The following is a 288358-nucleotide window of genomic DNA, read 5'->3' as shown; positions in this document are numbered from 1 at the left end:
TGCCATAGTGTCATGTCCATGGTCCTCAGTTTCGCCCTCTCATGCGCATATTAGGCAATATGCTGAGGTCGTTGCATGTTCTTCGCGAATGTATCCACCGTATCCATGGCACATGGCTTGTTTTTTTATATCTGGGTGCACACAGTTGGCACCTCTTTCTTTTGACTCCGTGGATGTTGATGATGTTGATGTTGATTTCTGCACCAGAAAGCATTTCCTGCCTCTGCGTTAGTCAGTCAGTGTTGTCACAGCCTCACTTTGCAGGAAGTGTGCATCTGCAGCTTGTTTGCAGATGAGCAGATAGCGTTATACCAATTAAAGGATGAGTCACTGGCAGCAGACACGAGAAAGTCATGGTGGAAAAATGTTAAAATGCACTTTATCACACAATGCTCTTCATTCTACAAACTCCAACTCTACAACTCCAGACAACTGACAGAAACTTTCAATTTGTCCAAGACAGTCCACTGTTGATTAGGTGAAGGTGTCTGGATAGACCATGTAACATACAGCACAGGCCAAAAGTTTGGGCATTCATTTGAATGAGAAGGTGTGTCCAAACCTTTGGCCTGTACTGTACAGGCAAACAAACGCACTTCACTGATTATAAAACATGTATTACACTTGCAGTTATTTATTGTAACCACTGGGTGGAAGCAGTCTATCACAGAACACTTAATCAGTGTAGTTTTGTGCTTTAGAGTACAACATGTGGGGGAAATGTATTAGTATTGGTATTAGTATTAGTACAAGCATTTGTATTGATGTGAAATAAATGGTTTGATTCAAAAGCGTGTTTTTTTCCTATTATTACTTTTGGAGACTGACAGCCACCCGGGTGCTCAACACAGGCAAGGACATGCTGCCTAGAAAAGACAAAATGTCCCTGTGTGCCCGCAATACATTCCACACACAACAGCTTTTTCCCTTCAGAGTCTCATCCAAAAGGCCCTGGACAAATATTTCTCCCTGGGAGCTGCAGGTGGCTGCATTTCAAGAGGGTTTTTTTTTTTTTTTTTTCCCCAAGAGGCTCAACATGAAGCGAAGAGCAGGAATTTCCACGCTGTCTGAGAATAAACCCATATGCGGCACAGACCAGTTTGGTTTAGTAATATCTTTCAGAATCATTCTTATACATAGGAATTAATCTAATTGTCTGTTTTGGTCTGTGGTGTTTTCGTTCCCAACAGCACAATCCAATATGTTTGCACAGCAAAACCAAAGGGCGTTTAACCAGAGATGTTCTCTGGGTTTATTGCTTTTTTTTTTTTTTTTTGGGGTCTAGGACTGCTTCTATTTATGTACCTGGTTTAATGGATCTGACTCACACATCTTTATCCCAGGGTTGAGATCCTCAAAAACAATCTACAAGCACGATGTTATCCAATCATATTTACAAATGTTAGTATACACTTCAGATATAAGTGAAGGAGCTCATTCTTAGTTGCTGTATAGCACCACCTGCTGTTGGAGCATAGCTGTGAAGCGACTGGAGCCAGAAGCTCTGAGAGAGGCTGCTCCATCTGCTTCCCAAATTTTCAGCTAAGTAAAACTAAACAACTACAAAGAGATGCCACACGACTTTAAGCCATTCACAACTGGTAAGACATGCAAGCCAGTTACAAAGAGACACAAAGTTACCCCAAAGTCACACAAAAGATACATGAAAAGAGGTAAAAACAAGCAAAATAAGATTGAATCCAACCACGAAAACATGCAAAATGATTTAAAAGAGACAGAAAACAACTACTAAGTGACGCAAAAGTGCTACAAAGAAACAAAAAACGACCACAAAGACATACATTAAAAAAAACACACACAAGAGGTGCAAAACAGACATCTTGCACTAATAAGCAGGGGTGGTGTAACAATAACATTAATAATTAAAAATCTAATACGCTATATGGATCAAACTTCAAGAAGAGTGAATATGACATTACCCATGATGCAACATGACAGAGCCTTCAGTTTGTCTGTGACTGCATCATCACTGTTTGAGTTACGCCCACATATCAAACCTGATCTCATAGATGAGGTTATTCTCTTTGACATTAGAAAGTTCTGCACACTGCGTGGTACTCCTTGTGATGACGAAACCAAACCTTAGGTGTAAAATCAGTTACACATTGCCTTTCAAGTCTGTATGGTGACTTTGTTAAAATCCTGATGATAGCAATGCAATTGTAAAGTGTTGTTTAAAAAAACAAACAAAAAAAAAACACTCCTTCCAAGAGGCAGCCGAAAAGTTTCTCTTTAGACACTGTTATATTTTACTGTAAGCTGTTTTAGATAAATATATTGTAGCTGTATCTAAACATCTTGACCAGCACAAACAGTATTCCTCTGCAGGGAGGTCCCCACATCAACATGTGAACAGACTGCGATTGTCTCCTCTTACGTTCCGAGAAAATGAAGTCATCATCTCAGCTCAAACTGCCATCAATTCCTGCACATGTTCAACACAGCCAAAAACTTTGTTAAAAGACACAGCCCTCCTTAATGGTTTTAATGAACAGTCAGGTCTGGACACGTGCCTGCAAGAACAGGGGAACGCTTATCCTGGTGCACACACTTCCTTCTTCCACAGAAGAAATTTTAGTGCCCAACTTCCACTGATATAAACTGGGGAATAACTAATTATGAAACAACAGGAAATGTGTGTGGAAATTATTTTCTGGAATTACGTAATCTTCTTTGAGCGCTCAACAAATCAAAGCACATTGTCTCCTATTGTGTCATTCCATGTGTGGAGCATCTCAGGCACCACATCCAGTCGTTTCATGTTCTTACTGTGGATTATATGGTTACAGACTAAAAACACTTATGGCTGCACATTAGCATTATGTTATACTCTGTGTATGAAGGATACTCACCCACTAAAACAGCCGGGCTGTTCTGTGGGAAGGCAATTCATCCTAACTGGTCAGGCAGAGAGGAGTCATCCTGGAGGAGGGTTCAGGAAACACAAAGGCATCCTAGAGCAGAAGCTTTTTGTCTGACTGACACACAGCTCCTTGAAAAAACTACAGTGAAAGCAGGCAAAACCAAAAAGGCAAACCAAAGGACCCAGTACCCTCTATTTTATTTCCCATTGTGGTGGAAGCAATTCCTGAGTGCAAATAACAGTTATATGTGCTAATACAATGAGGATTAGAAAGGTTGGTATACACAGGCATGTAATCAAGAAATTGGTTGCCAATGATTTTATTAACCACTGCGCTGGAGACAAATTTTCCTGCATTTTCAAACAAAACAGCAAAACTTCACATGATCAATAATCAATTGATTTGGAAAATCACTGTTAATTACTGTTTTGTTTTTTGTTTTTTTCATTAAAGTAAATCAAACTTATTTATATAGCGCCAAGTCAAAACAAAGTTACATCAAGGCACTTTACACATAGAGCAGGTCCAGACCAAACTCTTTACGGAGCTGCTAAAGATATTCGACACATCCCTCCAGGAGCCAGCACTTGGTGACAGTAGCAAGGAAAAACTTCCTTTAAGAAGCAGAGTCCTCAGGCTCGACTGGTTAGGTTGAAAGATGGAGAGGCGGGAGGGCAGAGAGAGAAGCAAAGTGAGCGGTGAGCGTGAGTGTGAAGGAGAGGAAGGAGGGGCTCTGTGGAGGGATGGAGAGAGAACAGGAGAAGAGAAGACACCGTGGAAAATAGAAACAAAACGTACAGTGACTGATGCAACCTGGTAGTTCTACAGTTGCACTAGTACCTTGCAGCAGCAGGTACTGAGTAGGAACATGGAGAAGAGATGATTGACCACCTGGAGGACGGGGACAGGAAGGCAAAACAGAGACTACAGAGACAAGGCTAGAGACATATAATGTTGCAATGTACATGCAGGAGAGAGAGAGAGAGAGAGCGAGAGAGAGAAAACCACAGAGAAACAGAGAAGTAGGGAGAGAGGGAGAGAGAGTGAGGTGGTAAGCGTAACCGCAAAGCGGTGTAGGCCTATAGCAGCAAAACTAAAAGAAAAAGAATAATTAAAATTTATATTTTCAACTAAAGATTTTGTCATCGAGGAAGATTTGAAGCCTCATCTTGAAAGTTATGACAACCCTAACCCTAACCCTCTAAGGTGTTTAGGGCCAAATACAATTACTTCATCTGAGTTCAGAAGGTTGGGGTTAGGGTTGCAGGTCACCCAGGTCTTAATGTCTGTAAGACATGCCCGAAGTCTGATCGGCTGATTAGTTTCAGTCAGCTTCACTGACAGGTATAACTGAGTATCATCTGCATAACAGTGAAAATTGATGCTGTGTCTCCGGATAATATTGCCTAGTGGAAGCCTCAGGAAGTGAAGCTTGACTCTGCCTTTATGTGTAATTACTAAATGTGTGGTACACACTAAGAAATGAAAATGTTATGTTTACATTACATTTGCTTCATGTTAAAATATACAGACGTTATAAAGAAAACCTTATTCCAGCAACCACTGAGACCGAGATATGAGGCCGACAGTAATGTGCTAAAAACTAAAGGTCCTCTAAAGACCACTTGAGTCAGTCCCCACCAACTCCAATGCAGTAGAATCAAACTTTTTGTGTGGTTCCACAGTTCTGGTCTCTGAGGGCAATTTCATTCTTCCTGAAAACTGTCAGTGGGTTGAATTATTATCCAACTCATCTGTTTAAATGTTATTTAGTTGCACATCTGGAATTTTTCCAGTAGGTGTGTGGGATCAAGCACGGACAAGAATGCAACAGTGGAGTAGGCCCATGGAGGATGCTGCAAAGGCTGCAGATATCTCTGTCTATACAGTGTATAATGTAGCTCCTTCTTCTCAGAGACTCCAGTAGCAACCAATAGAATGCAGCTGTACTTAGAGGCTGTTGCGTATAATCAAAATGTGCTTTTCAGTGAACAGAAAAAACGAAAGAAAATTACAACAACTGCCCTCCTAACAAATACAAACGAGGGCAATGTGATTAAACGAAAATGGCAGTCCACCTCCGCAAACTCTCACTGGTGGAAAGAAATGAGCAACCCTCCAAAGAAGGGCTGATGATGTAGTCTACCAATCACTTCCTGACACACACATGCATATAATGCTGCCCTCAAGACCGGAGGAATGAAAAGCCAGACAACAGGAAAAACAATATTACCACAGTCATAACCACATTTTATGACAAAACATGCACTCATAAGACAGGTTTGTAACAGACTGTCATTTTAAATATTTTAAAAACTGATTCCATAAACATGCCTTTCACGCACATGCTGTACTGGGCATATGTGTATGGGACAACGTGCCGGGGTAACAAAAGTTCACCGACAGTTATGAGTCTTGCCAGCCTTCATTTACTGTTGATTTGAGCGCTGTCGAACAGATTTTTTCATATCTCCAGTTCTCTTTTCCAGCAACAGAAACACATTTTGCTGTTTTCTAACTTTTCTATTTGAATGGAAAAAAAGTCCTGCTTCTCTTTTGGCAGAAGCAGCCATTGGAAACTTTTCGGTCTTCCAGATCATTTCCAGTCATTACCAAGATTTTAAAAATCAAGGGGAGCTTTCTCATCATGTATTTATACAGATGAAAACAACACCTTTTATCTCCATTACCTCTGTATTCCCATGTCCACCTAGTGACGCAGATAGAAAATCCAGCAACCACAAAATTTCAACCATGTGAATTCAACTAAGTCACAAGTCATTTTTTAAAAGATATATTAAAAGAGATTTAAAATGACATAGTAACAATGAGCATATAGGACATCATTTGTGTTGCTGCTGGAATGTTACCACGTCACCACATGTCACCGCATGTCACCGCATGTCACCACATGTCAAATTGTACGTGTATAGTTAAATTTCTTAGTAAAACACTGAACCATTGATTCCTTTGTTGGTTTGTTCAGGAAGCAGATAATTTAGTCAGTATACATTGTCTTTCATTTAAACTGATTTGATACAGTATCTGATGCTAAATAAGTGATTTAAAGTCATTTTCTGGTATCTTTACAGAAAACACACGGCAGTTGTTTTTTTTTTTGTTTGTTTGTTTGTTTTTTTTATTGTGTTCTGTTTCGTTTGTGGTTTTTTTCCCCCCTTGACGTCTACATTTACCGCAATGTTTCATCCAGAAGTTGAGATGTGTTAGTGCGCTAGAGACATAAATCAAGTCCAACTGCAAACAGTCCAAGCCATGAGTCTTTGTTCATCACAGTTCACCGATTGTTTCCACAAATCATTTAGAAATAGAGAGAAAGATGAAAATGGATCTGCCAGCACACACACAGAGGAGGTTCCCAGCTTTAACAGTCCATGTACCTCTCTCTGGCTCCATCAGCAGTCAAATCATTCACTGAGGACAGCGCTGGAAAACATTCAGAAGACTTAATGCTAAAAGCTTGCCAATATAAGCAGAAACGTGTAATGCTTTAGGGTTCATGGCTAAGGGTGCAGATCCTACAGCTATTGTTTTACCAAAGAATGCAATATAACTTTTGTATGCCACATTCAGAGCTACTCTTAATACCTCTGTTAACAATAGGTCAATAGAAATAACGCCGGATTATGCAGGCTTCCTGAGATTCAGAGAGGGATTTTGTGTCTTTAAGTCAATTGTTTTCACTCTTGGTTGGTTTCACCAGTTCTTCACAGATGAAGCAAGCATCTGTTTTCACCAAAAAGGCCCTTTGAACCAAACGTTTTCTCACTGACAGACTAGCAGCAGCGTGTAGCACTTAGCATCTAAAACCCAAGAACTCCACTCCAAATGAAGGCACATGTTCTGCTTAATGTGTAAATAACTGGTGAGATAAAGGGCCAATATGTATAGACTATTTCCCCAGAGTTTTATTTAAAGTGAAGACAAATTATTCAAGAATACATATTCAGGCTTTATAGAGTGCAAAAAAACATCCCTTCTCTCAGGCTTCTTTCTGGAGCTCGAGCAATAACAGGTCAGTCAGCCAGTAGAGGCTCTATTGTTCTTTTCTGATTGGCTGATTGTTTTCCAGGAGAGTCAATAAAATATAGCAGATTAGCAGTAAACACTCAGAGAAATCAAATCTTACAAAGTTGGATGATTGCTCCAGGGGGGTGGGGCGTTGGGTTAAGCGAAGTGACCGGTTAATTGTGACATCACAAAGTTGCAGTATGACTGAGGCTCAGTTTCCAGTTTTTGAGCATTTCTCTGTGGACTGAAAACTAGACCTGATTTATAATCAAGACAGACATGGAACTCAGAATTTTTATCAGACCATTTATTTAATCCATTCATATAGACCTTTAATATAATCATGTATAAATGGGCAAAAGACAGAATTAATGCTCATAGGAAGCATCAAAACCCACATTTCTCAAACTACTTATTCAGCAAAAGAAGTTATATTTATGTTGTTAATTTTTTCAGTCAAAATAATGAATAAAGAGTGATTGTTTCACCAGAATATACTTTTTTTTTTTTTTTTTAAATATCACCGTCTTGTGGAGTATCAGTTTGAAAATTTACAGACCACATGTTTGAGATATTTGTAGTTGGTGTAACTGGTTGGTAAACAGTTGCAGCTGATGGTTTAGATGATCTGTTGTAAGTGGATACTGAATGAAAAACTTGGTTTAGAGTCAGCTGCATGGACACATCAAATCACCAGGGGAACAAAAGTTACCAAGAGTATTTGTGCAACAAGCTTTTTGGACCAATTCCACAAGTTGAAACAGCCCTCCCCGATGATCACTTTTTTACTTCCATGTGTTTTTTTTTTTACAGCACACTGCAGTGACCTGATCAAAGATATTTTTTAACTCTACTAGTCATTGTTGTTCTATGTGTTTGACAGTGTTTCGGTGTAGAGAAAACTATTTGTGGGAATTTGCACAAAACCCAAAACACAAATGTAAAAACCATATTCACACTCCTTAAACATCTGACCTTGACCTCCGTTATGTCTTTCATACATTTTCACTCAGTAGGAGGTTTTTCTTCTGAGCAGGAAATTATCAGTCATAAATTATTACTGTCGTTTAATATTTTGAGTATGTAAGACCTCATTTAATTCCTCTGAGCTATGGATTGAAGGGCTCAGAGTCAGCCTCTGCTGCTTTGAGAAAGAAAAATAATAATAATTCTGAAGCCCATGAAAGAGCAACATGAAATCATTCAAGTATGCACAAAAACTAAAACATAACTCCAAAGAAAACTACAAAAACTGTTTAGTAAATCAGTAACATTTAATGCTGTGAGAGTGACAGAGAGTAGCACAGAGGGCCAAGCAGTGAGTCTTTGAGCCAGTTGTGCTGTTTGCTACAGTCATGACATGGAGATGTTGAGAAGTAATTGAAAGCAGATGGGAGCATGCAAGTCATGCGAGAGGGCCCTGGACCGACACCTCTGCTCGTGGTCTGTGCCAGGAAATGAAAGAATGTGTGTGTATATTTGGTGTTTTCCTGATTGTGTGTGTGTGTGTGTGTGTGTGTGTGGGAGGGGTGTGTCCTGCAGGGATCGGCAGAGGCGGCAGTGGTTATGTTGGTGTTGTGTTAAGAAGGGAACTAACCCTGGAAGACAGAATTGTAATTTGAAAATAAATTAATTCTTAAATTAAATAAGCTAATTCTGTCAGCACTGACATTTATTCATTTTATTTCTTTAATATTTTTCCATCCGTGCATGAAAAGATGTTTCTATGATGTTTTTGGTTAACTTCCACATAAAGGACCTCACACATCCACTCTCTCGAGATCATTCTGATCCCACACTGACTTACTCTGAAGCCAAACTTTTGTAGATTTAGGGTCATATCCAAGCACACACTTTCAAAACAACTGTTCATTTAGCCTGAACATTTCGAAACATGCTGCCAAGAATAAGCTGATGATTGCTAATTCTGTGCAGGGGGGGATCATCTTAGGAGGCAACCATATGCCTTTTTCTCAAATATCACATATTTCATTTTAATCCCGCCTCCAAATTCCTCTGTGTTTGGCTAACCATGACTTAACTTTAAGTCTGCATGACATAACTGCATACAGGTACAGCTGTAATAAGGCTTCACAGAGTGTTGTTTTGGAGAAGCAAAGACAAACAAAGCACATGTGTCTGGTCTCTGTAAATCCCAACAACTGCTGGACATTCAAAATTTACAGTTGCATATTTAAAGCATAACGTAACTCTGGACTTTTCTGCTGCTAAATAAATATGTTCATCTAACATTAAATACCCCCCAAAAATCATTTATTCATGGATTTATACAACACAATTATGCTGAATTTAGTTTATCACAATTATACAGTGGACCTACCTATCCACCTTCCTTTTAATACATTTTAAGGGGTTTCTTAACCCTTTAATTGATTATCTTTTGAATACAAATAAATTAAATCATTATTTCTCTCTTTGCCTACTTGTATTAGGTTTTCTTCAATACAAATTCATATTTGTGGGATTCATGACATTTCCTATTAACGTTCAAAGTTAGGTCTATCCATGCGTTTATCCGTTTATGCCTCTATTCTGTAAAACACTTTCATACCTAGATTCAATCAATATTATTTGAGAAAAGTAAAATCTTACGAAGAAACAGTATTCTGATGACTCTTTGTCTTGAAACACTAAAGATTAATAGAAAAATATAACTATATATATATATGTTCAGTTTTTTTGTATTTATAAATATATATACAGCACAAGCCAAAAGTTTGGGCACACCTTTTCATTCAAATGATTAGAAAAGTGTGTCCAAGCTTTTGGCCTGTACTGTATATCTGCCACTTTTACCACATATGCCCACAATTTAAAGGGTAACAGGCAAGTTGGTTCATTAGTTTTTCAATTCCCTTGCCGTCAAGAAAATAGCAAAAAGGTAAAAAATCCCTGTATCAGTTTCCATTTCAGCAAATGCCCCATTAGTTCAGCCATGTTGTCTAATAAGGTTCCCTCAGTATCTGAATCCAAAGGTAATTAGTGTTGTTTGATCAGGAGTGTTTTGATCTAGATGGTGGTTACTAGGCTGTAAAAAACATGTTCATCACAGACTGTAACATTCAACTATTACAAGGGCAGGAATCCCATCCAAAACATACGAACAGGGTGACTCTCTCTTTCCGTGAGAGCGAGATGTGATCACATTGAGTCTAACAGACATTCAGACAAACTAATGGTCAGAACTTAACAAAAACAGGCATGCTCTGGATCCACCCTGCCAATTAGGCTTAACAAAGTTAATCATGCTTCCAAAAACAGCCCTGAGAGGAGCTCAGTCACTTCTCTGTTGGCATCTTGTAAATTTTGTGCAACAAAGTGTGTGTAAATAAAGAAGCTGGGGGATTTTTTTTTCCATGACACAACACACACTAACTTATATTCACTGGCTCAAGGATGACCAGGACCAAAGCACTACATCTGGTTTCAGGCCTTTTTGCATCAACCCGGAATCGAGGTATAAGTGACAGCTGTGAAACAAAGAGATGCTGTGCTGTAGCCCAGAGCATGAGTCATGGAAGGGAGGAATATTTGTAAAGTAATGGAGCAGGATTGATGGAGGTAATGGGATAATGAGAAAGTCTGAGTAATGAACAATTCCAGTTTATTACAAGAATAATAAACTTTTGACCCCCATTGTCATCACTCATGCCGTTTACCAGGTTATATTGGAATCTGGGATTAGAAAGCAGTCCGGTGATGCAGCAGGTTCTAAATAAAGTCTGGCTGATTTGTAATGAAAGATAAAACATCGGTTGTAAATGTTCAGCAGACTTTACGGCCAGGCTTCTTTTGGCCATGACTGACGTTGAGACATTTTGGGCATTTTCACGTTGCCTCAGCCGGTTTACTATCACTCATTATTTCACTTTCATTTGAAACTACTTGGGTACGAACATATTCCGATTAGAAGATTTTTGCTTTCCTTCCCCCTTTTGGAGACTGCAAGTCTCCACATATTGTGAATCAGAAAAACTCAGCAAATTCTATAAGCCACACAAAAGACTCTGTTCTCTTTAAAGTGGATGGAAGAAAGTGGAAGAAAACAGCAAACAAACAAAAACAAATGAAAAAAACAACAGTTCTAGATGAATAGAAATTTCAAAACAAAGTTATACACATGGGGGCAGCAAGGGGTTAGGGCTGTCGCCCCACAATAAGAAGCTTGTGGGTTCGGTTCCCGGCTTGGGTCCTTTCTGTGCGGAGTTTGTGTGTTCTCCCCGTGTCTGCGTGGGTTTCCTCCCACCGTCCAAAGACATGCATGTATAGGTTAACTGGGGATGTTAAATTGAGTGTGCCAGATGTGAGTGTGAGTGGTTGTTTGTCTCTGTTTGTCCTTGTGTGTTGGCCCTGCGCTGGACTGGCGACCTGTTGTTCTGCCACTACAATAAACTCAAACCAGCTTCTCCTCACTCTGAGATCAGAAAAGTACACAAGCAGCTGAAAGCTAAACCTCCGAACGAGACAATGATTGGCTGTGACATCACGCTGGAGTGTGACTTCACATGACTTAAGACATCACTAGCAGAGAGGGGGGATGAGAATCGACACATAAACACACAGAAGTAAAGCAGCCAGGCTCCTTCAAAAGGTCAGCGTGGTTCTAATCTCAACTTCATTCAGGAGTTTATAGACAGAAGTAAGTGTCACGTGATAAATCAGGAGTCGTTAGAAAGAGCTGATTCTCCAGTTGAAAGAGAAATGGGCTCAAACCACTAACACTCTAAAGATTATGTTACATTTGGAAGCATATATGCGTCTGTGGCTTCATTAAATCTGCGACTAGCTCCACTGTTGACTTTCCAATGGGAAAGTGGTGTTAATCCACGTGTACACAAAATTGAATAATTGTATTTATATCTTCAACAGATGTCCCACTAGAAAACAAAAATCATCAAAACGTCATAAATCAGTTTTCACCCAAAGTGTGGAACAAGACCAACCCCCCCCCCCACATTCAAACCTCTGTTACCTTCACTTCTGTAGTCGGGATAAATCTTTATTTGGTGTTCGGTGTGAATGAATTTGAGAATGTAATCAAGGCACAAAGTATTTCCCTAGATGGCAGTAACACTGTCAGCGTGTGTGCACACAACACAGAAGTTCAACAAACTGACAAGTCTTCTTAATAAACACATCCAGTTGGTTCCAGTTTAAATAAACAGGTGGAAAGTGGACAATGGACAGTGGCAAATAACTCCCTCCTTGGAACACTTGTCGTCCATCATTTGTTATTCAAAGGTTTTTACGGGTATTTTATTGGTATTAAATATTTGCTGGGATCACAAAGGCAATACAAATAAATACCTTTTAAGGGTAACATTCAAGTGAGCCTCAATGCATATCTGTGGAGCTTTGTTTGTAGTAGATAAAATGGCATGTTTTTTTTTTTGTTTTTTTTGCATTTTTTAGAAAAGTAACAAGAGCTTGATGACTGTATAAGGGATCAGGAAAGGCACTGAGCTGGACAGCAGTCAGGTCAGGAGCTTCAGAAAAGACAAATGAGCTATTTTAGGTTCCACTTCCTGTCGAGGCAAGGACAGAGGGCTGACCCTGCACTAGACACAGCGTCACCGAAACTGGACAATTGAACACTGGGCCAACAGAGCCGGGTCTGACGAACCTGGATTTCTTCGGAGGCAAAAAATAGTCCAAGCTTTTAAATCTATAGACCCAACATGGCTTGCGTCAATAGGCCAGCCTGGTGGTGTAATTCTGTGGCGCAATAGCAATAGCAATAGCACTTTTTGAAAAGTACAGTCTATCTGAGCGTAGTTCCTGAGAATGTTTAACTCTTTATGGTCACTATTTATCTTCCAGTGGATAATTCCAGCAGGATAATGCTCAATGTCAGTGAGCTAAAGTCATCTCAAACTGTTTTCATGACTCCAGTACAGTGAGCATCCCCAGTCATACATCCAAATAGTGTCACCTGGTCATGTCAAGCACGTCAACATGCTTCCATTATCTGGAAGAATCCATGCCACAAAACAACTGAGGCTACATTTACTTTAGGCGAATTTAAAGAGCTTAACTTTGTCACATTCTTGTTCATGTGCTACGCCATGACTGTGTGTAAAGAGGGAGGAGGGACATGAGAGTGAAGCTAGAACATCCTGTTTGTCTCCCGGTAGCTGGCAGGAGTACAGGTCACCCCCCCCGTTAGTGGAAACCATCTGTTCATAGAAGGGGACATAGACTCTGGGTTTTAGAAGTGGTGCTGATGTTGAAAAGCCTCAAAACGTCATCCTATTTAATGACCATCAGGGGGCAGCTCCTCTGTTTGTTAAACAAAGTCAGGTTGTAAGTCTTTTAGGGGGGTACACCCTGGACAGGTGATCAGTCCATCACAGGGCCAACACACAAAGACAGACAGAGACCAACAACCACTCACACTCACACTCAGACCAATTTAGAGTCACCAGTTAACATGATATCTTTGGACGGTGGGAGGAAACCAGAGTACCTGAAGGAAATCCACACAGGCACCGGGAGAACATGCTCCACACAGAAAGGATCCAGGCCGGGAACTAAACTCACAACCTTCTTGCTGCGAAGCAACAGTGCTAACCAATCTGCAGCTGTGCTGCTTATATTTACACATGTAAATAAATTTATAATATATTTATAATTCAAATATTAAATATTTATATACATGTATATATTTATTCCCTGCTCATATATATATATATAACTGCTCAAGCAAAGTTCGGTTGTGTGCTACAATGACAATAAAGATCTATCTATCGATCTGTGTAACCAGGAGTTCATAATACTTACATTTCTACAGTACAGTTTTTGCATCTTACTGCATATGCATGAAAATTGAGATAACTCAGCATCTACAGACAGTGACTGGGAAGCACATCCCATCTCATAGCTGCAAAAAAGAATATAAGGCACTTCGTTGTAGCTCTTCTTGTGAAACAGAGAGGCTGCCCAGCATTACAAGGATCCCTGCCATCTGAGGCTCCAGGCGAGCTCCTGAAATCCTTTCTGGTCATGCATGCAGAGCCAAAACGAAGGAATGCTTACAGTGATTATGGGCTTTGGTTGGGGATTAATTATCACTCCATGAATAATTTTGGTGAATTATACGAAAGCGGGCCAGGGACTGAGACTGGTGGTTCTGGACATTAGACATAATCTTTTTAATTACATTTAGTTTCCACTGCTGTCCAACTGAATTACAGACATTTTAAAAAATGGATTTCACATAAAATGTACACTAAGATGGTCATTTTGTATCATGTTTCACTGCAGCGTGAAAGATCTTCAGCACATTCTCAGCCTCTTCCTGAACTCTGGGGCTGGATTTCGAAGTATGCGTGCTCTCTGTCAGCAGTTTCGAGGCCAAGGATCAGCAATGTAAATGATGTGATGTTATTTTACAAAGCTGGGTTTAACATGGGCTCTTGACATGACTATGGCAATTTGAAAATTTTCTCTTTGAATGGAGTCATACTCTGCCTGTTGCATAACAAGGCACCGGGCCATTGGCACATTTACAATACAGTGTCTGTTGTTATGCTGTTGCTGAAGAGCCTGCTATCCTGGTTTATTTCCACTGGTCAGGCCCGACACAGCCGACCTACACCCTTCAAAACGATACTGGCATGGCTCCTCACATGTTTCAAATTTGATGCAGTTACTTAGTGAGTAATGATGAATCACAAAGATCCTTAATTTCTCTATGACTTAATTTCTTTTGTTTTTTCACGCTTGTGGTGACGTTGTCCCGGGAAACAACGAACAACACATGCTGTTGAAAAATGAAAAATTGGAGGCAAGTGAGGAAGACTGGGAGATTACAGCAGCAAGATGTGGCACTCTTGCTTTTCCTTTTCATTCTCGCTCTCCCTGTGCCGCAGACATCATGTCAGAGCAAAAGTGCAGCTGCTTCCAATATCACACTAGAACTGAATGTTCTGAGCTTAGAAGTCCAATTAATCATTACAAATAAACTTGGGGAGAGCACAACAGCAGGGGAAAAAAATACAATTTCAGTGGAAAGTCATATTATGGTATTTTAAAGCCACATGACTGTCAAATGTGGGGGTGAGGACTGAGGCAGGAGATCCAGAACAAGGGTTTTGGTGAAAAAAATAATATAGTTTAAATGTAAAAAACAGGAACTGTGAACATGGATCAAGGGTAAAAAGCCAAAGACAACCACGTCGAGTATCCAGCAAGGAGTAGACTGAAAACAAGACTTAATTACGCAGTGACTAAACAAGGCACAGGTGAACAACATTAGGGCAGGGAAGGCAATCAACGTGAGGGAAACTGAACAAGAACAAGACTTTCAAAATAAAACAGGACGTGATCAACACAAGCATAGAAAACTCAATCCCTGACAACGGCCATCATCATTCTCACATGCGTGCAGCTGCTGACCACACTCCAGTCCAGGTGCGAACTGGGTTATGTTGTTTACAGGAGCCTTCGACTTCATGCACTTGCCCATTAAACAGCTAGACAATGTTCCTGCCATCCATCACATTTCTGTCATCAGTTTAGCTTGTGTCCAAGAACTCCTCATTCTACGTACAAATTTAACTTCTGTTATGTCAGTGACGAAGAGACATTTTATGAACGAGTCTTCATAAACACTGCAACACTAGAGCAGCCATTTTACACAGAAAGGCAAGTAGGTTTCACGTGTGTAACACATTATCATGCACAGAGGTCATTCAATGTTTTTAACATTGCAATGAAAATGCATAAAAGAAGAAACAATAATTGGCTAATATCTAAATAGGAGGAAGCTTTAAGGAAGCAGGAGTTTCTGCATTCTTTGTAAAGCCAGTTGCAGTTTGGGCAGATTTAATACGCACTGACAGCTGGTTCCAGTAGCAGGCAGCATAAAGCAGGCATACACAGCTTTGTTTTTCCTTTCGGCTCGCTTTTCTCAACATCTCTTTCATATATCGGCTCCTAAGTTACATATCAGACTTTTCACAGGCCAATGCTCCTCTGTGCTCTCCATCTATAGTCTGGCTGCCATTAGGTGCTGCACAGGTAAGCGTGAAGTGAGCTCATCAGAGATTGTTTCCTACAAACAAAATTGATGGGAACAATGCTGACAGGAGCAGCGAGAGTGGAACAAAATACTCAAGCCGCAGGCCATAAAACCAAGACAATGGGCTGTAAAAATGCTGGATTGTCACATAGACCTAAAGGAAACAGTGTATCCGGGTAATAATTCTTGGTGTGCTCGTAGCTATGGTTTAACCCTTCCATGTTACATACAGTACAGGCCAAAATTTTGGACACACCTTTTCATCCAAATGAATAGGAAAGTGTGTCCAACTTTTGGCCTGTACTGTACACAAAGTCATTTAATCTACTGCATTGCCTTTTGGCAATGTGAAGGAAATCTCTTCCGCAACATCATCTCAAAGCTAATTACAACATGTGTCATATCAAAACAAGCACACAGCTTCAGGCAAATAAGGTTAGGGAGCTAATGTGGGGGTGTTTTTTAACAAAGCCTCCCCTCTGCTGCCAGGAGGTGGTGATATGAATTCAAACAACAGTCAGTTAAAACCATTTGAATAAGATGTCATTAAACTTAAACAAATTTCATTTATTTACTTATTGGAAGGAATTTGTAAAATGCGCTAGCTTTTTCTTAAAATTTCAGTATAAGTTTAAATATGAGGCAACCAATCAAATGGTTTTATTTAGGTCCAAGGTAGAGGTGAAGGTGCTTTTTACCTTTAAATTAACACTGACTTAGCACTGACTTATTATTAAAATTGTCCTCTGACTGGGCTCTTTGTTTGTGAATTCTGGGAATCATGTCCAAACCTTAACTTTGCGCCGGTCCAGAGACCAACCAGAGCCCTCTCCAAATCTGCGGTGTTCCAGAAAGTTTTACAAGACTCCCAGTGCCAATTCACCAAACCCTGTTCTATGAAAGTTTATTTATTTATAATTTTTTTTTTTTTTTGTACTTTTGATTATTCCACTGAGCAGTTCCAGTATGAGACTTCCTTTTCTTGGCAATAATGACCCATTTTGCAGTTTGCCTTGTTGTTGATGCATTATGCAGAGCTTGTGGGATCCAAGATAAAACCTGTTTTTAAAAAAAAAAGTATAAAAAAGAAAGGCTGACGTCTGAGAGGTTTCAGCAACAATGGCCTTTGGCTGTAAAAAGGCACGTTGCACAGGGGGACATCCAATAGTGGCGCTGCAGCAAGCTACTGTTGCACTGGATTTATGATTTGGTGCGTTAGAGATGTATTTTGACATAATGAATAATATAATTGCAATTACACGACCTCCACGGTGACACAAACAGCATTGTTGCCAAAGGGGATGTGTGGACAAAGGCACATTTTCCTCTCCAATCATCAGTTAATAAAGCACTGTTTGTTAGCAACACTGTGAGAATCCGGCATCTCGCCTGTGATGGGACTGGTTTCCCTGGCCTTGAGTATGCTGACTAACAAGCAATGAAAAATTATTGTCACTTTTTGTTTAACAAGAGCTGGCACCCATATTTGGATAGCAGTTCAAGGCTGTTTGAAAGCCAGAGGCCCACAGGGTGCGACATGACCAGCTATAAATACCCAACAGGTCACACGTGTAATGTTTCTATGGTTTTCTTCACATGGCAAAGAAATACAAGAAGTACTGAGAGCGATGACATATTTGTAACGGCAAGAGATTTAGACTGTGACTCATGGAAATAAACGGTATGCTGTAATTAACAGGGGATGGTGATTGTTTTAGGGCAGCTAAGGATTACAATGCAGGACACTGTTTGTGGGGTTTAGTTTTCTTTAATTAATTATTTGTAAGTGGCTGGAATGTCATCACTGCTTATCTATCAATCTAGCCAGGTGAATACCCTCAGCCAGCGTTTACGAGACAAAATCTTTTCATGATTTTCCAAGAAGTCAACTGTTAAGATTCCTTTGGTGGCACTTGAAAAAGGAGACATTAACACGACAATCAAAAATAAAATGGAGTCAGAGTATGTGCAACACAAAGAAAACTGTTTATTAAACAACAACAATAAAAAGAAAACTATTAACAAAGGATCACACTTGTGGAGGAGGGTGGGACAAGGTGGTTGCACCGAATAAAATTAGATAAACACAATAAAACTAGGCCTAACTGTCTCAACCAAAAATAAATACAGAAGCAGCACCAACCCTAAAACCTAGTGTGTCTCACAAATGAAAAATGTACAGGGGATCCCATCTTACCTATGTCCACAAAACTTTTTTAAGTAACTGAGGTAACTCAAACTGCATTTAACACCATGTGCAGCAGCTCTAGCAGGCAGAGAGGAGAAAACCTGCACAACCTCTGCAGTTATGGTCCCTTTATGGGAGAGCCCTGGATTTTACAGGTGCAGGCCAATCAGCTTGATGGCACCTGGAGCGCAGACGGAGGGGAGAGAGAGAAAACCAGAAGGAAGAACCCCCCCACATACAGTACAGGCCAAAAGTTTGGACACACTTTCCTATTCATTTGAATGAGAAGGTGTGTCCAAACTTTTGGCCTGTACTGTACAAACACACTTGCACTATGCCCCTGCCTGGCATGTAACACAACCTAGAAAACACGAAACCGAAGCAGGACAGCTCAAGTTTAAGGTGTCAGCAACTCCGTCCAATGCCAAGGCTCCACCTTCGAACCTCAAAATTCATGAAAGAAAAGCTGTGGCGTCTCTGAACAAGGACAAGAACATCACCACCCTTCCAGCTAACAAAGCGAGATGCACAGTGATCCTAAACACCAGTGACTACCACTCCAAGGTCTCCGCTCTACTGAACGACACAAATACCTATGAAATACTGAAACAGGTTACAAAAAGAAGGTCACTGAATGCCTCCCAAAACTACAACAAGATGGAGTCCTTGACCGGCCGCAGTATCTCCGTCTCTATCGCCATGACACCATCCCATGCCTATATGGACTCCCCAAGATCCACAAAGAAGGGGTACCACTCAGACCCATTGTAAGTAGCATAACTTACAATATCGCAACATCTTAGCCCCGCTGGTTGGGAACACACCACATCACATCCAAAACTTGCTGGACTTGGTGAACAAAATCAAAGGCTTAACAATAGAACAAGATGAAACCATGGTGTCATACAATGTGACCTCCTTATTCACCTGCATCCCTACCGTGGAGGCAGTGGAAACTGTGAAGCAGCGCTTAGAACAGGATAACACTCTACAAAACAGAACCAATCTCAAACCAGACCAGATCTGTCAGTTATTAGAGCTATGCCTCAACACCACTAATTTCCAGATTAACAGCAGATTCTACAGACAAAAGCACGGCTGTGCTATGGGCTCAGCGGTGTCCCCCATTGTCGCCAATTTACACATGGAAATGGTCAAGCACAAGGCCCTAAACTCATATAAAAGAACACCTCAAAGTCATTGGTTTAGGTATGTGGATGACACCTGAGTGAAGATCAAAATCCAAGATCTACAACCCTTTACTGAACAAGTCAACTCAGTGGACAAAAACATCAAGTTCACCAGAGAAGATGTCAAAGACAACTACTTACCGTTTTTGGACTGTGATGTTCACTTTGATGAGGAGTCTCCACATTGGGGTATACAGGAAAGCCACACACACAACACCAACACCTCCTTTTTGACTCACACCATCCACTGGAGCACAAACTGGGAGTTTTCAGAACCTTGCAACACAGGGTGGATAATGTACCAACCTCCACTTGGGCCCAAGCAGAGGAACATAAACATCTGAAGGGAGCCCTGAAAACTTGTTGCTATCCAAGTTGGAGATTTGGAAAGACAGCTGCACGCTCCAGAAAGAATACCAACATGGATGCTGCTGAGAAAACCGAAGACAAACGCAAGAACATTGTCATGCCATACGTGTCTGGCGTCTCAGACAAACTCAGGAGGATTTTGAACAAACATCAAATCCCTGTAAGTTTCAAACCCAGTAACATTCTCAGGCAAAAACTGGTACATCCCAAGGACAAGATACCACACAACCAAAAAAGCAAGCTGGTATATGCTGTCCAATGCAGTGAAGAATGAAAGGACTTATATACTGGGGAGACTCCTCGGGTCCAGTCTCAGCTGTCTATTCCCACCTAAAGGAAAAGGCACACTCCTTTGAAGACAGCAATGTCAAGATCTTGGACAGAGAGGACAGATGGTTTGAAAGAGGAGTAAAAGGAGCCATCTATGTCAAAGTGGAAAAACCATTCCTTAACATTGGAGGGGGATCTGCGACACCACCGATCTCCCATTTACAATGTCGCCCTTTCATCTGTACCCAGGAGAATTAACAACTTAACCTCAGACGACTCTCACCAGACACCTGACCCATCGACTGTCGTTCACATGTGACCACAATAATGGCCAATAGAAACCAACACTGTCACAGCTACTTTTTGGTGAGCACACCCACAGAGGCTAAATATCTGGGTCCTTCTCCACTGCCTTGGTCAGACTAGTGCGGCTAGTAGACCAAACAAAATGAACTGATGAAGCCCCTTGGATAAGAGGTGAAACGTCTTCAACGTCTTCTTAGACAAATACAAGTGAATTTTGACACAGAGAACCTAGATACAATAATCAATTCAAAAGCCTGCTGGTTGACGTGGAAACCCAGAGGAGTGGGGATAACACTGCCTGTGTCCACTCCCTGTGTCTTATATCTTTGATTGGATATCTGTGATATCTCCATTTTAAAATAAAACTGGGGATGAGGCCATTTTCAACCATTATGCAGCTACTGTAGACTGTGGAGCTACGGGAAAGACAAACCCAATGGACATTTTAAACAACAGCAGGCTCTCTTTTTTGAAAGAGCCAACTTCCTGACCTTAGAAAAGAAAAGAAATGAGAAAGAAATGATTGCTTGGTGAGCAGGCATTTTCTCTCTACACTGGAAAGTAAACAGAACTGTGCGATTAACCATAACAGCGCTGACAAATGGCTACTTTAGAAGTGAAGATTACATTAGGTTTTTGATTTTTAATGATGCTCCCTGAAAATCTTATCATTGTTATTACGAGCCCATTCTTCAGTAGTTTAGTTGTTTTTCTTTTGCAGGCAGCTGTTCATTAATTTTCACTAAAGGAGTGAGTTTGCATCATCATTATTTGAGAAGACAGCTGTTCTGTGGAAATTTGAGCAACCAGATGTGGAGAGCTCATTTCCTTTTGCACACCTCTTATGTCAACTTAAAAACCAAGCTTCTTGTTTATATGAGTGCTGTGTATATGAGTAAGAAGACATGTTGACACCACATACTAAGTTAGTTGGTGAAATCTAGAGGGTTAGATGCGTCATTACTGTAAGTGCAATAAGCAAGAAACACAGTGTTCACGCAGTTTTGGGTTCTATTTAAACAGTTCAAGGCATATTTGTGAAAAACTTCTTGTTAAATGGATGGCGAAGTGTTCTTCTATGTAGTCTTTCCGAGTAAATGGAGAGTTTTAGAAATAATGTAGAGTAAACTGAGTGCTTTACACAGAACTAGTTCCTATTCCTGGTGAGCTGATCACATATTGTGACTGACCAGTGAGCCCAGTCCTGACACACACAGTGGCTCTGCTTTCATTGACGAAGGGGGAAGGGTGGACTGAATCGTAAGCACAGATCCATGGAGCACAAGCAACTTGAAACACAGCAGTGGATGCAAGATACTGACATAAATTCATCTTTGGTTCATTTTATGTGTGCGGAACCTGAGCTGCCTGAATATATATATATATATATATTGTCAGCACATTCTGAATGTGTCTAACAGGGGAAAAAAAAAGTACACAGATCAGGCATAACATTATGACCACCTTCGCTGCCAAATCAGCCCTGACCTGTTGAGGCCTGGACTGCACTAAAGCCTGAAGCTGTGCTGTGGTATCTGGTACCAAGATGTTAGCAGCAGATCCTTGAAATCATAAGGTGGGACCTCCATGGATCTAACTTGTTTGTCCAGCACATCCCACAGATGCTTGATTGAACTGAGATCTGGGGAATTCCGAGGCTAAGTCAACATCTCAGTCTCATTGTTGTGCCCCTCAAACCATTCACAAACGGCACGGCTACTTATCCTGCCAAAAGAGGCCACAGCCATCAAGGAATAGCTTACCGTTGCCATGAAAGGATCTGCAAAAATACTAGGTAGGGTAAAGGTAGGATCTGGATGGCAGGACCAAAATTTCTCTGCAGAACACTGCCCAAAATAACTCTGCCAGCTTGCCAGTGTATCCTGGTGCCATATGTTCCCCAGATAAGAGACACACATGCACCCAGCATTTCACATGATATAAAAGAAAACGTGATTTATCAGCCCAGGCTACCTTTTTACATTGGTAAGGCGTTTGTTATCCCCACCATCCACAGACAGCAGGTTTAGGTTAGCATGTGACATTAAATTATCCGTAGGTCTGAGTTTGAGTGTGAGTGGTTGTTTGTCTCTGTCCGTCTCTGTGTGTTGGCCCATCGATGGGCTGGGTATACCCCGCCCTCACTCGGAACATTGGCCAGGATTGTCTCCAGCATTCCGACAACCCGGAAACAGATTGGCAGCAGAAAGTGAGTGTGTGTTAATGCAGTTCACATTTGTACATTGTGGTCTTTTCAAATTTGTTCATATGATCTCTTTCATTGCCCTGTGTATCCTCAGCTGCTGTGTTCTGTGGTCGACTCAAGCTTTTCCAAATTTTCAATGTTCTCTTTTTCTGTTTCTTGTTTTTATCAAATTCTACATGGGACTACAGATGTTATCGCAAACTTGAACTGACTTGGTGACACTAAACTGAACTGTCTCATGCTCACTTACTGCTATTCCCACAAGTTCTTCCCAAAAGGAAGATGCCTCACAAATGATATTTTATGCTGACTTGAGTCTGACCTGAGTCTGAGGTCAAGAGAATCCCTTGAGGAGAAATGTGCTTTGTGTCTTCATTATATCTGGAGTGGAATATTAATCATCAATAGTTTATAAATGTCATTTTTTTTCTCCAGACAATACATTGTGAATGTCTCTTCCGTGATCATTTCCATTTCCATGACGTCAAATTTTCTGGATGAAAAAATTAGAAATACAAATACATTTTTTGTAATCCATCAAACACTTAAAAAGAACTGCCCATTCCCTCTCACACCCTGTCTACTCAAGATTGCGCAAGTATTCATTGATACATAGTGAGTAGTGATCCTGGCCAGACAGAAGGAGCACGTCACGGTTGACACCAAAAGCCTGCCAGTAATGTTTTCACACAGCACATCTGTCCTTTATGCAGAATGCTTTCCACTGATTTTTTTTTTTTTCCCACTGCTATCATAAAACTCAAATGCGATTCAGTGTCCTGGAGCTTACAGGACACAATGCACATGGAAATGCTTATGCTTCTCAAGGGAAAACTTCAAGTTGGCGATACTGACCGCAAATCATAATTGCGTTAACTCCTGGTCTGACTTTCCAAAGAAAATATTGTGTTCGGCTTCGAGACATATCTCAACAACAGCCATTGACTATGTAACATTTTATAAGCATGTCAAGTAGGAGAGAGTGAGGGACGTCATACTGCAGATCCTGTTCGGTTTATTAGACTTTAGCCAACACTGAGGTAGATTCCACAGTGATGAAAAGTGTTTCCATAAATAACGAATGAATGACCCTTGGACCATGACGTTAATACACATGAAACACAAAAAGTCATGAAAACCACAAATGTCTCCACAAAGCAAAATATTGACTTCTTTGGTCTCGCAACATCAGGACGCTGGAGTCACCAAGTACAGCAAGGAAGTATCAATTCCTTTTTGTTTAAGCTTTGAAAAAAAAAAAAAAAGTTCTCTGTTTTAAAGTTTCCATCACCACGGGGCAAATGGACTGCACTTAGATAAAACCTTTCTACTCTTACTGACCACTCAAATTGCTTCACATTGAAAGCCACACTCATTCATACAGCTATCAGTTTGATTCATTGATATTTCTCCGTACATGCAATGGGACACTGCATACAGGAATTGTTAATAGTGAATTAAGTTATGTTTATTTTGCTAAATGTTGAAAAAAATTAAATAGCAGTCCATCAGTCCTACACACCGCATCCATGGTAACATAACAGTTCCTGTTTCTTTCAAGAATTTCGCTTATCTCTTGAGTGGGCATTGGACAAGAGTTGTGGCAAGTCACCAGCTTTTCACAGGATTGTTTGAACTGTTTATTTACTACGTACAATTTTCAATTCCAATTTCAATCCAAAGCTTTTGAATGACTGTCTGGACTTCTCTGCTTTATTGCTGACTCGTTTTTGTGCTTTCTCATTTCCATCGCACAATGGCCAGGCGTGTCTCAGTGTGATCACAGTCCAGGATCTGACTCCTCTAACTCAGTGGGGATTGCAGACAGCACCCCTGCTTAATCAAATGAGTCATACACAACTGTGGTAACACAGTCATCTATGACGAGGCGGCTTACATCATGAAGGATTTGCTGCTCAATTAGTAAGGTTTTTGCAATCGCAGCTGCTGAGGTCCTCTAGTGAAATGATTGAGCTGATGACTAATACAGGAACATCTTCTTTTAGATGGAATATTGAAATGGGACTTTCAATTGTTTGCATTGTCCATTTGCAGTCTTTATGAACTCACACAAATGTCAGTTTGTTACCGTACCTTGGATGCATCAGTGATGTTTCTTGAGATCATTAGAGCATCAGGACCATCAGATCACAACGTGTGTCCAAGGAGTTCTTTCCAAGCTACCTCAATAAAATAACATGAAAAACTGGAAAAAAAAAAATTCACGATTATGACTTCTATTGCTATTTATATTTTTACAGCTTAAACACAGTGAAACTAACTTAGTCATGTTGGATAACACATCACTAAATGAGTGTAAACCTGGTCCATAACTGTGGCTTTGAGGGAGAACGGGGGATACAGACGGTCATGGGTACTTTTTAAAGAAAATAGAAGATCCGAGTAGCATGTAAAAAAACAAACCAGGAGCAACCACCATCAGACATGAGCAAGCGCTCTTACTTTACTCTCACTACAAGTTTGTTGCGAAGTGTACCAGGTTTTGATCAAGTCTTGTCATTTCTGCTTTCTCCACTGTTATTTTCTATTAACAAAAAATAATAATAATTCTTGACATATTGAAAAAGTTGTTTTTCAGTATTTTAAACCATCAGCTTTGTTTTCTCTTTAATCTCCAGCTGCAATTTAAAAACATTTTGATCCAACTGATTAAAAGTGAAGAGGTCTTATATTTTATACTGATGACTTACTCTTGCAGGTGGTGACTCATCACCATCTCATGTTCCTTCATGAATTCGGAATTACAGCTCATCTCCATGAACTTCATGCCGCACCATGTTCCTTATTTGGTGCTATAAAAATAAATCTGATTTGATTTGATTTGATTTGACTTGGAGAGAAAGGTTGGACCTGTCAACAAAGTGAAGAAATGCAGCTGCCACATCTGCTCCCTCTTGTTAAAATAATAAATGTTTTGACTTTGTTTGGATGGTCCATCATTATCAGCCTGGTAACACCTTTGATTGACTGATTGAAATTTCACCTTTGGTTTCTTGCAAACAAAGCACAACACCTAAAGGTCCCAGCAGATGGAACATTTTGATTGAGTGAGTGAAAGAATAAAGCTCATGTTAAACTACCTGTCTGATAGTCCTGTTTCCATGTTAATTTTAAAAGTCAGTATGTCCCTTTTTTTCTTTGCCCTTTGCCGGAGTTACTCCTCCGTAACTCTGTTTTGTGTGTCCACTGTTTCTCCCCCATTTTTCTGAACTTTCTATTGCTCTTGAAAATATTTGGCGGTCCCTTCCTTGGGCAGTTCCTGTAGTAAAATATAAAAATAATTTTATCAGCACAAGAATGAGATAAGCTCTTGCCCGCAGTTTATACCATGAAGATTTCCAGCTTCTTAGTACTGAGGCCTCGCTGAGCCAACCAACTGTTGGATGCCCCAGCGTCTCCGTCTCCTGTAGCTCTTAGATAGACTTGAGAACATAAATAAAAGGAAACAGAGCCAGGAACCGGTGTGTTTACCAGACATGAGAGCAGGCCAAGGAGCATACAGTGAAACATGGCAAGCATTTAGAGAGGATTTTGTTTATTTAGTCGCTCAATTGTTGGCAAACTATAAAGGGACTGAAGGCCTGCTTAAGATGTCAGCTTGTAAATGCATTGTTGTTAGCATGTCATGAGATGAGTCACAGCTTTGGAAACAACAACTCAGGTGCTAAGTGTTGAACCATGAAACCATGGAGCACATTGTATGCAGTGTATGCATTTCCTTGCAAAGTAAAGTAGTATGTTCTGTATTGTTTGGAGTTTTTTTTTTCATGTTCAGCCTCTCTGAGAGATAAATGCACATTAAATCGACCATTAACTCACTTAATAGCTACTACTATGGTGCATTCTACGGACAATACACATGTTGAATTAATTGGCATTGTGTTAGTAATCATCTATTTGGGATTTTCCAGATAATGCTCAATTTCTCATTCTTATGCAAATATTTGATATTATGTTGTTCTGGCCAAAGGATTGTCTCTGGAAACCTTACAAGAGATGTGCTTTTGTTCCCCAAACACATCTTTCTGGCTCTTGTAAAGTGTGTGTCTTCCACTCTGCAACATATTTTTCTAATCCTCAACATATCAGTGTTACTATCTATACTTAAAGTGTTCATGATGTTGTAATAGATTTATTTTCCATCACGCTATGCAGCTTTTAGCACCTTTCAACACATTGCTATGATATTATTGGCTGCAATCGTACTTCTTTGTACAAAACTGAACTGAAAGGACAGTGAAAACTACTCTTCCTTTCATCAGGTGGTAATCAGCAGGGTTCCAAATGAATGCTAATGTTGCCTCCTAGCTGGTAAATAAATGCCATTTTGTTGCCATCTTTACTATGTAACAGATCAGTACATGCCAGAGTTTACAGCTTGTTTCTGCTGCCCTGAAGTGGGACTTCTTTAAACATCCTTTTCATTCTTCATTTGTTCAGAGCAAAAACATCCATTTGAATCAGCAGAAGAGGTGGAATATAAATCCATAAAAAGGAAGTTAAATCTCACAGTGATAAAACAGGCAGTTCAATGAAACTTGATTTGAGAACTCACTCACAGTAGCCCAGAGCATCTCGGATCGTCATTTTCAATCATCAGCTTCAATCTATGAAGACGCTTATGCTGGATTTTTCAAAAAAGGACAGCAAGAAGAACTCTCCGTTACTGGTTTTTTGTGGACACTGGGGTATCCAAAAAAGTATCGGCTCATTTTCTCATGGGCTCCATTTTCATTGTCTTTAATCAGAATAATCCTGCTTAATGTCCTTTCATTATCAAATCTGTGTGCTTATGTTCAGACGAAGCTTCCTCTGCTTCTGTTCACTTATCACACCATGCCACACCAACATAACTCCACCATTGTCCTCAAACGATATCAGGGCACTTTGGGCATTACAGCTCAACCGTGAGTTTGTTTTACCTCACTGCCTTCGCAACTCTAATGCTGTTGCTCAACCTTTCCATTTGTCTTTGTCCACTGATTGTTGTCCCTGCCGCCCTTGAACGTGCTGCAATGCTTATGCAGGAATCCGCCCAAATTTCTTAGCCTCTAAACACAAACTGTGCCAGAACGAGAACCTTTTTCCTCATGTTATTTTATCCTACTAATTATTTTATCTTATCCTCATTTTTCTGCTCAGTGTGACGGATATTTATTGATTCCTTTGGCTGCTTTTGGCATATGTAATGATGGCATTTTCTGCCATGGTGGTGTGGTTCAGTACACTGGAAGTGAATCCAGGAAACCAGATGAGTTGATTGCTATTTTTACAATATATTAAAAAAAAAAATCACACATATCCCCTGGAGTGCCCTCAAGTACCACCATTTGAGAACCACTGCCTTAAACAACATATCGAGGAAGACATACAGCCTTCCCAGCATACTCCCCACGGAGGGTTTGACAGGTGTCTGGCTGTGAGGGAAAATTAAGCAATGGTACTTAAACAAACACCAAGAGGACTCACAGGCCAAATGAATCCCACCAGGAGCAGATACACTGATGAAAATATTAGAAAAACGCACATCTAGAAATCCCCATAGGATATTGTTTTCCAGCTGAACTTCTAGGAAGCTTGTGGAGAGACTAATCTATGTAGCTGGGTTATTTCCCATCCAAAAATATAAATTCAGTTGTCCTATTTGTACTTCATCTTTATCTATACCCATAGAGACAGAGCACAGGAAGTACGGGAATGGATTCCCTGCAAGAGGACACAACTTAATACAAAAGCATGTGTTGTGCAGATTTAGAGTCATGGCTAAGTCATGATTTACACAAGGCAAACGTTCACACACACAATCTGGCAGCTGACACATGTTTAGTTAAATGCTCTACTTTCAGTAGGAATTTTAAAACTGGTGGATTCCAGTAAATCTCTTCTTTTCACACTGACCCCTGAGCTCATGAAAGGTCCTTGTATCTATTTGGTATATCCCAATATGTAAGCATGGGACTGAACACTGAGCGGTTCGGAGTTATATGTATAGCTCTGCTCTGTAGAGGCAGTTTTTCCTTCCACAAAAAGACCTTAATTATTCTCATTTGGTTAGTTAAGTATGAATATCAGACAGGTTAACACAGTCTTGGTGCCACATCTGGGAACTGAGACTTAATCAGAACTTCAGCTGAGATTTCAGTCTGACCTGTGGCATTTTGTTGCATGTCAGCCTCTCTCTCCCCCTTTTCTCCAAAAATTTCCTGTCTCTCTGTCTCTTTCCTGTTGTTGCTATCCACATAAGTACCACTAAAATATCTTGAAATGAAAAAAGAAGGTTTTTGTCAATACAACAGACATTTTCCAGGTCTATAATCCTCCTAGATTGCAGACCTTTATTCTCATGCTTTCATTCAGTTGTCGGTAGCTTTAAAAGCCTCCCAGGCCTCATCCATCGGTTTGTGAGCTGATGCTACAGGCTCCTCAGCATTGGCTTCACTTTCTGGAGATGGAGTAATAACTTATATATACAGTCTATAGGTCAAATGGGTCCATTCTGACTTTTGTGCTCTTGTGTGTAGAACAAAAGGTTAATAAATTACGAGAAATTGAATAAACAATTAGGAGTTGAACATGTGGAACAACAAGTGGAAACAGCCGGCCTTGCATAAGATGAAAAATGAAGAGAGGGAGCGAGAAGGTTATTTATATATACTGTACCTTCCAAAAGCCCAGGTTGTTTTTTCTTCTTTCTGGGGTCACAGGAAGTTCGACATATTTCTGTCAGCACGCCAGGGTGGGCTCCTCAGGGGGGCAGTCTTATTCAGTGCAGCAGTGTGGAGAACAGAAAAGCACTGTTCCTGTCAGTCGCTGTTCCAGGTGGGACTGGGTGGAGCCAGGAGGAAGGCTGGAGGGAAACGCTGGTGTTACTGGACTTCGGAAAGAGGCACAGGGGATGCTGAGTTAATGCCACTGCCAACACAATGATTTTCCTGGCAATCACTCAAATTTTGCTTTCTTGGGAACTGATACAAAAGCTACTGTCCTGACACTTTGCAACATGAATTATGCTCGTAAATATGTCTCGGCTCCTTTCTTGTTGTTGAGTTTTCGTTCATTCATCTTCTACCACTCACCTGTTTCTGAGTCACGGGGGGTGCTAGAGCCAATCCCAGCTCACACTAGGTGAGGACGGGGTCGCCATGGACAGGTCGCCAGTCCATCACAGGGCCAACGCACAGAGACAGACAGAGACCAACAACCACTCACAGTCAGACCTACAGACAATTTAGAGTCACCAGTTAACCCAAACATGATGTCTGTGGACGGTGGGAGGAAACTGGAGTACCCAGAGGAAACCCACGCAAGTACGGGGAGAACATGCAAGCTCCGGACAGAAAAGCCCCAGGCCCAGGCACCAAACCCGCGTGGCAACAGCGCCTCTGCCACCTGCCAAGTCTTCATGTAAGACTATGTAGCTTGAGCATAACAGCAGAAATTGGGCCAGAAATTGAAAATTAGAAGCTTCAATTAAAACTACAGCAGAAAACACACATATATAGAACAACAGCAACACGTTTCTACTTTGAACTTTGAACTTTGACGTTAAAGTCCTCTACTCTTTAGCTATGCTGCTATAGGCCTAGGCTGCTGGGGGAAGGACTGAGCTTCTCTTTCTCTCTCCCTCCCTCCCTCCTTGCATGCGCTGATAAGAACCATCCTTCTTAAAAAAAAAACACAGTTTCACGCAGTTCTAAGCATTTATACTGCATTTACTAACCATGTTCTGCCAAAGTCTCTGTCTCTCCCAGTTCCTCTCCTCTCTCTCCCTGTCCTCATCCTGCAGGTGGTGTCTCATCACCATCCCATGTTCCTGCAACACCTGCTGGTCCCATATTACTACAGCTCAACTCCATGAACTTCATGCAGCAACATGTTCCTGTCTGCACCCCCCCTCCAATGCCTGTCTCTCTCTCTCTCTCTCTCTCTCTCACTCTCTCTCTCCCCCCCCCCATCCCACTCTCAACCCAACCGGTCGAGGCAGATGGCCGCCCCCCCTGAGCCTGATTCTGCTCGAGGTTTCTGCCTCTTAAAGGAAGTTTTTCCTTGCCACTGTTGCCAAGTGCTTGCTCATCGGGGGATCTGTTGGGTCTCTTTAAATACATTTATAAAGAGTTTGGTCTAGACCTGCTCTATATGTAAAGTGCCTTGATGTAACTTTGTTATGATTTGGCGCTATACAAATAAATCTGATTTGATTTGATTTGATTTGAACCTTTATAACATTGCTGTGGTGAAAGACAATAATTTATCAAAGCTGTAAAATTTGCAATAAAATCATCTCATGTCTCTGCTTACGGTTGAGAAGTGACAACATTTACATCAAACATAGTTATTTTTTTCATTGTTAATACAAAAATATTCAATTGCAGTTAATTTTGTCATCACTGCTGGTATCTGTCACCGTTGAAGCGGAAAATATTTCTGTATATTAGACAGTGTCTTCAATCACATCCTGTCTCAGCTCCATTCTGACAAAACACAGGAAGAAAGGGATTGACAAATCACTCTCAGCCATTCTTATTGTGTCTGAATGCACCACTCCGCTGTTGTCCAAGCCATTAGTGATAACAGATGGACTGATAAAAGAGACAGAGGCCATGTCTTACTGCAAACTTCTAGTTGGAGGGAGGCAAAATACCTGGTGAATCTGAAAGAACATGCTCTGTCATTTGGCTTGTCCCCTTGCGGCTATCAAAAACAAAATAATGGGCCTCTTAGTGAAATGAGGCCTGTTTAGCTCGGTGGCTTCCTGCGAATAACTGAGGCATGAAGACAGCTAGTGTAAGAGGAAGCCGCAGAGGAGGCGCCGAGCTGACCACCAGGGAAAATCATTAAGGAGACACCAGGTTTGGTTTTAAAATATTTTATGTTCTGCTGTCATTGTTCAGTCCAGTCTGACTTGACTGTAGGCAGACGAGAAATATTACCTACATTAAGACATCAACTGGTGTGAGGAATTATGAAACCGTAAATGAAATCTCCCGGCCTTTTGTTCTTTCTCCATTAACACTACAACAATACACAATCTTAACAAGCACATGTCAACTCCACTGGTCACGGGGGTTGCTGGAGCCAATCCCAGCTCACACCGGATAAGGATGGGTTCACCCTGGAGAGGTCACCAGTACATAGGGCCAACACACAGAGACAGACAGAGACCAACAACCATTCACACACAATTTACTGATACAGCCCTTATCAAAAAGCCAGAGCCCGAAAAGTCAAGCCAGATATCTTCATGCAATAATTTCAGAGCCAAAGGTCATTCATAAACTATAGTAGACCTTCTTTTTCAAAGCCAATACATCAATGTTAATCATATGAAAACTGTATTCATTTTAATTGTCTAAGAAACTATATACTAAAGTAAAAATATGAATTCAGACTGAGTTTTATCAATGTTTATGTTCCAAGCAGAGTCACAATCAGCATAAAAACAAAGGTGTTTAGAAATGGCGGTGATGATAAAGATGGCTGGTTTAACTTGTGGCATTGGTCTCTTGACCCACTCGTCCTGGAGGGGTATTTCCTGCCATTGAGGCAGTGGATCTACCTTTGCCCCCCTCCTGTGTGCCTCAATACAGGACATGAACTTTTATCTGCGTGTCTCAGATGGTGAAACACAATATCCTCACAGCAAGTTCCTTAAAGGTCAGCAAGGGTCCAACAGTGAAAGCAAGACCCTGCCAGAATTTCAAAAGCATGACGAGCTGAGGTTTGAATACTGGCCAAAATATTTACAGACGCAGGTGACCTTGTTAACTCCTAAGCTGAAGGTGTCATTTCATATCAGGTTTTAGCTGGATAATATTATTGTTAAAGTTCTTAAAAATCTTAAAGCTAGCCTCCATTTGTTTAAAGCCCATGCTATAGGTCATTGGAAGGTCTTTGATATGTCTGTATTTTTTCAATGAGGCAACCAGTGTGCAAATGTCAACTGTGTCACAATAATCATAACCGATTGTGCCAGCAGGTTACAGGAGGCATTAGCTTCCGCAATTTCTATATCCTATGAGGTCAAAGGGGAAGTTTGGTTTATTCCATGTGCGCTTAATCCTGTAATTCCTTTTAACAGCTATTGGTGACAACTATACAGTGTCATACAGCATTTACAGCAACATTTACTATGAAGTGAAAATCATCCACTTATCTTACATGTCTGGTGGAAAGGCAGCAGGCATTCATGCTATTGTTGTATATATATATATATATATATATATATATATATATATATATATATATATATATATGTGTGTGTGTGTATATATAGGAAGAACAGGTTTAGTTTGCTCTAATCAGCCCCGCTTTGACCTGATCTTCTTCTCACTGGGGAGACACACAATAATGTCCATCCACAAAAAAATGAAGCAAACATTAAGTTTCTTCTTAGTTTAAGAATTTTTTTTTTTTTTATTATTTTAAATTCCCTCAGATTGGACCAATGAGGCAGGTTCTGGGTTTGATCCCTGACACTGCATCTTCTGTCTCCAAGGATATGCAGGTTATGTTACTGTCTCTTTGTATCTGTGTATGTCCAGCAACAAAGGACAAAAAAGGGAATTCGGTACAATTACAATACACACATTTGTTTCTCTCTGAATGATTCACATGTTCATTTTGCAGTACAAACATGTTGTTGAGTCCTCCTCCCTCAGCATTAGGAGGCTAGAATGAATCCTGTTAACAAGATGTTTTCCATGTATAAGCCAAATTCAGTCACTTAACATTTCATTTAAGCAGCAGACATTTTTAAAAAGAACTCAAATCATTAGAAAGATACTAATATCCATTGAAAACGGGTATTGAACCGCAAAATCTAAATGTATGTAACATGCAGATGAGCGGATGTGCTGTTGGGTGTGGATATCACTGAGTGAGACCCAACCTTCTGTGTGATATCACGAAGATGAAAAATGACCATCACAGCATGAGCGTGTGTCTGTGTGTGATCCCAGAGGTACCACATACGAAAGCAGTGTTACTTAGTCAGTTCCTCTGGGTTTGGGTGGCACAGGACATGTAAGAAATTGAAGTTTGTGTGTGTTTGTGTTTGATGTCACGGGTCAGTCAGCCTCAGCTCTCCTCCTTTCATCCTCACACAGGACATGGAAACAACCTCCCTTTTCCTGCTGTCAACGGCTATCTTGTAGTCCTTGGCTATATCTCCCCATCACTTTGCCGTACTTTACAGTAGGTTGACGTCAAGAAAACAGGCTTTTAGCAACCTGGACACAGTCAGGAAGAAAAACGCAGAAGCTGCTCCACTGGCAGAACTGATCTCTGGTTTTTTCTTGTTAAAGGACAACAGTGTATGTTTTAGGGGGATCAATTGATTTACTCTCATTTGTCTGTAATCACCTGAAGCTAAGCCTCATTGTGTTTTCATTAGCTGAAAATAATTTGTATTTTCATAGAGGGTAGGTCCTCCTCCAGGTATTTGGCATGTTTCTACAGTAACCCAGCATGGACAAAGCAAACACTGCCTCTAGAGAGAAGCTTTTTAATGCCAAGGTAACCAGGATTCCACCTGATCTTGGTGTTTTATTAAAGTTAGTGTTGAAAAATGATCCCACTGTAAACCCCAGGAGCCCCTGAAGGGCCCCCAGATCGCCCTGCTCTCCTCGACAGAAGGACAAACTCAGCATCCACGTAAATTCAACTTGAAAGCAGATGATGTAAAACATTTGAAATGTCATTCATATCACATCCTGTGATCTTTGGCACTTACTTGAGCAATAAAATTTCATATTTGGGCAGAGTGACCGGTTCAGTGACACACATGAGTCCAGCGCCTAGTCGGACTCTCGCTTCAACATGAGAACACATTCATAAGCATTGTTAGTGTGTGTGAGAGAGACAGACATATGAATGAAGGCAGGGGGGTCACCGTGGGGGTAATAGTGGCACATACTTATCAGGGTCAACAACATGGGGCATGGGCGCCTTACACAGCCTGGAAATCAAATTGTTTTCTTTGACATTGTTGCCACCATCATTGAACTATTACTGTAACTGAATAATTACCCAGAGAAAATGGTTCTTGTTTTGTAAAACAGCATCACAGTTGGCTAAATAATACTTTTACAGTATCGACGTACGGTGTTTCTAAAGAACTTTGTTAGCTCACCAGTGTTTTGCTGCAGAAGATACATTTTCAACAGCACGAATCCTAAATTATTCAACATGACAGTACCAGTAACAGTTCTGTTTTAACATGTTAGCTACCCCTTTCATATGTCTATGATGTGTCTCTATGTAGCAACGTGTGTCTGACGTTTCCTTGTGTAGGCCTGAACAGAACGGAATGCACTGGAGACCTGCAGATTTCTATACTCTTATAATCTATATCATGCCAACGCTGTTAGCTTTGCAACTTTTTCTGACATAAAGAAAGGGACCTGACCATTTGACAAGTGGCAGGAAACCAGGAAGTCCCTCCGAGGTCTTTTAAGATGTATGCGCTGTGATATCATTATGAAGTGAAGGCGATCTTGGGCACATCTTCAACACCCCCGTGGGTAAACACAGCATGACCTGGCAGCATATCAGTAAAATAACATACCAAAAGGGTGGCTGCTTTTTGCCGCCAATCAGATTTTGCGTTGAGTTTATACAACGGCCTGTGTGTCACTGCACTGGACTGAATCCATGCCACCCACTGATAGGCATCACAGCAAATCAAACATGGAATAAAAACAGCAAACTGATTATTTTTTTTCTACAGCATGAACAAAGGATTCCTTTCCGTGTGGGCTACACCTCATACCCTCCACCCAATTGCAGAGTACTACGCCCTTTCACGATAGGAAGTGAGGAGCCACTGAAATAGCATCAATGTGTCTGAAATCACAACGATAAGTCATTTTGCAGCTAATTAAATAGAAATGCTCCCCACGAATCTGCTCTTCCTGCGTCGTAACTTACCTTTCACCTCCTGTTTGGTAATCTGAGTCACTTTGTGAGGGAATCAATGGGACGTAATCACATTCCTTCAGGTCTACTCAACCAACATCCCACCTGGGAATCGAGCAGGATAAGGAATAGCTGGGTGTATGAACAGCACGTTTTAGTCACATTTTACTCTGAGGGCTGTGTGGCCAGTAGGTAGGAAGTCTCTCCGGCTGTCTTTTTTTTTTTTTTAACTTCCTCTCTTCCCAGTGAAGGACGGTTCTCTTCCTCCTCTTCCAGACCTGTTGAGGTGAGAAAAAAGCATTGAACGATTTGCGAGTGATGACTGATTTAGATCCAAAGTGATCCAGACAATAGTGTTTCTACCTTTGCCATTATTGTAAGGAAGTTTGTCTACCTTCCTCACCGATGAGTCAGCATCCTGGTAGAAGTGCCTGATGCTTGGAACGGATCATATTTATGTCAATTAGTCCATTTTTACATTTACTGTAACTGCAGTTTTGCTCATGAGAATCTTGGAAGAGGAAGAGGAGGATGAGGAGTGATTGATTTCTTAAACTCTGAAAAATGAAATATTGCACCGCCTATAGAGAATTTTATAATTAATCACTGGCTCAAAATACTCATTATATTAATCACGACTTAAGGACATATTTGGCACAGACCTCGCTTCCCACGAGGCTTTAACTTCATCTGAATGAAGAAAAGGTTTCACCCATGGGAGAGAGTTCTCGGTCTGTGCTCACCCCCCTTTCCTAAAGTTTATGCACCCATGCGTGTGTGAGTGTGCATGTGCGTAAACTACTGGCCAGGACGGAACTTCCTTCCTCCACTCGAAGGAAAAAAAAAAAAAAAAAAGAGCCACACACACACAGGCAGTTGGGGTCGTTATAAATGGGTGTTATGTTCTGCCTCCAGTCGCTACATCAGCTTCAGATCGTTGATCGCGGAGGTTTACGCCACACTCCGTCCGCCTAACATCGACATGATGACACGAACAGCTCGAGACGTGCTCCTCTTTGGGTTTTTCCTGTGCAGGCTGGGGGGAGCTGCTCCCGTTCAGAGCGGCCATTGCGCCGGGAATCAGTGTTTGGTGGTTTTGCTGGACAACAAGAACTTTACAGGTGCGGGGGAAACCTGCTCCGAGTACAGTGGAACCTTGCTCACGATCAATCCGGAAGATCTGAAGATTTTATCGGGTCTGCTAAGCGGACTGGACGCCGGCCTGTGGCTGCAGCTCCCCGGGAGCAGCGGTCTCCAGAAGTGCTCCTCCATCTCGGTGTCAGCTGCGGGGGAGCTGGCGGTGCGGTGGTTGCCCTGCAGCGAGCAGCTGGACGGCGTCCTGTGCCAGCAGACATACACGGACACATGCGGCGCCGTGGAGCCCAGCGCGGCCGCGCAGGTGAGCTACAAAACGCACTGGGGCTTCGAAGTGAAAGACGCGAAGGCGTTCCCTCCGGGAACCGTCGCTGCGGTGAAGAAGGACGGCGCCACAGCCCCGGACTCCAAACACCTGTGTTTCGAGGGGCGGTGGACGGCGGCTCCCTGGTCGTGCCAGGTGATGTCGGGCGGCTGCGAACACGCCTGCGATCGCAAAAAGCAAACCTGCACCTGCCCGGAAGGACACACCCTCCACAGAAACCAACTCTCCTGCAAGGAAAACCCCTGCGCCCTCTGCGCCTCAGGGTGCCAGAAGGATGGAGACGTCTACCGGTGCACCTGCAATGAGGGCTACGAGCTGGCGGAGGACGAGAAGACCTGCGTGGACGTGGACGAGTGCGCGGAGGAGGACCTGTGCACGGAGGAGCGCCAGGAGTGCCTCAACACGCAGGGAAGCTACGAGTGCCATTGTCAGGAGGGCTTCATCGAGGAGGAGCGGGTGTGCGTGAACAACTCCATCTGCCTGCTCTGTGAGCACATGCTGTGTGAGAAGCACAACGGGGTCTACGGCTGTGCGTGCCGGAAAGGTTACCGGCTGTCCAAAACAAACAAGACCCGCTGCGAGCTGCACTGCGAGCAGAGAGACTGTCCGGCTGTGTGCCCAGGCCGCGCGCAGTGCTACTGCATGGAAGGCTACATCACGGACGAGCGGAACGGCACCATCTACTGCACCGACATCAATGAGTGTGACAGCGACCACATGTGCCAGCACCGCTGCGAGAACACGTTTGGCAGCTACAAATGTCTGTGCCATGAGGGCTACAGGCTGCACAAAGACGGCATGTGCGTCCCCATAGAGATAGAGGAGGTGAAGGGGGAGGAGAACGACCTGAGGTCACCATCAGGCGCAGTGCCCCACTACGTGAAGACCGGCAGCGCGCTGGGCATCAGTGCGTTCATCATGCTGTGCGCCGTGCTGCTCTGCTGCCTGGTGCGCCACATGAGGAGACGCTGCGGCAAATTCAAGCTCTCCTCCCTCAGCCACCCGGATATAGACATTTTCTACTTGCAGCAGGTGACCACAGACACGTACAAGAAGCTGTCCGTAGACAAACAGTTGAAAAACGATGTCCAGAGACAGTGATGGGGCCCCCGGACACCAGGGACAGAGAGCAGTGACTGTGAAGAAGATGTGATGGAGGTGTCGGTGTTAATGTGCCTTATAACTGTCATTCACTGGAGCTGTAACTTTGCCTTTTTTACTGCTGAGATGGGAGATTGTTGGCTTTCCTTCCCAATCAGGCCAATGTTCAGAGTCATGATGCTGTTACACAGAAAAAAGTTCCACTAGTAGCGGTAGTAAAGATTCAGTATGGCCATGTTTTTTCTTTTTTTTTTTTTTCCTGACAAGCGTCACAAATTGAGAAATCCAATCCAAGTGTAGGACCAAATTATCTGATTGGTCATTTTGATGTTTCATTTCACTGTTAAGCTCTTTAACATCAACAGGAAGGCAAAGTGTAACTTTGTCTTTGCGTGACATTTCTTTTATTTGCACATCGTGATGTCATATTCCACATTAGTACTTTGAGTGCACTACTTTTTCATTTATTTATTTTTTTCTTGAAACTCTTAGCATGGATAACAGCAGCCATGAAAAGTCAAAGGAAGAATCTTAGTGCATTTGTGGATGAGGTCAACAAAGTGACTCGCTGCTGTGACTGATGCTTCCTCATGAAAACATTCCTATCTTTGTTTAATTTGGGCATTTCAGATGTTGTGTTTTGAGGTGAACTGTTACTGAATAGTCTGCTTGCTATTGGAACAGTTTGAGAAACGTGCTGAGGTTTAAGTGAAAACAGCAACAACTGTGGACCATCATGACTCACTTTAAAATGAAAATTGAAAAATCATTGCCCTGCACAGGATATTAGGCAGAATGATGACTCATTTAAAACAGCGAAACCGATAGAGAAGATAGATGGAGACAAATAGACAGAAACAGAGATATCTAAATTCCTAATTCAGGCGGGTTTGAGTGGACTTAACACTGCTACACTGTTAGTTGTTATCTATGATAACTGGACGGTCGAAGGGTATCACAGATAACAAACACAGATCATTTAAACACTGATAGAGTTACAGTTTAGTTTATCTATATACGTTAACACATTTGTGTAATCACAGGCAGGCTGAGGTGCTGCACTGGCTCTACATTACTTCCACTGAATGTTACTCACTGTACTTTACTGGTCCTGAGATCAGCTACACATGAATGTAAAACTGTGCTGCTAACGTTATGTAACTGAGCCTGACATGTAAACGCACCTCCTTCTGACCTACCCATCAGCCACTGCATGACTGCAACCACAGGTTTATTACCAGCTTTTGACATTTTGGTGTTGAATATGCCATTGTTGAATGATATATGAAAATAAAACGTATCAAAAACAACAGCCAACTTCTAACTGTTTTTTTTCCCATATGGTTATTATTTGTATCATTTTGGGATGGGGACATATCAATATTATTATTATACTTTTCGCACTATAAGGCACACTAAAATCCCAACATTTTCTCAAAAATCGGCAGTGCACCTTGAACCAATTTTATGTGGTACACTGCGCTCAAAACTCTGTCAGAATGTTTTAGTGCGACTTTGGTAAGCTTGGTGGATTGTCCAGCATTCCCAGCTGACACGGGGACGTTGTGTTAACGTTGGTTGGATATGGGCTGCAACGTCAGACAACGTTAGATAGCTAATTATGTAGTGCTGGGAGCCAACCACCATCCAGCGTTTAGTCAGTGTTATCTTACTATAATTAGACGTCAAGCCAACGTTAGGTTTTTAACCTAAACCCAATTTTCAAATCCATATCAGGAATTTGATGGATTTGTGGAAGACGAATGCTTTAAAATGTGAGTGTATTTTTCTGCATTTGTCACAACTGAACAATATTCTGAGTTACTGTGAATGAGTTGAATAAAGTTCGGCTTACCTGACCGTTTTGTTTCGCTTTATATATGTTTTATCATGGGCCTTATAACGCGGTGCGCCCCATGTTTGAAAACAGGCCCCTTCATTGACATTGCGCCTTTTAATGTGGTGCGCCTAATGGTCCGCAGAATACGGTACTCATGTGGCTTATCTTTTTGCATGTTTTTTTTTTTTCTTTTGTTAGTTTGTCTCACAGTGGGGCAGGTTTACATTTTTATTTCCTTAAGTTGTTCAGTTTGCTTTATTTATTTCAGATTTTTTACATATTTATGTATTTAGTGGCTTGAGGGAGTTTGTTTGTGTCAGTGTAGCAGCATATTTAAAATTTTACTATGTTGCGTGAGCTTGTTTGTTTGTGTCAAGGTGGTGGCATACTTATTTATTTATGAGTGTGTGTGTGTGTGATTGTTTGTTTCAGACTGGCAGCATAGTCATCTATTTGTTTATTTAATTATGAGGCTTTGTTTGTGTGTTTGTTTCCAGATGAGGAGATATTCACATATTTATGTTGTCAGTTACATGGCTTGAGATTGTGTTTGTTTCAGGGGGGCATCTTTACATATTTGTTTATCCAATTATGGGGCTTGAATGTGTTTGTGAGTTTCATCATAGTGGCATATTTACGTATTTTGTGATTTAATTATGTGGATTGAGTTTGTTTCCAGATGGGGCCATATTGACATATTTAGCTTCTTTTGTCAATGGAGATGTTTTGTCTGCTCTTTCTGTTCTTCCTCTAGCAGACAAATGATGTGTTTGTTTACATTGTCTTTTTTTTCTCAGGGGGCTTCTGTTTCACTTTCACTCAAAAACAAAACACCATTATGTTTTCACTTACAGTTCTGAGTCAGGAACATCAGCAGCATTGGCACTGCAGAGGCCGGGGAATGGGAGAGCCACAGTTTGTGCATTAGGAGGAAAGCCGCGGGTAGAGAGTGAATTTGCTCTGCTTGATAAAGAAATGAGGAAATAACTTGACGCCAACGCTCCTTTCTTCTTTCTTCGTCGCACTATCTTACTTTCCTTCTTTCAGCCACACGTTGTACATGGCTGCAAAAGAAATTGGACATCGTTGCACTTTGTTTATCTTCTGTTTCTTAAGATGTTAATTGCCTGCTTAGTTTTTGAGGCATCTATAAATGCCTCAAAGTAATGCAAAACTTGCTGTGAAAATGCGCAGGGATCTAAAGACTGACCGCGAGACTAGACGAGTGGAGCGTTCTGTCATGGTTGTGCAGTCGAACTGGGAGGGGCTACTGGTGGGAAAAGGACGGTGGGCAGATGCCCCCTTGCGTGCGCGCGTCTTCGGTGCGTATGTGCGTAAAAATCGTGCGTAATTGGAGATATGGTCTGTCCGGAGGAGAAAGCTTGTGGTGAGGCAGTGAGCGGCTCAGCGGGCTGATTAAGAACGACTTCCTTCCTCCGCCGGCCCAGTAGCATGGAGTTGGGGGCTTATAAATACACGCTAAGCGCTCTGTCCAACAATCAAGCGTGTAGACTGGTGGAGCTCGCAAGAACTTAAAGGGACACAGACAAGGTTCAAAGATGAATGATGTAACGCGGCTGTTTGTTGTCGTGTTGGTCTCCGTGATGGGAAGACCCGGCGGGACCGAGCAGAGCAGCAATTACTGCATCGGGAACCAGTGTTTCTGGCTGATCAGTGACCCCGGCGATTTCTCAGCAGCGGAGGGCCAATGTGAGCACCATGGAGGCCACCTAATGACACTGCGCTCCTCGGTATCACATGATACTCTCTCCATGTTGGTGGGGAACCTCACGGGGCGCTTCTGGATCGGTTTGCATCGGAAGAGCGGCTGTCCAGACACATCCGCCGGGCTGAGGGGCTTCAGCTGGGTGACCGAGGACGAGGAGAGTGACTTCTTCAACTGGGCCCCGGGACTGGACAGCAGCTGCTCCGCTCCTCGTTGCGTCTCGGTCTCTAAAGAAAGCGACTTTAAATGGATCCAGGAGCCATGTGGTGGCCGGGCGGCCGGGTTTCTCTGTGAGTACAGCTTCACCGAGCCCTGCAAAAGTCTAGCAGTTGCTCCGGGCGAGTCTGTCTCCTACATGACCCCTATGTGGTTCGTACTGGAGGACGGGGTGTCTTTGCCCCCTGGCACCATCGCAACCCGGATGCCATCTGAGAAGAATTACGTCTGCTTCACCCAGAAGTGGCTGCAGGCGCCCTGGAACTGCGAGATAAAGGAAGGCGGCTGTGAGCACAAATGCGCCGTGGACCCAAACGAAGTCCCGTCGTGCTACTGCCCCCCCGGCCAGACCGTCAACCCCGCAAACAAGGTCACCTGCGAAAAGTCAGCCGACGACCCATGCGCGGACCTGGGCTGCCAACACGCGTGTTTCCACAACGGAAGCTCTTATTCGTGCATCTGCGACCACGGCTTCAAGCTGGCCGAGGACGGCAGGTCGTGCGAGGACTTCAATGACTGCAGGGACCAGCGTCAGTGTCCCGGAGACAACTTCAAGTGCGTGAACACCATCGGTGGCTTCAAGTGCGTGTGCGAGGACGGGTACTCCCTGTCCAAAGATGTGTGCGTGGACGACGACGAGTGCGTCTCCGCGCCGTGCGAGAACGAGTGCCACAACACGCCGGGCAGCTACTTCTGCTCCTGCTATGATGGATACCAAGTGGACCCGCACTCGCCGAACAAGTGCAGACTTTACTGCGGGAAGCCGGAGTGCCCTGCGCTGTGTGATCCGAATAATGCCTTCCAGTGCTACTGCCCTGACGGGTATGTCATTGAGGAGAGAGTTGACGGCCAAGTCTGCCTGGACTTCAACGAGTGCGTTTCCAATTTCTGCGATCAGCTCTGCACCAACACGTTAGGCAGCTACGTGTGCTCCTGCTCTGACGGGTACCGGCTGGAGGGACAGTACCAGTGCGTAAAGGTCGATGATGGAGAGACGGATGGCTCGACCGTGACTCCAGCCGCATCCACAGCATACATACCCGAACCCACGCGGCAGCCTTCGGGGGTGTCAGTGGGGGCGTTCGTCGGGATAATACTGTGCACCGTGTTCTTCATCGTGCTGGTGGTGTTCCTGGTTCATCACATGCTGAACCGCAGAGGGAAGATGGAGAGCTCCGGCGCGCTCAAAGAGAAGGAGGACGAGGCTCACAGTTTACATTGTGTGTCCTCCGACGCTTAGACAGCAGCATCACAGGAGGACAGGACTGAAGGACAGCTGAATGGACAGCTCAGACGATGTGGATGCACGTTTCCCTGTAGAAGTATAGCTGTGGAGGACAGGGCTGTAGAATCATAGCAGATAAAGTCACAACAAAGCCAGAAAACAACTACACTTGTCCTTTTTTTCTTTGAGGGCAATCACTGATTAGGAAAACTGGTTTTGTCTACTGTTTAACTCACCTACAACAGTTTAAATGTAACGACAATGACAAGGAACATTTTTTTTTTTATGTTCGTGACGAAACATTAAATTATAAAAATGCGAATGAAGGAGAAGTCTGTTCTTTTGATTCTTAGCTCAGACATGCTGACTGCTCCACGGTGTGGAGGAGGAAGTCAACTGCAGGTAACAGACACCCAGCTGCAAACAATGCCTCACACCTGTCTATCTAAGACGCACACAGCAACGTGATAGAGATAAAACAAACGTGATCTTTACATCACTGAGGCTACATTTGATTATCGATTGTTCTCCATCAACAGGCAAGGAACTGCTCATATTTCATAGTAACCATCCCACGTCCTTCCGCTCTAAGTTGTCCCCCTTCACTAATCTATTATTATAGATTTGATCATTAGCTTTTTAAAACTGATCCATCGATATGTAACAGGCGGCCATTAAAATGACTTTGCACTTTGATAGAAGGGGTCAGAGGTTAAAGCGCGGTGAGGTGGAGGAGACAGAGCAAACCTGCAGAAGCCAGGACTCTGGAGGAACGACTGGATGTCGTGGCGTTCTTTAAAGCTGCTCCACAGAAGGCTGAAATGCTCAGCTACAAGTTTCTCACCATGGCGACGAATAGAAACACTTCCAATGCAGATATACAGGGAGTCCCAAAAGATTTGACATCATTTCGCGGGCCAATCATTTTGGCAATTCTCGTTGACATAAACTCAAATTTTCACAGAATGTATCGAAACAGATCAAGGCTGTGCAGCGTGGCTTCAATGCAAAATTTGGAAAAACTTTGCACTGGAAACTGGAAAACAAATTTGTTGGCCAGTGAAGGTTTTCCAAATTTTGCATTGAAGGCACGCTGCAGAGTCTTGGGTGACTGCGTGCGAGCATATTCCAAGATGCAAAATGACTTCTCTTTGGGAGTGAACGGCACGGCTCAACCTGAAAACAGAACAAAAATAAAACATTAAATATGAAATCTTGAGCTGCTTCTATACATTCTGTGACCATTTCAGGTTGTTTCAACAAGCATTGCCAAAATGATTGGCCTGCGAAATGAGGTCACCTGTATTACAGAAACAGCTCACCAGGTGTTAGCTCAGCTAGCACAAAGAGCAAATTCCCTCACCTCCAGTCACTGACTGCCCCCCCTGCTGCCTCAGGTTGATGCTGCTGGAGGTTTTATGAAACCTGCTAAAGTTTGAACACACTTGTGTGTAAAGTGTGCGACACAGATTTCTCACTACTCAGAGTTGGATTGGGACCTCTGAACTGAAATAGCTGCCGATGGTATTGAAAACGTAATATTTTAACCTGATATTATGATGAATGGGAGATGTAGTAGTTAGGACGACTGACTTTTTATTCATTTTCATCATTCTTTTTTTCCATAATGCCAAATTACTTTTTGGAGGCAACACTGGTAGGTAAAATAAGATTCACTGCAGACTGCTTGGGCACAAACATAGCAACTAAAATTATTGAATGCTTTTTATTCTTAATCTGAAATTGAATGTTGTCCAAATTTAACAGCAACCACAACTATCATTAATTCCCCCCCAATTTCATCATAATACATGACCACATTGATACCAGTTATACACCATGATACTATGATGATATTTTTAACTGTTATCTACGTATTTGATTAGTTGGTGGAAAATGTTATATTTGAACTTCCTAATACAGTTCATTTTATCACATTACATTCAAGTTTTTCTTTTCCAAAATGTGATGTGCCAGTGACGTTACTGTCATTCTCTCAGCCAATTTCATTGATCGTGGACCGAAATAGACAAGCGTGTTTTATATCTGAAAGCAAACTCAACTACGATTTTGAGGACAACATTTTGCATGAACTTATTATACGCTAAACTCCCCAACAGATCAAATGACAAGGTAAAATCTCCTCTAATTACAAACCTCAATACAAAACTACATTACCTTATTCATACTTGTGACCCAGGAATATGTGTTTAATGATTCTAGTATTAGTCCTAAAACAAAAGCTGATATAGAAGCAGAGATCCCTCTGACTACTGGAGCCCCACCTATTCAGTCTTATCCTACCAGTAGCTGTCAAACAGAGAAGCAATCTAATACAGCAGGAAGACTGTGCAGATCATCAAGGAGTTCCTTAAAATCTGTACTACCAACCACAGCGTTACAACATGCTTGTTTCATTTTGAATGTTTTTTTCCTTTGAGGAATAGTCAAAATAAACAATTTTCCTTTATGAAATCTTCATTAAGATGATTGAAATCACTTTCCTGTAAGTCCGTTGAATATGAAATTACTGCCTGCCACCTCTTAGCCTTATTATCAAGATGTTGTTTGTTGTTTCTATCTTTCTTTTTAATTAAACAACTCTGTTATAATGTGTCTTTCGTGGTGCTCCTTTCTAATCTTTGGACGAGACCAGGCTGATGTTTCCAGTCTTTACACAAATCTAACGCAAACTGCTGCTGCTGTTGGATGTGGCTTCATATTCAACAGACAGGTGTCAAAATGGTGTCATGGTTCCCATCCAACTCCCAATGAACTGAACAAGCCTGTTTCCCAAAACATCAAATAAGACAGTGATTCTTGTTCTGATTTCCAAAAGGTTGTATGCTTACTAACACTGGTTGTAGAATGGCTCGAGCAAAACTACCAAAGCTGTGCCTGTTTGTAAGTATTCATCCTGGCCCATCCTGGGATTTTTTACTTCCATTTTATTAGATCTGCTGAAAGTAAAGACTTCAAAAGTATGTCCTCACGTATTAACAGAAATCGTTTCTGACCACCTTTCCGATCTAAGTCCAATATTGGCTCTGACTGACTGATGCCAGAAGGAAAAAACTTTGCTGTAAAGCTGTCTGTTGACAAAAACAGCAGCAATAATAAGACAAGCTTGAGGGAAATGAAACAGTGAAGCTGCGGGTCAGAAAACCACCAAAGGAGCTGAAAGACATACAAACTCTCAGAGTTAGGCTTGGACTCACTGCAGTTCTGCTGTCTTCCAAGTATGTGAAAGTGATAAATTGCTAATGTAAAAACATTGATTATAACTATTTTAAAGTTAAGGTCTGAGAAGTGTGTGTGGTACCAGGGCGGGACTTCCAATCGTAGCATGACAGATAGGCAGGGCTCACCTCTCCCCAGTAGATGGCAGGTTTCGTAAAGATACAAAGAACTTGTCTCACAAAGGGAAGAAAACTGGCACCATGAAATTTATAGTGCATTTAAACAGAGAAACTTAAAACTTGCTGACCTACGTCTACATTTTCATGAAATACCCTTAAAGGTGGCTTCCTACTGAGGAAGAACAACGCAATCAGGGATTTAGCTCAGAAGCAGGACTGCCTCATCTGGCTGGAGCACCCTCCGTGCCTGGAGTGGTTTCATGGGTGATTCATCTCATTAATCCTCAAAGTCAGAAAGGTGAAGAAGCTACAGAGCCAAACATTCAGCCTGAAAACAACATAGAGATGGAGAACATGTCAACATAATGAGGAAACCCGAAACAAAATGGTTGCCCCACTTCATAAGGTGGCATTTGATTCCTTACAACAACAACAATATATTTTTGAAGCTGAGTGAATTTGTCTTTAAATACATTTTTTTATTCATACTCGCCTCAAAGTTTCCACTCACTCGTCTAAAACATATGATTTCGGCCTTGGGTTTGCTACACAGACTTACTCTGTGATTATAGATAGAATATTCCTAGATGACACAGACTTCCACTGGAGTCAAAATGAAAAAAAAAAACAAAAAACAAAAAACAAAACATACACCAGAAAAATAAAATTCATAATAATAATGAAGAACTGCCCTGAAATTGAATTAAATGAAATTATTTTCTGGCCCGCCATCCATCCCTCCACTAAGTGGCGTGCAAATTGGTTGAGTATACAGTAAAGCTGCTTGGTGGAGGTGAAAGGTTGATGGACTACTTTCACCACTAGGTGGCGTATGTCAGCCATATCTTCACTGCCTGTGGCCTGGACTGCTGAGTGCAAACCCAGTGTTAATTAGTGATTCTGCAGGGATCACCACATGAAGGCTGTTTATAATTGCTCTGGGTGTGTCACGCCATGACGCCAGTTCTTCTCAACAAGCAACTGCAAATGATTTCATCTCCAAAAGCTCTGGGGTTTGTTGGACTGCAAGACGAGAGTGAATCTGAGGTCAGTCAGCTTCCCCTCGTTTGAGCTGCGTGTCTGAAAACAGGAAGCTACTGAGCAGAGGAAAGCTTCCGCCCTGTTGGCCTTGTCCGCCTGCATCCTCCCAGCCTTTATTAGCCAGCTGTTCTGAACATTAGAGCCTGTCTGCAGGCCCCTGCTGCTTATACACTGTGGACAGTCCATTAATCTGAGCACAGCGCAGCATTAGAATCTGTCAAACCTCCATTTATACTACGCAGTTGTTTATATTTTCTTGGGATTTTTTATTAGTGTCAGTGCCACTAAAATGTATTTGGTATTGAGTGACAGAGCTGGGGGTCCTAAATAAATGTGTGTTATTTAAAATGCTCTGATAAGAGAAGGATCTATCGCTTTTACAGTGCAGTGGGCTTCAGTTATTCAGTTGATGCTTAATTGGTTGGAAAAACTTTTGCTCAAAACCACAAACAACTATCTCGCGGCGATACAGAGGAAAATTCTGAGATGCAGCACGTGAATTTTTTTTGTGTGTCAAAGCAAGGCCACATTTCTCATTCACCAACTCACTTCTTATCTGTAAAGGGGCTTAGAGTGTGGCTGAAAACATAGACACAGCAATGACAAAATGTAAACAAAAGGATTAAAAACTGAGGGATTGTAGTAGATGATAATAAATAATCCCCCTCTCCTGATTCCAAACTAGAGGCTGCATGACGGTTGTCAATTCATGAGAGGTTTTCTTTTGAAGGCATTTATTAAACTTAAGATCTTAATTAAATCAGTCAGCCATATTTTCATGTTTTTATTAGTTTATTGGAATGAGGAACTCAAAAAGACAACTTTCTTTGGAGTTAAATCGAAATAGACTTTGGATATATACAGTATACCAAAATTCCAGAAAATAGGGAGCAAATGAAAAAAACAGCTGCTACAGGTATATAACACGATGTTAGCATTAATATGTATATTACTGGTTTCATAATAACAAAGAAACTTTAACTACAAAGACTAAAATATTCGAGTCATTTAACAAAATGTTTTCAGTATGAGGTAGGCTTAGAAGCATGAAGTAATGTGTAATATTCCATACCAAAATACTGTTTTGTGCAATTCTGGATGGAAATGTCGTTAATGTTGAAAAAAAGAAACTCCTCCACAGATCAAAAGGAAGGAAAACCTTTTGCACTTCCATGAATCTGGCCCAGTCCAACGACTCTACCGAAATCTAATTTGAAAAGTGGAAACAAATGTTTACCTTGTAAACAAGCTCTCCAGCTCTGCGGGCTCTTCGCAGTTATTCCAGGCCTGCACATTATACTTAGAACAGACACACGTGCTTCTGAGATTCTCCCTTGCAGTGAAATGTAATAAACACTGCCCCATGGCCATAGTTAATATTTGACCTCTGTTTAAGCAAATATAATTACAGGGATGCTCATGGAGGCCTCAGTAGAGAACCCTGAGGGGGGGGTTGAGTGGAGGAGCAGGGAAAAGGCAGCAGAGGGGAGCACAAGCCTGAGCTGTATGAGCCAAAATAAGATCATTCCTTCAACAGACACATCAAGCCAGCCCAGTGTGGGTGGTTTACTTATGTAATGTGTTATAGGACTTGTTTGTTTGTGGAAGTTTGTTCTGGAATTACTGGGTGTGACAGGGTTAAGACAGAAAAAAGCAGTAGTCATTTTCCTTCCTTCTCTGACACCATCTGTCATCATTGCCCCCATCGCTCATGTTCCAGCTGCTAGTCTGAGGCCAAAATATCAAAGAAAGTAGCATTTCACATCCAATCTAAGAGCCTGTGATGAGTTTGTCATGTTTCCATAGAGCCCCACTGCAACCACAATTGGAGAAACGTCTGGGATGCAAAATGAAACAGTAAATGCGAGATTTCAACAGAGATAGATAATGCTGAACTTCTACATCGAAAGACAGTCATTCAAGTATGAAATCTGTCTCTGCCTCATTTTGATCTCAAGACAAACAGGGAGCCAGAAAGAGCCAGTGTGAACTCTATGCATCCACAAAAAAAAAAAATATTTTCCTCAGTGTGATACTTACCATTAGCCTTCTGGGAGCATATCGGCCTTCACATTCCACAGTGGAGGACAGACAGGGGGCAGAGGGACGATCAGAGGGGATGACGGCTTCTGTTCCCAGCCTACCTCTGAGGAAACAGGTGTTTGGTCAGATTTGATTAAGTAGCAGAAAGAAGAGGCAAATGAGATTGAAGGGACCAGGAGAGGGAAAAGGGGATGAATGAGCTGTCTGCACCCATTACCTGACAGCTCAGTCAGTTTTGACGTGTTGAGCCATAGGAGGAAAGAAAATTACCATTCGCAACCACTTTCAAATTGCTAAAACGCAAATTCTCTCACCTCCTGTTGCACCAACGGAGCTCCACAATTGAGAATCGGCCTGAACGGGGAGCTAGTGAATGAATTAAACTTGTCATAGCACTTTTGCCACAAAGGGGGCAGCAGAAATATGCTGATTCCCTATTGGCATACGATACGGTCAATAAAGACCATTCTCCAGTTTGTCAATCCCACATATGCTCTTTAGCTGTTAATGTCACTCAACTGTGTTGTTGCTTTCTCCGAAACAGATTCCAGCTGTTTTGCTAAATCATATTCTCTATTTGAGCAAACAGTAAAGCTTTAAGCTGGACAACCAAAACAATAGACTAAAAGACATTTAGCCTCAGGGAGCTCAAGATTCAAGTGCGTTTTCTGTGCAGATTAATTTGAGTTGGCTTCTTCGGCACACATTACGAATTTGATCCATTGTTACTGAGAGCAGTTTTTATTGCAGCTGCTTTAAGACTAAGCGCAAAAAAAAAAAAAACCTCAGTTCTCCTTGAATGTCACAAAAGGTTGGAGAAGAATAAACCACACTCATTAATAGGTCATGTTTCAATCTGCAAGAAAGCAAAGCAGTCAGCAAGTTTTGTTCCAGTGTTACCCAGGAAATTTTACAAAACAGTAACTCATTCATAATATATATTTGTTAGACGAGCAAAACCACTGCTAATGGCAGCTGGGCTGTTTTCTTAGTGCTTTGTGCCAGAGTGTTGTCTCCCTGTAATTAAGGCTGTCTGCCTCAGCAGGCCTTCAAGTTCAGAGCAAATCTTTCAGTTACAAATAAGCCTTACAACACAACTTTTAAGGCAACTTATTACACCAGTTTGGGGGGGGGGGTTGATTCCAGTTGTATCTCTTTAAAGTGATTCCATAACCCATTTTCAAACCTCAACATTTCTAGCAATAAAGGCAGATTCATTATTTTCCTGTAAATCAAGTCTTTGCGAGCCCAGAGAACAGGCAGCCCAGCCCAGTTCATATTCAATGACCTCAGGCCCTGTGTAACCGATAGCACGGAGGGCGCCAGCAGTTATGAGACAATGAAACAGGTGTAGCACTGTTATGATTAAAGATGTACCCCCGTTCTTCCTGCGGAGGCTCATCTCGTTTTATGGTGTGTACATACGACAGGAGGAGCAGACAATAGCACACAGCAGGACAATAGTGATAAAAAAAAAAAGAGACATTTTAATCATACAGTACATCTTTCATCTGAGGCATGTGGCGACTTGAACACAAGGGCACACTGAGAATTCAACACAAGCTCTCAAAAATACAAAAAGTGTCAGGCAACAACCTTTTTATCAGCTTTTAAGATGTCTTTTTTTTTTTTTTTTTAATGTTAATATGATCACAGCCGACAACACAGATCCGTAGCTTCACGCAATATCACAATACTGAATGTACGGTTTCTTGTCGGTGCAAAAATGGCTGCTGTACATTTAACACTTAAAAGTTTGAATAATTTCCCCGTAATGGTGCAGCTTCATCAATATCAGTGTGTTTCACTGTAAAATCAAAGACGAAATCTGGCATGTGAAGAATTGGTGATTACAAAAAGAAAAATGTAAACAGAATACATTAAGTGGATCCATGCTGTTTTATGAAGCACACTGAGGCACTTGGTCAGTAAACACATCCCTGACTCTATATAATTGCATGGAAACATGAAGTGAGTCTTTTTTGTTGTTGGCGTTTTTTTGGACATTTGCTATTTGTTCTGGACTGAGCTTTATTAAAATATCAATTTTTCATCAACATAAGCTTTCAGAAGAGGGATTAGTATTTATTGCAATAGGAGGCACACTGGTTTCACTTTTTGGCGAATTAAACTCTGAAGCTGAGTTGCACTTCACTTTCAAAGTCCTGTTAAAACAGTAGAGCTTCTTTGGAGAGGCGGAGGACGCCCGCTCACTTTTGGAGGTGCGCTTGCTCTTTTTGTCACTTGGCTCCCGTGTGACGGGAATACTTTCAAGCTTCTCCTGGTTGCCAGGGATTTTACAACAAGCATCTGTTTGCATTGTTGTTTCTGTGGTTGTGGTTGGTACATGGTTAACACCACAACAATGGTCTCTCATCTTCTGTCTCTCAGGACAGGCTGCGTGTGAAAAGCCCAGTGAGGGCGAGGGGCACTGAGCATGAGCTTGTGTTGGGGCTGCATTGCAGATAGTTTGACTACTATCAGGACTTGATTGACTCCTTTCAGGTCTATGATCTTCCTCTGAGCCAGAGACTGGACCTGGACCTGGAGCTGAGCCTGTGTCCCGGTTTGAAGCTGGGGTTGTGGATCTCGGCTCTCTGGCTGAACCAGCCTGCAGGTTTGCAGTATGGACGCAGTACTTCCTGAGATGGCAGCTGTGTGAAGGTACCTGCCTGTGGGCCACTCTTCCTTGGGAACAGTGGTGGTAATGGGTGGACGGGCAGTGGATATAGTGCATTCGGCACTCCATGTGTGTGTAGACTGGGTCCAGATTTGAGGGCAAGAGAGTGTTTCCTGAGTGAGGAAAGAGATGAGATGGGGTGGGGCAGGACGTAGAGTCCTGGGCAGGCTGAATACACGAGTGGAGGGTCCACTGCTGAGGGAGGTGAGTAGGAGGAGGGTCCCCACAGGTGCAGTTAGTATTTTGAGAGTAATGGCACCTGGACGGTGTGCTAAGTGTGGCTACAAGGCCGTTCTCAGGGCCAGCTCTACCAGTCTCAGATTTGCTCTTATAATTGATGGGTGAATAACCAGCAGTATGGTGGTGAGGAGAGATCCCATTATAGAGCAGAGTACAAGGCTCTTGCTCCTCTCGAGGTTTATCTTCACTTTTCTGACTGGATGCCAGTGGCTCTAACTCATAATGCTCCACCTGGCCACCCCTGCTGTCCAGCTGGTACTTGGCTTGGCTGGCGCCTTTTCCATGAGGGGAGGGGCTTGTGGATGTGGCCTCAGAGAAGGCCTGACACTGCATTTTTTTGGGGAGAGGAATCTGGCCACAGGTCCCCTGGGGTCCCAGGCAGCGGCACATGCACTGAAAGAAGAAGGTAGCAAAGGCCCAGCTGATGCACATGATCAGCATCATGAATGTACCCAGCTGAGTGTAGGCTAATACGGTTGAGGGCATCATCATGGCCCCGGCAACAAATGTGGTGAGTGCCGCCATAGCGATCGCAGAGCCCATGCGGCTGAGGGAGAAAATCACTTTCCCCTCACGGTCGGGCTCTGGAGCGAGCCGGTACGCCACACCATAGTGAACGGCAAAGTCCACTGAGAGCCCCACTGCCACAGAAATGGTAACAGATTCTAAGACGTTCAGCTCCCAGCCCAGAAGCACCAGGGAACCGACGGTGACGAATATGGTCCCAGCTATTGACAGGATGGCATACAGACTGATGATGACATTCCACGTGGTCAGGAGCATGACACTGAAAGCCACAGCCACTGACAGTGCCATGGCAACCAGAGTACCGTCTGATAGGCTGTCCTGCAGGTCGTAAAACTCCAGGTTGCTAACAAACCAGCCATGACTCAGGCCTACAGGGGCCAAGCGCAGCTCCTCTGTGATCCAAGCATCCACCTAAAACACAACCACAATCATTAACGCCCTGAGAGGTAAAGCCAGAAACACCAATTTCTTTCTTCAAGTCTTATTTTAAGAGATAATTTCCCTTCTTACAACATTCCCTGTGTTTATGCTGTCTTGGTAAGGTACATAATCATCAATTTTTCTTTTATAAATTGTTGTGTTTTGTCGCAAACAAAAGTACAACAATTTCTCATGAAATGTGAAATTGTATGGGCCCTACCTCCCGGTAGAACTGGTACATCTTCTCATAAGCCAGTGTGAAGAGATAGGTACTCTGGAACTCTAAAACTATGGCTCTGATAGTGTCATTGATATCAAATCGAGGCCCAGGGGTCTTGCTGTCCAGATGGTAGTTGGTACTCCGGTCGAGCTCCATGATGGCTCTCTTTATGCAAAGCTCAAAGACATCGGGCCTGTAGGGGAAGGTGGACTGACTGCAGCAGGGGTAGATTGAGCCCTCAGCACAGTCCTGGTTATCCATCCACTGTTAAAAACACAGTAAAAAAAAAAGTGAGTTGTCCTTTACTTTCTACAGATAAACACATTAGTAACAGATGATTTAAACTATTTAAAAATATTACTATTTTGGAAATAATCATTAAACCCTTATATCATTATTATGATACTTAGTATTTCCAAGTAGAATTTGGAAGCGCTGCTTGTGCTAGGTGGTCGGGTGAAGCAGCAGAGCATGTGCACTGACCTGTTTAAATGTCTCGATGAAGCAGCTGGTGAAGTCCTGTTCCTCTGACTGAAAGACAAAGCTCTGGTTCCTCAGTTTCTGGCAAAAGTTCAGGATCCACAGCTGAGATGCTGGACTGGAAATATTGAAGCTGCGGTCCAAGATAAGCTTTCCTTTGTTTTTGGGGTTCAAGGGGTCCCCATTATCAACAGGCGTCACCCCCCAGATGATAGTTATTGGCATGTGAAGGTCCTCACCATGATGAACCCTCTCAAACATAAAAAGCTTCTTGTACTCTGCATCATAGCGCTCAAATGGGTGAGAGGATCGAAACACTTGAAACTCTGCCAGTTCCAGCGACGGGAGCTTCATCTTTGGATTGACACAGACCACGTAAGCCCCACCCACTGTGATGGCCAGGAACCAGAAGAGCCAGAGGTAGCGAAGCTTAATAACAATGCAGGGTAGTACCTTCTCAAAGAAGATTCTTGATGCCTCAGAGACAGTGAACAGGCATTTGTTGGCCTTCTGACAAAGACCGGCCCAGAATGTCCGGGTGCAGCAACCCCTCTGCTGGTGTGGAGGCTTGGAGCAGGTGAACATGTTGGGCAGGTAGCGTTCATGCAGCACCACCACAGCTGGGAGCCACGTCACCATGAGAATATAGTTCACCAGAATGGCAGTTCCAGCGTAGACACCAAAACAGCGTATAGCAGTGATGTTACTGACATAGTTGGCATAAAATGCTGCAGCGGTGGTAAAGCTGGTGACAAACATTGACAGGGCAGCATGTTGCAGAGTCACGCTAACCGTCTCTGCTAACTCAGCATGAGGTTTATCAAACTTGGTGTAGTTCCAAACATCACAAAGCACAAAGGCATCATCTGCACCAATGCCGACCAGGATGATGAGTGCTGTAAGGTTCATGAAGGGGAAGAACTCAAAGTTGAAGACCATCCGGTAGAGAAAGTATGACACAATCAGTGAGCTGATGATGGCTATTATTGTCATCAGTGTGATGAATACTGAGCGTGTGTACACACACATGACCAGGAGGACGATCACTATGGCTATGGCAGGGTACACTGTGTCTGTGAGTAGGTAGTCCTGAAAGAGGTCATGTTTGATGCCAAACTCAATCCCTGTGACAGTGGTGACACCGTCTGATGAGTTCCAGTTCTCAAAATTGTCTAAATAGATGTTCATCATAGACTCTCCTTTCTCCGTGGGGGAGAAGAGCATGCTGTACTTCAACACAGGTGGAGGATACTCCAGACTCTTGGGACTGAGGAAGTCCTTGTCCACCAGAAAATGAAGGATTTGGTAGACGGCATTGTATCTTGTGCACTTCCGGGGAACACTACCACACTTGAGCTGGTCTTTCCGGCGCAGGGTCATGTCCCAACAGTCGGGGCCCAGCGTGCCATTATGGTAATACTTGGCACATGAGCGCAGGATCTTGAGCGTGTGCGACACATCACGCTCTGTGATCTTCTGGCAGGATGACCTGTTGGTGAGGACGGCAATGTAGTTACCAAGAGTCCAGCTGGGGCAACAGGAAGCATCATTGGTGCGCTGGCAAAGACTCCAATAGTCACGGTGGGAACGCACCTGGGGATGAATGGACGTGTTTAACATATTAAAATGGGTAAAAGATGGTTTTTAGAAAGAAGAAAGAAACAGATTGACTTGGAAACACCTCGGCTGTGGAGACATGAGCACCATTTCATGACCAACGTACGTACCCTTGTGTTGTCCAGATTGCACATTGATTTGATGGCTTGAATGCTCCACAGGTTTTTCCCCTCAGCTGATGTGAACACCAGTCGAGAGTAACTGTCACCTGCATGAAGTCAACAGTTTTATTAGGTCAAGAAGAGAACAGGTTTTTATGGTTGTGATAATAAGTCAGACATCTATGCCATCAGTCTGGCAGAGAGATAGTGACTGAAAAAAGGATGATTAATGAGAAGAATGATTCATTTGGGTGAGGGTGGATTGTTTAATCTTCCAGTAAAAAAAGAAAAGATGTGCTGGCAAAAGATTGGTCATTTCTAGTAAATTTTCTCATCTTGCTAGTTTCTCAAATTTCTATTGTAATAAAATTAATTTAAGATTCAGATTTTCATATAAAGAGCAGACTGGCTGTAAAGAAACCTACTGAAAGATCTATCACTCTTCTTCTGTTATGTAATTAAGAACGGAAACCATGGTGTTGGTGAAGTTCAGGAACTGACCTGGGACATCACAGAAGAATTCCTTACTGAAGTCCCACTCTGCATGCCGTTTGTCTCTTTCAAAGTGCTCTTCAGGCCACCGGGGCTCTTGGTGACTGAAAAATAAGAAAGTTTGGCTTCTTGAATGGAATACACATGTTTTGTTTTGTTTGGAAAAATGGATGAACACATTTTTTCTGTTCTACAAATGTTAAAGCAGTCAGTTCCAAGTGTTTGTTTTATGCTGTATTTTCCTTTCTTTGAGCTCCACAAGACATTGCTGGAACATATTTTTGAAGAATTATTGTAAATTGTTGTTGTTTAAAAAAAAAAAAGCAGACTATCAGTTAAAATATCCCCTAGAACGTGGCACAAGGCCACAGCTACTAATCCAAACCCAGGAAGAGTGAACTTGTGCAAACAGTGAACAGAAGTGTTGCTGTTTCTGAGGCTGCACTGTCAGCATGACGCAAAATGAAGGAAGCAGATTTCAAGCTCAGTGAAGAAATAATTGGCAGTAATTATTGTTCCCTCCAAAACCAGATGAATGGTCCTCTACTGAGATCCTCATCATATCGTTATAATAATCACAGTAATAACTTGGATTGAGCATGGAGGCCTGATCGGCGGAGTGTTTATGTGATGTAGCATGAATAAGGTAGTATCGTCTCTACATGCCAGTGTTTCAAGCGAGGATTATGCTTGAGCTTTCCTGTGTGTATCACATCTTCAGCTACAAACAGGACGGCATAGGAATAAGGTGGCTTTGCACAGATACTGAGGGGCTGACAGACAGAGGGGAGGGGACCTGGGAAGCTTGCTGACAGCAGCAGAGGTCTACCGTGCAGCATAGACATATAAGCACACAATTACATCTGCAGACAGACGTGGAGAAAGACAAAGAGAGCCACAGATGCAGCGGAAGATGGGGGACGATCCAGGCCACGGCTGAAAGGATCCATTTTCTAATCGGAGTGGAGGTTTAGAAATTCTAATCTTAGACACAGCGATAAAATGCGATTTAGAGGGTGGTGAACTCAGTGCAATGTCAATGCCTTTCATCCCAGACAACTGCTATTATATCAGTATTGAAATCTCTTGATGCTCATTGATGCCAAAAAAATAATGAAATCAATTGTTTTTGACAGCTCACAGGAGTTGATCCAGCTGATGAATATTCAATGTAGCATTGGATTCTATGTCTGATGGTCTTCATGACACAGCATGGGTTTAGTGTAGCCAGGATGCAAACCCAGGGGTCAGTGGCCAAATTAATCCATCACTGACCCCCAGTAATGGTTACTATTAATCATAAAAAATCTGAATATAAGAAATCAGATACAAGCAGCAGTTTTAGGAATGAGCATAGGCATACAGAGACAGACATAAACATACAAAGACCTGCTCTTGATCAGTAAGCAGGTTTCCACTGACAGGAGACAGACATGACCTTGTGGATGGACAGATCTCTCCATCGAGCCCCGTTTCTTTCAGGAGGGAATTCTGACTTTTCAGCAGGTCTGTCAGCATTATCCTTCAGTCCTCTGGCCCCCTCTTGCCCTCTCATCCATCTAAAAAAACCCCACCTCCTCCTCTACCTCTGTGTCTCACCCACAACCCACAGTCTTCAGATGGCTGAAGTGAAACTTGGAGACTCTTCTTAAATTACCAGACTTGTCTTGTCTATCTGTTTTAAATACCTTTGAAAAGAATTCAAGTGTAAAGTGTTGATAGTGTAACAGATGTGGTTGAAGTTACTTTTTTGCCTGCTCGTCAGCATATTTGAAGGGGTAGTTGGCCAGGGTGGCTTTGTAGCCTGTGTTCTTCACCATATTATTCCATGTGACCAGTCGCTGGCCAATAGCTGTTCCCCGTGGCTCAAAACCCTTTGGGAGGAGAACAAAGAAGACAAACTTTGTTTATAAACTGCATTTTTACAATAATGGGAAACATTAACATCCAAATAAACAATGCAAATCTCACACTTTGTTATTCTCCTGGCCAATTATACAGAAAACAAGAACAATGAAGTTCTTAATTCTTATAAAAGCTCTGGTATTCTGTAAACATGCAATCAAAATTTTCTGCCACCTAAACTTTAATTTTAAATAAAGCCAAATAGTTTTGGCTGAAGCCAGTGTGAAGCCATCTTGTTGACTGGTTATGTGGAAGGTTTGTGTTGCGGGGGGCACTGTACTCACCAGCAGTGGGTCAGAGAAATCAGGGAGGTCAGGCACAAGAACGCCCACCAGGGCACACACCACAATCAGCACTGTGCACACCCCCAGCACCACCACCGGCCAATCTGCTATCAGCTCAGCATAGCTGGAAAACCAAATAGTAACCAAAAGTTACTGGACCAGCGGACAAAAGAGAAAACAATGTAAAATACTGAAAATTGCTTAACAACTTTTGCTTGATTAGTCTGTGTTATCAGCAGTCTTGGTTTTACAACTGCAAACCTCTGTGATGGCCAGAAAAAGACTTAAACGGTCTCCTGGATTAGAGTTCATACAGCAGCATTTACTCCACAGAGACAAGATGGCTAAAAGAGGCCAGGTACACAGAAAGACACAACTATCATCGATAACTCTCATGACTCACTACTGAGGAATGATAGCTCCACAGAAGCAGTGATAGATGGGTGACAGGAATTAAGAGAGGAGGAGGAGGAGAAAGCTTTGCAATCCAGAATGTGTTTTTGGCAGGTCTTACCTTTTTGGGAATCGAAAGGGTCGTGCAGGACTGAAAAACAAAAAGAGGGAAATAAATCAGGTTTATATTTTCAAGTCAAAGAAGCCAATCGAAAACAGATTCCCGAGACCTCTGACCAAGAGTCGCCATCTTTTCTTCATGCTGTCTACTCTTTATCCAGCTGCAGCTGAAGTTTCTTTGGGTACTGGACCAGTGGAAACATTAAGACTGACGTGGCTTTCAAAACCGCTTTTCACTGAACTTATCACAACAATCTTTGCTCTTTTTTCAAATTCCTTTCAGATGTGACAGACAGACTAAACTCTGTTCCTAACAAACATGAGCCACACGCAGGCAATTTATGACATACACAAGAAACAATCAACAACAGGACAGATGTCAGCTTCAACCTAAATAAATCCCCAAACGCTCCCAGTAACTGTTCAACACTGTTTTCAATCTGAGATAAAGCTATGAAACAATGAGGAATAAAAACAAAAACCTTACAAAAACATTTTCAATAACAGTCACATCGGTCAATAAAGCTCTAGGACACATGTTGCATTCCTCTTATGAATCACATCATGCAGCCAGGCTGGCTGATACTGACAGGTTTGATCCACACACACACACACACACACACACACACACACACACACACACACACACACACACACACACACACACACACACACACACACACACACAAAGGCACTGGCTTATGAAGCCTTCAGCTGCTGCAGATCTATCTGGACTTCACGTTAGCTCCTCCTGGGAGTGTTGGGGTGGCGTCTGGTATGCGGTGAGCAGCAAACACCCCGGGTGGAGGCAAAAAAGAGGGAAGAGGAGGAGGAAGTAGGAGAATCAGATATGATCACATGATCACAGCAGGGGTGGAGGAGCTAAAAATACAAGCTTTGGAGTTTGGAGATATTCTCCAATATTTAAAAGCCTGGTAGAGCCCAAAAAATTCAAATCAGAGGAAGTGATCTTAACGTAAATTAAATGCCATTACTGTCCACTCCCTTCTGTATTATGATTGGATTTAAATATAAAAATTAGATGAGTGGCACTGGCAGACTTGTTAACAACCATATCTCACAAGAAGCAACAAGTTTGCGCTTATTTATTTTCTAGTGGGTAAAAGCTCGTCTCAGTCAGAGTTATTTGATCATTAACTTGTTGTCAGGTTTCTATTTAGAAGGAATTGAAAAACAGAAAATACCACAAAATATTTTTAAAACACGTGTAGCTCTGGTTTAGGATGATGAGCCACAAAACTAAGCAATTTCATGGCAGAAATCCTCAACCTTGAACTCGGTCTAGATGTTTTAATGGCAGAGGTTTTAAATTTGATAAGTTAGAGGGGTAAGTACAGTCTACATTATGATGCCATAAATAACCAGCCAGACTCCACCAGAGACAAAGGGCAGAGGGAGCAGATGGACCACTCCTTGAATTATAAGTTTTCAGACAAGTCTCATTATTAAAGATAAATGTTCTGCTTTAATAGCCTTAACTAAATTAATAAAAAAAACCCTCAATAAATCACAGACTCTTTTCACATCATTACAATAGAGAAAGTGGCCTTAAATTACACCCCTTCCCCCTCCAAATAGCACCATGGAACAGGAAGTGAGGTCTGAGGTCGCTCTCTGCCGCAGCCAATTAGGTCATTAGCAGTCCGGACATTTGCACTGTGATTTAAGAAATCTAGTCAGAGGGGCCAAAGAGGTTATTGTTGTATTTTAGTCTCTTTTTTCCATCAAAGCAAAGTCTTCAGGAATGTTATAATTTGTATTAATGGGAAGCACAAACTGACTCAAACTATTTGCAAAGAATTTCACTCAACGGGGGCAAGTTGTGGGAAGGCAGCAAATTATTTTTAAAGATTCACTGGATTCACATTCACATTATGGCCAGATGTCAAGTGGCACAGGTTTAGACCAGTTTTAAAATACGTGTAAGTGGAAACAGAAGAACGAAGGGGGCATCGGTTTTAGGAGATGCATATGCAAAAATATTTATGTTTACTTAATTAAATCATAGATTAGAATCATGTTTTTTGGATTCCAGCTTGCATGCTCTTAAATATGGAGTTATTCATGATGTCAAAAAGAGTTTCTCTGTGGACTTTTAAAGTGACCTTTACCCTGGTTTAAACCAACAATGCCTAATGAAAACCACATTTCCGCTGCCCTTCTTTGAACTAGTAGCCAAGACAAAAGTCTGTATTGCTAATGTAATTCTTTTCACTGTGCTCCGTCTCTTGAATTTCCATGTATGGCCTGGAACTGTAGACCTTTGGACAGAGATTCGGACCCAAAAATGGAGGAGCCGAGTTATTTGAAATAGTTGGAATGGATTCATAAAAGCGCTTTAAAGCACATCTATTTGTCTACTAAAGGTCTGTTTTGAATTTTGGGCTGCAGTGCTCCAATCTACAATTTCAGCCAAATGGAAAGATGTGGAGCATACCTGAGTCAGCTATGTGGCCCCGGACTACATAACGACAAAGACAAGGCGGTTCAAGAATCCATGAAGTCAACTGCAATGATTCATTCTGCTCACACAAAACTCAGGTGACCTTTTGGTAGCGATTTCAGGCGATGAATTAAAGATTTTATGTGGATTTAAAGTGGCAATTAATCTCTGTCCCTTTTATTTTGGTCAAAATCTATAGTTTCAGAGATTCAAGGATACAATGTTACACTTTATGTACATTACAAAAATAAACCAGAGGGGGTAAAGAAAATAGCAGGTGGTGGTGGTGTGGCAGACAGAACCCGAGATGTAGCGTTGACTGATGATCACAGGGGCTCTAAATTCTGCAGAATGACAACCCACTGCATCAGGTTTCCTCCCTGACTCTGATCACTGCTACTCATGACAGCTCCAAAACAAACTGAAAATGCAGGCACACGAACACGCTCTTTCTCTATCCAACTTTTATGCCCTCTCTTTCAGTTTTCCCGTTCCCTGTTTCCTGCCCTGTCATATATTTTCTTTAGCCTCTGCTCCCAGCCCAGAGTAACCTTTCAGTGTTATTCTATTTACCAGAGGGAGAGTGTTTCTGGATCACTGGGCTAATTAATAAGGTAAACACAGACCACCAGCCGCTCACTCAGCACTGTGCTGACAGAGGAGAGAAACACAGAGGCTGTTGGGGACTGAGCGTGATCGAGAGTGAGCCATGGGTACAAGTGTGTCAGCTTAAAGGCTTGACAAGTTTTGCAACTTTGGATTGTCCCTTTACAGTCATGGGAGAAATTTGGCAAACTCTTTGGGCTCTACGTACAAACTCGTATTTTGGGAGATGCACAGTGATGGCTCATTCAAAAGCCAGAACGGTTTTGGCCAATGTAGCTATAATGTAGCAGAGGTGTTTATAGCTCTTTTTAATGGATGTGGCCTGCCTGCATTGAGAGGGATGAGACTCAAGGAACTTAACACACTGAGATAACTGCACACAAACTTCCAGTTTCCTCTTGAATGGTTTCATAGCGACACATAATTTTTTAAAGAAGCAAAGTGCTATCAGCCGGTCAGTGTTTCCAGTACAAATGGTGGTACTATGATGGTTCAACCAAGCAGATAATGACCTGCCCAAATAATGAAATCAAACAGCTTCACATCTGCTAATTCTCACATTAAGTCCTTTTTTATGATATAAATATGTCCGATTAGGGAACATCTGTGAATTGTGGAATTTAGTAATAGTCTGCATGTGGGAGAACATCTATAAATTGAAGCATCTATTTAAAGTCTGCATGTGAAGTGCTAAGCTGTCCTCTGTACATTCCAGGTGCTGTGAATATACTGGGTTTTACATTTTCAACCTCAGTCATGACCTGCACCACCCACCAACATAGGTAAACTCTGAACCTGTGGGAGACATGTGTAGTAGCTAAGATAGTAGTTCAGGCGTTCAAAAATTACCTGCTTTCACAAGTCTACACATCTGGCCAATCAAGGCATTAAGTGAACACAAATGTCCTGTCTGTGTCAGCAAGTTATCAAAACTGTAGGTCCTCCAGTTGTGAAGTTGTAAAAGGTTCAATAACAGCAGTGTGAAAAACCTTAAGAACAACCAGGGTCAAATTTTTTAACAGAGCAGGAGATTCTGTAGCAAAGCAGAAAAACCTACAGAGTTGTGCTCAGCGACTGTTTTGGTTGTGCTGCATTATCAGAGAAGAGGTCTCTGCTTGCATTTCTTAGTTTCTTCACGTTGTAGTGGGTGAATTAGGGTGAAGGATTAGGCTGACGTTGTGAAGTCAGACACAAATAGTACCCTGATGAAGACTTGATTAGATTCATCTCATGCATTAAATGGAAGGTTTATTACGTGTGTAGGGACCTTAAAACGTGGGCACAGATGTTGAGTTCAGAAAATGTCAACCTAAATTCAAGTCTGAGGGTATCTTATGTACATGTAAATGTGATACTACCCACGATTGTGCATTTGTTATTAAATATCAGGGTCCATATCTGTCCCATGCAGGGGTAGGTGGGGGTTAACAGTCAACAGATGGGTGGGTAAATATTTCATGAAAAAGGCCTTCATGTCTGAGCTAGAGCAATTACTGTCACTCGTCAGGCTGCTGGGTCTGCCTTGCCCTGATTAGTGCCTTGATGGAACGTTACACACAATTAGAGGCTCGACTTAGCCGTGAAATAGGCCCAGGCTACCAGCGCTCCCATCCAAATTACATCATGAGACTAGTTAGGCAGAAAAATGCTGCAGTGTGCCTAATAAGTCAGCCTTTCTGTGTATATTTACACAAAGTCTCTTATGGCTAGAGCGGAATACTGAGAGGGATATTAACAATCCTGCAAAGTGAGCCGGCAGAGTGTGGGCATGTGCTTGTCTCAGAATGACATTAATAAGATTAGAATTATTAAAAAGGCCCATAGGGAGAGAGGAGAGAACTACATCACGGCTAATGGTTTATGAAATCGGGGCAATTCAGTAGATAAACTTAATGTTACAGTTCGAACATATTTATATGGAAAGGGCTTCAGCTAATGCAAGTAATGTATTGTAAGTTTTGTGTGGCTTAACAGCCAATGAATGAATTAAGACAAAGCCTTGTTTAGCAGAGACGTTTCTCTGTAAACTGCTAATAAAATAAGTGTCAACATTTTTATAACTACAGCTTTACCAGATAAGAGAAACACCCAACAACTATGTCCAAACAACTGCAATGAAGTGGACACTGCATCCAAATGCTCCCATTAATTTTCCCCAACATATTCCTCCTGGCCATTCGCTCCTCAACTATGTGACAAAAAAACAAATGATAGAAGGCCTCAAAATCAGCTTTCTAAAGGCCACTGTCTGGATCCCTGTTGATAATAATTTACCGGAGCCCTCGATGTTCTGAGGTGTGTTAGCTTTAGTGTGATTCACGGGGCATCAAGTTTCTAACAGGCCTCCAATAAACACCAGTTTGGGCCTGTGCTGTTTAAACACAGAGTTTAAGTGAAGGTCAGCTGGGGACTCTCTCCTGTCATTATCACATGGAGGAAACACGACCAGAAACATGTATGCACAGAAAACATGCCATAACTGCTGCTACTTATACACATGTATCGAGTTGGGATGCTGCAGGTTACAAAAACGCAAACCATAAGCTCCTGTTTATATTTTCAGGATCAAATGAGCATCTGCTACGATGTGAATGTAACAGATGAAAACGTCTACAGTGGAATACACCCTCTAATCAGAGTTACCTTTCATTTTGATTTGTTTGGATGTTTTGCATTTGACACACATGAAGTGAGTATGATTGCTACTTGTTAACTGATCAGTTAATCTACATCATGAAGTTGCACTGATAAGTGATTACTCAGATGACTTGAGTCATTTCTTTGGCAAATTATTTTTTGGTGACAATGCTATTGTTTTATTCAGTTGAAAATCCTGCGAGGACGGTGATATCTCCAAAAATAAGACAGCAACAAAGTAATGTCTGGTCGTTTTTTTATGTGAAAAACAGTTGTTGATCATCATCATCCTCATTTCATGTCGATATCAATGTGAGTGATCTTTTTTTGGATGGCATCCTCTGAATTCTTAAAGGTGAAATACAGGTGAGCCCAGATTCCAGACATACAGGCAGGATTTGAGCACTGTACTCAATAGTTACAAGCTGTCAGTCAGCATGGCGTCTTTATTAGAGCAGTTCCACGCCTCATCTTTATGACTTCAAGCTCAAGGACCCCAGAGCTGTGTACAGGCAAGGGGAAGGTCAGCTGCTACAGGTCACAGTGCTATGCTATTAAAATCCATTGTGGGAGCAATTTATGTACTTTCTAGTGAACACAGAAAATAAAAACTATGTCTCCGGAGGGGAGTACTTGCAGAAATCTTTCCTCCAGAGGAATGCACCTGGCCAGAAAATATGAATCCTATTTAACCTGACAAGCGTACACTGCATGGTTGGGTATAACTGTAAGCAAGCCAGCTTTTGGTGGGTCTTTGCGGTCAGGGGGGGCTGTGGTCTTTCCCTGAAGACCTCCAGAGGTGGAACCAATGGTTTACACCTGTTGCAGCCTCCAACTTCCTCCCACAGGCGTCAGTTTGCTGCAGGGTGCTTTCACCTGATCAGGAATAACCATGGAGCAGTAATTCTGAAAACAAAAAATGAAGAATTGCATGCCCAAAAAAGCACACCACCACCTGTCCACACCCAAAGTCTCTTTCTTTGAAACAGTGTATTCCCCTTTTAAGGCCAAGGAATCGCTTCATTAAAATGGATTGTGTAAACTGAGTGTTTCACCATGAATAAAAGATCAAGATACATGCCCAGGCAAAGGCAACATTACTCATATGAGAGACAGTTCAGCCAGGGATCTGTACATGTCTTACCCATACATTACATACACTGTGTTTATTAATAGGCCTTAATCCTTCCCTATACAGCCAATACAAACCAACTCAAAGACTAAAATCATCACTTACACCTCTGCGTCATAGTTATTCTTTCATCTGAAACATTGTAATGACATATAAATAATAAACATATTACTGTCATATTACCTATGGCTTTGGTGCCAGAAATTCCTTGTGCTGACAGTTGAGCTCATGTTGAGTCACACAGCCTGTAGCTTCACTTTGACTTCTTTGATGTTATTCATAAGTAACAAAGTAGAAAAAGAAAAGGGCAATGCCATTATTACCTCATTGCATCAATCTACTCTTTGTTCTCGTTTATCTGACTGTGGGTTATGTGAGGACAAGATCGCTGTAGGGTCACTGTTTCTTCACTTTTCTTTTCTTAGGCACGCCCTTAACGGTGTAGTATTTTTTCCTTTTTCTCCCTTTGGAGCTGATGTCTCTCAGGTTTTTCTGGTAAGATTAAAACCCCATGTGCAACTAACAGGTGTGCAAACCTCAGTTAGCAATATAAGCTTCAATTATGAAGAGGAAATAAAAATGATGATGTTAGACCACATGAATATGTTGACCAAGACGATTTCAGGAAACCTGGGGACAGATTAAGCGTAGAGGCCAGCAGCCTCAATGATGATGGCCGAGTCAAAACCTGTCTTCCCTACTCCCTCAGAGAGACTATGTCTGCGTGCGTGTGCGCGCGCGCGCGCGCGGGGGGGGGGGGGGGGGGGGGGGGGAGGCAAAAAGGAAAGCTAAGGTAATAAAAGAAAAGGAGGAGCTCAATCAAGGATCCGTGCTGACTGGACAATGATGTCAGTGTCAGTCTAAGATGGCAAAATTACCAACAAAAACTGTTATCTCGCTTTACAACAAATACGAAGATTTGCCTGGTTGTTTGCCACTAGAGGTGGGGAAAAGATTGATTTAAAATATAAAGCCATGATATTATCATCTCCAACTTTTGAGTGGAAACTCTGCCTGAACCGACTCAGTATCAACAGCTGTTGCAGTTATCTGGAAAAGCTAAAAGACTTTGCACAGATTCAAATAACAGACTTACAGCTTCCAAAAACTGGGTAATTTTTCAAGCTTGGAAGACGATATGAAGTCTGGCATAAACCAAAACACACCATACGCAGTGCTAGCAGAACCCAATGTTAAGATGGTAATTTATTACTTTTTAGCCATTTTATTGACTAAAAAAGTAATGAAGCATATCATTAAGAGATTTGTTGATAATAAATTCAACACAAAACAGAAAAAGATGGATATATACTATAGCATGAAATCGAAGAATTGCTATTTCATCTTAGCGCCAATACCTATGTAATTATTATATTGTAGACAGTTTGTTGCTAACATTATGCACTTTTCTTTGTCATTTGGCTTAAAATCTCATCATCACATCAACTGATTGACATTCTTTATTCTGTTTACATGGACTCAGATGATATTGTATGTATTCATACCAAAGCAAATGTAACAGTCTAATTGTAAATAGTAATCTAAAAAGCAGTTTCACCTGTGGGGATTCCCACTTCAGTAACTCACTGGCTAACTATTGCTGCTGTTGCTCTGACTCATTGATTTATATGTGCTGGAGCTGGTGGGGTTATTTTGGTGAGGGACAGTGATGCTCTCATATTTTAGTTCACTTAGAAGAATAAGAAACAACTTGTTTGTATGGGGCTGCCTCTTGACGCTGCACTCACAAATAGCTCCTGTCTAGGGAAAGCGAATCAAGTCTCACACTTTAGCCTCACGTACGTGCTCACAGATTTCCTTTTCCTTATTTTTTCTTTTTTTTTTGGAAGACTTGATTGACTTTGACTCTGTAACTGACCAACCACAGTAAAATGACCATGAAAGAAAACGGAGACTGACAAACCAAAATACATTTTCCACAGTCTGGACACATGGAGGAGTTTATCCCTTTCAAAGTGTGATAGTAATTTTAACCAGGCAGCAGCAACTTGTCATCTTTACCCAACTGAGGATAGCTGCTCAGTCAGCTTATAAGAAGTTATGACATCTCTGCACCCATTTCAGGCTTTGATCCCGCTTTATGGGGCAGCATAGGCCTTTGATCTGGGATGGCTATCTTTATGGGCTTTTCTTCACACTCAGGAACTATATGGTACGACTGATGGGGATAGGGGAGGTAAAAAAAAAAGGAGGCAAATTATTGCAAGAAAGTAAGAAAGAAAGCAGGCAAATACAACAGTCGCACACAGATCTTCTTGAGTTGCTCTTGAGATTGTCATCCTTCTGGCAGGTCCTCCAAACTTCTAAAGCCCTAAGAAATGGTTTTACGCTGTTGCCTTGATCTACAATCTCAACATCTACCGTTAACCCATCATATCTGAGAACTGATCCACCTGTGTACATTGTGAAGGTTGTGTGTTCTGCTGCAGTACAAAGGGGATTAGACACAGGATGTCAGTAAATCTTGCCTGTCCATCATTTTCCCACAGAATACATAAAGATACACATACTGCTGAAAAACTATCAACTCATTTCAGTTGGGTTGAACATCGTGCAACTTGTACTTTTCTGTGTACAGAGTCTAGAAACCACATGGGCTTTTATCAGAGCCAGATTCCTAGTTGTTCTCCATACAGATGCACACGAAGTTTAAGCGGCCTCAGGGTCACATATCACCATTTTACAATTACCAAAAGGTTTCTTGTTCTAAGAGAAATATACCATGATCACATCCTGTTCCCCCACATACTTTTCCTTGAATTCTTGATAATATTTGCATCTACAAAATAAAATAAAGAGCCCTTTTGTTGTCACTTATGCTGTCCTGCAGTCCTTTTGCCTTTTGTGCTGGACAAATTAGATCTTATTTTACTGTTGCACTCATTACTTTCTCTGAAGCAGAGATTCAGCTAAATGTCTGAAATGTTACTGTAAAAGTCTTTTTAACTGTCAAAGCAGGTGATTAACAGTTCCCAAAGTGAAGGGAAAGCTCTTCTTGGCCTGTTTCTGCTTCTCAAGTAGAGGTATGCATGAGGAGTCTGGCGGGCTTCAAAATAGATGTAAAGTTGTGTGTGTTGCCCTTCAAGAAACCTTCAAGTTTGTCTTTTCTGTCATGAGAAGTTGCTCTGATTTGCAAGCCAATTCTCTTCTTTTACAGAAGCACCCACAAATTTCAATTTTATTTCTTCTCTTATTGAGGAGATATGTGATTACACCTTGAAATGATTTTGATTTATATTAACCTTTATCTTATTTTTGTCAGTTAATCCTAGAGCAGAAATTTAAGATGGCACAAAGTATTATTTTACCACAAATCATGTTTCAAATCTGGATAATCATTAGCATCCTCATATGAGTGACCTGAAAATGTTATGTTGTTACCCAAACAAGGATCCAAGGTTTAAGTTAAATTATAATTCTAAATATTCCTGTAACTGAAAATTAGAGCCAGATAAGAAAAAGAACAATAATAAAATACAGGCAATATGTGAAAAGAACACATTTAAACACGATGCCTTTTGATTTATTCTTCTAAATAAATACATCTAAGCTGTAATAAAAGACAGAATTTAAGGTAAAATAATTTTAGTGTGTTTTAGATCCATTTTAAGAGTAAATTTTAAAGTTAAAATTTTTATGCTCAGGACAAATGATTCACACTACTATTATCCATTTTGGATTGTATTACATGTGTATGTGTGTATAGTGCAAGTGTAAGTAGGATGTACTTTGGAAATAAAATAAATTGTGGTTATATATACATTCAGTTCTGAATGGTTTTGCGTATCTTGAATCATTCCTAAGTAGTTTGCTCATGCACAAAGAACTGTGATGCTGGGGTGGCGTAGGCTATGGTGCTGCGAGGTGTAGGTAGTTGCGAACTTCCTACTAAGGTGAAGAGGCACGCAGAACAAAATTTGAGCTCAGCAAGGGGAGCATTCAGAACATAATTTTAAGTGTTTGTTTTAAGAGTGTTTGTAAAATGAATGTTCGTAAGCAGAGTAGTGACTGTACACATACATGTGTAATAAATGTCCACCAATCCGGCATAACATTCTGACCACTGGCAGGTGAAGTGACGGCTTATTTGGCAGCAAAGGTGGTCATAATGTTATGCATGAGTGGTGTACATTGGAAGCAAAATGGACATTTTCCCCTAAATATGTAAAGATAAATCTTTCAATACTCAACCATGAACTCACTAACTTTGCTGATGATTGTGAAGAGAAGAGAGATAAGGACTGACCCACAATGATGACACAGATTTACAGCAGAAATCTCATTCTAAAGGAAGTGCTAAATAAAATGCTCTATGCTATTGTGTTTGGTCCAAATGAGACCATGAAACACGAGGGGATACACCAACTCCACAGGTCCTTGAAAACTGTCATTATTCTTAAAAATGTGCAAAGCCTTGTCAAGCTGACACTCGCAAAGACAGAGCACACAGATCACTTTCAGATAAACTGTCACAGAGGTGAAGAGAATGAACGACCTAGGATGAATACAAGACAAGAAAAACCTGAAGATGGACATTTTGGCCAGAGAAACAAACTATAAAACATGTAGCCCACGAAAAATAATTTGCACCATCCAACTGATAAAAAGTTGCGAAATAACACATGAACTGCTTAGCACTTGCATTTCTCGTGTTTTAATAATTTTTCCTGAGTGTCATAGCAACCTAAACCACCAGCCGCCTGCAAATACTGCAAAATATGAACTCATTCCAGATAATAAAAGCTGACCTTTTTCCTGAGACAGCGTCGAAGGGAGTGAAGCACAGGAATTCTTGCTATCTGACAAGACGTGAATATAAACCAAACTTGCGGTTGCCATAAACAACTGACACTACTGCGAGAAGCTTTGGTGAAAAAGGCAGAAACATTTGGCTCCAGGAGAGCAGAGAGTGAGGTTAAATACTGCGAGTGACCTCGGATGGTTGAGTGGCAGCAAACTGTTTGATGGTTGTTTGCGTGGGTCATCAGTGCAGGTAGACGCAGGTTGGCTGAACCTCACGTGCCCTGCAGCGCCACGTGATCTGTGTTATGGTTAATTTTCTCCTGACAAGGTTCTCATCTACCACAAGTGCATACTTCAACCCCCCAAGTACAGTCTTGAAACTGTAGCTCTCGTCTAAGTGTGCATACTTAAAATCCAAATTAACACTCTTGAGGCTTGTTTGGTCTGCTTTTGTTTAAACAGCAGTGATTTTTTGTCTTCCGAAAAAGTTTATTTAGTAATGTAGCGCTGAGGAGATTGAGGGCCAGGCATTTCCACACTTCCCTGCTGGCTTAACGGATTTCACCTGAGGCCTCTAAACCTGCTGGCACACACTGAACTGACCAGGGCCAAACAGCTAACATCCCAAGGACGCTCCACTTCCTTCCAATCTTAAAAAAATGGCTGTGAGAGATAATCTTACATCAGAGACACAGACACATCCCTAATGATTTAGACAGACACAAGAAAAAAAGATATATGAACAGCTGAATCAATCCTTTTTTTTTTTTTTTTGATGCCCTACTGAAACTGCTGAAAGTGAAACTGAGTTGTGCCTTACCCCTTTTCCAAAAACTGAAGACTTTTGATCACGCTCAAAATAGAAAACTTAGGAAATTCAAGTACGGGCTAATCTCTGTAAATGGATTAATGTTTTGTGAAGCTGAGAACAGAGGCATAAAAATCCCCCCTGTTGTGAAATGAACATAAAAAAAGTCTCCCCAAAGAGCTAATGTTACGCCTTATCAGTGTGTACAAGAGAATGTGTGTTTGTGTGTGTGTGTGTGAGAGAGAGAGAGAGAGAGAGGGAGACAGACATAAGTGCGCTGTGATCACAGGCATAATCCCTAGGCTAATCTGGTAGATCACAGCCCTGAGGCAGATCAAACTGATATCTGACACCATCTTGTCTGACTCCACACACTCACATTATTGAGGGTATTAGGAATATATATGGCCTGGGTTTATGTCCACGTGTAAGAGTGTGTGTGTGTGTGTGTGTGTGTGTAAGTCATATTTAACTACCGAACTCCAGCAGTTGTCAGTGCACGGGTGGAGTGAAAAGGAGGCAAAGGTCTAAGGGTTTTTGTTAAAGTCTGGATGCAGGGCAAAACTACACAACAGAGGCAGGTATATTGTTTCCTCCACCTTATCTCACTGTCTGACATATACACACTCTGACACACACTGCTGTAAAGGAAAGGGGTGAGGGGAGTGTTGGGGGGGGGGTTGGTGTTGCAGTCTTGGAGCAAACCCAGGCCTGTAATTCAAACCTGTCATCACTGAACAAGAGGGACCTGTTTGGGTAAATAAGAGAGCAGCTCAACACTGGAGACGCATTCGTCCCACACCACATCTGCTCTCCATTCTGCTGTGGAACAAGACACGGAGGAGGGAGGGACAGATCGAGAGATGAAACCACCAGGAGTGTTAATCGAGAAAAACCAAGAAAGAAAAAAAATTAAAGTAGCAGAGGGCATAGAGACAAGAAGAAAAAAAAAAAACAGATGCCAGTGAATGCATTTAAATGCCGGCAACACAATCCTGTTTTTGCCTCTCTCTGCCCACCCAGAGTTTTGGCGTACAAACCCTCTGCGGCTACACAAACCTCATCTTTCAACGCCACCCACAACGCCCGTCTTTCTAATGAAAGTTACGAGGGGAGAGCCGACTTAATTTGACTGAGAAAAATTCCACGTCTAAGGAGTAAGAAGAAATAAAGTCTTATGCAAATCAGATTCCCCTCAACGAGCTGCTGCCATAAAAAGGGACTGACATGAGTAAATAATTATTCCTGCAAAGTTTTCACCTCCTGCCTCCCCTTGCTCTGAGGAGATGGTAAATACAGGATTATGCAAATGATTATGCAAGGCATTAAATGGTTCCAGTTTCAAATGCGGTGGACGGCCTGTGGTTTGGGAGTAAAAGCGAAACTCACTAAATATGGATCACTTGAGGAGAGAAAGAGAAGTTCGCCAATAAATGAATTCAAAGCTGACATTCTGTTTGGATGGGAGGAAGCATGGCCGCCACATGTGAACATGTGTGTGTGCCTCCATGCAGGTTTCATGTCATTTTTAAGAAAAAATTGCTGAGTTTCTCTCTTGTGGACAAACTTTGCTTTGGGTGTTTGTATCTTAACAGACCGGGGTACTCTCAAACACAAACCAGTAGCATAAGCAACAATATTTGCATGTGAATCTACTTAAACACCAGAAGTGCAAGGGTCAAAATCTGGACAACTGTATGTAACCCATCTACAACACATCTCCAATTACAGTGCACAGGGGCTGAAAGTCTAACACTGTGTGCCCTGGGTGAGAAATTCATCATCATCTGAAGCACAGTGTCATGCAGTTTAAAGACAACAAACATTACACTGGATAAAAATAAATGAGTAAATAAAATCTAAGTTTGTAAGATCATCGTTAGCCTTGAAAAGACTGTGGATCACTGTGGGTTTTCTTCCCACACTCAACCTTCTTGGTTTCCTTCACTTTGGAAACTTGGTGATAATCAGCTGCTTGTGTGCTGCACAGTTTAGGTAGGGGGCTCAGTGTTACACATGTCACATGTAGAAAAAGTAAGAAAAGCAAATGTCAATCCTACTTTATTGGTACTGTTGGTATTTTGATACCAACAGTTTTAATCTGTTTTATCCATGTCAAGGTCTTTTTACAGCTGCTTTGTGAAAAAGCTGCTTTGAAAAATAACATCTTTTTTTTTCAGTACATAAACAGCATTTTGGAGAAATATGGAGTTCTCAAAGCAGGGTAACAAAATGTATTAAAGCATACTGTACTTATTTTATGATTATTATATTTACTATAATATTATACATATTTTGGTTTATTGAATTAGGACTAGCTTTGACATCTTTAATGATACCTAGCTCAATTGTACAGACTGTAAATTGCTGCTGGCATTTAACTTGAGGTCTTTTGAAGAGCAAAGGCATAACTCAAGTCATACCTGTATATGAGTCTTATTTTTACTACTGTGCTACATCAATCACTTGCTGTCACTTCTGCAACATGGTGGTGTGACCCCTGTATAAACCCACCTGCGCATATATTATGTGTCAGGCCCCTATTTGGGAAAAATAAACCTGCATTGCTTTAGAATATCGTCTCCTTATCAACCATTAAGGAGAGACTGGTGCCCAAACTGAGGTGTATTTGCAGTAACTATACATTCACACATATTAGTTGAATATTTCCAATGAAGAAACTATGACAAGCGTTAGGGTTAGGGTTAGATATGCTCACTTTGTATAAATATACTGATGAACACAAAAATAAATCAACAAAGAACCCTTACCTGATTCCTGCAGCATGTGCTTGACTCTGCAAGTGCTCCTGCCAGCGCTGCTGATGGAGGTGATGGAGACAGAGAGGGGAGGGAGAGTGAGGAGGATGGGGATGAGAGTATGTGCAGGTAGAGAGGCAGCACGGGCAGGACGATGCGGTCCCGGGGTGGGGAACCGATCCGGGCCCTGGGCCTGAGCCTGGATTCTGAAAGAACGAGCAGTCCTGCTGTCCACAGGGGCAGCAGAGCGTGGAGTGGAAGTGACAGTGCTGGCAGCAAAGTGGCAGAGTCTGGAGAGGAGGAGAGGAAGCAGATGGGGAGATGGCGGAGGGAAGGTGGCGTTTGGCCAGCCTCTGGGAGTCTGTGAGAGTGGCGGAGGGCGAGGCAGGGGAGGATGGGGAAAGGTTCTTCAGGGAGCCGTTCTGTTTGACCACCACGCCATTTTGGTTCGATCTGTTTGCTCTCTGGACAGCAAGTGCTCTCTGCTGCACTTTAGACACTCCTTCTTTGCCTGGAATGTCCTCCTCCCCATCTGCTGTCAGGCAGTCATTGCTACAGGCAACTGTTAGAGGGTCCTGGCCATTGGTGACCAGTGTACTGGAGCTAGGGGGGGCATTTCCATTAACACTGAGAGGATTGTGACCTCCATTACTGAGAGCCAGAGGGTCTCCAATTGCATCGCTCAGGGCCATGGTCCTCTCCCAGTGGGCCTGGCAGGGACTCTGTCAGTCCTCTGGAGGAAAGGGAGAAAGGAAGAAAAGAAGAAAACAAACAAGGTCAGACTCTGAATGGTGTAACAGAGCATGACAGTAAGTAAATGTATATCAGGTTTGAGACCTCTAAGGAAGAGAATAGAGAGACAGATTTTCATTTCCCTGTAGTGATTCCACAATGATGTCGAAATGAATTCCATCAATAATCAACAGTTTGACTTGCTGAACTTTTGAATTGAGCAAGAAACAGGTCATGAATAAAACACACAAGTACTTGTTGTTCACTTTGTTTTTTAAAATATATATACTGCATTATTTAATGAGCTCTATGATGTTGGCTGGCATCGTTTTCCTTTGGGCAGAGCAACAAAGGAAAGAGATGTAGAAAGAATCGAAGGGGTCATAGCTGAGCACAAAGAAGAGATAAATGAGGAAATGTTAGTAAGATGTTGTACACCAGGGTCCTGTATTTTTATATGCAGGACAATCTTTTAAAACCACAAAACAACCAGGCCAGGAGAGCTTTTCCATTCAGGATGAGAGGCGCCATATGAGGGAGGAGGACAGAGCCTGTCTGAAGAAAAATGAGCATGTTTGAGGATAATCATACACTCAGCAAAAACAAATGGGAAAATCATTAATGCCATTATAGATGCAACCACGTTTATATAAACATTGCCTATGAAGTAGAATTTTCAACTAAGATTTGTATACACATAAATCAGAGCTTAATATCTTATGTGGTGTGTCCAGTTTGGCCCAAACTGAGTGTGAAATGTTCCCCTTCCCAACCGAGCTTAAAAACAAGACTGTTTTCTTTGTAACTGTGTCCAAAGTGATGAAGAATTACTTGTACTTTAACTTCACCTCCTTTCCCAGCATTTAATTAATATAATTTTCTGTTATAAATAAGTAGTGAGGAACCCAATGGCGATAATGCCATCAAAAAATAACAAAATGGATGTTTGTTTAGTAAACATAGTTGCTTTTTTTCTTCTTCTTCTTCTAACGATTAACTGGTTCACCAGTGAAATATTTGGCCGAACTATTATTCTGTCTGTCCAAAACAGTCAAACACTGGGTCATTTCAGTACAGCTTTGCAGAGAATGAATAAAACCCAGTATGCCGTGTTCCTATATAATACAAAGCACAGAACGCTCTGGGATGTATTCATTTTTTTTCTACAGTTTCATCCCTGTTGCCCCAAAGTAAATTACAAAATACTAACAGGAGACAGCAATGTCAAAATGAGCTTCTGTGAGATGTTTTAGCAAAGCAGGGGGAAGCGAGAAAGGGGCGGGGTGGCATCTTTTTGTTGTGATACGCTTGGTGCTCTTCAAAAGGATCTGAGCTGCATTTCACAGGTAATGCAGGGTCAAGGTGTTGGAACAGAGCCCAAGCAACGGACCCACAGAGGAAATACATGAGGCAGAAAGAAAGAAAGAGAGCTCAGGACTTCCCAATAAGCCAACCACCCCATAGAGATTTAGGCTGTCACCTACTGATTATTAACGATATCAATACACCAACATTTCCGTTACGTGTCCACATAAACAGACATGACGAATCCAATAAGTCAGCACACAAAAGACTGTCAGCTGGTTCTGAGACTTATGCACCAAATCACTCACATTCTTGCACCCTCAAGTCATTTGCCACTTCCTGTTGGCTTCTGGAAAAAATGTCACTGAATGTCATTATTAGTATAATGTACGGTAACAATAATACTAATGAAATAAGAAAAGGTTGAGAAGACAAAAAAGTTGACTCAGGATCGCTCGGACAACAACCTTACAACGAATAATCAAGATGGGAGTTTGAAAAGGGAAATGGCCTATGACAGGGAAAGTGCTTGAAAAGTTGCATGAGTAACCAAACAAGACCTAACTCTGTTCAAGCTCCGACCAGCACAGCTTTCAAACCACTAACCAAAAATATTTCTCAATGAACTAAAGTGAAACTCAGAACAAATTTAATGTTCTGTCTGCCTCAAAGCTATGAATATTACCTGGCAGAGGATCTCTACTTTCAGAGATACAGAGCAAAGACTAAGTAGGGGAACAGTGACCACAGTCAGAACAGGGCGACAGGATTATTTTCACTATCATTTAATGTGTTGGGTGTTTTGTTTTGTTTTGCTAATTTATAATTTACAAATTCCAGAAAAAGGTCAAGGGTACCTTAAAACCCAAAGAGTTTTATTATGCAATACATAACAAAATTTTTATATTTCTGCTCTACAGATAGTTTAACCAACTGTTGCACTACTTCACGGTGCCTAACTTATAAACATCACATATTTGAGTTTGCCTCAGGGTGTATTGTGAATAACTCACTTTTGATGCATGAAGCCCGAGCTGGGACTCGACTATCTGTGATGCCATCAGGAGATAAGACCCTGAAGTTGAGGCTGATGACGTGGAAAATGTTTCAGATGCTGCAGACCTAAACTGATTACTGTGGTCCTTTGGAACCATATCCCATGAAGTATGATTTCTTTGTGCCATTTCAATGGCCACTCAAAGCCATTGTCACTAAAGCCACTTCCAAATTATTTTGTGCCACACCTCTTATCTGTAAATCTACTTGTGTCTACGTAAATATTAAATTTCCTTTTAAAATAATTCAGTTTTAATGTTACACTGAATTAACATGCATCCAACTAGTTTCACTGGTAACTTCGGGTCAACTAGTTCAACTTCTAACTTTACCCTTCAAAGAAAGACACAGCTTTTTGTATCAAACACAAATGACTCCTGAAAAAATATTTTGTAGCAAAATGGATGTGCTTGCATTCAAGCGCCAAGCGATACATCACAGAAGCCCGTTTTTTTCCTTCCCACTCTGAGCAAAAGACACGCGGCGTATGCGACCAATGCGCTCTGTGACACCTCCACAAGAGCGAGCGGTGAAACATGAGCGTGACAGCCCTGTCGGGTCAGGGGTGGCTGGGAGGATGGGGTTGAGAAAAGGGGAGGAGAGGAAGAATAACTCCGGAGCCTGGAGAGCTCAGAATAGCAGAGTGCTGAGGGAAATCCAGATGAAGTCATTAGTCTGGCTCCCACAGCTGTCAAGAGCCCATAATGGCTTAAAAAGGCTGGATGGAAATAGGAGAGTTTAATGGAGTTTGAGTATGAACAAAAAGGTGATATAATGACAATAAGGTTTGGTAACACTGTGCAATATAAATCTGCAACCAACTGCGTCTTTCTGTTGTGTCGATGTAAAGAAGGAATGTAGTCCAGACAGTGTGTGTGCGTGCTTTTGTGTGTGCGCGTATGTGCAATGCAGAGCGGTGACAGGCAGGTGAGACATCCAGGGTAGACTGTGCAGACACAAGCAGGGTCTTGTGTCTCTCTTCAAAACACAAACTGACAGCTGTACTGAGTGGCATCATGAACAAGTGGAGCTGAGGCTGGGAAATGCTTCCACCACCGTCCCATCTATGTACACTGGAAATTAATGATTGAATGAATGATTAAAGAGCCAGAATAGCCAAATTCAGTAGATCAGCTCTGTAGCGGTTGTAGCCAGGTGGTAATTAACCGTAAAAAAAAAAAAAAAAGGATGTGTGTTTTTCATTTTAATTTTTGTTGTCCTATATTCAGGTAAAAATGACCTTTCACCTCTTAAGTTTGAAAACGTTTTAGGAAGAGGCACAGCAAGAAAAAAGTGTCAAAGCTTAACTTGCATCACAAAAAGTGGTTCACTGATTGAAAGGGAAGAATGAAGTCAAGTTACTCTGAGTCCTCTGTCATCTCTTAATCCAGCAGGTTAAACTGTCTAGACTGAATTTGTTTCAGTATAAAAGCTGCAGCTTTAAGAGAGATGAGGTTGCACCTAGTCCCTCTCAAACCTCTTAAGTTCTGTCTCATGATGACGACAAGTGCACCAAACCTTTAAATAACCAAGAAAGTGGATTAAAAAAAAAAAAAAAAAAAGCAGCAAGTATAACGACTCCCAGAGCAAGTGGTTAGGTACAACACAGGTGATGACGAAGCACTTCTTCTGCCATCTTTTTTGTGAAGTTTATGATTATGGGGTATGAGACAGATGGGAGACCTCAGGCGACAGGCAGCTACTCACCACAAGGCAAGGCGCCCTGCATCCCTCTAATTAAAACTAATAGGCAACTATTACCAGGAATCAGTCAAGAGATGGTTAATAACCACATTGGTCTCTAATTGTAATAACATCAACAACAACAGGCACTTGTCTCTGCAAGGTGTGTGCACGCTTGACATGACTCTAGGACACACACTTTCTGACATGTTTCTGGTTGTCAGGAAAGATAGTGAACGTGTTTTACCTCCTCAGGGCACTTCTTTTTCAAAGCTGGGCTGTTGAACATACTGAGTCAGGAGGTAAATTAGGTGAACACGCCAGGTTAACCTGACATTTTTCTCTTCTTTTAACACTGAGGTCCAAGAAACTCTGGGCTAATTCAATAATTTCTTCCTTTGTACTATGTCCAAATAGTGTCAGTGAGCAGAAGATGCTGCGAACGTGTTTAAGGGTGTTAAAAGGTATATTACTTTAACTGACCGTAAAAGTTAGAGACCAGCATTTACAACATGAACTACATTCTGGTATACAGAGATAAATGTAAACATCCATCACATTCAGTGATACAGTGAATATAAACTCAGCAGGATTCAGTCTGGCTGCTTCTGAAGAGCTGACATGAAGCTCGATCAGAATAAAACCTCAGGGTTACTTTCATATTCAACCATGTTGCGGATATTCAATGGGAAAAACAAGCTCCTGACACCTATCGGTAATTTTCTAGGTGAAATGTATTCATCCCCATCGGAAGCAATGTTTTTTGATAACTTTTCAGCTTTGTAAAGAAAAAAAAACGGTTTGAACACGGATCTACTTCCATCTCGGACAGACTGAGTTTTAGCGGAGCCGCATTGACCCAAAGTGCTCCCAGGTCTGGACGGTCCCAGCTCCTGAGCGCATGAAGCCCGCACTGCGCTTTAACTCACCGAGCTCCACGACTAAAGAGAAGAACTGCAAACACACAAACACAGACCCACACACTGGGCAGCAGACAACAACGGCGAGAAGAGCAGCCTACCGTGTTCCGTGTCCCGGCGCCGCGCGCTGCACCGACTACCAAAACACACCGAGCCTGCTCCGAGTTTACTTCAAGTACCTGCGAGACTGTGGGACAAACGCGGCAGCAACAGGTCTGAGTGTGTGAGGGAGAAGGGAGCGGGCAGTCTCTCATGGAGCGTGTCCTGCCGGGATGACAAACAGTGACACACACACACACACACACACACAAACAGCAGCCTCTCTCACCGGAGGCGGCGGGCCGGTGGGCTGGGACAGCGCCGAGCAGCACTGATAGGACGGTCACACTGTCAGCTTTAACCCGCTCGCTGCCGCACCGCTGGCCGCCACGCGCCACTACCGAGCTTTGGCACCAAAAATAAATAAACGATTCAATAAATAAATAAGCCAAGAGACGCAAAACACTACAATGAGCTTCAGCCAAACATTCCACTCATGACGACTACTGAATTTCACTTGTACCTGAATTAGTTCTTATGGGTTCAAAATGTAAAATAGAAAAGAAGCATCTAAAAATAAATAAATATTAGATAAATAAGTAAATCCTGGATGAACTATTTAGTTTGCTCTTTCTATGCCCCAGTAAATGTCCATCATTTCTATGAAGTAGATTTTATAAATGAAATGACCACAGAAGGCTTTCAACAACCTCACAGACAGCAAACAGCCTCTAATTATCTGCAATTCCACCACATAATTCCTTAATATGGCCGCACCCGTTCTCACACATCGGGTTTACCTAAATTACAGATTACTGTTCAGATGTGTTGGTGCTTCTCTGGGTTTAGTTTAATAACTGCTTTTAAATATTCTTTTTCCTTTTCTTCATCCCCACCCAAGGCAACAAAAGCACAGTGGCTTCTTTCAAACGTCACAGAGGGTGGAACTGTCCAAGTCAATACTTCTCAAACTTAATATTTTTATTTTATACAACTGCAACTCTTAGTCAGGCTAATGACATGGCATGAAATTAATGTATTTCTGCTGCTGTATTTAGTTGTGAGATGCTTTTCTCTGGAGGGGGCAGCACAGAGAATATCTTTTGGGCATGAAGTCTCCTATATGCAGGGATAATTGCTCTTAAGTTGTTTAGTTAGGGCAAAATGCTAGTGTCTGAAGTTACATTACTGTATTATGAAAGAAGTAATTAATTTTAATTAAGTTTCAGTGTAACACATAAAGTCTATAATTAGAAATATCAAAATTTGAAATTATTTCATTCGTTTGTTACTTTAATTCATTTATAATTTATAAAATCGGACTAGAAATAAAACTGAGAACAAATTATTTTAACGACTGATTTCCTAAAAAAACAACAACAACAACAACAACAACAACAACAAAAGGAAAACAAACAAACAAACAAACAAAAAAACCCTCCTCTTTAGAGACTGGAGACTGAAAAATGCATTTTCCTCAAAAACAACTGATTCTTCTCACCAGGGGAGGAGGTTTATCACAGGGAATGCTGGGAAGGCAGAGAGCCGTACCTGGCTTTAATTTCAGCTGTCCACCAGGATTAGGACACAGTTCATATACCAAGCTGTAATCATCTGCACTAGTGAAGCACTGATTCACAGCTGGCCCCCAAGGCCAGTGGAAGCCTAGGCCATTTAGTTCTTTGTAGTTGTCTCTAATAATAATAACCCTGTACTAATAAGTTGTGTAGAGTTTTGTGTGTTTTGTTTTGTGCTTCTCTTTCATCTTTTAAGACATCACGTTCATTCTTATTTTATCTGTTATACATTAACTTATATTTTAACCAAATCTATGTCTTGTCATTTGGTAGTTTTTTTTGTTGTATCCACTTTTATATCATTGCCTTTATTCAAGAATCAACAACACAGAAACCTAGCTTAGAAACATTTCAGCGCTGTTGCTTTCATTTCCCACACATAGTTCATATCATTCTGCAGAGGCTTACAGCCAGTTCCCTGTGGGTGCAGCAGTGAGGGAGCTGCCTGTGAATTATTACCCATGCCTTCGCCTGCCCACCGATGGTGGTCGTGTGGCCAGTAAACTCAGGACAGTCCAGTGAAATGACAACACAAAGGCATTTCATCACTAATGCCACTATCCAGCATGCTACCTCAACCAAAAACAACACTGGGTTGATAGGTGGTGTTAAACAATATTAGAGAAAGAAGGTTTAGGTTTTGCGAGACGGGCCAAGGTTGGCCCGCATGGAGATAGACAAGGAACCACATCAAAGACCAAACTGGGCCAGGAAGGACAGAGGCCCCGCTGAACGCCCAACGGCCTCTGGAATGATTACACACAACTCATCAAAGTGACAGGTTTAGCAGACAACAAAAAAAAAAAAAAAAGAAGGAAAGGGTTACAGTGAAACAGTGAAAAGACAGAAGGGAGGAAAGAGGGAGGACATGAGGTTTTTAAACAATTTAAGGCTATGGCATGGCATGTCAAAAATAATGTTTAATGCCTCTTCATTTTGCTTAGGCCAATTCCACAATATTCAAGTTAGAATAACTATAATTCTCTTTCATTTAGGATTTTTTTCACTGGAGCAAACATGCAGCACGAAGAGCGAATTCTTGTTTTCTATCTATGTGTAATGTCAAGAGAAGAGCATAAAACCTCAAACAGCTGCACAAAAGAAGGGGAGCGAAAAGAAGAACCCTTCACAAAAGCCTTCATCCTGGAAGTTTAAACATGAGCCAACTCGTGTGATTTAAAAGCACATTAAGAGTGATCTAATAGCTAAGCATTCAGATGCTGAATCGTAATGTACTCTGACATATATGCAGGAAGGCAGCAGGTAATCCTAGAAGCCCCCTGAGCATTTCACCAACCCCTGTATGTGATAATGTCTGGTGAGCGAGAAAGAAAAAGAGACAGAGAGACAGCAAGAGAAAAAGTGAGAGCTGAAAGATTTTATTAAAAAGGTGGTGTTTGAGTGTGTGTGGACATCTGTCTGAACAAAGAGAAAAAGAAAAAGGTGTGACTTTAATGGACTGGATGAATAAGAGACTAAGAAAAAAAAAAAAAAAAAAAGCACACAGGGGCTCCCAGGCGGCACCGATCATGCTGCTCTAGGGCTTCTGTAGGTCTAGATTCGGAAAACAGGGAAACTTTATCCCTTCAACACCTTGGAAGTGAGGATGGACGTCTCCCATCCGTTTAGTGCTGTGCTCTCTGATGTCTGCCCAGGAGGACCGTAAGGGGCTGAGGTTTGGCTGAAATCTGCATTAGACCTAATGCTTGTCTCACCCTTCTTTCAAATTTCAGAATAGGAGACCTTATGTGAAAATAAATAAAGAAATAATCACGACAGATAAAATGCACATTGAAGGTTTGAATCAGCACCACATGCTTCACATGTGCAATCTTTCAGTTAGTTTTAAGGAGATGGTTCAATAGACTGACTGACTTACTGTGGCACACTTTTTTTGTAAAGCAGCCACTGTGGGCTGATCAGTAGCTTTTACATTTGATAATGTGTGTATCTTTGGAAAATGATGTATTGTGAAGTTAAGACTTGATAGTAAGTGTCTTGAGGTTTGATTTAGGTATGTACGTCAGAACATGTCTAGACCGGGTTTTATAATGATGGAACTTCAGAAAAATATCTATTAATTGCAAAGAAATCTCTCCAATCTGTGGTTTAACTCGGCAGGGAAAAGTAAATCAGTACAAAGCTTTCATGTCAAGCTAAACTTTGGTGAACTCAGGCACACAGACTTAGGTTACTGACCACTGCTCCACGGAAGAATGATTTTTTTAACACCTACGACACACCACCGATTTACCAGATACATCTTTTAAATAAACCGTGTGAACTTACTGAACCATTGACAACAGTGCAATAGATCCTCAGAGACTGAGGAGGTGCAATCCTGAGAACAAATCTCCAAGGGGAGTAAAGAGCTCCGTACAGACACAAAGTCAAGGGTGCTCTTTTGACTGACTAGAACTGTTATTTACCTGCTAATTATCATGTTGCTTGCCACAGTTAGCCAACTGGCCCTCCCAGTGCTCGCCAACCCATAAAGTACACAATTCACAAAGCCCAATGGGGGATGCAACTGGCCTGAAGTCCAGGTCTGAATCACCTTTTACCATTATTTCTGAAAATATGTGAAGTATAATATAAGTACCCTCAAAAAGGGTTTCAACTTTGTGACTTAGTGACGAGTTTAAGCCTTAGTTCATAACTTCAGGATGGTCTGCCATTGCAAGAAAAGCTTTTGTATGGTCAGAGGTCCAGTGATTGCAGGAACTCCAGCATTAACTGTTTTTAGCAGCTCTTGGATAAGCTGGTATTGCCTCCTCCTTCAGATCAGATTCGTAATGCAGCTGTGTCATACAGCTGTGCAATAAATCATCTCTGATGATAAAAGAGTAGCATCTCACTAAGATGCTGCTTTTTATGCAGTCTTTGGGGTGACACCTGACCTGAGACAGAAGGTGCATGTACTGAATTACGCCTGCCCCTGGCAGATTTGGAGGGCAGGTGTAGAACAAGTGAAAGGAGCAACCGTGTTGTGTGCAGAGACATGTTGTATCCAGATGATCTGTCTGTCTGTTTCTTATCATTTCCTTTCATGCGGAGCACGGAGATAAAAGAATATGACAGACACGAGAGCGAAAAGAAGCAAAAGCATTTGGCATGAACTATAAGAGATTGGCAGAGGGGCTCAGCTTCACTTCCAGCCCACATTCTTCTCTGAGGCGTTAGCAACTCCAAGGTGCGAATGACATCACATGCATATGTTTGGCTAACATTGATTGGCAGGTGCAAAACCCAAAGGCAAGAGTACTTGCTGATTTGTGCATGATGAAATGATTTTAATGTGTTGTGATTTAAAAACAATTTTGGGTAATAAAGCGAAATAGCCAGAAGGCTGTCCCTTCCATCACTCAGTTCACAGTTTGCAGCTAAGAGCAGACAGAGTTGGTTAAAGCGGAGAAAAGAAAAAAAGAAAAAGAAATATAAGAAATTTAAAATCTATTAAATATTCTGACTACAACTTTTTCTTCTAACGTTAATGTTGAACCCGTCCAACCCTGCCAAAATACCCACTTATTTTTTTAAATATATCATTATGATAGATGTAATCTCATAAGAGTAACTGTTGTGTGTAACTGAATTGCAAACACAACACTAAGAAATTTATTCATTTTTTTAGTTTTTATTTTCAGTCACTTTGTGAGGGTCCCAGTGGTCAAAAGTGAAATCTAAAAGGTCATGAAAAATGGTGAAAAAACATTTCTGCTTCACTAAATTACCCCGTTTAAGAATTTTTTAAGTCTTTACTTTTGTTATTTTGCATCAAATAACTGTCAGGCCAAAAAATTCTTCAAATAACCAGAGGAAGAAAGAATAATTTAAATGACTAAATGTCTGTTGACATACGCCACCTCTGACTTGCAGGTCCCAACCATCCAGGAGGTTTGTTTAAGTGGTCACATACTAATAGGTCTGGTGCCCATTAGCAGCAAAATCCGAAGGAAATCCAGTGAAAGAAAGCACTCTCTCAAACTTTCTTGGAGAGATTCCCCTGTTTCTTTTGAGGCTTTTGATGCTTTAGCTCTGAAAAGTGGACCAGCACCTTCACCAAGTAGTGCTGAAGATGGAGGACATCAGACTCAATGTTTGCATTTAAAATCAGGAATCACTAATCCAAAACCAAGAGTATTGTATTATGATTCTTGGCATATAGAAAATGGGAAGAAACAGAGCACAGTTTGAGGCCAAACCCAAACAGTGCCATCAGGTTTTCGAATTGCATGCAGAATTCATACTGGCCAGCTGCTATTATTTGGCAAAAGAACAAGACAGTGTTTAGAAATTAGAAACAGAGGTCTGTTGTTTTACTGCTGTTGCTTTAACGCATTAAAATATGCACACTGTTGGCAAAAAGAGACTGGGCTCAGCCTTCTAATTATGTCTGTTTTTCTTAAGGATTTCACATGGTGTCAGGGGCTTTGGAGCAGCTCAACCAGCCCTTTTGTCGTTCTTGAACACAGATCACCCCCGTATTTCTTCCCCCTCCTCTCAACCTCTTCTCTCTTCCTTTTTTTCCCAAGTTCCTGAACAACTTCCTAGTCTGGGAAAAGACACATTTCCATCAAAACTCCTTTTTTAATTGTCTTTCAGAGGGAGATGGATTGGGGAGGGGACATTGAAGGGAGGGGGGGGGGGGGTAAAGGAGGGAGAATGATGGTATGTAAAAGCGGGGCTCTTCAAGTTGAAGAGAGGAGGCAGCAGCAGAAGAAGAAGAGTTTAGCAAATGAGGAGCATCTGCAAACCACATAGCCGAGAGAGAAGAGTTCTTAATTTGTTTGTACAGAGCTTTGGTTTGATCTCAGATACAAACAGGACAACAGGGAAGTTATAAAGAGAGGAAAGAGGGAAAGTCGGAAGCAGAGAAGGATCAGAGGCAGATAGACAGACACACACAGGAGAGACAGACGGACACTCCACACAAAGGCCTGTTCAGGAGGAATTTGGTGGACAGATTTTTGTGTGTGTGAATTAATGGGAGAGGGGAGGACCAAAGGACCAAAGTTAGCGTTTGCTCATCAGGAGGAGAGCAGCCTTTGAGGAACTGCCCAAACACACAGAGAGCCAGCAGCCTTTTTACACTTAACACCCCCCAAGCCGCTACTCAGCAAACACAATCCCAGTTTGTGTGTTGGTGTGTGCTGCACACTCTTTGGGAGAGGAGCTGGGGTACTTTCGGACAATTGTGACCACATGTGTCTATTCCTTGCGCTGAAAAATAAGAAGCCAAATCTCTGCTTCATATTGGGTGCGGTTGGAATAACTGGCTAAAACCTTTTTAAAAAGTCTTCTATTCAGCTTTGTGAGCAATAGCACATATTAAGAGAGTTTTTTTGTTTTGCCTCCCAGAATATGTACAGGTTGGCCTAAAGCTTGCTGGGTTGACATAACCACCATGTTTTAGCTCTTAAGCCACCTGCAAAATACTTTTTTTTTGGGGGGGGGTGATTTCTGTTAACTATATTTTAATATGTAGTCTGGGCATGCTGTGATTATTTTTGTGGTTTCAAATATAAATACAGTCAAAACTCAGTCTCAGTTTTCTATTGAGGAAACTGTAATTATCAGCAGTACATTAGTTATTTAGCAAAAGCTTTTGGTTGTTTGTTCTTCTTGGGATTGCAAATTGTCATTTTAACTCAGGGTACAATTTAATGTCTAAATTTCACTGATTGTAGTGAAAGTTGTCATATTTTCCGAGGCTTATTTTATGCTATGATTTGTCTGAGTCACAGTCTTAAATTATGGATTGGTCATCTAATTTGTTGATGATTAATTCTCCGTCATCAACTAAGCTAAACTTTATGAACAAGCATATTTTATAATACATTATTTTCAAATGTGAGAGCATGTTTTGTGTAAACCACTGACTTTGGTCCTACCCATGACTAAAACAAAACCTAATAGATTGTACACACAAATGCCAGAAAAATATTGATTTGTTTCTTTAGTTTTAAACAAAGGCAACATTCAAGGTATTTCAAGGCAGACAAAGACTTTAATACTGTAGCACATAATGTCTGACAGTAAGAGATGAGCCAACATGGCTCTGGAGAAAATCTGTGATAAAACTTGAAAGATCACATCTGTGTGTCAAATTTCTCCAGGGGCCACAGAGGATCTCTCAGAGGGTGGGGGGACTTGATGGCCTCATGGTGGAAAGCAGTAAAAAAAAAAAAGGAAAAAAAAAAAAAGAAAAATCAAGACAATTTTTTTTGCGTGGTTGAAAATGTTGAAGGAGGTGTGAGATCACATCCAGCTGTCATAAACCATTTGGCAGTCAGACGGACAGAAGCAGAGGTGAAGATGTGCAGGAGAGAGTGCGGAGGGTGAAATTAAGAAGAGCTTAATGGAAGAAGCAGAGAGGGAGGGATGGAAAGGGCGTCAGGGTGAGAGGAAGGGAGAGATAGAACAAGGAGGAATAAAACACTCACTTTCTTTCCACAAATACAAACTCCAGACATACAAGAAATACTGACGCTGAAGAGTCACTGAAGTGTCACCACAGTCTGCAGCTGGAATGCAGACAAGGCCAGTCTACAAACCTCTCCTTGACTTCTAGGCAACTTAAAAATTTTCCCCATCTAAATCATCACCTGCTCGCCAAGGACCTTCACATCACCAGCTATATTGTGGACAGATGAGCTTAATATACGAGGTAAAGTTTAATTCCACAGGATGTTCGGAACAGGCTCATTTCCTTTACTTTTCCGTCATGTGGACGGATTTCATCCCCCTCAGTGTTTTTCAAAAGTACATGGTGTTATTTGTGACTGACCACAAGAATATCACAAAACACTATTTTAAATAATGGTGTCCTATTCACTCCAAATGCAACCACCACGAATGATTAAGGGACAAGACAAAAACTCAAATTCAAATACGTTCTATGTACCACCTCAGACTGCTGTAAAAAGCAAGTCCATTTGTCACCTGTGCAGTTTTGTTGCTAGGTGACATTTAGTGGTCGCAATAAGTTTGACGGGAGCAGAAAAGCGCAATGACACAGTTTATAGAGCGACTAAGTCCACATCATGAGAAAGTTGGAGTGAATGGATAGGTTAACAAATGATCTCAGAGCATTCCATAAAGTTAACCATGTACTTATTGTGGTAACCATCACAACAGATTACCCAATATTGAGATTTTTTTTTTTTTACCCTATATCACTAAGCCACGATGATACTTGGTGGCGCAATTAGTTACTATTGTAATTATGACAACGAAAATCCAGTATGCCCATCACCATAGAGTTAGCTATTTTAAAGAGACAGACCTATGGATGGTATCGGATGGGTGAAAAAGATTGTGTGCTTGGCCAGGTTGGAGGAGCTGCTGGTCTCTTCTGTTTTTGTTGACATTGTCATTAAAGTGTAAATTCCATGAAGTTTATTACTAAGGTCAAAGGTAAGGGTGGTCTTGTACCTGACTACAAGCTAGGCTGGCTGATTTTATTGACCTTTTCCATTTACAAACATCTGTGTGAGAACTATTTAGAATATTTCTCAGGATTGCATTTCATTGTTTAGGTGTACGTGAGAAGTGTATAGATATAGCTGATCTGTTTTGTACATGCTCTGCCCTGACTGAACTTGCTATTAGCTAACCCAGTCCAGACATCGATAAATAACCTGAATCCTACTAACCCGGAAGGATAGCATCTCATTATTACTAATTGTTTTTACTAGGTGACAGTTTATTTCAGATTATTTCTTTGTTTGTAACAATGTTTCTTGGCAATAATTCTTATACCGTTGGAAAGCCTGTTTATTTCCCTTTTAAACAGTGCCACATTTAGAAGGAGCATGAATTTTGGTATGAGCAGCAGGGCTGAGTATGTAGGTTGCACCCATGAAAAATTTGCCAAACCTTCTCTGCTAATGCCAAACAGCCTATTCTGTCATTGACTCTTGTTTGGTGTTCCGTGGATTAGATTAGATCATTTTGCTGTTGCTACTGACTCTTTTTTTGAGCTCCTGGTACACCCAGCTGCTGCCAATCAGGTGCCTGATTCAGTGATGAGTTCAGATTCTGCCTGCAGCTGTTGGATCTTAGGGTCAGAGAGATATTGAGATGAGGGGAGTCTGTGACCGAACTCTATCCTCCGAGATGACAAGGCTCAACCCAACAGAGCGCAGTTTATCAGAGTCTACCTTCAGAATTTGGGAGTGGAGATGGAATGGCCTGCCAGCAGTCCTGACCTCAACCCCATTGAACACTTGTGGGATCAACTCGGGGGTGCTGTTTGTGCCAGAGTGACCAACATAACCATGTTGGCTGATTTGTGACAAATGCTGTTCGAAGAATGGGATGCCATCCCACAGCAGTGTGTGACCAGGCTGGTCACCAGCATGACGAGGAGGTGCCAGGCTGTTGTGGCATTGTAAGGTTCTTCCACACACACACACACACACACACATATGCCTTGTTTCTTTAAACTTCAGTCATCCAATCCACCAAACACCAAACAAGAGTCTGTGGCAGAACAAGCTGTTTGGCATTGGCAGAGAAGATTTTGCTAATTTTTCATGGGTGCAACCCAGCTCTGCTGCTCATCCCACAAATGGATGTTCCTTACAAATGTGGCACTATTTAAAAGTGAAATAAACAGGCTTTCCAAAGGTATAAGATTTATTGCTAAGAAATATCGTTACAAAGAAATAATCTACCAAATGCAAATTTCCTAACTTTTTGTGCTAGGTTTATATACTACGTCACTATTAGCATGTACGAAAAGACAGTGAATATTCAGTAAGGGACAGCCGTTGTCATACACGATCCATTTTGTTCAAAAGTAGTTGGCTGGTAAAATAGAAACGTCACTGTAATGTACTGTGAACTAATCTCTGCAAATGACGGACAAAAAAAGGTTTCTGCCACAGTTAAGTATGGCATGCTCTATCCTCTACAGTAATTTGTTGTGCAGCGCAGAGGATACTTTAGTTTTTATGGCATTGTCCCTTTCACAGAGGACTGGGCAGAACACTCTGCTGTGAGAACATAGCCCTTGGCACATCAACACTGCCTAAAACAAAGGTGCTGGTGCCAAGGCAAACGGAGTGACTTCATCCTGTGTCATCTCATTGAAGGACAAGTGGGCTCTTGGAGGGCCCTCTGAGGGTTGACGGGGTACAGAGCTGGGGAGGAGGGAGGCAGCTGAATAGATCCACTAAAAGGCTTTTCTGGCTCGAGCTAGCTGCTCTGTGTGCTTGTCAGTGATAGATAATATATATTCTGTATATATAATATTATGCAAAGCTGAGCGCCTTAGCCTCCTCCTCCAGGGTGCTGTTGCCATACTTTTAATACTAAAAGTAAAGTAAAGTTAAAAGTAAAGTTTGTGCAAAGAAACTTGAACTGAAATGACAGTGTGTGCCAAATATACTAAATCAGAGAGGAAGTAAGGCAGAAAACAAGCAAGGGCTTTGACTTTATGAGGTATGTGTATGTGTGATGTAGAGTATGTGTGTGTGTGTGTGTGTGTGTGTGTGTGTGTGTGTGTGTGTGTGTGGTTATGGCAGTGAGGGATCGTTTGCGTGTGTGTGAGTATGAGTGTTGTCTCCGGTTCTGGGGGCGGTTAGAGACAAGTTCAGGGCACTTGGAGCCCGCCTTGCTCCCTGTGGAGAGGTGTGCGCCAGGGAGAGGGGAACCAGGGCCTCTGCAGCTGCTATGCTTGCCACACACACACACACACACATACACAAATCTTTTTTATATTCTTTGGGATATGGCATTGATATAATGTATTCCCTAAACCACTAACTCTTATTCTAGCCTTTACCCTAAAAAAGCACATTTTAACTCTCTAACAGACATTTAATGGTGCTGGGTGTAAGACCCAACAAGTTTAGTAGGCTTCCAGTTTCCAGAAGGCATAAATGCAGTAAAACACACATCTTTTTCAACACCGTATCTATCCACCTGTGCCTCTTCATTTTCCACAATCTGAACTAACAAGGTGAGGACACAAGGCAGTTGTAGTGCAGACCAAACTAACTATAAAAAAAAAATTAATGAACACAAGAAACAGTATTGCATTAAACATACACAGTGACTGAGTAATCTGGAAATCTGACTATGAGAACTCTAAAAATAATTATTTCATTGTATTCATGTGTGCTTCAGGAAGTCAGACTGCTAGCCTTGGATACAGACTGTAAAATAGATCAGAAGGAGAAGGAGAAGGCATCAAATTTTACTATCAGAAGTCAGCTAATTTCAAAAATGTAACTTTCATGTATTTTAGATTTATTCCATCTAGAGTTAAATATTTAGTAAAGTAAAATAATTTGGGGAATTTAATTTTGACGTTTTTACAATTCATAGCTCATGAAAATCAAAAATCTAGTATTTCAAAATGTTAAAATAATTCAATGATATTGCCATTCATACAGTATAAATGAGTTTTGCCTAAAATTACAAAACACACTGTGTAACCTTTCTCTTTGAGTGATGCATCACAGCACACCCTTTGACTTCAACTCCTATGATTTGTCAACGTCTCAATTATAAAAATCGGAATCTTACAGTCAGAAGCCACAGAGCAGAAGGTTGGAAAGGACTTTGACTATGGTTAGCATGTAGTCTGGCTGGGCTGTGTTTCAACCTCTCCATCAGAAACAGAAACATATGCAGATGAGGAGTGTTACTTGGAATGTGGACATATTAACACTTTACATGTGCACAGACAGTAAGAACAAAGCAAACACATAATGTGCTGAAACCAGCTGACACTGGGCAGAATGTATGAACAAGACAATGACGTGTTTTATAGCACTTCCACATCAGCTATGTCTTCATTTTTGCAATTTGACCATATGTGGCTCACCCACATGCTGGGCTTTGACTTTGTCTTGTTTACAGGTCTGCAGGGACAAAGTTGCTCAAGGACACTTCAGCAGAGCAGTTGCTGCTGCCAGGACAGCTTGAGCCCAGCTCTTCCATTTCAGAAGCACGCTATGCAAGTTTACAGGTTCAGTTTGTGATTATTTAAGCACAATCTGGAATCCAGCCACATTAATATATTGCACTGCAGACACTGAATAACAGCTAAGCAATTCATTTAAATCTAGTCAAAGTCGCCATATGACCACCACAATGACAAAAATAACAGGAGCTGTAATTTTTTTGAGAAAGGTCGAAAGTGCACTGTGCATTGTTAGCATCATAAACATCCTGCTGCTAGGCATCCCAGCCTATAAATCCTATTCTCCAGACGGAGAGCTACAAACAAGTACAGGACTGTTAGGTAGATTACTCAACACAAATTTTTTAGTCGAAAATAAAATGTGAAAACTATCATCCCAACTCAAGTCACAAAGTGCAATGTAATAATATAATATAATCACAATAGGAATAGCCCAAACTCAATCATGGGTAAGTCTGAAGGAAGGAAAATGATAAAACTAAGTATCAACTTTCACAGCAGGATTGTGAACTGTCTATGCTTTGAGTGTTTTGCCTTTATTTTTTTTCCAGCATTGTGCAGAAACAACCCGTTACAGTGTGCAAAAAATGTGTGTGGGTGCATGCATTTTTTGTGAAGAAGTGTGAGATTGTGTGTGTCGGGTCAGGTGTTGAGTGTCTAAGTGAATACCAGCAGAGCGTAATGGAGATGTGGTGGGAAAGTATCAGGTCCTACACCAGTGGGCTCAGTGATAAATGTGTGCTTTGACAAATGGACCGCAGAAATAATCCCATATATGCACTTCTACTTCCACAAAGAGAGTTAGTTCTGGTACAGTGGATAGAGTGCAGTTAATGCGTGAGTAGAAAATGGCAGTGCAGGATGGGCCCTCTTTCCTAACATCCACCTTGAGATCATCAAAGATGGCATCTTGGAGAACAAGCAAACTGTACTATAACAATAATGGTGACCATTTCTCCTTCCGACAACTCATCTACTTCACACAACATTGGACTCCTACAGAGGCGCTGAGCCTTGACAACCAAAAACAAATTCAACATCAAACAGAAAACTGATACAGTAACAACAGGGAAAGAAAGGGTCTACAGGTGTCTGTGTGTGTACAGGTGTGTGTGTGCATGAGTGAGGTTGTGTGACAATGTGCGGGCATACGTGTGTGTGTGTGTGTGTGTGTGTCTGGTCCATCCAAGCCACCACTTGCACAGCCGACATTAAGTGTGGACACATGAGGGTATGTTTGTCTCCGCCAGGCATGTGGACGCATTCGTATTGGGCCGAGAGTCTGTTTGCAATTTTTTTCCCCTTTCCTTTCTTACATGAGAAAACAAGTTGTTATTATTATGACTCAAATGGTGGGTAGAGCTTTTTGGCAGCAGGCAGCAGGGGAGCAGAGAGGAGCTGTAATGCTCAAAAAATGAAAACAAGTGGAAAGTTGACCAGTTTCCTTTAGCCAATGTTGACTTTATTAGCTGTCTGTATACGTCCATAAATATTTATAAACAGTGTAAAATTACTATAAAAGCAGACCAGGGGGAACAAAACTCCACACCCTGAAAATGACGGAGGCCCAGGCTTGGCCTGGAATTAATCTTGGTCAATAAAAATAAGGGGGAAATTATAAGTGACAAGCTTATGGAATTACATCATGCTTTAAGTCACTGGGTCTCCCCCAAAAGGTATAACAGTAAGAGGACCAGAGGTGGACCAACGATCTCTGGTGCTTAAGAGTGGTGTTCATCCAGCTCTTTGGCTAGCCAATATAGCTAAATCAAAATTAAACGTTTGCCACCAAAAAGACGTTGCTTGTGATCATGCCTCAGACCCTTAAAACTGCAGAGTTTTTCAAGCCAAGTGTTTCATAAACATGCATGTTTCTGGCAGACACAGTCCCCATCTCCTCCACTCCCTGCCATTTCACACCATATCTGACATATCACTATGTCACTACGGATCTCCGCCAAAAAATATCTGAGCAAAGGGAATGAACAAGCTCAGAAGCCAGTGGAGAGGAAGACCATGCCAGCAGGCTGACGTCCACCGACTGATTTGATTGTCTGTTGTGTATTGGAATAAACCAAGAACATCAGGACACGTGTGTTTGTTTCCGCCAAAGTGAAAGGTTCATAGATAGCAGCCAAAAGGAATGGATGATTCCGTTTTGCATTTTGATCAGAATACTGAATGTGTCTTTTCCATGCCAGTTTTCTTTCACCACTTTGAAAAAACACATGTGAGTAATTCTGATGTAATAACCAGGTTTATGCAGCACAGCGTGACGACAGTTTCATTTCAATTGTGTTTGCTATTCTAGATGTAACTTCATTCATTTGTCTTCTGGCATTTATCCATTTCTGGGTAATGGGGCTGCTGGAGCCAATCCCAGCTCACATTGGGTGAGGGCGGGGCCACCCTGGACAGGTCACCAGTCAGACAGAGACAAACAACCATTCACACTCGGACAATTTACTGTCACCAATTAATCTAAACATGCATGTCTTTGGACGGTGGGCAGAAACTGGAGTACCTGGAGGAAACCCACACAATAGCAGGGAGAACATGGTAACTCCACACAGAAAGGCCCCAGGCCTGGGAACTGAACCCGTGATCTTCTCGTTCTGGGGCAACAGAGCTAACCGATATGCCGCCAGGCTGCCAGATGTAACTTCTTGCATATGAATTACATTGATATTTTACTGTGCTTTTTTAAATCATGTAGGAATGTAGAGTTGTAAAAACCTCTCACACCACTTTCCTAATAGACTTTGTTGCCAATGAAACATCAGAAAGTTAAGCAATGTCTTCTTTAACCACAACAGTCAAAATATTTGGCAACTGAGTTTGTCCAACATTTATACACATGACCATGAGGAATGTGCAACTACCTAATTATCCCTCATACTCACCATGTGTGGACGCGCCTGCTTGTCATATACACCATGTTAGTCCTTTAAGCAGGTGTTTCCTCCATTGCATATGACATGATTTTCTATTTCTATTTCATCTCCCCACACCTATTTAAATACGTAATATCCCTACACATTTTTGAAGGACATATACAGTATGAATTGCTTTCTATTTAAAATTCAAGTTTTTGTCTTCTTTTTTCAACTGAATGACCACTTCTGTCTCCTACATAGACTACGCTCTATGGTCTTTATATGAAACAGTAAAGAAAAAAAATCAAACATAGCCCTGTCTGAATTTTTCTTGCAATTTTGAAATGCTACACAGTATACCTTGATTAAAAAAAATAAATAAATAAAAAAGATTTGATTATTTTTGCCTCATTCCTTTTATCACACATTTTTCTGTTTAGCTTAAAATGTACCTCCTTACTCCAGTATACAAGTACAGTGCAAAGATCTAGGCTTCATCTACAACATTTGTCATACCTTTAGGCCATTAATGTACTGGCGTGACACAAAGAACAAAGACCCTGTTCAGCGCTGTTTCCACACAGCTACAGCCAGGCCCCCTACTCAACATGAGGCTGTTAATTGTGATGTACTGTACGGAGATTTAATAGACACTAATCTCACTGGACAAGAGCAAGGGCGAGAGATGGAAACTAAATGGGTCTCAATGTGGGAAATGAAATAGTCAGGGGTTCTCTGAAGGCATTTGGATTGATCCTCTGGACACCAACAATCTCTGTGACAAAATTAATGGTAATCAATCCAACAGTTGTGGAGACAAAAAAAATAAATAAATAAAAATAAAATGAACCTCATGATGGTGCTAAATGAAAGGTTTGGGTCTTTACAAAGTAATTAGGATGAGTCATTGGGGGACCAAATTGCACAAATTGTTATGGGCAAATCAAAAGTTGTTGTTTTATTTCAGCCTGGTCCAAAGTAGTGGACCACCAATCTCATCATTGCCATTGAGCAAGCCAGAACGTGCAAGGGCTGGATAGAGCTTGAATATACAGACCACAAATCATATAATCCTGTGTCAGTATTTTCTCACTAATACATAACACTAGACAACACTAGAAAACCTTCCATTTCATCCAGGCCTGGGACCGGCACAAGCATAACACAGGTAGGCACCTTGTGGCTGGGTACCCCATCACGGAATCCAACCCCGATCTTCCACTATCCTAACTTGGGAACTATACATATTTATATTTTTATGTATGTATTTATGTATTTTCGCTACAGACCGCATAGTTTCACTGTTCATTTACTCTTCTGCCATCTACCAAACCATGTCCAAATAAATTAAAATGTTTATTTATGTTTATTTTTTGACCAACCATTTTCTTCCATGTTTAAGGAGAGCTTGTGAATACGGTAAGGTTTGTGCACAGCTGAAGAAGCACATTCATGGCAGCATGCTGCTCAGACTGTGAGAGAGAAGAGATGCAAACACTGACATGGATTTTAGAAGAAACTGATTATGTCCCACAACACCAAAATATAATATGAACTTGTATTATTATCAGATACATTACTGGCAAACTGCAAACCAAGTGCTTCATTGATTGAGTACACAGCAAACATAGACAGGTGCATGAAGCAAATATACTCAACACCACAAAAACAGTGGTGCATGGGAAAAAAAAGGAGACAACACTCTGGTTGGGACAATGATATACATGTTTCTCCTAAAACGCTTGCATCAATAAGAGACTAAATGCATTTGTTCCACTTCCTTCAATCCTTACTCTTTGGCCCAATTTCTTATTGAAAATATACCTTCAAAACCATTTAGTGTCCTACACTGATGAGATGTGTTGCTACAAAGACGAACCCTTCAAATACTAAACATAATTTTTGGTCATTAAAATCAGGAGTCCTCAGTTCCCCCTAGAGATAATTTGAATAATCTTCTGTGTAAACAAGCTTGGTAACATAAACAAAAAACTTATGGAATGTATTTCTTTCTTCAAAATAACTCAGGGGTCCATTTAAATCTTCCTACAACCCATCTTAAGGTCCCAACAGACACCAGGATTGCCTACAGGCCTCGCATGAGCTCTGGTCAAAGTTTTTTTCTTCTCCGAGCCGCCCATTGTTGTGGGGGCTGATAAATATTTACTCTTCCCAGCTTGGCAGGGAAATGAGTGGGAGGGAGAGGGACCCATTGTAACAGAGGGGTCAGAGATGCTGACAAGCCAGCAGGGTCCTTCCTTCCCCACTGGCACCTAAAGCCCCAATACACTGTTAGGTCTGCAGTGGGACAAATCCACTGCCAGTAGTGGTTGGGAGCTGGGATGTTTCTGTGAGTGGGTTTGTGATAGATATGGAGGGGATGGGGTACAGACACAGAGACAGGCAGACGGTCAATATGGTGACCACAGAAGGAGAGAGAAAAAAAAAAAAGAAGGCGCTTTTGAAAAGCAGAATGGAGAAAGTTCCCTTCTGAGAGGTGTTTACATGACAGACCACCAGCAGAACTCACAAGACAATAGAGGAAAGAGGATCCACAACACCAGACAATACCGCCTGAAAGAAAGGAGGCAGTGGTGTTATGAATACACACGTCCCTCCAGGCTTCATCTCTTCACTTACTGACTTTTCGAAACCCAATAGTCATTTTTCCAAGGCAGAACAAAACAGAGCTTTCTAGGAGAAGCCAATATAAATTGTCTGTGTCAAAGCAACAATATTTGTGTAGTTACAGTTCTTTATAAAATGAAGAAAAAAAGAAAAAGACTTGCTGCTGGTATTATCAGCTGGAATCCTGGAGCAGGGAAGATCTGAGTTTTCACTGGTCTGTGCCTTTTGGTCAAACCTCTAGACCTCAACTGGACTTCCACCCCCCCCACCCCACCACCCCCCCATGGCAAAAAGAACAAAGAAAGTTCTCTATCAAAAACACAGCAAGGAAAAAAGGACATTTCAGTCACAGAGGAAAAGAAGGCAAGTGTTTGAAGATCTGTTACTGAAAAAATAATCTTTCATGTACACACTCAGACGTGCATGTGCAGAGGGTCAGCCAGGCGTCAAACACAAGTGTACAGGTCAAGCTTCCGAAGGAGTGATCAAAGACGCTCTTTCTTTAAGCGCCTACAACAATAAACAGATCAGATTAGCATTGATCTGAAAACCCGCATCCGTGCCTTTCCTTCGTTCATCATTTCCTCTCTCGTTCCTCATTGTTAAAGTGTTTTCCTGCCTGGGAGTCACTTGGAGTTGAACAGAAATTAGGCGAGCAAACATTTCTCAGACTGTGGGGTGAATTAAACATGAGATCAGCAAAACGGCATGCTGATGATGTATGAGAGACGGCACTACATCACATCACACAAGACAGCATTATTGTATTTCAGTCATATGACAGATGTGTACCTTTATCAGCCTCTATCTGAAGCTCTTAGTTTGACGGTAACATAGTTCAGCAGATCAAAAGATCAGCAAACAGAAGAAAAAACACTGCAGGTAGCCCAAATCACACCACGGCCCAAAAATGTTCTTCTCTATTTGCCTCCTATTGGGGCAACAATTTACTAATTTTCATTTGTTACAACATACACATCTAGGGAGACTACAGCCAATCCCTGTTGACATTGGGCAAGGCACAGCAGTCTGGCCATACAATTCATATGCCAATGGAAGTTGACTCTGAAGCTGAAAAGTGCAGCCAATGCTGAAGCGCCTTAAACCCATATTCTATCTATTGACCATCCGACGGTGACTCAACTGGTTGTAAAAAAGAGGTCAGATTGTATTGAATTTTATGAGAACATGGTCCTAAGTCTCTTAATTTATTAGCTAAATAAATGCTTTCCTGATGATTTGATGTCTCAGTGTCTTGTTTCAAGTCTTCTTTAGTACATGACATACATTTTTTTTAATGGTGATCCAATTCAGAGGAAAACAAACCATAAGGCAGGAGACGGATTTAAGGCATGGGTACCGTGTGATTGACACAAAATAGAAACTTCACCAAAAATCAAGTATAGAGAACAGAGTAGGTCAGACCCAGCCCTCAACCCTCCTTAGATCCAACTTCTTCTTGAAATATGGTTTTTCTGGTTTAAAAAAAACAAACAAAAACAACAACAATGCTCAAAATACAAACTGGAAGTTTCGGCAGTTCACAAACCAATGGATGACACATAAAAGACTTACACACGCACACAAAAGCAGGCAATCTAGAGTCATCACTTCAGCCCTGGATTTGCTCAATGAGGAGATTTTGAGTTGAGTCTCCTGTACCTGACCCAAACCCTTAGCACTGACAAATGAGCATTAAAGAAACTGCAGTTTTTGTGTAATTTACATTGTACTGCAATCAGTCATGACCACATCTGCTGTAAGCATAACATCCAATAGCAGAATGAGCCCTGATGATTCTTTTCTTCACTACGCCTCCATTCACAGAACATGCTAAATGTCTTTCCTCTAATAAGCTCATGAGAGTCAAGCCAGATAGATGATGTCTCCTAATATTTGTTTTAAAATGTAATACCCAAATATGTTCATCATAAAGACCTGCAACTGCTGATTGCACGCAAATTGTAGTTTTAGAGGTGAATCAATATGTCACATTTGAAGCCTCAGCTCTGAACGAGGGAGAAATCCGAAACCACATAAACAGGGGAGCTCAAGTGAATGATAGCCTCACCACTGGCCAAAAAAATCCATCCAACCCTGATGGAAATAATGTGCTTACAATCCATTTCAACATTTTTACAAATATTTGGAAAATTGAGACAGCGATTTTGAAAAGTATCTGTCATTGATATCCAACCAAGACTCCAATGAATGGTTCCAAAATATTTGAACATTAGCAGTTTTTCATCACATTTATTTTCCCTTGATACTAAGATGTAGTTTCATTACACCAAGCCAGATTAATGATGAATCAATGTGGATATATTTCAAGCTAAATAATATTCTGGCTGCAGAGCTGCCTCCAACTGAGCATATACACTGATGTCATTTCACCACACCTGTGTCTTGTTATATAGAGGAGTGGTGTTTTACTTATGCCTCTAAGAATCACATCAAGAAACACAACAGATTATTAAAATCAACAAATCGTAAACTTTAATGAAGACCCAAGTCTTCAGCCCAAGTCCTCACAGCTGAATTTTCTAATAAAGCCAAAAAAAAAAGAAAAAAAAGAAAAAAGAAAAAGTGACTCTGCCAGCATTAGGTTTTTGGATATGAAACGGCTGGCAGAGACATCCCCACATAGACATATTGTTGCATCGATAAACATCCCTGAACCTTATAAAGAAGGCTGGATAACCTGAGGCTTTGGATGACGGGACAGCAGTGGGTTACGACTCTCTATGATCAAAGAAAAGAAGGATGTTTTTTTGTGTGTTTCAAGTGTGTGTGTGTTGAAGAGGGAGGGACAACCAGTTTGCTGCCAGGCTCAGCCCAAATGTACAGTCAACCTAGTAATCAAGAGTTCCCAAGCACGAGACAGTCAACACAGCTGCTAGAGGAGAGCGGCAAGGGTGGATCAGTCGCTGCTTACCGGCACACTTGAGTCAAAAACATGAGGATAAATCACGAAAACAGCTTTTTTCTTCAAAAAAAAAAAAAAAAAAACAAAAACAACCCTCAGTTGTTTTTGTTTTTATTTTATATATATATATATATTTTTTTTTTTTTTTTTTTGCCAATCAGCCACTTGGAATGTGTTTTATATACTCAGCAGTGATTAGATGAAACCATGTAAGAATTGACTGGAGATGCATTGATGCTCAAAGTGGATTTTCTTTACTGTGATATTATATGCTGCATGTTACAGTAGAGGAGGGCAGCCATGCTTGAATTTAGAACCAGCATACTAACATAAGATAACATAACATCTCCTCAGAAAGGAAAACTGCACTGATCTTACAGGTAGTAAGTCACCTGCATAATAGTAACACTCAGTAGTGGTAGAATTACTTAAATGGTCAATTTAGTGTTGAGTGACATTCATCTGTATTCAGTTAAAGCATAGCTGGTGATGTACTATATATGACGAGTACAAAATACTAAGCCCCAAACCACATCCAAACTAAAATATTTTTGCTTTAAATACATCACCTCTGCTAAGTGCATGCCTGCTGCGCAGACTACTCCTGAATATTCAAACCATTAAATCAGAGACTTTGGAAAATGCAGCTGAATCCTTTTTAGTTGGAAAACTCTGGCATTGCATTGCAGTCTGGATGGCAGAAACAGTAATGATGCAGCCTCTTCACCTCTTAATTGGGTCTTACCAATCACAACTAAAACACTGAAGTGAATCGTGTGTGGGTCTGTTTCAAGAAGTCAGGCCTTCATAGATATACACTCTGGACAAGTCGCCAGTCTGTCACAGGGCCAATCAGAAACCAGCATGAAATATTCGTTATCTGCAGTCACACCACAAAAACAATTCCTGAGAATTTGATCTAGCAATAAAAAGTGTCAGATATGTCTGGTTTAGTTCAGCTATGATGATTGTTAAGAAACATTATACATTGGTTAACCAGGGCAGAACATCATAATGGCAGGAAGTTGGATTTGTGTATTTTTATACGAGGTTGCCATATTATCGGTCACAGTTAACCCTAAATCACGCACAAGCAGCACAGATGATACACTAACAGTTACATTCAACAGCTGGACAACTCGAGTACAGTCCAAAAAGCATCCAGGTTACATCATAGCCACAGGAAAACTGGATCTTTGAGGCCAACACTAACACGAATATATACGTTTGTGACATTTTACACTGAGTCGGTTAATGTACAACCACCAATGACAGTATAATTGTTTGATTACATAAATTTTCAGCTCCTTTTCCAACTACCTTAGATTACTTCCCTTGTGTAACCTTGACTGCCTCGTTCACTGTAATTGTGGTAGACATAATTATGACCACAATTTGCTGCAGGAAATGATGACACTCAAATGGGAGGACACATATAGAGGAAAATCAAGAAAATTGATAATGCACAGGGAAATTTCTTAAAATTTTACATATAACAAAAACATGAAATGAAAGTTATTACTTGCATATTTTAATTTCATGGCCTGATAAGGTTCCCCTCTGCTACGAGAACAGTGTTCACTTTCTCTACAAAGTTTTTCACAGGTTATGAAATCTATTACAGGCAGAGTCAGAGCAGCTGCACTCAGGAGAAATTGGCCTGTCCGTGATACAAAGCACCCACACCTGCTTTGTTCGGGCTGTTCTGCAAATTCGCCCATGATGACACACAAAATGATCACACAACAGTAAACAAAGCCAGGCACGCCAGGCACGCACATATTAAACCAACCTGTTCATAAGCTACAGACTAAACAGCACCCGTTTTATGCATAAGTGCACGCACATGTTCACTTTGACAAGGCGCCCAATGGAAAAAGAATGAGGAGGAAAGATAGGCTGCCATCCAACTTGAACCTGCTGAAGCTGTGAGCAGAGAGAGTTGTTGGCTGACTGACGTGACCCCTGAAAGCCTTTCAGCAGGTCAGGGCAGAACGAACCAGAAACACAGACTGAGTGACTGTCAGAGAGAAATAATGTGTGTGTGTAGTGGGACAAGTATGTTTGGGGGGTGATTACCTATGCGTGTAAGGCTGCTCTGGTGCCTGAGTTTCGATATATAAGACTCAACATGAGGTCATATGTTGGACACACTAACAGGACGCAGCTCCTCCAGAACTGTTGATAATATTTTTCTTGGTGGGAATAATTTGTGAATCGTCATTCACCATCACACACTGCTGTAGCCACAAATCGCTCTGTGAGTGTTTTGAGAGGAACATCTCCATTGATTAATTCTTTACAATGGGCAGAATTTCATTAAAACAATGGAAGCCCATCATTATTATAAAGTGGTTAAGAGATGCATATTTTCCCAAAACAAGCAACTTCTTCCCGCAATAAGAATCCACCTAAAGAGCTCTGTGAGAGCAGGGGGACACAGTGAGCTATGAGCCATAAGTAAACGCCTTTACCTTGCTTGCTGACCCAGTTGTAGCGAGGTGAAGAGCAAACATCCTTCCCACTTGTCTGGACTCGTCGAGAAGGGACACAGAGTGAAAGGAAGAGGACCAGCAATAGGTGCTTGATTTGAACCCCTTTGTATTTTTCTCTGTTAGACTGTTTGTTATTGACAGACCTGGGTTAAGAATAGTGACTTTTCCATTCTCATTTTAGGCCATAGTAGCCCTGGGAGCCTGGGAGGTTTGCATTGGTCACATCTTTTTTCCCCCCCAATAAAATCAAGACAGTTTGGGCTTTTTCTTGGTATCAGCTGGGGGCTGAACACTAGAGCTTCAGAATTATCAGTGTCCTCAGAATGAGACATTAACATCAACACCTGCCCAACACCACCTTAAAGAATAGCATAGATGGTGCAATGTAAGTTATGCCAGAATTGGAAATGATTTCTTCATCAACAGAGGCACAATGAATGACACACTTTTGGCTTATTGTAAGGCCCAAATTGTATTATCAATTGTTGTGTCTGTTTTCTCGTGTTGTTTTAAATGTTCCTGTCTCAATCTAGATTTAACATCATAATTAATCAATGCCAAACATGAATTGGACTCTAACTGCAACTGTAGCGTGTTTATGTTAATGAAGATTTACATATTCAATCACACTGTACTACAAAACTATAGCAAAAAACTCTGTCATCAGTTTCATGCTTTTTATTGGAGATGTGTTAAAAGAGCATCATTCCTATTAGATATATTAGTGGAATAAAGTGAAGAAAGCATCACCTAATTATCTTAAGTTAATCTGTAACAGAGAGTTTACCCAGGGGAGCACAGCAAAATAATGGTTAGTGCTGTTGCCTCACAGCAAGAAGGGTGCGATTCCGGGGCCCGGAGCTTTTTCTGTGTGGAGTTTGCATGTTTTCCCCATGCCCGCATGCATCTACTCCGGTTACACCAGTTTCCTCCCACAGTCCAAAGAGTGTGAGTAGTTCATTTTTGTCTCTTTCTATGTGTTGGCCCTGCAATAGCCTGGCAACCTGTCCAAGGTGCAGCAGGCCCTCGCCCAGAGCATTGATTGGGATTGGCTTCAGCACCCCACGCCACCCAGAAACAGATAAGATGTAGAAAATCAGTGAATAAGACACTTCACCCAATCACTTGCCTTGTGTTAGGGCCTTCCAAGGTTGGGTTGTGTAGAAAACTGTCCAAGACATCACAAAAGCCATGGAAACAGGTCTAATACAATACCTTGTAACATAATGAGTGTTCAGTCACTACTGTTCAAACATGATCTGTATGCTAACATACAGGCATAGTTTTCTCTGTTCCCCATGTTAGTTCAGCCTCTATATGTGCTAACACTCACTGTGTCACTGCTGCAGGTAGTTAGATGATTTGGGCAAAGGGTTATGTATAATACTAACATAATTTACCAAAGTCTTGTGAGTTTTTGCTCTCCCTATCATCTATTAATTCATTTGGTGATAAACTACAGCACTGTTGTTCAAGGAAAGTTCTGTTCACAGAAATAAAGGACTTCACACAATTATTGCAGAAATGTCCATTCAAAGCAAGCGGCAACACTGGGTACGAAGGGATGCAAAATATGTGGATCGGTTTACTCCAAAGTGAAGAAGATACTACAGGGCATTCGGCTTCGCTCAGTGACAACACATTTGAATGGTGGAGAGTGTATTACCTTTCGGATGACAATGGACCATGCTCTGCATCTATTCATGCGTTCAGACTCTTGAGGTCCACTCTGAAACAGTTAACTCTGTGAAAAGACACAAAGACAACACTCATATTTCAACTCTTAAAATCAATTAAAATCACAATCAAAACTCAAACATGGCAATATTTATATGGTTGCATCTGTGCAAGAAAACACTTGGGAAAAAAGAAGTTTAAAAAGCTTCCAGGCTACTGAGTCTGGAATTCAGCTGTGTACAAGTGAGAGCGTTTACTGAGAATATTAACTGTGCCATAAAATAAAAGAAATGTAAGAGAAGCTGATAGATTTGCACACCACGCTAAGTCAAATTACAGAGCTAAGCATTGGCTTTGAATTTACAATAGCAGCAGTTGGCATGGGAGAACTCTGCACCCCTCACATCAACCCTCCCAACTCAAAAACAGTGTGTGGAAACACTGGCTGAGGAGCACTCTCCTCCGCTGACCTCTGACACTGCAGCTACAGGATGCTGGCCAGGCTCCTGTTCTCCAACATGTCCCAAGGGAGCCTCAGTGGAAATCAGTTGGCGACAAAGGTAAGTGGGAGAGACCACAATCTCATCTGGAGCTCAGGCTAGAAAGCTGTTCCACAGTGCTGAGCCCAGAATCGTCCCACGATCATCATTATCCCACTGCTGCTACCCCTCTACCATCATTTGCTTCCACTGCGGCACGCTCTTTGGTGGCACAAAATCCTGTCTGAGTGACCAAAACTTGATAGAAACGATTTAAATTGTCAAAATATAACGGCTCCCAGCTTACAAAAATGGATAAAGAAAACAGTTAGTCCGGTTTTTATAAATAAGATCTTGTTCTATAGTTGCCCTTGTGTTCTCCAAGAATGGGTTGCACCCTGATTACAGGGCTTCTCAGAAATACTCGACCCCAGTGTAGACTCACGTATCTCACTGTGATTTCACCCATTGCTGTCTGCTCAATAAACCTCGTTATCTCCGTTGGAGGCAACAATGCCAAGTGAGTTTCAAAGTATGGAAACGACAATAACCTAATGATGGTTCCCATACAAAAGAAATGCTGGATGATCCGAAATTTGCATGTGTGACGTGCCATAAAATCCCAGCTCTGCCATCAGAACCTGGATCATTGTTTTCTTACTAAGACAATGGTAGACATGGAGGCAGCTGTCACAGACACTGACAGAGTCTGTCCACCAAGCTGAAAGAAGGGTGGAGTTGCAGTCCACAGAAGGGCAGGTACATGAATTTGTGTACATTTCATGCCTTTGAATATTCTTTGTATCCATCCATCCTTATTCAAATGAACAGGAAATTGTGTTGAAATTTCTGACTGGTAATATCCTTTCCTTCGAGGTATTGAATATAGACAGGGTTACAGGCACCTTTTTTATCAATCTTTCTCAAAAATATAATACCTATTATGACTACATACAGTACTGCCTCTGTTGAACAGGAGTAAGTAAAGTTTGAATGAAGCAAAAAAACAATAGGAAAATTAAAAGTAATGGAAGATATTCTCATTCAGCCAAATATCAGCTTGAACATATCTTAAATAAACAAGTGAATTGGTAAATCTGACACAAAGCAGCAAAGGTTTTGTTCTCAGAGTTATTTTTATTCTTTATATGTCTTGATTTTTTATTTGTATTATTATTATTATTATTATTATTATTATTTGTCTTTAGTAATTTATCTCATTCTTTAAAATGTCATGAACTTCTTATACGCTGCTGTGTGTGCTGGAGCCCTTTAAAAGCAGAGTGCACATGCACGCATGTGAACATGAGCAGTATGGTACCACCTCTGCCTCATTCTGAGCCAGGAAATAGCCTGGTGACGATTTGACAGGTGATGAGAGAGGGAGATAAGAAGGTTTAAGGGCAGGTGAAAAGACTGGGAGACTATACTCACTGCCCATGACGCCAGTCCAGGAAAGAACAGGTAGTCTGATAACAAGGCTGTGACATGTCCCTGAGTAAGTCTAATGGCTCTGCAGAACAGGAGGCTATTCAAGCTCCACATATGGTCCACATCAGCAGTTACTAAGGTGTGCATCGATAGGGAGAAGATGAAGAGAGTGGTAGACACAGAGGGAGTTTAAGTATGGACAGATGAGGAGGAGGAAGGAGTTTTAGCCAATTTAGAGCAACAACCTCAGGTCAGGGGGAGTTTTTTAACCCAGCACAATAGGTCAAAGTTCCTCTCAAGACGTCCTGTCTCAAAGACATCACAACCTAACTTCATTTATCTAAAATTAAAAAAAAATACAAGCACTTACATATAAGCGACATGATGGGAAGAAGCAGCTTAAATCCTCATATTTTTTATGTCATGGCATCTAAGTAAGCATGTAATACAAGCTTGTACTGAAATTACTTTTTGATTAAAAACATGTTGTCATTCTTTTATTTTTTCCTCAGAAATGATTTTATGTCTCAAGTATACTACGTTTTTACTGTGTCCCCATTTGGTTCGTATTACAGGTAAGGTAAAAGAATGTTGTTATTTTTCGACATTGAAATAAATCAGCTTTTACATCACTGACACAAACACTGAGGGTCAAGAAAGCAATATGGAGGACTTTTGGCTAGTGAAGTGCTGCTCACTAGACGTTGTTTCTTCCAGGAGAGTTGTTATGTGGCTTTGATTTAAAAGTCTGAATGGTTGCTAAAGAAAAAGGAAACGTATGTGTTGAGAGTACATGTGATGAAATGGTGCCCATCAATCTTTGAAGATAAGGATAAGGCAAAGGAACACAAGGATTAAGGTAACGTAGTGGTGATGTTCTGTACTCTTCTCTTTACTATCTGTTTTCAGTGTTGCTTTTTCAGTCCAAGTTGACCCCATTAACTGGTTCACAACTGTTTCGCAGACCATTCCTGTCTACTCGAGGTCAGTGATGGGCTCAGAACAAGCATGCATACATCATTTCATCCAATACTCTCCTTTCAAAAAGACTCACTCAAATTCAAGTCGGATTCAAGTCCACAAATCTGCCTTCCAAAGCCAAACTCTCTTCAAAACCTAAAAACTGAAGACAGGGATATTAAGCTTTCACAAGAAGATGGAAAAGGAGGCTGAAAGGAACTACTCCCTAAATTCCTACCTTTCCACAATTCTGAAAATGTTCCCTTTGAGCTTGTAAAGACACAAACAATCTGTTGATTCAGTGGCAGAGTCCTCTCCCCTAAGCCGCTATTTGCTTTAGCAGCGATGACACAAGGGGAGGAATTTGAGCAATGCCTGTGTAACATAGACTCATTTCCTCTGACTGAGAGCCATCTCCAGACAGACATCACTGAAGTCTGCTTTATTCCTGTGCCTCTGGCTCCAGGTTAGCGAGGGTCTTGGAGAGGGCTACCCAGATGCATACTCACATACACAGCCAGGCTCACTGTTCATTCATTCAGCTATTCATAACCACAGGCAAACATGCAATGACATGAAAAGTTTTCACAAAAATACATTCAATTGGTCAAAAAAACTATATTTTCCAGTGACATCATTAGACTCAACAAGGATGAAAGCCCTTCACGCATCACATATTTATTTTGTCTAAATGAGTGGCACCCAATCTTTACCGTACAGGACGATAAATTCACCTGATTTGTTCTGCAGGATGACACCAACTACATCTGAGCACACTGTAATCCTTCTTCTTTCATTAGTTTCAAAGATCATTCAGAGCCGCACTTTGAAGAGACGCTGCCTGTCTATAGGAATCTGAAAAGCTTACTGTCTCATTCTGTACAAACGAAAGTCTCTTCCAATGTCAAAGGGATCAAAGCAGCCTCATAACTGTGCCACTTTCAAGTAGAAAATGAAAAGCGTGAAAAGCCAGAGCATGCTCTCTGCAATGGGATCAACTCAAACCCAAGCAGCCTTGAGAAAACTTTGCTTGTTCAGTAAGGGATTAATTCCAACAGTTATTGTGGTATTTTGGCATCCACACTCATTTTCGTCCCTTTGCTGATATTTTCCACTGGCGTGTCAATGATGTCTCATAAATTTACATATTAGTAAAGTGTTATGTGTGGTTTAAAGAGTGCTGAAGGATGCCCATGTTTCTACAGTATGCCAAAGTCAAGGAAAAGAAACACGGAACAGGCTGTGCCAGCAGATTAGCAATCTTAGCCCTTTATGGATGCTGGCCAAAAAGCATGTAACCGGCTCCCCTCTCCACTTGTGTCTTTTTTCAGCTGTTCGATTTCATGCCAGATATGTAAAGCACACAGGAGCAAGTTGATTCAAAACACACACCAAAAAAAAAAAAAAAAAGAATTAAGCCTGTATCAAATAACATAGGGATATCAACATGGGATATCTCCAGTGATTAAAACAGTGGCATAGAGACAGAGAAAGAGTGAAAAGGCAACAGCAAGACCAAAACAGGCTATGGTAACATATGGTGAATAAAGTAAAAGACCCCAGGATGAAGGAGTTGGGATTGAAAGGGATGAATGAACTTAAAAGTGAAATCAGCCGTCAGCATTAAGCTGATTAAAAACTATACAAGCTGTCTGACTGGGCTACACTTACAAAACGATGCACAGTTTGCACAGGGTTGCTTGTACGTAAATATATTTCACTGTGGGTGCACCACGTGACAAATAAACAATCCTCAATCTTGAATCATACTAAAAGTGAAAAAAAAAAACAAAACAAAACAGATGAATGCCCACATCTGCGAGCGAGGACACATTCTGTCACCCCATTCTTATATGTGGGTGGATGACTCACTCTCTATTGCTATTTAAACATCTTACCGAGATAAAGAGAAATACAGGTTCATAGAAGTAGTGTTCCAGAAATCACAAAAGAGCTGACTCTCAGGAAACTGGGTTCAAGCTCAGCCTCTGTGATAAATCAACAAGATACTAACCTTTGAAACAAAGATGTGTCATCTGATATTCTCAATAAATTAATTATTAACATGCAACTATTTGCAAGTTAACCCTTAATCACCTTACCTAAAATCTTTTTTTTTTTTTTAAGTAGTGCCTCCTCAAATTCCACTTAGAGTCTAGTGCCCCCTGCAGTGTAGTCAGTCAAGGAGGTTCATCTTTTGTTGACGTTTCTGATTTTTCCAGTGAAATGACAAATGTGCATCATTGCAGGCCGGCGCACACAAGACGACAGCCTTGCAGCTGTTCCTGTGTAACTTACTACCGACACTGTTTGTGTTCCCAGGAGAGGTGGACAAAGCGCTTCCAGGTCACCCGCTAACCTGCCTTCTCATTACCAAAGGTCATCCTGCTGGAACACAAGGCTGACCTTTCTTGCCAAAGGTTACTTGTGGAAGAGGAGGAGGAGGAGGAGGGATTAGGAGCGGCGAGAGAGAGGGGAAGATGAGCAATGTTAGAGACTAAGAACAATACGTCTGTCTTAGTCCTTGTTTTCATGGAACCCCATCATCCATCTAGCGTGTTGTTCTTCCAAGATTCAGGCTGTTGTGTCACAAATGCTGGAAATACTGGCCAAACCAATGAAATAACCTATTTTAACTTGTGCATGTAAGGTCTCGTTAAACCTCCAAGGTAGGGGTTTTCTTCTTCCACTCCCTCCTGAATCCAGGCAAAGTGTTTGGGATTTGGTGCAAGCTGAGGTGAATGCCTATAGATGACATTAGCTCTTAGATCACAGCAAGCTCATTAGCTCCAGCCTGCTGTTGCATTCAGTCAAATAAGACCAAACAGTATGATAGGGAGGAGGGAGTGGACGGACAGGGCAGGACCTAATAAGCACTTCCTGTATTTAGCCTGTAAAACAAAACACACAGGGGCCATGGACAATAGTGAGAACACAAGTGCTATCCACGAGGATGCAAAGTAATCCATGGTTATGGTTAAATACAGTAGACATGAGAATGGCGGGGTTGGACAAATGTCGGTGGTTGCAACATCTGGATCTCATAGTATATGCCTCTGGAGTTCCTGACAGTCTTGCCTGTCAACCCCCCCCTCGTCCATCCACACTGCTCCCTCCCCCTCTTCTTTGCCTCTTCCTCCTTCCTTTTCCTCCATGCTCTATCCTTTACCCCTCTCCTTCAAGGCCATGTGAAAAGTCCCAATTACCAGAAACACGAGCTCTGCTAACAGAACATGAACTTGGAATATGCAAAACACAGCAGCCCTTAACAAGGGCCATGCTGAAATGTGATTGAATGCGTCAGCAGGTCGTAAAATGTCCCCCCCACAAGATCAATGTAATTATGAAAGCTTTATGTGAAGGATTTTCCGGACTGGGCAGTGACTGGCGACAGGAGGAGGAGGGTGCTTTCCAGCATTATGTTCCACCAACAGAGACCCCTTTTAATTCAGCAAGTGGAGAACAAGCGAGGTCTTCCAGCTGCCTTCCATCAGCAGCTATAATGGACCAGGGAAAAGAAAGACAGGACGAAAGAAAAGAGGTTAGTAACACCTGCAGCAGGGTGCCTGCAAACATTCCTTGGTCGCCCGGCCTCTTGGTGATGCACTCTATAAATCCTTGTGATTAGCTACAGTAGCGGGCTTAAGTGCCACTTAGAACAAACCCCAAAGGGGAAGTTGTTGTGACTGCCATGCTTTGGAAATGCAATTTAGGCCCAAGTGATTATTGCTAAAACAAAGCCAATTCTGTTTCTCTAATAAAAGAGGATGGAATAAAGAAGGGTGTGATGGATGTGAATCGGGGGAGAAGGTAGCCTAACGGCAGGTTTGCAAAAGGAAGCCATTATTTGAAAGATTCACGAGAATTTGGAAAAAATAACTTCCTGTTATGTAGCTATTAAGGAAAGATCAACTAATTGGATGTCCATTATGTTTTAGTATTTTGGGAAGACTATACACCAAAATAAGACACAGATGTGTACATAGGAGTGAAGCCAATGTTTTCATATAGTTGATGTGGAAACTGCATAGTTTGTGCTTGTGTGCTTTCGTTCCAAGATCAAAATGTGCACCCACCAATCAATTATGCCCCCTCACTTGACAGTGTCTCCAAAAAGTGACAGCAAAGATGAGAAGGCCATCTTTACATTGTAAATTAGACTGGTAGCATGTCACTGAAAGATCCACCTATCCTTGACATTCTGGGGAAATTACGACATTAACCTGAACTACTGTTAGTCACTGAATGAGAAGGTGAGTGACCCCAGGGACAGAGACTCCACAAATCATTAAGTCCAGCAATGAAAGCAGAGAGCCTGATTGAAGCTTGTGGTCTCCAGAGGTCGATAAACTTGCTGTACTTGCAGTAACAGAAGGGATGGCACAGCTCAGGTCAAAGCTTCCATGGTGTTGTTGACAGCTAACAGAGACCAGACCCAGTACAAGCAACCAGGATTTCGACATACAATCTCTTAGTGGACTTTTTCCTCAAATATCATGCAGCAACAATAAAACACTACTACTTCTGGACTCCTGTAACATATAACTTGATACATCTTAAATTTCATACATTTCCTGAGATAACATATAGTCTAAACTAAATACCCGCTATTGAAGGAAACTCATGTAGACCAATTTGGGCCACTTGTTTTCAGAGCTTTCAGGCATTTCAAGTGTACTCCAACTACAAACTGCATAGCATACTACATCCACAGCCCAAACGCGCTCAGACAAATATAGTATGCTATGCAGTGTGCACTTGGACCAGTCTGACATCATCAAATGTCCATCCTTCATCTCAAACAAAAAGAATCTAATGACAGGAAAAATGCGTTACAAAAACTGCAAGCGGAAAAACACAAAGACATCTACACAACTGCGTATTCATTCATACTCAAAGAAACATAACCCATCTATATTAAAACACTGCGTAGTGAAATGCTCTTGACTTGGCCTTGACAGCTGAGGACATGCTGTGAGAGGGCTTGCGTCTGCACTGGCAGCGGGGGATGATCAAGGGTAGAGTTCTACTGGGTGACGTAAAACTTGGTGATCCTTGCCAAGAGAGTATTCATTTGTACATGTATGGGCTCTGATGTTCTAAGAGGGGGAGCTATCTGGCTTCAAGCCGCATGTCCTAATAGGTCTAGGTGTCTAACGAGAAAAAGGAAACAGAGGTGACTGGTCCAACGGCTTTATGACGCAGAGACATATCAGTTTATTTCACTTGAAATTAATCATGTGCAATAATACAAATCTCATTCATAAGATACATTAAGCACCTGCCAAAATGTATTGTTTCTGACATTTCTACATGTTCGATACCACCTAAACCCAACTGGCAAACCAAAATAGTGAATAAGATCTACACCCAGTTCATTACAAACCAATGTTTCTCATGCAAACGCTATTTATCTGATGCATCTTTTTGTATGAAACAGGAAATTACACACATTTTATGTTTCCAGTAAAAGCAGTTTTGGAACAAATTGGACAACTAAGGACTTGGCATGAGCAGAGCAATCACCATGAGAAAACTAAAACTTAGAGAAAATACAGTAATTGACGCAGTGTTTGCCAAGTAAACTCTGGAAAGTGAAGTTCTGAAATAGCTCAGCAACACTTACAGCCATATACTTTAATTTCTGCAAAGACAATGGGAATGAAAATATTGATGACGTACATCTACTATGTCTGACATCAGCCCAAACACCAGCTTCACATCTAAGCAGAAGAGGTCACTTTCTACATTCTACATCTTGATGATGTCATCTGTGATACTTAACAAGAAGGACTAGTAACGTCTCTCAGATAATATATTGTTTAGGTAAGTTGTAGCAACTGTCACTATTATAGTCTCATTCCCACAACATAATTGTCGGCCTATGGGCTCAAATTAGGGCAGACTGGTATTTGAGCTTTTAATATATTTATCAGTAGTGAGGTCACACAAGGACACTGTGAAAGAAAAAGAGACTGTGCCATTACAAATTAATGCTTTCTACCAGTTTGCATTGACACAGTTTCACCAAATATATAATTAAACTCACATTTAAAATCTTTTTTCAGCATCTTTCCGCAACCTCGCTGCTCACATTCAGCACATTTTGACAATTACAAATCGTTGCCACAGATGGAAAAATGCAAAGAATTAAAGAATAATGTGTGATAGTAACTTTACAAGCCCACACCCTTGTTCACCCTGATTTGAGCCCATACTTATCAGTTTGTCATGGTTGGTGACAGTAAATACTGTAACACCTATGATCCTCAGCTGACGATGACAATGCAGACAATACTTTAAAATAGAAGCTATTAGTCAATTAATCAAATTGTCTACAGAACCAAGCTACAAACTTGAACAGCTTTTTGACAGCTGTGTCATTATTGAAGCCATTTTCTGAGCATAGAAGGCAAAAATTCACTGGTTGTGGCTTTTCCCTGTAAATACCCGTTTTTGTGTTCTATGAAGGTAAACAGAGTTGGTTTTTGGACGTTTGTTTGCATAAAAATAATTGAATGTCAGTTAAAATTACCTCCTTTCTAACTTTTCCATGTTTGAATAGCTAAAAATGACTAGTTCTATGCTCTCCCAATTTTTCCCAGCAATTTCCAAACGTAGGGGATGTGATTTTAATCAGCAGTGTTAGTGCTGTTGTGTTGTTTCCTAAGAGAAGACTTTTCCTCCAGTTTTAAGAAACATCCTTATGGTTGTTTGTTTTTCTTCTTTTTAAGATCTTGGTCCATTTCAACTATGGAAATGGAAAGATGTTAGGAATCAGATGCCTGCATCTGAATTTCTAGGAGAAACAAGCTAAGCAAAAGTTAGCAGGAGGTAAACTCCCAGTCCTTCCCTGAGGTCCTGCATAACACCAGACAGCATTAGTAAATTGCATTAGTCAGTGTTTCTACTGGTTTTAATCCCCAGGGCAATAAAATCATTCATCTCCCAGCGAAAAGCTTGTTGAACACCTGGATAAGAAGTTATTAGAGGGAACATGTTAACCAAGCAGTAGCTGCCAGCAGATCATATCCTCACCAGAGAGCTTCAGCAAAACAGTAAGCTTTAACAAAAGTTGCTTGATTCAGTGTTTTCGCTGCTTATAAATCCCTGGTCTGTTTGTTTTGCAGAGAGGAAGACATCTGGATTATTCACCTCCTGAACAATTGATGCTGGAGATATACTAACTGGGAAAAGCTGACTGTTATGACAGCAACTGTGGTGAAGAACTCAACGATTACAGGCCACTTCACTGCATCATCAGACACCATCTTTTGTTGTTATAGCAGAAGTTCAATTCTGTGTGTTTGAAATAAGAGATGGAAAGAAAATCATTCAGAGTGGAAACTGCAGTAAAAAGGTGCCCTTCAGTTGTGCTTGGAGATCAGGCCTGTGTTAAAAGCAGTTCCGTGCTACCCAAAACAATCATACAGTGCTGGCCACAGAGACCATATAATGGAGATTGAGGAGTCGCCAACATCCCAGTGAGTGACATCAGTAAATATACTCGCACACTGATGCCAGCGGGCAGCTCTGCCAGAGCCCTCAGCTCCCCACAGCCGCTAGCCTGAGCCCGGCCAGGGTCACAGTCAACCACTCAAAAGTCTGCTCTGCTCATAGAGCTGCTGCGTCCACCAGGAACCCAAAACGAAATACGCATTAGAGAAGCACCACTAAAAACAGAGAGCTTTGAAGTACTGTTCTCCTCCTGAGCTCCTATTCAATTTGCCCCACCCCACTGCTCCAAAATACACTGCCAAGACAATGCAAGCCAAATGTTTCTGCAGTCCATTTGTGTTGACATGCATGTACATTCAAGACTCTTTACGTGTGTGTGTGTGTGTGTCCATATACGCACCATGTCTAATTGTTTGCATGCAGGTGCGTCTGTATAACTTTATCAAACTGGCACACAGCAGAGGGAGCGTGGTTTTTATCAATTTAAATCACATAGCAGGAGGCTGAGAAAGAAAAATAAGGTTTTATCAGTAGCAGGCTAAAAAAAGCAAAGCCTAGTAGACACAAACTGGTAAAAAAAAAGCAAAATTAAATCATTATTCACACAATGAATAATAAAAAAAAATGTCTGCCGCTATCCAATTCACCAAAAAAAAAGAAAAGACTCCTCTACAAGAGTGGCATAAGGACAATGAGGAGAAGAAGGGGAAAGAGACAGAGAAGGAGGGGGGAATGTAAAATCATTCTGCTTGGCGGCCGCTCTACCTTCAGCCTTTTAGTCAAAATTATGATTGGGTTCCAGCTACAAAAGGTCTTCAGCAGGTGAAACAAAAGAAATGGTTTGGACTCTGACCCTGCTCTGCTCCATCACGCAATCTGTATCCATCCATCCACCTCGGCATTGTGACCGAAACAGCAGGCCCTCCAGGGTCAGGGGCTTGGGTCCAGACCAAGATTGTTCTTTCTCCCTCCCACCCTGTGCCCCTCCCTGGGAGCACCTTCCCTCTCTGGTTTGTGTCAGTCTAATGAACAGACTCTTAACTGTTGTGCGGTGAGAGAGCAGATGGAACTCTGGGAGGATTTACAGCACACACAGAAAATGAAGGAGGCAAGAGGGCAGTTAAGTTGCAAAAGGGAGAGGAAAATGCACTCTTAAAATGTTTCTCTGGCCGACAAAACCCAAAATATGCTTCACATTTGCACATTTTTCCAATTTATCTCTTATTGAATTAAGGCCTCAGACTCCTGGACGCCTTTCAAAAGAATCCACCAGAGGAAGAGGAGAAAGACAGAGAGAAATAGATACACGTGTCAGAGGTAGCTGTGGTATTCCCTACTTCTAAAACAGCTTCATTGTGAGGATGATAGATGATGATGATGGCGGTGGTGGTGGTTGTGGTAGAAGTCTTGGGAGTACAGCCTGCTCTAAAGATGTAATCGCACTGTGGCCTCATTAAATCTTCATGCTCTGTGATATGTGCACTACTAAACACACCTGCAACACACATACAATTTGCTTCCCTAGGAAATAATCAACGGCGGTTCACAGTTATATTTATGATGACACTATGATGATTCATGCAGCCCTACACACAACTAGGAGATGGGGTCAGAAAATGAACAAAGGAAGTTCTAGTGATCTGGGGCCATATAGATAATAGATCTCTAAAGCCACTTCCTGAGCTTCCTGAGTCTCCCTAACACCTGGCTTTTGCTGGTACTGGAACTGGTCTCTATCAGCATTTGATGCAAAAGGTAAGTGATCCAATCATCTGACAGGGTGAAAATCATGTCTGTGGTTTCCATAGAGGCATATTCATGTTATAATGTATCATACCTGTATGCATGTTTAAGTTATTGAAAAGCATTGGAACACTGACATCATTTTATCTGCTTTATATCTCAACATACTTGTAAATTTGTAGCTGTTCAGGGCCTCTTTAAACAGGGGACACCAGGAAATTGCCTACCATGCCAAATGGTAAAATCTTTCCCTGAAAATGATTATTCCGGGAGAAGTAGCTTAGGAAGCATGAGGTGAGCTTGTCTTGATTAAGTGTCATGAATTCCAGTAACCTTCCAGTGGAAGTGGCCCCATGGAACAACCATCAAGACAACAACGGCTCTCTTAAGCAAACTGGGCTGATGGCAAACCACTTGTTGAATGTCCCAGTGATGGAAGAATGCTGAGGAGGATAAAAACGTTTGTTCTGTAGGGGTTAGGAGAAGCCATTTCTCCATCTGTGGTCATGAAGGCCCAGTTTACCCCCCTACTGTACGTGTAAGGGCATATTCTCAGGTATCAAGGGTCTCTACATTCCACAACTTAAACTAAAGCAGTAGGTACAATACTGCCGACATTCAGTGAGGAGACTAACTAATGACAGAAATTTCAGAGAAAGTCAGGACCTTCTCTCAAAAACATGAGTCATAGCGCCACTCCATCTGATCTTTTTAATTCCCAATTTTCAAAAACATTTCTCTTCAGCCAACATGGGCGGTAACGCATGATATTAGTCACATACACTCAACTCCTCCCTTCCCCTCCATAGCATCGGGTTAATATTTTGGTGATTTGCCATGGGCTGTGCCGAGGGGGCGGACTGGCACAGTCAGGGGCATGTCAGTAATGATCAAGCTGTATGGTGCTATCTGAGGTGAAGGGGAATTCGGACCTGTCCAGCCCAACCGCTGTCATTTTTTCAACTTTACCAAGCCCCATGTGTTTATAGAAAGACATTTTTGGGATATTTCTGAATCTCACACGTGAGTATTTCACACTTTCTCTTTAAATAGAATTTACAGTATATAAATATGGTGTGAAAGGCAGTGATTATTTGAGGGTGGAAAATAATGGGGGACATATATAGACATCATAGTCTGGCTGCCAAATCATTAATCATCCCCGGGTTTCTTTGCCAACTTCAGTACCTATTATTACTCAATACTAACCAGCAGTTGGTAGCAGGCATCCCAGTAACAGAGCAAAACATTACAGAATTATGATGTGTCTTCTTAGACTAACTGCTACCACATTGTAATTTTGATTTGAAGGATACATTCAGGATGAGTTGCCAGACCACCAAAGAGCAGATGCATGATGCAATTAAAGGAAGTAATAGTCTCTATTTGATTGGTCATGAGACCCACCTCCCACATGCACTGATAGTGCACGACCTGCACAACTGCCAGCTGTTCCACATGTGTGCTGCATGTTTCTGGAATTATTAAAAAAAATAAATCAGTGCATGTGCACCTTCAATGTGGCTTTTTAATACAAGACATATATCAAGGAAATTGAAATCTCAACAACTCAGCACCACAATACATAATCTTTCTGTCCCATGACCACACAGTAAGGGAGAAATATCATCCAAACATTTAAGAGTGCAGAAGGAGTGTGTCCAAAAAGGAGGAAATAAGTTCGCATTTTAACACTTCTGGGTGGCTGACATAAGGTGTGTGGTTCACACAAGATCAAAACATTTTAAAGTTTTGTTCTATGACTTAAATATGTCAGTAATTACCAAGTAACCCAAGGTTTCTTTTAATCATTTACATTTCTCAAGAAAAAAACTGGTTACTAAGAAAAGGCTAAATACGAGGCTGTCAGGGACGATAAAACCACAATGCAAACATAAAAACCAAACTATTCACTGGTTTACTTCAACAGACTCATTGTTTTTATCCTTGTACTTTTGCAAACTGTCATTAACTTAGTAAGGAGAGGAGATAAAAGTTATATCATAGACTGTGAATTAAAGTGAAAGTAAACGTAGGCCTTTAAAGTGAGGCCAATGCTGAAAACCCTTAAAGCTATATTCTATGTAGTCATCATCACAGGCCAACTTTATTGCTTTTGCTTTTTAAAGTCAAATTGCAAGTTGAAGTTTGTCTGAAAACGGTCCTACTTTGCACCTTATTTATTAGCCCAGTAAACATCTTCCTAATGAGTTCATGGTCTCAGTCTCAAGTCTTTCTTAATACGTTTCAAGGGAGAGAGACCATAAAACAGAGGACGAACTGATAGAAAGACCGTATCACAAAATCAGGATAGAGTGCAGAGCAGGTCAGGTTTAGCCTCACTCCTCTTCAGCTCCATTTTCTCCTACAATAATAGTTTCTTCTGGTTTAAAAAAAACAAAGCAAAACAAAACAAGATGGGTCATGTTCAAATTACAACTAAATGATTTAAGAAATATGTCATAGTGGCAAAAAAAAAAAAAAAAAAAAAACACATTCTCTTTTTCATGACCAGCACTTGAAGAACATGCCCTTTAAAGCAATCTCCTATAACAGCTTCTCAAACAGAAGCAGATAAGTAGATACTAAGACAAGGTCTGGCCAGCAAGAACAAAAAATTATTAAATATAGAGCTACTTTATATCCAAAGGCAAGCTGTACTCTATACCTGTTGTTGATTCAGCTGGCAAGATCCTTATTTGTCCATCAATATAATCACAGTCTGACTAACAGGACATTGATCCAATTTTATATGCCAAAGTCAACAAAATTTCAAGCACAGACAGTAAAACATGTCATTGCTTGATTCTTTAGCAGAGTTCAGAAAAACAGGAATGAACTCTTTTTCACCTTGTATTCCTGTATTCTTTGTCACACCATTAGAACTGTATGCAGTCGGTGATCTAATGATGACTGATTTACATGTGGTCTTTACTTAGCCACTGCTTCAAAGGGACACAAAAAAGGCATAAAATCCAACAGGAAATTACTTTCTTCATCAGGAAAATCAGAAAAGACAACAGAATAGAAGCTCTGTTGAAAAAAACTGGTTCAACATTTTGAACTCGTTCCCTTCTTTTTTTGGAAAAAAATCTACACTAAGTGACTGAGACAAAGTCGGCTGGAAATCAGAGTCTGGGTGTTGAGACTCAGTGGCGAGTTACATATTCCACATGTCCGGCATTACTCAACATTGGCTCACAGAGGTTCCTATGGGGGAACAACTCTTTTCAACCATCCAACACTAATGGGCTGAAAGAGAGCAACTCTTCAGGGTACCTTCACTATATCCGTTGTGAGGAGTGAGGAACAGAAAGGTGGATGGAAGACAAAATAGAGTTGAGTTAAAATAAGTCAGCCAACTTCTCTGTTCAGTTGTTCCCTTACTATCCATGACAGCCAATTTTTTCATAATATTATTATTTACAGTATCACACTACATCAAACTTTGGCTCTTTCCATTTGTTAATCACAGCTGAAGGTGACATTGTGCCATTTCATTAACTATCGCCCCTTTTAATCAGACCAAAGACTGTCAATGCCAAACATGACTGACAATATTACATCAATCTGAGATGGTTGAGAGAGAAAACGATAAAGTGAACTATCCTCATGAAGTAGATTGAGTTGGCCTGTCTACATAATGAAAAATGCTGTGCATTAACATCATGACGTGACTTACACATCTGCAATCTAACATAAAATGCACGCTGCAGAATGCATCTTTCCCAACCTTTAATACAACAGAAACTGCTGAATGTGCTCAAAGTGAACTGGGTGGCTATTATCTATTGGGACAGGTTCTTAACACAGTGGAAGTCAACATTAATATTCTCAACACTAGTGCAAAAGACTCAGACCAATGTCTGTCAATTTAATGTTCCAGTACAAAACCTGATGAACACTAACCTGACACAATTTCAACAGCTGTACACAACTAACCCTGCTCACACTTCAAATGATTGTTGGCATTGGTGTATGGCTCAGGTTATACCCAGAAGAACTTTAACTCAAAATCCCTAGGATGCTTGGAATATTTTGCCTGATTTTGAAGACTTCTGATTCAGCATTAGGGCAGCACGGCAGCATAGTGGTATAGTGGTTAGCCCTGATGCCCCACAGTAAGAAGGTCACGGCCTGGCACCTTTTTGTGTGGAGTTTGCATGTTCTGCCCATGCTTACGTGGGTTTCCTCTGGGTACTCCAGTTTCCTCCCACCATCCACAGACATCAGGTTTGGATTGACTGGTGAGTCTAAACTGTCTGTAGGTCTGAGTGTGAGTGGTTGTTGGTCTCTGTCTGTCTCTGTGTGTTGGCCCTGTGATGGACTGGTGACCTGTCCAGGGTGTACCCCGACCTCGCCCACTGTCAGCTGGGATTGGCTCCAGAAACCCTGAGACACGGAAACATCTAAGCGGTTGAAGATGAATGAATGAATGAATCAGCATTAATATTCCATTTTACTATACTCGTTTGTATGTGAGCACTTTTGATGGAAGCTGGTGACAATTTTCAACAATACTTTTTTAATGCTGTAATGCAAAGAATCAGTCATTTGACTTGATTGCACCTTTATGATCAAGGAATATTTGTTTAGTACAATGACACCAGCCAAAAACACAACTATTAGCACACACTGATTGCTTCCTGACGCACTGACAATAAAGAAATGGATTGAGGTGGTCAATGAGGGGAAAAAAAAAACAACAAACTTTTCACTTTGCCTACAAATGAATAAATGTACTAAGATATTGTCAAAATGGGTTTCCTATGTATGACAGGCACAACTACATGTAAAAGAAATTAACCACACCTTCACTGTTTATCTGCTGATTTCACATGTACTGATGCATGCATGTTTTTATGCTTTTAATTCTTGTATTCTATTTTGTCTTTTTTTAAAATTACAATGATAATAACCACCTGTATTTTCTCCCAACTGTTTGTTGTGTTGTATGTCTGTATGTATGTCTTAGTTATTATGTATTGATTTCTTTGCATATAAGATAGTTATGGAAAATTTGTGTTTGAAGGATCCATCCGACTCTACACATTTAGGATTTGTAAGGAAAAACTGACTGTGATGCCTCCCCCCCCAAAAAACTCCAAAACCAAATGCCAGTGCTGTTTATGGAGCAGAAAAACTTATTATCTAACACCACCCCATTTTGATGTGCAGTCCAGGTGCTCGTTGCATTTCCAGCCACATAACGCCTTTAAATGAGCCACATGAGTCTGTCTACACACTGCAGAGACCTTGAACATGACACTTTGATTTAAATGCATACAGAGAGATATTCACTCCATGTCTCGTGATAGCAACACAAGCCCTCTATGTTGCCTCAACAAGCTTCCCTACATATCCAGACCTTAAGCCTAGTTTTGAGCATGCAGTCCTTGGTGAGGGAGCTTGAGACTGGTCCAGGGGTAACCAAGCCCCTGACCAGGAAGCATATGAGCCAAATGTGATTCGACAAGGCCCAGAGCTCCAGGGTCAGGTCACAGTGAGGAACATATGGCCCTGAGAGGAAAAAGGCCATGTTTCTCCCTCACTCCGGCAACATTCTCCAGTTTGTGCAACAAATCCTAATGAGGCCGTTCTCTGCAGGGGGAACCAGGCCCCTGTCTGTGGGGATTTGTGTCCAGAGTTAAACAACCAAGGAAAGATGCAGTGAAGCAACCCACTCCCTTACACTCAGAATCTCAGTCTCTCTCTCACACACACACAAACCAGGACTGATGAGGTGTAGGGAGCCAAACTATGCTCTAGAGGCCTGTACAGGGCAAGGGATTAAAAACGTGTTCACACAAAGATGTAAAATATTAAGCAACAAAAGTGTGTGCAGGAAATGGGTGAGCAATAGATCACAAAATATATGTTATGTTGGTAACAGGTTAGGAAAGCACAGGTAAACTCAAAGACCCACTATAACGCAGGCTTGAATCCAGTGTTGAGATTTATGTGCCATTTGGTTTTATTGCTGCTGAGCACTCTATGTAAGAAAGAGAAAATCAGCAGTTAGGGGATCATTCAGGAAATAATCAGACAGAACTGTGGAATATAATTCTTCTGAAAATTTGAGAGACAGAAATGTCAAACGCAAATATGGAAAAGTTTCCATCTGTAGTTGATGGTCCCTCAAACTCAATACAGACCAATAAAACTTAGTGAGGAGAAACAGCAGGACAGAAAAGGGTCGATGTTCAAAGACATTCCCGTGTTTCTGATGTGTCTTTGGGGTCAGTCCACCTGAACCACATTAATTCATGTTCCCGCTTTGTGCCTCACCTTCTTCCTCAGGAAAACTGAGAGTAAAGCCTTGTAGCAAATCTCAGTTTAAAAGTCAGATCACCATATATTACTTTGATCCGCCCTGACAACTCCATCGACTACAGTCCACTTTTCTCTGAGGGGTGCAGGAAAAAAAGTGGCACTAATATGCAACACCTGTTCCTTTTCAGCATCCATCACTATATCAAATATACAAACAGTGACAGCTGCAGTGCAGGCAGCGATACGGCAGGGCTCTGGACCTTGGTGATGCAAAAGACAGAGACAGGGGGTTGTTTCTCAGAACCGTTCTTCTCACATGGGGCCCTTTTCAGGTCAAAGAGCTGAAAGCACGAGTGCACTGACCAGAGGCTGTAATATTTCACATATGCTTTTTTTCTTTTTTGGGAGAAGCAGGTGCTATCGATTTCTTTAATCTAAAGGCGGAGAGCCAAAAGGGAAAGGGCCTATCAGGCTGCCTGCTTTCAGTTATGAGGTCCATACAGACAGAGATAGGAGCTGACGAAATGGACGGTCTGTAAATGCAGTGATAAGATCCATGCCTCTGTCTGCTCAGGCTCAAGTTTGCCTGACGGGATCCTCCACATGCCCAAAGCTTAAATTCAGCGACCATCCAAAATGGTGTGCAATCACAAAGTATAAGGATCAGGCTTGAACACAAAGTATTTGCCTGCAACTCTCTTTACAGTTGAGTAGCATTTCAAATAGCTCATCTGTGAGATATTTAAATTTGTGCCAAGAAGAAATTCACAAAACAAGGCTGATTTAAGGGATAAATGAAAAATGGAATAGAAAGATGAGGCCTTTGGCTCTTCATTCTTCTATTTAAAAATTAAGGGCGTGTTGGCTGGAGCCTCCACACTTAACCTCCTGTAAACTCCCATTACATTACATAGCATGCATGTGTGTGTGTCTGTCTGTGTGCACATGTGGCAGAGGAAGTTGGTGGACCAATCTAGCATCAGTAGTCAAAACAATTTCAAACAGTTATCTGGTGATTCAGACATCTATTTTCAGCACACTGAGAAAGTGAAACTCGCTCACGCACTACATTGTTTTCTTGTATTCATGTGCTGCCCCCCGTTTTAAGATAAATGTGACAGATATAGATTAGCTCTTAGTCACTTCCCTTTTCAGGTATCTCCATTTTAAACAGTGTTATCAACTCATTTAATGGAGGATATAATTTGAAACAGGACAAGCGGCAGTAAATTTGACCCGCATTACTATAAAAGTGTGAATTATATCTTATTTGTTTCTTAATGACCAGAAAATCACTTTTACTCATAGTTAAACACTGAGCATTACCAACATTAGCACCTCCTCATTGTTTTCACCCAGAGTATCTCATCTTTGTTCTTCTACATAATTTATTCTTTATATTTTCTTCAGGTCAAACAAGTGAATCTATCAGATCTTATTGTGTGGCTGCCTGAAACTAAAAAACATCAAACTTTTTATTGGCAAAAAGTAAAAAAAAAATGCATTCAAACACAATCATCTATTTAAAGACGTATCTGTGTACTTGGGGATTACAATGGTTGTGTATTCAAAAACAGCCAAACAGCTAAAGGTCTTGAAGTCTTGTTCTATTAGAATAGTTTGCCATCATCTCCTCAGTGTAGGCAAAAATCAGCTGATGTGTCTCATTCATTGCTCACATCTCAGTGAGACCTGATCTCTGTATTTTGCTCTTCTCTGGCTGATCCCAGTTACCTATCAAAAATCTGCTGCATGACTCCTAAGCAGAATAGGAAAATATTTGCTCACATCACTTCAGTCCTCAATTCTCCCCTAGCTGCCCACATACGCTGGAGCAGCTTTTAGAGCATTTACCCAGATTTTTAGTTTTTCTTTCAATTCACCTGAAGTTTCAAGTGAGGTGAGACACCAAATGCTACTGATTTGTCAGAGAGAATCGTCAGCAATGGGAAGTCATGTTTTGTTTGCAGTTTTTGATATTTTAATACAAGTTTCCATTTTAATGAACCCAAGCCTGACAAAATAGAGAGAAATTACAAGGGGATACTTTGGGTTACCTGACATGAGGTTGTGCAAGGTAGTCATGCGTAGTCAGTGTGTCAGATTCGGAGAAGCAGCTGGGAAAACAGAGTAATGTTTAGCTTTATTGGAATCCCTCAGCTGACCTGTGGCTGTGGTGTAATACAGCGCGTCTGTGCACATAAACACGGTAGTTTAGCAGAGATATGTGCAGTACCAAAGGAAAGTGTGAGAAGTTAGACACATGCAAAAGGACATCAGAATTATTTAAGTGGGCATATTTTTAAAGAGCCTACATGACGTTTTTTTCTGCTGACCACATTGCTCAGCTTCTGTGCACATAGTCCTGCTGCTTTTTCAAATTGGCAACGTACTGATCTGAACCTACTGCAGGTAACACACGGGCTATACACGAATACCTCATACAACCACACATCCACTGCTGTGAACAACCACTTTGAGATCAAACTATTATATGCATAGAATATCGCAAATCTATAACACGGGCATGGACACAAAACTGACTGGTGTCTTTTCTATACAGTAAATCTTTTCACAGTTGAATTGAAACAGTGCTTAAACTTTGAAATTTGAGTTCTCTTGTTGGATTTCACTCTCACTGAAAGCAAAATATTTATCTCGGACTGAAAAAATCTAAATCCAGGTCCCTGACAGGCCTCTGAGTTGGGGCATCTCTCCCTCAGTGGCCTGTCAGCGCCACAAGACAAATCCATACAGTGTGGCAGTCTCCTACAAAGACTGAGATTAGGCATACTGGTGCCATGGTCCACCAGCATCTCCATCCTTCAGCTCACCATCAAAGAACGCAGTGGAGCAGTTTGAATTATAGACAGCAAGTGTGCAGTCATGCTTCCAGTGGCAACAAGCTCCGGGCCTGATTAACCTCTGTGCCACCCAGAGGAGGGAGAGTGGAGCATAGAGCCTGTCACAAGGCAAGATAAATTACAATCCCAGCAACTGCACATCCACAACCAGAGGAAAGGTCACATAGTTCACAGCCATTTGATGGCTCAATCCCTCAACTGCAAACTCCAGTCTCTGGGAATTTACAGTTACAGTTGGTTCAAATGCTGTCATTATTTTTGATTAAAATTGAAACAGAGGTAATGCAGAAGCAGGCAGGTTAAGACGGGCTTCCATCCAAGTAAAACTTTTTTTTTCCCCCCAGACTGTGCATGCAGTACCTCACTCTGCTTTACTGCCACTACACTGGGAACATTTTCCTCAACTAAATGCCAGATGGTACAATCAAGAGAGATTACTACACATTACCAGCAAACGGACAAAAGACGATTCAGATCAGTCTATTTAAAGGCACAAATGATACATGTGATTCTTTCTAAGGCAACAGAGATGGATCCTGGCATCATCAGCAGAATGTAATGATGATGAATGGAGGCAAAAGAAAACAAAAGAACACTGATAAGACAACAGATGCTGAAGTGGAAAATAGAATTTTTTGTTAACTGGTACTAATTCCATGGGGAATGTCTTATATTGGAAGAGGCAGATTTTGCTGACAGATCTAAGTTACAAGGGCGAAAAGTGGCATCACAAGAGCTTCCAGCATCAGAAAATACAATGGACAGTGGTTTAGTGTACTTTTTTTGCTGAGTGGTGGTGACACAAAGATAGCATAAGGACTGATTTAGAAACAGAATGACTGGCTTACAAAAGAGCTGCTCTATGGGAAAACTTGTCCAGATGGAGATAGGCCAAAAAATGAGATGACAAGCAGCTGTTAAAGCCAGCTGTCCTCGCCAGTTGTTCATATGAGCAGGGAGGCCAGGATGCAGGGATTCAGAGACATTTGAGGAAGGAGGGAGGGAGGCAGGGAAGGGGTGGGACGCATAGATTTAAGAAGTAGATAGAGATGGTGACAGGGAAGGAGGAATATGGAAAAAAGCTAAGCATTCTGCATCTGAGTTTAAAGAAAGTCTGTGTGCCGGGCACAATCAGAGCACTAGATTTCCGTGCGGGACACATTTATTTGTGGCAATCAGCAGTCCAGACTTGGCCCTGTTACAGGCTGCAGTTACTTTTTAAATTGCTGAATGTGAACGAGTCACTGTTCTGAGAATAAGCCTCATCTTGTTTACTGCTACATAAAAAAAAAAAAAAATACAAATCACAACACAGCCATTTTAAGTAAACTGCACTAAAACTGGGTGTTATTCTATAAGAATATCGCTGACTATAAACTACTAATTAAAGCCTTTAGAATTCCAGCTGATTAGAAAAAAAAAAGAATCCAGTGCTGCTGATGGTGCTTGGCTACTTTATCATTACACATTTCTCCCTCTTCAACATTTGTCTTTACTCTACATACTCTTGACTCACACTATTAAAAAAGGCAACCAGTTAGAAGCACCTAGAGTATAGTATAATCTTAAAGGCGAATTTCCTGGAAGTTCATACGACCATAATTTTGATATTAAATCCAATACATCACAACAAGAAATTTCACCTATATGTTCCTCCATGTTTTAAGATTTGCGTTTGTAACTTCTGCTAATGCTAACATTTAGAATTTCACCCAACGTGAAATCTCATCATGACTCTCACAAGAAAGACCTCTGACAGTGTGTGCCACTGGGGGAATGGCAAGCATGACACTGCCCCCTGGTGGCCTTTGATTAAAATAGCCAGGAAACGTTAAGCAATGGAAGTAGCAGAGGGAAAAGGCCAGCTTCAGGCTATATAGGTTAACTACAGCAAATCTCGGAAAGCCAGCAATAAAATGCAGGTAGCACACTCTAAAATTATTCAAGCTGCTTCCAGCATTGGAACAAACAAGGTATAATTAGTCAATGTGCCTTCCTCAGCTGTGGGTGTATATTCAGTGCATGTCACATATTAATTAGTGGTGTGGCTGTGTGTGGGAAATGTTTGCTCCAGATACCTACTGGAAATTCTTGGGATGAATCTCTGTGTTTCCTCCTGTTTCTACGGGCAACGTGGCGATCCCACCAGGCAACCTCCAGGGAAACTTTGATAAGAGAGCAGCGTAGAGAAATCACTCAAAAACGTTGCGCAAAACTGTGTGGACAGTGTGGACCAACAGAAACTCTTTATCTAATATGTCTTATTTTACCTGAGGCCTACATTAAACAAAGCAACCCTAACCCTGATGTAGCATTTCAGCAGAAAAATCTTTCTATAACGCTTAATTTGTCTTAAAATACATGGAAACTTATGAAAGTTAAGACTGTGATGCCTTGTACAGATGGAAGATGACCAGACAGTGGGCTCGACAATGTCAGGTTAGCGCCTTTATTAAGGAAACACTGCAAGACAGGAACATATATATTACTCGGATGCTGATTAACAACTGTTTTAGCATTTAGGTTGTTTTGCTGGTGAAGCCAAATACATCAGTTCAACCAACTGATCCAGGGGTCTTTGCATCTCTTTTCCCACTTTCTAAAGAGTTTCTCCTGCTCGAGAGCTGCTGGTCATGTTCATATGATGTTGAGGCGCTTTTAGCAAAGGATTGGTTTGCTAATGCTGGTAAGGGAAAAACTTTCACAACAAACTAATGACACAAAACAAAACCCTCAAATGTGCATGGTATTTAAGACCTTCTCAATATTTATGCAAGTAAGTTACTGCTCCTATTTAAGTTAAAAATCAGCAGCTAACTTGAGTGATACTTCCAATATGCTGGTGTTCAAGATCACGGCATTAAAAAAAAAAGTAAAGGGTTAGTTTGCTCTTAGTGACTGTTAATTCCTAAATATAGCGTATCTGCAGGCACTAACAACAAAAACCGTGGCAGAAGACCTGGTACCAGCAATATAAGTGACGTTGAGCGTTAGGAGGAAAGCAGAACATTTAATTCAGAATGGTCTCTTATTTGTAACTTACAAATGGTATTACAAAAGATGAACATGGATCAATGAGGAGTATGGGATAAAGGGGACTGAGACATTGTTGGCGTTAGAGAGATAATTGCTTCAGTAACATGGACCTGATTGGCACTTCCCCTCCCTGCAAACACAACAACCAACTCCTAGATGCAGGTGTTCAAATAAATCAGTTGAGTAACTTCTCTTTAAACTGGGGGGGCTGGACATTTTCATTCATCTCCCACATTTTCTGGATGATTACAACAGAATATATGGATTTTTTTTTTCCTGCTTTGGACTGCTTTGGACAACACTACCGGCCTGATAGGATTGACCTTAAGATGCTGTTTTAAACGTGTTTTCGCGAAACAACAATACAAATAGTGAATGTGTTAGCGAGAGTCGCGCGTGTGTCGAACGCAGCTGTTGTTTCTGTTGTTGTTGTGAGTTTTAAAGGCCAGTTTGAGGCTGAAACACGTCGCTGAGTCTATTACCGGCCGAAGGTGACGTTGATTTCAGCCTCGGCCTGATGTCAAATAACAGCTGACCCTGTCGGGGTGTAAGCTAGCTCTGACCTCCAACACTCAAGCTCTCGTCTCAACTTAAAACACGCTGGCAGCAGAGAGGCGGAGAGAAGCAGCTCCGAACTCCGCTCGTTCGGCTTCGTCCTAGCGCCCGAACCAGTCCGCCGCGGCCGCCGCCGCCGCCGCCGAGCTAGCCGAGTTCGCGTTAGCTGCGTGCCGCCGCTAGCCAGCTAACCCTCCCCTGACCAAAAACAGCTGGCGACACAATGGAGCTGCCTCAGTTGTTTTCTGCTACAACCCGCCGGATACTCACTCACGGTGAGAGCCGGCCGGCGGCACGCCACGACGCGACTCACGGCGAGCACTTCCAGGCCAAAAACAAAAGTGTTCCCGGTCCTCTGCGGTAGTTTTTCTCGCCGGATGCTGATGTATCCACTGTACAAGCATCAAACCATGTTGGGTGAGCAGCTGCGCACTGAGTTCTTGTTTGCACTCGGGAGGTTTCTGGAAAGGTGTAGGGAACTTCGAAGGACACTAGGAGGGGACAGTGTACCCGAGCGTCTCCCCGTCTCCTTGGTCATTTTTACATTCTTCTTGTCCGCTCTGCACTCTTCTTAAGTCATAACTAATTCATAAAGAGCGAGACTTTCTTTGCGCATTCACATTATTGTTGCCAGAGTAATGCATGATAAAGATATCACTATATCCAGAGAACATTTGAAAATAACAATCATTACAATATTCATTTTAGAAAAAAATTGGTTTTACTCATTTTCACAAATGAGTTAAACTATTGGTAACTAAGAACACTAGCGATGTGAAGAAGAATAAACTTAATAGACACTGTGAAAGTAACCGGATGAACTGATAAAGAAAGGAATATCAGCCATCGGGTGTATGTCAGAACTGAAATATTAATATTAGATTTTTATTTTCACAGTATTTCAGAAATATGATTTCAGTTTGTCTTTCCCTCTTTCGGGACTTGACAAAAGCATTTCAGGAGATAGGACAAAAACAAGCCAAGAATAATAGGTTAAAGTGGATGGATTATGTTAAACTAAAGCACAAGAAATTACAGGACTTTCAAATGGTTTTAGCTTCCCTCTGCTGTTCACATGTGCTTTACATGACAGTACATCGGGGTCAGGGCTCATTAAAACATGTTCTTTTTATAGCCTGGCCAGCTTTGTTCCAACTGTCACTTTTTAATCATTACAATCCAAAGCAGACTCATCTTCGACTCAATAGTTTTTCTTTGTTAATTTAAGAAAGACGAATATTATTGATGATATCGTAAAGGGCTGTTCACTGCCATATTGCAGTATCTAAAATCACATAGCTTACAAACAGTAAGCTGCAATCAAAGCAGAGAGGCTATGGGTTTGTTGCAATCAGGCAAAACAGCTCAAGCTCTCTCAAGGATTCAATGGGACCAGGTGTGAACAGCCCCTTTCACAAATTCTCTAGAGGACAGAGGACTGGGATTTGGTTTAGCTACTCCAGAACGTCCATGTTGTTGTCTTTAAACCATTTCGGTTTTGTGTCCGTTGTATGTCTTTGGTCATTGATATGCTGGAAAAAATATCTTCTCCCAAGTCCAAGACGGAACGCAGACTGAATCAGACTGTTCTCTGGCAATTCCCTATATGTTGCTGTATTCATTTTACCCTCTGCCTTAACAAGCCTTCCAGGGGCTGCCAAGCAGCAAAGTAGTACCACTACCAAGATTCACAGTGGAGTGGTGTGTTTGTTGTGATGTGTAGGTTTTAGTTTCCCTGAAAATATAATATAATATAATCTATTTTGCTGACCTTCCTCACTCATCTCCTTCTAGCATTGTCTCTTAGTTTGTGAGAAAGACCCACTCAAGGCAGGTTTACATGTGCCATATCCCTTCCATTTCTTAACCAAAGATTTAACTGAACTCTTATCTTATCATCTTATACTTTTCAATGGCATTTTCTCTGAGTTGCTTGGAGTGTTCATTTGTCTTCATGTTGGAATTGCAGGCAGGAATAATGATTAACCATTGACTGAACCTTCCAGACTAATGTTTTTATCACTTGAGACATATTCATTGCACTCAGGTTATCTTTAATAACTAACTGCAAGACTACTTTCACCAATTTGCTGAACTTCCATTAATTTAGGTCAATCTCTTTAAAGGGCATTTTACATTGTATATTTTTGTTAAATTGACATTATTTAGTAGAAACTTGTTGTCTCTTTATACTTAGTTTTTTGTTTTTTGTTTTTTTTTAATTGCTTGTTTTGTTTTGTTTTTTTATTCATGTCAAAAAGTCTAATTATAATTAACATGATTGCATTTTTAAATGCAATAAAAAAATGAAAAACATCAAAGCCCTATGGACTACAGTTTATAGAAAATCATGTGGCCCATTGCTAATATCACTATGTTAATAAGTACTATTTCTAAAAATTGAAAGAAGGAAAGTGAAAATATGATGGTTTTATGAGTGACATTTAGCCCAGCTTTCATTAAAGTTTCACATCACGTTGGTAGAAAGCTAATTTAATTTTAAAGCATGGAGTGCTGAGAGCAAGACCTTGACATTTTATAAATGTCCCATTTTTTTTCTTCAGACAAGAAAGAAATTACTTTATTTTTCTTTCTTCATAGAGAGACTCTCTAATTAACAGGAAAATCACATAGATATGTGAAAAAACTATAATTCCAATCAGTGAAGGAATGGGTTTTGTGGTGGTAGAGATATTATGATAGTTCATCAAACAAACATCACACAATAAATACTTTATTTTACAGCATGGGTTTCTCTAAAAGAGGCATTGAAAATGAAAAAAATCTGTTTATAGACAAGACATTTTATCTAACCTGATCCAACCTTGATTCAACTGTTAAAAAGTGTAACACATAAATAAATCCAATGCCTATATTTCAGAGCCATGCAAGCAGACAGACAAAACCACTCACACTGACAAGTACAAATCGGTTTATTAAATCTTCTCAGAGTTTTTGAACAATAGTTGTCACATGGGGGCAGTATGACTATTAGGCTGCTCGGTTAACTGCACAGATTCCGCAGCATTCACAGCTCATTTATAAAATCGGAGTTTATTCACTCTATCTAATACAAGAAAATGTAAATATGCATCACAAGCACTTCATATACGCTCTGTGAGTCAACCATTTGTTAGATCACAGTCTGCTTTTACAGCATCAATGTTAATTATATTGTATTGTACAATACTTAAGTCTGGAAATGCATCTGACTACTTAACACCTTCACTGTGGCAGATTAAGGCTGATTCTTATTCAAAAGCTCTTTTTCTGCAGAATAAGGATTGCAGGGCACATGTCACACACTTTTTTCCTGCTCTGATTTCCCCAGCATTACCTATGGATCAAATTACGCATTAAGAAATTAACATTCTTAGTTACACCTGACATCAGGACTTTTCCTCAGAGAACAGTAGCTGTGCTCATTTGTTAGCAATTTCAATAAATTCTCTTTTAAAACTTGTAACTGTGAGTTAGAGAAGAAAACAGCATCTAACTAGGCAACAAAATGTGCCTTACAGAGAATGATAATAACCTCAACAACTCTGCAGGGACAAAACAGGTGCAGGTTGAAATGAAGCAGAAACAGCACAGCAAAAAAATATTAATGGTTATCTTAAATGGGCTGTGGTTTTCAGTTGAAATCTAATTGATGTGCATGCACCTGGATCCATTTCCTCTCCAGAATTAAGCCTCTTTTAATTTCTCCTTTAGTGCTGACTTTCTTCCTCCTGAACCAGCTGAATAAACAGCTTGGCCCAGCACATCTGAAACTTTAGGAAGTAAAAAAAAAATATGTAAATGGGTCTACACATTTGTGAGGTTTGCTTTGGAGAATGATGGTATATATGATTGCTTAGACCACACAGATTACTCGTGTCAAAAAAAGAGCTGATGAGAGTTTAGTGTCCTATGGCAGATGTAAATGTTTCCCACTTTGGAATCCAGCATTATTCAATGGTTCATGTCCAGGTTGTATATTAATATTGTAACTTTGTGATGCCACAAGACAGCCATTGCCTCCTTCATGCCCCTAACCCAGTCCACCTTGACCCGCAATCCACCCTTGCAGCATTTGGTTTATACTATTTGCTGGTTTTTGTCTGAAATGTGTGTTAGATTATTCAGAAAACAATAAAGTAATCAGAGAAGGAACCAGATCCCTAAGTCTGATTGGTTCACTGACTTGTTATAGGACCTCCAGGGAGAGGTTTGAGAGAAGAGATGTGAAACTACACCGAGATGGTTTTTGGCTCTCAAAACCACAAATATATCTTAATCTGAATCAACACTTACTGAAATACCAAATAGTCTAAATGTGGGACCTTTCAAATTCATAACCTTGCATTAAAATAGTGAAATGACCATTCATGCAGTTTCTAATGAATAACCTTTATATATATATAATTATTCAGTCTATAATAAGTGTCAAATATGATTAATTGCATAATTCACCAATCCCTCTATTTTCCCCCACTTAACATAAATGCTCTTTATATTGTTTTAAATGGTACAGTAACTTTGTTTTCCTAACTAGATCTATGTTTTGGGACGCGTGTGAACAGTTTGGTAGTTGGAAGACAGTTCCACATGTCCTCTGTTACTCAGTAGGAGTGGGTGAGATACATATGTCCTCTGTCAGACAGCAGCAGCAGGGTTAAGAGGAGCAGCCAGCCTCCGTGGCCACATTAAAAACTGCATCGCCTTTTGTGACAACTGTAGATCAGTGAGCCATCAGCTCCCCCCTCGCTCTCGTTTCAGGGATTTGTAGTTTTTAGCGTGGGGGACGCCGCCGCGTGGTAGAGGCCTTAGTTAGAGTAAAACTACAGTTCCCTCAGAGCTGCTCGGAGGTGTTAGTTGTCAATATGGCTGTTGTCAGACAGACAAAGCAGAGAGGCAAATAATTCGCCTCTGATTAGAAATCCTCGGTAAAGGGTCGGACGGGGCACCGTTATCAAACTGCTTCAGTGTTCGGCTGCAGGGAAAGACATTGTGGGTCTTTGCTCAAGTTGCAAAGTTAAATGATTAAGTGGACGATTTGAACCGAGGTAAGTCATGTACTTAACTACCTACTCCAGTGAAAGTGATGTTATTAATATCAAACGGTCGCTAGCCAACGACGGCGGCTAACGCCAGCTAGTGTCGGCGTTGGCATGGCTAGCATGTTATGCTAATCATCCCGCTAACAGAATAGCCTGCGTGAAGTTGCTAGCCACCGCCCCCCCCCGACCCCCACCTACCCCCTCACCCCTGTATTGCCCGTGATGCCAGCGGACTGTTGTCAGGACAAAGTCAAGAGTTGCGGCGGTAAAGAAGACTGACATGGTCCTCGGCCAGAGGTTTGGCAGCTGGCTGGTGTAACGTAACGCCGGGTTTTGTCCGCCCGCCACAGAAACATTTGCTAACGTTAGCTCTTGGGCAAAGGGCGTGAAAGCTGGCATCACCGGTGGCTCGCCTGCAGCGCTGACACGAGCGACAGATTTGCGCTCTCACTGCAGGCCCCATAGTCAGCAAAACAAAAACACATGGAGGAAGAAGCGCTACCAGGCACCGTGATTGAAATCAGGACTGGGACAATGTAGAAACTGGACGAGTTTGCAGTGGGAATATCTGATGCGCGCAGCCTGTATTTAACTCGGGTAAGGAAGCCTCGTCTGTTTTTTTTTCTTTTTTTTTCCCGACTTGCTTGGTGTTCAATCCAGCGTTGTGACTGTGATTTACGTGCGAGGTCTTGCACTTGCTTTGGCTCTAATAAAGTTATTTAACCTGATGTGATGTTGAAGGAAGTGGGAAAGGAAGTTTACTCCTCCATCTCCCACACATCAGCTGCTCCTGTGTTACAATTAGATAACAGAGGGAATGAGTGTGAAACTTTTCTGTCCCTCCTGGTCACACACCTGTCCAGTCTGTCTCACTTGACCTACAGGGCACCAGTGGAGGACATTCACTTACAATAGCTTGAATATTTGCTACTCTGCGTAGGCTAAGTTCAGATGTTGGTTTCTACCAGTTTAACCAGTCAACGTGAATAGTTAACTAAGTAAATGCTTCAACAGGATGGTTAATGATTTCTTACCCATGGTTTTGTTTGCCACACACAGTGTGACTGCAATGAATTTCACATACTCTTCTGACTATTGAAGTTAAATTGTGTGCATTCTGGTTTGTGTTGCAGCTCTGTGTGGCTCATGTCTTTCTGTGGGATGTGACAGATTTTTGCAGTGTAACTGGGCTTGATAATGAGTAACAGCTTTCTTATGAATTTGCAATGACAACTTAAGAGACAAGTTAATGTTCACCATTATTGATAAGCTCTTCTGTGGTACAGAAGTGATGTATTTCTTTCCTGGCCTATGGTGCCTTACTATCTAACTGAAATGTGGGCGACTGTTCTTATTATTTTAAAACCAGGCATAAGAGATCTCTAAAGGCTTATGTTCACCACAGCCATATTACTTTCCTTTACGATAACCTTTGAACATTGCATGCACTCTTAAACCATTTAGCCCCCTCCCTGTCTTCTGCACAGTTTAGACTAACACTGTTGTAGAAGAATGCTGGTGACCCCTTTTAAGCCATTTCTCGTATCAGCATAGGTCAGGCAAGCACAGAAGATGGAAAATCTGCCGCAGTCTGATTCCAGTTGCATTGATTTTGAGCACAGCAAATTGCTTATGAAAAACATACAGCGTGGGTGGTGTACAGAGCCGGGGATATATTGTAGCTCTTAAAGAACAGCAGTCAGAGTGTTAAGATAGCATCAGCTGTCAAGGTGACTCTGGCACTCTGCGTGTGTTGCCTGCCGGTTCCCAAAAATAGCAGATTTTTATGCCCTGCCCCTCCCTCCCCTTTTTCTTTCACACTTCTATCTCTTGTGCTTGTCTTCCTTTTCTTATCTGCTGCCTTTTTTTATTTTCCTCCTGCAGTTTTTCCTCCTTTGCCACTCTTGTCTTTCTACTTTACCCCTCAAACTCTCCTCCGCCAGCCTTTCTCTGCCTCTCTCATCATTCTCATTTTCTCTCCATCTGCAACTGTGTTCCACTTCTCTCTTTTCTGCTTAATCCTCTCATTTCCTCCTTGCCTTCCTTCTGTCTCATTTATGCCTGACTTTCCTCCCTGCACCTCATTTTCTCCATCTCTCTTTCCTGGTTTCCTTTCTAGATCTTGAAGGCAGTCCCTTTGTTTTAACTTCCCTCCTACATTTCCTGTTTCATTTTCCCTCCTCTTATTCCTTCTCTGTCTCACAACCTGTCCGTCTTGTCTCTCATCCAGCAGCAGGATGTCTGAGTTCAGTGAGGAGCCGCGCTTCACTATTGAGCAGATAGATCTGCTGCAGCGGCTGCGTCGCACCGGGATGACCAAGCAGGAGATCCTGCATGCGCTTGACACTCTTGACCGGCTGGACCGGGAGCATGGCGACAAGTTCGGCCGCCGTACCTCTTCTTCCTCCTCCTCCTCGTCCTCCTACGGAGTAGGCGGGGCAAACAGCTGCACCAACAACTCTGCCTCTAACACAACCGCCACATCATTCACCAATAACAACACTGCCTCGGCAACCACCACCTCTTCTGTGTCATGCAATGGCAACAACAGTGCCATCAACAGCGGCGAGGGAGGTGCTGGTGACCACTCTGCAGCCGCTGCCTCATCCACAACCACCAAAATCTCCACCTCCACACAGACGCAGTTTACCAGTGGTGGGGGACTCTCGCCATCTCCTAGCAACAGCTATGATACCTCCCCGCCTCCAGGGCCGCCACCGCCCTCTGCTATCCTGCCATCACCGGTCTCCTTGGTGGCGCTGTCACAGAATGGCCGGGATAGCTTAGCTGCTACACCCAATGGGAAGCTTTCCCCTCCACGATATCCAGTGAACAGCGCGGCTGCAGCGCGGGCTTTTGGCTTTGAAGCTACAGAGGAAGACCTGGACATTGACGACAAGGTGGAGGAACTGATGAGGTATGTGCTGTCAGGATACAGTGAGCTTTGAAACTTGTTATGACTTTGTAGAATTGGGAACATATAACTTAAGAGACAGCACAACATTTGAGATTGTGGTTATCTCACATTTTCATAGCTGAAATGTAAAATGGGTTTCCATTGCTTGTGTGAAAGGCTTCATTCAATTGTACCATAATAATTGGTAACAATTGGGCCCTTGCTGTATAAAATGAAGCGTGAATGAATGAACTTACTAATGAATGAATGCTCATCTTTTCTGCAGTAGTCGTGGTTCTATCACAAAACGTTCTTTCTTGTGTGAATGAAGTATGCAAGAAACCAGCACCAAAGATGTGTCTGAAGGCTGCAGTCTGTCTTCTCTGAAAGATGGATTTTTATTTTGAACAGTTTGAGTGCTGCAGTGGCCACTTGGTTGGAGTCAGGGATTTGCCTTTATTGCCAGTAATGCTCACAACAAAGAGATAAGAAAGCCCAATTTATGTCTAGTTTAATTAAATAGTGCCAACTGGAAACTCCACTGAAGCCCCATTGTGTATAGCTGCTTTTGGAACACACGCATATTTCCAAAAAAAGATTCAAAGTTCATCCTTAACTGTGGAGACCTTGGAAATGGATGTTTAGAAAATAATCTCACCATAAAGTCAATTTAGCTCTGGAGCTTTTGGTCATACAGGGATTTTTCCACCTGTCATCAACTTTTCTGAGCAGTTTAAGGAACACTTGTCCAAACTGGCTTAAAAGATGAAGTTCAAAGTTCATTCTTAAGTTTAACAGCAGTTCAAAACACATCTAGTCCCTTTAGTAGCTGGTTTGGAGCTTCTAATCAAATTTAATGCTAAATCAGTAAAATGCAATTAATCTTTTAGTATAGCAGCTGTCCAGGGCTGGTTTACCTCCAAAGGTTTTGAAAAGTCAACTGTGCTCAGTCAGATCAGATTATTTGTAGGTGGTTTACCAACACAGTAAAATTCCTTATTGTGGGCAGCATTTAAGTTGTGCCGAAGACTTTAAAGAAGTCCAGTCTGTAATTAATGAGTTTAATGTGAAATACTAAATAGAAATTAACTGATCATCAGTGTGGTCCATACCATCATCATTTGTGGAGCTGGAAATGAAAGGAGAGGTTAAGATATGGAGAGTACATTTATGGTTTAATTCTACATTGGTTTGTCTGACAATGTCTTGTTCTTGACTTGATTGCCCTACATCATCTGTCAGTGTCAGTCTCATTAGCAGTGTGTTTGCTGGATGAGAAAAGCTATATTTTGTTTTGGTGCTGAACAAATCCTCCTCAGCTTGTTGTTGTTGTTGTTGTTGTTGTTTATGTGGATTTCTCATGGGCTCCATGTGCACCTGAAAAGGTGGAGCTGCAGAGAAGTCCATGATAAGTTCATGAAAATTGTTTAAGCTCTGCTTGACGCAGATGCAGCATTCCGCTTTCAGTGCACTTTACATGTGTTTTTATTGACAATTATTACACATGGTGGTTTTTTTTTTTAATTGCACAGACAATAAGCGAGACAAACGACAACCTAAGATGCATAGTTAAACAAACAGAAGAAGAAACAAAAGGTTAAGTGTTCTCTCACAGAGGGCTGGCTGCGATCCCATTTCTCCAGCATAGCAGCGCCACATGACAGATATGATTAGTACATTTGTCTCGAACAGCATGTACCACATAAAGATGTACATGCTGTAATGGAGTAGCAAAAAATAACAGGCAGCCATAATGGTGCTCTTGTTGAGATTGTGTGGACAGTCAACAAAGATGTTATTCCATTTAAAAAAAAAAAAAAAAAAAAAAAAAAAGGGGGGGGGGGGGGGGTGTTCTGTGGGAAACGTTTAGAGAAGCCTGCTGGGTTCAGGATGAAATTTGCTGAGAAGGAAGGAAGGAAAGGGCAAAGGAGCCTTTGGACTGTGCACCTGAAATTATGTAAAGTAAAATTCAGTAATACTAAAGGAACCTATGTCATGAGTTGCTTAGGCCTATCAATATGATTAGATCAGTGTTCATAATCTAACACAGTACACATGTTAGCCGCCTCTTCTCAGTATTTAACATATTAGTCGGCTTCTCCTCCCCCTGCTGCTGTGGTCTCCCGCTGCCACCAGCTGCCCAGTCAGTGTAAGAATAGGTATTAAGAGTTGGGGCTGAATCCTCAGCTTTGCACTGGCTGTCCCACTGCTCATTCACGCTGCCTCTGCATTAAATTACATGTCCTCTGTAGACAGCCCGAGAAGTTAAGTAGTGTTCAAAAGCCCTCTTCCTCTTCCTTGCTCCCTCTGTTGGCTCTAGGACTCTCGAGCGTCTTGCTCAGCAGGGCTGTGGGGGCGTGACACAAGGTTTCAGCTTGTCAACAATTCCACAGTGCCTCTTCTGATTTTTTTTATTTTTTTATTTTTTCCCCCTCACTTTTAAGTGCACATTTCAGTCCCTGCGGGGGTTCGGCCTTTATGTTGGCATCCTCCTCCACCAGCCCACCCCTGCCTTCTCCCTCCTCCACTTTCCCCACTCTAGTCTTGTACAGCAGCTTGTGCTACATTGATTCACTGGTGTCGATACAAGCAGCGTTTTTTGAGCTCTAATTTTAGCTGCGCCGCAAGAGGCTGGTGTGGAGGATATTGATGCTGGATGTCAAGAGTCGTGACGCATTTTCATTTCAGAAATATGCTAGCAAGAGCGCTCAGGACTTTGATGCCATCTTCATTTTGAATGTGCGGGTCTGGGATATTGGCTGGTTCAAAGGATGCTGTGATTGTATGGTCTGTGCAGTAGGGCTGTTAAAGTTGGGTAGTGTAGGCACTGTCTGGAAATGCCTTCCTGTGTTTAAAGAGGAAAAAACTGCACTATTTGTATGGATAAGTAGGCATAAAACAGGTGTTCATAATCTGTACCAGCATGAGGAATTAAGGCAAGACAGCTATAAGCTTGTTGGTGCATGAATGTTTATGGATTTATGTGTGTGTTATTGTGTATGTATAGGGGAGGGGATTGGGCTTGAAGCCAGAAAGCAGGGTGGGTACATTGTGTGACTGCACATGACTCAACTCCTGCAAGTCTTTGCATGTTTTTTATTTTTCTTCTCCCTGCTGAGGACTGAGATAGTGGAAACATGTCCGCCAAATACATTTGGAAAATGCAGATCACTTGATTGTGCTTCAATTAATTTTAATTCAGAGTCATCGCCTGTTGTTGTCCTCTGAAGTGCAGCACTGATGTGTGTGGGAGCCATTAAAAACAAAGAACAACACAAAGATAATGCTGTCAAACTGCAGTTCAGATTAAAATGGAGCTTTGTTTTTAATAGTTTTTCATGAATAAATATATATAAAAACTCACTGGAATGCTTCTGTCACTGTAACTTAAACAAATGATATGAAGGATCATCATCAACAGAAAGGCAAATACACAACAGTGTTCAGTGTTCGTGCTGAAAATGATAAAGCAGCTTGCACCAGGATTCAAAATCTTCCAACAGTGGAAAAATAGAAAATTAAAGATACCTCATATGTGCATGTCATCTACATATTTACCTGTAAGGTTTTACTACACCTGAATTAATATAAAGACAATTCTGTGGTTTTTTATGATGTTTGTTCCCATTAAATAAACATTACTTTTGGAGATTTAACTGTAGATTGTGCATTAAAGTGTGTGTGTGTGTTTGCAGGAGGGACAGCAGCATGGTGAAAGAGGAGATCAAAGCGTTCCTGGGAAACAGAAGGATCTCGCAGGCAGTTGTGGCACAAGTCACCGGTGAATAGCAGACACGCACACACATGTTGACACACTCTGGATCAATGCTTTACTGTCATTTCTTAATGCCATGCACATATAGATTTAAATGCCCTTTTCCAAGCAGTCATATCATGGTTTCACCTAAAGGTTGATGATCTGAAATCAGCAGTCCAGAAGAGTCAGACCTGAATCTCATTTTATCAGTGCAATTATTCATGTGTCTTAAAAACAGTGACAGCAATCACAGAGCAGAGAAGGATAACAGCACGACAGGCTGTGAACTTGGCTTTAAATTACCTGTCAACACAAATAGAGGAAAAAGAGACGTCTCTTCTGCTCCAGTGTCGTGATCCAGATGCTGCTGTAACCTCTTACCAGAAAGAGCCAATCAGGAGAGGCGCTTTTTATAATTGGTTTCGGGACGCACTATTTTTATTCTTCTGATGATGAAGTAAGGTTTTTATTAGGAGTGTAAAGGTTACGCTAAAGTCACGGTTTGATACGTACACCGATTTTGAAATCGTGGTTTGGTAAGTTTTCAGTACAGTAAAAAGGGGAGCTGGATCTGTACAGTTTCACCGTGATTGTTAATGCAGGAGGCTTGACTGCTCTGTCACCTGGCTGAGGTTCTGATTATCATTTGCCTCTAACTGTGGGTTTGCTTTCTTGAAGAAAAAGACGTCACTAATAATATGAGTACTAAAAATTGAAACTGGAGTCCTGTAAAATGTACCTGTGTAATCACTGAACTGTTGGACTGGTATGAGTTAAAGTTAAAGATAAATGTGACGCTTTAATCAACCAAAAACCTACACACACAGTTTAATTGACATTTGGTTGTGGGGGGATCATGCGTAGACTGCATGCATAGACATAGATTTTCAGAAGATCTTTATAATGATGTTTTACTGACAGACTCATATCAGCCAAGCTCTAATTTGGAGTTTAACAGTCAGTTTAAACAAGTGTGTGCCCAGCAGCATGTCTGTGGCTGCAGCTTGTGTAAGAGACAAATGGTTGGAGAGGAAATAAGTGAGAGCTGAGAGAAGAGGAAACACTTCCCTCCTCTAGCATTCCACTACGTCTCCCTTGACTTCTTCCAAGGGTTGTCTACAAATTGTGCTGGGGGTTGATGCAAAACACTTGGTTGTAATTCGATGTTTGGCTGCTTTCCAGGCATCAGCCAGAGCAGGATCTCCCATTGGCTGCTGCAACATGGCTCTGACTTGAGTGAACAGAAGAAGAGGGCCTTCTATCGCTGGTACACGCTGGAGAAAACTACACCAGGTACACCTTCAAGTTCTCTAACCCCCCCACCGCACCCCACCCCACCACCCACCTGTCACTGCTCTGTCTTGTGTCCGTTTATATCCTCTTGAAGCTCTTTGGTTGATAATGGAAGCTAAATCTGAACAGATATATCTGCAGATGAGCAAACACATTTTGAATGTCTGAATTCTGCCAAAGCTTTGTCAGTGTTGTTTTCAAGGTCATCAAAGAAACTATATTGATTTAGCCAGTTTGAACTTGTAAACTTCAGGTTGAATACATGAGAAATGAATGAGTCTGAAACCTGGATGTAAAGACAACAGTACAGTGTGCCGCACTAATTCCAGCAGGGGAAATTGCTCCAAAGAAAGGAATCACGGCAGGAAAGCACTCTGTTGCCTGCCAGTTCCCTTTAGACTCTTAACGGGCTAAGTGGAAATAACATCTTGTGACAAAAAAGAGAAGCAGTTTGTTGGAGCTGAGTCACGAGGAAATGAAGGTATGACAGCAGCTCTGTGGTAAATCACCAATTAATCACCCCTTTGAGATGTATCTATGTAGTGCCAGTGACATTTAGTAGGATCGGGCCATTTGACAAATATATGGGAGATTAGCTGAGTTCATAAATGCTGTTTTTCCATTTTACTTTTATCATTTTATTTCTTTGTGTCTCTCATTGAAAATTCAATTTGGTGAATAATTAATAAGCTCTATCATCAGTGTGTTACCTGCTGTAGATTCAGATCAGTGTACTGCCAGTTTAAAGAAGCAGCAGGATCATGAACACAGAAGCAGAATCATGAACTGCTGTGGACTGGGATATAAACAAAAAATTTGTTCCAGCCACTTGGCAGAGCTAGTAATAGATGGTCAGTAGTTAACAAAATTTAGTTCCACAGTTGCTGTTTGAAGGCATGAAAAAGCTGTAAAAATATTCAAAATAAAGAAATTACTTCAACTGATATTAGCTCTCGTAAATTTTTTGGCTAAATTATTGCACTGGGTGCACTGATCTGAAACAGCTACATGCAGTACACTGACTGTAGATAAGGGCCTCACCTTACAGAACTCCATGTCAACACAAACTATCAGCTCAAGCTGCTTTTATTGGTCATAAATCATAAATGAGAATGAAACCAAAAACTGTGTGTGGCTGGTGCACAATGGTTATTTAATAGCATATTCTCGCTTGTTTGTTCATCTGGAAGCGGCAAGCGGCGGTGTCCTCCATCTGATAAACTCAGACTCTCATTCAAATAGCATCAGACAGCTGTTCAGCCTGTCTTCATAGCTTGATGTTGTGAAGGCAGCACGATGATGCATTGGCAAATTTGTGTTATCTTTTGTCAGCACTATGGGTTTATACTGAGGAAAATTTGCATCATTGGTTTATGAACTGCCAGAAGAAGCCATATTTATAGGAGAAGACTGATCGGAATATTAGTGATGGAGGACCTGACCTGTTCTGCACTCTGTCCTGATCCTCTAGCCATCCAATTTTAAAGACAGGGTATGCATAAAAGTGATTATTATTCCTTATTTACAACAAGCTCTTGAATGACTGCATGCTGAAAATAGAGCACACACATACACACACACACCTGGCTAAATGTATTGGCACCGCCAAGCTCAAGTTTAGTCTCTAATTGTTCCAAACAAATCAAAGAGTCTCAATAACCTCATTAGTGCTACTAACACTGGAAAAGTGGCATTTGCTCTTCGTGAATCCATAACTGTGAACACAAGTAAAACACAAAGAGATGAATGTGACGGGATGACAAAGTTTCACACAAATGGTTAGTATTGTGCAAGATTGGATAAACAGGGCTGTCATCTGAAACTAGTCTGATCCTACTTTTCAGGATTGCACAGTGAAACAAGTATTTTGATGTCTACTCTGTTTTTCATTTAATGACTGATGTCCGTTTGTCATTATCCTACTCTTTCAAAACTGACCATTTACACTCAGGCTTTCTGCTGTGTTTGGATCATGAGTGTGTCTGTATAACATAGCATATATATATATATGTGGATGTGCTGTATCAACCTATAGCCAGGCAGCAGACATCCCACGCCTTGTCCTCTGCGGCATGTTCCTTGGTGGAGCCCTGCCAACACCGTCAGCACTGGAGAACTGCTCTATGCTATTTATGGCCAGACGGAGCCCGGCCCATCTCAGCCCAGCCCAGCCCATACAGACACACACACACACACACACACACACACACACTGCTGCAGAGGAAAAGCGATGCCCCATTCATGCTACTGAGATAACCTGGAGTGTTGCAGGGTGACCCAGTTCATCAAATGTTAACAATGTGTGTGTCAGCTTACAGTCCGACACTGTGGGTGAGCTGCTGACCACATGATATATCCAGTTGCTGGTTGCCAGTTTGTGTGAATCATTCCTTTTGTTTGGCTTTTCCTTTTCTCTGCTGTGGTCATGATTTGAGATGAGGCAGCGCAATTTTTCGTCAGCATCATTCAGTCCAGTTTATAGTCAAAGTAGATTGGGAGATTTACATAAGACTTCCTCACATACATCTCTAGAGGAATGGGCTCTCTGGCTTTCAGCCTCTACACACCGTTTCACCACATGTTCTACACTTCTACACTCACAGTTTTGTTTCTTCCACACACCTGCTGACTGAGACTTCCTGAGGCTTGACTCATCCTGACTTATGAGTTACCTTCCATTTTTGTAATTTACCAGTGATTTTGCCACTTCCTACCCCAGGTGCCACCCTCAACATGCGACCAGCTCCTTTGCCTCTGGAGGAGATGGAGTGGAGGCAAACCCCACCCCCTCTGACCACCACCCCTGGTACCTTCCGGCTCCGTCGAGGAAGTCGCTTCACTTGGAGGAAAGAGTGCCTGGCAGTGATGGAGAGGTAAGGATGAGGGAAATGATAAATGTTGTTTCATAACATCTTCCTTATTTCCACATGGAATTGAGGAATCGGTGCAACCTGTCCTTGAGAATGGTGGGACAGTGAGGAAATTAAGCCATGGTCACACTCTGAATATTGGCTTACTTGTCCTGTACACAGCACGCAACAAACAGCAGTAACTCCAGTTTGTTGACATTGTCCTTGTGTAGTGAAATTAATTTAATCAGTATGGCTCTTCTGCTATTTATAGCTACTTCAACGACAACCAGTACCCAGATGAGGCCAAACGGGAGGAGATTGCTAACGCCTGTAATGCTGTTATTCAGAAACCAGGTATGATTGCACCATTTTGTATGACTGTGTAATATTCACATTTTGTTATGTGTAGGCATAAAAGCCCTATGAGCTGTTCACAAATATTTCTAAATATTCTAAATACTACCCTCAGGGTAATCACAATATTTAACGTTTTTTTTGCTCCAGGTCTTTTTATAGATTTTTATATATAAGAAAATAGTGTACAAAGTGCATTCATTCAGAAGCATAGGTGAACAGAGATATTACATATATAAACATCATACCCCATCTTGCTCCCACAGAGCCCCATCCCTGCAACAATATTACAACCTAATAATGATTGAACATGTATGCAATCACTTATATTGCATGGGTCACTATAGCAATAAATAAATAAATAAATAAATAAATAAATAAATAAATAAATAAATAAATAAAAAATAGTAGTAAAGTAAAAAAGATAAAACAATAATACTTAAAACAGTATGATTCAATAAATAAAGTAAATAAAACAAAAATTTAAAACTAATCAACAATTGAGCAGTCTTTATGAGTTCAAAGTTATACACAATACAGGATCAGTCACATAAATCATCAATATTAGTAATATCTCATTTCTCTATGTAGTTTAAGAAAGGTTTCCAAGTGAAGGTGATGTATAACCTTGAACTGGATAACTGTGTGTCATAGTCAGACTGAAGAGGAATTAATTCTATCTAAAGCTCTATTCCAGATCTCCTCAGGAAGTTCACACCCCAAGTTGCCTTCCCATTGATTCTTTATTGACGTCAAAGGCTCCAAATTATGTGTATTTAATAAGGAATATATTTTCCCAATAGCCCTTTCGAACCTGAGTTAAGTTTCAGGATAGAATTTAAGGGGAGTTGGTTGGCTGGGATGGAAAATGATTAAATGATGTTCTTATAAAACTACGGAGCTGCAAAAATCTAAATAAAAGGAGAGTTAGGGATGTTGAGTTTAAGCATTAATTGATCAAACGATCAATGAATAGATTTTTTACTGTGGTAACTCCTCTATTAGCCTATTCATGATTGATGGCATGAACTAGTGGTTTTTTATTATAGGCGCAGAAGTGGGCAGATCCCCGAGAGAAAAAACTCATCTGAACTGTCATAAAGAGTGTTTCACAATTGGATGTAATCACAATATTTTGATGATGACATCAATAAAATGCTTTTTAGATTTAAATATAGTGACTAATGTAGGAGGCCAAGTGTGTTTGAAGGAGACCTGTCATTTTGATTTTATATTCTTTCCTTTTAGTGCGTATGATTTATGTTTAGTGTTATCAAATCTGAAAAGCAAATGGTACTTTGTCATTAAATTTTATATTACATGAAGTAACTTGCTGGAGTAGGCATGGGTTAAAACTTCACATTATCATTATCATGAGCCAAAATAATGTTATTGTTATATTCATGAAAATCAGCGTGAATCTCTTAAACTGGCTCAGAAACAAACTGACAACACTTCGCCTAAACACATACTTTCTTTGCATCACAGATACTCATTTTCCTTTTTTAGTGAAAAACAATCCATCTTAAATTAGGTCATTATAAATCACGAGCTCCCTCTGTAAAAAGAAAGTTAAATTAAAATAGCGACACTGTGTTAGTCTGTTCTTTCTCACATTTCCTTTCATTTTTTTCTCTCAGACTCTATTTTCCCCTTAGAGGTATTATGCTTTAGCAAAAGTCAAGTGCAACTGGCCTTGTGGTACAAAGTTAACATTAACAGTCCTAAAGTCCTGTGATAGAGTGAGACAAGCTGGACAAGACATTTACTCTTGAAGATGTAACTGATCTAGCCAATTCATGATTGTTCTAGTACTGGACATTCACCATGATCTTATTCATTTCATTTGTTTTATCCAATAAAATCGTATGCAATCCAATCCCGGGGCAGGACACACACACCCATGCCCCATGGGTGAGGTCAAAAAGAAAGGAAGAAGGAAGTGGAGATGTAGCTTTTCTCCACTCTTTTTTTTCCAAACTGTGCTTGAGCTATCCTCAGATGTGATCATGCGACTCTTGGATAGGGTTGTCTTGAAAGATGCTAATGTTAATAATACAAATTTGATAATATTCTGATTATATAAAACACTGACCTTGTGGAACTTTTATCATTTCATCTTGTCTCCTTTTCTTGATTAATTGTCTGTTCACTTGATTCGTTATCAGTTTTACTCTCTGTTGCTCCCTTGATCTTAGTAAAGTGTCAGGTCACCACAGACCACAACTTTCAGTGCTCCTTGGCATTGTTCACCAGTGGCTGTGCCCAAAAACCCAGCAGCATACTGATCTTCTAAATCCCAATCCTCACATGTACATAAACGTGTTTGTGGATGTAACCACAATCCAATTCCTTACGGACTGTGATGACATCCTGGATGTTGCTGTGTTGTCAAGTTTGAGAGAAATCAAAGACGCAGCAGTTCTTCACGGCTCCTCCATCTTAGTTGCTCAGCCACCACCACACTGTCACTTTCTCCTGGAAAACAGCAGAGTTTTGGATCTGCTGTTTTTGTGAACTTTACAAACCAAACATCTGTGCCACATCTGTTGTGATCTGCTTCTCATACAGAGGAATCAGATTATTTGGTTCTAGCTCTTCCTCTAAACATAATCAGTTATAAAGCGGTTGTGTGATTTACAGCTCGAGGGAGCTCAGTGTTATGACAGTGGAAACTACTGAAGCGAGGATGTGAGGTGTACAAGAGATTTTCATGTGATTTGTTTCAGGAAAGAAGCTGTCAGACCTGGAGAGAGTCACCTCTCTGAAAGTCTACAACTGGTTTGCCAATCGTCGCAAAGAGATCAAAAGACGGGCTAACATTGGTAATGTGGCTTTGTGGCAAGACCACAGAACTCCATCATGACTTGTGATTACTGTGCCCTGCACATTTAATTACATCCTTTGAGTTAAAGTGACTATTTTATATTTAATAGCAGCAATTATATCATTCTTCTTATGCATTGACTAGCTCACTGTTAGTTCATTCAATCTCTATAATTAGGTTAATGGTTGTTCATCAGTCACCTGGTGTCTGGTGAAGCGTCTCCATGACTGCTTTGAAATTAAAACGTTCCTCTTGCTGCATTAACCAGTTAGATATTTGAAGTAGCACCTCAATTACCTGCTGGGCAACAGGCCACTGAGGACATTTAGTATCATTCGACCAAAATCAATGTGTGTTATCAATGTGTGCTAATGTGTGTTCATTTGTAACCACTGCCCTGTGAGATGTGAACTCAGACTCGTCTGCAGTCGTGCTTCAAATGACTTCAGTTGAATTAATTTTAGTTAGCTCAATCAATCATGTAAATATGAATTTCATTCCTGTTGCTTTCTTATCATACGGTTAAGCTGGTGGGGTGAAGGTCTATTGCTACCCCTTAGACAGATTTGAACCATTTTCCCATTATTTTGGCATTTTTTACTAATACTTTTTAACAGTTAGTACATTACTTTCGGCTTGTTCAACTATTGAGGTCTTTCTGAGTTAATAGCTGAGACTGTTAATTTTCTATTCTAATGCAGTGCTGCTACTGTATATTACTGCTGATTCTGGATGGCCACTTATTTTTATATCAAATCGTAGTTTGCCCGTAGTTCAGGGTTGGAAGTAACATCGTGGTATCCCTTAAATCTAACAATTCATTCTCTTCCCCCAAGAAGCCACAATCCTGGAGAGCCATGGGATAGACGTCCAGAGTCCTGGAGGACATTCCAACAGTGACGACATTGATGGGAATGACTTCTCAGAGCAGGTCCGGAGTGATTACAGACCCCAAATTACACATAAAACCAGATTTATGGCCAAGACAGTACTTCAAACTACTGGTCTGAGGAGAGAGAAAGAGTCACTTTTCCTTGTTTTATGTCTTCATTTTCTACTCTACACTGTGTCTCAGTGTTTATAGATCCATTTATATTTTATTTTAGCCAACCACCAACATCCGACCCCTGACAAAAGACTCCTTGATCTTGGAAAACACACAGTATTCCACTTTTTAGTCACAATCATGTGGTTGTACATTTGGCACATGTTTTATCCCAACTAAACAATATATCATTTCACTTAATGGGTTTGTGTCATTCGCCCTGGTTTAAAAATTGTGCTAATTGAAATCAGCAGCTTGTGGCATCACTGGCACGTACTGTTCACAAAGCATAAATTATTTGAAATGCTACTGAACTCTGAACACATCCTCCCCCCAACTATAAGAAGCACATAAAGTTCTTTATTTTAGTGAGGCGCTGTTGCTCAAAGCATATTAATTAACAAAAGCTCACTCTTCTTTTTCTTCCCTTTAACCAATGAAAACTAAGCAATAGAGAGAGGCAACGCTCTGTGTTGTTGTTGAAACCTAAAGAAGAAGATTCTGTTTCAGTTTAAGCCCTGTAGCTTTATTCTTGATTGCACAACAAACAAGCCTGGACCCTCAAGTGGAGGCAGCTGGAAGTAAAACAAAACAAAGCCAAAAAAAAAAAAAAAAAGGCCAGTTATTGAGTGCAGCTAATGAGTGATGAAGTAAGGGTATATTCAATCTGCCAAACAGAACCATGAACCAGAGTAAGAGAAGTAATTCTGTATAAATTGGAGTATTAAACTTGGATTGCCTCTTAGCTAAATGAGTAATACTGCTTGTTGAAATACCCCTAGGCCTGTGACCTGCCTTATTTTGACAAGAGACCTCTCAGCCGACCATTTGGCCTTTACCGACTGGAGCCCACCTCACCAACACAGGTACCCCCCCCACTCAGGAACATCCCAACATGCCAGAAAGCTGCTAATTCCTTATTTAGTGAAAAGCGTTACCTGCAACCAGAGAACTGGATAATGACCCTACAGAGTGATGTGAAGTCTGTGTGTCTGTGTTGAGAGTTTTATGAATTACATGGCTGGGTATCTCTGTGTCTGTGGTTACAAGGAGCAGGGCTCTCCACTACAGTCCAACGTGAGGTCAAAGAAAACTCAGAGTCAAACAAAGGTTAAAAATGTCCCTCTACTAATAATTGTCTTTAAGTAGCCTTCACTGTAAAATCAGTTATCACATCATCTGAAGCTGATTTTACATCTGATGTTATTGCTCTTCTACTTTCTGACCACTGCAGAAGCCATTGTTAGCATGGGTGCAAGTTTGCATTTGTGAAGGTGAAGACTTTACTGCAGGAAATAATTAATAATTGATTAGGGATAGAAATCAAAGTGACTTCGTTTCATATCCCCAACTGTTGATTTCTACTGCTAGAACAGTTTTTAAACTTAAATGATCTTAAATGTGCCCTTGAGTGTTTCATAAACTACCATCCAAAACCAGTAGAACACTCATTTTTGTGGTTTTATTGAAATTGAAGCCATTGATGTCCAGCAAATAACCTGAAATGGCAAAAAGGTAAGTAATAAAAATGTTTTTGGCTGACAGAAATTTAGTAGAAAAAACCAAACATGATGATTCCATCATTGCTTGTTTCTGAAATTTCCAATTGTGTATTTGTGCTGTGATTTGGGTTCATAAACACTGAGATGGTTGATAATGTAAATTCAAACAGCAGCTTGAAAATGGAGGTGCTGTTAAATGATGTCACTTTAAAATGGCCTGTGAAAAAAATGCAGTATCATTTCCCACCAAATTAACAAGTGCCCTTACAAATATTACAAATGAAATATAAAGATAGGACTGTTACTACTTTCAAACTAGTTTTCACTGCTAACTTTACAGGGGAAAAGGCCTGTAGGGTGATGAGTTTGGCAAATTTAACCATCTTTGTTTTAGCGGTCCTGTTCTTAGCTGGGCTCGCCAAATTCATTTGAGATACAAATTGTCCAGGAGCAGCCCCTAGAATTCTTTTGCCAATGTTACCTGCAGCTCCACAAACCGCTGTAGCATAAAAGGCTTTGTGGCTTTGACAGTAATGTCTAACTGTTGTTGTGGGTAGTAAGCTAGTCAATGACTAATCAATGACTTCCACTGTTTTCTAAAACTTATTTTTGTGATACACATGCTAAAAAAGACACTACTCTCTACCCCTTAAATACAGAGTAACCACCATAATACAGAGAGAAGAAATCCAAAGCTTTACAATCCCACCTTGCCTCGTTACAGTTGCTGAGCCCCGATTGGACAGTGGAAAAAGCAGTTGCTCAACATGCTGGTACAAACTCGGCAGGAAAATAAAGCTCATGTGAACAATAATTCTCATCTCCTAGATGCAGACTCCCCAATAGTTTTTTTTTCCCCCCCTGGAACTGGACCTATTCTGAAGCTTTTTGTCCTCCCTGTGTCAGGATGACAGCGCAGCGCACAACGAGCACCAGGACCCCATCTCTCTTGCCGTGGAGATGGCCGCCGTCAACCACACCATCCTGGCTCTGTCCAGAACCGGAGGGGTTCCCAATGACATCAAGACGGAGTCCCTGGAGGACGAATGAACCACACTGGGACTGGGATGGAGGAAGCAGCCAAGAGAAATGTCAAGTGGAGAAAGGGAAGGAGGAGTAGAAAAGGTGGGAAAGGGGGTGGGGGGCTAAAAAATAGACTATAATAATGCTACTTAGTAAACCTTTTGAATCCGTCCCTCAGCCAGCTCCCCACCCCCCTCCATCAAACGTCCCTTCTCTCTCGGCTTAACTCCTCCACTTCCCTCTGACCAAAAAGTCCATGTAAACCGTAATTACCCAATACCCCCGCCCCACCCCACCCAATATATTGACTCAGCTTACGGAAGTGGGTCACTACATGTCCTCTGATCTCTGAGAAAATGTTCCAAAGGACAGAAGAAAAGGGGGCAACCCAGGCCTTTAACCCCCTAAAACGGTGGCTCTTGTTTGGGATTGTGTCTCCTGGGAATTCCCCCCCAATATACCTTCTCCTCACAGGATACCTCTTCTCTTTCCTCTTCCTTACTCCCCTTCTCCTTCCCTCTACAGCCTGGTCGTCTGAGCCGATCCTCAGTCTATCTCACCTCAACGTCAACCTCAGAAAAATAATGTGTACTGTATATATAATATATATATGGTTCTTATGGTTCTCAGTCACACTCACCTCATGGTGTGGTACCTACCTACCTACCTACCTACCTACCTAGCTACCCCTCAAACTTCACCTCGTTCATTGTGCAATTCATGGAAAGAGCAGCCAACAGCCATTGTATTGGGAAAGATGGATGGAGAGCTTCCTTCTCTCCCTCTCTGGCAGCAAGGCTGCCAGAGAGGATCATATCGGCAGACAGAATGGTCCAGTCACTGTCTTCACCCTCTGTACTCGACATTATTCAGAGGAATGCCCTTTTGTTTTCCTACAGTAGAGCTGCTGTTGGATGAAAATCTCTGAAATGAAGTAGCCTTAATTTCTGACAGCCACCTTTACTTTTTGCCATACGCAGCAGGTTTTTGAAGTTTATTTCCTGATTGGGAACAATAAACTTTTTAGTACGTATATATAAACAGATATATGTGAAGGTTTATATCCAACAGCAGCAGTGATTTTACTTCTTGCTTTTCCCTGTATGTTTTCAGCCCAAAATGGTGACTGGATATGCAATCATTTTGCCTTGGTATTTAGCTTCCCGGTGATGCTATTGTTCAGTACTTGAGGCTATGAGAATCACTTAAGGGTCAATGTGATAATCAAACTTAAGCTATCCAATAAGGGGAATCGTGCTTTGTTGTCATCCATGCCAAAGGACAAGATGCTTGACTAAGACTAAACCAGATCTGAAAATGGTGTTCCCGTTCATCCAAAGAGATCTCTACTAACTTCTTTGGTGTGTGTAGTTGTTTTCTCACATTCAGTGAATGCCTCGTTGTATGTAGGCTTGACACTACAGTGGACCCGTGTTGGTAAAGATAGGTGTCAGCAGGCAGATATCATGAGAAAATACCCCTAAGCTATTTACTACTTGTTCTGTGACGCTGCCTCTTTATAGTAGCCTAAAGAATGTGCTTTCTGAAGATTTTTCTAATATCAGTGGTATCAAATTAGACTAAATCCACACTGGAAATTGTTTAGAATATGTCAGAATAACTTGAGGTGTTGTTTGTTTTTATTACACCTGTGAAGCCTCAATAGTCAAGCACCACTTTGAAGGGAATCAGAATCAAAGACGCTTAAAGTGGTGACATGGGAAGTGATTTTCCACTTTTCTTTTTCTTTCTTTTTGTTGTTGTTGTTGTTGTTGTTGTTGTTGTTGCCCTGGGTGGAAACTTTCCAAAAGGATCTTTGCCTGAAGGTTATTGTAAAGTCAGAGATGAATTTATGTGCTCCTAAAATGTGGAGGCCTGATTTTGGGGCTCACTAATTATCAAGTATTAGCGCTTCGTTACTGATATCTTCAAATTAAATTTTATGGCGAGGACGAATAAATAATAGTTTACATATTTTGGCAAGTGTGCTTATTGACTTTTTGCCAACAATTGGATAAGAGTGACTGATGACATTGTCTGTATGCTAAATGTGAAGCTAATGCCTAGCGACCATTAGCCTAGCCTAGCTTAGCATAAAGAGGTTAGGCTGGTGAAAACAGTTTGTCTACAAGGGAAATAAATACACCTGCCAGTACCATCAGAGTTAATGAATGAACATGTTGTATGTAGTTGAATTCAAGCTGTACTTTTTGTACAAGACAGGATGTGTTGTGTAGATTAGTGAACCATCTATGGACTGAAGCAGGCCAAGAGTTATCTCCTGCACCAAGTCCAGCCAACGGTGTCTCCTGGCTTTGGCATATACCGTTTAACATTTAGTTTACAGCACATACCCCCAAAAACCTCACAGTTTCATTCACTACTTGTGTGGATTCAAGATAACAGCTAAGGTATGAATTGATCATTAATGAACTGTTTCTCTGTCCTTTTGGACCCGGCTGAGCTGGCTTCCAATCACTCTCATACCAACAATTTCCTGGCCTTAGCTAAGAATTTGACAGCATGGTGGCTGCATTAAAACAATGTTTTGGCTGAAAAGCAAGTAAGCATCTTCTGAAATGTCAAACTATTTCTGCCTTAGTGATCATTTTTGAGAACTTGGAAAATATTCTTCAAAGCAGGATTAACCCAGGAACTAAGAGAGAAACCTCATGCAGGTCGTAAAGTTTTAAAGGAGCAGACCTGGACTCTGGTGTCCAATAATCTGGTATCTGGATTCTGCTGGTAGAATAACTTCCAGCCCCGGGCTCTAGTCTAGTAAACTATTTCAATTCTACTGCTTCTGGATGTGTGAAGCCGAGATACAGTGACTCAATACTGGGACCTGTTTCAAAGACAAAGGGTTTAAAGATATGATAAAACAATATGTATTTATACTCACTTTTTATGGTAATGTACAAAAAAAGAATGACTTTTTTTTATGAAACATGCTTTTATTGTTATTCATGCTTTTTAATTTCTCCTGACTTATTTTTTTTTATTATCATTTCAAGGTTGGGTTTGTTTTAGTGTGTGTGTGTGTGTGTGTGTGTGTGTGTGTGTCATCTTTTGTTTGACTGAACAACAGTCTCCCCGTTTGTGTCTGAGCTAGTAAGCTATTTTGGCGATTGACGAAAACGATGCACCTTATAAAAATAATTATCGCTGTTGGCTAAACTTGAAATATAAACTTCCCTCCCTCGAGCCTTCCTTTGAAAATACAAACGTCTAACGTATGATAAAGGGGCTGGTGTGAAAAAAAAAAAAATTACTTTTCAGCACAGCTGCTTCAAAGACCATGTCATATGAAATCAAAGCCCCTCTATGTGCTGGGCTCTCCATAAAATGTCACACCAGACTTCATAGGGAAGCCTAACACAACTGCATTATTCATAATATAAAGGCCAGAGAAATCATGTCTGATAACTACAATGATAGTATTGCCTTTTAGATATTGACTCCATGCAGGTTTGTATAAAAAAAAAAAAAAATACAAAGTGTTCCATTGTTGTATTAATGAAGTTCTTGGAAACACAATAAAATTGTGTCCAATATTTGAACTGGAAGAAGTGGAACCGTGGGGTTTTTGGCCACTGACAAAAAATTTTAATTATGAGCTTAGGGAGGAATTGAGTCATACTACTCACCTGCCAAGCACTGACTTGAAACAATTTTTATTTTTTTAACTTTGTGGTGTGACGTTCTCTCCCCCACACAGAATATTTTATGTTAGAAATCGTGAAATAAGTTGCACAAGGAAGGAAAAAATTACTAAGATCACAGATTTTTCTCTCACTTGTAAATGAATTGGCTTTGTGCTTGAGAGATGCCATGACCCAGATAGCAAGTACAAGTTCTAATCAAGTAGAACTTTATGTTATGATAGAAACGATTATGGGATGTAACAAAGAATCCTCAGGTGCTCAAGAAGATCCTGTGCTTTTACAGGAGAAAAATGTCAATGAATTGATCGTAAAAATAGACAGGCGAAAAAAGGAAATGGTTTTCTCCGCCCAATGTTGTGCATCCTCCAGTGGTGGTGCTTACTCTAAAAGGGGTGTCCTCTTGTGGTGTGTCAGGGTCAACATGTCTACATGTCCTTCTGTGTCCCCAGTGAAACACCATCCACTTCATCACACTATAGCTCCAAAAAATGAGGACTGAACGCTGTTGTATCAATCTCCAATCTAATTATGTTGAAATTTACTGTATTGCCCATTTCAGAATTTAGTGCCTTTTTTGGACAGTAGACTGTTCTGTAATTAAGATGTAGTATATATACATTTTTTTGTACAGTTTCTTTGTTCATTTTTTTAACTTGTGTTTATTTTAGTATGATATATATAATGTACAAGAGAATAAAGCTATATCAATGAGACTTTTTATGTGTTTGTGTCATATGCATCACACACTGGCTGAAACGAGCACAGTGAAATTTATTTAACAATGATTTAAAAAAAGATCCTGTGGTCATCTTTAAATAAATAAGCATTCAGCCGATCAAAACGATCACCATGAATGCATTTGTATGAAAAGTCTTTCTTCCGGATGTAAAGTAATACTCTGCATTATGAGGCAAAAAAAAAATTATAACCCCTCCTTGTCTACAACTCACAAGAACTCACAGAAGAAGAAAAGCAACTCTTTAAAAAGACACTCCCAAATCAACCTTAGCACACTAACTTGGTCAGATAAGATTTTTTTTTTTTTCTTTAAATGTAACACACATTTGACTTTGTCAGCAAAGAGTGCAAGTTTGTTTATAAAAACAGTACAAATACACATTCACAAGCTAAAGTATGCAGTTTAGTGAACAGTCAATGCAGCAACTAAACAGAATTTGGTGGTGTGTCACTAAGGCACGTTATCAGTAGTCATGGCGTTTCAAGGCACAATAATTAAGTATCAAAGAACTTAGGAGACTTGGAAATCTATCCAAACGAGCTGCATAGTATCAGTTCAGTAGTAGAAATATGTGCATATGAGGATTGTACCCTTTCTGGAGTCATCCTGTCTAATCCAGTGAATTTCATATTTTCTATATTGGATCCTTATGGAAATATACTTTTAGGTCAAAAATGTGCAGATTTTGAGGCAGTTCATTGATCATTCTGATGTCACAGGTATAAATACTTAGAAACGATACATCCACCATTTAAAATGTAATTAGTTACAGACATTTCCATACATACCTAAAACATTCACATTTTCTGACGAGACATTCAACATTTCTCTGAAGTTAAAGTAACAGGAACACAACTCTTTGACAGATGATTAAAAGATGAACATCTGACAGGTTCCCTCTCCCAAAGGAGCGTCTTCTTGTATCGCCCAAAATCTTAAGTAAAAGACCAAATACAGTGAAGTCTGTTGTAAATCTGTCCAAGTCATACGCTGTGATGCCATTCTTTCCAGAAACTTACCCAATCATCACATCAGCCAGCTGCTGGCTGCTGGGCATCCAGCAGTCCGGCCCTTTATGGCCTCCAGGCTCCTAAGTGTTCCAGGACTTGCGGTTCTCACCTCTGCTGCGACTCCCTGATGCCCCGCCGGCTTCACCTTTGGCCAGGGCAGTAAGGGCTGCCAGGTTGGGGCTGGATCCAGACAGGTTGGCACTGCGGCGCTTTTGCTGGTGCTGCTGGCGACGACGTTTGGCACCGCCACGGGTCACTCTGTCGGGTCTTACCAGCACGCCGTATCCAGGGTTGCAGTGGAAGTAGTGCTTCCCGCCGACTGAGCCATCGTTCTTTCCTGGAGGAAATTTGAGAGAAGTTTGTAAATCTGGATATTCAATTCCAAAAATCTGTTACCTTACAGAGAAAGGTGGTCTCACCTGCTGGTACCTCCAGTTCCACACCCACCCAGGTACCCTTAGCGAAATCCGTGGGTCCAACATATCGCACAGTGCCACTCTTGTTGGCCCCCACGGTTACAAACTCTCCTTCTTTCAACCAGTCAGGAAGAACGGTAGTAGCAGCTGCATCTCCTTCCTCTGTGTCAGAGATGATTTCAAGACTTTCCATCGGCACCGAGAGGTTGTGTCCTGTACCAAGGCCGCTGTCCAAGCCCCCAGTCGGGTTCTCTTCCTCACCCAGAATACCGTGAAAGGACTTGAGGTCTGAAGATTTTACTTTCTGGATCTTGAAAGGGTTGGCCGCTGAGGCAGCAGCTTTGGAAGGCTGGATGTTGGATAGAGGACCCGGAGCTGCAGACTCATTGACAGGTGTCTCCTGTTGAACCACATCTGTTACTGACAATGAGATCAGGGTGGAGGTGCCATTTGGGTCTGAGCGATCCTTTGAGGAGGCTTGAATGAGTGATTGTTCCTGTGTTTCTGGAGTAGGTTTGTCTTCAGATAAAGATGGGGCTAAGCTTGGAGCCGGATCTTGACAACAGTCAAAGCTTGTCTTGTCTTGCTGAGACTCTGGGACAACTGATTCCAGCTGACCCTGGCCTTCCTGTGGAGGTTGCGTTTTGTCAAGTAGTGAGATGTCTGGTTGTGTCTTGTCTGTTGGACCTATCTCCATCTCCTCTGTCATGGAGATCTCTGACTTGGAGTGGTCTGTTTGCAGCAATTCGGTGTGTTTGTTGTCCCTCTCCTGTAAAACCTTTGAGTCTTTAAAGGACTCAATAGTTGGCTCTTGCTTTTGTCTGTTCTTCCCTGGTTGGTCTGATTCTGCAACAGAACCAGGTTCTTCTTGCTCGTTGCCCTGGACTGATGGAAACTGGTTTAGTTCATGCTGATTTGAATCTGACAGAGTGCTGGATGGTTTGGTTGATGGGAAGTCTGTCCTCTCGGAAGCTGCTTGGTCCTTCCCAACCTGCAGTGGCTCCTGAAGCTCTGACTGGTCCCTGAGAAGAGCAGAATCAGGTTGCGTCACCTTACAGTCCTCTTCCTCTTCATCTGGCACCAAGTCAAAGCCCGACATCGGAGGCAGATCCCAGCTCAGCGTGTAGACGTCTGACAGCGTTGCCGTGGAAATGCTGCTTGAAATGTATCCACTAGAAGCTTCGCTCTCAGGGCTTGGGGTGGACTCCTTGGTTTGTGGGATGATCGGTGGGGGAAGAGGCACGGATCTCCGGATCTCTGGCTGGATGTCGGCAGGAATCAATTCCTCGATGGGAATCTGGAGGACAAATGCGACAACACTCAGGGACAGCGAAAGACTAAATTCAAGACAGTCCTTTCAAAAATATAACATGTAAAATATAAATCCTAAATTCTAATTTTTAAATTTCCTAAACTCGGTGGATCCGTTAAACAGTCTGAATTTTTTTGTATATTATTTTTGTTTTTTTGTGCTGGGGTGGGGGGTTAGCAGGCCTGAGCTTTTACATGTCCAGTCTGCAGCGAGGAATGTTAACCTTTATTTTGCTCTTGTCTCCACCATGGAAAATGTTTTGGGATCCGCCAAGTCAGATTATATTGAAATCTATGGGAAAATATCTCCATCTCTCCCTTGATGTATTACCTCAGCAAACCTCCTGACAGGTTTATGGTCTTAGTCTCCTATTTCACATCTTCTTCTGGAAACAAGGCTGATGAGAGCCATTAGAATGAACCCAAAAGGTGAAGTTGTGAAATGTTAAATGAAAACAAAGTCACTAAAAACCTCAGTGCAGCCCAGAGATCTGTGATAATACACATGGCACATTCATACACATGGCTTTATGAATGTTTTTTCATACTTGGAGCGGCTTTTAAGAGAAAAACCTGTTAAATAACTAACAACGAACTCCGATTCTAAGGCTGCTTTTATATTTTGTGATGAACTGTTTATCTCATTGTTTGCATTGGAGCACAAAAGTCATTTTCACACTGATAAATCATTCCCCTTAACCAGAAGCCCCAACTAGAAATTTGAGGACACCATAAATTAAAGGGATAACTGAGAACATGATTGCTATTCACCATGCTTTCTTACACTCCAAACAAATAATATGCTACGAAAGCTGTGATATAAAAGTAGCAGCTTATTCAAGGCAAATCCACATTTTTTCAGGAATTCTAAATCAAAATTATTTTTGAGAGAGAGCCACACCCAGAGTTGTCAGATAGAGAAACAAGCCATATCCCACGCGCAGAGACACCTTCAGTTGTGTGTGGGGCTGGAGCACTTACTGGCTGCTGACGCTTGCTCATGTCCTCTTCAATGCTGGCCGACTGCACCATGATGCGAGGCAAGTTCTGTGACATGAAGGCAATTTCAAAATTAGTTAGTGGGATTTCAGATGGAGCAATCTTTTGCTCTGGGAGGTTGTCAAGCTGATTTCAAGATGTAATCACGAGCGAGTCGGTGTCACTTCAGTGCGTTTCAACCTGAAGATTAGAAGTTAATAGAAGCCTGCAGATTTCCAAACCTGATCATTATACAGTGTGTATAAAAGGATGATTCGCTGCTGTGAGGGAATTATAAATTTCAGGCTTCAGCGTGACAGTTAAATTGAAATAGAGCCGGTGGAGGAAGAGTTTGATCTATGACTCAAACAAAAGGCTGACCATCATTCTATCCTGCTCTGTGGCAGCCCTGAACAATACTTAACTAGAATAACTTAACTATGCCAACCGGCCATTTATTCGGTTTATTATTACTCCATAGACATGCTTTATTATTGTGAATAATCAGTTTAGCATAATAATGGATTAAAGAAAAAAATATATAATTTCTGTTCGTAATCAGCAGTCAGAACATGTAATAAAAATATTTGTTCATCAAATCACTCTGACAGATAATCATGATAAACTGGTAAAACAATTGGGATAATTGCACCATAATTATAATCGCACCCATTATCATTATCCCTATTCAGTATTCAAATTACCTCTTTAAGGCTCAGTATGATCTGTCAGCTGATTAAATATTATGTGATTTGCTTCTTTTTTTTCTGTTGAAAAGGGTTAAAAAAAAAAACAAACAAAAAGCATCCTATAACTTAAGATATTTAACCAATTAAAACAATTGTCCGACAGTGTGCTTAAGAAGCATAGTAGAGGGATATTAATCAGAATGATTGTTTGTCATGCGTCCTTTACATCCTGCTCTGACGGAAATAACACTTCATTCTGCATACTGCGCTCATCAGAATGAAGTGCTTTGATTGGGCTCATGTTGTACTCTGGCTCTGAGCAGAAGGGGGACATACGTGGACAGCAGATCTGCCATCAGACAGCAGGTCAAACACATGTATCCTAACTGGCTTGGGACAGTGAACCTGGAAGTCAACAAAACGTGTTAGGGGGCAAGAGTGGACTCGTCCAAATCTAGAAATCTAGAATAACAGGAACATGCTCATTTGTTTCAACTGTGGGATCAAGAAAAACTAGCCAATGCATGAATAATTAGAACATGTATCGCTGACCCAGACTGTTGCACTGCGCCCCACGTTCCTTCATTAACCGTAAACATGGGCTGCGGCTGTGTGGAAATGCTTCAAAGAGCACCAAGTGTGTATCACGCTGCAGCTGAAAGCAGTCCCCAAGAAATGAGCTTTTTGCTCCTGTTTGAATAACGTTCGATGGAAATACGAAGCAACATATTTCTGGCTGTCTTCAGCAGGAACTGTATGGCATTCATATGAAATAACACAGAGCCTCCAAGGCTGCAATCAAAAAAAAAAAAAAAAAAAAAAAAGACTTCATATGCTAAGGTGGAGGAAAAACATTAAAGAAGAAACAAACTATTTAAGGGCTGGAAAAAAAATTCTATATCGACCTCTGTTTACACATTAGTTTATTTGTTGAGTAGAATCAATTGTGTAAATAGTAAATCACTCAGTCATTGGTTACCTTCCCAGCTCACGAAGGAAGATCCAGTAAGCTAAATGAGATTAAACAGGAAGCACTTAAGCTCCCTTCATCATTTAAAGATGTCACGGCTAAAGTTAAATATACTGGAAATATCGAAGAGACCTATCAAGCAGAGCCCCAGTGTGACATCATAAAGGATTGAGGAACTCTTTACAGTCTTTGGGCTGGTGGCGCCACAGTGAAGCCAATACTGAACAATCTTACATTTTCATTTATCTAATGACCATCAGGGGGCAACTCCATGTGTTGTAAAAAGAAGTAAGATTGTATTGGAGTCTCTGGGAAAATGTTCGTACTTATTACTTATTTATTAGCTCAGTACATGTTTTCCTAATAAGTTTATGCCTGGCCTCGAGTTTCAAGTCTCCAATTCAGTTTTTAAATGATAGTCCGATTTTGAGGAAAATATTAATAGTTTATAATAGCGTGGCTATTGTATGACTGACAGACTGAAACGGCTCGTCAGCTCCTTTCTTTTCTTCTGGTTTCAAAGAACCAAATGGAAGCTCTCAAACCAATAGATGGCATTGGAGTGGGTTGACACTTGATCCAGCTTTAATTCATTCCTGCAAATTTACGCTGTGGTTCATTCATGTCACTAGTCGTGTCAAGAGCTTGTTAAGTGGGATTTATCAGACAAATTTGGTCACTTTTGTATTTTTTCATCCTTTTCTTATGAAATCAGGGCTTCAATCAATCCCTCATCTACAATATAGTACTTGAAGATTTTGTTTGTGTAATGACCTTTGTAAACGTCTCTGGCAGGCACAGTGGAAAGAGCACTAATTAGGCCGATGACCTCAAAAAAAAAAATACACCCACCAGGACCTGACGGATTTCTATTCCAACAAAAGACACAATTTCCATAATTGGCTTCCCTCCACAGCTCAAGGTGCTACTCAGTCAAATCAGATGCTGTAGGGTTTGGCTGCAGACTGCACTTTCGATGGCACATGATTGGAGATCAGTGGATAAAGAGGAGCGGGGGCGACACGTCAGGACGATGAGGGTTCACCTGCACCTTATTATTGCCCCTCCTCTGCTCTGAGTGCTCCTGATGCTGTGGGGGATGTTTGAGTGTCTGCTCTGATCACAAACATCATACAGCACGTCTGTCACATCTGACCTGCTTTTGTTTAGCAAATGTAGATGACTGAGTATAAGAGCTAATGTTCACACTGATGACTAATATTGATTAACACACTTAATATAATATGCTGTTTATAATAACTGCATGTTTTTAATCGGGATTACAACGTCCTGTAGTTTTAAATAAGGAATAATTGGAAGCAGCATTGTCAAACTTGGTCTGTTCTCCTTGAAGATGAGACCAGAGACTACAGGGCTATTTGACAATTGAATCACAGCAATGTTAAAAGCTTCACGTTCACATTTTAATGAAAGGAGGAGAACTCCAAGCTCATGGATGGATGTGAGAGAAAGTGACAGAAAGAGTGAAAATCTATGCAGTGATCTTTCTTCAAACGAAACCAGAAATGACTTCAGATGGCAGAAAGGAGGATAAATGAAAAATACTTGGTAAACACACGGTAGCTTCATGATGTATTCAGAGCTGATTTAACTTTAAAATTGATACAATTACCATTCTGCCCGCCAATCTAAACTCAATGTGTCATCTCTGTAAATTGCTCAAAATTCAAAGACTGAAATCTCATATTCACTTCCTTCACTGTGGCTCCAAACTGCAGTCAAGCAGATCTTCTTCGCTCTAATGATGCTTGAGATATGTCTATAACTTCGGTTGTAGTGGGAATAGTTTCAGTCCAAAAGTCCCAGAAACTCTACGTCAACCTGAGTATAAACCCATCTCAAAAACTGTCAGTGTTCCCGTGAGCAGTGGCCTCAGGAACTGAGAAATGGAAGAGGTTTGCCAGCAGGACTGCTCTGGATCCGGCCTCTTGACCAAACTGGGCAGCCAGGAAAGTGCGTCCCAAGACTTTTTCAAACAAGTCTGGGAAAGACCAAGACTGCCAGTAAGCTGGATAATATCAATCACACAGTGAAACATGGTGGTGACTTCATGCTATGAGGAGCTTCGACTGTAGCTCAGCAAAAAGCCCTGACTTAGAGACATTTCCCGCCCAATCTGATGGAGCTACAGAGGACGTGTCATGGGATGCTCTGCTTGTTGCTAGGTTGCCTGTAGAGACTTACTAAAAAGCTGAAATTGCTGCCAAAGCATCTTCTACAAAGTACTGAATTAAAGGTGAGATGCGTTTGTAACTCAGAGGTTTTGAAATAAAAGTAAAATGGATCATTGAGTTTGGACTGATGGACAGTTATATCCATATCTATAGTATATGGGTCTGGATATTTCACCCACTGTATGTTTTACTTGAAAAAATAAATAAACACAAAAATTTGTTCTGCCTCAAAACTTTAAAAACCTGATATGAGGTCAACACAAAGAAAAGTGTTCTCCTTTATGATGAGGTTTATCATCTCTATTTGTGCAAACTTCTGAAAACCACTTATCTTGTGCACTGAGGCATTACCACACTTTATCTGTTTATTATGTGTTCACATCTACGTACGCTCTGTCTCCATGGCAACAGAAGAAATAGGACTCGACTTGGGATATTTAGATTCAAATAGCAGCGATGCATATAAATTTAAAATCCCAGATAAGGCGAGCGAGCGGTGTACAAGCATAAATCCAAAGCACTGTGAGTGTACCTGCTGATGGACAGCTGTCTGCTCTCCACCGCCTTCCTTCCCACCAGGAAGCAGCGACTTCAGCAGCTTGGGTACGGCCTTCACTGTGGGAAGATAAGACGCAGCAAAGCCTGAATGTACTGATAGGGAGGATGGAGTGAAGAGAAGAAAGGGAGGAGGTTACAGACGTGGAGGAAGAAAGAAAGCAGAAAAAGATTAAGGTTTTTGAAGCAGGGAAATGAGAAATGTGTTAGCAAAGAAGAAAACAAGTGCCAAATTAAGATTCAGAGCAAAAGGACAGATATAGTTGGCCTTGGGCTGGACCGTCAAAAATAGCGCTAATGACATCAAAGGCAGCAAAAAAGGAAAGGTGGTTCAAAGCCAGAGAAAAAATCCATTAGAAGATAAAGACTTTATCTGGTACCTGTTTCTGCATTCAGGTTCTGGGATATAGAACTGGGCTGTGTGTGTCTGGATGGAGGGGGCCCCACAGAAAGGTCCTGGTGGCTCCCCCAGCCCTGCAGTGAAGGGAAGAATACAGGCGATCACAAACGTGCAGCTTTAAGGACCATTTTAGTCGGCAGTGCCCTTTGGCAGCACTAAGCCATTGATGTACGTTCTTTTAAAGGCCCCGTGTAGCTGAAAGATGGATGTCAGGTCTATCTTCTATATTAATACAGTGAAAGTATCAAAGGTCTCAGTCCACAGACAAATGATCTCAGTCTGTATTCAGAAACTGGGCCTTAAAAGCAGCTATCAGGCCTTGTGGAACTTTGTGATGTCACAACTAAAGAGTAATAACTCCCAGCTGTGCCCACTGCATCCCTCCATCCAACCTTGCTGGATTTGAGGTGTTGTCTAGAGCTCCAGAAAAAAGGCTGAAAGAGAAGATTCATTTTGGTTCTTCAACCCACAACTATATTTACTAATGGATAGGAACAGCTGAAAAGTGTCTAGTATGGGAACTCTACTTTTTGCTGATTATGTCAACTGAGTATGCATTTACTTTTAGTTACATATTTCAACATTTTATCTGTGACTTTAAGCCATTTTTAGCATTTATCATCTACTATTAGTTTTATAATAAAACACATTACCCATTCATTTGGGCTCACCTCTATCAACATCTAGCCACAGTATAAAGCACTCCTTTATTCATTTAAGTGATGTATGTGGGCCGGTGATATATTATTTTGGATTATATGTCAAAGTCATTGGCACCTGATGTTTGCGTGTTGAAAGATTTATCCGGAGCTTTGCTTTTTCTGAGCACTTTTAGTATCTCTACTTCTCATTTGTACTACAAATATTTCTATTTGTCCTGCTATTATAAGCTTGTAAAACATTTTGAACTACATTAACCTGTTGCTAATTTTCTGCCAAAACATCTATTTATATAATGATCCATTTACTCATGAGTGCTTCACTCTTTCAACTCTTTCTTCATATGGCTGTTGTCAGGTAAATAAAGCCAATGGCATTAAAAAAAAAAAAAATCCCGATTGTAAGATGAGTATATGCATGAGAAGATTAGTAAACATGACTCACATTGAAATGATTGAGATGATGAGAAGAGGAGGAGAGATCCAGGCTGCTGGTTGACAGCTGGTTAGAGGGTTAAAGCCACGGTGTTAGTCAACAGGTTAACATTAGTGAAACACAATAGCTGAACCCAGGATTTGAAACTAGTCGAAGGTGAGTTACTGTGTGGTTAGCAGTAGAAGAGGTTTATGAGACTGGTGTCGTGCCAAACTTATTCCCTCATCAGCTACCTGCATTTTTCTGACCTCAGCTCAACCTAATCCACACCCACAGCAGTTTTCTCTGTGATGCAGAGAATCAAAGCAGACATCAACATATGACCAGTGGAGTGCAGCTCAGCTCCAGAAAACCTTTGTAGATTCTCAATATCGGAGCTATTAAAAGGCAAATATACAGAATGATCAAATACACCGAAAGTTGGATGTCCTGTTGTTGTCTCGGTTAACTGAAGCCATTTGCTGTGTCCAAAAATCACTTTAGCATTCACTGGTGGTGGAGAGATCATTACCACCTGAAACGAACACCCTTCGACGTGCAGAAGTGGATCATTCAGAGGAGAAATCCAACATACCCGGTTGATGTTTGGGGAGCTCAAGCAGCGTCTTGGAGGTTTCCCTTTGACTGCCAGCTGTTCCCTCACGGCCACCTCCTACACACACACACACACAAACTCAGTCAGCCAAGGCAACAGTTATTTTATACACATGTACAGTGCATCATGTGAATTGGCTGAATGACAATGAATATAAAACAACTACCAGTGCATTTCCTGACCTGTCTGAGACGATCCAGTGTGAGGATGTTCTCCACAGCCAGGATGCTGCGGAGGTATTTCTCTATAGCCGCCTCACTTTCAGCTGACGGGTTGTCCTCCGTGGTGGCAGCAAGCCTGGCCAACATCTCCCTGTCCTCTGGACCACTGATGTCCTGTAAGAACAAGAGTGAGAGAACCTGCTTGCTGCCAAGGCTCAGGGTTTCATTTACTGGAATTATTCTGTTTCTAACAAAGGACTACCCCTCACCTTCCTTTAGAAAATATGGAAATAGGGTAGAGTTTGCATTACAAAGCTCACTCAAGAAATGGCTGCAGTTAGCATGTATGAGCTGCTCTGTAGTGGAAATCTAATTACAGCTAAATAAAGCACTAGCCTTGAAGCAGCACACATTTGAAAGTTCTTATCTCTTATTGAGCAAACAGACTTTTGAGCTCCTCTAAATGTATGAGAATCAGAATTATATAACACAGGACTTCAGACATGGCATACATCACACCAGTTTGATTATTTGAAATGGAGGATAAACACCAATGTTTATGCTGGCACACACAATGAAGGTTCATTACTCCTCCTACTCTGGAGCAATCCAGCTGCTGAAACGTTCTTGATAGAAGTGAAATCACTGATGTTCTTTAGATTTATATCAACAAGGTTTATTTGGAAAGTGTCTTTCCAAATCAGACTTCGGCTCTGAATTTACAGTATATAAATAAAAACTGACCTAACTTGACTTTCATGCATGTTTTCGGGGCCAAAAGTTACACAACAGTACTGGAGTAAGTGTTTGAGCAGCTCTGGACTCTGGCCTGCTTCTCTACAAAGAGGTTGTGTACGTGCTGCTTCTCCAGGGATTTGTAAATGGACGAACACCTGGAACAGGCCTATTAAATGACTTGGATAAGGTCTTTGAGGGACACTGGGACAATGTCTACAAGCCCTTTGTGCAACTGTATCTGTTGGGTTCTAGGTGCCATCCTTGATAATTGTGTTTCCATGATCATGTTCAAAGACCAATATAAATTATATATTACAAAAAAAAAAAAAAAAAAGAAGAATTGGCCACCTCAGAGAACTATGATGGTGGATCAAAGACCAAATAGAAAACAAACACCCCAGAGTTCATTATTAAACAATTCTGTGTAATAAGGAAAGATAAATTTCCAGTTTACATATGCGCCATCATTAATCTACTCTAAACATGATTATGCCCCAACAGTAAAATTACATCAATCCACAACTATCAACTACAGTACATCTGTGGTTGAACTTCAAGTTTAATTTTTCTACAGAAACATTACAATTAAAAAAACTAACAAAACAGAAAATAAATATATCCGCATGATGCAGTTTATTTGTTGAATTCATGTAAAGCCAGTCCCCATGTAGCACTTTATTAACATCTTGATCTGCATCATCTGTCACATGGTATGAGGGTGACAACAATGTGACGTCTTGCCTCAGTGCAGCACTGTTGAACGCTGCTGTGGTTGAGTTTAATGAATTAGGGCAATAGAGTGGGTTTGATGGCACATTAATGATGTATGATAACAATTATTCATTTATGAGGCAACCACCAGCTTATATGCCATTATGAGACAACAGTAGAAATGCTACATGATTGATGATTTTGCATTTTGGGGCCAACAGAACATATTTTGGGTTTTAGCCATTTTTCCAGCTGAGCATTACGTTGTCTACAAATCTTATATTGTTACTCATTGATTTGTCATGTTGACATCCCTCCTAATAAAAGACTTACCCCTGGGATGTTGGAAACAATTTCAAATGTGACTCCACAGCCAGGGATGGTGCTGCGATGAGACATCCTCTTAAGCAGACTCTGGGCAAACCCCTGTCACACAGTCAACAGCAGCAGCGATCTTACTTGCCTCATTAGTAATAATTGTGTAATTATGTAATGTAAATTGCAAACGTGCCATTGTGTCAGCTCGCTCCTACCCATCATGCCTCACACACCTGTCTCCCCGTGACGCTGACGCAGATGCGTTTCCTGAGGACCAGCTGCATGTGGGTTGGGTGGCTCAGCTGAACTCTGGCCCGGACCGTCAAGTAGACCCTCTGATCAGCTGATGTCACCCGACTCAGCTGGGGGCACTCATGGACTGTCGAGTCCCAGGACGCCTCCACCTTCACCTGGACCGCATTGAGAAGCGGGAAAATGACTTCTTGTATCCAGTACCTCAGCTTCCTTCATCTTTTCCATGTACACACTTGGTTTTCTTACCTCAGGATCAAAGTGCTTAACAATATGAAGGTCAAAAAAGTCATCTTCATCCTCCCCACTGAGCAAAGCGTCCAGCCCCCCAGCCAATGGGGCAGAGAGACTGGACTGGAAATCATCAGCTGTACGGGGAGCAGACAGAGCATGAGGGGCCTCGATTTCCCAAACTTTGGAATCAGGGTGAGAAAAAGACAGAACACCGTACCACTAAGATCCAGGAACAGGACGGGAATGTGTGTCTCCATCCCAGGGACAGGAACCCTGTGGAGAAGCAGCACCATCATGAAGCTGATTAGACACCCAGTCCATAAAGCAGAGAAGCTGACAGCTCCCTCTGCTTCTGCTGAAAGGCACAGTCACAAAAAAGCTGTCCTCTAGCCACAGTCATGTTTAATACCCAGCTAAGTGTCTCTGCTGGTAGACTGTGGCGACACGAGATAAAACTTTAAGCAGTAAAATGTTGTCAAGCTTTTGTCTATACTTGACGCTGCCCATAATTGTCTGTCATTTAACTGTAATTTGAGCAGCTATAAGAAAGACCAGACCCTGAAGGCTCAGCAGGGTGGAGGGACGCATGTAGTGCTGGTGTCGCTGCGCAGGTTCTGCTGATTGACATCAGCAGATAACGAACAAAGGCATTGTGGGAAAAACTTTAATGGCTGAGTCAGCAACTACACTTTCGGCTCCTCCTGGTGAGTAACAGTTAATAACTAGTGTAATAACCGGAATAATCACACGCGCCTCTCTGCTGGTGCTCCAGGGATGCCGCTCCCAGCCGACGGCACCAGAACAGCGTTCCTCTCTTCTGTGAGAGTCAGACGGCACTCGAGCAGCTGGGACTCCCGCTCCACGTCATCCTCTGACTTATCTATGGAGTGAACACATAGGGGGGAGGAATTAAATCTTCTGATTTCAAAAGGGGCACAAACCAGGATTTACATAAAGACGATTTACCAGCTATTTAATTACACTTTTATATAAAACTTCACCGAATATAATTGTTCTAGGAATAAATTATTCATAAACGAATACAAGTCAATTTTAATAACTATAAGTTTAAACTATTCATTCATTCATTATACTTTGACATTCATTGCAATTATATTGCCTAACAAAGCTTTTCATCCAAATGAATGATTTCACACAAACTGTGAGTGAGATCAAATGATAGTGATTTATTTAGATTAGATTCACGTGAGAAAGTTCAGCATGACGTAATAGGTTATTTACTGTTGATTATTTTCCATCTGACTTTGAACAAGGCGCACTATACATGTTCCCATGTACTGTATACTATAGAGTACCCCATGTCCAGACCAGAAAACATAAATCTTATTAATGTATCAAATGCCATTGATTCATCCACCTCCCCGTTCTCAGCTCTTTTCCTTGCAGCAGAGGCCCTGAAACCTTTTCACACCAAATGGGACCATAGAGACTTTTGCTTTTAGATGTTTCACAACAGAAAGTGTGTGAAACCCATGACACACCTTGTGCCTATGTGTTACCCAGAGGACTCCCCTCAAAAATATATACCATCCAGCACATGTTATATAAACCTGGAGCTTTGACCCATCCACACCATATAATAACAAGAATTGGAATAATAATAATACTAATAACAATGTAAAGTAAAAATGATAATAATATTTGAGGGTTGAGTCTAGCTGTCTTGAAATTGAGTTGATTTATACTGAACAGTGGCAGGAAATATATTGGATGCTCACTAGAAAGTACATGACAGTTAATGTGTGTGTTATAATTTTTGTGTTGATTGCTATAGTGGTCTTCACATCTATTCATGTTTCCAGGCTGAATATGTTTTACAGTTTCACCTGGTTTGGAGATGATTTTCTGTAGCTGCTGGTCCAAGTACTCCTGTCTCTGAGTGAGAGTGACCAACCACTGCTCCCTCATCCTCTCCAGGTCAACCTCCTACACACACAGAAATAAACATTCACGTCAGTTTTTTACAAAACAAGTTTTCATTTTACCGTGAACAAAAGAGAAATACCGTATTTTGCGGACCATTAGGCGCACCGCATTATAAGGCGCAATATCAATGAACGGGTCTGTTTTCATACGTAAGGCGCATGAAAAACATATATAAAGCGAAACAAAACAGTCAGGTAAGTCAAACTTTATTCAACTCATTCACAATAACTCAGAATATTGTTCAGTTGAGACAAATGCAGAAAAATACACTCACATTTTAAATCATTCGTCTTCCACAAATCCATCAAATTCCTGATATGGATTTGAAAATTGGGTTTAGGTTAAAAACCTAACGTTGGCTTGACGTCTAATTATAGTAAGATAACATTGACTAAACGCTGGATGGTGGTTGGCTCCCAGCACTACATAATTAGCTATCTAATGTTGTCTGACGTTGCAGCCCATATCCAACCAACGTTAACACAACGTCCCCGTGTCAGCTGGGAATGCTGGACAATCCACCAAGCTTACCAAAGTCGCAATAAAACATTCTGACAGATTTTTGAGCGCAGTGTACCATATAAAATTGGTTCAAGGTCAGTAAGCACAACAGGAATTCGTTATAAGGTGCACTGCCGATTTTTGAGAAAATGTAAGGATTGCAAGTGCGCCTTATAGTGCGAAAAATACGGTACTTCCAGAGTTTTTTTGGGCATTTTAAAATCAACCTCTAGACCACTGTGCTCCTTTTACTGCTTATGTACTGACCTGATAGCTGTCCATTTCTTCATTCTCACCCTGAAATTCACATTGAGAGAAAAGCACAGTCAAAAACTCAGAACTGTGCTATTCAAGAGAGAAAGATGGCATCTGAATAAGAACAAATAATCCTCATCATGTGTGGATTACAAATTTCTCATTGGATAAATGCTTTCCCTCCTCACCCAGTGTGATCCACTGCTTCTGGACAGATGGGTCTGTTGGACTTTGACATCTCCGATGGACACAGAGAGGATGGAAGCAGTGATGAGGGGCATGGTGCCTGAGTCAGGCACTGGACGCACTTCCACCTGCATCCGGCGGGATTGACCCTGAAGGCACAGACTCGCATTTACTTCATTTGCATAAAATGTATTCTCAGCTGACATTCATCCTACTCTTTAAAGGGTGAGTGCAATGACAGAGAGTAATGTCCATACTTGTCTGAGCTGAAACACTCCTCCAGTGCGGATGTCTTTGGCAGGAAGAACCTCCACAGCTGTGAACTCCCCGGCCTCATTCAGCTCCATCAGCTGCACCCACACCTCCAGTTGACGGGTCACCTCACTCCACCTGCAGGAAGAAGCAGGAAACCCGACAGTATCAGATCTAACCTGACACAACACAATCACGTCACTATTTAGACCATGCTATTGGGGAAGCTCCTAGAGGTCATTTACTCTGATGTTGAGACGTAATGTGATATGATCTAAACCTAAGAGTAGATTAATTGAGAGCCTCTGGTTCAGAGATTAAAATCTATCAGGAGACCTTTGTATCACCTCCTCATATCCTGTGAGCTCATGACAGCATAAAATGACCAAAACAGTGTTTAGAAAATAAGACTTGGCACTGACAGCGCTTCTCATTCATGAATTTAATAATGAAGTTTATCTTTTAATACTATTTTGAGTTTTGTGTAAAAAAAACAAACAAACAAATAAATAAAAACAAAAAAAATCAAAATTTTCCTTAACTGAATGCAGAACAAACTGTACAGTTTAGAAGATAATGGATATCTGTATCACTTATCCAGGAGCATTTCCCAAGTGACATGAGGAAGCTGGGAACAGCTGTCAGACGACAAAGCGAACAACTTGACTGCCTCCACATGATCAAAAAGGATATATGTTTTCTTTTATATCTATTTAAGGCTTTAGCTGAAATGTTGAACTCATTCTCATGATCGCAGGTTGCAGTAACACTGTCCTAGTGTATGTCTCTTTATTTAACTTGTCCAGATATGTTTGGTTGTGTGTTGCTGCTGGGTGAATGCTGTTGATACTCTACCTCTCCCTGAGGGTTCTGGTCTTAGCCTGAATTACTCCGAGGTCCCAGAGTGCCAGGTTCCTGCGGTGGTTGGCCTGTTTGTGGCCATACACTTCAATGGCCACAGCACCCTCGGCCAAAAACTCCAAAAAGTCATCAGACACAGGCACGGCCAACTCCTGCAACCGTGTGAAAATAAGACAGGAATTCATGTCTCCTCCAACTAACAACAGCTGTTTCACTATATCCTCCACTGTTTTTCAACATGCAGAGCAAACCTTGGCGCTGTCAAACACCACAGTACACTGTGGGTCTCTAGAGACACAAGATGAGCTGGATGGCGCCACCTCTGGAGCGATGAACACGGGTTCCTCCTGCCCCCAGAAGTGGTACTGGCAGAAGACGAAGTTAGAGAGGTGGCGAGGGAGACCAGTGGCCTGGAGGATTTTCACCTGAGTGAGAGGAAAAAAATTAAATGATTTAAATGTTCTTGGGTCCAGGGCAGGCTGAAAAACAAAGCCTGAATGATGAATTATATTTCATACTTTTCTCTCAAGTGATGACCTTTAAAAGTGTCGATGTCAGTCGATTTGTATACCTTCAAAGCAAAGGCCTCATGACTTTGTTTTTCTTTGAATACATCATAAGAAAACAGAGGTGATAGGTTGACCCAGAGTTAATTAAACCTGTCACATTTCACAGCACAGTGAGCTGGAGAAAGCCTGACAGTGTGCCAGCCCCATTATTAATCTAAAACTGGTCTCCCACTGGCAAAACCCTGTAGCTGGAGTCACACTGACTCACACTGATCCATACTGAATACACCACTGAACTTGAGATGCCTGGTAGGTGGAATGTACGATGAAGGTATTCAGGAGGAGCTTCGACTCATTTTTTATCTAAATCACCAAAACATACTCACCACACAGTCTAGTTTATGTTCCTGTGGCTCTGCATCTGTGTCGCTCAGCTGAGAGTCAGATTGTCCAGGACTCTCCTCTTCAGAGCCCTCTGTGCCCCGCCATACTTCCACTTGCAGCCGACCTGCCACCTGACAAAAGCAGACCACCACACACACGCCCAGCTGGAGTCATTTTAGGATGCTGATGCTCCAGGTGCTTAATGATAATTTTAGCTGCATACTGATGAAAGAAGAGAGACTAACCATAGAACTGTCTGCCAGCCACAAAACCAAAACACGGAGGTCAAGGACAGCAAAGCACTAGACAAGTTTCATATCACTAAATCATTAATTCCATTTATTTGAAATATTTATGATTCGTTCATTCATCTTCTACTGCTTATCCGTTTCCAGGTCACAGGGGGTGCTGAAGACGATCCCAGCTCACTCTGGGTGAGGGCGGGGTCACCCTGGACAGGTCGCCAGTCCATCACAGGGCCAACACACAGAGACAGACAGAGACCAACAACCACTCACACTCACACTTAGACCTACACCAATTAACCTGAATTTCAGCAAACATGCATGTTTTCAGACGAGGGGAGGAAACCAGAGTAATGGAGGACACCGATGCAAGCAAGGGGAGAACATGCAAAGTCCACAGACCTGGGAATCGAACCCTTTTTTCTGAGAGGCAACCGCACTAACTGATATAATGCAATGCTGCCTGAAACATTGATCAGTGCAACTTTAAATAGATGAATACATGGATACATAAAAAATTTATTATCTGCAATTTTACCCTTTGCTTTGATCACGAGTTGGCTCACTTCTTTATGCCTGTGTCTAAGAAACATCCTGTGTTATATACTGCTTACTGAGTAATATCGACTTCCCAAATCTTAGTTGTATACTCAGCTGCTGCTCTAACCCCTTTGCAAAGTTTCACTTGCAGTAAAATACAATAATATAACAAATAACATAAAACAATAAAAAATGATTTCTACTATCTTTGCTTCAGAATTCCACCAAAAGCCCAATGTGCTTAAAAAAAAAAATATATATATATATATATATATATATATTTATATAACATGGCAGACACCAACAAGCAGTCTATGTGTTAAGCTGTGCTCAACAGCAGACTATCAACTGCACACAGTAGGCTCCTACCTCTCCCTTCTGGTTGATGATAGGTACGGCATACTGCAGCTTGACATCGTGGAACAGGCAGGCCAGGAAAACATTGGCCACGCCAATCAGACTGTGATTCTCCTGCTCATCAAAGAAAGGGTCGGCACGTTTGAAATAGGATCGCATCACCTGGAAGAGAGGGAAGAGCAGGAGCTGACGGATAAATAAACATTGTTGTCTGACTCCAGGGTCCTCAAGAGCTCCTATATACAGAGCCGAGCTAGAAATCCAAATACTCTTGTTAATCTAGGAATCAGTCAGGGATAAGAAATGGTTTTGATTCAAACACATTAAATGATGCCTCTATAAAACACTCTAAACAGTCAAGTCTCTACAAGTTAAATAGCTATCCATTTATCATTAGCCATATTGCTCATTTTCATGGGGTCAGTGGGGGGCTGGAGCTCTCCCAGATGGCATTTGTACAGAATGCTGTGGGGTATACAATCAAAAAAGCATTCATGTGCAGACACCCCTACTGGCACTATTGGAATCAGCAATCAACCAAAGTTTGCATGTCTTTGGACTGTGGGACGAAGCAGCAGTTCCCTGAGGGAACCAACACAGGCCCGTGGGAGAACATACACACTCCACATATGAAGACCCAAATCCCAGGTTTGAGGATTTGAGGATAACCCACAGTACTGTGTCACGCCCAGAGTAAGCTTATGTGATTAAATCATCTGATGTCATTTGTCTCTCTTCACTCACAGGGTTGTCTTCATCAAAGTCCTTCCACTCCTGGTAGAGCTCCCTCATGTCCACCAGCCTGTTCTCCATCTTTTCCAGAGCCCAGATTTGTTTCCCTTTCCCTTTCCGCCGGACCTGGATGGCTGGCTCGCTCAGCACCGCATCACGCTATTGCGAGAAGAAGAAGGAAAAGAAAATGCACTAATTATTCATATCAACCTCAAGCACGTTCGATTTTTTCTTCTACTTAACTCTGAGATGCTCATAATTACACCCTCTACCTTCCTGTTGGCGTTCAGATTGGTGGCAGGTATCTGGAGAGTGACCAGGTACTCTGTTCTCTTGTTCAACTCCTCTGCTATGAAGCCAGCCTCCTGAGCCAGCAGGTTGGCTCGAACGATCTGCTCCTTTAGACGCCGCAGGCTGCGCGTCATCATCGCTTCTCTGCACCACAGACACAAAGAACGGTTTGTCATTCAAACACCAAACTGATCGAAAAGAATCTAGGTATCACGTCATATTGTCTCACCTGTCCTCACTCCATCGCCGCATGCGTTTGTGGGGGCCTGGTGATGTTACCATGGCAGCAGCAGCAGCACCACCAACCAGGAGACCTGACCCATCCAGGAGGTGGGCGGGTTTCTCAGGGGTAAGTCTCTGGCGAAGCTGCTGCAGCTCCTGCTCGTACATCAGCCTCTGCCGCTCCAGGGCACAGCGCTTCTCCTCCTCATGCTGCCTCTCCAGGGTCTGTAATACTGACTGTAAGGGGTCTGAAGAGGAGGAGCAATGGATGTAGAAAGGAAGAGGAGGGAAATGAAAAATGGTGAGTGTGAAGAAATTTCTGTTCTTATCAATTTTAACATTAGCATCTACAGTTGAAGGCCCAGCTTTCTACATTCACGACTCAGCGCTTGTGTTTAAAAACAGCTTCACCAAGAGATGTGGGGCATGAATCCAATTCACAGGACTGTGGATCCTGGAAGTCCAATATTTACCTCATTAACTCCAACTTGGCAAAAACTTTCCACCGCAGTCTTAATTCAAACCACAACAATGTGGGAGATATAGGAGACAGCAAACAAAATGTTGAAAATGTGGACGGGTTGGAATCATTAGGGCTCCAAATATTTGGATTATGCTCAAGTTGATCAGTCTTCTCTTTTTATAGTGCCAGTTCACAAAAGGCATTTTCAAAATCAAACAGGTCTAGACATTCTTGAGGAAATTATTTACAATCCAACAGGACCCTAATCAAACAATTAACTTTGAGGCAGTGGCTGGGGAGAAACACCCTTTGAAGAGGCATAAATCTTGAGGAGAACCAGACTCAAGTCAGGCGACCCTCAGACTCCACTGCTATGATGTGATTCCTTGCCTCTTGTTCCGGCTGCTCACCTTGCATGTACTAGAGATGGAAGAGGCCAAAGTCTCATCAGCTAACCGGGTCAACCTGGACTGGTTTGAATCAGTGCTTTTAAAACTGTGCTGTGGAGCTGACTCTTCTACCACCTCCCTGAGGCACAACTTCAGTTTTGGTTTGAGCCGTTTTTGTTGTTCCCCTTTGGCTGTACTTTAGCACTAATTAGCAAATGCTAACAGAATTATCTCGAGTTGAAAGATGAGTCAATTTGCTACCATACATTAACAAGCCTTCAAGCCGCTATGTGAATGGCTGTAATCTGATTGCAGCCATTTTGAGAGACAAAATGATATGTTTGTGACTAGGTTTAAACTAATCTGCATCCTAAATCGCAAACAAAGGGCTGCAGGCAGTGTAGGGTAGTCAAAGTGCAGAAAGAATAACGCATTTAACGGAGTTCCATCCCCATCTTAAAGATTTTTAGAAGATGCAGACCAAACCTAAACATTTACAGTTTTGAACATTAAGACCATCTTGTGGCCTGGACAGTGAAAACTGAGTTTTAAATGATATCAAGGAGCAATTTACAGGAGTTCAGAAAGACATACAACATTGCAAAATGATGAATAATGCAGTATCACTTTATTTACAACAGCCAACTGACAACAAGATTTGCTGTGATGAATATCATTTGCTCAAATACATCAGCTTTTATGTTACTGTAATTAGGGCTGAACAATATCCCAGAGAAAAGGTTAATTAAGTGATTGTTTTGGAAGATATTTGGATATGATTATTGTGATTGATTGATATGATTGTTGTATCTTTTAATGTAAGTTTACTGTAAGTTTCTAGATGATGGTATGATTTCGTAATGTGAGAATTCTCTAACACGGCAAGATTTCAGATTTGAATATTACACTTGCCCATATTATTGATGTTGATAGTGACTGTAATGCATCACAGAATACAATTGTTTTTGACTCACCGTTGCTGCCCATGCCTTTCATCATGACCTCAGCCTGGGCCAACTCGTAGCTGAAGCTCAGATCGCTCGACACGTCACTGGAAGCATCCGGTTCCACTTCGAGCTGGTCAGTGCTCAGACACGTCTTCATCACAGCCCCACCATCCTCGTCCTCACCCCCTGTGTGGACCATGTGCCTGGGCAGACTAATCCTGTGTGCGTGCATGAGTAGGTGGTTGATGAGTGAGAGAAAAAGAGGAAGAGCCATACAGCAAAAAAAAAAAAAGGAAGAAACACAATGAAGAGTTGTTGACCACATGTAAATGAGATGGTGAGAGAAATTAAACACCACAAACAAACCTGAAGAAGTGGTTGTTACCCCACAGGATTCTGTTACCATGATGAAGCAGGACTGGACTGGTGACTGTGGCACCATTCACACATGTTCTGCGCAGGACAAACAACAGGAAATACAAAAGAGACAGACTGTTTCAGATGACAGCAAGTTATACTGAAGACATTGCAGCTAAGAATTGAATGTAGGGTGCTTTTACTTGCATACACAAAATAAAATGCTTTGGTGCATTCTTATATTTCGAGTCTTCGGTCCTCCAACAGCCTCTAAATTTTCTTTCAACCATCATGCACCTAAACTGTGAAGCATCCACAGTGCTCATAAAGTGATTCTGACACCAATCCCCAGTGCACAGCGACACATGTGAAGCAGCAAATGGCATGTGGCCATCAGTGGATTAGATATTTTCTTCTTTTAAGCTTTGATGATCAAAAATTACTGGTTCGCTCTCTCTCCTTGACTGCAAAGCTGCGCAAACTCTTTTTTCTTAATAAGGTTTCTAAATGAGTGAAATGCCTGTCCCCTCAGAAAGGAAAGGTGACAAAAAAAAGTTCAATCATGAGGTTGGATACGTACCGAGCGTTGCGATGAGGAGTGAGCAGTACGCCATTTTTTTCAGTGATGTCGATGACGCAGTGCTCAGGTTGGATGGCCATTCCACACAGCTGGATGTCCTGTGAGTTGGCTGAGCCCACACGTGTGTGCTCCTACACATGAAAAAACAGAGGGGAGACATATTTTTCTGTTAAGCAGCAAGTACAGACACAGCTGGGAACTGTGGGCCATGTGTGCGCATACCTTCAGGTAGTAGACCAGCAGCTCATTGAGGGCAGGGTCAGCATTGAGGTTGACGAGGAAACACTTGTCATCCACAACTCTGATTCCAGAGGATTGCAGAGAAATTCCCAGGCTCTCCAGCTGCCTTTGTCGCTCCTACAAGAAAACACACATACAGTGCATGAGATGATGATGCTGCTTTGAGCCTGAAGAAAGAAACACGGTCTGCATACTAAATAAACACAACAAGCAATGCCTCACATTTTGAGTTCATCTCCTTGGTTTGATATAATGTATGGCAGCAAGAGTGGGTGTGCGTGTCTGTGTCACCTGTGCCACAGCCTCAGTTTTCCTGAGTTTCTCCTCCCAGGTCACTGTCATTTCTTGAATCAGTTTCTCAGACTCCTCTAAGCGCTCCTTTAGCTCTGGGGCCTTCATTAACTGAGAGCAACAGAAGCTGGATTATGTTCCACTCATAACACTTTTTTATTCACAACATTCACAACACTTATACAAGTTGAACCAAGTAAAAAAAGCGATGGAAACCTCTGCTTCTGTGAGCTGCTCCCTTAGTTTCTCCACTTCTTCTCTCAGCTCTCTGATGATCCTGGCGTTGGGATCTTCGTTGACAACAGCATGGTTGACGATGCTCTTCGCCCTATCTGCGTAGCGCAGGGTTGAAAGTGTCTCGTCGTAATTGTCTGCTGCTGGGCTGATGGTGGCGACCATGGCTGTGCGGCTGTTCCCTCCCAGACTGTCCTGCAGGTGCAAACAGATTTATCCTCAGTGACAAACAAGAAGCTTCAGAAATCAAAAAAAAAAAAAAAAATCTAATTCAGATAAACATTAAATATATGAAAGGTGTATGGTTTATAAGCACATAGTGTTTAGGGGGTGATCAGATCTTTAGAAAGAAACACTGAACACTATTATCACAGTATCTGAAGACAAATTAAAGTCTCATTTAAAAACCCCAAACTTAAATCTGGGAGAGGAGCATTTTTTCCAACTGAGTAGAGCTAATGAAAATAACCAGCTGAGCCTTGAAACCTAATGGGCAAATTAACAAAAAGAACACCAGATAATGAATTATTCAAAATTGACTTCTTTAGATTTAATAAATTCATATTGTACCTTGTATCTGCTATCTTGAAAATGTTTAAATACTGCACAGTTTGGGAATATTGTGTAGGGACTAACTGAAACAGGAGAGCTGCAGAAAACAGTGATTTTCTCTGTACCTTGAGCAGCCAGGTGAGCACAGAGTCTCTGTAGGGAACAAACTTGCTCTTGTTCTTCCCTGCTCCTTGATCTGCCAAGGCTGAGATGACTAAACCCAGGGTACTGAGAGACCTGGAGAGAGGGGGCCGGGGAAGAGGAGCATTATGGGTTGGATCATAACACAGAAGGCAAAAAAGAGTCACCAAAACCACAATTCATTAAATGGTTTTGGCCTGAAGAAGACAGTATTTGTCTGACACATGACAGAAAACTATAGTTTCAGATGAATGCAGCCATCATTTCTCCATCCAGGACTAGCAAATACACTCGCACCTATCTGAGTGCAAATGTGCATATTGATTTAAAATTGAGGTGTGGTGAAATGCATCATTAGCACACTATTATTTTGGGATGGAAGTGGCTGACCAACAAAACCTGGTCTGTGGTCAGAGCTGAGCCCTAACCCTGTTATATGAAGGGAAATGAGTGATATGCTCCTATGCAGGAGGGCTTTGCTTTTATCAACAAGACTATATGTGTTCCTCCAATATTAACGTAAGACACATTTACACATCTCATACTATAACATAAAAGATGTCTAATGTTGTGACTTGTGCTGTTAGTTCCTGGCAGAACAGATTTACTCAGTGTATTTTTTGCTCCCCAGGGCACAGAGGGATGACTCTGGTCAGTCTCAATATGTGATCCACTCACCACAGATAGACTCTAATATTGTGAAACACTGTACCATTGTTATAACAATTCACCAAGGTGCAAGAGTGTCTGGCTTTTAAAGGGAATGGCAGACAGCACTGTAATGTATGATTAATTAAAAGACTCGGTACATCTCTTTTGAACCATGTGTCTGGCACAACAAGTGTTTTTCCCACAGTTGAATAACAAAAGCTTGATGTGAACAAAGAACAAAATCTTTGCCATTATAATAGCTGTGAGGAAAACTGCTTAGCAGCTTAATTATGGTACAGAAAGACTCCAGTTGTGAGCCTTCATTGTTATGCAGTGTGTTTGTTTCTGAGTTGACTTACTTGTTGATGTTACTTCCTTCTTTAAGTCTCTCTCCTGATGCTCCAGTCTTTGCTGCTCGCTCACTGCCAGCCAGGTCCACCAGACTCAGCTTACTCACTTTCTCTCCAGTCGTCTGAGGCAGATAAACAACAACATGCAGACATGCACTCGTCTGATTAGGGGCATTTACAGTGAATGGCAATCAATCAGCACTTAATCTTTGAGTGTTTATCACCAGTGCACCTGATCCTCAGCCTCCATATAATTCTAATATTATTCTTATTTATTAGCATGTATTATTAGCATTACGCTCATAATGAAGGTGTTTATTGTCAATAGTTTGACTGTATGTGTGCATGAGTGTGTGTGCTTCTTACCCCAGACTGTAGATCCATGAGTGTGTGTGTGAGGATGATGTTGAATACAGCGTGCGACCTGCTGCTCTCCTCGTTCATGTTTGTTGCCGCCACTGTGCGAGATTTGTTTCCCTCTGACATCAGAGATTCAATGTCCTGTCGGAGAAAGAAGCAACACGAACAAGCACGTCTAGTCCGAGTTAATCAACAAAATCACTTATTCTCTGGTGGCAGTAAAAACAGACATAAGATATTAGTTCACCAAACATCACAGTACCTTGTAGCTGGCCACAGCCAGACGTGACAGGCCGTCAACATAAGGCCCTAGAACCTTGTGCTCCCTCACTCTCAGAGCCTGTCGACTTCTACAGGGAGAAGACAGTTGTAAATCGCTATGGTCTGTTTAGAATTTAAACTGTTTCCTGTTCCTCTATAAACAATTAAAATATTACAGAGAGTTCTGATTAAGATAAACAACCACTTAACAAGTGGGAAAGGCTCACAGGCCTTTACAACAACAACAACAAATATAATGATTTGTATCACTGAAAAGAAAAACTAACAAAGTACATGAATGGCCTGTAACCTCATCATCCACCAATGAATGAACAAACTGAGGTATAGATTTACCATACTGGAAATGTGAGCTTCAACTAGAGAACAGTTATCACTGATTCATGTGGGAGAGTCATTGTATTGATCAGACGCTGAATAAAAACAACAGTATTCAGCTCAACCGTACTAGCAGACTAAATGAGGAACTTTCATCCTGCTGATATTAAAGTAGAGCCACAGCAAGCTCCAGTAAAATTAAATATGTCAACAACTCCCTGTTTTAAACTCCACTGGACTAAAAGAAGTATTCCTTCACCCTTTGGGGTCGAGCAGGTCTCGGACTTTCTCGTTGTAAATCTCCATGTAGGAGACCTCAACAGTGAAGCTCTCTCCCTCGCGGGCCTCCTGCACAGTCCGGCTGAACAGGGAGCTGCAGAGCCGAGGGATCAGACCAGGCTGCTCTGCTGAGCCCATCATGGTGTATGACTTCCCAGAACCTGGACACAACACATTTACCGCCTTTACCGCCAAATATTCAGCGAAAAATAAACCAAGAAAATCCTGCAGTCTGTTTTTCAACCGTTTCAAGGATTTTCAAATTTTGGGGCTTTAGGAAGTGCATGGAGTGTTTTCATGGCAGCAAGTGAGGGAAGAAAAAGAACATAAATTATGATTCAATATAGTTCTGAACAGTTCTCTTAATGATCTAAAGAAAAAAATGGTTGATTAAAAATAAACAAACAACACTTGTGCAGCTTTCAAACTAATTCAAGAAGCATAAAACAAACCAAAATAAGATGGAAAATTTAGATGTCTAGCAGTCAAAGATTCAGATTGGTTTGTGGTGGAAAATGAGAGTGTTAAATTAAAATCGAATGAAATAAGTGTGAGTGATTCCAGTCTCTTTGGAGTGAATGACAAAGCAGTTAATTATATTGGAAAGACAACCTACAGATACGCAACCACACACACTTGCCTGGGGTGAAATTCACAGTTCAAGCCATGTTTAACAAAATCACCACTCATATATATTTCTGCATTTATAATTAATAAAAAAGTGAATTAAAAGTGATAAAGTAAATTTAAAGGTTAATATTAAACATGTAAACAGCGGGTCTTTTCAGAGAGTGTTTTGACTTATCTGAGGTCATAAAATTATCAATAGCTTGATTCCATTTAGCTACTAATATTCATTTACTTATATTTGTGCACAGACAACATGCACTGCAGGCTAAATACCATGCATTGTAAAAACTCTAAATTAGGACATTAGAAGTCAGTGCAACTAAATTGAAATGGTTTGGATTTTGAACTGTGACAGATATCCTCTATTAGCCCCCCAGTGAGTCTGTATCAGGAAGTGTCTGGACAGTCTGACCAGGCTGTGGCTACCTGTTCAGCATATTTACTAAAGTAGAACTTAGCTTTCCACTTCTAGAGACAGCTGAATGAAGTTTGGTGAGGTTTTGCTTGAGGAACTACACCAGACAACATTTAGTAATTAAGCAGTAAGAATGCAATCACATTTCGCTGCCTTTTAATCAATATTCTGCAGGTAAAGCAGTAACAGTGCAGCTGCTACTGGACTGGTATTGATAAGACAACAAGCTTTTTGCTGTGATGGTACCTGTCTGTCCATAAGCAAAGATGCAGGCATTATAGCCCATAAAGGCGTTGTCCAGCAGACTCTCCCCAAGGCACTGGAACACGACGTCCTGGCCTGCACAATAACCAGACAACAAACACTCATATTTTATTACAACCTATTTTTCTAGGATTTTGTTGCAGACATGTGGCAAACTGGTCTCCCACTTTCAACACAAGCCTAAAATAGACATAGCGTACATTAATATCCATCAGCTTGTGAGGAACTCTGGCATCACAATACATGGGACTACAGGTAAGTAGGGACTAAAAGATAAAGCACATTGAACTCTTCATCCTGTCCATCAAATAGTCCCTTTGATTCCACAAATAGATCAGAACCTCAGGAAACATTCAGTCAGAGGATAAGTTGAGAAATGACTCATAGAGAAGTGAAGTTCCAAGTGAGCTAAAAACGGACGGTGCCAAATCGGCATATGAAACCTACTGTCACTGTGGAAATGTACCAACCTGCAAACTTGTCTTTTTCAGATTCATCCATGGACCAGAAGCAGTAGTCATAGGCAAAGGTCTGAGGAAAATACACATCATCTACATTTACACATATAACCACACATATATTATTATTAGCCAGAACTGATATTAAACTACCACAGTATGTAACGTTAACCTAAAAGTAATACAACACTTACTTTTGGCTGATTCCTGAGGACAGGAAAGAGAAAAAAAAAGAAGGATGTTACTGTGACAGTCTCACTGCCTTGTGAAATCTCACACCAGAGAAAATATAGCACAACAAAAACATGTGAAAATATTCTAACATGGCGCCAAAAACAATGCTGAATTTAACAATACCAAGGTTGCCCTGCTGAGAAATCAGTTGTCCAGGTCAGAGTAAAGTGAGCAAGTTTTGCTGGATCATGGCTCTGATAGCCTCCAGCTGTCAATGTGTAGAGCAAACTACTGAGAGTATTTTGTTTTTTTTCCCCTGCCAGCATTTTCCCAGTCAGTCTGGGGACGCTGAAATCACTGACCTTTCAGTCACAAGGCTGCTGCTCTAACCTACGGTCCAGCTTCTCAACTGGGGTCACAAGCTAATTTGAGCAGGCTACACGGCACTGACACAATGTAGGGCTGCAACTTTTGTATTACATGTGAACAAAACAATATTTGAATAACTTTGATAAATTATTTTGTTCAACAGATTAAAGGTTAATTGCAATGTCCAAACAATTTTCATATTCTGCTTGTCTTGAGTCCTGTGAGTAAGTATTTGCTTCTCAGTGATCATGGTTTAAAAAGAAAAAGGAGGAAATAAAATAAAATCTAGTTTTAAATTTAGCTTTTAGGTCCAATAGTGCCCAGCGGGCCCTTTAATATTGCGTATCTGCCAGTGCCAAGTTCAATCAGATACCTATTTGCTGTGGCTTCATTTTTAAAACAAAACTGGTAGATGTCCTACTGAGTTTGTCTTTTTTTAAATTAAAACAGCTGCATAGTTCAAACTGAAGCTTAAAGCAGCAGCTGCTGCTACAAAAAGGAGCCATTTTGCAAGTCTGGACTCCATCATCTCAAATTCATTCCATTCTCAGCGGCTATACTGAGCTGTCACATCAGCATCACTGCTCCATCATTGCTCCAGCTTGCTCACATCCCGCACATCTCTCTGGATGAGGACTGACTAATCCACAGAAAATGAGTAATATTTCAGTGCTGCGAATTGCTGATCTAAGCACATACTTGATGTGCACTAGTGGTTCAGTGTCAGTTCAGAACAGAACAAGAACACCACAATTCAATGCAGGAACTAAAACCCCAAGTCCAGGTCAAAATCAGCAGAGTAAAGAAAGGCACTTTCAAGGATAAGGAATTAAAGGTGTCTTAATCATAATGAATCTTAAAAATCTGCCAGGGTGACTAATCCTCTTTAGTTCATTGCAAATGTAGTAAGGAATGTGACCCCCAGCAGCACTAAGAACCTCAGTCAGACAGGTCTAAATCTGAATCATCTCACCACAGTCACTGGTCATCATGTTCCTCTCACACCAGGCAACAACAGTACCCCCTGCATCACTCGGTAAACTCACTACCACATTCCAGTCAGTAAATGTCAAGCTTAATTACCAGATGTGCTTAGGCTCCACTGCTCCTTCTTGCTTTTGTCAATCCCATTTAGCATTCATACAGGTGAAGAAAGTCAGTGGTCTACCACAAAGGTTAGTTCAAAGGTTTAAGTTCACTTTAGCACAGGAAATATGTAGTGGTAGTCTAATGCATAGTCTAACAGTCTAATAGCAGTAAGATATATACATACACTCATCTTTTAAATCCATCTATAGTTGTGTAAATGCACAACTATTTGATTACCAGTTTCCCATTTAAATTTAGTAGAGTTGTTTTGCGTTTTACAGCTTGTTTCTGTTTCCCCAGTAATGTAGCAGCTTTAAATTTGCCTTTAGCTGCTAACTGCTTTCTATTTCATCGTCATATCATCAATAAATCATCAGAAATTACAGAGGCTGTCGAGCATTACAGGCGATGCAGTGTGCAACACTGCCCTACAACAACAACTAATAACAATGGTAGCATTAGAACATGAATGCTGAATCATAAAAGAGAACAAATTTCCTTTCCCGCAACTCGAGAATTCATCTGCAGTGATCGCCTAAAGAAGGCAATGAGGTTGTACAGTGCAGCAAAAAAGGTGTGTGAAAAGCACAGGTACCATGATTATATTTGTTAGGGCAAAATAAATTACCCTTGAATATAGGTATCAAGTCCCTAGGGACGCCCTGTCTGTAGCATTGTACTATGCATAACGGTGGGCAGAAAATTGATTTAGGGTAAAAAAAAAAAAAAAGAAGTAGAAGAAAAAAAAAAAAAAAAAAAGGGGAAGGCTTTTATGAAACAAGGCCTCCCTATGTGAGACTTGGCTGGTTCATGAAAGAGCAGCATAAAGTCCTGTCCTTTCCTAGACTGGCAAGGACATTCCTGAGATAACTGGCAGAGCCTCACAGCTCCAAGGAGTCACTAAAAGAGAAGGAGGAGGACGGGAGGTCAGGAAGTCTGTGACCAACAATACACAGCCCTCCAAAAGCAGGCTCCACCAGATTTCAGCAGCTTCATCATATATATCCCGCTTGGGAATGGACATTGCAGACTCTGTATGTAACAGTTCTGAAAGTCAGGATATGAAACAAACAAACATTTGAGATGCTACAAACAGATAAAGAAAACCCCTTCAAAGTGGGGTTCTTATCACAGCCAAGCCCAGATAAGAAGGGCACACAATTTCAGCCTCATTCTCCAAACATTATTCTGCAGGGGCTGATAAACATTCCTGCAACAATTCAATGTCTGTTTGGAACTTGTGCAGTAAGAAATGGATCCATGAAAAATCTATTTTTACATGTTTGCTAACTATTTGTGGGCTCCAACGTTATGAGAACAACAAAGCTTCATTAATATCCATCATCTCAAGGGTCTGACAGGCTCCACCATATTCACGGTTACAGGTACCAAGGGTGCCCTAGTATATTAACAACCCCTGGGGCTAATGCGGCAATTCAGTTAAACCTGTCAGACAGTGAGCTGACGAAGCAGAAACCTTACAGCACTGGCTGGTCAGAGACTCACAACAATGTTTGCTGGAAAACTAATCAAGGGTGCCTTGACAAGGAAATTAAACTTCAAACTATTTCCTTAATCTTGGCTTGTCTTACTCTACTTCTTCTACATTAGCTTTGTGCTGATTTGGGCTCATTGAAGTGCTCCTCTGTGTTGCACTTAGCCTGCAAAACCTGTTCACGTTGTGCCCCAAAGGAGCAACATACCGTTGCTGAAGCGTGTCAGGGCAGAAGAGATACACAAGGATTTCATGCATAAAAAAAAAAAAGCAAAGTACAACGATGAAATATGAGACGGTTCCTGTCCACAAAGACAAGGATTCATGTCTCCAGTCTGCAGAGAATTTCTCTAAGACATACTTACTGAATAAGGTAACCTGAGACAGGGCCAAAACCTCCAGGGAGCATCTACCTGCACTGCTCTGACTCACTGCCACAGAGGGAAGCAGGATCGGACTGCTTTGTCAACACCAAACATAAGGAGGCATGCATGCAATACAGACCTAATGGCATATTTTCAAGTTTAACACAGTCGTTTTGTATCCAAAAAATCCATGAGGGCTAGTTATTATTATTATATTGATGGATTGCTGAGAGTTCTGATATATATTTATTATAAATAGGTAGAAAAGATCTGAATCCTAAACCTGGATCCTCCTTTTCTTTGTCATTTAAATCATGGCTTGACTACCTGAGAATGACTGAGTAGGAACAGACACGCCCTTTGTCAATAAAGTAATGATGCAGAAAAAAGAACAAAGGAGGAAAAAGAATGGAAAAGGAGTAAAAGAAGGAGGTTGGGCAGAGTGAGGGTTAGCTCTGAGCTTCTTTCAAGTAATTGGGTGCTGGATGGGCTGGTTGGAGTCCATATAGACTCTCCTGCCGGTAACCCTTTGGAAAGTAAATTAATGGAAACTCCTGTAGTGTAAATACTGCATGTCCAGGCTGCACACAGGGTAAAGCAGTCACAGGCAGTAGTGCCTCCTTGTTGCCATCACACAACTCTGATAAGTTGATTTTCAAATCAAGACCAATAAAACCTGTCTGAAGTCCCAAGTGAAGGCCCAGCCCTATAATTTGTTTTGTCCTTACATAGCCCGCACAAAGATTCATACAATTTTAAAAGTTCATTCTGACTCAAATCCAAGTCATGTGGCTTCAGCCACACCTTTGCCACTAGGACATACGCACATTTCATGATCCAGAGACAGATTAGCAACAGATAAAAAGATGACATGAAAACAGCATTTAACAATTAAAAGGTATTTATTCAGTGCTAATGTCCCTTTGGTCCTGAGCCACATTATTATCCTCTCCTCTTCTGCATCAAGTATTTTCTATTGCACTTATTTCAACATGAGAAAGTTAAATATAAAAATCTGTGTCTTACCGAGGGTCTCCATTGTTTATGTTGATGATGGCTGGATGCAGAACTGTCTGGTTCCCCTCCATCTCCACCACACATTTTGTTTTTAGGTCTTTTTCTGGGTTAAACCAAAAGATAGGAAGAAACATTACATGATTAATCACTGTAATTAATTTGTAATAGACTGTTGAGAGGTGAACTGGGTATAATGCAGTAGCTTTTGGACCTAATGAGATATGAAATGTGTAAAAATTTAAGTTATAATAATGTACCTTTTAAACAGTCACAATAGTTTGAATGCATTTGTCATCATTTCCCTCAGTAATGACTGACAAAACTCTAAAATGCAGAATAACAACAGGTGGTATACACTGTGTGTGAGCCAGCTTCTCGTGATCCCTAAACAAACAGGCCAACATGGAGGTGCAGGAAATAATTTATTGGAGATGATTCATCCAGGACTCGCCTGTGCAAACATTACAACCAGTTACTACTCCCTGTGTTGGCAGTAAGGAAAAGCATGGTCACACCTTTTATTCCTCATTCCTACCTACAGTAGATTTTAAAGACAAGGACATAACTGGACCTTCTCATCGAAGCCGGATTTAGGACTTTTGTCACAAGTTCTTAATGTGTAGGCTACGTTTTGAAAGACATATTTGCAGTTATAAAAAAATAAATGGAAGGAGGGCATATTTTATGAAATTAAAGGTCAGTACAGGATATTACTGTCACACATAAGTCTATCAGCTGATGCTTGCTCAGCTGTTGCCAGAGGTATTTAGGCCTTTGACAGTGCATTAAATAGTCCCTGTAGGAGCTTTATGGTCCATGTTCTGTCAGGTTGGGATGTCAGTGTCCTTTAACACAACTTTACATCTCCAATCGCACACATCTTTCCAAAGAGGGGAAAAATAAACCTTTTGGGGGCCTGACAGGGAGTGGCAGGAGTGGGGGTTGCTAAAAAACAGAGCAAAAAAAAAAAAACACAGGAATGAAGCCATTGTTTGTCCACAACTACAAATTAGCCATGGCCTCACAAATCTCCAACAGAGGGCCAACACCGAGCAGATATGGTGGGCTGCAGTGTTGGTCTGTCCCTGAACGGCCCAACCGGCCAACTCTCTGCCATCCCACTCACCTCTCCTGTTCATGGGTCGCACTCGAACAGCGACCTTTACATTGGAGTCATTCATGCTGTTGTCATCCATGGTGCCACTTCGCCTGTGGTGAACGAGAGAGTGGACACGAATTACACCACACATGCTTACTAAGTTGGAACTATTTCTTTTTTTTTTCTCCGAGTTACACCTGAACACATCCACTGCGTTTGCCACTGCAGATGCCTGAGATAAACGGCACATACCTATAAATAAACACAGTCAGCAACTCACTCCTTCTTATTATCACAATATTCATTTGACTAAACAGCTAGGGAAACTTCCACGAGGACATAAGAACATAAGAAGCTGTAGAAGAGAGTGTTACTTTGAGGGGAAGCTAACTGACCGTGTGAAAATTGTGTCCCCTGTCCGAGTCCCACAGGCTCCTTCAAGTACACACAGCTGCTAGCCCGGGACGCTTCAGAGAGCTGGGTGACCGGAGCAAACAGACACACGGGGCTCAAATATGTTCATAACTGGAACTGACCCCAAAAGGGCGATTTGTTGGAAACCTCGGTGTCTCCTGAAAGCGGAGGGGAAAAATCACTTACAGTCCAGAGTTCATTGCGTCGCGCTCGTCCACCTGTTGCATTTCCTGAAACTCCCCGCAGAGATCGGCCAAGCCATGTCTGCAGGCAGCTAAAGGGATTTGCTGTGAGATTTGCTGAGCTCCCCCCACCACCACCAGCACCAGCACCAGCAGCACCACATGCGCTCTGCTCTGCACACGCTGGTCGGAGTGCGTGTAGGGGGGGGAGTCAGCGCCACGGTGCGGCTGCACACTCACTGCACGTCCACGGCCTCTCACGTCCAGAACACATCAGTGAGAAACATACAAAAAAAAAAAAGCATGACAAATTTCACACACAGGAGATCAAAACCGATGCGCTGCTTTAACAAGACAACATTTTCAAACGTAACATTTCAAAACGGCCGTTTGTTCAACTTCAGAAGCCGTCTACGTTGTTTTACGACAATTGTTCTCTGCATTACGGCAGAAGTCGTACGCGAACGCAACGTGGAGTTGTTTACCATCTGTGACAGCGCTCTCCGGTTTATTACATCAATTTTGACCCTCTAACCAGCAGCCACACGTTTGCAATTGGACTGTTTGCTTTAAGGGCGAAATGGGGAAGCCAAAGAAAAAGAGTGAGTGACTGACAAAATGTTTGAAAAATCTAAAACTGCTCTCTAAACTAGTCTAGCGGGCTCTAGCTTGTTGCTAATGCTAACTGCAACTAGTCTACTTTGCTGTCTTCTAACAATTTAGCGATATTTTTATTCTGTTTAGTAAATTCGTAACGCTAAGCGAATCGTCCCTGACATTAGCGCAAAGTTATTTTATTATATTCTACTTTATTTTATTCTAGATTTTCTTAATGTGGCTTTCTCGGAAGGGGGCTGTTGGTGAACATGAACTAACTTAGCATGCTTCTGTTAGATGCAGACTTTTGAATCCAGTGTAATCATAAAGAATCAGCGACAGATATTTCTGTCAAACAGAGGATAAATCTGGTTAAATTTATTATTGCTTTTTGTCAGGTGAACTCAGCCGAGCTGAGCTGATGATGATGACCATTGCTGATGTCATTAAGCAGCTGGTTGAAGCTCATGAGGAGGGCAAAGACATCAACCTCAACAAGTAGGTGATCTTCACTATGGACATACAGCTGTGAGATCACAGATCACACATATAAGAATTACAACAGGCCAATTGTTCATTGTTTTCTCTGGTGCCTATAGTCTAAGTTTCCAGGAACTCCAAATATCTGCTCCTGTTACTGTTTGCATTGGACTGTGCTACTTTCCTCTTCCTTTCATTATCCTAAATGTGCTTTCAAATAGAGTGAAGACTAAGACTTCAGCTAAATACGGACTTGAAGCCCAGCCCCGATTGGTAGACATCATTGCTGCTGTTCCACCACAATACCGGCGTGCTCTGCTGCCCAAACTAAAGGCCAAACCCATCCGAACCGCCAGTGGGGTGTGTAGCCTTCTGTCTCCTGTCTGTCATTCTTCCTTGGAGCCTGCTGTTTCACACTTTTAAAATCATGTGATCCTCATGTTCCATTTAGCTCAATGGTCTAAAGTGATTTCAATCTAATAGATCAACTGGCATGTAAATAGCCAAATAGACATTTAGTGTGATTGGCTCATTTATCTGCAGTGTTGTTTAACTCATCAGTAGGCTGCATAATATTCCCCCAAATTCTTTGGTTTTGAATTGTTGTCAATGAGATTATCCTTGATAGAAGACATGCAGTACAACAGGGTGTTCACACAATAATGGGTCTTCACATTAAAACTCTGTGATGTTCCCTTTATTGGGTACTGTGAAATATTACAGATTGAGTATGTTATCTGATCAGTTTGCATTATGAATCACATTTGTAGAAAAGGAGAATTTAAACAAAGAGATAGTGGCTGTCAAGATTGTTTTTGAATAGATTACATTCAGGAGTGTATGACGATCAGGACCAAAGACGACATGTAATTACCCTTTTTTCACCAGAGAAGGAGATAAGAATAGTTAGAATAGTTAATGCTTCTCTCTCTGTCACAGATTGCAGTTGTGGCTGTGATGTGCAAACCGCACCGATGTCCGCACATCAGCTTTACGGGCAACATCTGTGTGTAAGTGTTGTATTGTGTGATGTTGAGTTTTTTAAAGTTAATTTTGTTGTTCACTTCAGATATCACAAAATTGTGATGTTATTGAGATAGTCAAGTACAATGACAAAAGCTGTAAAAGAGGATGATCAGTTCTTCATAGGTTTCATTGCTATTGCATTGAATATAAATTAATATTTTTTGCAGCTACTGTCCTGGTGGACCGGACTCAGACTTTGAATACTCTACACAGTCTTACACTGGTTATGAGGTAATATAGTTTACAGGACTATGGTATTCTGCCCAAAGTTGTGTTTTTGCATTTTTCTGCATCATCTGGGACTGTATGCTGTTGTTTGTCCCACTGCTTGCTTTGTGGTGAACTTTCCGTTAAAAGCTTTTTTTAGCTGAGAATTTTTCAATCTAGTGTTTATGACTTTTTTTCTCTTCCATATGAAAGCCAACATCTATGAGAGCCATCCGAGCCCGTTACGACCCCTACCTTCAGACACGGCATCGGGTGGAGCAGGTCTGTGTGCTGTTAAACAAAATTACCATGTAATTAACAAACTGCATCAAACCGTTTCACACTCCTGGCACTATTGCTTTAGAATCTGTTTGATATTATGTGACATACATATTACTAAAACTGCCATTTTCCCCAATCAACTTTTGCACAGTGAGAGTGATGGTGGTAACCTTTGCTTACAAACATTTTAGGAAAATGTGATATCTGTTAATATATGAAGTATACGGTAATGACGCTTACATTCCTCCCCAGACCTGGCCCTGCTATTTAAATTTATGGCGTCATTAGTCCAATGCAGCAGAGCTAAACCTCATTACTGCTACAGTTTAACTAGTAATTTGTGCATCTAAATCTCAATTTGCAACAGTCCCCTGGTTTTTCATAGTTGTTCAAAGTTACTTTTATGTTCAGTTGTGTAATTCCAATTTATTTCTAAGATATCATAATTACTCACAATAGCTGTTATTCTAGAGAGCAACATTAGTTAGTTGCACTCATTGCACTTTACTGTACTCACAAGAACAGTCCATAAAATATGTAACTGTTAAGTCTTACTATTGGAGCGTTGTAAACTCTTGGGTGTTCTCTGCAGCTGAAGCAGTTGGGGCACAGTGTCGACAAGGTGGAGTTCATTGTGATGGGTGGGACCTTCATGGCTCTACCTGAAGAGTACAGAGACTATTTCATCAGGAACTTACATGATGCCCTATCAGGTCACACCTCCAACAATGTGGCCGAGGCTGTCAGGTACTCAAAGTCCTTCTCTTGGTCTCAGAAAAATATTATTTCCTTTTTTTTAAATACAGTGGGGGGCAGCATGGTGGCGTAGTGGTTAGCGCTGTCGCCCCACAATAAGAAGGTCGCGGGTTGGGTTGGAAGGGCTTGGGTCCTTTCTGTGCGGAGTTTGCATGTTCTCCCCGTGTCTGCGTGGGTTTCCTCCCACCGTCCAAAGACATGGATGTATAGGTTAACTGGAGACTCTAAATTGACCGTAGGTGTGAATGCGAGCGTGAGTGGTTGTTTGTCTCTGTTTGTCCTTGTGTGTCTGCGATGGACTGGCGACCTGTCCAGGGTGTACCCCACCCTCCCCCGATGTGAGCTGGGATTGGCTCCAGCAGCCCCGCGATATAGATAAAGCAGTTGAAGATGAATGAATGAAATACAGTGGGTGAAGGAAAACAAAGTTAAAACCAGTGGGATAAGAGAGAGTATATAGAGAATGGCAGCCAGCATCTTAGCACTGCAGTAACACATTGGACAAATGCAAAAGTCATCCTATAGAGTGATGCAGGTGTTCAGTCAGGAAGTTATTCCCTGTTTGCAGAGAATTAAGGTTAGGATGTCTCTGAAGGTGGTAGCAGGGCGGCATAGTTGTCAGCGCTGTTGCCCCACAATAGGAAGGTCTTGGGTTCAGTTCCTGGCCTGCAGCCTTTTTGTGTGGAGTTTGCATGTTCTCCCCATGCCTGTGTGGGTTTTCTCCAGGTACTCCGTTTTCCTGTGTCCAAACATATCATATTTGGGTTAATAATAATTGGTGACTCTAAATTGTCTGTAGGTGTGAGTGGTTCTTTTTTGGCCCTGTGATGGATTGGCGACCTGTCCAGGGTGTACCCTGCCTTCGCCCAGTGTGAGCTGGGATTGGCTCCAGCATCTCCCGTAACCCGGAAATTGATAAGTGGTATAAGATGAATGAATGAATGAATGAATGTCCCTGAAGGTAACACTGAGACCTTTCTAAAGAGGCTGGTAAGGACATTGGGGGGCCTTGTTGCCCTGTGTTGATGTGCTCAATTTTGTTTATTTATCCATTTGCTTTCCATCTTAAACGTTCTATTAAATTTTATTTGGTGAGGATGTTTTTAATTTACTCTTCCAGGCATCTCATAAGATAACGATGTTGTTATGGTTTAACATTATTGACAATTTTCTCATTAATGCATAAAGCAACCTTAATCTGCTGCTATAAACTACCATATTTCTAAATATTTTAAGATACATTCCACCAGAGGGAGCTATTCTACCATTTGCAACATTTTGTTTACAGGTCCAATATATGACAGGACTGTAAAGACATGATCGACAACTGGTCATTGGCTTGGCTTGGTTTGGTCATTTTACCTCATTTCCAGCCTCTGTAACTGTTTCGGTTTGGCGTTTATTTTCATTATCAGTTATTCTGCAGGTCATTAGTTTAGTCCTCTAAGTTCAACCACCTAAACTTTAATAGCATCACTGGTACAAGTGAGCCAAACAACAAAACAAAAGAAGGAAACAAATACAACAGTGCCAGTAAATCTAGGAGCATAGTTGCACAAAACGCATATAGACAACACAACCCTGCAGACACTTCAGCAGAGATATCAGAGGTGGTTAAGTGAGGTGCAGTAAAAGTGTGTTTTTAGGCCATTCTTGGAAATCTCGGTCAGGGAACTGTGCATAATGAAGAGTTCCACTCTTCTGGAGTAGCAATAAAGAAATTTCTGTTTTTATAACACTCTTTGGACAGAAGTCTGATGTCTTCCATAGAGTGACAAGAGGACAGAAGGTATGAATGGCTTTTCCCAGGTGATTATTACAAAGAACTGATCTCAGTGTGGAGACGATGTGGAACACTTAATTTTAAAAAATAGCTTAATTTTACTGCTATTTTACTATTGTCAATGCAGAATAGAAACTGTTTATGCATATGTACTCCATATTGTGTTTACATTTATTTTACCCCCTCACTTTGCCTTAAATGTAACACCAAACATCCTTTAGGAAGTTAAAGTAAAAAGACGACCTCCACAGATAAAGCTGCTGAATGAGCTACATTTAGAATTCAGTCGTGAAATGAGCAAGGGTGCTCTCAATAGGTCCTCCTCAGTTACTTTTATTGATTTCTCACATACTCAGTTAGAGCAGATTTGAATTAAATTGGGCACACGTCTGCTGGGTGTGGATAAGGTGCAAGTTTCTCTATGACTCCAAAAAGAGTCAAAGTCAAAGCAGTGGGACCCATTTGTTGAAGACGTCATACAGACGATTGGACCAAATAATGGCTTTTTCACAGGACTGAGGCTGTTTCTCAGTGGGGGCTATTTACCTCCCTAAAGTCCGATAAGACCAACAAGGCCAGTTTGTGTGCATCTCCTGTACATGTGCGTGTCTGTGTCTATCCGTGTGTGTGTGTGTGTGAGTGAGAGTTATCCGCTGTCACCATCCTTTGTTAAGATGCAATGATTATAGTAATTGTGGTTTTGGAAGAAGAAGGCACTTGGCTTGGGTAGAGACAGCCCTTTATCTCTTTCTTAGCATTTGTGTGTGTGTGTGTATGTGTGTCCATGATGCTTATGTTCCTGCCCCTCACCATGCTCACCCGGAGGCCGATCTGATCACAACAGTGAGATACCTTGAGATAATAGACTTTTTATTGATTCATCTCAAACAATCTGATGATCTCTCTGGAGCATAAACTCCTGTAATTGGTGAAAATCAGCCAGCAGACTGTAAAAGATGAACAATTATTGCCAGCAAATACAGAATCAGGGGGACTATAAGCTGGTATGAGGGGGGAGCTAATGGTCAGTGAAGCAACCGGAGTGGAGAAAATGACAGCTGGCGAGATGAGACGTGTCTATCTGGTCATTTGTGGTGTTTTTTAGCAGTTTTGATTCAAATGAGTTTCTAACAGATGCAGGAGTTAGGTTCAGGCAAGATGAAGCTCTGAGAATGTTACTACATTTAAATAAAAGAAGGGAACATGCTTCATCACCTCATTTTCAACACTTGGTTACTTCTCCAAGCTCCTTATTGTTTCTGTCATCAGCCATCTTGCCGTTGCTTTTTCACTCTGCATGCAGTTTAAAGCTCCTTTGATTAGATACAGTGGTTTAATAGCAGACTGCAGTACTTTTCAGTGTAATACATTTAGATGTCTAACATCTAGTCAATGACTGATTTGTATCTTCTCAGATACAGGATTTCACAATAAATGAAAAAGAACATCATTTGAACACCAGGACTTATTTGAGTATTTTCACATGTAGCAAAACATCTCTGCAGATGATCTTTACATGCTTACTATGAACTAATAATGGCACGGGTGAGGGTGACATGAAGAGACATTGAAGACATAATGAAGAAGTCAATCTACTGCAGGTTTCATTTTGAGCAGATACTGACTGCAATTATATATTAGATCTATAATGTACTATAATGACCAAAAGTTTGGACACACTTTCCTATTCATTTGAATGAAAAGGTGTGATCTAAATTAGCTTTTACCTTCCATGAGGAAACAGAAAAAACTGTAAAATGAAATAAATAAATTAACAATAATGTGTATGAGACAGATACCTCTGTTTCACATAGTGTGTGCAGAACGTATCCCTGTTTAAAATTGAAATTACGTGTTCACCAGTCGGCTAACCTTGTTGTGGCAGATTGCAGATTTTCTATGAAATTATGCAAATAAGTAGTAGGATCTGGGCTGTAAATTCAAAAATAATGAGCTGAATGACACTAAAACACTCCACACAACTGAAGGAATCTGAGTGAAGAGGTACTTATACTAGGGCTCATCAAGACTAAGGAACACCTTTCGCACTATATATTTAATATGATCTATTCCAGCAATTTTGATTATTGTAGCTTTAATTCAAAGTAGGGAGACTTCATGTATATCAATGATTTACAAATGACAGCAAAATGTAAGTATTGAATTTGCTTTTGACGCAGTGTAAACACTCTGTAGTGTCTCATTTAACATTTCTGTCTGTATTACAAGCATCTTTTTTTGGCATCTGTTTTCTCTATTGCCTTCAATGTGTCCTTAATGTGAGGTTAGTGTTAACTGTCTGGATAATGAGCCATGCAATCTCGCTGCATGTAAATTGATGTTGCTAAATGATCCCAGCATCCAGAGCCCTCCAACACACCCTTTGAGACTAAAAAGATAAATTAAAAAAACATATTAGATAAAGGAAGAACAGTATTATAAGATGTAATATATTTATCATATATATTACGAGCATAAATGACTGAGATCATTTTTCCCTGCAGGTACAGTGAACGCAGTAACACCAAGTGTGTGGGAATCACGATAGAGACACGGCCAGACTACTGCCTGAAGCGCCATCTCAGTGACATGCTGGGCTATGGCTGCACGCGGCTGGAGATAGGAGTGCAAAGTGTATATGAAGACGTGGCCCGTGACACCAACAGGTCAGTCAATCAGGCAGAGAATGAATGAAGACTGCAGACATGCTGTGAAAGCAGCTGCTTTGATAGTGTCTGATGCTTTACCTGCTGCCTTAGCTGTAATTTTTTGCCTCTATGTTTTATGCAGAGGCCACACAGTGCGAGCTGTATGTGAGTCGTTCCACCTGGCAAAGGACGCCGGCTTCAAAGTGGTCGCACACATGATGCCAGACCTGCCCAATGTTGGCATGGAGAGGGATGTGGAGCAGTTTATTGTGAGTAAAGATATCATTTTGTTTCTGTCGCTAATTTTAACTAAACTAAACCGGTGACTAAATGCTGAAATGCATCCCAGGAGTGAGGTTTGGGTGTTTGTACTCATTAGAACATGGTGGTCAGAAGCCTAATGTTACTTTGACTTTGCAAAAAAAAAACTTTTTTTGCTGTAACTTAAGTATTTATGTGCTAATTAGCACAAGATTTCACACACATGTCTGAAAGGATAAAATCGTGAAGTAATGACATTTTATGTCCAGACAGCCAAGATCAATTTCACTGTGATTTTTTTTTTTTTTTCCCTGTCTTGCACCTTCAAATTTTAGCTTAGTAACAATTTGGTATAGTAAAAGTTTTAACAGTTCGCAAAGGTGGTGTAAAAAAGTCACCTTACCTAAATAAAATAGCTGGATCCAATCCCAGTTTATATTGGGAATGCACAGGACTGACATACAGAGACTGACAGTCACTCACACTCAGACCTACAGGCAATTAAGAGTCACCAATGAACCTACACATGTCTTCGGGTGGTGGGAGGAAGCCAGAGTATCCGGAGGAAACCCCCGCAAGCACAGGGAGAACATGCAGACTCCACACAGAAAGGCCCCAGGCCTGGGAACCAAACCAGTAATCTTCTTATTGTGTGGCAACAGCGCTAACTGCTATGCCGAGGTGCTGCTGGTTTACAGTATGTGATAGTTAATGATGCAAATACTATAAAAAAATCTTTAACTGTCCATAATGACAGTTACTGTTCATTGTTAGAGCTCTTCTTTCCATTTACTAGACTAAACAGTGATAAAACTAAAGAGGAGCTATTTATATGCTAATAGTTGGTTAGGAGTGTCTCATCCATTTATGGCTAGCTGTTGGGAGTGCAAATGAGATTTGTGCAACAAATGTCCAAGATGGGAATCGAAGGCATGCAGCTAAATCCCTATGTCACCAGATCCTCATCTGATTGCATACTTAAAGGTCCCATATAGTCTGTAGGTAAATGTCCATGTGTTTTTTAATAATAAATCAGGTCTAGGTTGTATTTAATCCAGTTGCCAAAAGTAAGGATTAACTAAATAAGAGAGAACTCTTAACTAAATGTAATATGTAAGATAAGTGCCTGATGACTAGGTTTGTTATTTGTGACATTAGTAATCGTGTCTCCAGCTTTTGCTTGGCATCAGAGTGCGTCATTACTGTTTATCTCACAGTACCATATAACAAGTAAATCCTACATGCATCTTAAAATAGAAACAGAAAAGCAGTGACAGGTGACGCACAGTCCTAACTATGAAGTGACTGAATAGATAAAATTCTGTTAGATTTCTCTCAACAGCAGGCTCACTTCCCTGCTTTGATTGGAAACACAGCTATAATATGAATATGCAGAATCACACTGTGCTACTTCCCAACATGCCTAACGGTAGGATGTCAATGATGTCTCTGTTTGAGGCTGTGTGCAATTTCAGCCCGTTTGATTTATTTTTGTGACAAACGGGAGTCAAGTCATTAAAGACTCAATGAAGGGAAAATAAGTACTGCAAGTGAGTACTCCGAAGCTTGTGTGTCACTCACTGACGCTAAACCAGCAATACTAATGACATTGTCTGTAAATCAAAAGTTTGTCTTTCTGAGTCAGCATGTATTTGATGTGTGTGTGTGTGTGTGTGTGTGTGTGTGTGTGTGTGTGTGTGTGTGTGTGCGCGTGCGTGTGCGTGTGCGTGCGTGCGTGCGCGTGCATGCGCGTGCGTGCGCGTGCGTGCGTACCAGTGATGACTCACTTGGTGTTGAATTTCAGAATTTCAAAAGAACTGTGTTCAGTCTCTTACAGAGGTGGAAAAGTTAATGTTTCTCAGTAATGAAATCCTAATCAGACAAGAGGAGGCAACAAAAAGAGACGCTGCATTCAGATTCATTTGGAAACTGCTGTGTTCTGCTCACAGAATACGGCCACAAATCTGAGGCAACATGAGGCAAATGAAGTAATACAATCTGACCTTCTGACTGACTAACAGACTCAAGTTACATGTCCTTCAATATAATTAAGCATAAAAAAAGTTTCAGATATACTATCTTTGCCTGTAGTTTATGTAGTTAACATTTTGACCCCTGAAAATATCACCAAGCAATTAACTTTACCTTAACTTCATGTGTAGAACTTTTTGTACAGCAGAAACAAACAAAAAAAAAAAAGCATAAATAAAAAACAAACTTAATTTCTTGAAACAAAAGAAAAAGTCGGAATAGGAAATTAAGCTCTTAGATGAGAAGACCAGTACCAATCTCCCAGTTGTAGGGTTAATATAGTCATGGCAAGCAACCAGCTCACTTAGCTTAGCCAAAAGACCACAGTATGCAGCCAGTGTAAGGGTAAAAAAATCCATCTACCTGCAGTGTAAAGCTCACTATGTCCAATTTTTTTAATCTATGTAATTCCAATTTTTTGTGTTTGGACTTTCTTTGTTTTAAGGATACACAAGATATAAAATGATCAATAGAAATGGTAAGGCAATGTGAAGAAGCAGACTTAGATAGCACAAACAGTAATTTAGCAGAGGGGTTAGTGAAGGGATATGATGCTGCAAGGGCTCCGACTATACTCACTTTCTGCTTTCAGGAGGTTGTGCTCGATCCGCTCAAATAAAAGGCATCTGGCATTGTCATTAAGGAAGTATTGATAATCCTCAGCGCTTTCAAGCCAATTGAGTGAGTCGACAAGCTGAATGTACTTCTGCATGTTATCTGTGGCCACTTCTTAAAGTCATTGAAATCCCTGACGAAACAAAGGTTTCATATCCTGTTTAAGACATGAGACATTGTCTTACAAAAGGGAAGAGACCTGTAGCTTGATTTGAACCCTGATATGCTAATTAATCACATATATGTCATTGGACTTTGAATAAGGGAAGGGAATTGAATAATGAAATATGACACAGCTTGTTGGCTTACCTTTCTGCCCTTTTGCTTTGGGTTCATATGTTAAGGGACACATGGACGTGATAGTGGTATTGTTCTTCTGCTTTATCTGTCAGCAGGAAATTGGGCATATATCCCAATGTCAAATTACTGGTTTATGAACTCATTTTAAATCTTGATACAGGCAATCGCACAATAAAGCTATCTTTAGGTCCTGCCATGTTTTGTCAGATGACATCATGATCTTGATAGAGAATAATTTGTTCAGCAGCAGAGAAAACTAGCTGTGGCTGCACAATAAATATCATATATGAGCGCTGATCCAGCTACTATCTGACGCTTGTCCATTTGTCAGTGAACAGACAGATATGTAATACAGGAAAACTAAAACTTGAAGTCAGCTAGCTATGTTTTTTTTTTCCCCTAATATAATACAGTATAATATACTGTATACTGAATATACTGAAAAAATATACTGCCTGTATTTGGTGTAGAAGGAAGACCTCGAACAGAAGAGCATCCAAGATTGCCCTTTCATGCTGTATGTCCGATGAGTTGATATTGATTGCTACATAATATCCATTGGGCTGTATTTAAAACACAGTATGCTGTTTCGCGTCTGTCAGAGAGCAGGAGTAGACAGGATGGAGGTTCAGTGAGCTGAGGCTGAGCGGAGAAGCGTATTTCCCAGTGCTGCCCATATGTCAGCAATGATGCACAAAAAACAAGAAAAGCTTCATCTTCATCATTCAGCCTTTTTTTTTTCAGTGAGTTTTTAGATTTTTATTTATTTTTTTTTTTAAGGCCCAAATCTTCATCTGCAGCTCTGAGTGCTTCACTTTTCACAAGTTTTAAGTCTTGGAAAAGAGTCCGTGTCTTCCTGCAGATTTTTTACATTACCTCCTGAGTGTGTTTGTGTGTGTGTTTACTGAACCACCTCTGTGTGTGAGGAAGTGTTGATGGTAATATGGAGGGCAGCAGCGGGTCGACACAGTAAGGGGAAGCAGATTAAATGTGTATTCAGCCTTCAGACTCTCTTTCCTTTTCTTTCCTGTAACATTTCCTCAGTCACTTATGTTCACGCCGACACTTAATTTCTTTCCATCTCTGCTGTCTTGTGTGTGCAGACTCAGTGTTTCTTTTCTGCTGTCACATTGTTTGTCTCCTCATCTCATGCTTCTCTGTCATCTCCACTATCTTTCGCTTTATCTTTGTCTTCTCTCTCCTCACCAACTCTAAATTTTCACTTGATTCTGTTTTTCCCCCTTCCTGTCAGGCAGTCTCTCGTCTTCTCATCTCTGCAGTCATTTCATCAATCTGCCCTCCCTCATCTCTATCCTCCCTTCAATCACACCTCCCCCGTGTATGCCTATTTTCCCTCTTATCACCTCAATTTGTGTCCAGCTCCCGATTGCTTGTCCTCAACATATCTAATCTTCTATGGAACATTTATCTCATATTAAGTGGGAAAAATATACAACTTCTTAAACATCTTCACTCCTGAAACCAGACTGAGGCTCCTGGGATTTTTTTTCTGGAGTTGTTCAGTTTTGATCCGAGTACATCACTTACGCAGGAAGCATCTGAAAATAGTTTGAAAAGCAGGAATTAGAAGTGGTAAAACCGATCCTAAGAGTTTAAGGTTTTTCACCTTAACATTATGGATTTTTTTTTTTTTTTTTATCTTTACAAATGTTTCCTAAATTCAGCTTTAATAGAGTGCCTTAGGGTTGGTGTATTTTGCAGTCATCAGCATTGTGTCCTTGACCAGAAGATACCTAAAGAAATTGTATATAAATGGTTGTGGGATTTTGGCTTTTTGATGTATTTCAGAAAATATAAAAGAAAGGCCAAATACAAACAGTTTATCAGTGCATGGTGAGCGTTTGACTGGATCTTGACATTTAGGTTGTGGGTTGGGAAAACAATGAGCTGGAACTCATTATAGAGTACATTCAAGTAATAAATTGGTGTTGGTTCATCAGTAGAAGATGCACTCTCACACAGTACATTTTCATACATACTGTATGTCATCTAATTATAGTGTAGCTGTTAAAGTGGATGGAGAATGTGGGTCTGAAAAGTAAAATTATTACTGAAGAGCCTTAAACCTGCATCCTATTTAATGACCATCAGGGGGTAACTCCACTGGTTGCAAAAGAAGTCTCCCAATCAGGATAGAGTGCAGATCAGGTCAAATCCAGCCTTCACTCCTCCTCAGCTTTACCTTCACCTCCAAATATGGTGTCTCTGGTTTCAAAATCCAAGATGGAGACAAACAAATTACAAACTAGAGGCTTCAACTCGTCAGCTCAAAAACCGATCTGATGACATCACAGTTGGGTTGCTATTTGCATTACTTTTAATAAAAATAAATCTGAATTGAATTAGCTTTAACCGAAATATAACAGCTAAATTGCATTAATGAATAATACGAATGAATATTTGTCATCTCAATACTGAGCTAAATACATGCAATGTTAGCTTCAGCCGTCGTCATCCAGCGCGCTCTATGACTACAAAGACTCCAGCTGACCTTCAGCCTTTGAATAGATTAAGGAGGGGGAAAAAATGAGTGGATGAAATAAAGGAATAAACATCCCAGATCATCTTTCTTTGTCCAGATGTTGTAAATATGATGCAAATAGGAGCCAAGATTTCAGTGAAGGGTTGTTTACTTAAATGTGAAAGAGCCTCCATAAAGACAATAAATCACATAGCCATTCGGGCCTTTTTGGTACAGAGATCTGTGATGCTGGTTGCCAGCTACAGGAAGCAAGTTTTTTTTTATTATTATTATTATTTTCTTCTTTTTTTTTTTTTGGCATTGCTTTAATCCCACCCGAACATTCACAGACACAGTCAGCCTTTGTCTCTCATATGGAAATGTCATCCTCATAGTCTCCCCCTGTCTGCCTGGACCACACACCAGTTGAGAAGCAGAGAACCGGAGCAGGAGAACTTTGCATCCTCCTCGCGTCTGTCATGGCTGCCCTGATAATGAAACTTGATTACAACTTCCTCCTAGCTCAGGATCCTTTCGTACTTATCTCTGCTGGACAGATGTTCCCCATCCAGGGGGTGGAGGGAATCTAACTGAATTCTTCTCCACCAACCCAAGGATCCAGGAGCTGTTACTGAAAAGAGTAGCAAGTTCAAAATCCCCAAAGTCCCTTGTCTGTAGACTCCCTTTTCTTGTTTTCATTGTTATACTTAATATCGCCCCCCCCTCCTCTCTTCCTTTAGGTTATAATCCTCATGTGGTTATAAACTGTGACAAGGAAAAGAGATGATGAGATAGGGTGAATGTGGCCCAATTTGAGATCTTCACGGTTCCAATCATGATAGTTTCTACAGACGGGCAGAGAATGACTGGAAATCAGACCAATCCCCCTCACTGCGCTGAACCATGCAGCGACATTTGTCTCCTCCAGTTGAATAACTCTGTCTTCTTTGATATCTGCTTTGTACACGCTCTCTGGATGTCTTGTTTTATGTCTAAAAGAAGCAGGCCCTTCTTTGTTTAGTGTTCAGACATTTTTCTTTGCTGGGATCTGGCAGTGGAGAAAAAGCTTCTTGAATGAAATGAAGTCTGCAGGTATTTGTTCAGAACCATTTTGCTTTCTCTTCCATCTGTTAGCTCCACTGTCAGATAAAACACTCTAAACAATGGCAGAGTACGTGTGATTTTAGTCGATAAATGTGTTCATTTCGGATTTTGCCAGCTATTCAGAAGTTAAGTCTTATTCAGGTGTCATGCTCTGATCGTTTCAGGGATCTGTGTGTCTTGTGTTTCTTGTAGGAGTTTTTTGAGAATCCAGCCTTTAGGCCCGATGGTTTGAAGCTCTACCCAACACTGGTGATCCGAGGCACGGGGCTGTATGAGCTGTGGAAAACCGGGCGATACAAGAGCTACTCACCCAGTGCCCTGGTGGACCTTGTGGCCCGAATTCTGGCGCTGGTGCCACCCTGGACACGAGTGTATCGTGTGCAGAGGTAAGAGAATAAGTGGGCCCAAGTAGTCTGATATAAACAGGTAGAGATCTTGTTAGCTGTATTTTAGCTGCTTTCACCACATTGTTTTTATTACCTGAACAGGAACTCACATGAACTGAAGGGGTAACTACCTCAGCTCTCATTGTGTCTCCCTTCACAGTTCATTGAGGCAATATTGATGTCACCTACCCATCACAGAGATGATAGGATCAAGACGACAAAGTAAAATAATTGACAGCCAAAGAAAGGACTTCAACTGTATAGCACGAATATCAACCATTTAAAGTGCACTCAAGAAGCCAGTAGTTGAACTAGAGACCTTCTAATTAGTGCAACAGCGCTAACCGCTATGCCACCGTGCTGCCCCGCCATCACTCAAGATAAATGGATAAATAGATCAATTATTTAGATACCCAAAGAAATTGTATATAAATGGTTGTGGATTGATTTTTTTTTTTGCTTGTCTCCATCACGTCCTCTCATGCGTGTCTCTGCTCTCGTATCAGGGATATCCCCATGCCATTGGTGAGCTCTGGAGTGGAGCATGGTAACCTGAGAGAGCTGGCACTGGCCCGGATGAAGGACATGGGCACTGAGGTGAGACTCAAAGGCCTCCCTCATTAAACTCAGACTCTTTCAGCTTCTTTGAGTTCAGAAGCTAATGGACTTTTTTCCAGCTGCGGTGTGATCCGAACAGGTACGGCAGACCTCTGTGGTGGCTGCCAACAGACAAATGCTGGCAGTCTGGATAAATTCATTACTCTGCTGTGATAGAGGAAGATGACAGATTTTGGAAAACCTCTCGAGTGTAGTTCAGAGCTTCTGAACTCCTCCTTTTATTTTCTATCGGAAAGAAATACCACCACACAAACCCTTTTTCCTCCATCACCACATTTTCTTGTTTCTGCTTCAGTTGCAAAATCACCTTTTCTTCCGTGCTGATCTTTGGTGTGCAGCCACCACGGAGTTGTGTTTCATTTTATGTTATATTTTGCACTTCATTTCAAGAAAATGTGTTGCTGTACTTCAGCTTAGTTTCCATACCTTTTTCCAAACAGTTTGTAACTTCATGCAGATCGGTGTATGTGCTGTTAAACACACTGAGCAGACGTGTTTAAAAAGAAACCTTATTTTTCTTCTTTTGTAACTGTAGCTCTCCTAGGAAACTGAAAACCTTTTTAAGATGTAATTCTCAGTCCTGGTATGGTTACACAAGAGTGAGTTCATGCAAGCAAGTAATAAAGCAACAGGCAAATCTTGCAGCCAAAAGCAAGAGCTGCCAGAGCCCCAAGAGTTGAAGGTTAAAAGCAAGCAAATCTGCCTCCCCAGATTTAGAACTGTACATTTCACTGATTAATTTATTTTTTTAAAGCCCAAAGTGACCCCATCTCCTTTAGAAGACACATTTTTCTGTTAGTAAGAAGCAGGAAGAGGAAATTCTGAGTTTGCATCACCACTAAGTTAATAAAGTCCTGATGCAGCTGTAAGACAGCGAAGAGTGATGTCAGCCATAAAAACAGTTGCGTTTGATTTCATGAATTATTAAACTCATTTCAAAAATAATTTGAGCTTCATGCATTTTTATCAGATTTCAAACTGTCGTTTGTGATGAAATTCAAACTAATGTAGCTCACACAGACGTCTGGAAGGTTTCTACGACGATTTGACACATTCCATTATTTCTCTGTTGCAGTGTCGAGACGTGAGAACCAGAGAAGTTGGAATCCAGGAGATCCACCACAAAGTTCGACCTTACCAGGTAACATATAGTATCTGAATTAGGAAGGGATGCAAGATGGTGCTCTTTAGGACATATACACTGTCTTAAGATAAACATCATATCGGTTCACTAAAAAACAGGTGGAGCTGGTTCGGAGGGACTATGTGGCCAACGGCAGCTGGGAGACCTTCCTGTCCTATGAGGACCCGGAGCAGGACATCTTGATTGGCCTGCTGCGTCTGCGCCGCTGCTCTCCACAGTCCTTCCGTCCCGAACTCAAAGGAGGCGTGTCCATTGTACGTGAACTGCACGTCTACGGCAGCGTTGTCCCCGTCAGCAGCCGAGATCCCAGCAAGTTCCAGCATCAGGTGCTCGTTACTTCACATACTGACTCCGCACGTAAAGGAAATCCACAAAAGCAGAATGTTGATCTCCAACCAGACGTGAATCTATTGGTTCTGCTCGTCTTGTCCTTGTGCAGGGCTTTGGTATGATGCTGATGGAGGAGGCAGAAAGAATTGCTAGAGATGAGCATGGCTCTGGAAAACTGGCTGTGATCTCAGGTGAGATACAAAACATCTGAATACAAATATCTTGAGCAGAGGCCCCACACACTGGGTCTGAGAAGGTCAAGTGTCTTTAACCTGTATTCTATCTAATGACCATCAGGGGGCAACTCCACTGGTATAAAAATAAGTCAGATTGATTTCTTGATTTATTAACTAAGAAATATGGATGGATGAATCGATCGATGCGATCATTTATGAGATAGCAAAAGTCACATCAATTTTCATAGTCTTATCATAGTGATAGGCCTTCATATAAGGAAAAAACTTGTATGACCTTCTTATTTGCAGAATTTTGTAATTTCATTTACAGATTTTTTTTTTCTTGATTAGATTTTCACCCAAATTAGCTGTTTTGCAAACGATTTGTTGGCGTAGTGACAACACCATGACTACCCATAAGTGGACCTTTATTTGACCCATTCATGACTTTAGATTGTTAGTTAGTTGGTCAACTGGAAGTGAAACTAAACACCAGTTCAAGTACGATACCTTGAAAGTGACAGTGGCACTTTCCTGAATCCAATCCGTATTCAGGCTCCCGTTCACTAAGCGTGTGGCTTCCCTTCCTGTTTCGTTCTGCAGGTGTAGGAACAAGGAACTACTACAGGAAGATGGGCTATGAGCTGGAGGGACCGTACATGGTGAAGTACCTGTTCGGACCTGGAATGGACTGATCCTGGACTTTAAAAGACACGCATGCATAAATTATGTTATTTATCTGGACAATATTCTGGGGACATGATTCACGCAGTATTTTAGTGTTCTTTCCACCAGAAGAGACAATGATTTCTCGCGGCTCACTCATCAGTTTTTTATCAGGAACAAACATCGCAATGTTGTTGCATTTCTTTTGTTTTGTGTAGATGGGGAGACTGTGTGAGAAAGTGAGGGGTAAAGTTATCTGTCAGAGTTCTGCAGACAGGTTGCTGTGGACCCTGACATTTTTTTTACTGTGCGCTTTAGCTCCTTTTCTAGACAGATACCAAAACTGGTCACACAAACAATGATATGCTGGTATTTTCAGCTTTCCACACTGAAATCAATGGGTTCCACCAGTGAATTGTCAGACTGATTGGGCTGACAACGGGGCTGCAGAGGCATTTTAAATTCCACAGAAATATCTGGGTATCCCTTAGATATTTCTGTGTTTGTTTAGTATTAGAAACCCACTCAGCATCTCGGTTCGAGTTAATCGTGTTTATGTTGCGACTAAGTAGGAAACCCATTATGAGTCAAGCGTTCATTAATGGTTGGCAGTGGATGAATGAGCACTGGGAGGAGTCCTCACTGGGCAACCGTTGTGTGATTGCACAATTTTGATTTACAGGGCAGGAAATTGAATATTAGCGTTACATAAATTGCTTTTTAAAGCTCTGCAGTTAATCCTCTTTCTGGTTTTCCTCTCATGTGTTCTGGGCGTACATGGGTTCTGGCGAATTCTAGATGCTGACCAGTTTGTTTCTTTCAGAGAATAAAGTATATTTCAGTTAAAGCTTGTGTCTGTTTTCGCTTCATGTTGCCCAAGGTTTTTTTTTTTTTTTTTTTTTTTTTTTCCCAATGAATAAAACTAAACGAGAGAAGAACACCAAGAGTTTCCAGCTTTCAAATAAAAGGTCACATGGAGGGAAAGGCTCTTGTAATGTATCCCACAATGTCAAGGGTGGCAACCTCTGCGGGAGACTCCTGGTGATTGCCCTATGGAAGTGTTTTACTGGCTCATTTGACACAGCCTTTCCAATTACATCTCCATCAGTTACCTGTCTATTGAACACTGACTGAATGCTGCGTTCAGCTGCACTGTTACTGAAAATGGTTTGTCATTTGAAGAACAGCCAACAATAAATGCTCATGCGGTGACCTATGTCTCAAAGATTCCTAACAGCGCAGGGTGACTGAAGCTGAACGGCCGTGTGTAATTTCCTGGATGTGGCCCTGCTGTGTCGTGACTGTGCTGCGCCGTGTGTTGCTGTTGCAGTCCTGACGCAGTGAGGGATCAGCGAGATTTGGGCTCTCTCGCCACGCTTGCTCACTCCTGCTATCGGCTGTGAAATCTGAAAAGACTTTCCTCCCCCTTCAGACTCGCTGTGACTGTGCTGGGCTGATTTGAGCTGTAGAGGAAGGAGACTTTGGTCTAATCTTCACTGCAACATGAGCAGAAGTGTAGCAGCCTCACTGAAACTCAACTTAAGTGAAGGATCCAAAAATTACCAGAGTGAAACAGCAGGGAAAGGATCTTTGGTTGCTGAATCTGTGTATGACTTACATTGCTGTTTCTTGTGAATACCTTTTTCCTCAGTTTTCAGTGTGAATGTTAAAGATCTTTCTAAACTGCCTTCAATGTGTGTGCAGAAAAGATAAGTGCCACCGGGATGATGAAAGCTCATAGCTATAAATCCTCCCCTTTATCCTATATTCAAAGCAAGATCAATATCAGCTTCTTCTTTCGTCTAAATAAATGAATTATTGTCGTTTTCACTTCTTTCCAACAGTACCATTGATGAAGACTACATTATCAGTTCTTAAAATATTCTTTCCCATTTCCAACCATCAGATAGATGGCACCTTAGCAGTTACCTTGTACACATAACAGTTTTGGTCTGCAGCTAATTTCTCCCTTCATAAGATGGGAAGGGTGTTAAAGGGTGTTAAATTTGATTAAGGCCTCATGGTTTAGTCCATTTTCTGGCTAAATGGGATTGGGTGGAGTGATGGGAATAACAGTGTTACTTTTTTCAGGAGCGAGTAATCTAATTGATTACGCTTCCCATCTTTATAACGCCATTACCACTACTGCCAGAAAATGCGTCGCGTTGCTGTAATTGAAGCTTTTTTTTTTTTTTCCCCTCCTCATCAGCCCAACCTGAGGCGACAGGTAAAACACTGAAAATGACGATGATTGGCTGAGGTAGAGTAAAATTTCTTGGTGAGCCAATCAGAGGTGGAGGTGGGCGGGTGTCACACACAACGAACGACACAAGCGAGTCAGTGAACGACAAACCGGAATGGCAGAACAAATAATCCAAAAGTAGCCTTCTCTGAATGGAAGTATAGCCGTTACTTTTCCCTTCAAGAAATGAAAGGGAACGAATGGAACGGTGGAATGCACATTACGCCCTGAACTAAAGTAATTCAGACTTACTCAAACACCTTCAACATCATTGAACATGCACATGTACTAGTTCCGTTAAAGAGGGGAGGAGGTGGCTCCACATCCAGACACATCTGAGCATCGGAATTACTTTCCGCAGTAACTAATTACTTTTATCATTTGTAACTAACTTGGTTGCTTTTGGGGAGAAGTACCTGTAACCTGTAACGTTTTTTTTTTTTTTAAAGTAACTTCCCCAACACAGGTCATATGGTGCCAAGATGACAGCAGCCGGCCACTCCTCCGGAACAGAGGCTACTTCCATTTTTATTGAGTCTTTGTTTTTCACATTCTGGATGGCGTGCAAATTAACTGACCTCCAGAGGGGGGGACACAGTGCAGGACTGTAGATTTTATCCCTTGCCACACTCAGTGAAGCAGACTTTTAAATGGCCTGTATAGGAAAAGGAATTACAGCCAGAAAAACCTGTTTGGGTTCATATGGGCTCCTGTTTCAGCAGCAAGCATTGGCTTGAAGCTTTTAAAGGTTTATGCTAAGGGCTAAATTTACAGTTTATTAAGGCGGTTTACTACTGGCATGCTTTTTAGTACAGTGAAGGGGTGATAAATCACTGCATTCACTCATCCTGACCATACTGCCTGAGAAGCGATTCCCTGCTAATGTGGTTTAAATCGTAGGACATGAGTAAACACAGTCATCGTCTGGTTTGGCAAAAACATCAAGCAATTCATGAGGCTTTGGCAGGAAGTTATTTAAAATTACGTTGCCCTCTCTGTGCTCTGGCTAAGAGTGACATCAGGAGAGATCAGACCTCAGCCATACGTGGGACAACAATTACTTGAGCAGTAAGGAAGTCAGAGGTCATCTATGTGAGAAATGTGCTGACCAGCAGAGCGCGAGGAGTCACTGGCACCAGTAAAGGCCACAGATCTATCACAGATGATCTTTCTGAGCTGGGAGCTCAGAGGTGAGATGAGCAGCGTTCACTGGCTTAAATCTCCATTCTGCCTGATGTCCACATGGGGCTGTGAATGGCCTCATCACGGACGCACAGTGATTATGTTCACATTGATGATTCACATATTCCCTTTTTGTCCAACCACAGATAGATACATTACTAATGATATTGAGTTTTTCATCTTCATTTAAACGACTTTACGTTCAAAAAGCATTTTTGGACAATTTCTGTAATCCGTGTTTTCACACAATAAAATCTCTTAAATAAGTAGCCACCGCAGATATGCACCATCAGTGACAAAGACTGATGGCTAATAATAAATAGTGTGGATATGATCAGCAACAATCCTAATGCCTGCCTTTAATTTCCTGTTCATGAGGGGGGGGGGGTCAGTATATTAACTATCATTAGTCACAGCAAGTCTCATGCTGGTTATGCGTTTGACTCAACCCAGCCTCACAAATCAACACAACTTCTACCATTCTAGATGAAATACTTTTGACCCAATATATTGAATAAAGAAACCCTGACAAAAAACAAACAAACAAAAAAAAAAAACTCACAAACATATTTAAGACTTTTTCAATTGATGCACAGAGCAAATATGACATATAAATATCTCTTTAGAAACATCTTGCATGAATAAAAATCTAATTACACAGGGAGCAGAAAAACATATATATAATGCAATGCAATAAATATTTTTTATATTTCTATTATACTTGACTAGCTTGAATTTTTGTGTTGGCACGAATATATCATACATTTTATGGCAATTCTTTGTGGTGGGGTTTTAGTTGTCTCCACCTTTTATATACGTTCTTGGTCATATAAAATGCTAGAGAAAACCTGAACTATAATTTAAGCAAATACAGCCTGACTTAAATCAACAGCTATTGATGGCACACAATAAAAGAAAATTAAAGGAGAAACTTGCGTTGCGTAACTTTAGATAGGATTTCTGTTTTGTTCTGTGTGTGAAGGTAAAGTCTGGATGAATACTTGAAATATAGCTGAGATATTAAGGGATCACCCCAACGCTGAACATCTATTTAACTAACGATAGCACCCATCATCCCTTTTCTTTCATTTTATACACAAACTAAAATAGATTTTTTTTATATCACAAACATTCAAGACCTGAACAGCGTGGTGCCTTCAGGAAATACATCTCCCACCAGGGACTTACTTGAGTATCACTGCATGTTTGGTCTGCAGTGCAAGCGCAGGGGTCCAAGGTCAATGGACCGGTTCGCACTAGAGGATCTCAGGGCTTAAATGGAGCTCCTCAAGCTCAAGGTTATTTTTCCTTCATGCGGTTTCCTACGCAGTTTATGTATTGGGCAACTGTGCCAGTGACAAAAATAGCACCTTCAATCCAGTGTAATCACACATATTTCTTGTCCCGCTTCTCAGTGGCAGCAAAGTGGCAATTGTTTACACATGTAGGAAGCCCTGCAGTCAGGGGGTATGCAGTCAATATTTCCATGGAGTGGCTACACTGGTTATAGCCATAATGGTTTGCTGAAATGGACTGTGTGTCAGTGGGAGTCCTCTTTAAGAGCAGAGCGCACTCTGGCTTCAAGCTGGTCTGCCTGAGGACGAGCATCTGGGTTTGAGGCGAGCATGTCTAAAAGCAGGGTGCACATGGCTGGACCAGGAGGGGGTGGCAGCGGGGGTGCCCTCTTAAACTTCATGGGGATACACAGCTGGAGGTCGGCATTCTCAGACAAAGCCTCCCCCAATGGCATCAGCCAGCCCGAGCGGCCCTTACACACATAGGCACCTAAAGGAGAAACATGAGGGAAGACGATGTTGAGTCATCGTGTGACATATTTCCAGGAATTAACATGTGAAGATTCCCAAACGTCACTGGTGCACAAGAAAAAAAAGATTACAGTTGTGTGATATTAGTGATATTACTTAGTAAAAAGTGAGGAGTTGGGGCACAACTTTTAAACACCATGTTTTAAACATGTTGAATTTCTTGCTGCTTGTCAAAATGAGACGAGATAAAACCTAAATCAGTCACGTGTCATTTTTTTAGACTACATGGATCATTGAAAAGAATTAGATTGATGAATGAAAAATCATTAGTGGCATCCCATGAACAAAGCAACCCCCCAAAAAAAAGGATTATCCATAGATGTTATTAAAAATGCATCAATTGTTTCTAAATCTCAAGATTTCTTTTCATCCTGGCTCAGTTTTCGGAGAAGTATAAATGAACTTTAATGGGAAACTGTTACACATCTGTCATGCAGGTCCAGGTGATGCATATCTGCTGGTATAATCCAACTCCACTTGGCCAAAGTCGAGCTGTGATTTCCTGAACTGACTGAGTTAAAAAGACAAGAGGGCTTATAGGCTAGAGGACAAACATAAGGATGTGTCTTGCTCCTTGACTATTTTCTCTCTGCTCTCCTGCCTAGTCAAATAACTGTTTGGGTGTGTGGGTTTTGAGAGAGGATAAAGTAAAATAATGGAGCATTTTATCCGTCTGTGAAAAGCCTCCAGCTGCCTCTACCCATTTTCTCACTGACAAAGAGGATTATGATTGGGGCTACTAAATTCAATTTTTTTTTTTTTTTTTTTGGAATCCACTGAAACCCCTTTCTGTCTCTCTCCCCAGTCATCACCATTTCCATTCAGTCCAATGAAGTATTAGCGGCTCAGGGAGGCTCTTGCACACAAAACTTGAGGATAATGGCTTCCACCAGGCAGGCTCGGGCCAGACCCACTTTTGTGAATAAAATGAGACATTTGCATTATATCCATTTCATTATTCTCTAATGGCCATGTGCAGAGCAGAACAGGGCCCCGTACTCATGAACATTAAGATGCCTCCTCATCCTGTGGCCACTTGGGGTTTTGACAGTAGAAAACAAGGGACATTAAACAAACATATTAAAATCCCAATGCTGCTCTTGAGAGCTCGGCATCTCCTTGCGCTCTACATCGGCACTCTGTGCCATGACAAGATCAATTTACAACATTATGAATAATAAAATTTAATTACACAATCACAATTTATCCACATCTTCGAATTTCCGTCCATGTAATTGATCCTCATTCATGTCAGGACACACAAGAAGATGAATATTGGCAAATTATTTTGAGCAAAATTTCCTGCTGCAAACAATATGGTTTTTGGTGTAGGTGATGGTTAATCACATTTTGTCACATTTTATTACAAGAAAAAGAGTTACTATGAGCCACACCCAAATGTACACTACATAAATCATCCTTCATCTCTTTGCCATTTAAATTCCAGATTGTCCATGGCTGATGAACGTATGATGTATAGCATGTGACATTTTTAATATGGGCCAGTTAATTAAGTCAAACTTGATTCAGTGTGATGCGTCATCAACCTGCCTGACCACACACTCAACCTTTCAAACCCCTATAAGTGTGCTCTGGCTGGGAGGAAAGAAGTGACATAAGGAGTCTGTGCTGATGTGTTACCCTCAATGTTAACATGAATGCCCTGTTTTTCCAGAGACCTGTATTACAAAGCAAGTCAACATAGCCAGGATAACTTATAATTATCTGCTTTAAATGAACCATTCTTGTAACCTGGACTATGAATCTGGTTAGCACACGGGTTTACCTGTGCTGCTGAACTATAAATAGTTGGCTTGGCATGAGAGGAAGCCGTCTTAGCAGCAGGCGAAATTAGTTTGTGCATTTATTATTATTTAGTTTCTTACTGAGTATTCTTATTCTTTCATCGGGTCATGCACAAACTATTCTGAACATGTGATGCAGCGAAAAAGCTAAAATCAGACTGCCAAAGAAGAGAGAAATGTTTATATACGAACAAAAATGTTCATTTCCAACGGTTAAATATTTAATTAAATATGTGAATGGTTCATTGTTCTAATCAAAGATATTAGATTTAGATTCGTCTCAGTCAGCAATCGTTTTGGATTTAAGAATCAGTTATGATGTATTGGACACATGCAAGGTCTGGAACAGCAAAAAGATTTTTCCCATTTATGAAATCTGAGATTTTTATAAATGAGTGCTTGTATTATTTTTTTATTTTATTGTAAAACTTGTTCCTGTTGGGCTCCTGCAGCTATTATGGCTTTTGCTTTTCCAGTACTCCAATTGGTCAGAAGGTTAGTTGTTGATATGTTGTTTTGATCTGATCCTCTTATCAAGAGCAGGTTAAGAGTTCAACATCAATTACCACAGTGATTTGTCCTGGGAGGAGTTATCTGATCTTAACCTGAAGTCACGCTCAGATTCTGATGTGTAGTGCAGGTCTCTGGTCAGCCTGGAGTGCAGCTTTGTTTAATCAGTCTGTTTTGTTTTGAGGAATGAAGCATCGGGTATTTCCAAAGTCCGTCCCTCTATTCTACTCTACTAATACACTTACCCAGTTGTTCCTGTGTGGTCCCTTCTTCCAGAAAGGTGATTCTCTCCACAACCGCCCAGAACATCACGCCAAGAGAGAAGATATCCGCCTGGGATGTGTAGGTCAAGCCACCCCACACCTCTGGAGCCATGTAGAAGTCAGAGCCACAAGTGGAGGAGAAGTGCTGCCTGGTCAGAACCCCATCCGCCAGACCTTCGCTCATCTTACTTAGCCCAAAGTCTGCCACCTGGAGGTTGGACAAGGAGACTAACTGAGAAAGAGATACAGCGCCATCGAACACCTTTAGTACATTTTTTTTATCCGACTTTCGGAAAATGTCAGTATACAGAAAAGTCAACAAAGCACAGCTGGGGGGAAAAAAAGATGATTGAATTGTTTAGTTAGCTGACAGACAATTAACCTGCAGACATTGCAATGAGTGATTAATCTTTTTTTTAAGTTACCAATATATCATAATATATTTATAGAGTAGGGCTGACCATTTAATGTGAATTTGTGTGATCTTTTTCATATTTTTTCCAGATCAACTAAAATACAGAAATGACCATTCCAACATAAATTGTACTCATTAGAACATCTTCCAAAAATAATCACAATATGAGGTTGTTTTTTTTTTTTTTTTGGTCTATCATTTAGCTATACTTGGAAATGTGGGATGTTAAAATTGCTTTTCTTTTTACTGTCACATTAAGCTTGGCATGTAATGGACCACATGAATGATTATGCAACTAATTGACAATGATAGCAGATAATGATTCAGATAGGAAAAGGGGAAAAATAATGAGCCTGATGATTGTGTTACTGTGGTTGTTGACTGTTGCCTGTGACTGTGCAGTAAAAACCTTATTGGGACTGAAAGTGCCAAGAAAAAAAATTTTAATTGTAGAAATGGCTCCAAAAGCTCCATCAGGTGTTTTTAGGATTTGCAAACTATGTGCATGATTAGATAATTGTACAAACCCATACAATAAAAGTTTTGTGCATTCAGGAATTAGACTCAATATATACGCGTTGACTGGAATAAAACTTCCCCCAAATTGTCAATTTATCCTACTCTTCCTTTCAGCACACCCACAGTAAAGTTTTATAATCCTGACATTCGTATTTTTACGTTAAATTACTTTATTTTCTCATGTTGCTTATTATATCACTAGTTCATTGCTGCTGTGAAAGCAATCTCATTCTACATGTGACTGTAGAGTCACGCCATGTGAACTGATGTAAACACTATCACATCACAACAGTCTGCTCACCTTGACAACAGGGCCCTTCGGTGTGATACAGACCAGCACATTGTCAGGCTTCAGGTCTCGGTGGGTGATACCGAGGCCATGCAGAAAAGCCACAGCACGGCAGAGCTGAAGCACCACACTGTGGTTACGCTGGGCATCTGGAGGCCTGGAGAGCAGGTACTGATTCAAGTCACCCCCATCACAGTACTCCATCACGAGCCACAGGGCCAAGCAGCGCAGGGGTCCCTGCTGCTCCTCTTCCCTCTGGGCAGATCTCTTTCTGGCTCTGTTTTGAGGCCTTTGTGGTGTTGTAGAATCAGATGCATTTGATTTCGTCTCATTCCGGTGCTTTGCCCGGGCCTGCGCTGTGTTGCTCCTATCCTTAAGTCTGGAGGCAGAGTTTGTCCTCCTCTGGCTGTTAGACTGGGCATCATTCCTTTCTTGAACTTGTGGGTCTCTGACTACACTTCCCTTCAGCACGCTCTCAACCAGACGTACAGGCAGTTTCCCTGGCTTGAGGGGCTTCAGGGTTCTTGGCCCCGTCTGGAGGAGGCAGCTGTGGAGTGCAATGACATTGACATGGTTCTTGGCAGTGGCCCTCATAGCCCACAGCTCTTGCAAGTAGAGTTCGATGCACTCAGGATTGCTGCAGGGAAGTCTTTTGATAGCCACCCTCTGTCCTGTTTTGGCCATATGGCCCTCAAACACCACTCCATAGCTGCCTCGCCCGACCTCCTTCTCTAAAGTGTACAACTCCTCCATCTATCTCTCACAGGAGCTGAGTGAGTCCGAACACAAAGATAACTCAGGTTACCGATTACAATCACACATATCGGGCAGGTGTTGCATCTAAGAAAAACAGCATTGTAACAGTTATAATGCCAAATCTTAACCTCCACTGTCCGGCCACCAGATTTTCACTTGATTTACCACAGTGCTGGAGCTAAATCAAAAAAGTATTCAAACAATCGCTCAAATGTTAGCTACGTCCTCGGCAGCATTAAAATGCTATTCAGTGGGTGAAGTTAACATGGCGCTGTTGCCAGGCTGTAGTTTAAAAGAGAAGCGTACACAGAGCTCTAGCTTCAAACGGGACGTCGTACTTTGGACTTCACTTACCGACAAAACAGCAGCTGATGTTGTGAAAGTTGTGAAAGAATGTTGCTAAAGCGAATGTAATCTGAAATCGCCTCGCACCACGTTAAAACCCGTTTTAAACTGGTGATAAACAACTGACACAAAACAAACAAACGCGACACACTTCCGGGTGTGAATTCGGTGCTTCCCGCTGAGGATGTACGTGCGATGTGATTGGCTACGAGTTGAATTAAGTTGCGTGTTTTGATTGGCTTAAAGCAGAGAGTCGAACCCTAGTTCCGGTTGTTGCTTTGTATGAGGAAGTGGCCACATTTCGTCAACTTTAAATGTACGAAAACTGAAGATTATTTTCGAGAGAATAAAATAACCAACAAAGCTTATATTTTAAGTGCTAACACAGTAAAGCCACACAAGCCAAGCTTCATTGCTAAACGATGCCGTTTTCTATCAGCTAATTTTGTAAAACTCAAAACCAAAAAGAGCATATGAACTACTGCTATAAAATGCAGATTTAATATAGTTTTCCATAATATTGTCAAGATATACAGACAGAATGAAACTACGACTTGGAGAGGTGGGAACAATAAGTAGATCTGATGTATTATTTGCCTTTTTCTAAGGATTCCAATTAGAGCAGAGACACTTATTGCGCGGCTCGTAAAGCTTTAATTGGTGGTCCGTGTGGTAGCCTATAACAAAATGGTAACCCAGCCAATATTTTTTTTTTTTCAAATGTGCTACATAAATATTCAGTGAACACTGCACTACAAACATCTGCATTATGCTTCTCCTTTCACTGTCAAACCTGGCAACGCAGCGCGCTAACGGCATTGTTTACAACACCGTCCCACATTGTGACGTCACTGTAGCGCAGCGATGCGGGCCCAAAACTGATCGCTTTCTAATCAAAAACAGGGCAAAAACCGGGCGGACAGACACACAGCGTTGTAACGAACAGTGAGGATAAAACGAAAATCAACACGAAGACGCTGGAGAGGGGATGAGCAGTCAAACGTCAGGTGTTCCCAGTGAAAACCGTGTGGCTCTCCCCTCGGCCTCAGCCAATGTGGCTCTTGTGAGAAAAATAGTGAGGTTCACTGCATTAGAGTAAAATCAATGCTTCAGTGGCTCTTCTCTTTTCAGCACTGACAAGCATAAAAAAAAAAAAAAAAACATTGTAAGTACTCCTCACCAAAGCAATGAATCTGAACCAGGCTCTGTTACTAGATGGGATAGTTTAGTAATCAAGCCTTTTAATGAGATTTAAAAAAAAAAAAAAAAAAAAAAGCTTTTGAAAGCACTCAACTTCTTCATTGCTGCATTCCTCTTTAATCACAAAAGATCTTTTGAACATAATACATACACCTGTATACACGTGCAATGAGTGGCTGCTGCATCGGTTTTTTGTTTTTTGTTTTTTGGAGGAGCAACAACAGCGGGGATGAAGTCATGGAAGTTTTTACCTAAAAGCACTCTGAACAACAATTTAGTAAACACACAAAAACCGCTGATTGGTTGGAAAGAACATATATTGTGCAAAAAAGGAGATAAAACTTACACATAGGATGGTACAAGCGGTGTCTCAAAGTTTAAAAAAAGTTCCAGATAATTCTAACTGTCTCTACATGGATAGTCTGAGGTCACATCTTCCCCAGGCTCAAATTATGTTGACTGATAAGGTACAGTTACATAAGTTACAGTTGTTTTTCACAGTAACAGTTATTGTTTTGAATGATGAACCACAAACTTTTCCTCGTCAAAGACAAATAACAGTTTGTTTATGTGTTGTGTTTGCCAATGCACGCATATGTTTGCATGTGGGTTTGTTCTCCAGAGGGAATATAATGGGAAACATGGTGAATCATTGCGCTGAAGCTCCGGGTGAAAAAAGAGCTTTGAACTGCATATGGTTGTGAGATACGTGTGAGTGTGTGTGCATATTGGATCCATTGCTTTTATCAGTGATTCCAATCATTACTGTTCGTTACTTGAGAAAGATGGAGTCTGTCACACTTGACTTGTTTTTATCTCGAAGCAAATGCCCTCTGTTCTATTATCTCACTCCTCGCTTGCTTTGACAGATGTCTGGATGTATTATATGAAAGACATTCTGGCTGGAAATTTTAGCAGGGAATACTTGGTGGGAATCGCACAGAGAACTCCCCGCCAAATTGAATGTCCCAGTCACCATAAAAAGACCCGACTGAGTGCAATAAGAATGATAGTTTTAATCACCTCTGTTTTCAGACTAATTGTGTTTCTGTGGGGTCTTTGCTTGCTAATTATGGAGCCTCCCGAAAGGAGGAGCAACAGTAATTATTTCCTTGATTGAGGTCAAAACCCTTGCATTTAATCCTGAGCTCCCCATACACAAAGAGTAAACATCAGTAAACATTTTCCTGGCATCCCGTACTCAATTTCACAGCAGTCACTCTTTTACAAATGATAATTTTCTTCCTCAGTAAGCCTGCTTTTCATTGGAAAGCCAAAATTCTCCCGTTTTAAATGTGTGAAGACATTGTATTTACCTTAAAGCATTTATGGGCAATGTGGTGATTGCCTGCTGTCCTTCATGTACAATTTTTTTTTTTGGTATAAGAAAACAAAGCTTTAAATGTGGTTTCAGACACCCACTGCAGCTGGTACTAAAAATACCTTGAGGGACTTATGCAACGAGATTGATATTTACAAATATATGAAATATCTCCCACTGAATGCTTACGCTCTGAAATAAAACTTTTTCAGTGGTTGACGCTGCAGATTTTCCTGAGCAGAAGGATAATTCTTCTTTCTTGCAAAATTAAGGCAGCTTTTGGGATGGAAATGTATTTCTTTTCCCAGCAAAATTCATTCCCTGACCACGCTGTTAGTAACGATCAATTGTGTCTTGACAGGTGAACGTCCCAAGCTGCCATAAACCACTGCAGAGATCCCCCATTCCAACCCCCCACCAGCCCGCTCTCCCAGGTTTCACATCATTGGGTTTCATTGTGGAGGAGGACGGTAAAACACCTTGGCTGAATGAGATGAAGGAGACAAGGAGTTCAACTCGCCATGAACAGTGGACACGAGCCAACACCGGCTTGGTGCAGCTGTCTGTGAGTTCCATGAATTCCTTTGGCAGAGGCCTCATGAGCCATCAGTCAGCACTTTTACCTCATTAAAACACTTGGAAGAAAAAAAATCAAAACTGGTTGTTAGTGCAATAAATTAAAGTATATCTCGGTGTTACAGGCAGTAAACCACAAAGAGTAGAATATACACAATATGCAAATTTGGGGGCATATTTCCGTTTCCCTATGTCTCTGAAATTGACTTCATAATAGGAAACTGTCTTGGGACAGATAATGATTTTATTCCAAATGGATGATAAGATCTGCTTTTATTTCAGCTATCATTCTCTCACCATGCTCAAATGGTGCATATAAAAGTCTTGCAATACCAACTGCGTGATGTTTCTCATTAAAGCATTTTCAGAGGGAATTGTTGATTGACATGGTCATGTGACTGATTATTTACCTTTGATACAGATCAATACAGATTCATTATCGCATCAGAATTAGTGAACAATCTTTGGACAGTTCCCTATGAGATTCACTGTAAATGTTCTCATATGGCTGTTTGGAAACCAATTACTCTTTCCTATGGAGGCTTATTTGCGTTTCTAATCCATGTGGAAAATTACTGAATGATGAAAGCGTCAGTCATCAACAACATTTTTTTTTTTTTTTTTTTTTTTCAGCATTGGTACAAGTAAGATTCCATTTGAACAGAGAAAAACTGTATTTTTTGGAAAATGATTCTTGGAGGTCATAGTGTCTTTCCTTAAAAATTTATACTTGAGTTGATTTCAATAGTTATGTAAAACAACAACAACAAAAAAATCTGAGTGTGCTTGGGAAGTGTTCCTATCATGTAAAATCATCACATTTCCGAAAATACTTAAGAGATGAAAACAACTGGTATTTTTAGATTGACAATTTTTTTCTTTGTTGGGACAAAATAACTGACTAGGTTTTTTTTAAACAACATGTTTGTGCCATTGCCAAGAAAAGTTACAAAACAACCAATGTGAAAATTGGACTTAACAAGGTTTTTTAAGTGACGTGCTGCCAAGCTAAGCATAGCCTCCTCTGTCATCGAGGTAATCAGTGCCTCTTGGCCACCAGAGGCCAGCCAGTGGATAACAGTAGTATCAATGACAGACAGGCCTCGCAATGTCTGCTTGTTCTTCAGGGCTCCTTATCTCAGCTGCACCAAGGGCTCTCTCTATGTAGCCAATTCATCCATCACTATCAGACCTCACACAGGTTCAGAGCCACCATTCACATGTTCACATGGAGCTAATGCTAATGCCAGCTTGTGATGAGAGGAGAATCGAATCTGAAGTGTAACTTCAAGACCAAAAAAAAGTGGGTTTTCTCAGTGGCTGGAGCTATTATCAGAGACGTAAGTATTTCTATTTCCATCACACATTCTAAACATTAATTGGTACTTTGCCTTAGGTTTTTAGCCACACTTGTGTATATACATTGATGGGCCCTAGATGGTATAAGCTTATTCTCAGACATTTCCTTGGAGAGCATCACCAATAGCGTCTGCACATTCATGGTATCCAGATGATAGAAAGAAGATAAATCCTAATGGCGTTAGAGATTACCCGTCTTTTTCATCAGCACCACCACGAGATTGGCATACATACATTTGAGCCAACACTCTCAAGACCCTATGGGGGACCTGCCTTCAAACTTTTGTATCATGTCCCTTTCAGGAAGCTTTGGTGCATATCATACTCTCTCTCTCTCTCTCTCTTCCTGTCACAAAACTAAAGGCAGAAATGTTCAAAAATAACTCAACAAAAATAACATGAACCTTTTAGTTTAGTTCCATCAACAGGTCAAAATTTTAGTTGCCTGTGATACTACTGTACTGGCATTCACTCACATTTTTTCAGTACAATACAATACAACCCATACCCCTTTGGGAAATTTTCCCTGGGCATAATGTATAGTGCATTTACAAACACATGTCAGTAACATAAGACACATACACACAATAAACACACATGACAGTAATATATACATTAAAACCAGTACAAACCACCATTAAAAACAGTAAATAGTATAAAACATAATCAGTGCCAATCAGAAAGTGGGTCATAAATCCTTGTTTGTGCTATTAAAGATTCTAATAGAAGCAGGCACAAAAGATTCTTAAAACCAACTGAGCCGCAATTTGGAGACACTGTGCCTTCTTCCTGAAGTTAAAAAGCTCATGCTCAGGGTTATGCACATGTTAATGTGCTAAAATAGGATGAGGAGGATGGCACGCATTACTGATATTAGTACTGTTGTTTGCAGTGTTGAGCCTCTGATTCATTTGAAAGGAGTCAGTCCAGTAGCTGTTAGGGGATAAGCCAGGTTGTGCTAAAAAGGAGTTAAGAGTACTCATATAACTGCAATTGCATCATCTTACTTTGTACCACAAAGTACATATTTCTGCTGTTTAGAATGCAGTCGTGATATAAGAAGAAATGGTATGATAAATTCCTAAGTTAAAAAAATCCTGCCTGTATCACGAACCATAGCTGAGTGTTCTGCAGCAGTGATAAGCCCTCAAATGCATTTATGTCATCCTTCTACTCAACATCCTGGATCATATTTCTTTATCTAAGCAGTATCTTTAATAAAAGCCTCCACTAATGCGGCACCTGAGTTAACACAACTCAGGCTGTTTTTAGTCGGAGGGTTTACTTGGTCCTGATCTTTATCTGACTTCTCCTGCTTCTCACCAGCCTCATTTTAATCCGCTACTTGTTTCTGCCTTAGATGTTTTGCTCCGTTGTGCCTTCAGTGGGCATAATGGTCACCTTAACACAAAACTCAACATCAATTAGAGAAACCCCTCAGGACTTTGAGGCAAGTCTTGTTTTCCAACCCCAAATCTCCTGCATGACTCATTCAAACCTCTTGCCTGCAGACCCCGACTGGCTGTACGAACTATCCGCTGCGTGCCCAGTCTTACATTGTTCCTTCATTATGTTTACTAGGAGAAATCGAATCTCCTCTTCAGGTGTACCATCGCTACTAACAAAAAAAGCGTGTTGTTTTACCCATTTCCAGCACAGACAGCCTCATCAACCCACAGTCATTTCAATGGCATTGCGTTTCAACTTCGAGGTGCCATTGCTTCCCTGACCTTGGCTGCAAGTTGGCATTGAGATGGCAGGTTTTATTGACACCTCAGACACAGGGATTCTAGATCAGTCTCAAGGTGGATGATGCATATTTTTAGAGCCCCATTAGTTGGCTCAATGAAGACGAAACTGGTGGCGTAGGCAGTGGCTCCTACGTCAGCATGCGGCTGCAGTTTGTGTCTGTCCAGGAATTGTGCGTAACAGAATGGGGGAATCCACCCCTCTCTCTCTGTCTTTCTCTCTCTCTCTAACTCTCCTCCAGAGTGATGTGAATGGTGATATACAGGGGAAGGGAGGGTGACGTGGGGGGGTGAGAAATGCAGGGTTGAGCCAGGAGGGAAGGGGTGTGCCATTATAAGAAGCCTCAGAGGAGGCATGTGTTCAGTTGTTGAAACCCTTAGCCTAAGGATACGAGCTGAAGCACTAAAGTCTCTGCAGAAGGAGGACTCTAAGAAATTATCTTTACGTCACGGAGACAGGTAAGGAAGTGCTCAAGTGTGACTTTTTCCATGTGCGCATGAGCCTACCTGTGTGTGGAGACTGTGGTGTGAAATGAATAAAAAGCAGTTCAGATAAGTGGAAATAGTTTATAAGGAAAATACCTGCCATCTCTTGTATGCATTAATGGCTAATAGATTCTAGGGGGAATACTGTTGGTTAAAGACAGCCACTGATAAGACTCTCCTTCCTTTATTCCCCTTTATGATTGATTCTCTCCGTCCTGCATTATCTGTTTCTCTGAATTTGAATTTTGCATCAGAGGTGAATCCTTAAATAACCCTTCATTCACCTGGAGTTATCTTGTTGTTTGTTTTTGTTTTTTTTTTTTTTTTTTTTCCATTACTCAGTTTGTCTCCCTGTGGCTCTAAAGGTACCACAGTCAACGTCATCCTCATCGCACTTGACAAATACTTAATTAAACAGAGGGAAAGTCCCACATCATCCTTGCCTGTGCTGAGAAAGCAGTTAGTTACTCAGCTGCACATCGTTTTAATATAATACAACTAAAATAAATAAAATAATAAATGCTTCCTGAAATTGTGATTTTGTTTTGGAAGATAGATGGATTCCACTATTAAAGAAAGAGTATCTCTCCTTCCTCTCTCTCTCTCTCTCTCTCTGTATATAAATATATATACAGAGGGAGCTTTCTACTATTGTATAGATATATACATTTCTAAAACATTTTTCCAATAATTTTGTCGTATTTGACAGATGTCAGAAAATGCCACTAGAAAAGCAGCTTATTTCTGGTCTTATCCTCTGATAGATCACATACCATCAAGTGTCACATTTCATAAACCACAAGAAAGCTTCAAAGTAACACTGAAAAAATCAATTTTACTCCTCGTAAGAAACAGCTCCTGTGTCAACCCAAACAAGTAGGGAAACAGACTTATGGAAGTGAACAGGATGAACGCTGTTATCATGCTAAGCGCGCAATGATGATTTTAATGATAATAGTAATGAATGTGCATAATCTTTTCCCATTATCAGTAAAGACGATACCCGCACAGACGGGTTGGGGGGGAATGGGTGGTTAATGTGCCATTCGCAGATAAATGACTCCTTGCTGTGGAATTGTTTCATGAAGAATAGAATATGTTTACAGGATGAAGTCAGACACAGTATGTTGAAGGTGCATAGGACTAATGATTAAGTTAAACAATTGGCTCCGAATAATTAATTGATGTTTTTTAGTTTTGTATATAAAATTGATATATAAAAGCAAAAAGGAGGATGTTTTGGTGTTTTTGTACTCTTTTTCTTTCTGAAAGTAACCCAAACATTTGGATTTATACACTTGTTCATGTGTATATCTGGTGGTTTTAAGAATTAAAAATAGCTCATAAAAGGGTCTATAAAGATCAATCGCATTCTTGTAAATATAAATGAAAATCTAGAATAGATCTAATCTGATCATACCACATGTTACTGGCTAAAAATAAATCTGAATTTCAGTTACAATTTCTTCCTTTAGTCTTGTAAAAAACAGATTTCCTTGCCAGAGCATCACATGTGTTTTCTCTCTAATCAGCTCCAAAAGCTTTTAGGGGTTCTGCTGCCCACGCGAAGATTGAAGTGATTACACTGTTTACAGGATTTTTGGCTCCTCTGTCAATATTCATCTATACTGCATGTATTATCCTCGTAATCAGGAGATTATTTGTGTTTTTTGTGAGGAATAAGAATAGCAAACTTACCAGATAACAGCACCCCCTCCACCCATTCAAGTGCAAGTATTTTGCAGTTCAACGCTTTTTTCAGTCTCCTGCTGTCCTCTGCGTTTAGAAAAGTAAAGCGCTTGTGCCAGATTGCTTTCCCTGATTCCATGTCCAATGGATTTGTGCAGGTGTCATTGCAGCTTAACAGCAACCACATCAGTAGTGACACCATGTCAGCAGCCTAACACTGCAGAATTTCAGTCTGAGGCCAGTAGGAAGTAATGCTGCAGGACTGAGTGCATCATTATGGTCACAGTGTCCGTATTGTTAAACCCTTTTTGGAAGCTGTGATGGTTGTGCACGTTTCCTCTCATTTCTTGCCAAAAAACCCCCAAATAACTTTAACCTCCTTATCAAAGAATCACTTGCATGCTCTTATCTGCCGTCTCAGCATCCACCCGAAGCAGCCATCTCCCACTGACTCCCATTTATGTGACCCTGCCTCGGCTTCAGCCCTAATAGTACTTTATCAGCGGGTATGTCTGTTTCTTATTGCGCTATCAACTCATAGGAGCAGAACTGCGAGGAAATTATCTGAGGCTTATTAACACAGCGTCATGCAGGCCAAATCAGATGTTTGTTGGTGCACCTTCGAGTGAGGGGACATATCTGATGGGGGGAATGATTGCAGAGGAGATGTCCCCCTGTTGAGCGCCTCTATACCCTCAAGCGCAAATATGTTCCCAATTAGGAGGAACACTGTGAGTACAATTGGAGGAAAAGATAATAATGATTCGCTCAATTGATCTGATATGAAGAAAACCAACTCTGAACATAAAGAGTATCATATCTCCACTTGATATTTGTGCTTGTTGTGTACGTGTGAGTTTTATAGTCTATGCGGGATGTGAGAAGAAAAAAAAAAATGTTTTGCAGTGAATCTTATTTCCACTCAATTTGCGTGCACTGCAGTCTTCATTAGATAAGATTTCCTAAAGAGCAAAAGCATTGGAAGATAAATGTGTATCATTATCCAGCACTGAGTAGATATGGAGATTAGAGAGATTAAGACAAAGAGTTGAGAAGATGAGGAGAATCTTCCATGTAATTATATATTTTCACACTCTGCCTCATAAACTCAATTTTAACTGCACCAGGTGATTTTAGTCTTGGCATTGCTCCCTTTTCTGATCCTAAAAATCTATCAATTCTGTTCTTGCCTGACAATAGCGGGGCTTGAATGCAGCAGTGGGACAGGTACTAGGTGCAATCATGATATCTGGCTCAGCCGTTGCAGACACGTCTAAATCGGATTAAGCGCACTCTCTTAGATTGGTCATTTCAAGAGCCTTCTTGCGGAGAAGGGGCGCGTCTGACGGTGCCGCTCCTGGCCGTCTGAACTTTCCACTGGGTTGCATGCTGTTTATCTGTGGCTGCACAGGCTGGATTTACACTGCTGTGCGGCAGATGATCCCGCGGCTGTGTGTGTAAATACTCCCACAAACTGAGGGGGAGAGTTACATGTTATCTATGTTATGTCAGGATGACAGCGGTCATATTTGGTGTTGATATAGTATTGCCTGATTCTTTTCTTTGGCTTCCAGGTGAATTTGGTGTGGGACCAACAGAAGGGAACATCTACTTTGAAAAATGACAAATTGTTGAAGTAATTTCAGCAATTTGCGTTTCCTAAATATGCCTTCTTTTTTACACTCTTATATCGCTGTAAAATTAACATCTTTGGGTTATGGTCGGTGCTTTCTGTGATTAACCGCTAACCGCTTCATTTAAAAATTCGTAGACGTGTTGAATAAAATCCTCCATTATTTAGACTTAAACAGAAATGATACTATAACAGTTTCAGGAACAGATTAACCAGTGAATCAGTGAGCCATGGGATTGGTGATTATATTTATACTTATATTTGTATTTTCTGTTCAGCATTTTGGTCAACTGAGGTTTATTTTATAAAGACAAACTGTAACTTGACTTTACTCGACCATGAGAAATAGTTTCAAATGCCTAAAGTTCACATCAGCATAACTTGTTAAAGATTACCTTTTCTTTGTGATGATGAATCTGGTAATAATAGTAGTAACTGCAATCACAAAAGTAATTTAAACTCTTACTCTTATGTGTCATTGGTCCAGCAGTTGTTGCTAAATAGAACCCTCCACTCCGGTTTCTAGATGACCCATTCAGTAGAGGGATGTGAGAAGCTAGAGCCAATCCTAGAATACACTGGGTGAGAGGCAGAGATAGGTTGCGAGATAGTGACAGTTTTGAAAGAGAGGGGGGGGGGGGGGGGGTCCACAATAGATAATGATGACTCATTTTACAAGTTAACCACAATACAGTTATCTTGGCAAGCAAAGACTGGAACTTCTTATGCTTAAACCTACCAAGCAATGCCTGCTACACATTTAAAGATGTGGTCCAGCTGTGAGCCGAACTTGAACATAACTATTGTAAGGTGAACTATGCGTACGAGCAACATGTCCGTTCAGTACGTACTGTAAGAATCAAGTGCGTCAGTAATGCGACGGAAAGAGAGAATCATGTTTTCTCATCATTGACTCTGCTAATTAGCTTTTTCTGTAACTTTCAGGCACACACTGTGTTACCGGGTGACACAGAGCAAATCCTATTAAGAATCACATTGATTTCTTCTGAACGGGCCATCAGCGTGGTCAGCTGAGTCAAACTGAACTAAAATATGTAAATAGAAATTCCCAGTCCCCTCTCACCTTATGTTAATAGCTTTTTGGTGTGTTTTGATATATTTGTTTTTAGCATTTTTATCTACATATAATCACATGAAATCTGATTTACACTGAAAAATAATATAAAAACACGTCTCACCACTTTGTCCCTGTTGTCCCCTGTTTACTGTTGTGTCAATAGAATCTTAATAGAATCTGCAAAGAAATAATCCCTTTAAAAACTGCTGCATTTTCTTTTCTTTTTTTGTGCCGTGTAACACATGGTTGAATGTGAATAGTGACTTCAATGATGCCTTGCTTTGTGTCTTGTGCCATTTATGACTTCTGACTGAAACCAAAGGCACCCTCAGAAATAACAAATGACTGTTTTTATAAAATTTCCAGAAAAAGCCCTTAGAAAATTAGCTTTTTATGAGATCTGTCGTACTGTTTCACTACTCCACATTCTCACACAACTACACTTTATTGGCCCATTATCTCACATCAACATATTTTGAACAAGCAATCGCAGAGTGTAAGGTCATAAAACAGACATGAATTTCCTCAGGTTATAAAGAATTAATTAAATACCATTAGTGGCCCATGAGATATATAGGTAGTGTCTGAATTTGAATAATTTTCCTTCCACCAAAGTGACCGCTTTTTCATGTTGTGACTCCTGGCTCCAGGTTGGTCTTAATGAATAGGAATTAAGATGTACTCACTATACTGGAAGGGACCAGTGATCTCTGCAACATGCCATTAAAGATAAAAGATCTCAGCCATAATTCACAGAAGAGGAGAGAATGTGGAGGGATGAGTGGAGGAAGAGGGGGAGTGTGCAACAGGAACAGGAAAGTGGATGCTAAAGAGGGAGCAAGAAAGGCAACAGAGAGAAATAGAGTGAGACCTTTAGGTTATCTCTGCATTAGCAGACTCTTTGTGCTTTTCTTCTGCGTGCAGACGACTAATGGATGCGATAGAGTGAGTCAGAGCTTTGTCAGAGACAGAGTGCCGAGCTTTTCCTCTCCCACACTTGCATTCGTGACACCTTGGCCCCATCTCCACCCTTCATTAAAGCCGCTAATGCTAATTTATCCCACCATTAGCTTCATTAATACATCTCACTTTGTAACTTTGCGCACCGTGTGCAGGCTCCTGATAGTCCACTCTCATTTCGTCATTTGTTTGCTTGCTCTATTTTGGACAATTGAATAAGACGCTAAATGGACTTTGTAAGGATACTAAATATGTTTGAAAGGTTTTCTCAGCAAGTGACAAGAATACACTTTTGTTTTTTTTGGTTTTTTTGTTTTTTTTCGGCATCGCATGTGACCAAAAATGGCGCCAGCGATTGTGGCCAAAACACGTCCTAGTGTCTGGCTCCAGCATATTTAATTTTGGGTTTTAAAAATATGCTTTTGGTAAAGTATTTTGTTATATATGTAGATAAATTGAATGTCACAGTTTGATATATATTTTTGAACACAGTAAGCAACTTTGCTTAAGTCCTTTTATTTGCACTCTGAGCGAGGAAAAAAAACATGTGAGACATGTGAGAGCACATGTGAGAGCCTATAAATTTCATTTCATTTCATTTCATGCAATTGATTTCAGTAGTTGTGAACTAGATGGTAGCTTGGTTAACTGACTGAATAAGGATATACTGATGTGGTTATCACACTGGATTTAGGATTATTCCGGAAAATGTGGAAATGTATATTTTCTTTGCAAAGTTGGATTGTACTGTAACCAGCTTATATGTATTTTGGTTTTGTTTCTGATATTATGAATGTTGTATTGGTAAAGATGACATTTAAATATGGAAGAAAAAATACAGAAAAGGGATATTTTGCTAATTCACAAATAAATTCTGCTGAGTGAAGCTACACTGAAATGCAAAGGTCGCCTGTCTCATTCTTTCTCCTGTTTTTACAGGAACCTTATCCGTTTACTGGTACTCTGTCGGACCTCTTACATCTACAAAAACACAACGTCTTTCTGGGGGCTTTTTATGAAAAAGCAAGATGCATTCTTGTGTTATTTATGTTCTCTTTGTACTCTCTCTTGGATTTGGAAAAATATCCCTAAATATCTAAAAAACAAAACAAAACAACATATTCATGAAAAACAAATAAAAGTTCTACATTAAAAGATTCACCAAAATTTTTCCTCAAACAAGTGAGATTTTTTTACATTGTCCCTTGAGGAGTATCACTCGAGAATTTCTTGCTCTTAAATTTTTCAGGCTCTGACGAGAAATGTACTCAAAAGACAAAACCAAAAGCATAAGACAAGTGCTCCTTTCCTGAATGCTCTGATTGCTTCCTGTTTGTTTCAGAGGAAAATATATTCCCTCTTGAAAACACTTTCATGGTTTTAGCTAACTCTAATGGAAGGATAGTATAGTACAGCTGTTGCAGAAAAAGCATTAATTTCTGCAAGATGGACAGACTCAGCTAAAATGGACGGCCCTTTTTATTTTCTTTTTGCCTTAATACCAGCATTTATTTAGGAAGACAAGGTCGTTTTGAAATGCAACACTTCCAGTGAATGAGTTCCTGGGCCCCTGGGTGAGTATAGCTACCTTGGTGGCCGGGGGGATAGGGGGCGCCCCTCCCCGGTGATCATGATTTTGCGCATTTATGCTGCATCATACATCAGTCCTCTGTACCCGGCTTAGTGTCTGCTCTGCCAGATAGATTATGCTAATGATATGAACCATTATAGAAGAAAAGTCATATAGGCAAGGTTGAAATGGACCTGTATCAATATCAAGACCAAGAACTGGATCATTACTGAAATAGAGCAGAGACGGGCGTATGTTGGTTCATCGCTCAAAGTGTCACGCAGATTCAGTTTGAAATTACTGAGATATGGAAACTGTGACTCTTGGTTGTCAGGAAGTCCTAGGCATTATGGCAACACTGCTTGGTACTTTAAACCTGCAAAACCAGGTGTGATAGCAAAGGAGAACCTTTTAAAATCTATATTATTGATTTAATGAATTCAGCTATACTCACCATGGAAGCGTGGTAACAGCTAGTTCAAGATTTTCCAGGATGAATTGAATGTGATTGTATTTAACCCAACTGATGACCTCTGTAACTCTCACTTAGCCATCCGTTGGCTGCTTTTCAATACACATGAAAGCTAAAAGAAATCATGACCTGGTCATTCAAAGACTTATTTTCTGTCGTAGAGTAAGGCGTGAAAAAGTGTTGAGCTTGAGTAAACAACAGACCTTATTTTCCAATTTCAGGACTTTTTCCTGCAGCTCTCGATAGAAAACGATCCACAAACATAGAAACTATTGCTGGAACATACTGATTATTATGGACTATTTATTAAAAATGGAAATGAAAGCACAGCCTTATAAGGATATTCTTCTGCTCTGAGAAATTATTTACATATTGCAGGTGCCTCATATACTGTTTGATACTGGCCCTTATTGTTTAGCTATCAGCCTGAATCGCAATATTCTCAGGAACACCTGGGTTTGTCAAAGTGAACAAATGGACGGCCTTTGTCTAATTATGAAGCTCTAAAGAATAACATTGCATAACTTGGCTTATTAAAAGCAGTGTTGACAAACAGCAGACGGTGGCTCTTAATGCCTGTTTATATTAACACACTCTGATATAATATTATTAATGTGTGAAAGCCACATCTTTGTAGCGCTGGAGCGCATTCAGGGCCTTCACCATCATTTACATTCTCCTGGTTTACTCATTAGTCCAACTTACTTTGTAAAGGCCACTTAAGGGAGAACATAACAATATTGAATAGGCTTAGTCAGCAATCCAGCAAATGATCATTGCACAAAACATCTCTGCAAGGCAAACAAACAGGTCCCTCTAATGATTTCCCATAAAGCCATTTATATATTTCTTAATGGACCCAAGTCACACACGAGCTGGTTCATATGCTATTGACTGTGAGTGGTAATGTGGTACAGTTGTAAAGCAAGAATGGTCATGGTGTACTAGTTTTCACAGTTTTATTATTTCTTTCTTTCAGTTCACCCATCAATACAACACCCACTCCAAGTATTTTTAAAGCTCCTCATTCACTCTCATCAATGCGGTGTCTTTACTGTAGGATAACTGTGTAGTATCGCCACATGTGACTTCTGACACTCACTGGCCTCATCGAACCTGTGAAAACACTGAGAGTGAATTCATTTTGGACCAGATGGGGTTCTGTGTGAGTCAACGAGATGCTGAAAGCATATCTCATCTTTAATGCAGCCCAACATTGCACCCAGTCTTTGTCATCATCCGAATGAACCATATCTAATTCAGCTTTCTTCTGTCCGAAGTATGTTCACTTTTCATTTTCGCTGTTATCATAGAAATTAAGGTTTTAATAGCCAATCCTTTGCTTCATTATGGCAGTGATGTGCTGTCATTGTAATTCAGACTTCACATTCACCATATCCTTTTGTGTAGAGCCTCCTCTTGCTGCATGTTATGCGGCTGTTATTTATAACACTATTTCTAATATAGAAATCATTTTAGCAGAACGTCACTGCTCTACTACGCTCCAAATGGTTAATGTAAATCCACGGACACCCTTAGTATCCTAGTGATGTCCTGGTAAATTTCTTGTCAAGAATATATAGTTTGGTTCAATTTACTGGGATAATAGAGACAAATGGTGATGTTACAGGAATTTAGACTGCTCCATTTGAATTCCTTGTACATTTGTTATTGACATTTAATTGCAGTCTATGAATGTTGAACCACTTTACAGCGTCATGCTCTGCATTACACTTGCCATTTACTGGAGGTAATCATTTGGAGTGTACCTTCTGAACATTGTTGTTTTTGCTTTAATTAAAAAACGACAGCCACACTTTTCACCACCACTTCACCACAGTGAAGGGACCTGGAATAAAGCATGCAGGTCCTTCAATCAGATACATTATTGCTCATTAAAGAATGTAAGAATGTAAAGTACCATAAATGGGATTAGCCATGTTGGTGTAAACCTGTACCTTACCTATAGAGTAATCAGGGAGGGTCCATGCATCTGCAGATATCTGCTGCAATCAGATGTTTGCTGAAGGAACTCGTTGTGAGGAGAACCAGCTTCTGGAGTTTTCTTTGCATTTTTGCGTTACTTATTTTTTTCTAATTATTTTGGAATGATAACCTTCACTTAATTCCTTGGTTCATCTTTTTCTCTTTCATTATAATCATTCTTTAATTTAGCATGAGTTTTTACTACCTGCCCAGCAACACACAGCAGACCTAGTCAGCAACTATAGCAGGTGAACAAAGTGGAGCATTTAGCAGCTAAAGAATTGGGGGATCAGAGTTTTTATTTAGCTGGACCAAAGTTTGCAATAATCACTTCATGTTATTTTAAGTGCTTTATTTGGTGTGGGATGAACATGTAAGTATCATTAGGAAAAAAGAGGAAAGCCACTTCCTAAAGTCTCATAATTTGGTGGGTACCTGATAAAGCAAAAAAGTATGACAACAAGGCCTTGTGATGGTTCATTAACCTGCAGAAGCTCTTTCTGGTGCAACTGCAGAAGCAATTTATCATGTTCTGAGTGGCTGTTTTGTCTTTGTTATCTCTGTGTTATTGGACAATACAGTGGTGGGCGTTAGGATATATGGGGGTCAGGGAGTTGAGGTCAAACAACAAACTCTGAGCACCTGGTTCATAAATTCGTTGCTAGAGCCGAAGGCGTCAGGGTCCACTGGAGTTTATCCATCCCTCCTGTTATCATTCGTAGCTCATGCACACATCCCTTCTGTCATATCTCTATAATGACAATCCAAACATTTGCTTTTCTCGAGTCTCTTATCAAGTTGAAGTTGACAAGTGCCCTTCCAGCGTTGACACTAATACCTTTCCTTCGCCCTCCTTGCATTTCTTACTTTTGTTCTAGTTGTATTTAAGCTCGTTCGTGGATTTTTGCAGGAACAGGTCCCAACTTCTGCTGTGGTTTTAAAACTAATCCCTGGGATCACAGATCAATACTTTGAAATCTCTGACCCAACAGTGTATGATTTCATCAGTGATCCAACCCTGCAGCTTAGAGTGGCCACTTCCTGCCCACGGGAAAATACCCATTTTCTCCTTTATTGCTTCAGGTTCTGCTCTCTTTCCATCCCACCTACATTGTCCATCTCCCAATGACGGCTGAACACTCTCCCACCACCAACACCGACGCTTTGACTGACTGCCAAAGTCCAGCTAATCATCCTTAGAAATCGGAGTTGATGCAGTTTTTCTTGTCTGTTTTCTCCCTGTAGACTGGACCCAGATCCCACGGACTTTATATCCAACACTGTCCCGCCGCTGAACGCTGACTCCTGTTTTCTACCTGCTGGGCTCCTGTTTGTTCCTGCCTGTCTGGGTGTGCTGAGCGATGAAGATCCCTCTGTGGTGCCTGTTGGTGCTGCTGGCATGTCTCTTCACCCCTGGACGCAGCGACTGCCAGGGGGAATGTGTGGCCTGTGGTCTGCTCATGCAGCAGCAGCAACAGCTGCAGCAAGCCTTCAACACCATGGTGAGTCGGTGTGTGTATTCTCATTGTGAATCTCAGTTGATGAAAGCTTGCGCCTAATCAGCACCACAGCATGTATTTTTCAGCGTGGGTACAGCTGCAGCAGGCTTCAACACCCCTATAGACGTGTGGTTGTGATTGCCAAAACAGCAGCAGACAGCAATCTGATTACTGTGTCTCTCGTCATATCCACATTTTTCTCAGATTGATTTCCCAAAGGATTTTAGACATTATAAATTTTGGGGTTTTTTGCCAGGGACCATTGCCGGTGTGGACAAGAACACATTTCCTTGAGTTATGACATGTCCATTGACGCATGAATTCATGTGACACTTGGATGGATCTGATCCATTCAACTGAGGCTTGTCAAAGTAGCTCAACTTTCACCCTGTGTCTGCCTGCTGTGCCCCTCGTTTCAAAGCTCCCTTTTCTCTGTCAAATAATGGCAGTGCTGGACTGGTTGTATCCTGGTTGTATCCGTTGTATTTGGTCGACCAAAGTGACCAAAATCTCAAAAGATACATCAAGCTTAGTTATAATAATGATAAACAGAAAATGACAAAACTAATACAGGATTTTCTATATTAAAGCTGCAATAAGCAAAAGAAATGTCCAAAGAAGGTTGGAGAGGAGGAAGGTAGGTCAGACTACCCGTCAAAAGAGTTTTACAATTCTGCTGGTCTAGTATCAGTTTGAAAGCCAAAACCGTGTCATTGAAGTCTGGACGGACCAAAAAAAAAAAAAACAAAAACCCAGTCCTGGGAATGATGATGTCGTCACACTTGGCTGCTACCTGATTGAGTATTTTAAGTCTTAACTGCCAGTTCTGAAAACAATACAAGCAACAAATTACAGGTGTTATTGAGCTTGATGCCTTTGTTTGCAGTTGTGTTTCACCTAAATTCAGTTTCTCCATGTTTTTTGTATTTTCTGAGTTTAATCACCTCAGCGTAGGGCAAAAATGATCATTTAGAAAGTGATTGTTGTCATTTAAAAATGACAATTTTAAACAAAATTTAAGTCGGGACACAACCTTGGAGGAATAGCGGCAGTTACTGAAGCAATTTGTAAGAAAAGCTACCTAGTCTTGACTGTCATAGACGTTCATCTACAGTGACCTGTCCTCAACCCCACTTAACGCGAATGCCAGGCATTCTGGGACAGCAAAAGAAGCTCTTTGGGACATTGTCAGATCATGCTGGGAGGACATTGGTCATCAGCATTTGCACAAACTTGCAAAGCCAGAGCACGTGTTGTTTTAGACGTAGGGAAGTTTGAGCTCTGATTTTGCCTGGTGGTAATACTAAACTCACTGTGGTCATTAATGCATGTTGACAGCAGACAAATATTAGCAAAGTACATGACAGCAGCTCTGTGAAGCTCTGCAGCGGCAGAGTGGTTAGCAGTGTTACCTCACAGCAAGAAGGTTGCGGGTTCAGTTCCTGGGGGCTTTCTGGGCTTTCTGAGTGTGCATCTTCCACCTTGCCTGTGTGGGTTTATCTCCCCACCATCCAAAGACATCATGTTTGGGTCAGTTGCCGACTCTAAACTGTCTGTAGGTGTGAGTGTGAGTGCTTGTTGGTCTCTGTCTGTCTCTGTGTGTTGCCACTCTGATGGACTGGCGACCTGCCCAGGGTGACCCCGCCCCTCACCCAATGTGAGCTGGGATTCTCTGTGTCTCTTAAATGGTTGTAAGAAGATTAACTTTGTAATCAAATATCTAACAGGTGTGGACAAACATGCAGAGCTGTTTGTTCTGAGCACTGTCTCTGTCTTGTATTGCATGTGTGGGTATCCATATCAGTTGTGCAATGCTCCGTGACCAACATGCAATACTGGGAGAATGCAACTGCTCTCTGAACCCAAACTAAAACTTCAGCATGGCAACGCAATCTCATTTCAAAACAGCCCTAGCCACATTAGTGAACAGAAATAGTCTGTGGGCGTCCGTGAATAACCATAGAACGGCTAATTTAGCTGATAATGATGCAGAGAGAGACAGCTGGGACCTTTTTGGAATTTGCGATAGAACTATGTAATTGACTGCTGTTTAGTATCATCTGCCCAGGCTTACATCGGTGACTGACACATTTTATCAGCTCCTCATTGTGTTAGCCGCCTTCCCATTGAGCCACAGATGGAATCCGCTGAGCAATTCCGTTGTTTCCAAGGCAGGTTGAGAGATTGTGTGTCTGAAGCTGCCGCTGTTTGTTATAAACTCAGGGCCCATTGATTTATTCATTCTGGGCCAAACACCTGTGCGTGTAGCTATACATGCAGAGGAATACACACAGACACTGAGAGGTAAACAACAGCTTTTGTTGACATTCGCTAATTGTCTGTGCTGTGACTATTGTAGCTGTGTGATTCTGTAGCATTGTTCCCTGGTGAGCTGCTTTTTGTCTCTATAAGCTCATGATTGACCTCTCTTAGCGAAAGCCAGATTTAATTTAAAGACTAAAGAACCGCCTGAAACACTTTTGCCTTTAGACCCTCTCAGCCATTACGTTGTGTTACCCATTCTTTTCAACCAACCCTTATGGTCAGGGATGGCAAAATATGACAGTTCAGCTTTCGGCTATTTATATCGCTTGATTCAAAGCATAGGCTGTTAATAGAAATGTATGTGGAGATCAAGGCTGAAAATTTAAGCCAGTGCCGAAGAGCCTTGAACCTGCAGTCTGCCTTATGAACATCAGGGGGTGAACCTGGACATGGATGACAACATGGTGGGCTGACACTTGATACGCACTCACAAGGCTCAAGGTTCTTTGCAGACATACATGAAAGAAAGCTAATTCCAATTCAAGCCTCAATGTTGAATTTAAGGACAAACCCTGACCTACCTGTATAAAAATCAAACCTTTAAAGCTACCTCAGTCTCAAGGCTTTTTTACTCCTGCTTATTCTCTTGTCCTCACAAGCGGATAAATGCACAATAGCGCGCACTACACACACACACAATCTACACTCTACTCATAAACTCCTTTAGATTGCTCCATTGATCTTACGTGGAGAATCCCCTGGTGTGCTCATTTCATTTACAATGGATAATTAATTTCCGTTGATAGATTCACAGCGGAACTCCCTCTCCTCTCATTCCTTTCATGTTAGCAGGTTTTCTGATAACAATTCAATTCATCTCATTTGGACGAGATTTGAGAAATAAATGAGATTTGCTCCTTACCTCAAACTAAAATTGAACTCAGAGAGGCCTGTGGAGTTATAGAAGGGGAGAAGAGAGATGCATAGATGCATAAATCAGGGGCAGGTGTGCCCTATTTTCAGATGTATTTACTCTGTGTTGAGAAAGTCAGCAGGTTCGTTATTGGAGCAAAGTGATTTTCAGTTAGCACAAAGCACAAATCCTAACCAAAAACAATAAAGGAAAGAGGATTTTTAAAACAAAAAGGCACTTCAAAACTTTTAAAATGTCCTCACCTCCGTATTGATAATGTTGTGATTCTACCATAAGTGCTCAGATGTGAAAACCAACTGCCAGGTGGGATGATAATAAGAGGAAGGTCATTTTAACTACAGAAACTTCACTCCATAATAATAGTAAAAAGAAAAAAAACTTTGGTTCCAAAGCACCATATATCATTTCAAGAGCAAAAACATCATTACCTGGAGTTGAAAAGCTAATCAGAAAAAAGATGTCATCGTTTTGTCAGCAAAGAACACCATTTCACTGCTGTCCTTCAAACTGATTTTCAATTTCTTTCAGTTTTGCACTGTCAATCATTTTTTGCAGAAGTGGATGTCACTTTTATCAAATGATGGGCACGTTGGCACATAAATTTCCATATACGCTGAACATGGCACAGCCATTAATTGCGTTGCATAAATTAAATGCTGACCATGGGCAATATATTAACGATTAATATTAAACAGGCACTCAAGGGTCTAGATGCAAACATCTCTTATTAGATGAACAGTAAGTATATCCTTATCGTGGGGGACTCATTTTTTCAAATGTTAAAAGTGATAGCTTTTTAGCCTCACCTATCTTCAAGAAATAGGCAATAGAAGATCTCGATATAATATATACTATATAATATATAACGACATGGATTTAGAAATAAGGAATTGATGAAGACCAAAGAAAGGTGAAATGAGAGGGAACTGGACAGAATCACAACAGAAATACTCTAACATGGATTCAATGCTAAGGCTAAATTATTAAGTGTGCTGAGTTCTTCTATTCAATAGTTATATGAACTGGTCAATGCTGCTTTAAGCATTTAGAATGTTTTACTACAGAGCAGGTGAATCTGTAGATAAGGTGCTCATTCACCTCTCACTTCATAGACCTGGTGGCCACTCAAATGAAATGGTGTCAGTCCATGTATACAGAAATACTGGGTGTTTGACCAGGAGTTGGAATTTGAGAAGTTCATTAACACGACTCTTTCTTCTCTGTACCCAGGTGTGTTTGTTGGAGTGTGAGGGTCGTGTCTCCTCGTCACTCACATGGGAGGTGTGTAAGAGTGCTGTCAAACTGTCGCACCATCCCATGTTTCCTGACGGAGGCGCTCTGCTCAAGAGAACGGGAGGGGAGCTGGAGCTGACCTCTCTTGACCTGAACTCTGACAGCGAGCTGCTGCAGCCTGCAGCTGCGCAGCCGGTCCAGGAGAGGGATCGGGATGAGACGCCACTCAAGCAGCGCATTGTTCAGTATGAGTCGTCACTGCTGGAATCCTCTGAGGATGGGGACGACCTGGATGGCCTGGATCTCAGTCTGGTGGATGAAGAGATGGAGCCGAGGGAGGAGAGGGATGTGGAGAACGACGGCCAGCTAGGGGTGGATGAGGATGACACATCTGAGTCTGTCAGCTTATCCAAACGCTTCGGCGGCTTCCAGAGAGGGCGCCATGGGTACAGGAAGCTCATTGGCTCACCCATGAGGCCCTTACAAAAGCGTTATGGTGGGTTCATAGGCGTCCGGAAATCTGCCCGCAAATGGAACAATCAGAAACGGGTCAACCAGCTGCTTAGGCAGTACCTGGGCATGAGGAGCAGCCGCAGCGGCAGGGTCAACAACATCCCTGTAACTCGGGTTTGGAGGCAAAACAAACTGTAATGTGTTTCTGTTGCTCTCACAGTATCCTGCCCCAGTTACCTCAACCAATCGACCATGTTTTCAGCAGCTCACACCAGTTTGAACTGTGATACCATCACCGTCATCAGAACAACAGACTCCGCCATCTTGCAGCACCTCTGTTTGTGTCTCTAAGTAACAAGGAATGTTTTGACCGTGATGTCCTTCTTATTAATCATATTTACATGCCATTCTGTCAAATAAAAGAATTAGAGAAGTGCAATTGAATATATTTTTGTGTGTTGGTATAATAAAAGGGGCCAAATGAGATTGGTAAACTGGTTCACTGTAAGGTTTTTCAGACCTGAGAGAGTGTGACATATTAAAAATCAAGTGACTGCACTGTCATGTATGTGTGGATGGGGCTCTAATTATGGCTTTTTTGCGCTCTGTAGTTTGTCTTATGCAATAAAATAGATATCACTGTTATCAAGCTCTTATAAAATGAACTTATATTTCAATATATAGGCTCCCCTATTAAAAATCTGGGACTAATTGAAGTAAATAGGAAATGGACCAACAGTGCGCTTTGAAGGCAGTTTATTCAGAAGTAAATATGGAGACAATGGGATTAATGAATTACATATTGTTTATTACTGGTATAAGGATCCAATTTTATCCTTAAGGCACAAAGGATTCAAATTTCAACCAAACTCTGCATCACCACAAAAGAAAAGTCTTCTTACTAATGTTTCATTCTGTTATCCCAGCCTTTTGTATTGTGAGTTCTGACAGCTCCTCTCAGTGGAACAACACTGTCCTCTAGTGTTTCAAGACCAAACATGTTTTCCATGGATACCGAATTGGAATCAGGTTCATCGTGTCCTCAGTGATAACCAGTATAAGATATTTCTTTGAACTGACACCCATTTTCTGCAATTAGATTGAAAATAGGAATAAGCACTAGATAACAAATAACAAAATATTTACCATCCATCTAAGCTTCATAATTAATTAAAAAAAAAAAAATTCTTTGGACTTGCTCCTTAAAAAACATAAAACATGTGAACATATATCAATAACCAAAAATTAGCTTTTTAAAGGTCACTAATGAAAATGAACAAAAGTATTCAGAACTATAAACCAACCAATTAGAGAAACTATAGTTTTATCATGTAGTATATTTTCCATTTGGGCTGATATATAGGTTTGATATCAATGCTAGAGGAATTTAAATCCAATTCAATCAGTCTCTGCTACCTACTTATTGATACATTCGTTTAATTTTAATTACTGATGCTCATCTTACAAGTGGAATTATAGATTGCAATTTTTGTGTCTGACCACCTTCCTCCAATACAGTTATTGTGCAGTCCCTAAATTATCCTTTAATTGTGAAAATAAGAGCACAGCGATTCACAGAGTTGCCAAAGTGGAAGTCTGGAGCCAAAAAAGCGAATCGACAGTCAGTCCTCAAACGCTAAACATCTGTAGAGCTGCACTTTGTACTTGAGTGCATGAATCTGGAAATTTCCTGGGTCATTGAAAGGAAGGTCCTTCAATGACGCCTGCGCTGAAAACCATGCTGAGAACAAAGGAATATGGACGAAATGTGCATGTCAACTATGGTCATTAATATACAGAAAAGAATGTCTTTGCTTAAGCAAAAAAAAAAAAAAAAAATTCAATTTGTTCTGCAGTCAGGATATTTTCCCTCCACATGTAGGTCACATCCATCCTTTTGCATCTTAATAGTGTTAACTAGTGTTTGATTAAGAGATGTAATAATGTATGCATACGATTTTATGGGCGATTACAGAGTGTGTGAGTGTGCGTGACTGTGCACGTGCATGTGTGTGTGTGTGTGTGTGTGTGTGTGTGTGTGTGCGTGTGCTTTTTCGTCAGACTCAACATAAAAGAGTTGAATTTGTGAATACAGTGTACATTTCAGACCACATTTCTAACATTATACCATTGTTCTGAGTCTTCATACAAAATGTGTATAGAGAAAAGTACAATAAAATAGTTTGCTATTTCTTTCGTGGACTGTCATGCAGACAAAAAAAAAATATCAAACAACATTGTCTGAAATTCTCAGTGCTTTTTAATGTGTCTGACAATATATTTCCTTTTTTTTTTTATTGCTATTACAAACTCTTTCTCCTAATGCTAGTCCCATTACTATGACTCCATAGCTTCATGGGTGAAAACTTACAACACTGGTCGTATGCCAACAACATGGGCAGGAAAGAAATCCATTTCATGGAAGGAACTTGGTTGAGTAAAACCAAATATAGCTTATTCTTGTGAGTTTATATTCCAACAAAGTGCCAAAAAACATGAATACCCCCCCCACCCAAAACAAATTTACCCAATACGTGGGCTGAACAAGACGATTAAAAAAATGGTATAAAATACTTGCATATAACTCAAAGCACACAATATAATGTACATCATAACCACTGTGTAACCACTGGAAGAGGGTTGGAATAAACAATACAGCCAAGTGGCAGTCTACTAAAGTGAAGCTACAGGGGCAGTAATACAACCTTTGGATAAAGTAGAGGGGTACTGTAGTACATCACATGGTTCAAAGTCAGTCAACAGTTAGCACCATCGCAGACTTAAATTCTCAGGATCAAGTTACAAAGATACAGAAAACTCAATTTGCATTCCTTTAGGAAAGAAACAAAATAGGCCCAAAGTTAAAAAAAAAAACAAAAACTAACAAACAAAAAAACAAAACAAAAAAAACCACATGTAATAAAAGATCAGTTGTTTTTCTTGATGGCTCTCAGGCCCTGATTCATCTCCTCTTTCTAACGAATGTCTCTTTTCTCCCTGATCCGTTCGGAAACCTCTCCGCCTGTCACACTCCACCTGTCGTCATCACGTGAGTGTTTTTAGTCAGGAAAGCGCTGACAGGCTTTTTTCCAGCGGCAGGCAGTGCACCACTGATCCTTGCGCTCCACCCCGTACACCTTGCGGCACTTCTTGGCCTCCCCACGACCCTTCCTACAGATGGAAAGATTCAGTTTTGTGAGGATGAGATGTAACGATGCTAACGCAGAGAGCTGATATGTGATGAATTTATGTTAAAATAAGAGATGATTGGATCAGTTGTTATCTCCTCAGGCCGAGCCGCAGGTATATGACTTTACAGCCAGGAGCACACTGAAGGATAGAATGACAACCTGGACTGTGCAAAGGGCCAAAATCAATAATTCATTTACCCTCAAAATATAAGACACCTTCCTGATAGTAAAGTGGCTTAATCTACATCTGAACTATGAAATTTAAGATGAGCAGCGTCTGTCCACAACCAAACTTAAACCCTGGATAGAGCCGAGAGTTGTCGCTCGCAAACATTAGACAACTATCCGACATATTAAAAGTTGTTAATGTCAATGATGCTGGGATAAAATGTGGATAGTGTTCTGTTTTTATATTTTAGTGGAGTTAATTTCATGGCTTTTTAAAAGCAATCTGTAAAATCGAATTTTGCAATTCCTTTAAATATGAGGATAAGCACAAAGACACAATTATGGATTTTCAACAGCTGAGTCAAAAAGTCTCCTGAGAAAACTGAGGTGAATATGTTGATTTATGGGGCCCAGGCGAGAAAATTATTTTTAGAAATATAAAGAGAGAAGATAAAGCAAACCTCAACAATGCTTCAAATGTAATAGAAGTCAGGATAGCCATAAGAAAATGTAGTTTCGAACATTTGCGTGGCATTTTGATTGAAAGATTAATGGTCTTAAATTCCAGGAGGGAAAAGAGTTTACTTTTGGCATCCGACACATTTTTACGTTGCACCATTCCATCCATTCAAATCTTTGGCTTGAGACTAAACACTCACCAAACACGACCCCATTAGACTCAGCTGCAGGGAGTTAGCAGGACCCTGGGGCTTAAACACTAACAAACTGAGGGGCTTCACGTCTCACCTGAAGGAGCAGTGGGTGCGGGAGGGCGACACGCTCATAGGCTGCAGCCTGTTCTGTTGGAGCCACTGTTCCCCGACGCTGACGGAGCGGCAGCGAGGTTTCACCATCTGAGCAGACAGACGGAGCAGGATTAATACCAACGGCAGCCGCCAGACGTGATCTTGTATCAACACTAAGTCAGTGTTGTCTTACATACGGCAACAGTGACTGAAGCTTCTGACTTTTTGAATCACACTGACTAACACTGACAGGCAGGCAGTAAAAAACACACACACACACACACAGTGACTGACAGAAAAGGACAGTAAATAGACCCACTGGAGTGTTGTTGTGTCCAGAGACAGGGGCAGTGGGTGTCCAACCCTGGCAGCCAGGGCTTCTGGGGGCCACAGACACCTGGATGGGGCTACAAGCCTGCAAAGAACAAAGCAGAGGAGACAACACATAAATCAGTATGTTTGCAGAAAGCCTTAACTGGCGAACCTTTCTTTTAAAGGAAAGATAAGTAAAGTAAATTCTTGGTCCCGGACTAAAAAACATCTGATTCATTTTCTCTTCAACTGGCTTCTTGGCCACTTGAGGGCAGAAGCAACAAGCTGACAACACAACACACGCTGACATAATGGCAGTTGCAGCTATCAACCCCCATGTTGACAGCTTAGCTCAACTAAACCTGCAACCAAAACATGCATTTGTATTGTCATTGTGTGTCCGATCACCACATAATCCTCAGGCTAATATCCACTCTATTTTTAAGCTTTAGTCACCAACAACACCAGCAAATGTTTGCCCCTCTAGCTGATAAATAAATACTCTATGTTCATTAGATAGTTGTTACAGTTATCGATTGCGTTGCTTTGCACTGAGCAGCTGCTGTAATGTGTTTCTTTTTAAAGTTGTGATGCTGCTGAAAAGGGCACTGGGGACAGCAATGAGACTGAATAAAAAATAAAGTTATGGCAGTGCATTAAAGAACAATAACAACAACAACAGCAAAGTAAAAGAAGCTACAATGTGCCAAATAGCACAGCTTTGTCACTTGAACCATTGTAAATGCAACAATATTTCCAAAGCAGTTTCAGCACCATAAACTTATATAACAATGTGTCAAATTACTAATAAAAGAACATGCCATGTTATGTTGCAGCACCTTTTTTCAGAGTTCCTGTTGTTTAAGTTTCCAGCTCAAACTGATACAGGATGCTATATCACTGATCAAATATAAGATTCAACACGACCTCGACACACATTTTTCAAGTTGAAACACAAATTTCCTCTTCCTCTTTCTATCCATTTGCTGTAAAGTGCCATATTCTTTCATTTGCTTTATTGCACACTGACTGCTATTGTATTATAATTCTATTGCTGGTTGAGCTTATCCTGTTTTTATTCTTTTATCCTATTTATCTGTGTCTATATATGTGCCCATCCATTGTGGACAGCAAAAAAGAATTTCATTGTACAGGGAAACACGTTTCTTTACTGTACATATGACAACAAACACTTTGAATCTCACTTTGAATCTTGAACCTAACAAATGGGAAACAAGAAAACTGGCTCGTGTGAAATCTTTTCCTGCAAAGTCGTTCCCATTCCTTCTGCTCTCCTTCTCCTTCTTGTACAGCCCTGACTGAATACATGCCAATCCATGTCCCTAAAACCCACCCCAAAGTGTACACAAGTAGATGAAGAAAACATCCACAAAATGAAATTATGAAGGCTGTAAATCTGCTATGTGTTCACCCTGAGAATGAATAAACATAAGGAAATTGGATGCTGTGATCAGGCATTTGAAATCACAAGCCTCCTGCGGCAATAACACAAATGCACACCCACATAGACACACATTTGATTCCTGCATCCTCAAGAAAAGCACTTTAAAGCATGGTTTGAAGTTTTCTCCAATCTGCACCCTATGAAAAATCAGCTACAAGAATAATAACTATTTCATAGTTGTTAGCACTATGAAGTTTTTTAGAGTTTATAGGTTGAAGCAGTTCAATGTGAGCACAGACAAATGGACATCCAGAGCTACCTGCTGCACGGCTACTGGAAGAACACATGTAATGTTTTTCTGCCTTTTACAGACTGCTTTGAGTCAAGTCTCTTTGGGGGAGCAAGCAAGTCGACAGCTTAGTCTCTGACTGTCACAAAGCATCCATTTACATGCTCAGTGGTACAGGGTAAATGCAGGTCACCAGTAAAATATGCTGCTTTGTGATGCATAAACAAAGTTGTGGCTCATTGGCTTGTTAGAAGGGCATCTGCATGGGGACGCTGTGTGTGTGTGTGTGTGTGGGGGGGGGGGGGGGGGGTACTCAGGGCTGAGCCAAAAGAGAATTTCCCGTCTCTAACTCATACAGAATGCTGCTGCTAGGCTCCTCACAAATTCTAGGAGACAGGAACATGCCCCACCACTTCTTGCTTCTCTCCATTGGTTACCTGTGTGTTTTAGGATTGATTCATCATTCAGGATTGGACTGCTGCTATTGTATGTTTGATTTTCTGGTAAGCACTTTGCAACACTACTATGCACATTACCATGAAATTAGCATTGACTAATGTGTTTTTGCTTTCTTTTATGGATATCATGGGGGAAAAAAGATGATTGAATTTTGCTAATATTAAATTGGGATGTTTGGAAAGCAAATTCCTCCAGTCACACACTAAAATCTACACCTGACATTTAATAATTCATAATACTGTCCATGTCCATGCTGCCTCTTTTCATTTCTCTCAAAAACTTTCCTCCACCCAAAGCACGCCCTTCTTCCAGAGAACTCATACTCTGGAAAATAAACAATTGTTCATGGTAAGTTATGGCTCCTCAATGCAAATACTTAAATTTGCATGAAACAGCAATGAATTCTAAAACATGGGAAGAAATTAAACAGAGAATGTTTGAGTGTTAAACAACGCTTACATAGCACAGTGCAAATTGCATACTGGGACAAATGGAATTATTTTGGGTGGACATGTTATTGCAGGTTTTATAACACATCTACATCAACTTATAAAACACTTACTAATAACGTAGTAAGACATCATCTATCATTTTATTAGCCAAATATAATTCATGTTAAGATGTAATGTAGTACTTGTTTTGAATCCGTATTTTCAATTTCAGACCATATGAGGTGAAAACCTTAATGCGTGAATGTTGTGCTAAATTAAAGTTTGACATTTTGAAGTAGTTAGCTGGGAAGATTGACATCATCTACTGTGATGTGTAGCTGATTTGCTTAACATAAAGCTTGGAGGCAGAGGCAAACAGCCTGCCTGACTCTGTCCAATGGTAACCCGCAACCTCTCAAAGGCTCTCTGATTCTGATTCAGAGGAAACACTTTGTTGCAGTTGTTCGGAGGTCACACGAGGGACTGTTTCAGGTCACCAGAGTCATGATTCGGCCGCTTTAAGGGCACTTGTGTATGGACAAAAGCTAGCCTTTTCCCTGTTTCAGACATTGATTTTATAGATTTCATATTTAGCTTAAAGAGGGAAGTATCTATTGTCTCGTTTCAGTAAAATATTTTAGTATTTCCATGTTATTTGCAGACCTTTCGTTAGGTCTGCAAATAACAATATATGGTCCTTTCCAAATGATGCAGATCATTCAAAAGTGGGTTTAATAGCCGCCAGACATCCCCCATCTTCTCTTCACTTTCTGTTCTCACACCCAACAGGCCATACCGCCTAAGACACTGACAGTAATACTGCTGCACCCACCTGATAGAGATGCTCCGAGTGGATCTGCCAGAAGCTGCTGGGGGCAGACTGGCTGAGTGGACTGGGCCTGCTCGGTCCTGGCCCAGAGCTGGAGTTGGACCTAGGCCTGTGAGCCTGGGGGATCTGGAGCCCTGAGGCTAGGGGAGAACCACAGGAGGCCCAGCTGAGATGTGAGGATGACACCTGGCCCAGAGCCAGCTGGGGTGGAGCTGGAGCGGAGCTGGCATCCACAGTCTCACAGGAAATCTTGGTGTAGTAGAAGTCCTCCTCTCTCTGGGACTGATCTGATCCACTTCTGCTAGTGTGGTGAGGACAGCGAGTGGACACAAAGAGAGATGGAGTGATTTGTTTGGAGTGTTTGGCCCAGATGTAAAATCTGAAAAATATTTAATCACTTCCCCGAGTAAAGATTAAGTCAGTAAAAATGTCATCCCCTCTTGTTTTTGGACATGAAGCTGACACCTTACACCATTACACCTTAACCCTTAGGAAAGAAATGAATACATTCATTCATTAATTCTCTACCGCTTGTCCATCTCCAGGTCACACAGGATGCTGGAGCAATTCCCAGCTCACACTGGGCAAGGGCAGGGTACACCCTGGATAGGCTTAGGATAAGCAAATATTCTCTGTTCATCTTCTATAGTTATAGTTTCTTTTAGTTTTTCTTTTTATTGTCCTTTTTATGTATCCTATTTTATAGCGACTGTGGTGCAATATCAAGGGACGGTTGAAAATAAAAAACAAAAAACAAAACACGAACAATACTATCCAAGTCTCTCCTTTTTTACAAAAGTAAAAAATGATCTTGGGTGGGTGTCAAAGTGGGTTGGCTGGGAGACTATAGACTTTAGACAGATTGTTTCAACACTAGTGTGAAATATTTAGGCTGTAGTTCTCCATAAAAAACATGTATCTCAGGCACAGGCTCACCGCAGATGCAGCACACGGATGTGTCGCTTTATTCCAACTGAAGTTGTGAGCACTTTTCCACAACTGGGCCACAGACACTTGTACACAACTCTGAAAGAGCTCTGTGAGAGAGAGACAGAGAGAGAGAGACCACAGCACGGGTGAAGTTTAGGTCAAAGGAACGTACATAAAGACAGATGGTTATCTCATGCTTTGCTTTGCATGGAGGAAATAAGCTTGAAAATGTGGTGCCATATTTCGCCAATAAACATTTTACACGACCATGTACGACACTGCACCTTTGGCTTTTTGGCATTAAGCTCCTCTCCCTGTTCCAACTCCATGTGTAGGCCATCATCAGGGCTGCTGTCCATCTCAGTGACAGACGGCGAGGGGGCGGGGCTTGCATTACCATGGTCCCAGCTCCAGTAGCCACTGCTGCCACTGTCAGAGAGCTCACCGCCACCACACTCCATGTCAGCTGATGATGATGAGCAAGCTGGAAAAGAGGAGGATTCACAATTAAGTTTTTTGAAACTGCCTCTCAGACATTCAGTTTTATAAATACTGTAAAAAAAACAAAAAAGAAAAAAAAAAAAAACACACTATCATATGATGTCACCTACCCTGCACAACCTTGCCATTAATAGTTCACAGTGGAAATATACCTTTTGCTTTGGATTTCAAACATTCACTGTGTTTTTGTGATGAAAATGGACAGTGTGCGTTTGGGTCGGCTCTCTGCTGCATCCTCTCTGCTCATCATACACAGAACAGCATGCATCCCTCACTGGTGCCAAGGTTGTGACGTGCACTTATTTTCTGAGACAGGTTTATCATCATTTTACTCTGTCTGTTTACTCCCTCTTTGCTTCATCCCCTATTTAGTGGTATTTGTCCAATGGCCTGCCAAAAAAATTTAAATACCTACTTTAAAATTAGCAAATTATCTATTTTTTACTTGGAAAATGGAAAAAAATTACGGGCATGGACAAGTTTTCTCGAAAAGAAGGGTAATGCTGACGGATTTCGTTGGTAGAAATGTTGACTATTCCTGCCAGTTTTTTTGTTTGCCTTGTACTACAACTGCTCTTCCAGTGAGACCCCGTACATTTCGCAACCGAAAAGAACAAGTCATTTTCACATAAAGGAGCAATAAAGCAAACTTTTGCTCAAATTTAGGTTTGGTAAACCACGCGTTTGCTCTTGAGTTGCTTTCAATTTCAGTGCACGCAGTGCTTTCATAAATATTATTAACATAACTTAAACTTTGATGCTGTGAAAAAATTGTCAATAAAATTTCTAGCTTGTAGTTTTGCAAGTTTCTAATTTAATTTGATTTAATAATTTGAAAAAATTTTAAATAATTAATATTAACAACTTCGGGGTTACCAAGTTATTTACCCTTAAACCGGAAATATGATTATAATGAAAGCACCTTTTAAACACTTATTAACATTTATAAGTACTAGTTTTATTGTTTACTGGGATAGGAGGAATAACCAAAGGATTTATTATCATATCAGGGATAAACATCAGCAAATAAAATAAATACATAAATAAAAGTGGACAATTGTGGTGTGTTGTGCGGGGTGGCACAGACCTGGAACAGGATCAGCCTGTGGAGGACTCTGGATCACAGGGCTGCAGGACAGACTGGTCAGAACCATTGCGGCCATGATCTCATCCATCTCCACGGACTCTGGGCTGCGGAAGCTGGAGACAGTGTAAAAGAAATAACATTAGACTGATGTGACAAAGTTGACCCTCACGCATGCTGGGAACTTGCCCTCACCTGTATGGGGCCTCTCCGGTAGCTGATGGGTTGGCGAGATGCACTGTGGGTGCCGCAGGTTGCGGGGGAGTTGCAAGGTTGCTCCAGCCTCGCTCAGCCTCCCTCTGCAGGCGAACGGATGTTTTCCTCTTGTGGTGCACACTCCGAATGAAAGCTTTCTCGGTCTGCACACAGCTCTGTGCACACACCTTTAAATAATGAGGTCCCAGTTAAACCCTGCTCTGGCTCACTTCAGCATCACCCTTCTAGACAGAGACAGACATACTCTGCTGGTTTAAGCTGTTTACACGAGTCTTTCATAAGCTGCAAATTAGTCTTGCTGTTGAATAAAACAGTTAACAGAATATTTCCTGTCCATCTGTGGCGTCCTGGCGGCCGACAGCATGGTCTGCTAATGAAATGGTGTGAAAAGGAAGCGGCTGCCAACCTCTGACCAGGCAGTATATTAGATCTAACGCTGTGGAAGAAATGATGATCTCATTTCTGAGAGCACTTCCTTTTTCTCAGCGAGGATTTAAAACTTGCCTGTGTTTATTACCATGAAAACGCAGCAATATGCAGGTTAGCTCTCTAGAACTCTCTATATGAATGAACCAGTAAAAACACCATAATTAAAAAAGCATACGCGGAAAAGTAAGCCTGCACTTTCAAATTTCAAATAATTTCTTTGCCAACTTACAACAGTCTGCTGCATGTTGGGCCCATCGTTGCCGTGTGTTGTCGTGGAGATGCAGGTCTGTAGTTCTGACGAGCACGTTGCCGTCCCAGCACCCCCTGCTCCAGCTCTGTACTCAGGTCCCATAGCTGCCATGGTGCTAATGCACACAATGAAGGGACCCAGCACACTGTCACTCCTTCCAGCAAACCAGACAACAGGGATAACGTCAGATTTTATTGATCATAATATATTATATTATCAAGGAAATTAGTTATTCCTAAGAAGTGAATAAGCAAGCAGCCAACCAATTTACTGGTGAACTGTGATAAAACTGTGAGACTCATAACAGTACATTTAAAAGAGAATTCTCAAAACCAAAGGGGCATATCCGCTGCAAAATATCATAACTTTTTGTTTCTTGTGTGAGTCCAGCATCGACAATCCTAACAAAGCAACTCAATTGTGTTTCCCATCGTATCCTTTCTGCCACTGAAAAAGCCACATAACATATTGGTTACACCTTCAATTGGCACACTTTCTGTTGAATGTCTAAAGCTAATATCTAGATAACTCTAAATTTACCAACACCAATAAAAACTGAATATAATAATCCTGATGATATCATTAGTTTTTCTCTTCATAGAACTCCCCGAGGCCAAAAATTCACAATAGTTTTCAGCAGCAGACATTTACTCCTCATAATACTAACCTGACCTTCATGCCACAAATCAACAGAGTTCTTCTTCAAGCTGCACGTTTAAATCATCTCTATATTCAATAACATTCCCCGCCTCCATTCCCCAAAGCCCTCAATAACTTTCAATAAAATGTTTGCACGGCTTCCTTCATAAAAGCACAAATAATGAAAGTTGATGGTTGCCTCCTGCTGGTAAGAATATGCTCTGAATGAAGCATCCCTTTATCATCATCAAATGATCAATATTATGGGACCTCTGATGAATAAATTTGATGATCTGAAAAAGAACACAACTTTTCCAAAGACTGAATGTTGGCTGGCACTCACGATTTCACACCATATTGGCTCTCTCTGGCAGACAGAGCAGCGCATAAAGCACCACAGGAGATTTAGAAATGATTGCAGGAATTTGAAATGACTGCAGACTGTTCATGTAGATTCTACCTGAATCCAAATCCTTGCTGTGCTGTTGTTTTCTACTCTGTTGATGCTGATAAAGCGTTTTGCAGCAGTAATCTGACGTTTGGGTGCCTTCGCTGTGGCCTGTAGCCCATAGAGGCAAAATGGGGGCAATGTTGCATTCAAGACACGTAGGAATAATCCTAATAGAATGGAAAGGACAGCTCAAAGTGGTTAGTTTTCTTTCTAATCCAGGATTTACTCTGTGGAGTGATATTTTATTATTTTAAAATGTGAACTCCTTTACTTTCCTCGTTTCTGAACATCGGTTCTGATCTGCAGCTTCAACTTGCATCAACCCAGTGAGTATATTTGACCGTCATTAGAAAAATAAATACAAAAAACGCCAACTAATGAATCATGCAAAGCAACAATTGCAAATAATTTTCAGTTTTTAAATTGTAAAATATGGCTATTTGTTCCTTTTCTCAGCTTTATATAGCTGTACAGAAGGGCTATTTGGAGCAGCAGGGGGAGATTCTTTTGTTATTTCCAACAAACCCTTATAACGGGAACATACTAATATTGAATTACAGGCGGTGCAGTGCTAAACCCTCAAGTTGTTTACTTCTTAAAAATCCTCTGCTGACGCGAGCTTCAAGAGTGAGGCTTTGATCTCCAACTGCTTTTAGTGGATGCGAACACAACATAAAACCCGATTTTCCCCACCTCTCCACCAATCAGCGCCGAGCGTCGGTAGTAAACAAGCGGCGCCGTGTGGGCGGGGTGGCGCGTCTGATTGGCCGGGCTCTTATTTTCGGAGACACACCTCCTTTCTGACAACGTGTTCAGACACGAGTTTCGCCGGGAGGGACTGAGCCGGACGAGGGAATATCTTTAAAATAACCTTTTATTTCCCAACGAATAAACACTCACAAGTCAACTGAGACATCGAGGTTAGGCGAAGAGAGAGATGCGACTGCAGCACGTCTCAATTTAGCCGCTAAAATAATAAAAAAAATAATGAAAATAACAATAACGTCATCCTCCCACTGATGAAGTGGGGGTGAGTGCTGCTGAAATCAGTTTTCCTTCTTGCACAGTCGCTTCTGTCGTCTATTGAAATGCACGCAATTCAAACCAAAGCTCCAAAATGTGTTAGTCATGGTTGGTAGGCGACTGCACATCTGATCCGACTTCCACATAACCGCATACCCAAAGATCTTAAAATTAAGATCGGTGTCACTGTTCATACTGTTGTTTACGGTCTGTTTATTTTTTGCTTCAACTACATCATTGATCTCCACCCGGCGACGAAGACAGACCCCCCCCCCCCCCCCCCCCCAACACACACACACACACACACACACACACCCACCCAGCTCAGATCGCAGCAAAACAAAAAGCTGAAGATAATGTTCTCCTGTACTCACACAGTCGGCGGAGGCTACGGTCCGGTCCGGCCCGTCCGAGCTGCAGCAGCGGCTCGCGTAGCTGCCCTGGATGTCCCGCCGCTCGCCGGCTCTTCAGTCCGCCGGCTGGAGTGTGGAGGGGGGGGGGGGGTGCTGGTGGGGGGGTGGGGGTGAGGAAGGGGGTTGGTCGGTCCGTTACGCGCCTACGTGTGTCTGCTTGGTGGACCAATGCCGGGGGTGACAGCTGGGCAGAGCGCAGAGAAATCAGCCCGCAGCGCGCACTGCACAAGAGGATGATCTAGGTGAGGGGTTACCAGAGCAGAGCAGAGCAGAGCAGAGGCAGCAGCATCCCCCTGTCTGCCTGTCTGCCTGTCTGTCTGCCTGAGACACACACAGACATCTGCACCGTTGTACTCATGTCTCTTTCACTAGCATCAGAAATGGTGGCCATGCTTTATTGTCTGCAATAAACCAGGAAATAACATATGCACGGTTTTGATTTCTAGCACTATCAAATAAATTGCTTTGAGTATAGGATTTAAGATTTCAGGGATTCCTATTCCCCACACATCTTTTAAATTAGATACAATTATTGGTGCAAATAAGCTACAGGCCTATGCATTGTGCTAAATGGATAAAATAAGGTATAAAGCAGTGTGTAAGATGCTATTAATCTGATACAGAAAACAAAGAATACAAAACACACGGGGAGCTGTGATTGGACACAGTCATGCGCCATTAACTGCTTTAATCAAATGCAAATAGCTTAAAAATAGTAAAACTGATGACTCTACAGTGGGCCCATGCAATATCTCTACTGAGATCACATGACATAAATGCCCAAGTAGAGATCAACAGACTTTAATGGAGGTTTCTATGCTTGTGCGTGTATGTTTGTGTGTACTTGAGAGACCGGATTAGTGTTGGCTGTCTGCACCCTTTCCACCAGACATTCAGTCAGCAGGGATTTTGGGGTCTGAGCACTGACACAGTCAGAGAGTGAGACAGAAAGAGAGTAGCCCAATCCAAGTCCCCATCTGATTCTTAAACCAGAATGAATTCATTTCCTTCCTACTTCATTAAACCTGGCAGGCCGTCTGGTAACGGATTGGTTGAATTGGTACTGGTACTTCAGATCAAGCACACAGCTGTGCTTACCAAGGAAATATTTATAGGCTTTAGAATGCATTGGATTTTTCGTGCAATGTTATTGTAAAGTGGGACCAGTTACTGAAGCTGAGGGACAAATGTTGATGTTATTAATGTGTTTGTTCTTCTACTCGTGTGCACTTGAAATATGTCAAATTGGAAAAGCCACATTTTAAGTCATCAGAAAATTAGATATCACCCATCTGACACAATGGCGCCCTGTCTAAAAAAAAAAAAACAAACTCTGCAGCCACAACCGCAACCACATCAGACGATGCTAACATACTTATACTATTTCAAACATTTTCACCATTTTAACTTTGAATGTTACCATGCCAACATTGGCAAAGTAGTCCTAAACACAGCAGCTGTGTCTGTACAAAATTTCCTGTCAATCATGCTGAAGAAAAAAAATATATATATATTCCTCAACCTGCTGGTGATGCTAGATGAAAAGTTTCTGGATTACCTAAATCTTCAAGGTGTATCCTCTGGGCAAAGAAACATACACAAAAAAAACTACACACAAACAAAAATGAAACAACAAACATAATCTTTCTTCAGTTGATTTTTTTTCTTGGGTTTTTAGGATCCAGCACATCTACTTAAATCTCAATTAATATTGCAATCACAACAATTTTATATTATTTAGTTCAGCCCTTTAAAAATGCTTGTGCTTGGAAACAACTAAGCTACTTTTTAAGGGGACAGTACAAGTAGAAAACGGACCAAGGACCATATTTTATCTTAATGCTTATTACTGTGGGTAACACGTGGTGGTTAGTGCTGTTGCCTCACAGCAAGAAGGTCGTCACACAAAACTAATTTCAGGGTTGAGAACACTCAAAATCAAATATTCATGACTAAATAAGGAACAAACAATGTTAAAGTTTGAAGAATAAATCTATTATTTATTCAGAATTTAGCATTAAGTTAATCTGCCACAGCAGGACTGTGTGAGTTGGTCAGATTTGTTTGTCTGTCAACACATTAAGGACTTACCACATGCAAACTCACCGGCGTAAGTCACACTTATTGCCTTTAACTCAGTATGCTGACAACGTATTTTTATTTGTGCATTATCAGTGCAAACCATTGAGAATCAGACAATGAGACAAACAGAAATCACTCATTTGACATAATCAAAATCTGAATTAGAAAATCTGAATGAGCAAACTGGTTTTGGCTCCAGTTGGCCCACATCAGTCTTGGTAAGACAGTTTATAAGGCCTCCCCAGTAGGAAGAGAAGCAGTATCACTGCTATTAGTGTTGTTTCACTTGGGTGTGTCACTTGGGCAGTTCAGTTCAGATGAGCATGGTAGCATATGGCATGAGAACTGGCTTTACAAGGATGACAACTCCACCCTGCTTTGAGCTCTTGTATCTTTTGAATTCTCAGGTGCCACTCCCGTCTCATTGCAATCTGCCAGGAGGACTGACAATGGCTATATTTGTTTGTTTCCATGCCAAACAAACATACAAGTTTCCTGAATGTCATGCATGTTAACAATTAAGGTAAGATACAGATTAGACCTTATCTGTAACCGATGACCAGATCAGCAAGCGGACAGCATAGACAGAGAGGAGCAGGAAAGAACAAACAGAAAGCCAATCCCTTAATTGATAAATAAATGCACCAAAGGTTGGAAAAATCCCCTTTTACCACAACTAATCAGTGTCAGTACATGTGACACACAACCAGAAATCATACCTTTCCATTGTTCCTTCCAACCCATTATTTGAAACAGTGAAGGGGGATCAAACTTACGCATGTTTTATCCCCATGAAGTATAAACCCTATTGGCAAGAGTTTTAAAACTTATTTGTATAAGATACAAAAAATAGTGAAAACCACTGGCTGCCAGGAGTGCTGGGAATAACTGGCCCAAAGATCCTAAATTCTGCTGTATACATTCATATTGTTTAATAATTGCAATTAATACGTTTCCAGGATGCCGGGTTTTTTTGTTTGTTTATTTGTTTTTGTTTTTTCTCTCCTTAAAGTCTTTGGGCTGAGCTAAGTTAAGTTTCTCTTTGCTCAAGCTTCACATTTTTTAAGGCCATGTATGAAATTGGTCCTCATGTCTGAATCCAAGAGGAGAACCAGTTAGCATTTCATAAAATGTAATATCCATAGTAGACCAGGACCCACTTTTAAGGTTTTTATGTTGTTGTCTCCCACTGACTTTTAGAGCTGCATGAAACTTACATAATTTAATCAGCTCCTAGTTCACTTAACAGTGAGAAAACAATGAGCAAAGTCACAAGACTTAGAAATCATTTTGACTATATGCCAATAGGAGCTAATGAAATAAAGCCAAAAAAGGCAATTCAAAATCTCTCAACTGAATCCGTCAGGCTAAAAGTAATACACATGAATGCAGTAACTCAGAGTTCAGTTCATTTATGTTAAATAAACTTTGGGTGTATGATCCAGTGAATGTGAAGAAAAGTAAAAACATGCAGAATCCAAACTCTTCAAAATACTCTAAAGATAGCCAGTCGGCAGAAAGTCTTTGGATGCAAAGTTTGTGTCAAATGGATTCAGAAAAAAAAAATGGTCTCCATCTGGACAAGTGATGGTCTGACATGGCGAAGTCAAGGTGTAGATGGTGGCTTGAGCTGGCAGAGGACAGGGCCAACTTTTCCTCCATCCTCTCTGTTTCCCATCCGTCTGTCCGTTAGGGACAGCAGCAAGTGTGGAAATGCGGGGAGCTGTGAAAATACCTTTAGAAATGTGGAACTTCTGTATGATGTGTATGATGCGACTGTGAGGTTATTGTTCAGGGTACGTGGTTATTGCTGCATAGATCTTTCCAGTGTGCTGGGAGGCATGTTTTTGTGGTCTCTCCATGTGGTGGCCCCTGGATCTGGAAATTTTGATTAAAAAACAAAAAAAAAACCAAAAAAAAACTATGTAAGTGAATGTTCATTTTAAATTCTAATTTCTTCAATTTTATAGTGAACTCACCTGTGGTTTCTCCTGAATTTGTGCCAACAGCTCCATTGGCTCCCCCTGCTCCATCAGTCTGTCATTGAGAAAGGCAGAAAAGATTATGAATTATGATAATATGATGAGTATATGATGGATATTTGTGTGTTAAAACTATTAAGCCAGGTTAAGCATGAAGACTGGACAGGGCTGACTGGGCTTCATTTGTTTATACCATAGGAGAAAGCACGGAGGGGACAGAGGGGTGGTTCAAATCTAGTGTTTAAAGCTTACAAATGTAAAGGCTTTCAGCTTAATGCTGTAAAAAGCTGATGTAAATGATAACTGCAGTGGAGAGCTGTCAGTATCAGGGTGTGTCTCTGTGGTAATAAATCTGATTAAACCCTCGTTTCATTACTGATGTATGTCTTATGTCAACAGCATAATATTTTAATTTAAATGAAGTTGTTCTATCATTCAGCACTCAGGGTGACACAGTCTTTTCTTTGTTACACAGAAGGGTTTCAATATTTTTGGGGCCAGCTGACCAACAGAGTGACAAAGAAAATTTTCAAATTTCAAATTAAAAGCTTATCGAAGTGTCAAATGGCCCACCTTGTCCGTGAAGTTAGGTGGAGGTTGTGTCTGTCAAGTGACAGAGAATCAGACGCATTGGCCAGATAACCAGGACTATGAAAGTAGATAAGGTTTGTTCATCTCTCACTGTTTTTGTGCTTGTCACATAACTCACTTGTGCCACCATTTGTCCATCAGAATGCAACACCACAAATATCCTTAAACATCAACACTATGAAAGCGCTATACAGTCTTTATAAAGCCTGGCTTATGCTGCTGCTGAGAACAGATATCCTACTTTTGTTTATTTATAATCTTAAGTGCTGTTTGCAGAGTAAGATATTTTCAGTTGCTGATATGAATGCTTGTGACAGTGTGGAACTTGTCTTATCCATGGTATGTGGGAATGTCTCTGAAGAACTATCAGGGAGGTTCTGTTTAACGATCCAGGAAAGGAAGCAGATGGACAGCTTTCCCCCGACATCTTAGGCATTGCTTTTAATTGTCAACTGGCCGTGTTTGCAGTTACCTCCTTTCCCGCCTGCAATTGTACAGATGTGTTTGCCTGAATCAATCCTGTTTTAGTGATTATGCCCGTATCTGTCTGATTATCTGCCTCTGCACTTTTTAATTTGAATTCATGCTTGACTTTAACCACCAAACCAAACCATCTTAGTGTGGCGTTCAGGACAAGACAGTGATACAAGGTCTTTATTTACATGCTATTATTTTTAATTTAGAATTCTCTTTCACATTTCTGAAATTTACTCGCTTTTTAACAGCCACCGTGACAATGCCATTTGGAGTTCTGTTGTGCTCAGTGTCTGGAATGAAATCTTCTGCCTGTTGTTGAACTTTCCAAGATAATTTGTTAGGATTAGCTGAGTGTAACTTCCACCAAATATCAGTCTTTGTCTCAGGGATGCTGCCTGGGCTGTGATTCCTTTGACTAGGTTAATTGGGTTGCAAATGTTCCCATCAGTTCTAATTCTCACCAGTTTGGCACTTAAACTCAGAATCTATTAAGAGTTTATAATTTTAATGGCGGTAAAAAGCGCTGGCTCCTGCGAGGGTAATGTGCAATTTAGGATAATTAGACAAAGTGTGGAAGAAGGTCAAGCATTTGTTTTTGGAAGAAATACAAAAGTACATCCAAATTTCAAGTCATAGACGTAATTGTTAGTTAGAAAATGCATTGTGCAGGCAGGCTTTGTATTTTGGTTGTGTCAAAATGTAATGTTTAGGGTTAAGCGTTTAAAACACATTTATATCTATGGATTTCAGCATGAAACATGACAATTACAACATGAAATTGTTCTGGTTCTGATTCGGTTCTTCACACTCAATTGCTTCTCAAACAATTGTTGGGATGCACTCAGAATGGCTTGGCAAATTATTCCTAATACTCTTTGAGCAAAACCTCCATTAATTAGACATTTTTATTGATGACCTGATCTATTTTAATTTGTCTCAGGGGTTTGTGTGGTTTGAATCTAATGAGGCCAGTAGCAGCTTCAGTATCTCAGCCCCCACTGCCCTCCTGTTGATTGCTGATAATCAGCCACTTATTGCTCCTAATTGGCTGCTAATGAACTGTAAGACGCGCCACATGCTAGATTTAGATACCGAATGTTCTTCTGGGAGAAAAAAGGAAGGGAAGAACTAAAAACTGACAGACAGTGAAGTGATTCATACCGTTGTTCCGCTGACATCGTACGCATTGGTCGTTTTCCTGTGGATGACAGCAAAAGCAAATGGGAGGTTACAATGTGTTGTGATGGTATGCCATATCTGTGTATACTCAGGGTGTGCCGGGACAAAGGTGTCTTTAACTTCTGTTGACATATGTTGGTTATTTATGGCTCCAGATCTTTAAAACCCTATCTGACGCATGTTTTGTCTTTGGCTCTCTACCAAATTCATATCCTTATAGGTTTTACTGAATATTTAACTAAGCCCTCAGATTTTCCTTCCAAAATGCCTCTGTGAAGATGGCCGTTATCACCCTCAGCACTCTCTGCTGTTGCCACACTGCACCATTTAGTAATTTTATTACTTGTATCAGAACGTTGTTCAAGTCTGTTAGACATCACTGGTTCAGTTGTGTGCAGTTTGATTTTTTTTAATTCAGCTGCTGGTGAAAATCTTCTGAACGTCACTCATATACTTAGCACATATATAAAAAATAGATTTTTCTCTGCCTTAAGGACTTCCTACACATTCTTGGAAGAAACCACAGCTATGCTTTAGCTTGTATCAATCAACATGTTGACTGATATGAGCTCCTTCAAACAGTCTGGAGTTATGATTACTATTTATCACTATTCTGGCTTAATTCCTCTGAATGACGGACCAGCCATGGAATGCGCATAACAGACCATGAAGATAAGACTTTTGCTTCACCCTTTACTTCCTCTGGCACTGGCATGTTTGGTATGCCAAGTGCAGTAGGTGTTCCAACAATCACATGCACAGAAAATGCATGTAGACAGTCACAAACGTGCATGGACACACATACAGCTCTCATTGGGGCAATCAGCTTGTAGAATGATTAATGATCCATGAGCCTGGCCAAACTCCATCAGCATTAAAAATCACATATTAATTCATCTCTGCTTCCTCTAAAAGACAACGCCCTTTATCAAAAACCACCTGTCGAGTTGAACAAGTCTGTGTGCTGTGTCATTAGAAAGTGATTAAAGCCTCACAACTCCAAGCAAGAGGGGAATGAATCAGCTAATGTTTTCTTCAACAGGAACAGACTAGTTTCACATAGTTTTACACTGATTGCACAAAATGACACTCTTCTCACTTCCCTTCCCTAAATCCCTTTAAAAGTCAGCTTTCACTGGTAAAAATAACTCATTTTGATGGAATACTGTTAAAAATCAGACATAGCATATTCATCATGTTTGACTTACCCGTGACACTTGACACAAAGACCAAGGAGAGTGACACAGAGGATGAGGAAGACTACGAGGGAGATGATCCCCATCTCAGGAGATGAAACCAAACCCATCATGTCAACTGACCCTATGGGAGCCATTGTCCTGGTGCTCTGTAAGAACTGGCACATTTTAAAAATCGGCATTTTCATTTAAAATAAACTGGAATTTGTCTTGTAAAAATAAAAAAAATACACATCTCACTTGGTGAGCAGATTCTTGAAGAATAGTAAGGATAAATAACAGGATGAATTTATAACTCACAGTGAATGCTGCTCGACTCCGTTGTAGCGCTGTCACCAACTGCTAGTCATTCAACTGCCTTTGCTTTATGTGGCACCCAGCAGGCAGCAGACTCAGGGAGGGGACTCTGTCCAGTCTGTTATGAGGGAGGTGCTGACAACCCCAGTGACAAGCCATTGTGTTGTGACTAATTTACATACACACCTGTACGCCTTGGCATCTGCCATGCCCATGACTTTCAGGAATGTTAGACAGCACGTCACGACCAATAAAACTGGCACAATAAACCAGCGAAGATTCTGACTGATCCACAGAAAAATCGAGTGAACCAATGAAATACGGACCAAAAGCATGATGTCAACTCATGCCCTCACTGTTGCTGAACTGCTTGTGGGAAAAACAAAAACACATTTGCACACACACACACATTCAAACAACACCTCCACCTAGCAGGAGTTTATATGACTGCAGAAAAAGCAGCTTGTCACAGACCATATAAAGTGTTTCTGACAGTCATATTTAGTGTAATCTATTTTTTCATCTCCTCCTTCAAAATATACTTTTACGTACTGTTTTTTTTTTTTGTTGTTTTTTTTTTTTTGTCTCGTGATATCCTTCATATTTTAAATTACAAAATGCCTTGGCTTGTAGGTGGATGTAATAATAGGCTGTAAAAGACACAATGCTATTGTAACAGACTGGCTCTGCCATGGACTCTGTACCAAGAGCTGATTGGCTGGAACAACTGAAAATCATACTCACAAGGGAGGTATTAAAGAAAAAAGGATCATTGTTCGAAGGCAGAGCAGGGTTTGCACACAGATCAGGACTAAGGTAATTGGATTTCCATGCTTCAGAAGTGCAGGGTTTTACTTTTACACAAGGACATTTCAGCTGATCTCATTGAAAGCGTCAGAGGCCAAACCGTGCAACTAAAGGATACTAATCAAATTTGCCCCGAGTGATTCCGCTCTCAAGATGAATAAGTGAATGTCTGGCCTGCACATTGTTTTTTTCTATTGGCTGCTAAGTCAGTGGAATCAGGCAGCAGAGCAGAAACACATTCATACTATATAAAATAAATTAAATACAAGTTTCTTTGATATATGCACAACAATTTTGCCCAAAGATCTATGGCTCTTAGTCTAAATTAAGCATATGAAGTTACACTTATATTCCTTTTAATCAACTTCTTTTTTCTTTTTTTCTTTTTTTTTTTACTAAAGATTAAAATAGGATAATATTTGATAAAAGCTTCTTTATGAATCTTTATGCTTTTCCGCTTACACTCTAAAATTGGTTTGATCGGTACCAAGCTCGCAATTGTTTGTGAAATTTGAGGCTATGCAGGAAACAGTTTAGCTACAGCCAATTGGACTTTCTATAAAAAGGTAACACTTGTAGAGCTCACTTAACTGCCTTATCTGTACAGAAAGATGAGACTGTTAAAGTATTGCGATAGTTGCTGTCAAATAAAGTTGGAGATGCTGCGACATACAGAGAAGTGAAGGTAAGGTAGAACTGCATTCACTTACCCAGTGCAAACATCCCCACCTCTGACTCTTACACACACACATCTCTTTGTTAGCAACGACACTGACACACCCGCATCCACTACTTGTTTAACAGACCCATTCTGTCATGATCATCTGAAACCTGTATAGAATGGGCAATCAGCAGCCTTCAGCTATTTTCATTTGCACTCTCTCTCTCCATGGACTACAGATTTATGAGATTTGTTTTGTGGTTAAAAGCAAAAATCAACAGTCGCTCTTAAACAGCTGGGCCAATTTATTTGTAACCTAATCTGGAAAGAGTGGGACTAAGCAAGCATATGCTGGCAAAGCGAGAAAGCAATAGTTACCCTCCTGATGCCAGTGCTAATGTTGCTCACACACTGCTGGAAAACAACTAACTATAATGGAACTGTATATTTAACAGATATAATGTATATAAATATATCTTTCTAAAATGTTGTTATTCATTTTAGCTTTTCAGAATGATATTCCATTATTTTTTTTTAAGTTTGATCAAAACCCTAAAAGGCATAAACATTTATGGGTTAGTTTGGCAAAATGGGAAATGGGTTACTTTCTTGCTGAGAGGTGAACAAGGAGTTTCATACAGTTCTCAAATTTAAAACCACAGCCAGTAAGCGTAGCACAGCAGAGCATAGCATTGCACAAAGACTGTGAACACAAACAGGTTTTTTCACCATAGGGTCAACATGCATGTTTCAGTCAATGCATTCACTCTGTAGGCTGAATGCATGCAAACTACAAATTCCAATGAACAATGCAAAAGGCAAACTCACTACTTAACACAACACAACCAACCTTAAGGCAGCCACTGTGGTGGGCCAGGAAATAATCCCACACACAACCCTGTGTAAGACCTCATCTTCCTTCACCTAACATAAAACAAAAACATGCATGAATATATCAGTTAGTTACCTGATGTTGGGAGTTGGACTTTTTTTTTTTTTTTTTTTTTTTTTATCTTTTTTACTTTGCAAAGAGCCAGGCCAGCTGTCTGTGAGCTCAGCTAATAAACACACCTGAGGTCTCAAATAAGGGCGATTTGGGAAATGTGAAATCAGCCCTTTTAAATCAGGCCTGAGCTCTGATTGACTCTTTGATACTGGGCCATCATGTAACGCTTCCAGAGAGAATGTATTTCACACAACAAAAAAATAATCAGAAAGGTGTGCCTAAGAGCTAAATGGGACCTAAGACACCTTGAAAATCCTAGTTTTCCTCATAGGGACAAACTGGTTGAAGACTTGTGTCCTTGTCGCCCTGATCGTGATTCATCTTGGAATCTGTTTTACATACTCTGCATTTGTTAAATATTTCCTCTAGATTCTGGTGATGTTACCATGGCCTCTCTACGCTGTCTTGTTAATGGTCCTTGACTGTGGCATGTATACATCTTCCATCTGTTGCCAGTTCTGCCAATCAAAATCCCACAAAAAGGAGACTTTGATTGTAATTTAATCGGCATATTAAAAAAAAAAAACAAGAAATGAAAACTAAATGAGGATTCAAACCATCATGTGTTGATATTGTACATGCTTTGTTGAGGTCGTGAAATAAAATGAACGCATGCAGATGTAACACAGCGCAGTGTTACAGTATCTGTCATCTCTCTCAAGCTGCACACACACACACACCCAAACACTACACTGTAGCTGCATCTGCTGAGGGACTTTACCCACTTGGTGGATGGTTTTCCCAGCTTGTTTCCAGGCAGCCTATCCCACTGCCTCAACATTAAACTGGCTTCTTTGTTCACCTAAATCCCATTATTTGGCAGGTTCACTTCAGCGAACCCGATACTCCAGAGCTGCTCCATCTTTCAGTGCTGACGCTGCTGCTCACCTCAGACAGCAGGGAGTCTTTGTCCAGATAAGCATGTCAAATACTGTTTGTCTTTAAAAAAATGGTTTTTCAGTAGCAGTATGTTAAAAGAAAGTAAATATATTAGAATAGACAATTAATTATTGTTGTTGTTGTTTCCTGTAACAATGCAAGACAGACAATTATTCTTATATATTTCAATAGACAATTAGGAACTTACATATACATTATTTGTTTTACTTCTTGTTGCCATGGACTACCAGTCATTATTCTCTTTAGAGCATACTGTCATTAGCAGCATAAAAAAAAGGGGGGAGGATGAGTCACTGTGAATACTTTCTTGGGTCTAGGTTGTAAACGATTGAATCCAGTAAGCCAGCTACTGATGAATAAGATGTAAAAAAATTGTATTAATGCAACACATGTTCATTGGTTCAGAAGCTGTTGACAATTGTCTTGTGCATGTTTTTGTTTGTTTTTTTTTTTTTTTTGCAGTTTAGATTAAATTTGTATTTTATGATGTAAATACTATAAATGTCACAATTTTCATAAATCACATCAAACTGATTGTTTCTCAAAAACACATAGACAGGACTTGATTTTATTATCATTATTTATATTATTATTTTCTGTTTTTTAAAACCCAAACATTTACTCTTTCGCTCCATCTTTGTCTCGCATCCACACACAAGCACATCCTGACAGAGACATGTGTCACTTGTCTCTCTCTTCCTCACCCTGCATTTGCGTGTTCATGTGCCTCATTGTGATGAGTGCTGTCAGGAAGCAGCCCAGAAAAAGGGCGAGGAAGGACACACAACCCCACCACAGCTGCTTCTCTCCAAATACCTCCACCACTGTATCCCTCCGCCTGGCGTAGTCCTGGAACAAAGCCTCCAACTGGACCATGGTACACAGGGACAGAAACAGGTGGAAGATCTGGTGACCCTGGCCAACAAAGTCACAGCGGCCTGGGAAGAAGCGCTCAGGGATGGGACAGGAGAAGAAAAGGGCGGACAGCAAGAAGGAGGCAATCTGGAGGGCGTGGAAGATCTGTGAGGACTCTTGTGTCCAGGAGACCGTGAACAGGCGATGGGCCACGGGGCTGATGTCCAGCAGGTATGCTAAGGTGGTAGGAATAAGCTGGCAGATTTTACGCTGCACGGGATATGGCCGCCTGTACCTGGCCTTAGCAAAACAGCAGCCAGCACAGGAGAACCACCCAAAGAGGGCAGCTCCGGGTAGAAAACACTGCCCTATGTAGCTTTCCCTCCATGCCGGCTCTGATGTATAGAAATAATGTCCAAGTGAGCAGCCATACTGATACACAGCTACACCCACATAGTCCATGAAGAAGAAGAAGTAGTGTGCATGTTCAGAGTGAGACTGTAAGAGGTGAGCTGCCACACTGAAGTACAGGTAGGTGAGAGAGGACACGAAGAAGAGGCATAGAGGTAGAGATGCTGTGTCTAAGTTGTACCCCAGGGCTCCTACATTGGCCTGCCATCGGACCAGCAGCACAAGACCTGCGAGCAAATGTGTCCACACGTTCAGGGATTCATTGTGTCTCTGGAAGAGGCTGAGGAGGTAGCAGCGCCAATCCTGGTGGACCGGACGGTAGCCTGATAAAATGTAGGGTTCTCGGAACAGGCTGGGGACCTGGGAGGCGGTGACGGTGGGGCTGGGCAATGGCAGGGATGAAGGGATGAAGTCTGACAGGTGGGGCAGACGGCTGAGGTGCTTGAAGTTTAAAGTCAAGGTGCTGAAGCGTTGCAGAATGTCACCGGACATCATTACGTGGTGACGTAGGAGAGGACAGCTGGAGACAGAGCTGAAAGAATTGAATTAATACGGGAAAGATATCTGCATGGATAGTCATTCAGAAAGAACTTATAATGCGATGCAACCTTACAACCTGTGCTGTGCTTTGATGTGATTCCCACAAAACTCTAGGATGTTCTAAATAAGAGTCTGCAGAATGAATCCAAGGTATGAGGAGGAGGGGTAGAAGAGTCTTAATGCAGTATGGGGGGGATTAAAACTGGGGAAGAAAGTTAATAAATCTCCACATGAAGCAGCCAGAGACCTGCTGTGAATTTGCTATATCCAGATTAACACATTAGAGCTGTTTTTGCTTGGCCTGACATGCTGCAGCTGCACTTCTCTTCGTGTTTGTGAAGGTCAACACATATATGTTCTTCAGGACTAAACCATTTCTGAGATAATGTCCACAACAATGGAAAGCATAGTCCACAGTCCTCAAAGTACAAGACCAATACACACAACCGGATAGTGTGTTACTTAACTAACTAAGCTTACATTCTACCCCATATGAGTCATCAGCAGGTATGTGGCCTGACCTGTAGCTGTCCCCCTCTCAAAGTGACACATTCATTCATAGACTCACAGAAGAATGTAAAGCCCTGTCACCTCTGAGGTGAAAGAACATGGAGGCAACAAGACAAACAGCCACTCATCTGAGGATAGATCTCTTTTCAAAGCCTTCCCTTGTTGTTGTTACCACAAAAATACTGTATCTCTGGCACCACTCCTCTGACCTACGTGCACACACACTGTGGATGCTCCAGTAAAGTGCTCTTTTATGATTTACTTTTGCTTTTCCACAAGGAAACTGTGTGTTTTAAGCCTTCATCTAGATGTCAACAACATTTGCAAAGTAAGCATGTACAGTAGCATAAACGAAGTGTACTTACACGGATCCAAACAAAGGCACCTGAGGGTGCAGCTGTGTGATGTGTAAGAGGAAGAAACGTCCTCTCACCTGCTGGGCCCCCTGGAGTCTCTGCAGGGAGGGGACACACAGACTGCCTTCCCCCAGCGCTTCCACACTCTGGCATGTAGAGGTATGGGGGTATTTCAGAGAGGAGCGGGGTGAAAACACAGCTGACCCGACAGCCCGGAGCCAGGAGGAGTGGGCGGGGTTAGCAGAAAGGGAACCACCCCCAGGTGCCGGTGTAAGCAGACAGCATGGATGTGTTCTGTCACAGCCGCTGTCAACAGTCTGTGTTCATATTGTTCACCATTTAGAATAATCTTTACAAAAAAAGAATTGTGTTAAACGCAATTATATTGTTTAATTATGTGTTTAATTATATTAAACACAATGAGCTCCACTAGAATGACACCACAAGACAATAGCACACGGGGACTATTTATTTATATATATTTGCACTTGCCTCTTATATTGTTTAACTTATGCATGTGTGCCTCCATCTGCTGTCAGGTATTATACACTGCATTAATGGTTCAGAACCGAGCTGGTAAGGGTTTTATTTTTCTTTGCCCCTGAATGAATTTATAAAATGTATATATGTAACGACATGATAATTTAATGACGTCCCTCATGGTTAATTCATTGAATTTGAGATATGAATCACACAGAGCCTCCAAGCTTTTTATTTTGGCTCTTGGTTGGTGTTCATTTATCGTCATTGTCTTTTTTGTGGGCTATTGAATTTTTCTTTTGGGTGTTAATATTTCTTGGCGCCACAATAAATCAGATGGTAGAGTAGAATCTTAAACAAAAAGATCTTTATTAATTTGACAGAATATATATGAAACTGAATTGTTATTGACAGTTTAATGTTGTGGGTGATCACAACATTGTGTTTTTAGCTAATGACGTATCTGATTCACACTCGTCACTCAGCTAAAAGCAAATGCAGTCTAATTAGAGAATCTTGAAAAATGACTGCATCATGAAGATTGTGATATCATTTTCTGTTGAAAGCGCTTCATGGAGGTGTTGCTGTTTTTGGCTGAAATTGTGTTGCACTGAGATGTGTTTTTATTATGTCGATGAGCCTGGCGGCGCTTTGTTTTTCTTGTTTTAATCTAACGAGTGTCGGACCGATAAAGTTGTGCAGCGTTTTGGAGAAAGCACAGTGACGCTCTGTCGTCCTCTGCTGGATCACTGTCACTGAGCGTTTCCTCTTTCTCTCACAACCCGCCTCTTCCTGCTCCGTTTTCGCGGGAGTTCTCCTGTGGGGCGTGGTCACCGGTGACGCTAAAGACTCCGCATCGGGTTGGCCAATCACGTCGCACGTTTTCCCTGCAGCCGGCGCGAAGTGGCGCGAAAAGCCCTTCAGTCGTGTGGTCTGTCCGTAGCTGGGCTCACAGAGAGGAAGACTCTGCGACACAATTCAGGCTGTTTGCAGCAACACAAAATCAAACAAAAAATGGCAACCGACGTCGTGGACGACCAGGAGATGAGGGAGGCCCAGAGGGATTACCTGGACTTCCTGGACGATGATGTGAGTCCACTCTGTCTGTGTAAACTTTGTGTGGAGAGGCTGGATCGAGCAGCCATGAGGCCACAACAAAAGAAGGCAACTTCATGTGGCTAGTTTGTTTAAAAAAATATCCGTTGGCTGTTAAAAGCCATCATTGTGCAGATGATCCACTTTATTGTGACGCCCCGGCGCAGAATTCGGTTTAGTTTACCTTCAGATGATATGGCCAAGTTGCGGAAAAAAAATGCTATCACCGCTGAAAACAAATGTCAAACGTGTTTTTCTCCCCTAACCCGCAGCAAGACCAGGGGATTTATCAGAGCAAAGTCCGGGACATGATCAGTGACAATAAAGCACGACTCATTGTCAACATCAACGACCTGAGGAGACGCAATGAGGCCCGGGCTGCAAAGTAAGTGTCTGTCTCTCTCTCTCTCTCTCTCTCTCTGTGTGTTTTATTAAGTTGCACAAAGGGACGATCTGATCTGCATATCAAGTCAATCCAGGTTTATAACCTGTTTTAATTGTATTTATTGCATCTATTGTCATCACAGGAATGGCTGTTTTGTAAATTGATAGATGTAATAATGATGTGTCCCTCAGTTTATTCCAAATAAAATGAATCTATTTGCTCTATTATCATCGGTGTGTGCCGATGTGAGCTAACTTTAGCCAGGCTTAGGTCACAATCTAACTATTCAACTGTTGGAGCTGTAGATTTACATTTGACCGTTTATGTCTGTCAAATGTTGCACAGTTTCACTTCACTAAATCAGAATTGCTTTAGTTCAATTGGACACCACAGTAATGAACTCCACAATTAAGCCTGTGACCCTAATGTTGGCTGCCCCTGTCAGACTGATGAGCAATGCCTTTGAGGAGCTGCTCGCCTTCCAGCGGGCGCTGAAGGACATGGTGGCCTCGGTGGACGGCACTTATGCCAAGCAGTACGAGGAGTTCTTCATCGGCCTGGAGGGCAGCTTCGGCTCCAAACACGTCTCCCCTCGGACCTTGACCTCCCGCCTCCTTGGCAGCATGGTCTGTGTGGAGGGCATCATCACCAAGTGTGAGTTGATCTGTGTTTTTCTCATGTTGCATCTCCGACTGCCATATTTGAATGGTTTGTAATATCAGATGTCCATATTTGGACTCCTGTCCTCCTGTCTTGTCCTTCCTTAGGTTCTCTGGTACGTCCCAAAGTGGTGCGCAGTGTCCACTACTGCCCAGCCACGAAGAAGACAATGGAAAGGAAGTATACAGACATGACTTCTCTGGATGCTTTCCCTTCCAGTGCCATCTACCCCACCAAGGTAGCTGCTTTATGGGAGGTGGGGCATCTTAAAACGGCGTGTTCACAAGAACCTCACTCACTTTGTCACTGTCTTCGGATAGGATGAGGAGAACAACCCTCTGGAGACAGAGTTTGGTTTGTCTGTCTACAAAGACCACCAGACCATCACAGTGCAGGAGATGCCTGAAAAAGCGCCCGCCGGGCAGCTTCCTCGCTCTGTGGACATCATCCTGGACAACGACCTGGTGGATGTGGTCAAACCTGGAGACAGAGTGCAGATCATCGGGACATACCGCTGTTTGCCTGGAAAGAAGGGAGGGTTCACCTCGGGCACTTTCAGGTGAGGTGGCGGCTCACACCTTAACTGCCGTACCTGCTGAATTTCGTCCTCCTGCTGCGTTGCTAATGCTGTTACCCTTTTATCCTCAGAACGATCATGATCGCCTGCCACATTAAACAAATGAGCAAGGAGGCGTCGCCACACTTCTCAGCAGATGATCTGGCCAAAATCCGAAACTTTAGACGTACTCGCTCCAAGGTAAGGCTCCATGCTCTGCCCCCCCCCCCACGTTCCTTTTTACAGCTGAGCTGAATGAGAGTCGAATCTTCTCTCCCTCCTCTCAGGATATGTTTGATCAGCTGGCTCGCTCCCTCGCTCCCAGCATCCACGGACATGAGTACATCAAGAAGGCCATCCTCTGCATGCTGCTGGGCGGTGTGGAGAAAGTGCTGGAGAACGGCTCGCGCATCAGAGGAGACATCAACATCCTGCTGATCGGTACCAGATTGCTTCCAACTTAATTTTTCACTTCTCCAGGAAAATGAAAGTCAAGGTTAACGCCTCCTGAAATATTTTCTGATCTGTAGGTGATCCCTCAGTGGCCAAGTCCCAGCTGCTGCGTTATGTGCTCCACACGGCGCCCAGAGCCATTCCCACCACAGGACGAGGTTCCTCTGGTGTTGGTCTGACAGCGGCTGTCACCACAGACCAGGAGACTGGTATGACACATTCATGTCTGTAGCCTAAACTCAGACCTCAGCTGTCTGTCTCTAGTGAACATATGCCTGTGATTTTCCTCTTTCTCAGGTGAGCGCCGGCTGGAGGCGGGTGCCATGGTGCTGGCTGACCGCGGTGTGGTGTGCATCGACGAATTTGACAAGATGTCCGATATGGACCGCACAGCCATCCACGAGGTGATGGAGCAGGGGAGAGTCACCATCGCCAAGGCTGGGATCCATGCCCGCCTCAATGCCCGCTGCTCTGTGTTGGCGGCCGCCAACCCTGTCTACGGCAGGGTAAGACGTGACATCAGCTTATTTTGATATTTTGATTTGTGTGTGGGTGTGTGTTTTTTGTTTTTTGTTTGTTTTTTTTTTCGCCTCGGTCTCTTCTCATTTCAAATATTCCTGCCACGATCTTTGCAGTACGACCAGTATAAAACCCCCATGGAGAACATTGGCCTACAGGACTCTCTGCTGTCACGTTTTGACCTCCTCTTCATCATGCTGGATCAGATGGACCCTGAGCAAGACCGGGAGATCTCAGACCACGTGCTGAGGATGCACCGCTACCGTGACCCCCGGGAGCAGGAGGGAGCAGGTACTTTAGATAAGTGCCACTTAAAACATGTTTCCGTGCAGGAAGTTAAGGGAAAAAAAAAAAATCTGAACTGATGTGTGTTTACTTTGCTCTGATGTTTAGCTTTGGCTCTGGGCGGGACAGTCGACGTTCTGACCACAGAGGACCCAGACGCTGTAGCAGAGGAGCAAGAGGAGCTGCAGATCTATGAGAAACACAACAACCTGCTGCACGGAAGCAAGAAGAAGAAGTAAGGGGGTCGGGTCATGGGAGAAAAGCAAGTAGGATTCAGTTGAGTTAGGAGTAAATGGTCCAAATAACGTTTACTTTGTTTCAGGGATAAGATTGTGAGTAAGGAGTTCATGAGGAAGTATATCCACATCGCCAAGATTTTAACGCCTGCGTTGACAGAGGAGGCAGCCAATCACATCGCAGAGGAGTACTCCAGGCTGAGGAGCCAGGAGCAGCTGGCTGCTGATATCGCCAGAGTGAGCAGAAGCCAAACTTCATCCACTTTTTTTATCAAATCGGCAACTTTTTTTTTAAAAATCCTTTCACTGTTGTTTTGACTTAAGTCGTGGTTCAGTGTCACTGCGGACAGAACACTCCATTCCTCCTGCTGTGTTGGCTGCATGAATCTTCTGAGCTTGTTTCCTCTCCTCCTCAGACCTCTCCAGTGACGGCCCGAACACTGGAGACTCTGATCCGTCTGTCCACAGCACACGCCAAGGCCCGCATGAGCAAAATTGTGGAGCTGGAGGATTCAGAGGTGGCTGTGGAGCTCGTCCAGTTTGCTTACTTCAAAAAGGTGCAAGCTGTTCTTCTCGTAAAAGGGCCAACCACAATTTTTTGGCAAAAGAGGGCCAAAGGTTTCTCTAGTCAGTTTTAAAATCTGTTGTCTATGCTGGCGTTTTCTCTGCGCAGGTTCTAGAGAAGGAGAAGAAACGCTCGAGACAGGAGCGAGACTCTGGCTCAGAGGAAGAAGATGATGAGGACACTTCCACTCAGCCTTCACAGAGAGCAAAGAGGAAGAGGTGAAAGCTCGTTGAAACATAGCTATACTTCGTCTTCTTCTGGAGAGGGAAAGTAGCCCATTTTGTCCCAATGTTGCTGTTGTCATCAGTGTTAATGTGATGTGTCCTGCAGGGGGCGACATGGCTCTCAGGGCAGTGAGCCCTACAGCCCGTATGACTTCAGCGAGGAGCAGGACGTCCCTGAGAGTAAGCAGCATGTTATATAACCAACTCAAGTTTATTCCCATGATACACTTATTTACTTATTACTTTCTCCATGTGGCTAATATTTTTTTTTTAATTATTATTTATTGTAAGTAATTCAATTCCTTTGCTGAAGGAACGTACAACTCATTTCAAGTTTTGTGGAATTGGATATGTAGAAATATAAATTTTTCTTACTTGTTACAATGCGCTCTACATCAAGCTGATTTCAGGTTAAACTGCTTCTCACCAGTTTACATGTCCATGATGATAATCCCACATTTTATCAACATTCACCTGAACAGCAGTTACTTTCAGTAAGATCATTTAGGCACAGAAAAACTAACATTTTAGTGGGTTCTATTGCTGCTTCTGTGAATGAAATAACAATTTACACACTGGACTACATAATAATAATAATAAGCCATATTTGGCTTACACGTGCATTACCTGAGGAAGGGAAGTTCCAGGATTCAAGCAATTCTTAATGAAATTCTGAAAGATGTTTGTAGAGTATTTCACAGGTGCTGAACTTAAATTTCTGTTTCATGAGTATATTATATGAAGACGTAATGAAGATTTTTAAGTTTTGAGGCTGTGCATGCAGATTTCTCTTCACATGACAGTTGTCATGTTCTTCATCTTATTCAGTTCAGACTGGCACGTCAAAACCAGCCAAGCCACGGCGAGAGGAGGAACCCATGGACACCTCATCGCAGCCTGGAGACGTTGATCTCTCTGCAGACAGGTGGGTGACAATATTTTGGGAATGAATGCGGGACAGTTGAAGGTGACTCTCGCAGAGTGGGAGACAAACTTCTAAGTTGAAAGTAATGGTGGATGTATTTTTTTTATTATTATTTATTTTTTAATTTCTTTTAATTTTTCTCCTCCTCCTCCAGACTGAAAGAATTCAAGTCGTCCCTGTTTGGGGTGTTCCAGTCAGCTCACGCACAGTCGGTTAAGATGCAGCTGCTGATGGATGGCATTAATAAGGGGCGTCAGGAGCGCTTTACAGAGCCAGAGGTTCGTGCCGCTCTGGCTCGCATGCAGGATGACAACCAGGTCATGATGGCTGATGATATCATCTTCCTCATCTGAGGAGGACGGCGGTACATGGACTTTGAAAGAAACAGTGATTTGTATCAAAATATAAAATATTTTGATACAATATATTATATATAAAAATGCTTTTTTTTTTTAACCTGCTATTGGACACATTCTTTGTTTTTGTGCTCTTCATCTGTTTTTTGAAGTGTAGACTAAATTTGCAAATTCATGTACGATCAGCAGACTGCATGAAGCATCAAGAATCGTTGATCCTGAGATCAAAAAGTACCAAGTCTCATTCATATATGTACTTGTTTCTTTATGAAGTTTTCTTACTGCCACTTCTGTGATCTGGTTTTGTATATAGTTGAAGACAAGTTCTGAAATGAATTAACTGTAGCTGTGTGTTACAAAAAATAATAAAATGTGCTTTTGAACATGTGTGTACTGACGGTGCTGTGATACAGCAGGTTACCTTGTGTAGTTTCTAGATGTGCACATGCAGGCCAATCACATTTTTATTATTTTGTGTAACTACAAAATGGTGAAAGATTCTGGGAACAGTGGGATTTCCCCTACAAAAGTTTAATGATTAATCCCCATACTGCATGTTGTTTGATTTAAGCTGCACCCGTAAATGGAGACAGAATCACACAGACTTGCACAACCCTTGATTGGTTGGGCTGTCAATGGCCCAGTTCAAAAAAAGGTCCCTACACCCTCAACCTATCCATTGTTGGTCTGTTCACATGGAAGGTGTGTTTATGTGTCAGCCTTGCAACAGACAGCTGGGCATCTTCACGAACTTGATGAGATGTGTGTGGGAGGACGTCAGGAGTGAAACTGGGCCATAGTTTTGTTTCCATCTCATTTCTCACTTCTTCACTCTGATTAATAGTTGCTCATATTGTTGAACTGTATTGAACATCTGATGAATCAGACATGGAGGGTGGTGAGGGAGCATGACATCTTTGCATCTGCAACTAAACACATTACACAGGAAGCATCTTCTGGGCTCCGTAATGCTACTTAACTGTGGCTCTGATCTGTCTGAAGATAAAACCACACATTGCTTGAATCTTGCACCAACCCCTGACTAGCTCAGAAACGCTGTCCCTATCCAGGACATGAGGCTGTAAAACTCTCAACACCCACGGCTGACTCATAACAGTTGTATCAAAGGCTCCAGCTTAAGTCTGCATCACATCTGCCAGATCAGCTAAGGGTAGGTTTAGTTTTAGTTTTCCTTTTAGCACTGAGGGTTTCATCATGATACTCGTAGCTGTTTTATTATCGTGCCTCTACGAGGCCTGGCAAGTCAAAGACAGTGTGACTACCTGGGAGGTACTGGGCCAAGAAATAGTTTGATATCCATCCATCCATCCGTCCATCTTTTACTGCTTTGGTCTAGGCAGTCCAGAAAGCCCTCTCATCACCAACATCTTCCGGGGAACCTCAGGGTGACTTACTCTCCAGCTTGATCTGGGTTTAGGAATTGGATGTGCCCTGAAAACCAATGGAGGGCGCCCAGAGCCAACCTGATTGTATGCCCAAACCAGATCCACTGACTCCTTTCATGTGTTAGGCAGCAGCAGAACCTCAGGCCCAGACACCTTATTGGCTGCATGTGCGTGTGGTTTCATTCTTTCCTAAGCTCGTGACTATAGATGATGGCTGGAATGAAGATCAACCAATAAATAGACAGCTTTGTCTTCCAGCTAAACCCACTTTTCACCGCAACGTTCTGCTACACCAGCATTTCTGCTGATGCTGCACCAACAGTGTTCAAGACATATGGCTGTATTTCTGCTGCTACGACCGCAAAGTCAGTCATTGATCTTGGTTCTGGCACGTTCTGGTGGGCCTCTCCTCCACAATTCCCTCTTCCAGGTTTCTCTAGTGTTGGCCATGGGTGTGGACGTCTTCCTTGAGGACTGTACAGTCCTCAGGTGGTTGCCTCTCCAGCCTCCACCTGGAAGCTTCAAGAAGGTCGAGAACTCTTGTACTGAGGTTTTGAACTTGACGACCAAAACAGTCACAACTAATGCCAACTATATTGTTTTTTACAAAACTCAGCTAAACTTTATTTCCCTCCATATATTTCGGTTTTACATATTGTATTTTATTACTATGATGATCATGCCCAAAGGGGAGAAGATCCCCCACGATGCACCTGGAAGCTTTGTTGGAGAAAGGGCTTTTTAAATGCTCTGCTTGACCTGCTGCCACTGTCACCTGATGCTGGATAAAAGGAAAGAAAACAAGTGGTTCAGTGTTCACACCTAACTGTAATTCCTTCTTCTTGCATTCATACCATATCAATATTTTGTATTTGGACAGAAAGAATTGCGAATGCACTGGAAGCGGTTCACAACATGTTAAAGAGATTTCTCACTGAGGTTTACAGATGAAGCAGTGTACTGATAATGCTTGATCTTCCCATGTCTTTAACTTGCTATTTGCATAAAATAAGGCAAAAGGAAGTCCACAGGAGAAACCTCAAATGTTTCTCTGCCCCACGCCTTCATCAAAAGCACTTGTTTCTTACATCCTTATGTTCCTACTTTCATCAAAGACTACCTTTGTTGACATAATGATAAACAATCACACTCACCTTCTCCATCAAATTACTTAAAAATCAATCTATGTGGGCATCTGGCAACAACGACTGATCCTTAAATCCTTTTTCTCCAATCCACCAAGATGGTTTCTCATATGTTCACCACAGGCCCTTTAATCAGCTGCATTATGCAACATTGTGATTTTGCTAGTTACGTAAAATCCTCCTAGCCATCCTTCTGATGAAAGACTATATAAATAAAAAAATTTAGACTCAGGGACTTGGGAACTAAAGATAGTTGGGTTGTTACTGTTGGAGTAAAAAATAGGAAACAGACGAAGTGCCATTTGATAAAATATAAAAAGGTGTATGAAGAAATTAAGGGCTTATGAAAGTATTTCACACACTTCATATTGCATTCACTAAAAACCTTGAATGATTTCTCATACTGTCTCATACAGCATACACATCAAATGAGTTTGCAGCTGTTAACACAAACATATTTTAACTTTTAGGTGACAGGCTGCTCACATTTCTTTAATTACAGAGTCTTCATTCAAGAAAGTGTTTGCTCTGGCAAGATCATTATTTGCTTTCTTCCTCACAATATAATGAAGTTGATGCCATTTTTAATGCCACTGCTTTAAATCTGACACAACCTCCAGCTGTCAGATAGCTTAGCTCAGCTCAGAGTCTGGAAACAGGGGCACACGGCTAACTTGGCATGACAAAATGACACACAGCCAAGAAACACTTTGACAAGAATGCTATCATCATCATTGCTGAGCTATTTTGTGACGTGCTTTCCTGCAGCCCGTAAACTAGCAAAATTTCACCCCATCCTGCAAGCTTGACCAAGTTTCTCGCGTTTTGGACAACCTAATTATTATGTCCCACTCAATTGTCTATAGATGGAAGTACAAAAGGAAATATCAAAGTGTTTCATAGAGGGACCTCATCTTCACTGCTTTACTGCAATTACTGGCTCTTACATTTTAATAAGGCACGAAAGTTCATTATTATAACATCAGTTTTCAGTTTTGCAATCATGATTTGCTGAATGGGTCATCATCAATCATTTTTGTGAATTTTTTTACTCGAAGTAAAGCATGAAATTGCATCCAATGCAGCTGCGCTCCCGTCTGTAGCAACCATACTTATATGATGCATATGAAAAGAAGATGTTATCAGATGGTTATGCTGATTTAGTACCAGCGCCCCTGTCAGCATTTCTTTGACCTACATTGTTTAAAGTGGGAAGTCAATGGACTAGTGAACAAAAATAAAGTCTATGTTGAGGATTGTCTTTGTCAATTTCTCAATGGGATGATGAAATAAAATTTCTGCCTTGAAGTCTAACAGTTGAATGTCCTTCAGATTCAGATTCACAAATGACGATTTATTTTGCCTGGGCTTGGATTTGAAAAATTCTTCAGGGGTTTGGTTTGGACACTGAAAGACAATTTTCCTGCTTAGTTGCAGTTTTTCCACAGCATTGCTGGTTTTTTTTTTTTTTTTTTAAATAAGTTCAGAAATCTTTTTATTTGCCATAAAAGTAAGAAGTAGTGCTGTGTTTTCAAAGCAACATCAAAAAAAGTCCAAGTTTTAACACCTTCTCAAAGGAAGCAATAGGCCACAAAAACCAAGGTGTCACCTGGCTCTTCACACATTTCCAATCTGAACTTTTTCATGACTTGAATATGAGAGGTTAAAATGGGTTTACGTGACAAGCGCTCCTGCTACTGAAAAATCAAGAAAAAGTTATTGTCATTTGCATAATTGTCATTCTCTGCATGTTTGAAGCATAATTTGTGTTAAACTGTAGTGGCAGAATCCAATCCATACAGAGCGGTGGTGAATAAAGAGATGAGATGATAGCAAAAGAAAAAAAATGGCAACCACAGAGACAAAGTGCTTAAAGGTCAACACGTATATCTTTAGAATCAGTGACAGTCACAGCGGAAATGCAATGCCCATATTTATGGTGCACACCAGCAGTCTGCCTGCATATAAACAGGGAGGACATGCAGAGTTAAGACTGCAGAGCAGAGCTTCACAGCTGGCGTTAGGACACAGTCATGCTGCTGGTGAGTTGGACTGATCATTGTTTTTTTTTTTTTGTTTTTTTTTTTAATCCCCTAAAAACAATCATATCGAGCAGCACAGTGTCATAGTGGTTGGCGCTGTTGCCACAAAACAGATGGTCGTGGGTTTGATTTCCAGGCCGGGGGCCTTTCTGAATGGAGTGTGCATGTTCTCACCATGCTTGTGTAGGTTTCCTCCAGTTTCCTCCCACAGTCCAAAGACATCTTTGGGCTAACTGGTGACTCTAAACTGTCTGTAGGTCTGAGTGTGAGTGTGAGTGGTTGTTGGTCTCTGTCTGTCTCTGTGTGTTGGCCCTGTGATGAACTGGTGACCTGTCCGGGGTGTACCCCGCCCCTCGCCCAGAGTGATCTGGGATTGGCTCCAACACCACTCGCGAGACAGATAAGCGGTAGAAAAAGAATGAATGAATGAAACAATCAAATCATGAAATAGCCAAGTTGTTTATGGGACATAATGTGAGCAGTGCGATTGGACAACATTGCACTTGCAGAAAAGCCTTTTTTTTTTCTTTCGAAATTTTCATACGGCAGGTTTTTCTGTCATACTGCCAACATCCAGAATCAATAACAAGTCAATAATATATCGCTATACACATGAATGAATAATATCAGGCAAACATTCAAATGTTCACCAATTAAGTAACTGCTAAAAACAGAATATGCTGGTTTGTTCCAAACTGAAATGCTCCTGGCCTGCCTGTGTGAAGCTGTTCAGAGCTGTGTTGGTGCTGGGCCTGGCCACATTGTTGGAAGCCACCAGAGAAAGCCAGACTGTCTCCGTGAAGATGGGAACAGGACCCAGGGGGAAGGGTAAGATATTGAGGTTGTCCCTGGATCCTACAGCCTTGGATCAGATGAATCCCATCACATCAGCTGCCAACATGTCTCTGTCGCCGTGGACATACAGGTGAGGCATGGTGACGTCGCGGAGACCTATTTGCCCTCCTACCATCATTGTTTGATGTATTCATCCTCTCTCCTTGGCCTTCCAGAGACTCTTTTGTGGAAACTCGCTTGCCGCAGAGGATCTCCCACGCTCAGTGCCTGACCTCTGGCTGTGTGAGCCTGCAGGATGGGGGAGAGGATTATTCTCTGGAGGCTAAACCCATCTCCTACCATGCCCTGGTCCTCCACAGGTGAGTCACTGCCATCTAAAGCAGCTGCCAACGCTTTGTGTTGCTGTTGTGTTTCTTGTGCTGCAATCATTCTTGTGTGCATTCTCAAAAAATATGCTCACTGAGGTCGGCCTTCATTACTCAGCTAAAATATAATTTAGAGGGAGTTCTTCTTTATTTATCCGATGCATCTCCTGTGAAATAAGCCAGTACATTGGGACAAAACCAAGGAAGGCTTCATTCGAAGGGTAAACCAACGGTAGAAGGGTGAAAATGTGATTTATTTGGGGACATTATGGTGCATTTAGTTTGGCTTGAGTGTATGGAACCTCTACTAAAATTTCCCTTAATGCTACACATGATAAAAACCTTTAAAGGTGGTAGTATGTATTACTAAGAAAGTGGAAATTTTCAGTTTTATTTGTTTTCCCGGTGCTGCAGACATTTTATGGAACTGAATGGGAATACATTGTATATGACAGAATGATATTTCTGTCTCCTTCCTGTCTATGGTCGCACAATGTGCATTCAAATTCAACAAAATATAATCCTGCCATCTTGAACAATCTGAAAAAGTCACAGTTGATTGTATTTTCAGCTGTGAATTGTTTTTCCATCCCACTCTAGAGTCTCAAAGCGTAATCCAAAAAAACGAAAGGGGAAGAAACAAAGGAGGAGGTACGTCTTCAAACTGGGCTTGGAGGTGATCACAGTGGGCTGCACTTGTGTGCGGCCCACTGTCATACCGCAGCAGTGAGACACAGGAGGCTTGCTGGTGAATGATGAATGATGCCCCTTTTGACTGCCATTTATTATTGTTTGCATATTTCCTGGCTCGTTATGGAAGCTGTTACCTAGCCAGTGGGAGTGTGAGCCGTTTCTGTCACACAAGCTCTACCATCATCTATTTCATCAACACATGTGAATGAATATCACACAACCAAAATGGGATTTAACGAGTTTAAACTCAAGACCTTCATACACCGTCATGTATCGAAGAGATGCTTTTCTTCTTTTCGCTAGTATCTTAAAAAAAATATATATATTATTTTTACTGTTATTATTATCATTATTATTGTTGCTGTTGTTTTTTTCAGGGTTTTAAAGGGTGTTTTTACTCACGTTTATGTTGCTTTAAGTGTGAACAATGTCAAAATGCTTTATTAAATGTTTTATCCCACCTCGGACATCTAATCTTCCTTTAAAATATTTAAAATATTTTAATAAATATTTATATAAACACGTATTAATAATAATTTAATATAACTTAAAATTGCACTGCTGTGTGTGTGCATACAAGTCATTAAGTCAACTTAAAAGTGAGAAATGACGAGGAACAAAGTGTGAGTTCAGTCAAGCTGTTTTTACTGACCATGCCAAATAGATACAATCAACCCAGCCTCAAAGATATACAGCGACACACAGTTACAGCAAGTACAAACCCCGCGTAACACCTCCCCGGTTACAGTGAAAACATTTTAGACTCTTCAATCAAGTCAGTATGACTCAACAACTCAAGCAAATTGAATCTTCCTTTTTACTCTTGTGGGTTTAACTTCCCTTCAAAATCATACATGGACAATCAAAGCAGGGTGAGACATGCCAATGCTGCTGGTTAGCCAGAGAAGCCCAAAGCTCATGTTGTAAAACCGAATTTTTCCAAATCCTGGATGTCCGCCTCCCTCTGTCGTTGTTGTTGTTTTTACTGTATATAGCCACTGTCCTTCTTGTGTGCCTGTGCTTTTGAGTTGTGCTTAATGAAATAAGAGTGCAATCAGTGCTCTAAATCTAAGAGACTCAAATGCATGTCATTGATCTACAACTACACTACAGTTAAAAGTTTCACAAAGAGCCTGAAAATGGCAGAATACAGCAGAGCTTCTTCGATTTTTTTTTTATGTTTTCTTTTTTCCCATCACCCTTCAAGCACCATAGAAAGAAACAGAAGCCTGATTCTTCATTTTATATTCATAAGCCATTTAGTGTAAGTTTAGCACACACAGACGTCCCCAGACAAACCAAACCAAAGTCCAGAAATGGTGCAGCAGACGATCAGCGTGAACGAAGTGGACCTGGGGAAATCTCATTTTATTTTTAACTCAACTGCTTGTGTGTTATGTTTATTGACCGCTGAGTGCTATGTAAATCAAAATCTGAAGAAGCCCCTGGGTTTGGATTTAAGCTCTTAAACTACATCTGTGTCTAGTTTCACTCAAACACATCACAGTGCTTGTCATTTTTTTTTACTTGGGAATGATTTAGATTACAGCTCCCCTCTTCATGGTTGCCGTCCAGCTATAAGGAAACTATGTCATTAGCTGCGTTGCTGGTAGAATTCAGCAATAGTTTCTGATATACAGCAGCATCAACATTAGGAAAAGAAAAAAAACAGCTTAAATGTCACACAGGTAATCATAATAATTTCCTGTTTTCTGACTGAGGGAACTCCAGAAATGAGAGAGCTGCAATTTAAATGTTTCCCACTGCTAATTTGCACCTTTCATTCCTTGGCAAACAATAGCAGCTCCTCTTTTAAACATGTTAAATGTTTTGTTGTTGTCTTTTTTTCTTTTTTTTTTTTTTTGATGGCACCCCACCACCCTCCCTCTTTACTTTTAGAAAAAAAGCTAACGATTTCTTTTTGAATTTCAACATTGAGAGATGGCTAAACTTTGTACAGCTTGTTCAGAATCGTAACAGCACACATCAACTATGAAAACTTGTCTTTTTCCTTTGCAGACTCGTTTTTGACCTCTTTTATTTTTTTCCTTCCTGCACTGTTTTGTACTACTCTTTTTATCACTGACTCAAAAAAAAAAAAACCTCCCAGTCCCACTTTCTGTCTCTGTCTCGGCTCTCTCTCTCCAGTCATCTACCGGCAGGCTTCTTCCTTCATCTCCTTGTTCTTCCTCACTTCTTCAGCATGTTTGTCCTGCCAGACAAACACAGAGACACGGCAGTCATTAGTCATTAGTATTCCTGAATGTGCGAGCCTTAATGAGGGAGATCCCAGCCAAGCTTGGTGACTGTTCATACAGATTTGAACAGGGAATGAAACAGAGCGGGGAAAGCTAAAAACTCTTTTCCACCTCATCTAATATTGATGATGAAAGATCAAGGTTGCGAACAATGTGAAAATAGAAGAACAAGCCTGGTTTATGACAACTGAAGCCTTAACTGCGCTCAAAGCAGCATTCACTTAAAAGTTTCTATAAACCAGTTAAAAAGTTTGAATTGAATTGAATAAAATAATATCGCTGGTAAAATGCTTATTGAGAGTTATATAATTGGACCAAAACTAAAAACTTTGAAGTCTGGATGAAACTCCAGCTGTGTGCTAAGTAACCTAGTACACATTTAAGCTTTGCTTTTATTAATTTTCGATTTTCGATGATAGTTGTGGTGCATTGTCACAAGATGCTGTTCACAACGAAATAGGTCTGCATGGTGAGTCAGGATCTCAGGAATGATGGTGGAGATGAGCTAGCACTTTTGCTACCAAGCTAATCTTTCAGCGGGATCGCCATGAGCTGTTTTACAGTAATGTCTCGCTGATAATCTTGTTTATGTGCGCTTTTAATGTAGAAAATAATATTTGTTGTTATTTTGCCACAGGGAAATTCAGCTGCGGCCTCTGAAAGTCTCATTAAATTCATTGATGATTCAACTGTAATGAATAAGACGCTCAATGTGGTTTTTAACATCTGATTAACTGGATGTTGCTCTCATGTAAAACTTAATGAAGGTTACAAAGTGGTGTTTCTGTGAAGGGATGACTTGTTCAGCTTGTTTTTTTCTCAGTCATCACTTTTGTAGTTCAGTTCGCCGTGATAATGATCTGCCTTGTTAAAATGAAAAAGGATAAACGTAACAAAGAAATATAGCTCCTCAATTTACTTATATATTATACCATACTGAAGGCATCACAGTGCTATCAGTGTCTCCATTGCTCATGAGATCCTGAACTAGCAGGTCATTGCAATCTCTCAGAGAGGGACAATCTAGCTTTTAACAAACCAGCTAAGCTGAGCATATAAACTTTACTTTTATATTTAAGAAATATATATGAGAATGGTGTGAATTGGTGTAATTCTTAGCTAAATTCTTTTCCCCAGAATTTCAAACTGTCCCTTAAGATTGCTGCATTACGCAGCAGCTTTTGCTCAGCTGGAAAGATATCAATTTTAATATGATATAGTTGAACACAGGATAAAACGATTCTTCCAAAAAGGAGCTGCGTAAACAAGTTTAAATGCCGGGGAACATAAATGAGCACTCGCCTACACTGGATGTTGCTGGACAAAAGATAAAGGATAGTGAAGCAACAGCTCTGTCCTCTGAGGCTGCTGCTCATGGAACACTTGATATGTCTGTTTCTCCCATCGTCATCCCACACGTCGTCATTCCACATGTTTTGTGGTCAGTCTAGACGAGATCTACTGCTCTCCTGAGAGACGATCAGACATTTTGGATATTTGACCCTATTCTATTTTAAAATCCCGCTGTCATTGTCGGTCAGTCGTTAGAGTAAAAAATCTGAAACAATGCTCGGACTCGGAAATTATGTACTTTTCCAATAACTGTTTTAGTGCATTAAAGTGTGCTTTGGATGTGATAACCTGAGTTTATGAGCACTGCAGCTGTCAATAAATGGTTACCTTCTCCTGCAGCCTCTCCAGCATGGCAGCCAGCAGAGCCTCCCTGTTCTCCTTGTTGGCCTCCATCTTCTGCTCCAGCTTGTCCTTTGCATTTTTTATGAATTTGTTGTTCTCCACCAAGGCCTTCTGGATAACTTCACGCTCGTGCTCCCTTTTCTCAGCCAGGTGCTTCAGCAGCTCAGCCTCCTGGCACTGGAGGGGGACAGAAAGATATTAAAGGTGGCCTCAACAAGAGAAGTTAATCTTTACAAAATTCCCACGATAATGAAGCATTTGCAGCTGCAGCTAGAAGAGATCTAACAAAACACACCCACTCACGTCAAAATGACAGAGGACAATGTTTGGGGTCAGAGTTACGGTTATGTCTTTGCGTGGGCTCCTCTGTACCAGATTCCGCAACCTACAGACCTCTCAGAAAATGTATAGCCAAGACTTAAAGCACAGGTCAAATGTTTGTTGACATCTTAAATCATTAAAATCTCGTGCTTGCTCACCAGAAGGCACAGGCATGCAGAGTGTGTCTGCTTCTGAGTGTGTTTCTGTGCAACGCAAGAAAAAGTCCACACAAATTCCTGTGGGTGCATTTGATGTGGCAGGTGTCCGATGACTATTCTTTTGCAAAACAGCATCTGTATCTCTGTTACAGTTTCTTTCTCCTCGCCTTTGCCCCTCTCTCCCCTGTCCCCATCCTCTTTCCCTGATGAATATGAGCCATTGTGTGTGTGTTCTTGCATGATTGACCTTGTCCTTTCATGTCCCTCTTTTCATCTCCTCACCCTCCCTCTGCTCGTGTTTCCTCCCTTTTCTTTCCATCCACCCCGACGCTCCCTTGTACCTTTTATCCTATTCCACCCTTTTTTTCCCCAAAATATGATAACTCATTCTTTCCACAAACAGCCCTAACAGATGTTTGGCAATGCTTAATGGGCCACAAATAGCTAGGGTAATATATTAGGGTCAGGGCGCATCCAGTGGGTCACCTCAGGCAGTCGCCCATACCTTCCACTTCTCCCCTCACCTTTCGCCTCTCCTCAGCAGCTTCCAGTTTCTTCTGGATTTCCTCCAGGGACGGGTCGCGGCGCTGAGGCATGGAGGTGTTGAGCTCTGGCACACCATCAAAGGACGGGGGCTTGAGGATGACTTCGAAGGCTTGGCCCGATGCCCGCTTATTCAGCTCAATCACCTCCACGTCTTTGATGACGCACCATCCCAGGTCCACTGCATCTGTGGTGTTGGATTGTGGCCATGTTTAGGTTTATTTACTTGGAACTTTTTGCAGGGGGAAACACACATTATCTTTGGTTTGTCATGTCGTTTGAAGTTTACAGTCCCAACTCATTTCCAACTACATTTCCCAGTGAGACTTGGTGAAAGACATACAGTGAAAAAACATTTTACCTTCTGCCTTGTATGTTGGTTTTTCTACTGTCTGTGGGTTCAAGCAGGCGCAGAACAGAGACACCAGGGGGAGCTCTTTGACCTTCTCTTTGTAGGCTGAGGAAACAAACACAAACACAAACACACACACAATACACACTTAGCATACTTGACTTTGTGTTGACTGAAACTGAATGATGAACAAGCACCCAGGGACTGATGATGTAAGTCTCCTTCATTGACTGGTCCTTGCCATTTTAACTGTTACAGTAATGACGGGATACATGACTCAGGCAATGACCGTGCATTTGCTGTATTGTTATCATCCCAGCCATTAGTAGAGCACACAGTAAAAGAACAGAGAGCTGTGAGTTGTGGGCAGTGCTGCTGTGGCTGCATTTACCTGCCAGAGTCATCTTCTCACTGCGTATGCAACTCTCTGGGGAAGCTAAAGATCCTTCTCACTCTGTGACAGAGAGACATGCAGAGACAGAGAGAGAGAGAGAGAGCGAGAGGGGAGGGAGTGAATGAAGCAGCTTCAAAGGTCACATAATGAATCTCAGGGAGACTTAATAAGACCAGAAAACTGCAGCGCACTTGTGTAAGCTTCCCCTACTGAGGTTTGATTTAAACCAATGGAAAAGTGGAACTGCGTCAAATAATAAATGTTGACTAAAACAAAAGGGTAATTCTTCATTGAAAAAGAGGGGGCAGGCTTAATCAGCCTAATCAAA

General features: G+C 41.3%; 13 protein-coding genes across 23 annotated transcripts; 7 read left to right on the top strand and 6 right to left on the bottom strand.

Moving 5' to 3' along the window:
- The first annotated feature begins 36269 nt into the window (after positions 1 to 36269).
- LOC115037759 (thrombomodulin-like) lies at positions 36270 to 39246 on the top strand. The gene has a single exon (XM_029496479.1). The coding sequence runs from the start codon at positions 36405 to 36407 to the stop codon at positions 37941 to 37943; it is 1539 nt and encodes a 512-aa protein (XP_029352339.1). The 5' UTR covers positions 36270 to 36404; the 3' UTR covers positions 37944 to 39246.
- A 1904-nt stretch (positions 39247 to 41150) lies between these two features.
- On the top strand, positions 41151 to 45562 carry LOC115037757 (thrombomodulin-like). Its single transcript, XM_029496478.1, has one exon. It carries the CDS (start codon positions 41343 to 41345, stop codon positions 42963 to 42965), a length of 1623 nt encoding a protein of 540 aa, XP_029352338.1. The 5' UTR covers positions 41151 to 41342; the 3' UTR covers positions 42966 to 45562.
- Positions 45563 to 50983: 5421 nt separating this feature from the next.
- Positions 50984 to 130096, bottom strand: disp1 (dispatched homolog 1 (Drosophila)). 4 transcript variants are annotated; one of them, XM_029496956.1, is made up of 12 exons: positions 129966 to 130096; positions 128187 to 128269; positions 104886 to 104963; positions 74056 to 74776; positions 58875 to 58904; positions 58361 to 58484; positions 57918 to 58045; positions 56181 to 56275; positions 55689 to 55786; positions 53965 to 55554; positions 53482 to 53745; positions 50984 to 53252 (listed from the first exon to the last, which is right to left on the bottom strand). In XM_029496956.1, exons 4-12 carry the CDS (start codon positions 74733 to 74735, stop codon positions 51447 to 51449), a joined length of 4815 nt encoding a protein of 1604 aa, XP_029352816.1. In that variant the 5' UTR covers positions 74736 to 74776; positions 104886 to 104963; positions 128187 to 128269; positions 129966 to 130096; the 3' UTR covers positions 50984 to 51446. The 4 variants fall into 4 exon arrangements, with proteins under 4 accessions (XP_029352816.1, XP_029352818.1, XP_029352819.1 ...); XM_029496958.1 differs by having other exon boundaries at positions 129970 to 130078; XM_029496959.1 differs by lacking the exon at positions 128187 to 128269 and having other exon boundaries at positions 129970 to 130066.
- A 4468-nt stretch (positions 130097 to 134564) lies between these two features.
- On the top strand, positions 134565 to 156664 carry hmbox1b (homeobox containing 1 b). 5 transcript variants are annotated; one of them, XM_029496836.1, is made up of 10 exons: positions 134565 to 134743; positions 136971 to 137654; positions 141329 to 141414; positions 142573 to 142683; positions 145403 to 145556; positions 145807 to 145889; positions 148619 to 148714; positions 149553 to 149647; positions 150544 to 150627; positions 152170 to 156664. In XM_029496836.1, exons 2-10 carry the CDS (start codon positions 136975 to 136977, stop codon positions 152311 to 152313), a joined length of 1533 nt encoding a protein of 510 aa, XP_029352696.1. In that variant the 5' UTR covers positions 134565 to 134743; positions 136971 to 136974; the 3' UTR covers positions 152314 to 156664. The 5 variants fall into 5 exon arrangements, with proteins under 5 accessions (XP_029352696.1, XP_029352697.1, XP_029352694.1 ...); XM_029496837.1 differs by having other exon boundaries at positions 136968 to 137654; positions 149556 to 149647; XM_029496834.1 differs by having other exon boundaries at positions 136968 to 137654.
- A 366-nt stretch (positions 156665 to 157030) lies between these two features.
- LOC115038023 (kinesin-like protein KIF13B) lies at positions 157031 to 191198 on the bottom strand. 2 transcript variants are annotated; one of them, XM_029496832.1, is made up of 42 exons: positions 191007 to 191198; positions 190802 to 190883; positions 190434 to 190516; positions 189317 to 189410; positions 184993 to 185005; positions 184811 to 184871; positions 184323 to 184415; positions 183012 to 183192; positions 182418 to 182505; positions 182162 to 182296; positions 181805 to 181917; positions 180779 to 180890; positions 180084 to 180296; positions 179868 to 179978; positions 179559 to 179693; positions 179337 to 179467; positions 178766 to 178852; positions 178427 to 178617; positions 176608 to 176848; positions 176360 to 176522; positions 176100 to 176246; positions 175368 to 175517; positions 174216 to 174344; positions 173572 to 173745; positions 173315 to 173472; positions 172465 to 172597; positions 172210 to 172356; positions 172034 to 172063; positions 171166 to 171265; positions 170072 to 170198; positions 169536 to 169591; positions 169334 to 169452; positions 169066 to 169242; positions 168848 to 168940; positions 167087 to 167239; positions 166884 to 166961; positions 166319 to 166375; positions 165195 to 165288; positions 164792 to 164874; positions 160409 to 160474; positions 158120 to 159413; positions 157031 to 158037 (listed from the first exon to the last, which is right to left on the bottom strand). In XM_029496832.1, exons 3-42 carry the CDS (start codon positions 190501 to 190503, stop codon positions 157781 to 157783), a joined length of 6054 nt encoding a protein of 2017 aa, XP_029352692.1. In that variant the 5' UTR covers positions 190504 to 190516; positions 190802 to 190883; positions 191007 to 191198; the 3' UTR covers positions 157031 to 157780. The 2 variants fall into 2 exon arrangements, with proteins under 2 accessions (XP_029352692.1, XP_029352693.1); XM_029496833.1 differs by lacking the exon at positions 166319 to 166375 and having other exon boundaries at positions 190802 to 191197.
- A 269-nt stretch (positions 191199 to 191467) lies between these two features.
- On the top strand, positions 191468 to 209735 carry elp3 (elongator acetyltransferase complex subunit 3). Its single transcript, XM_029496721.1, has 15 exons — positions 191468 to 191604; positions 191998 to 192097; positions 192301 to 192439; positions 193019 to 193089; positions 193273 to 193336; positions 193526 to 193594; positions 194187 to 194341; positions 198638 to 198799; positions 198924 to 199050; positions 205767 to 205960; positions 206467 to 206557; positions 207654 to 207719; positions 207821 to 208048; positions 208162 to 208243; positions 208832 to 209735. The coding sequence occupies exons 1-15, from the start codon at positions 191583 to 191585 to the stop codon at positions 208921 to 208923; spliced, it is 1662 nt and encodes a 553-aa protein (XP_029352581.1). The 5' UTR covers positions 191468 to 191582; the 3' UTR covers positions 208924 to 209735.
- A 3148-nt stretch (positions 209736 to 212883) lies between these two features.
- LOC115037775 (serine/threonine-protein kinase pdik1l) lies at positions 212884 to 219197 on the bottom strand. 2 transcript variants are annotated; one of them, XM_029496499.1, is made up of 4 exons: positions 219056 to 219197; positions 217958 to 218714; positions 216705 to 216930; positions 212884 to 214103 (listed from the first exon to the last, which is right to left on the bottom strand). In XM_029496499.1, the coding sequence occupies exons 2-4, from the start codon at positions 218696 to 218698 to the stop codon at positions 213859 to 213861; spliced, it is 1212 nt and encodes a 403-aa protein (XP_029352359.1). In that variant the 5' UTR covers positions 218699 to 218714; positions 219056 to 219197; the 3' UTR covers positions 212884 to 213858. The 2 variants fall into 2 exon arrangements, with proteins under 2 accessions (XP_029352359.1, XP_029352360.1); XM_029496500.1 differs by lacking the exon at positions 219056 to 219197 and having other exon boundaries at positions 217958 to 219023.
- A 6436-nt stretch (positions 219198 to 225633) lies between these two features.
- On the top strand, positions 225634 to 241910 carry LOC115037777 (proenkephalin-A-like). The gene is made up of 3 exons (XM_029496501.1): positions 225634 to 225709; positions 236370 to 236626; positions 241053 to 241910. Exons 2-3 carry the CDS (start codon positions 236486 to 236488, stop codon positions 241704 to 241706), a joined length of 795 nt encoding a protein of 264 aa, XP_029352361.1. The 5' UTR covers positions 225634 to 225709; positions 236370 to 236485; the 3' UTR covers positions 241707 to 241910.
- Positions 241911 to 243406: 1496 nt separating this feature from the next.
- On the bottom strand, positions 243407 to 255461 carry znf395b (zinc finger protein 395b). Of its 2 annotated transcripts, none has more exons than XM_029496563.1 (10): positions 255236 to 255461; positions 252728 to 252863; positions 252049 to 252236; positions 251857 to 251969; positions 250553 to 250752; positions 250275 to 250375; positions 249342 to 249636; positions 245933 to 246028; positions 245615 to 245721; positions 243407 to 244679 (listed from the first exon to the last, which is right to left on the bottom strand). In XM_029496563.1, the coding sequence occupies exons 2-10, from the start codon at positions 252857 to 252859 to the stop codon at positions 244568 to 244570; spliced, it is 1344 nt and encodes a 447-aa protein (XP_029352423.1). In that variant the 5' UTR covers positions 252860 to 252863; positions 255236 to 255461; the 3' UTR covers positions 243407 to 244567. The 2 variants fall into 2 exon arrangements, with proteins under 2 accessions (XP_029352423.1, XP_029352422.1); XM_029496562.1 differs by having other exon boundaries at positions 252728 to 252902; positions 255236 to 255460.
- An 11402-nt stretch (positions 255462 to 266863) lies between these two features.
- paqr8 (progestin and adipoQ receptor family member VIII) lies at positions 266864 to 269332 on the bottom strand. Its single transcript, XM_029496350.1, has 2 exons — positions 269134 to 269332; positions 266864 to 268250 (listed from the first exon to the last, which is right to left on the bottom strand). Exon 2 carries the CDS (start codon positions 268211 to 268213, stop codon positions 267134 to 267136), a length of 1080 nt encoding a protein of 359 aa, XP_029352210.1. The 5' UTR covers positions 268214 to 268250; positions 269134 to 269332; the 3' UTR covers positions 266864 to 267133.
- Positions 269333 to 270618: 1286 nt separating this feature from the next.
- mcm3 (minichromosome maintenance complex component 3) lies at positions 270619 to 275860 on the top strand. Its single transcript, XM_029496374.1, has 17 exons — positions 270619 to 270693; positions 270972 to 271084; positions 271530 to 271738; positions 271852 to 271982; positions 272065 to 272303; positions 272393 to 272501; positions 272588 to 272741; positions 272831 to 272962; positions 273051 to 273259; positions 273389 to 273563; positions 273666 to 273792; positions 273880 to 274030; positions 274210 to 274350; positions 274467 to 274576; positions 274689 to 274762; positions 275411 to 275507; positions 275662 to 275860. The coding sequence occupies exons 1-17, from the start codon at positions 270619 to 270621 to the stop codon at positions 275858 to 275860; spliced, it is 2445 nt and encodes an 814-aa protein (XP_029352234.1).
- Positions 275861 to 280444: 4584 nt separating this feature from the next.
- Positions 280445 to 282682, top strand: il17a/f3 (interleukin 17a/f3). The gene is made up of 4 exons (XM_029496932.1): positions 280445 to 280456; positions 281182 to 281381; positions 281467 to 281610; positions 282217 to 282682. The coding sequence occupies exons 1-4, from the start codon at positions 280448 to 280450 to the stop codon at positions 282344 to 282346; spliced, it is 483 nt and encodes a 160-aa protein (XP_029352792.1). The 5' UTR covers positions 280445 to 280447; the 3' UTR covers positions 282347 to 282682.
- A 1756-nt stretch (positions 282683 to 284438) lies between these two features.
- On the bottom strand, positions 284439 to 288072 carry stmn4 (stathmin-like 4). The gene is made up of 5 exons (XM_029496513.1): positions 288028 to 288072; positions 287646 to 287741; positions 287266 to 287471; positions 286248 to 286439; positions 284439 to 284521 (listed from the first exon to the last, which is right to left on the bottom strand). Exons 1-5 carry the CDS (start codon positions 288038 to 288040, stop codon positions 284462 to 284464), a joined length of 567 nt encoding a protein of 188 aa, XP_029352373.1. The 5' UTR covers positions 288041 to 288072; the 3' UTR covers positions 284439 to 284461.
- Between the last annotated feature and the right edge of the window lie 286 nt (positions 288073 to 288358).

The sequence above is a fragment of the Echeneis naucrates genome, chromosome 24 (genome assembly GCF_900963305.1).
Source record: "Echeneis naucrates chromosome 24, fEcheNa1.1, whole genome shotgun sequence".
NCBI lineage: Eukaryota > Metazoa > Chordata > Actinopteri > Carangiformes > Echeneidae > Echeneis > Echeneis naucrates.
Note: the sequence above shows the minus strand (reverse complement) of the source record. Positions and strands in the feature narration are given on the sequence as shown.

Coding starts and splice junctions, on each gene's coding strand:
- LOC115037759 (XM_029496479.1), top strand. CDS start 36,405: ATGATGACACGAACAGCTCGAGACGTGCTCCTCTTTGGGTTTTTCCTG.
- LOC115037757 (XM_029496478.1), top strand. CDS start 41,343: ATGAATGATGTAACGCGGCTGTTTGTTGTCGTGTTGGTCTCCGTGATG.
- disp1 (XM_029496956.1), bottom strand. CDS start 74,735: ATGGCCCTGAGCGATGCAATTGGAGACCCTCTGGCTCTCAGTAATGGA. Junction 56,276..57,917: donor GCTGACGAGCAGGCAAAAAA/GTAACTTCAACC, acceptor CTTATTTTTCAG/TCACCAAGAGCCCCGGTGGC. Junction 55,555..55,688: donor GCAATCTGGACAACACAAGG/GTACGTACGTTG, acceptor ATTCATCCCCAG/GTGCGTTCCCACCGTGACTA.
- hmbox1b (XM_029496836.1), top strand. CDS start 136,975: ATGTCTGAGTTCAGTGAGGAGCCGCGCTTCACTATTGAGCAGATAGAT. Junction 141,415..142,572: donor AGTTGTGGCACAAGTCACCG/GTGAATAGCAGA, acceptor GCTGCTTTCCAG/GCATCAGCCAGAGCAGGATC. Junction 148,715..149,552: donor CAAAAGACGGGCTAACATTG/GTAATGTGGCTT, acceptor TCTTCCCCCAAG/AAGCCACAATCCTGGAGAGC.
- LOC115038023 (XM_029496832.1), bottom strand. CDS start 190,503: ATGGATGACAACAGCATGAATGACTCCAATGTAAAGGTCGCTGTTCGA. Junction 176,523..176,607: donor CGGCGATGGAGTGAGGACAG/GTGAGACAATAT, acceptor TCTGTGGTGCAG/AGAAGCGATGATGACGCGCA. Junction 166,962..167,086: donor CACTGGATCGTCTCAGACAG/GTCAGGAAATGC, acceptor GTGTGTGTGTAG/GAGGTGGCCGTGAGGGAACA.
- elp3 (XM_029496721.1), top strand. CDS start 191,583: ATGGGGAAGCCAAAGAAAAAGA. Junction 192,098..192,300: donor AAAGACATCAACCTCAACAA/GTAGGTGATCTT, acceptor GCTTTCAAATAG/AGTGAAGACTAAGACTTCAG. Junction 194,342..198,637: donor AATGTGGCCGAGGCTGTCAG/GTACTCAAAGTC, acceptor TTTTCCCTGCAG/GTACAGTGAACGCAGTAACA.
- LOC115037775 (XM_029496499.1), bottom strand. CDS start 218,698: ATGGAGGAGTTGTACACTTTAGAGAAGGAGGTCGGGCGAGGCAGCTAT. Junction 216,931..217,957: donor CGAAGGGCCCTGTTGTCAAG/GTGAGCAGACTG, acceptor TCCAACCTCCAG/GTGGCAGACTTTGGGCTAAG. Junction 214,104..216,704: donor GACCACACAGGAACAACTGG/GTAAGTGTATTA, acceptor TTTCTCCTTTAG/GTGCCTATGTGTGTAAGGGC.
- LOC115037777 (XM_029496501.1), top strand. CDS start 236,486: ATGAAGATCCCTCTGTGGTGCCTGTTGGTGCTGCTGGCATGTCTCTTC. Junction 236,627..241,052: donor AGCAAGCCTTCAACACCATG/GTGAGTCGGTGT, acceptor CTCTGTACCCAG/GTGTGTTTGTTGGAGTGTGA.
- znf395b (XM_029496563.1), bottom strand. CDS start 252,859: ATGGCAGCTATGGGACCTGAGTACAGAGCTGGAGCAGGGGGTGCTGGG. Junction 251,970..252,048: donor ACCGGAGAGGCCCCATACAG/GTGAGGGCAAGT, acceptor CACTGTCTCCAG/CTTCCGCAGCCCAGAGTCCG. Junction 245,722..245,932: donor CTGGACACAACAACACTCCA/GTGGGTCTATTT, acceptor CTGTCTGCTCAG/ATGGTGAAACCTCGCTGCCG.
- paqr8 (XM_029496350.1), bottom strand. CDS start 268,213: ATGATGTCCGGTGACATTCTGCAACGCTTCAGCACCTTGACTTTAAAC.
- mcm3 (XM_029496374.1), top strand. CDS start 270,619: ATGGCAACCGACGTCGTGGACGACCAGGAGATGAGGGAGGCCCAGAGG. Junction 272,304..272,392: donor TTCACCTCGGGCACTTTCAG/GTGAGGTGGCGG, acceptor TTTTATCCTCAG/AACGATCATGATCGCCTGCC. Junction 273,564..273,665: donor CCGGGAGCAGGAGGGAGCAG/GTACTTTAGATA, acceptor TCTGATGTTTAG/CTTTGGCTCTGGGCGGGACA.
- il17a/f3 (XM_029496932.1), top strand. Junction 281,382..281,466: donor CTGTCGCCGTGGACATACAG/GTGAGGCATGGT, acceptor TTGGCCTTCCAG/AGACTCTTTTGTGGAAACTC. Junction 281,611..282,216: donor CATGCCCTGGTCCTCCACAG/GTGAGTCACTGC, acceptor ATCCCACTCTAG/AGTCTCAAAGCGTAATCCAA.
- stmn4 (XM_029496513.1), bottom strand. Junction 286,440..287,265: donor CTGCTGAGGAGAGGCGAAAG/GTGAGGGGAGAA, acceptor GTCCCCCTCCAG/TGCCAGGAGGCTGAGCTGCT. Junction 284,522..286,247: donor TGGAGAGGCTGCAGGAGAAG/GTAACCATTTAT, acceptor TTTGTCTGGCAG/GACAAACATGCTGAAGAAGT.